Genomic DNA, 288,358 nt, shown 5'->3' with positions numbered 1-288,358 from the left:
TTCATTTGTGTGATTTTCCTTTCACTCTGCCCTTGCCTTAAGTTCTGATCCAGTGGCTCTTCTCCAGCAGTCCTGTGGGGCAGGCAGGCTGTCCCGCTGCCTCCTTGCCCTGCCTGCTGTGTCCCTGCCCCAGCCTGGCCTCACTCCGTGGCTCTGAGCCCGCCCTGGGAGCCTCACGATGTCTGGATTGAGGCTTGAGACAGACAAGGGATCAACAGTAAAAAGAGACATCCTTCTCCCTTTCAGACTGGATGGCATGTGGTCATTAGAGGCAGATGGAAGTAAGGACTTTTTTCAGAGTGCCTGAATAATCGGCACTGAGAGGATCTGTCAGTAGTATTTCTGGACATGAAAGTTTTAAAATAGATTTTGCAACCAAAGTGGACTATGAGAGGCTGATACTACTCTTTTTGTAATAATTTCCTCCTCCCACACAACATACCATCCATCTCTACGTACCCTCAATGACTTCTTGGTTGGATGTTTTCCTTTCTTTATGAGCCTTTCAAGATGATTGAGTAGTGGAGCTATCTCCAGCTTCTAAAACCTGCAGTTCATGATCCATGCCCTGGGCTCAGGCCTAAGACTCAGTAACTGATTTGTGAGAGAGCAACTATTTCTGTTTCCTTCTTACCAGCTTCATCCCCCTGCCATTTGAGACTTCCTGAAATACTTCTGGTAGAGAGATGACAATTAAGTATAGTGCATTTCTATCTCTTTCCATTGAACCTTATAACAGAAAATGGGACATATTCCACAGGATTTTATGAGAACATTTATTCCTCAGAAATAGCTACATTTTGTCCCTATGCTCCCATGTTTAGTTATGCACTTGTCCCCATGGCAGACTCACAAGGCACTCATTTGCACTTGCAGCCAACTTAGGCTTAATTGCAAAACTCCATGAACAACCAGAAATCCTGCAAAGCCACAGCCTGAAGACTGGTCAGTAGCTATATGACAAGAAAAGTACTGTTGGGTTGAGTTGCTTTCACAGTGACAGCTGAAGTGACCCTCTCTTGGTGGCAGTGACCTTTTCAACTGCATTTCTTATTTCTTGTAGCACCCAATCTGCCAGCCAGGGTGGAATGCCACTGGGTGTTCCAGCCCTTGTGGTTCACTCCCAGTTACAGTATTGCTCCTCGGGGCTGTTTAGCGTCATAAGCGTAGGTGGACTTTCCTTTCCAAGAGAAGCTCTGAACAACAGAGCACTTCACATCACCACAGCCAGATACAAAGTGCTTTTAAACCCTTCTATAACGAGAGCACTATTATTCTGGAGAGGGAAGGAGAGAGAGGAGGTAATTCCACATGTCATACGCTTCCACCAGAGGCTCCTGAGGATACTGCTATTACTAATGTCTACTGTTTTCCGCAGCCCAGAATAATGCCCACCCTCCAGTACAATTTGTGCCTGCTTTAAGGTGCTGCCATCCGTCCCTCTGGAACAAACACAGGAAATGCATCAGGAGGCCTCGGCTGCAGATGGAAAGCACATCACCGAGCGGCACTTACACTGCGAGATCCCCTAGATGAAAGTCTATTTCAATGAGCATTGTGTTTCAAGGTCCACTTCCTCCAAATCTGGAAAGCTTAAGAAGGAACATCCCACTTGTGTCTGCCGACACAAAGGGCTGCTGTGGCTTGGAGATGTTATCGGCCTTCCCGTGCCACAGCAGCAGGCTTCCAGTGGCGTCTCCCAAGAATTGCTCATTGTTCCCGGGGAGGCCTGACTCCTCTGGGTGGGATCTCATGGCATCCAGTTCAGATGGAAGTAGGTGTTGCTGGGAGGCCAGCCAGACTCATGACAAAGATCTCTGGCTGAGGGGGAGTTACACTGGAGGACTGAGCTAACAAAGTCCATAGCAATGACAGAAGTGGGTACTGATTCATGAAATGTATCCCTTTTTGTTGGTTATAGTCGATAAGTACCATTTTGAGCAATGTGATGTGAGCCTTGGCTCCTGGGCTGAGCTTTAGAAACTGAGATGTCTTTGTCCTTTTTTTTTCCCATGTACTCAGGCACTATTGATTTCTACATACGCTTCCCATAGTTGTCAACTTAGAGCTCAGTTATGTCACGGCCCTCTTAAATGAGGAAATAAGGAGCAATCCATGCTTTTAAAGATCATCACTTGAAATCCTGGGCTTCTGAGACACACATGACCCTTGAAAGGCTCTAATTGGGTTCAATTTGCAGAAGCCTCTTGCAAGGTGGATGCATGCTGACATTAGCTTAATGTCCTGTCTAAAATTAGAGTAAAGGTATAAAAAGCATCTGGAAGACTTCCTAGAACTGGTGCTTCTGGTGCCAGCCAAAGATACTGGGAACAACCACTTTTCTCACAATGATTTGGCTTTGTCTTCCAGACTGCATCTCAAAGCACAAAAGAAGAAAAGGAAAAATGACCTGAACATTTCTGGAATTTAGCAAAGTTTTGATTTGAAGTCTGGCAGGCTCACATTTGAACTGAGGAATTTACTCTTTTTGTTTTCTCATCTCTCTCCTGTCATACCAGTAAATCCATCTCTAGTTTCTCCTCCTTATCTCTTTTATTTTTCTAGGAGGTCAGTAGAAGATAAACTGCAAAGCAAAAATATCTGTTGGCAGTGATTTCTTACATATAAATGAAAAATATTGAAAACATATGTTTCGGAGAGGTACAGGAGAGGCAGCAGCGAGAAAGAGATACAGCCTTTCCAGAAAGAAAACTTTTAGTCTGCCTTGCAAGCAATGGAAATTCCAATTTTAGAAATTGTGCTACAGGCTAATAACGCACAACGTTGTTGGCTATGGCACATGGAAAAAAAGAAAAAAAAACCTTTTGTAATTCTGTCTCTCTCGCCAGAGGAATGACATGAAGCCAGTCAAGCACATCAGGGGGAAATGTTAATTTTCCACAGATACAGTCTAAGAACATTCAGCTAATACTGGTCATGCATAACTATGCCTTTTACCCATGCCATAGAGGCGTATCATATTGTTTGGTAAAACGTGAACTTTTGAGTTTTCCATCAGTGGCAAACCTGCAAGCTCCAGTTAGTTAGCATCCCAGCCATCAGCATGTAGGGAGCCTGGTGGACTAAGGACAAGAGTTCATTGCATAGTTTTCCTAAAATAACGTTGTTATTTTGTGTAGCATATGCTACAACTCCATGGCAACAGAGCCAGGGAAAATGGTGACCGAATGGTGACAATGATGTTGAGTTACCTCCTGATAACCTCACTCACCCCATTTCTGGACCAAGTGTCATCCTAGTCAGCTGCTGATGGCATATTGCCACCAGCTTCCTCCAGACTGAAGCTGAGAGAGGTTTTGAAAGAACTGCTGACAAATAAGGCCAAATGTACGCCTGAAATAACTTTTTAGTTTAGTGGTTACCACAGGAGTGGATTTGGCATGTGGCTGTGTTTAAACCACTTTCTCAAGGATGCTGTGCTGTTTCTCTGGAGGCAGGAGAGAGCCCATGAGCACAGTACAGGTACAACCTGTGCAGGTACAGTGCAGGTACAACCTCTGTGGCTCCTGGAGTAGGCTATACAGCTCATAGAGAGAGAGAATGATAACTCTCAACAGTTGACATGATGGCAGAAGGATGAACAAAAAAGAAATCATTACATATGCATGGAACTGTGAAATTCAAGGTATCCCTGCATGAAATCTGCAGTTCATTTACAGCCTGAGCTGTAAATATTTGGCACAGTTTAACAGAAGAGAAAAGAACAAATCCATAACTGTTTTTCCATGTTACAGATCAATTTGTGGTTGGTAATTCCTAATGCATGTCAGAGCAGCCTGTAGAATGTCAATGAGCACTGTTTCCTTGGACCATGATGGGTCAGTTCAGGAGTTAAGGTTCTACAGGGCTCGAGGCAAGTCTGTGTGTACCCAGTAGTAGTTAGATACACTTGAGATAGCATAAAAGTCCAACAACATACTCTGCTCAGCTGTTCAACTATAGAGCTGTTTCTGTGCACCTCAAAGACAGAGACTCTCATTTTACAAGGAGTCATATGGAAAAGACAAGAAGTATCTCATACAAGTTACTTCTGGGGAGATTCCAACTGGACACAAGGTAGAATTTTTTACAACGAGAGCAAACAATCAAGCATTGGAATAATCTCCCTAGAGAAGCTGTGAATTGCCCAGAATTGATCACTTTTAGGATTTGGCTGGACAGGGTGCTGGACTATTTAGTATAGATTGTGCTTTTGCCAAGAAACCTTGGATCAGATGATCCTTGAGGTCCCTTCCAACCTAATATTCTGTGATATCTCTCAGTGGCAGGAATTGCTGCTCACTACCACAGGTGGTAACTGGCTGGAGACTTACAGAATTGCATTTAAGTGCCCCAAAACAGAAGATGGATAAAAGTTAAATATCTAAACTTTGCATGTCTGGCACTGCCTAACTCCCACCAATTTGTGAGCTGCACAGTGGTGTGCTCTGGAGACTCTCGATCAGTGCCTATCTATGTGTTCAGGCATTGACACCTTTATCTGGCAATGGAAAAAAGCTTAATCCCTAGTGCCAAACATGAGACTAAAGCAAAGGGAGTTAAAAATAAAACCAACATGCTTGGAAGGAGTGTCAGGAAGGGATCTCCCCAGTTAACCAGAATAGAAAGCCCTTCATCTTCTGGAAAAACATGATCTTTATTGTGTAGCACCCAGGCCTCCTGGAAGCACTGCCAGGAGATATTAGCTGCTCACTTTAGACTTACTGATATTGAGGGAGTGACAGCTCTTCTGCACAAAAGCAAAGAGCTCCTCTGGAAGCAGCACAACACTTCCTGAGATGGTGATAAATACAGATAGCTTCTGGAGTGGACTGGGCTAGAGGGCTGCCAGCAAAAGTGACTTGCTGAGAAAATGTATGTTCTTTTGTCACTTTCCTAATCTGCAAGTTGAGAGTGACTTCAAGGCAATTCCAGACTGAGCAGGTCTGACAATAGAAACAGACAGACATGGCACAAGTCATTAGCAGAATTGGAGAACAAATACTAAAACCAGTTAGCATGATAGATACTCTTTTCTTGGCTGTGTAGTCCTTTTCTTCTCCACTCAAAACCATATCACTGACAACATGAATATTTCTTAGACTGTTCTCATTCAGTATTTCTGGTGTTAAATTACAAAGGAAAAAAGAAGAAAAAGTCAGAACTTTTATCTGACTACCTACCTCTTTCCTGGCTGTTCCATTTTTTGGAGATGTATGTTTCAAAGAATACAGTAGCTGTGATAATGCACGCATTGTCCTTGCCTAGATGTCACTTCAGTGACCAGTTGGCATCTACCACTGAGTTGTTTAAACTCATTGAGCATTAAAAACACTTGTAATGTTAAAGAGATACATCAGGTCCAAGGAACTCACTAAGTGCTGGTGACACCCCTTAGTTAATGCCATCCATTTCTGCCTGCAAGCTGCATCTTCACATTATTTCCAGGCAGCTTTTGCAGTCAGGAGAAAAATATTGAAGAACAGTTTGTCATTGATGTTCTCCTAAGACAAATACAGCTTCAGGAATGCATGAGCCTGGCTTTTTTGGTCTGATAGAAAGCTATCAACACCAGAAGAAAAAGGAAACTGCTGGCTTCTTTTTGCTGCTTCTCAGCTAATACACCATAGCTGGCTCTGATCTCTGACCCTGGCCAATCACTCTCTTGGCCACATGCAATGGACATGTCAGGATCTGTCAGTACAGATGAGCAAGAGATCTCGCACAAAATCATTCTTCTCATTTGATCAATAAATGTCCCATGAGCTCTATTTGCTCAGGTTTGCTCCCAGATGACTTGCTCCAATCATGATACCATAACTGACCTGAGAGCCGACTTTACACCTTGTTCCAAGAGTTTGAGCGTCTGTTGTTTCCCACGTGAACGGTCAAGGTTTTCAGTGGTATTTTTAGAATATTGTGGTGTCGTAAAGTCCAGTAGTCCCAACCACTACAATCAGCCTAAGGTTAATGCGTAAAAAAAATCCCCCTCTTGGTGCCAGATTTTACAACAGCAAAGTGCTATATATAGCTTTGCAGGAGATAAGGATAATTCAGCCTGATACTTGAAGGCACAAGGTCATCAGCAGTGAGAGCTGGAAAGAAATGCTTCATGCCATGTGTAGCAATGTCTGATTGGGTAAGGACAGCACGCTTTGTCTGTAATTCCATTTCATCACCACGTGCTACTTGTTACTACACAGTCTGAATACCAGATAGGGTTGACTAATAGCTTCACCCACTGGGCCAAATCTATGTTCTGAAATGATTTTTTGGCTTATGACTTATTGAATCAAATCTACCCATTACCTCTGAAAACCTTCTCAATTTTTTTATTTCTATAATAAATTTGCCATAAAGCTCCTATCTTCTTCTTTGTTCAGTATAAAAACTTAAGACCTCATTATCTTGTGTTTCTGTAACACAAACTTGCACCATCTAACACCAGAACTCCCTCTTAGAGCAGATTACATTCTTCTCTGTAAATTCCCCTTCTAAAGACTATCTTCATTCAAGGTTCTAGGCAACAGAAGAGAGAAGTTTAGCTGAGCATTAAATGCAAAAGTCCTGATTTTGGTTTTAAGCCAGTCCATCACCTAGTTTCTGCCTCATTTCCATAATTTGTAAATGAAACTGGCAATGGTTCTTAGTAATGATCAGAGAACAGTAAGAACCACCTACTACAGCATGAGTTCGAGGCTGGAGTCACAGAACGACAGAACCACACAGAATCACTGAGAATCACAGAATTAACAAGGTTGGAAAGGATCTTTGAGATCATCAAGTCTCCATGGCTGTGACTATGCTACAGCCTGAAAAAAGTGGCTCCTGGACACAAAGGCAACAGAATGTCCTCCACCCATCCACTGTTCCACCCGTGTTTCCAGAGCAGACTGGCTGCATGTGTATTTTGTAGCAGCTTGCCCTGAGTTTGTTTAGGTCACATGAGTTACGTCTCAGGCATTAAGACATAACCGTTCAATTTTTAGTGGGGGAATTTTTTTGAATTCAAAGTGATCTAAATAATGACAGGATTGCTTTGCCATCAACTGGTGTTTTTGTGTTCTGACACTGAGGACATGCATGCTATGGCTTGAGGCTAGAGGCCATGAACTACTGCAGAGAACAAAGCCTACTGCATAACTACGAAAGCCAGGGGAGACAACTCAAGAGCATCCATTAAAACTTTTGAGAGTGGCCTCCTGAGTGACCTGTCACTCCAACTACTCTAAGAAATCTTGTTGCAGAGATCCAAACTGGGGGTAACACTTAAATGATGTAAGTGTACTCCTCGGCTGGATCTCTTTCATTTAGCTTAGATCTCTCACATACACCAGTGTGCCAAGGATCTAAAGCTAAAGCAAAGGCTTACAGCAGGAGCCTCTCCAGGCTTACAGTCACAGTGAAAAGGCAGGGAAAACCCTCCAAACTGCACTCACCTTGGAAGTATCTCTCTGTTTGCACAAGAAAGTAGACTTTCTCAGAAGAATGTCTGGAGAGAACCCTGGCATGTCTCCTTCCCCATTTCTCTTGGTATGTGCCTTGCCCTGCAGAGGGGAAAACCAGAAGCCAGATGCTTGCCTGTGACACAGATTCAGCAGTGGGGTGGTGTTGACCAGGGCAATATTCTGCTGGGTTATGTGCCCACTGGTGCCAAGCTGCTCCTACCACGGAGTGGCATCAAAAAACTAATTTGAGAATATTGCTCAACACTACTGCTGTTGCCTTCTCTTTCTCCCTCCCTGCTTATCTCACCTTTGCCTCAGATGTTTCCACAAAGAGCTGCCAGCTCTGAAGCTCAGGTAGGTAGATATGCAGTCCTTTCAGTGTGCCTGTAATACACCCTGGCTCTTGCTGAGCTGCAGAAAGATTTGCCCTGCTCTCCATGGCGTTTGTTGCTACTTGCACCATGGCCTGTTGATACAAGTCTGGGGATCAAGCGTATAAAATGTTGGAGCAGAGGGTCAAAACCTGAGGATCCTTTGTCCTTGATCTGCCTCAGACATCCAATCGAGTGGCACGCTGGCTCTGATTTATGTGTAAATCAACAGCAAACACCCACACCACCCCCTCGGGCCTCCTCCGCTTCCCCAGTCTTCTCTGCGGAGACTCTGGGTGTATTAACTCCAGCTGGGCACACGAGTTCAGAGAGCCCCCGTGGAAGGAAAACAGTGCAACAAAAGGAAGAGACAGACACTCTCAGCGCTGCTTTGTTGTGCTGCAGGAAGCTCAGAGACAGCCGCTCAGACGGCAGAAGCTGCAGGTCACCGAGTGGGCGCTTCCTACGAGACGGGAAGCCGCAGCTCGCTGGCCGTGCGCGGGATGCAGGGGCGGGATGCAGGGGCGGGATGCAGGCTCCATCCATCCCCTCCTCTGGAGTTTTTATTGCCGCAGCCGGCGCCGCCTTGGCTCCAAGGCACGGCTGTGAGGGGTCAGCACCCTGCTGCCCCCGGAGCTGCTCAGAGAGCTCCGTGCCGTGCGCTGCCTGCCGCCAGCACAAAGCTGTGCCTGGTTGTGAAGGGCCACACAACGCCAGGAGCGCTGGGAGAACAATCACTGGGTACCACAGACACGTGGCTGAGTGTGCAGCTCCTATTATGGCGCTCCTATAGCAATTTATTGGGAGAAAAAAGGCAGCTAACAGAAAAACTACCCAAAACCTGTCTTCTTTAATGTATTTAATGAGTTATGTCAGACCTTAAATGTCTAGTGAAGTTATCAATGTGAAGGGTTATCTGAGCAGTGTATAACTGGTTTGTTTTTGTTTTTGTTTTTTTTTAATAAAATGGAATTCAAAAGAAACTTCAGCTATGGCTTCCAGCATTAATTTGTAGGTTATATCCTCTATTTATTACTCTTAGTGTAGAAGTTGTTTTTTTACATTTCACAAATGCAATGGAAGCTCTGCATACTTGCTGTAGTTGTAGGTCATGTGGAAAGACAAAAAACTGAAGGCTCCTCCAAATATTGATGAATTACACTGTAAAGAATCACAGAATCACAGTATATTCTGAGTTGGAAGGGACCCACAAGGATCAACGAGTTCCACTCTTAAGTGAATGGTGCATATGGAGACTGAACCCCTGCGTGTGACAGAGGCAGAGACACAGACATACAGAGAGAGAAAGTTAGTACACAGAGGAGGAAACTCTAACTCCTGGCAGAAAATATATGCAACTATAAATATGTACATATACTTACACAAGTTTATATTCTGTTTCTACTGTTTTTGTTGAAGGGAAAGCACAACAGGGTCATCTATGATTCTAGTTTAGGAGTCCCAACACTCAAAAAGAATCTTGAAGACTTTTCTGCTCTGGTCAGTAAGGGTCCTTTGCCATCTTCACACTGCACCAGAAGGGCCCTAACCTTAAGGACTGATAGAGGATGACATGATATACATACCAGACCTCCAGAGGTTGTTTTACTGCTGGTGCAACCATCCATGAGGAATAGCTGCCAGAGATTTTATTCTCACAGAAGTGCCAAGATGACGATTTGGCTCCATATATCACAACTCATTTTGATCCAAGTGATATCACCAGTTGCAATAATGTGATTAAAGCCATCAATACACTGACATTCATACGTACAATTAATACCCAGAAACCTGGCCTTAATTTTCTATACCAAAATTATTATGCTGTCTTCAGCTCAGGAGCCAGATGTGTTATAATGTTTCTAATTTAGGCTTTTGAATAGTCTTCCCAAGACTAAAAATGCTAACATTTCAAATAGCTAAAAATGCAAAGCTAAAATATGCAAATTAAATATGAAAATATATGAAGAGACCAAACTATGGAAAGACCCCAACCTATCTTATCTTTATGAAAAACCAGCAAGTGTGGTGATGCAACACAAAGGGAGAGGTGAATGACCTCCAAAAGCCTCTAGGTTTTCCAATTGTTCCAAAATTGTTGAGTTGTTGCACAGCAGATAGAAGCCTGCTTTGATCTTGTGGTTTGTGCTGGGAAGTGTATAGCTGTCAGCAAGAGGAAATGTGGCCCAGTGGAGTGCTGAGATTCTTGCACACTGGTAAGAACCAGCTACAAATGGAACAGCCAAGATTTCCAGGGCGGTGGGAAGAAGATGAAAACAGCAAGGAGAGTTGTGTAGGGAAAATACAGGAAATTTGTTAATTACAGGAGTTATGGAGAGTGATGTTATATGAGGATTCATTTATTCATTTACCTACTGAACTGTGTTTTCAAATGGATGAATACCTACAAAAACCTCTCACCTTTTTTTTCAGTTAAGCTGAGGTGACTGGAGCAGCTCATATTATTTTTCATGTAAGTTCATTCAGTTCTTGTTTAGCCCAAGGGGTTACTTCATTCCACAGTAAAAGAACATACAGATTGTTCAGAATAGCCTAAATTTGTTCCTAGTTAGAGAAGGTTCACCTAAAGAAATAAAAAATAGAAAAGTATTTCAGAAGACAACAATTTTAAGAATTGCTTAGAAAAGGTTTCTGCTAAAAAGATTACATATTTTAAGTTGTTAAAAGATTTCAAATTGGGAAAAATTCAAGTAAATTCTGAATTATCAGAATTTTTCATGAGATATTTTTCTTAAAAAAAAACAAAACACCAAACCACTCCACTAAATTATTGTATTTGGGAAGGACTACATAAGTACATCACTCTGCTTTCATCTTGCCCATAAGCACTTTATTTATGTATTAGCTTTGCATTTTATAGAGTTGCAAAGGAGCTGGGGAAATCCAAGTGAATTATTTCACCTACAGAGCATGAAACACACTGGAAAGGTTCCTATGGCATATGCAAGCTGCTGTCCAGTGTCCAGTCCTTTGTTCTCACTGCTGCCCAGAGCAAGGGGCTCACCCACAGAAAAGCTTTGGAGGTCATGACCCTGCTTTAAAACAACTGTGCTGGGTACATCCTGCTACCCTGCCCATTCCCCTTTGCAGCCATTTATACCTGGGTCAAATACATTTCAAATGGTCCCTTAAATTCACAGCTGGTTTGTCCAGCCAGGCTGCCACAGAGCAGCAGCAGCAGATAGATCAATTTGATTCCAGTCTGTTGGACTCCAAGGAGAGTTGGACAGAGTCCATCCACATGAGGCTTGCATTTTAAGCAGGATATCTGCTTCAATAAACAATGTTCTGTGTTTGCTAAATAGGCTGGATTTCAGCTCAGGTGCCCTGACTGAAGCTTAGTCCGAAATCAGCCCCACCTGGATTGGGAGGGCTTCAGCACAGAGCCTGGCTTTGGCTTGAATAGACAATTTCTGCAAGATGAGAACTCTGCTCTCCTGAAGCAGTGGCAGGTCTGATCCAAAGGTCATTGAGGCTGATGGAAGAGCTCCAGATAAATTTAATAGCCCTAGAACAGGCTGTAATTAATACTTTGCTACTTTGCTCTCCTGGTTTTTTTTTTTTTTTGGTTTTTTTTTTTTTTTTTTGCAAAATTTTTAGATGTTCACTTTTCTGTACACAGTACTACCTTTCCTATTTCTTATTTCTTGTTTGCATTTGCTTATTTAAGAGCCCTTCATGGACTGGACATGAGTGAGACAAAGGAGAAGTGACTAGAGTTATTAGTCAGTTTGGGGATATTTCTCAAGTCCTATGGTGAAAAGAAAATTCCAATTTGTATTTGTTGTTCCATACTTTTGATCTATTGTCATCCAGCTGAAATATTTGCCTTATATTGCTAAATAAAAAGATATTCAGAAAGCTTTGCAGTTTTTAAGTCGCTGTTCCATGAACCACTTGAACATGAAAAAAGCTAGCTTGGTGTTTGCCTGTATTAAAAATGCAGAACATTTTCTTCCTAGGGACTTTCAATGAATGCTGATTAAATGGATATTTCTGTGTTTTCTTCAAATCATTCCAGTGGTTTCTTTGTCATCTAGAATGTCTTTCCTTGGATAAACCTAGAAAATTTCCACAGCCTTTTAATTTGCAGAAGTGCTGTTTCTAAGCCTGACAATTGTTCCCTTATTGATAAAATAAATCAAAGAAAACACAAAAAGCATCAGCCATTTTATCAAAACATGATGAAAAACAGATAGAATAGTGTATTGTTGAAAGGTTAGTGGTAACATGATGTATACTAATCAATTGTAGTACAAATTTATGACAAATTCAGTGAAATATCAAAAACAGTACTCAGTTTTGGGGGATTATATTTTGGTGAGCGAGTGCAGAAGCAGAGGTGTGAGACTGAAAGCATTCTGCCTTCAGCCCTGCTCAGTGAGATTATTTGCAGTGTTGGTTGTAGGGCACAGGACAGCAGTGGGTAGAATGTTGTGTGGTGTGGGGAAAATGACACTGACAGGAATGAAAGGCTTCAAGATGCAGATGGATGTTTTTGTTCCCTGCCAGCAGGTCCTGGTTCCAACCAGACAGTGTGACTTGGCTTAGGCAAGATGGACTGTGCTCTCAGTGACTTTGATCTCTCCTATCTCCTGAGCTCTTGCACAACCTCGAGATGAGGAGAAGGGCTGGCTGTTATCAAGGGGAGTTATCCCCTACTAATGATGAAAAAAAAGTAGAATTTGTCAAAATGACGGGTTTTGCTTCAGTTCCTGAAACAATTCTTTCTTTGTGGTGGTTGAAAATATGTGTTGCCAAAAGAAATTGTTTTTCTTTATATATATAAGAAATCTTTCAGACTGTAGGTCATCTGATACATAACAAAAAGCCAGATGTAGCTTTGATTAGAACAGACTTTCCTCTGATAACATTTAAAACTAAGGAATAATTGCATCTATTTGCACAACTATTTCAATTTCTAAAGGAAATCAGAGTGCTTTCCTAACATAAGGAACCGATCTTATGGCAAAAGGGCAATCCTTAAATAGGGGGTTTTGTTTTAAGCTGATTTCTTCAAACAGGTGTAAAAGACATCAACATTGTGACTGCCTTTTGTCCTTATCTGCTAATATATATGTACTTTTTAGTTAGTTTGAAAAAAAAATGGTTTCAAAGGGAAGCAATTTCTAATTATATTTAACATTTGTGTCAGTTTAATGGACAGTAAGTCTCTTATTCTTAAGTGCCACTAAGTGAATACACACGGGTACCCCTTTCGTAGCCAGAACTGCAGTCATCCATCAACAGTTGTTCAATGAGGATGGAATAAATCTTTGAGTGTAGCTATTTAATTTTTAAACTTTTTCTTCCCAATCAAATGAAAACATATTTTGAAATCTAAGTCTGTTTTCTTGTTATTCCCACTGGCAGTCTTAGCATTGAATAATTCAGCAGACTGAGTAGCCTATGCCAAGTATAACCTCAAATCCCCAGACTTACTAAACTCAATTTCAAGTTTCTCACTTTAAGCAACACATTTAATAAATTATGTATTTTCCCTTCAAATATGCATTTTCCAATGGATTGCAAGGAGCTGAGACACTTGATACTATTCATTTTCATATTAAAGGAAGAAAAAAAGCTGAATAGGGTGTAAATATTCCCTTAACCAAAAGCCTTACTGTTGGCTTTGTTGTTTGGTTTGGGTTTGTTTTTTTTTTTCATTGAAATCTAACCCTGGGAAAACGTGACCATACAGAAAAATTATTCTGAGTTCCCGTAATCTGTACTAGATACTATTGCACGAAGAAAATGAGAGGTAAACATCTAATTAAGTGTATAATCATCTCCTTGTGTAATTTGCAAAAGATATAATTTATTCTAAAATTACTGAGAAAAGTACAGAAGGAGGAATAATCAACACAGCCTGGTAATTAGGTATGTGTCCTCTGGCACGTGGCCTGTCATATTTTAGACCAAAAGAGGATCTGAGCTGCACATTTTTGATGCAGATCTTGACTGATTACGATCTCTCCAAAACACAGGGTGTTTGGCTTATGGTGTTGGCAGAGCCCAGCGGAAAGGGTACAGCTGTGTCCTGCATCGCAATCAGATTCCTACATCTGCAAACACTTATGGGATTTCAGATGGAATTTTAGCCTTATCGTGCTCTCATGGATACATACCACAGAAAGCAATTAAGATGTTGAGAAATCGAAGAGATTGTAAAGCTTCAGGGCTCGTTAAAGCTGCTTGTTATCCTCCTCAGGAGAAGGAAACATGGGGAAAAATAAAACCACAAAGAGCTACCATGACCTCTTCTGACCTCTCATCCTTTGCTTCTGAAAGAGCAACGTAAAAAGACATTAAGCTATTAAAGAGCATCCAAAGGAGGGCAACAAAGACAGTAAAGGGCCTTGAGGGGAAGCTGTATGAGGAGCAGCTGAGGTCACTTGGTCTGTTCAGCCTGGAAAAGAGGAGACTGAGGGGAGACCTCAATGCAGTTACAACTTCCTTGTGAGGGGAAGAGGAGGGGCAGGCACTGATCTCCTCTCTGGAGTGACCAATGACAGGGCTTGAGGGAATGGCCTGAAGCTGAGTCAGGGGAGGTTTAGGTTGGATATTACAAAAAGGTTCTTCACCCAGAGGGTGGTTGGGCACTGGAACAGGCTGCCCAGGGAAGTGGTCACAGCACCAGCCTGATATAGTTCAAGAAGCATTTGGCCAACGCTCTTGGGCTCATGGTGTTACTCCTGGGGATGTTCCTGTCAAGGGCTGGGGGTTGGACTCTATGATCCTTGTCAGTCCCTTCCAACTTGCCCTTGTGGGTGATCAATTCATTGCCATCTGCATCACAAGTGGAAGCAGAGCAGTGATGTAATCTACAGACACTTCTATCAAGCATCTTGCCTTAATCTTCACTGAGCTTTCTGCTTTAGTCCCTTGCCAAATTAACTTTGAAGGTATAACATGACATTCTAGACCCTTTGCAGTGTCTGCAAAGGAGTTGTTTTCCATCTTGAAATGCCCTGGTGGTGGGAGTCAAGGGCAATAACATTTTGACATCATTAAGTAAATAGCACCTTGCTCTTCCTTAGAATAATCCTCAGATAAACAAGACCTGACCATTGCTCTGGGTGCTTGGTGGTCATATCCGCAGAATGAGTAGAAATGATAACAGCTGGCTTCATGTTCTACGAGAGATGCATTCTCTCACTTATTCTGAGCACTTCTTACCTATGTGATGCAGCAAGCTCACTGACAAGGCAAAACACTATCCTGCATCAACCCTGAATCTCTGATGAGAAATGAGCCAGAGAGATTACTAGCACCAGCTGTGCAGGAGACACCTTTTGAAGGGACAAGAGATCATTGTCCTGACAAGTGGGAGAAGAGGTTTTGGAATCTGTCTCTTGAGGGAATGTGATTGGAAAGGTGCCTTTGGCAAAAGGGATAAAAGGAGTCTAGAAACAGTAAAAACTAGAGAAACAGTCAGAAGGCCTCCAAGGGGGTAAATATTCTCTAGAAATAGAAAGACCAAAGCTGCCTTATATCAGATTTGACAGATTGGCTGGATGTTGCATCTGGAAAGTATTGTAGGAATTTGCACAAAAGCTTTAATTTTTCTTGAAAGCCATTTTTATTTTAGACACTTGCTTTCAGTTTGTTTTACAGCACTAACAATTGCAACTTTGTCCCATCTGAAAAAAAAAACCAAAAACAAGAAGAAAACTGTTCATTGTCCTTTGTCTTTATTTATAACTTTCAGGTGCATTTGAGAAACACTTTATGTGGCAATGGGAAATAAGTGGCCACTTATCTTTTCTGAGAAGAGTCACTTGAGGTGACTCAGCTGATTCAGTCCTGTGATGTTTAATGAAATATGAAAGAAATTTTTCAATCCAGCACAACCATTATAATTTGCTGCTTGTTTGGAAATAGCTACTATCTTTCTTAAGCTACTTTGTAATATCATGAGACCTCTACTCTCTTGAGAAATATGTTTCTAAGATCATATAAACTGAAAAACAAAAGACTGCATGAACCCCATTGTGGAGGAGGAAACCCCATGTCTGGAATAACAAATATTTTCATAACATCAAGACAGGCAATATTCAGAAATAGAAAAAGACAATAGAAAAAGTGAAAAAAGGGATCAGAAGCTACTGAAGTTTCTACTGCCTACATGTAATGAAATGGGTCTTCATTCCACAAGTTTGCCTCTCTCAGTTTTTTTAGTCTGTTGACTATTAAAGCTGAAACAATTACTCCCAGAAACTGCTAAAGCTTCCAGAAGTGACTGGTACACAGCTCTGTGGGGGTGCTGCTCTGAACAGATCCTCCCTTAATGGGCCCCTGATGCAAGTTGCTACCTCTGCAGGGCAGGATGCCTGGGAGACTTCTGAAACATAATTTAAAATGTTATCTGCTCCTCCTACTTTTTATCAATATGTGGTTTTTATTGCTTTCAGAACTAGCTGTCACATAAAAGAAAATACAATTTTTTCTCCAGGTTGCTCTACTGTTCAGATAGACTAATAAATACACATTTTAGTTACCATACCTGTTGCATGGAACAATATATGAAAAGTGAAGCAGTATTAGAGGATAAATAGAACCACATGCACCCTCATCTCTGGTTTGTTAGTGCATTGCTCTGGATTGGCTTTGAGATTAAATAGAGCTCTTTCAGTTAAGCAAACAAACTGCAGGTAAAGAATCCACTGCAACTAAGTCAACACTAATTACTTGATCATAAAAGTTAAAAAGGAAATAGGTAAGGTGAAAAGGGGGAAAAGGGTAAAGGAATAATATGCTGATCTGCTGCATTTCTCTTTTGCATACCTCCAGAGCAAAACGAAGCCCTCATGGAAACTGCTGGCATGTGGAGCAGGAGCCTCTGCAGCGCATCCAACCATTTGCTTGAATGGTTACGTTTCAAATTCGGAGAGCAGCCTAGCTAATCAACAGAGATAGCTATATACAATTAGCTCTCGGGACTTGGTGCTGTGAAGTCTGAATGTGTAGGCATAGATGAACTACACCCACATTTAGATTTCCCCAAGGGGAGAGAGGATTTGGGAAAAGCTTTGAAACCCTCTCCATTATCTCTGCTGCGACTCAGTTGAGCAGCATAAGCCAATTTGCATCTCCCTCCTGCACCCCAGGGCAGCACTGCGCCTTCTTTCCAGTGGCTTCAGAGCCATTGGGAAATTGCAGCAATGGGGAAAGCCTCTGTCTTCCCCTGGCTGCAGGATGTGAGCCAGGATGCACTCCCTGATCTGGAGGGTCTGGCATGGAGGCATGATCTCATTGGGAAGAGGCAGTTCCCTCCTGTCTCCCCTCTATGGGAGCTGTGTCTGTTGCTGGAGCTGCCCGAGCCCCCTGGCAGTCATGCTGGGGTGCTGGCACTGTGTGAGGGCTGCAAGTGTCAGAGTGGGCAAGTGACAGGCTGAGAACATCGAGACTGCCCTGAGGCAATAAAACACACACATGAGCAACAATCATCAGATTCCAGTGAGTCTCCCTGTCCAGAAAGTCTCTCCCCCTTCCAAACTCTGAGAATGGAAACCCAAGGGTGTGGAAGAAGCTAGAGTGTGCACAACAGCCTGATTGAAGTCACCTTTGAGCATTAGTTAATATGCAAATATCTATATATAAGTTTCATATATATAAGTTATTGGTGCAAGAAAGATGTGTAAGCAGTTCAAATCCAGTTGAAAGAGAAAGTAAGAATTATAATCTGACCCTCTTGTCTCCATAGCTTGAATGAAGTAAGGAAAGATGGGGAAAGGTGGCAGAAGTGGGTGGAGAGGTGTTAAACTGCAGAAGCATCACCTAGTGTGAAAACTAACCTAGAAGATACAGGATTGTGTGACAGAAATTATAAATTTCTGTTTTTACTTCACAAACAAGTTAAAAGAAATAACTATAAAGGCAGAGCTAGGTAGGAGAAAAGAAAAGGGCCAGCAGGAGGATTTCAGAAGGAGGCAAGCAAAGGGAGCATGTCCCCAAGCCAGGGATGAGGAGCAGTGTGCCCAGCATGTGTGGGAAGCAGCACATGCACGGGGGACAGACACTGCAAAGGGAAAATCTGCTCATATCTCCAGCAAGCCAAACGCTGGAGATATGAGCAGTCCTGTTGACAGGCCATTGAAGGAGAGCCAGTGCTTATCTTCCCCACTTAGACTACTGTGACTTTGTCTGTTACACTTTGACTTCCTTGTTGAATGTTTGCATCTGTTTGTTTTCTCCTTCTGTGTGCCAAGTGTACAGCGACATTTTACACAATGCTCGTCTCCACTGGGAAAATACCTGAGAAGGCTTGCACGGAGCCCACGATCAGTCATGGTGTGTCCATAGGGGCTGACACCTGAGTCATGCCTAGTCTGGGACTCTTTCAGGCCAGGACAGTCACTTTTCTCCATAGAAGCATAATAATGTCAGGTTACATGGTGCTATGGGAATAGAAATCCAATATTGCAGGAGTTGCTTGAAATTTTCAGGAGTTTCATAAAACAACTGGGTAAAAACCAAGCAAGATTGCTGCTCAGTTCACTGAAAGTCTGTTACTTTTACTCATTATGCTAGCTGGATGACTCAAAAATTACTTTAAAATTAATGAAAATTGTAGTAATTTTTCAAAATGACTGATTTCACTTGCAACGCATCCAGATGTGCTGAGAATGCAAAACTGCATGGGGACCATTTCTGCAATGGTGATCTGTATGAAATATGAATTGTTGCCATAGTCCCTCCTTTTACACAATAAATTAGACTGAAATAATAGCTGAAAACAACTGAAAAGCAGACAGCATATCAGTGCCTTCTTTCTCATCTTGGACTGGCTTAACTTTTGACTTCACACTTTGAAGGAATTTTTATACTACTGCTGTGATGCAGAAAGCTGTTGCTCGACTGTCCTGAAACTCCCTCTGAACTCTCAGGTCAAACCTCAGAAGGTTTGGAACAGCCAAAAGCTTGGAGTGGGAGCAGGGGGGGAGAAAGAGAATGTTTCTAATGTACAGCATTCTGCTTCAGCAGATACAAAACTGTAAGATTTGGTACAATTTGGAATTGAACAACTGAACAATTTGGTAATTGTTCTTCAATTTCCAGCTTGTGAGGAAGAAGAAAAGCTCACTCTCAGCTGTCTTTCTTGTGGTGGAATAAGCACAAGAGGAGGGTTTTTTGCATCCCCTGCACTTTCTTCAGCCATTTCCCCCTCCACACTCTACCACTGTTCTGCTCCAGCCTCCTGGCTCAGCAGTGGGGTGAGAGAAAAAGGTTTACCTTGCAGTAAGCAGAAGCTTGTCTGCTTACTGCCTGTGTCATGAACTTGCATGTTACTGCAATGGACAAATAAGAGCCAAGACATTCAAGAATATGATTGAAAAAGGGACTTACATAGCAGTCAAGTACACATTAGAAGAGGAAGTACTTGGATAAATATTTAAGTAAAGTTCAGAACTCCTGCTTACCTCCTGTCAAATCCTGAAAGTACCTAAGCTCCTGGACAGGCTTGCCAGTCTGTTTTTTTATGAAGAAAGTCAATGAGACTGAATTTTGACTATAATTTCACCTCATCATAACTTTTGAACCCTTGGGAGAATTCACATCATGCTTGGAAGGTTACTGAAGCCCCAAAGATAGTTTTGTTCCTCTGGGTTTTGGGAAAAGTTGAAGACAATGTAACACTCAATCCTAATAGCAAGCCAGAGGCAAGAAGCTTAAATATTCAAAACATCTGCAATGATCTGGTAGTTATCACCAGTTCATGTGGGGATCCAAACTCTGCACTGCAGTCCCTGCTCAGCTAAATCCCACCCTGTATGTTCTTCTGCCACATCCTCTGGTGATGATCCAGCCCCCAAATACTTTCAGATTATACCTTGCACATCAACAGATTAACAAACTCCCTTCTAGGACAGCTGTGATGTTTATCAGGAAATATGGCCAAATGGGGAATGGTGCCATAGCCCACTTTTAATCAATCACACCAGCTTAGTTTCCCCACCTTTGCCCAGCAAGTGATGGACAAGTAGAGATGCGTTTTAGGAAGAGGTCTGTCTTCCAGACTTTCCTATTAGTTGGCTTTAAGTGGCTGTTCATTGAGCAAAGGTCAGTGAAACTAACTCCTAGGGGACTGTAGGAAACTGCTCTCTTTGCTGACTGCCTTGAAGGCCCTTTGGAAGCACCCATTTGTCAGAGACTGAGAGTGATACAGAAAACAGACAGCTAGGTCAAATAACATAAAGCTGGGTCACTGTAAGAGAGTGTCAGAAAGCAGCATCTCAGCTGATTATCATAGTCCCACTGTTTCTGTGGCTTAATGTCAGCTGAAGGGAAGGTTCTTGGTGATGTAGAAGTGATCAAAGCCCATTTCTTTTAATATTCTTGGTAGAAAGGTCAGGCAGAACTCTTGAAGCCTGGCCTTGAAATTTTTACAGTGATGTTCTGGCAAGTGGCAACCTCATTACTAACTAATATTATTTTATTAGCTGTTGTGTTATTACACAGACACACAACATACATTATACCATTATATAGACATATATTTAGCATAGAAACAGACAGCTTTAAATATAAACTTTTCTGTGAGATTTTTTTATAAATTGAAACATTAATTACATATCTCCAGACTCTGTCTGTTGCTCTGATGTTGAGGTCACAGACAGCTTTAAAAATGTGCAAAGTACATTAAGAATTTTCCCAGACAGATTAGCTATATGCTTAAGTTTTATAAACCTACTCTTATCCCTCTTTTTCAAATCTCCTTTTCCAGGAACTCAATTACAGCATGAACAATAGTTTGATTATAACTGCTGTAATACAATGACCTGTGTAACACCCTGGAAAGGCCCTCCTGCACACACACTGGTGTTACACTTATGTAAGCAGGTGCCCACCCCAGATACAGTGGAGAAGGATTAAGTATTGCTTAAGACAACTAGCTTATTTGCAAAGGGTGTAATGGAGATAAAGGCTGTCTCAACAGAACTGAAACCTGTCACACATGACTTGAAGTCAGTATTTTTTGGTGCTATTTTGCTATTCTTGTACTTCTGAATTCCCTCTGACATAGTAAACCATGTCTGCATTGCTGGAGAGGGACACACAGGAAGGCTACAAATGCATGGCTAGTCACCTTAGGAGCCTGATAAACCAGCCTGTCTGAACTCTGTGCTACCATGAGTGCTTTTTTTGCTTGTTTTGTAGGTTAAAGAACTTTAATGCAAAGCTCACTCCAAAATCTTTTGATCATGTCACTATCTGTGCTGTCAGCACTACCCCAGCTACAGTCCAGATTTTGGTCCTAAATGGAGCAGAACTGAGGCTATGGCTAAGAGATGAAAGCAGATATCATGTCCCAGCAATACATGAAGATTACATCAGATGTGTGCAATTAAATAGTAGAAAATTTGCCACGGGAAAATAAATTCTTAAAAATTTACGTTTTATGCATGCTGCCTATCCAGTAGTACATATTCGAATTTTCCACAGTTTCCCAAGAGGCATGGCTCTCCACATCTTCAAGATCAAATTTTCTCATCTGTATATACTACACAGAAATTTGAACACAACCATCACGCTGTCATTTGATTCAGCCATTCTTATGACCTGGGAAAGTACAAACAAAGGAGGACATGTAAAATTAGTTGTAGTCTCAGCACAACCTAGTTTCAGTAACTCTAAATTGTTCTGGAACCACAATATTATATGGCCTACCTTAGAGATTGTCTGTCTGCATTATCTGGTGATCTGATGTGCTGATGTTGTAAAATTCATGGTATTTTGTTTTGTGCTGTTTCTCATTGGTTGCTTGACCATATAATCGTGGGTATTCTTTTTGCAGTTGACCAGGGTATCATAGAATCATGCAATGATTTGGCTTGGAAGGGACCTTAAAGACCATCTGATTCCAAGCGCCCTGTCACTAGACCATGTTGCTCAAAGCCCCATCCCTGAACCCTTCCAAGTGCCTCACCAGCCTCATAGTGAAGAAATCTCCGCATTTGCCATGGTAAACTCTGAACATTTGAAACTCTCTTCACTGCCTCTCTACCTCTGTGAACAATTTTTCAGAAGTCTCTCATGAGTATTTGGGGTGCCAGTGACTGCTAACAAACCAACTCGTCTATTATGTTTATTCTGTGGAAAAAACAAACATTTCTTATTTTATTTTTTAGCCCCACTGTGGCAAAATAAGGCCTACAGAAAAGTGCCTTGCAAAATTACTTTGAATATTTCATTTTGTCTCCTTGTTCATACAGAAGTCCATCAGATGCTGCACAAGTATGTTTATGAAATCTTAGAGAAAGGGTCCAAGAGTTATTTACATTCCTGTGGAATGTTTTGATTTCCTTAAATGACTACTTCCTAAAGCAGTAGTTTTCTAACAGAAAGTTTTCAACAACTTTTACTTTTGGTTCCCAAACATTATTTATTCATGTCTGTTGAACTTTTTACTCCTATACTTTGGAAACCGTATTATTTTTTCTTTAGTTAGTGCTTGTTTATGATTTAGGATGTTTTTCTAGTTGACATGGCTTATCAAAACAAATCAAACCAAATATTGTAAAAAAATGTTATTCAAGGTTGCCTGTACCTTAGGATTTCTAATCCTCTTAGTTAATGAGTGCACTGCACTTTCTTTCTCTAAACCTCTCTCATCCTTTGTTTGGAAGCAAGGCAACGGTGCTGCTTTTTTGAAGGATTAGAAATTCATCTCATAAGTGCGTGCATTCATCAGTTAATTACCTGCTGATGCCAAAAAGAGCCAGTTCTAGCAATATTTGTTCAGAAAGTTGCATATTAGAGTGAACAGGGCAAAAGAAAGTATACTCCTGCTGTTCTGTGGTCTTTCATTTGTCCAACCTTTGCTTTCAAGTATTTTCCAAAAACAAGTCATGGTTATTATGTAAAAACCAGACTTGGCTCTTTGCTAAATAGTTTGGAGTTTGTTTTTTCGTTTCCTGCTCCTGCGCTGTAATTTATAATTGAATTGGAGGAAGGTTTGCCAAAGAGCAGTCACATGGAGGAGATTTGCATGCTTCAGCTGATCTTTGGGTCTAGCAGGTTCTCAGAGATGTTGAACTGTCTGTGCAAGCGTGACTGAGAGATAAAACTTGTATTGCTGTAACCCCTCCCCCAAAAATGGGCACACAGTGTGGCTCTGGCATTCCCTAGAGGATTTTCCTCCTTACATGTTGCTGAATTTCAGCCCTGAAGTGTCCCGTTGTCCCCTGGCACAGCAGCACACAGAGCTGGGAAGTAAGGGGTGGGTCTGGGGGGTTCAGGCTCACCTTCCCCAGGGCACTGAGCTTTCCCTGTGACCTCCTGCACTGGCTGCACGGCACCAGAGAGAAGCTCCTGATGCTCTGCTGGCACCACCAAGCTTCATCAGCTGCAGCAGGACACAAGGAGACAGGAGCTAGTCTCTATGGTTGTTGTCACAAATGGAACACATGAGAATTTCTCAATGTCAGAATACAGCTGTGGCAAGAGCAGGGAGGAAAAACCTCTCTCAGTCCCCAGATAAATAATTTGTTGTCCCACTCATGAAGGCACATAAGAACCACCCTTCCTAAGTTTTCCAATCTGAATGAATTTAGAATAAAACTAATTCAAGATTCCTTACCTCCTCTACAACTTTATGCAGCCTTGCTCCTTCTTTGTGTTTAGCTATCATTTATGTTATGTTCTCATACACTTGGCTTTTGAGAGTGATGACACTGAAGTGTTTGGAGCCGACAGAGCTGCAAGGAATTGTTTTGCCAGAAAGTGTGTTCAGGGAGAATGGAAACTATTAGTGAAGTTGGATCTCATGTAAGCAGTCTGCATTTGAATCAATCAGCTGAAGTCAAAGAGTTGTGTTATGCACAAAAAAAATTGAAACATGTTTGTGGGTACTTTTTCCAAGAATGTAAGCTTCTGGTTTTGAAACAGATCTGATTTTACTGGTTAAAGTATCTCCCAAAAAAAACCCCTTAAATATTTCATTTTCAATTGATCAGTGTTTTTACTTAGCAGAAAATTATATTAGGCAGCTATATCATTAAAAAAAAAAAAAGTCCAGTGTGAACAGCATGAACCACTTGGAATTTTTCAGCCTTAGCTTGGCTTCCTGGAGAAGTACAAACTTATATGAGTGCTCTGTATAACTGTGTGCCCCTAGACTAAGCACCATCAACTTTTTTTTGTGATCACTGTCTGACTTGAAGCTGTCTTGTCTGGACTGCAGGTATGCTGCAGATACTTAACTTTCTGCAAATTTTATAAATAATGGGAGATGAGAAAGAGTTAGGCTCATTAAAACATAAGATGGGTCAGAAAGGAGGAGTAAGCATCATGATGCCCTCAACTGAACCCCCATTTTGGGCAGCTGCACAGATTTAATGAGGCAGCAAAGACGAGAGCTCTAAGACCTGCCCTTTGTGAGCTGGCATGGCTCCTGCTGCAACGTGGCATCCATACATTAATATCAACCATACCCTCTGCATGCTCCTCACCTGCTTTTGTTACAAGATACCAAACAATGTGCTTCTCTTCCTCCAGCACAGCCTGTGAATATCACTCCATGGAGTACTGCCATTTACAGATGATGGAAAGCATGCCATTAGGAAGAGGAGCTCACATAGATCCTTGATTCCCTTGTACTGATGCTCACAAAATCATTTCCTGTGCTTCCTTGTTTAGATTTTATTATTTCAAGACAATCTGGTTCAGCTACTAGGAGGAAAGAATTATTTGCTTGTATGAGTTGGTGAAAAGACAGAAATGAATAGAATTATTTTAAAATGTCAGTCATCTTCAAGGCAAAATCCAGAGGAAAGCAGACAGCTTATGATGACTTTCCCAGAACCCTGGTCTTCAAACAGTTGGGGAGTCCACACCATACATAAAATCCTCCATGTCAAGCAAGAGTTGAGAGTATTGTTTTGGCTGCAAAAAAAGGAAAAAGTAACCACATGGCATTCCATACTTGCATGCAAGTGTGGACACATGTTTGCTTTCGTGATGGAAAACTGCTTTCCTAATCAGCACAACCATTTCCATCATGGAACCATTGTGCTATTTTCCACTCAAAGGAATCAAGTCACGCTGACTCTTTTCTAACAGCTTAAAGATCAGCAGAAACAATTAAGAGAATTGACCTTACGAAATCCTAAACTGATGCCTGGGATTGAACTCTTGCCCAGTGCTCCCCTGCCAACTTTGGCAAAACAAGCCCTTTCAGGAGGCTACACCTCCATCCTTTTTCCAGATGCAGTTTTGAGGCAGGTGACAGTGACTCAAGAAGGGGGAGGGGCAGAAGCCACTAGAATTTTTTTGAAGTGCCTTTTGCAACTTTCAGGTTGTTCCTTATTTTATGATTATTCTGTATTTATTCATGGTTTAAACAAAGGGACAAAATACTCTTTCTTTAATTTGGGTAACATTAGGCCAGAAGCATAATTCTTTATATCACGTTCAGTGAAGATATGTTCACAAATAAACTGTTCTCTTTAGTCTTGGGCTGTTACCATGTTTCAAATTGTTTGTTGGCATGGATTAACCAACAGAACTATGCCCATAAGCCCTTCTCAGTCCTAGTGACAGGTAGATTTAGCTTTGTCACTAGGAAAGAATCTTTGCTAAAGCTTTCTGGCTTTCCTGTTTTTGCTAAAAATTATTCTTATGTCCATGCTCCTAACCAGGTATTGAAAATCCTGTGAAGGGGTTGGGTTGAGTTAAATACCAGTGAACTTCTTTATTGTGCAGATGGAGACTTCCCCATCACATTTATTCACCAAAAAAACCATGAACTGCAACCATGTGCAGTTTGACTGCCACTTGAACAAATTTAATTTGTGAGTAGAGCTGGATGCCTTGTGGAAAAAGCATTCTCCACATGCTCTACGAAAATGGAATAATTTCTTGGCTTAATGTGGTCTATCACTATTTTTTTCCTACTATCAACATTCCTGCAGAACATCTAGACTTGTATTTGGATGGAATTGCCATTATTTAGGCTGTAGTTATTGTATCTGCAAATGTGGATGTTCGCTGTGTTTGCCGCTGTACAAGCAGAATAGAAGGACAATGAATTTACAGCCTGTTGTGTTGGGTTTGCATGGCTAAACTTTGGTAGCAGGGGGGCTACAGGGGTGGCTTCTGTGAGAAGCTGCCAGAAGCTTCCTCCTCCATGTCCAGCAGAGCCTGGGCCAGGCATCTCCAGGACAGACAAGCTGCTGGCCAAGGCTGGGCCAATCACAAATTGTGGGAATGCCTCTGGGATAACAGATCTAAGAAAAAGAAGCAAAAAAAGGTTGGCAGATGTAATTGCAGCCAGTGAAGAGCAGTGAGAATATGGGAGAGGAACAGCTATTCAGACCCAAAGGTCAGTGGAGAAGGAGGGGGAGCTGAGATTCCGCTGCAGCCCCTGGTGCAGCCCATGGTGAGGCAGCTGTGCCCCTGCAGCCCATGGAGGATCACAGGGATGCAGAGATCCACCCGCAGCCTATGGAGGAGCCCATGCTGGAGCAGGTGGATGCCTGAGGGGAGGCTGTGACCCTGTGGGAATGTGCTGGAGCAGGCTCCAAGCAGGGGCCTGCAGGCTCATGGAGAGATGATTCACAAAAGGATATCCACAGTAAACAAAGGTTTCCTTTTTGTGAAATTGGTACGTAATAAAAAAGTTTAAAGAAATTGAATTTAAAAATTAGATCATCTATGTAAGCATCTAGCCATTAGTGACAGCTTGTAGTTACGATGAAGATTCTGCCTCTACAGCGTCACAGTAATGTGATGAAGATGAAGTGCTACTTCTGAATTGCCTCCTCCCTACTCTTGTCACTCCATAAAACACCCTTTCAACATCATTCATTTCCATGCTAAATCCAGAAAATGGCAACATCTTTCTTCTTGTTCTGAATTATTTGAATCTAAAATAAGTGTGGACAATATTTCAGAAAACAAGCAGTAACTGCATATGAGTGAATTTACACACATGTATATTCACAACTTCCTGAACTTTGCTTATTTCCCTTCATTGTCCAGTTGGAGGTGCATATTCAGATGCCTTTATCCCAACTGAGAAAAGAAGTGAATGCACCTTGGCTTTCTTGCTGTTCTTCATCAGGTTTTGCAGCTGATTGATTACATCAATCATGGTGAAACATGAGAAACAGCAAAAGACAACAAGTGAGATGTGTGGTTCGTAAGCACTCTGATAAGCAATGTGGCAGGCAGGAAAAGAGCCAGGGTCTTGGCAGTGCTCAGATGGTCCGAAGGAGAAAAAGCCTGGCTCAGCCAGGAATTCCTGCAAGATCAGCTGGACCCTGCAGAAGAGCATGGAGAAGTGGCTCTTGCTCCAGGCCAGCTCTCTGTCCTACTCCTTGGAGCAAAGTAGGAGACAGTGTGAGCATGTGAAGCATTTGGAGGGCAGCGGTTAACAACTACTGCACTCTGCAGAGAGGATATCTTCATCACCAACATGGCGTGTGCAATATGAGCCCCTCCTCAGTTCTGCCCCTTGCACAAGACAAATGGGCTGCTGGAGTGTGCTCCAAGATCTCAGCAGACATCAGCATCCTAAAGATACCCCTCTGCCTGCTTCAGGGTATCAACAGGAGAGAATCTGGTCATGTGTTCTTTTGTCTAAGAATCAACACTTTTCCCTAAATTTCAGAATAAAGAAACTATTCTGGTGGTGACACCTGACTTTCCAGATAACAGGGGCTTAAAAACAGGCCAGGGAAAACAGTAACTGATTGAAATGGTTAGCTTCATGGTAAAGCAAAGGCACAGATGTCAAGAAAATAAAGATTTAGCATTTTGTTTTCACATGGAGAACAATGGGAAACAAATCTGCCTAGGCTTGCCATATGGTTTTTATTGGAGACATTCTGTGTTTATATGTGTGTCTGTATGTATATACATGTGTAAGCTATTATATCAGATTCTGACCTGCTTCATAAAACAAGGATATCTGAAAATATGTCTGCCATTCATTAAATGCCCTTTTCCTTATGTATCTAAAAATTTAAGACTGGCTTGGTCTGAATATTCAGAGTTTTCAACTTCAATATTAACAAAAGTAACTTAAAAGATTCAAAATGTTCTGTTTTGTCTAGCTTGCATTTCATTTCATAATACAAGCATACACAGCCTCAAGGATAACCTGTCTAACCAAGCTAGATTGCACTTGAATAATGTCAGTTGTCAGGTTACAATTTTCTACTTTGGTGAGTATAATTTCAGGTACTTTTGAAAAAATGTAATCTATTTATTAAAATATCTATTTCAGTTTACTTTTAGTGTGATTTATGGCCATTATCCCTTTTTTTCTAATGGAAGCAACCCTTCCTCTCATAATAGATTTAAAACCACTGGGAGATGTGAGTAAAATGTAAGAATATGAGAATCTTAAAAAATGCTGCCATTTACAAACAAACTGATTAGAAAAAATCCCACTTATTTCTGCTGTGAAATCTGTAAGAGTAGGTAAATATGTAATTTCTTACATATTGATAGGATTTGGGTTTTTTTGTATGTCTATAATGGTTTTGATTTTTAAATAAAAAATGGCTGCTAATCTCAGCTGTGAATATATCCATGCCTCCTATGACCAAGCAAAACAACACAGCTGATAAAATACCATAAAATGAGCCATCTGAAAGGAATCACCTTTTGGGGAATGAATCTACTTCCATTCAGTTTAGTAAATCTCAGCATAACTAAAAGCAGAGTCTGTATAACATGTGGCAGAGGGTAGAATATTAATACATTTGTAAGATACTGATAAATACTGCATCTGTCATGAGTAGAGGCTGTTCAAAATGTCCTCTTCATTCTATCTGTGCTTGAAATTTCTTCCATTTAAAACAGGGAACCCTGTCATCTCCCAAAGTTTGGCTGCTGCAGCCCTGCAGTGGAACATTTGCCAATACATTCGATACTGTCATGATGAAAGTCAGACTCTAATCTGCCAAGAATAGAGGTTGCCAGGTCAATCTTCTGATAAGTATGGCTGATTTGCCTCAATACAGCAGTGGAAAATATGCAAATTCTCAGGGTGACTAATTACCCCTTGGGAAAACTTAAACAACTGGTCTGAACTCCCCTGTAATTAAAACCATCTAGATAATGTAAACAATTGCCTCGTAAGTATTTCGCACTGGAAACTTTCTGCAACTACTTATTCTGTGGCCGGGCTTTGTAATTGCCAAGCCCCTCAATGCATTTTAAGCTCATTAAGGCTTAGCTCCTGCCAAGGACTTTCTGTCTCAAGTCATCCAGCCCTCACAGGTGGCAGTTCTGGTTGGAGGCTGGAATTATAACCCTGTCGAGTATGCACAGCTGAGGGGGCAGCACATCACATGTCTGTGGTCCCCAGCACCAGCAGAAGTGGCAGCAAGGGAGGGGCAGCAGCACTTTCCTGAGGCACCTGAAACTCCAGGTGAAATTACTGAGAACTGGAGATGTAGTACTGGGGGAAATCAGCATGTGGAGTGTTGGGGACTCGGTATGCATATCCATGAAAAGCAAGGGAACCTGCTGTAATTAAAGTCAGCTGCTTGTTACTTTGTTTTGTTAAAGCTCCTGTGTTGTTTTCTTGCCCCATTTTAATCCAACATGTCATTCCAAAAATGTCAGCAAAACGGTTAATCAAAAGACTCTTAACCTCAGTTAGACTTCTGATCTAGAGTAATAAACTCTCTGATTAGAGGAAACTGCAAACAAGTACTTCTATCACATGAAACAACAGGGGTGGTTTTTTGTCAAGTGGGCTCAATGATTGTGGGGAAATTGCTCTTACTACAGATTGTCTTTGGTCACAGTATTTCTCTATACACACAATTTCTCTATGGGATGTATTCTGAATACATGTTCTTGATATCTGCTACTGGGCACTGAAACATGAAAGTTCAGTGGCTTCCTTCCAGCTTCCCTGCTCTTCCCCTCCCAGTAGGAGAACAAATCACATTTTAACTGTAGAGACTGATATCTACTGATGGTGATTTGCTGAGATTATTTAATAGATCACGAGCTAATAAATAATAATGCACTTGGAAGGGGATTTGGCTTGTGTGGAATGAGCACTGCTGGATGAGGAAGGAAAAATGCAACATTTGAGTATCACATATTTCAAGCCCTGAGTAAGGCAAGAGCCAGTGTAGGGGCATGTGTGCTTTCTCCCAGAGACTGGTCACAAGAGAGCAGTGAATCGAAATTGCAATTGAATGGGAGTTCAGCCAGGTCAATACTCAATAATGAATTTGAATCTTTATAGCAGGCAAACAGTTGGACTGAGAGATACTGTGTTGTGTGGTGATTCAGTCCTGAATCTGAATGCAGCTGAGCTGTGGAGCTTCAATTTGCCTGATACGTGAGGTAAATGCAGTTTCCAGAAATCACTGGTTGGTGGTCCAGAAGATTAGTCCTTTGTTTACTCACAGGAAAGGTACAGGAGAGGCCAACACAGAGATTTCTTTGTGCATTATGCTGAGGCATTCCCTTCTCAAAAAAACCCCACAAACAAACCTGCTAGCTGACTGGGAGTAGACATCTCTCAGGGAAAAAAAAATGGCTGGGGAAAATCAGAATCTGTAATTTGCCTTAGCCCCCAGCCTTCTCAAACAAGATCTCTACAAAGCTGTTCAGAAAATTTAAAATGTTGTGGGCTGGGAGCTGCTCTTTTGCTGAGGCTCAGCTGTCGAAATTAATTGCTACTTTCTAGTATCCTCCTACATCCAATCTCCAAAACATTTGATGGAGCTTACTGCTGCTGCAAAATGGGCCAGAGGAGCACTACAGGGACATTATTTTTTTCTGTTCCAACAGTTCATGTTGCTATTTCTTCAGACTCAGTGTTATAACTAGTTTGTGGTGTATAGGCACAGAAAATAAAGTATCCTCTTACCATAACCCAAGATGTGACAAAGATCCTCTTACCACATCCTTTAAGTGGAAGAACCTCTCAAGAGAATCGCATCATAGCTTTACTTGGGCTAGCTGCCTCATTTTTTGATGGGTTCCCATTGGAGGTGAGCACGTGCTGCAAGAGAGCTGGAGAGGGACTTTGTACACAGGCATGCATGACAGAACGGGAGGAATGGCTACACACTGAGCAAGAGTACATTTAGATTTGATGTTAGGAAGAAATTCTTTCCCCAGAGGGTAGTAAACAGGTGGAACAGGTTGTCCAGAGATGTTGTGGAGGCTCTGTCTCTGAAAGCATTCAGTGCCAGGTTGGATGGGGCTTTGAGCAACCTGTATAGACAGGTGTCCTGCCCACGGCAGGAGGGTTGGAACTAAATGGTCTTTAAGGTACCTACCAACCCAAACTGTTCTGTGATTCTCTGGTATGTAGTGGATCTTGATCTTTCTGCATTGCCTGCCTCTCAGGAATTTTTTTTATATAGATATTCCTGTTGCATGCATTCTTCAAGGCAAGAGCTAAATATTTGATTTTCAGCTTGGTAGAAGTTATTTTTTTGGCAAAATTTGCCAAACAGAGGTAGCTCCAACCCCGAGGCAAAAGGACAGAACATAGACAGAACAGGACTTTACACTGTCAGATGGTGGAGAGACTCGTATCCCTCCTGCCTCTTTTAAAATGTGTGGGGGACACTAAAGTCCTTTCAATTCCACTTCTACACCTGTGCTTAGTTAAAAACATAAACACTAAAACTAAATGAAGAGAAATGGTGACAGTTTGGGCTACCAGAAGCATAAAGGGTGTTTCCTAATCTTAGATGCTTTTCCAGTCCAGAGCATAGAGAAAAGACGCAAATGTCTCAGAAGAAATCAAGTTTCTGTTCCTCTGTGTCTCCTGCTGGTTGCCAAATGTTATGGAAGTCTGCCTGAGGCTCACTAACGCTAAAACTATTATCTATCTAAATCTGGGGCAGCTGAAGTTGCATTCATATGTTCATTAGAGCTATTCTGGCAATAGAAAATGAAAGATTCTGAGGCTATATTACATCAGAGACAAGTACTTTTTCATTCTCACACTGCTGCTGTGACTATACCAACACAGCAGGATGCCCATCTCATGTTAAATTGAACCAAAAACTGCTGCATACTATGACAACAAAATAGCTCCCAGAACTCAGACTCTTCCACTTAAAATCACCTGGCTTGTCTTCTCTGCACTCCCTGCCTGTAGAAGGCCATAATGTCAAGAGACAGCAGAATTCCTGTGCTGCAGGAATTCTACTGGATTGCTGACTATGACCTAGACAGCTGAACAAAGAACTTGATAAATTTCACCTCAATTCTAGTTTTAGGGGTGGTCACACAACTAGTGCAGAAACAGTTAAATTGCTGCTAAGTTGACAAAGCATAATTCAGTATCATCCTTCAAAAGTGATGTTTCCCATAGCCTGAAAACTATACATTCATCTCTCAGATATATTTTCCCAAATAGAAAGGAACAATGTTACTGAATATTTGCAATATGAGGTTGGTTTTTTTTGTTTTGGTTTGGTTTTGTGGGTTTGTTTGTTTTCCTTTTAATTTTATTTATTTGTCACTTGTTGCTATCGTGTTTTGAAATAGATTGTTCATCATTTGCATTGCCATGAAGTTTGAAAACCCAAGAAAAAGATCAAGTCTCCTTAGTGTAAAGCAATATAACTGAGAGAGAAAAAAGTGCCTGTGTGGGTTTACAAAGTAAATGAAAACTGAGAGGCAAAAAATGGCTACATCCAAAATAATAGGTCTGGTAACCCAGTACTGACCAGCATATCTCAGACAACTGCCTCAGCACATCGGCAGCTTGGCTTTTGCCAAACTTTTTGAAAAAAGTAATTGTAACATTGGAATCTGAAGTACAGATTTTTGTGATTGGTTATAGAGAATTCCAAGTGCTAAATACTTAATGCAAAGGTTAGCATGAAATAAAAAATGAAAATTCTCATTTCTACTCCAAGGCAAACCACAGAGGAAGGACCTGGTTAGTCAGTGATGACAGACATTGAGAAGGGAAGATAAGGAGTCAGTCAGTGGGGAAAACTGGAGAGAGATGAAATGGAAGAGGAGAGGCTGGTTATTGTGGCCTGGAAAGTATAGGAGAAGAAAAGAGAGCAGGAAAGACTATCAGGAAGGCCTAGGAGTGTAGCATAGCCAGAAGCTGAAGGTGTCAGGTCACGTTGAGTTCGACAGTGCCAGATCACTGTAGAATAGAAGCTGGGTCTCAAGAAACAATACAGGAGAGTAACAGGGATGAGATGGTGAAGTTGTTAAATGCACCAGATGTATGAGTGTGAGGCTGGAGAGAAGCCAGGGCTGGAGCAAGGTGAAGAAGGGACGGGCCAGGCAAAAGCTGGGTGACAGGGGTGTGGAATTTGCATTTAGCTTGATGTGAGAGACGGAGAGATTGAATTGGAAAGGTTAAAACACAATCAGCCACAGAAGCATGATCCCAAAGGAGAAAGGAGAAAGGCAGAGAAAAGAGAGAAGAAATAAATGCTGGGAACTGTATTGTGTATAATGAGAATTGTAAATGGCAGTTAGGAAAGAAAGGGAAACATGCTGAAAATCCTTGAGTGAATGGATCTGAGAAATCTGATAGAACATTCTGCAAATGCAGCAATTTCCTGTGTTTTCCTATTTATAGGAATGACCCAGATAAAATTGCAGTGTTCCTCATCTTATTTTTCTAGTAAAATATTGACATTTATTTTGTGTGTGACAATGATGTGCATGACTAACAAAAATATCTCAGACAAGGAAATGGCATTAGTTTATCCAGTCCTTGCTGCTTCTCCAGATAATTGGTATTTCAGAGGCTGTGTGTATGAAAGAAATAGGCTTTTATTTGGTGCAGGAGTATTGTATTGAATAGTGCTTGGAAAATATCTTCCCTCACAAATACAGGGGCAACTGGCACAGTAACTCCTAAGAATTTCATATTTGCGTGTTAATCAAACCTCTGCACCTGACTGATGACTACACAGCTCCAGTTTTCCTTTGCATGAAATCAACTGGCATAAGTAGACTTTTCCTACCATAGTACTGCACCAGTGACAGACAGATTCCCACCTCCTAATTGCAGGCACATCCTAAATGATCCTAGTGGAGCATTTCCCACTGTATGAACTTGTGCCATTTGGAATTTTAAAGAGATTTCTGGGAACAGTAAATTTATATATGGTTTTTGCTTTCTAAAACAAACAAACAGTTCTCCAGGCATCAGAAAAACCAAGCTAGAGAAGAGGAAAAAGTTGAATGGGTAGATTTATGTATGCATTTTTTCCAGAGTTTGGTTTTGGCTCATTATAGGCAAAATGTAGCCACAAAAATGGAACGCAAATGAACACCATTAATGTGCAGACCTACCCTTATCCAAAAATGACACAGCAAGGAAGAAAACAAAAATCCAAGGTAGATCCCTCAAGTCACTGTGCATTCATGTTTTCAGACAGAGAATTTAGTCACCAAACGTGCTGTTGGTGAAGCATGCTCAAAACTGCTGCTCTTTGGGGACCCCAGAGAAGTGTGAGAGAATGGCAAGATCTCACTACAGCTGTGAGCCAATATATCACAAACTTCACCAGAGAGGATCCCTTTGAAGAGCAGCAGACAACTGAATCTTCTGCTGCTCTTATTTAGTCTGGCATGTCTTGTCTGAGACTGAGAAAGGAGATGACAGTTTTCTGAGATAAACCCTGACCTGAGGCTACCCATTCATTCAGCTGTTTTGGGAAGCCATTTGTTACAAACCTATGTTCTACACACATGGAGCTTGCCTTTCATTTCATCTTTTTCCCCCTTCAGAGGTCATTTTATAAGTTTCCTCTTAATATCATCAGGCTTTTGGGTGAGCTGGAATACATGAACACCATTGAGGAGAGGGGACACTATCCTGTGTTTTCAAATTCTGTCCTGACTCCTTTGTGGCTTATTACCATGTCTGAATACTTGATTAATGCTAGACAAAGAGGAATGCAGAGTACATTGGTGCCAAATCAAGAATTAACCACACCAGCATCATGCACAAAGTTATGTGATTTAAAACCACATCATTTTAAAGAATAGCCACGCCAAGTTTTTCTTACTTTTGATTTTTTAATTAATTGGGGGTTCTTATGCTTTGGACTTTACAGTGGTGTGTCTAAAATCTCTTAGCTTTGACTTAAATGAAAGTTGAGATTTCTCAGTACTCATTAAACTTCTGAGGAAGCCTTTAGGAATAGTGAATTTTAAGGCTGACTCTGAAGTCAGCAGAACTGGTTACAACACATGAATGCCCTGGAGATCCAGCCTAAATTAGAGCAGAGTTCTGCTCCCAGCTGTAGTGATGTAAGTGTGGAGTAGCAGACATAAAGATTTACTCCACAAAAAATTAAAACATACATATACTGAAATGAAATGATACATACATATGTCCAGGGTTTTTTCTGTATTGCTAATTAAAATAAAAACACAAGCTAGAGAAACTGGAATAAATAATACTATTTTGTAAAAGCACAGACTATTTTCCAATTAACAATGGGTCAAGATATTAGCCAATGACGTTGTCTAGACAAATATTATAATCTTAAATGTATCCTTGAGCCAATAGTTGTTACAGCCACCTACTCAGGGTGGGCTCATCCCAGGAAATTTGGTGAAGAGACCCAAACCAGTAAGTTCCACACATTGTGCAGCCCAGAATTCATTTGCTGGAGGATATTCTGTGCCAGCACTTGGCTGACATGACTTTTAAGCTTGTTTTCTGCATAGTAAAAGACCTGGCACTTCTGGCTGTTGACTAGGCAGAAGAGATATGAACTTGGATATTTCTGTATCTCCCGTACTATAAGTGTCTGCTTCACAACTTGCACATCCAAACCAAATACAACTAATAGTTTTTGCTTGCTATCCTTCACTTCTGGTGACTGGCTCAGCAGTAGCTGTAGGTCATGGGTTCATACTCCTCTTTAACCTCCTAAAAAAAACCAGACACTGTGGGAAGCAACCTTTCCAGTATTTATGAGTAAATGGCATGGATAGCTTCTTTGCAAAGGGTGCAAAAACAAATAAAACATCTGATGCCTTTTGCTCTTACTTTTTATAATCCTAGTTGTATGTTTAATGCAAAATGTGCTGTATATTCTATATATGTGTGTGTGTACAATATTTTGGTTGATTTTTGATTTTATTGCTGTCAAAGGCTTTAAAATTGGATATAATTATGTAATGTGAGGAATATGCTGTATCCTTCTACATGAAAATTATCACTGCCCACCACAACATTATACTGAATTATAGAATAGAATAGAATAGAATAGAATAAAATATTACAATATAATTAAACAATAATATAATGCAATACAACACAATGCAATACTGACTCACAGCTGACACACTGCTGCTTGTTAACTGAGAAACCTCTCCAGAACGAGTCAGATAGAACAGAAATAAAAGCAGTGGAATATAGCTGTGAGTGAGTAACATGGAAGGTGAACAGTCATTAGAGAGTAAGTAGAGCTATAAGTGGTTTTTAAAAGCCCCAAGGATTCCTGGCTGCCAGTTGTCACAGCTGAAAACATGGATTGAACAGGACACACAGAGTCAGCTAACACTGTCCCAGTGCTCCAGGAGAGAGGAATTCAAGCACCAGTAGGAATGTAGCTGAAGGGCTGATGAAGTCCATTTGGCTTCTGCTGGCTGCCTCATACCTCACTGATTTTTTCCCTCCATCCAATAATAACTTAATCTCTCTCCGTTTCACTTGTGCATTATCATATATATATATATATATATCTCATATATATATATATGTGTCTCCTATATATATATATCTGCTATATATATATAACTCCATAACCAGGGCAGTTACAGCATCCAAAGTGAAATATCTGCTCCTTGGTCCCCCTGTGCAGCGTTGCTGTTCTATGGTGAAGGACAGGGCTGGGTACTAATCACTTGCAGAGGGGCTTCCAGCTTCAAACTCTTTCCTAGTCCTCAAATACATACTTCAATCAAGCTGCATACATCAGACCTCTCTGGGCTTACTGTCCAGCGAGCAGGTGAACTTATTTTCCTTTTCTATTTACTAAAAGTTGCAACTGGACATATTAGTCAGTCAAAAGGATAAAGTCTTTTCCTCTTCCCTGTAAATTTCATTTTTTGTTTTCTAAGGAGTAGCCAGACACTTCTAGCTTTGTCAGGGTAGATGAATTACAGAGGCAATTCCTTTTATCCCTTCCTTTTTTTCTCTTCCTGCCCCTCAAAACAAGAAACAAAATTATTCTTATTAAGGTAACAGCAGACAAACCAGACCAAATTGCTTTACTGCAGTGGTTCAATGTACACTGCTCTGCACAGAAATTGCCTGGTTTATGGTGCTGTTTGCCTTACATTGAGGGAAAGAATATAGACTTCAGAGTAAGGTCTTACAAAACCACAGATTTCTATGGCAGAGCTAAACTGTAAGCAGCCTGCTACAAGCCATGTATGAACTCCATGGCAGTTCATATTACAGTTATAAATATAAAAGGGATAGAAAAAGGCTCACCTGGCACCCTGACTGGTTTTTGCAAATGTTACTTTGCATGCTTGCAAGCCAAGTGAAAATTCCCAAAGGCTGGCCGCCATCCAGGGATCTTTCCCCAGGCCCTTGCTCAGCACCTTGGCAGTGTTTGAGGCACAGGGGTGTGCTGTAATTGGTGGTTTTTCTGAGCCCCTGCAGATGCCAGTGTCGTCAGGGAGCATGGCTGGGCATGGCAGCGACTTGGAGCCTTGCTCCAAGGCTCTTGGCAGCACGGGATACACGTGCCTGCTGTGCCCTATGCCTGCAGCCCAGACAGACAGACAGACACCAGCCAGCCAGACACCATGCGCCAGACAAACTGGGCGCCAAAAAATGGTGTCACCCAAGTCTGTGTCACCTCATCTGGGTGGCAAAATCCTCAGGTTAGGGATAAGAAAGCATTCTGGGAGAGGTTTGCTTCTTGTTTCAATGTGACCACCTGAACATGCTTCAAAGTTATCTGCAGCACAGCATCAGGTGTTCTGGCATCTGAAAACATACAACAGGGAATCCACACGGTCTCTTGCAGTGGCACATACCTGATGGCACTGACACCTCTGTGTCTCTCAGTGCCTCCCTGGTAGGGTTGCCATGGACTTTGAGGGACATATTCATCCTTTGAAAATGTCATTGGGGAACCTCTGAGCAAACATATCCTTGAGGTAATCTGAGTATCACCCCACTGTGACAACTCTCAGAGCAACAGAGGCCAGCAGTGAGGGGTCTGCACAGGCCACTACTGCAACTCAGAGAAGAAAAAGGGCTGGAGACCACCATCTGAAATATGTCCTTTGTCATCTCCCATTCCCCCCCCTCTCTCTGGAACTTTCTACTCATTTCAAGATGTAGTGGGAATCCCAGCTTGCTGCAGCTTTGTTCCCTTCTCCTGAGCCTTGGGGACAGAGCATAGTCTTTTCTGTAACTTCAGTCTCCCAAGTTCAAAGCAGGATGGATTTTTTTTTTTTTTGTGACTTTATTTACTGATTGCACCACACACAGAAGATCAGAAATGCTGTGGATGTGAGGTTGGAAAGAATTCTTCCCTTGAATATATGCTGTGGAATGAAAAAAACTCCTCAGTGACTCAAGACTGGCTTCCTTGACCACAGTAAGAGGAGAGCACAACTGTTTTGGGCTTTCCTGAGAAACTTCTGCCACCACAGCAGCCAGGACTTCTTGAGAAAGAGCTTGTTTCTGTGTCACAGGAAGAAAGGGCACTAAAATTTGTCATTAAGGTCAGGATAATAATCCAGGCCAGAGGTTCTTAACATCTTGGGGTTCATCACTAAGTAAACAAGAAGAAATGAGTCACCAGTAGCGCAAACTCTATGAAAGGACAAAAAAAATTCTCAGCCTCAAAAATTAATAAAAGCTTTTCCTTATGCTCAGACACAAGTCCTGTGTCAGAGACAAGGCTCTGTAGGACTCCACATAACTGCAGCTTGTGAGTGACAGAACTAGGAGGACTTGATTAAAACTGCAGCACAGATACAAGCTAAAGGAGAAGGAGAAATGGATAAGATATTTTGATAGACATGGGGCAACTGTGTCCTCTCCTTCTGTTTGGAAAGTATTTTAGTTTTCCTGTGAAGCAAACAAGGCAGTAGGTCTGAGACAAAAACCACTTTTCCTGCTTTATCAAAATCAAAACTTGTTAATGTTTAGGAAAATAGAGGGGAAAAATTAATGTGTACCTAGAGTAGACATTCTTTTTGATGGAAAATAATAAATAAAGCAACGTTTTGTTTAGGATTAGGAGTCAAAGTGTGTGTGTGCTGGCATACAGATAATTTCTGAGAACATCAGAGTTGAAAAGAAGCCTTTCCTCACACCTGTGAGCTTTCACAAGGGAGCAGAGAGCACACAGCTCCCTGCCCTCACTGTCAGGCAGTGGCCAGTGACAGTGCAGTGTTGTACTTTCCATTGATGGTAGCAACACCTCAAGACAATTCTTCACCAGGCAGCCAGCGAGAAACACATCTTGGTTTTGTTTGGCCACACAGTTACACACACAGTTAATCCCTGTAACTCCCATCAAAATTAAAACTCTGATTTAGATCCTAGGAAGAGACTGCTTTGCTATTTTAACGACCCAAATAGCTTTATAGCAGCTGTTACACCAAGATTTGGCTTCCAAACTCTTCCGTGCAGGTCAGACAGATCCCCACAAGGGCAGGGACTGTCACTGCTGGCTGTGCAGGTGCCAGCAGTGGCACCTGCTAGACACCAGTGCCATTTTCTGGCTGTTCCTGCAGGCAGGTGACTGAGAAATGAGCAGTTCAGCTGGGGACATGCTGTTGCAAGCTGTATCACGGCTTTCCAGACACCAGTTTGTTATAACTCTTATCTGAAAGCGCCCTACATCAGCAGGGTAGTCTAGGTTCAAGTGTGACCCCAGAGCCCACATGATGCCTGGGTGCTGGGTACAGCTGCTGTCCCCCTGTCCCTCCCCAGTGGGGTTTGCTCAGGGAACAAGCCTCAGCACGAGCCCAGTCAGCATTTCTGCAGGCAGATGGTCTTGGGACCAGAGAAAACTTTCTCGCCTAACTTGCTGACTGAGGGTGCTTCAAGGCAATGATCTCATGTCCCTTTCCTCTAATACTTTCTCCCCTTTCAGGAAGCAACTGTTTATTGCTTGTTTGTTGGCAGCTTGGTTACATTGCTGGTTTTGAAATCAAAGGCATGAGTAGCAGTTATGCTCTGTCATTTCTGTGCTGACCTTCAAAATATTCTCAGCTGAAGGGCCATCTGTGATTGTAGTCTGATGATGCAGTCAGGGATAACATTTCTATTCCATAAGAATTCACAGCAATTTGACATTGATTTTCATTCTGAACTGGAAGGAAAACTTAACACACTCAGACTTTCCCTGTCATTGAAATTCTTAGTGCTGCCTCAAGGAAAATCTGTTGTTATCCATAACATGCAGCATTTGATAAGGTAACAGTATTTACCTTCAGTAATGCTAAAAAGTTGAAGTATAATGTTGGAAAAAATTTATGAAATATTAATATGTTTCATTTAGTGATGAATTTACATATATAGACTTCACAATGAAACATGAAAATATATCTAAATGAGGAATTCAAAATATTTTGAGTGCATCAAGCATATTTAGGAAAATAGGGACAGCAGATTTGAATCTGGTTTTGAAAATGTAGTGGTATTTAACATATTTTTGCGGCATTGTATTTCTGACAAGAGATATTTTTCTGTCTTCTTTGGCTGGTTCCTATAATCCTATGGTGTCCTGGTTTAGCCAAATAGAGTGTCTTACCCTGCTCCTCAGTGCAAGAGTTCTAGTTTCCCTTCAGCCACGGGTCCTTCCTTTTCTTGTAGTTTCTGGGACTGTTTCTGGGTGCATGACAGACTTGTGCTGGACTCCTCAGCTGAGCACTGTGACAGACTTTTACAGCTCCCTGCTGCAATATGCTGCCAAATTCCTACCCAGAAAGGTCTCCTAAGTTGTCCGTGTCCTGGCTGTTTAAACGATCTGTGTGAGCACTGACCCACTGACTTATCCACATCCCCTTGTCTTAACTAGCAGCAGTTCTGCTGCTTCTCCTTTTCCCTTTTCCCACTGCTGTCAATGCTGGCATTAAAAAAAAAAAAAAAAAAAAAAAACAACAACAACAAAACCAACCAAACTTTAAGCTGCTCTGTCAAGATATATATTCAGACACTAAGTGCAGAATATGTCTGACTTCAGACCCTTGCTTCTGGAAAGAACTTATTAGGCCAGCACTCAGCATTAACCTTCACTCCCTTAATTAGATTTTGGTTTGTGCTTCAAATATAATTTCCTTACTCCATGGTCTTTAACACCATGGGCCTCTATCACACCAGAGAGTGCTTGCCTCTCCTTGAGATAGGCAAGATGGTTGCAGTGAGAGGACTTTGACATGCCTTTTACAAGTAAAAACATTCAATGCACTAGTGGTAAGAGAGGAAAATAGAAATGTCATGATGGTTTGTGTCTGATGGCATCCAGACTGGCTGTCTTTCTGGAAATCCCAGTCTGTTTGTCAATTCCATTGGACTTTGGGGAAGAAATGTATAAGGCATGGCTAAAGAAGTTGATTTTGGGAAGTGATTCTGCAGCATTAGCACTGCCTGCTTTCTGGATCATGGCCAAACCTTACGAGAGTGCCCAAAACCTTAGGAGACCACTCAGACTGCTGAACAGATAGATTTTGTGTAAATTATTGATAAAAGGGGTTTAGGAAACAATTCAGATATGTGAGCTTCCACTCCGTCTGCTGTGGGGTACCAGATTTCATGGCTTCATGCATGATGTCTTACGGTGGGCCTCAAGCTGTTTGTACCTTTGTCTTGACAAATTGTTTTAAAAAGAGAGCAAAGATGCTTGGCCCCATTTTTTGCCATGGAGGTACGATTATGAAGTCAAGTAGGATAGACCCCCACACTGATGTCAACAACATTTAAAAGAAGGAAAAACTGAGACTAGTTCGAAGTTGTGGCAGACCTCTCAGATAAGTTTATCCAAGCATGAAAGGAGGTGCCTAACATTTTCATTCAAGGTAGGATATGAAAGCAATAAAAGGCTAAAACCAAATCCAAGAGCAGATTTAAGCAGAGTGAATAAAGTGAGCATCTTTGTATCTGTCTGGTACTTAAAGCCTTTTGGAACGTGCTTGTGTGTTTTGCACTAAAACATCAATGAACAAAACACATAAAGGTAGGGCATCTCTTTCAAGAGATCTCACTGAGACACAGTTATGTTCTTCCAGTTTGCCATCACTCTCCAGACTTGTGATCCTCCTCTTGGCCTGACAGTACCTAATCTTGGCCAAGAGATACCTCACTGTTATCAAGCCTCCTTTCATGAACCTTCTTCTGAGGATATGGCAGGTGACACCATGTTCTCCTTAGCCTGAGAGACAAACACCCAGGTCTTTGAATAATAGGTAAGTGCTTTAATTTAATTTGAGATATTTTAGCACAAATATCTCATCCAGGATCAGCAGCAAGTAGGGCCTATGAAAAAAAGAAAGAGATGGCTGGCTGTCTGGTCTTGAATGGGTGGCTCAGGTGCCTAAAGTTTTGGAAAGAACAGTTTTCTTTTTCTCCTTGACATGTGTTCAGAGTGAGCTGGAGGGAAGAATCTCAGCCCTTGTGTATGATAGTGCTTCAGACAAATCCCACTCTTTGATCTTTGCCTCCACCTCTGAACCCTCTGTTTGCAGCACAGGGAAAATAAGTGGTGTTTACAAGGCTGTGAATTCTGCTCTCACAGCCAAGACCTTCCACACTAGAGTGTAACAACGTGTGGTAACATCAAGCCGGTATAATCTTTAGTTCATGGAAGTAGAAAAATAGCCTCTGGAAACAAATGCTATCATAAAACAGGTGTGGGAATGGTAACAAATTTTTTCCCTTCTGACCAGTACGTCTCAAATTATCATTTCAATTAAGACAAAAATACTACAAATATTTGGGCAGAGTTCTAAATGAAAGTCACCTGTAAACTCACCATAACCCTAGAAATAATCCTGAGACCCTATATCCAGACTATCTACCCCCAAGCATAAATTTCTTTTCCAGAACAAGGAATGAAGGAAATTCAAAGGAACAAATGTGCTCTTCATCTTTTTACACCTTCTAAGCTGTAAACTTTTTCTGACATGAGTTATCTCTTCTGATACTTTGGTACAAAGCCAGCAGAACAGAATTATAAAATGTAGAGTTTTAATTTAGTATAAATGCTTACTGCTTCTGAAGACAAATTCTGTGTATGAGAGCCAGAGTGGACCTTGAACACTTTATCAGCTGGTATCACTACAAATACTGAAGGGTTTTCCTGCAGGTTCTATTTTTCACCCCCTTTCTCTTGTTTCCTTCTCCTTTGAGATGCTCCATTTTGCACGTTTCTCATTGTCAAAGTTTTTAAATTGCTTCTGGCAGAAACATTTTACAAGTGGGGAGGATGCCCCAGGCTTCTTCCCGGAAAATAGGAGACTCTGTGTGTGGGGAGGCTGACGCCAGCTATGCAAACCTTGTAGCTTTGCATTTTAAAAAGGGTTTTTTTTGAGTAAACAATGGAATCCATTATTTACAGACTGTATTGTAAACATCTGCAGCAGAGAAGTCTTCTTATTGTATGCCTGTAATGACAAGGGCAAACCCAGCACAGGAAGAAGGAAGGACCAACCCACTTAACAGAATGAGATTTATTTGAATTCATTTTAAAGCCACCAACAAACAATCAATGGTTTAGCTGACGTGGGACATAAGCAAATAAGAAATATTAGGATACCTACGTGACATTCTGGCTTCATCAAAACCAGCAGGATGTTTGAAATTGGCATTGGAGGTCAAGGCTTAGTTTCTAATCTTTTTTCCTACAAAAACCGAAAAGCAAAACAACTAAAATTGCTCAGCTTATATTATAAAAAGAATGTTAAAACTTTGGCTTTCTGACTGATTGAGGTACTTAACACACTTTTTAGACACTTTGATAACTACAGAAAAACTGTAGTGAATATTGTGCTGCCTCTAAAAAAGGAAATAAAACGATTCCTTTATAGACCTTGGCAAAGGACATTTCCACATTGTTACTGGCTGGCTGAGCTCTTGGCCTTAGGTCATCTGTTGTTTCAACTAGTCATTAGTGCTTTTGACTTCAGTTGTTGTCATTGCCTTGGAACTGCACTGAGGAGAGACTGTCCACCACTCTTTGCCATGTTGAACAAAGGCAGTCTTCCAGGAAAACCCCACAGTGTCTCTGCTGTTTCGCTCATCCCTGCTCTGAGGCTCCAAAGAATGTTGGGGAAAATGTTTGCTGCCATTTTTTTACAGCAGACTGAATTTGTAGCTTTTTTTTCCTCTCCAAAATACTCCCTACTTCAGCTGTTGAAAGCAGCCAGAATTAGAATTCAGATTTGGTTCTCTCCTTTTGTACAAATTTTGTTTCTGCATGGTTAATTAGATACAATAATCTGTTTTTACAATCTTATATCATCAAACCTTTTCCTAATTTGCATTGCCTGCTGTAGCTAGTCCGTTTGCAGTCAAAGCTATAGAGAGCTTCCCTCCTGCCATAGCCTTCTTGTCTTTGTTCACACTCCCTTGAGGCTGCCCAGATCACCAGACACTTTCCACTTTCCACAGGCTTTAAACAACACTTGGTGGAACTGGAGTTACTGTCACCAGCACAAGATGTGAAAACCTGAGTGTGCTTCTGCAAAACTCAATCCCAACTAATGTTTCTCAGCTAGTTTTAGCTAAAAAAAGGTTACCTTTCCCCATGCTCTAGAGAAGCAAGTCACAGAATGTAGAATAAATGCAATTTCTTGCATGTTAATATCTTGCCTGTCTGTAGGAAGCTTGTAGGAGGCAGTGGGAGGTTAGTCTTCAAAAATACTTCAGACTACTCAACTTTGCCTCAGTCAGAAAAAAGTTAGTGATACTCTCCATATCAGCAGTTTATTAAATGGTGCATGATCACTGTCTAAAGCCACTGTTATAAACAGTTGTACTTAAAAAAAGCTAAGCCAAGAATTTTCCATCTTCTCATTGTCTAAATTTAAAACTCATCAGTTATAAACTTGCAAACATCAGTGCATATATTTGAACAAGCTAAAAATCTTGTTTCTATGTAAGTTTCTTTTTATTTCCATCTTTCAGCCAGTAGGAAGTCTTCTCTGGGACATCAGTCAGAATGTTGCAAAAATGAACAGGATTTTATTATTCACAGTGAGCCGTACTGTGTCTTATGAAGAATTCCTCTGTACAGGATTCCAAAGGTATCTAACACAGGACTAACACAAGAGCCCGCGACATTTGTTTGCCAAACTTCTAATGATTTTTTTTCCTTTTCTTGCTGATTGTTAAAGACATTTAACAGAGTGGCTTGATTTATTGAACACAAATTATTGCACAGACAACTACGTATGGCACAAGTGAGCACACTTGCTCTATTCATTGGACTGTGACACTCCTGTCATAACTAGGGGTGGATCTTGCCTGGAGCTGTTAGCCAAGAACAATCTCTTCAACAAAAAGGAATTTCTGGTGGCTAACAGAACAATTATTCTAATTTTACAAGCTAAAAACTGGTCAAGACATAGACTCAGAGAAGCTGGAGATGGTTTGCCCTTCCTGTAACAATGCAAGAGTGTTCCCCACACAGCAGTTTATGCAACGCAGATTTTATACAGTCTACTCTGATTTTAAACACCATAACTTTACAGGTTTCCACGCACTTTTCATGGTATGCTGTTCACAGTCTAACAGACTGTAAGAAATAATTGTTGCTTTTAAACCTACAGTTTCTTTTTAGGTGTAAATCATGACTGTCAATACATCCCAATGAGTCTGTCTCCTCTCACTTTATAGAACCCTCCGTACCTTCTGGGACAACATCATTGAAACCACCACATTCCTGCTAGACAGGCTGTCTGGATGTAGCATTTTCAACTAGACCAGAAATCAGTGTTGGCAAATATGAAGGAAAACAGGACAGGAAAAGATAAACAGGTAAAAAATGCAAGCTTACAACCATATTCTTCAAGAGATTGAAATGTTACCTCTGTTACCCAGGGTAGCATTTACATGTTTTTAAGCCCAATTCTGGCTGTAGTCAGGTAGACATTGACTGACCTAAAGCTGTGTCAGTACCAGCAGAAAAGGCCCAACAGGTGACCATGGCAATGTCATCCACTGCTTTCTTTTGCTGAGTTCACAGCTGGTGACCCTTGTTCAATGCCTAATCCCAAAGGTCACATTTTCCTAAGCAGTTACTTCTAAAATATTGACTTAAAGTGATGGGACAAAAAATGTGGACTGGACACCCATAGGAAGGGAAATAGTTAAGAAACTGCTGTGAATGCCAGCAAATCTGCAACACTGAACTTGAAAAGCCCAGTTTAGATTCGTCATATCCTATAAAAACCCTTGTACATTTTCCAACAGAATAAATGTAAAACAAAATTTAGAGGATGATATTTTTTTCCTTTTTTTTAACCTCAGAGTAGTCCTGAATAGTATTTAACATAGTCAAATGAAACTCATGTTAATGATGAAAAAGTTTAGGTTCCTGTGACAACTTGTATTTAAGTACATTAATGAAAAACCTTTTAAAAAATATAATTTTTCCAGAGGTATAGTGATTTTTTTCACTCTAATAGCAGGAATAATTTATATGCTAATGGCACATAAATTAGCAAATCTCCTTCAAATATTAACATTAATGTATAACACTGTGAACTTTATGTGAACATGATGTTCTTTTGGCATTCTATATGTGTGCATTTCTCGCCTTAAAATAAAAGCCACTAGTGGTGATGGTTTCAGTCCAGTTTAATCCATAGTTTTCTCCAGCATAACCAAGTGATCTTTTAAGGGAGTCTAGGACAGGCACTTGGCTTAGTCCAGCCTAACAGCCCTGGAAAGGGAATAAATACAACACCAGCATTGTTAGGATATGTAAGAGTAACTTCAGGCTTGTAGTGCAGAAAGGAAAGGAAGATTTTGCTTTAAGTGTTTTGGAATCATTAGAATCTCAGAACCAATAAGTTTGGAAAAGGTCTCTAAGATCATCAAGTTCAGCCATTAACCTAATATTTCCATGTCCATGTTTTAATTATATTTGTGAGGAGCACAACATTACTGTGCTCGTACATATTATACAGTCACTGCAGTGAAGGAAACTTTGACACAGACTACATCTAGCAGATGAACCATAGAATTAAATAAGTCTAGGTCATGCTCATTTGGGAGCTGAAAAGTGGGGTGAGATGCTCACATTTCCTCCTGAAAGACAGTTTATACAAACCAGAAATCTGAGTGTGAAATCTAATGAGGGAACATTTAAGGACAGAAGTCCATATTGTAAAAAAGATGGAGAGGAATGAAATTGGTGTCCTGCCTCACCTCTCACAAAGCTTTCAGCTCAGATCTGATGGAAAATGCCATTCCTACAGTGTTTCCTTACTGCCTAAGGACAGACATTTTTCAGAGCCCTTCTCTACAGCTGTCTTGCATCCTAGCTGCGTGGGTTTCATCCCTTATGTCAGATCCATAATAACATCATTAATAACATTAATTCATTATCCTATGGAAGTAAATGTCAATCCAGTAGAGGCAGCATCGGGAGGCATATGGCAAGTAGCCTGCAGCAAACTAATCTGCTGACAAACCCCTCCTATCTCTCAGTGCTGTGATTTTGCCAAGGCCTTTTGTTTCTTTCCAGTGCTTCAGCATATCACTTCGATTACGTGTGTTTAGAGAAGGGTAGGCTTCTGTAACATTTTCTCTGAAATTAAATCCCAGTGCTTTCATTCTAGAAGTGAAAATCCCTCCTAGAAATTCTTTCCAGCCTCTGAGCGCCCTTTATAGGTACCCTGCGGCTTCAAGCAGTCCCCGTGCTTTTCAGCTCAGCTGTTCAAACACGTGGCTGACCTGGACAGTTAACACTCGCTCAATCCTTTCATCTGTCCCGCTTCAGCTCTTCATGCTCTGCTCGTTTGTATCAGGGCAAGTTTGAATCAATTTCTCTTCATTATGACACACCATCTCCGGGAAGAACTTTTAAATTATATTTAAAAAAAAAAACAACCTTATAATTGTTAAGGGAATGAGGCAAACAAGCAAGCAAGTAAGTGTTGACCAGTGCATGTAATCCAAAAGTTTAGCGTCACTGTGCTGGAACAGAGCTGCCCGAAAGAGAGAGGAAAGAGCAGGGGTTTTGTCCTTTAAATTCCAATATTAGAACATCTCAAGGGACAGGCATAGTCTCTTTGGAGCAAATATATGCCTTTTGCATTTTGAGACCATCTGCAAATGATTCAGAATGTGTTTCAAAACTTGAAATTTGCAAAGCTTTCTTCATTCTCCAACTGCACAATATAAAGAATTTTTCAATGGTATCCTATTGAAAAATGTAACACTATGCGTGCAGACTGATCATCCATTTCACTTATTAGTCCTTTGCAAAGGCAAAAGAGGATGAAATCAGAAATATGAGTCCAATTAACAGGACAGTTGAAACTGAACTTGCTCAGAAATCAAAGTTAATGAAAGAGAGACAAGAAGGAAAAACATCCCAAAGATTTTTTTAATAAACTTTTCTGTTCAAAACACCAACCTGAGCAAGGAATTCAGATTTCAAAAACAACGTAGATCACACTTTTCACCTGTCTTTGCACTGCATTTCACCACAGTGGTTTTAGTGCATCATCTGCTGCCTGGAGCTTCATGAACTGGAGAGAAGTGCTATCATAACAAAACTCTGCTGTGACCTGTTTCATCACAGTCACATTGCTCCCCACATGTGGTTGTTTTTTGGTGCTTCATAAAAGCAAATCACACACACAGAGGTTAAAACTACATGATGTTGTCTGATAAAAAGCACAGCATAGAGCCTAGCTATCCATAATATCTTTGTTATTAGAAGCTTTAGGTCACTTTTTCCAGTCAGATGGTGCCTGATCTCATGTCTGTCCAAGATTATGGCAAGATTCCCATTGCATTAGTGGATACTGGATCAGCCCAGAACTCACAACAAAAGGAAGCAAAGAAAGGAGACTGCAGGCACATACACAGTGTGCAGAGTTTACTCCCTGTGATTCACAGAAGTAGAGGTGCTGTGCTTCCTGGAATTAGCATTTTTCCTCAGCCATGAAGGCTGGAGCAGAAGGAAGTGGGTCTGTCATCCAGCTCTACGTTGTGTGCCAAGAGGTTGTAACCATTGGGCACAGACGTGGCTGCACCCAGGCCCTGAGATCCTGCACTCCTGTGTCTTCCATGGCGAAGATTCAGAGGGAAGGTGGGGAGGTGTGATCCCCCAACATATGGGAAATCTTGCAGCTGGACCACCTCCTGGAGATGATGGAAAGGGAATTTCAATTGTAGAGTCCAAGGCCTTGCATATTTGTAGAAGAAAGCATGTGGATGAAATAGACAACATTACTAGTTCTGGAGTCAGGGAGAGGGAGGCTTTGGACACAATTCACAAGCCACGTCCCAGATGAGGCCTTGGAGCACACAGAGAGCCTGAAGATCCATTCTGAGGGAGGTATCATTTTAGGAAGTTGGTTATTGAGAACAGACACCTACAAAGTACATGTAGTCTTGTAAGTAGCAGCATGTCAAGTTTGTAAATCTGAGACTTGTCTGGCAGCTCTCACCCTAGACATGAGCTCCTTCTAAACTCGGTGTTCTTAGGTGGCTTGGTGCTCCAGGGCAAATCTTTGAATGATGCTCAAAAGACAAACTGTAGACAGATCTTACCCAATGTGGATTTATTATGCTCAAGCACATTTCCAATCCCCAAAGCAGCAAGTTTAGCCTTGTGGTCCATCAGACTGTTCATTAGAAACTTTCCCTCTTCAGAACGCATAGGTGCATTTATAAGAGATGGAGTACCTTGCACTAGCAGGAGGTGATATTTAATGATAGATCTCAGACCAGCTTTGTCTTAATAATTTATATAGGTTCTCTATTTAAAAGTGTTATTTTCCACTGTTTGTGAAACCTCTGCTTATTTCCTAAGCCTACAATTTCACCATCATTCTTTGAATCACCAACTTTCTCTGCATCTTTACTTTGTGAATACATTGCTCAGAGGTAGATTTGGCCAGCAAAATGATTGGTGGGGAAAAAAGGACACCTCTTTTCTCTCTTATCAAAACAGCCAAAATAGCATTTACTGCTGACTGTCATGCTACTAATAGGAATAATGAAAAGGTATGCAAAAGAGCTACATCAGCATTTGTCAGGTTGGCTACAGATGTAGAGATCCCTCATTTCATCCTATGCATAACAGACTGAGAGAGCTCTTAACTAAAGTCTCTTTAGTCTTGTGCAAGATGCTGTGAATATTGCCCAAGCTCTACTGAAGATACAATCTGAGTGCAGTGACTGCTGCATTCCCAGGAACAAAGACAAAGTTTTAAGATGACAAATTCGCATGCTTTTATCTGAAGGCAGAATCTGACTTTGAATATCTTGATAACAGGTGACATATTAAAGAGAAAGCATCAACATAACCTCAATTGCCCATTGTGACTTCTGTGTACCTGGCAAGCAGAAACTTTACCCTTTCACCTGTCACTGAAATGATTTGATATGGAAATTAGGCTGGAATTCCAAAGGGCCATTGTCGCAGTTATTCGCACTGACTTCAGTGACTGTTGCCATAATAAACATCACTCAAGCACAGAGTGCCCCGTCCTGACGGATTGCTTCATTAACTAATAATTGCAGGCCATTACCAGTTTGACCCTGTAGGGTGTGTGCTCTCTCCCCTAGCTCTCAAATAATTGCCTGGCTACTAGTGAAGAAACCATCACTACTATTTTTAAAACTTTCTTCAGAAGTTCAGAAAGTTTCTTGCAATGCACATTTTTATTTGCTAAAATGAAATTCCTCCAGTTTTAATAGTAAGCGTTCAGAGTGCATGTGTGTGTTTGTGTGTGTGTGTCATACAGCTCTGGGGATGACAGATCTATACTGTGTAATACACTTTAGGATTATCTGAAGATTATTTTATTCCAGTGGTTCAGCATAAAGTTGGTTTAGTTGAAATGTAAACCATACTCTAAACATTTGCAAAAATATATATTCCAATAAATGTTTAAGAGAATTAGAAATGTTCTAATTGAAAGCAAAGCATTGGTCCCACAACACCAAAAAAGTTCTTCTGTGACTTGTAATCACAGTAATAGGGTCTGCAGCTCTTTCAGAGCTGGATTAATGGCTGGAAAGCAGCATATCTAGAAAGCAAATCAGTCCACAGGTAATGCCCAGATATTCCAAACTATCTTGGCTGACATACATGTGGTTCCTGTCCAAGGGTTAGAGAATAATTGAACATTTACTACCCTGAAGCCAAACGAGGACACAACACTGGACACATTGTACTTCTTTGGAGTTTCCTCAGCACCCTGTAGGGTCCCAGCCTGTCTGTCCCGGCTCTTCCTGTTCCTGAATCATGCAGCTCCTCCAAGTCCCAAACAAAGGATGCTCAATGCAAATAAAAAGATAGGGAGATAATGATGTCTTCTAAATATTTGCTATGGGTGGGATTTTCCTCACCATGTGATATAGGGGAAAACTAGATAAGGCACAGTCACCTAAACCAAATGTCCCTCACAGATACATGCTAGTCAGCAGACAGGCTCTGATTTAAAGTATCAGAACACAGTAAATGTAATCAAAAGGAGATGAGTAAAGGCAAGCTTCTGACAATAGTCACTGGATTTAATATCAGATCATGTGTTTGGGATCCATTTTTGCTGTTGTAGGAGCTTCATGAAAGCACTATAGTCCTTTAAGGATCGTTCAAGTGGCATGTGACTGCTAAGGGGACCTGGGAAGGAGAGAGCTGAAGGATGGGGAGATTAATGCAAAGGTGGACTATATGGAAGGCCCATTTACCTGTCTCAGTATAAACACAGCTAGCATGAACCCCTTGACCTTTCGAATTGCCCACAATTGCTAGATATTAAATACTTCTGGAAGCAGTGCCATGCTGGCTCTGTTTTTCATAATTAAAGGAAGTTTGCATTCTAATTTCTTCATCTGTGGTGGTGTCACAAACGGCTGAAACTCTAAGAGGAAATTATGCCAAGTGGAGGTATGACACAGCTTCCTGATCTGGTCATTTTGTGCTTCTAAGATCCACATACATTTAAGTGTGTGTATGTCTGAGGAACACCTCAGGCTGGAACATCATCCTTAACTTGCTTAATTAGCCAGTTGAAGTCATTCCATGGGTTTGACCCCACACTTCCTCAAGAGTTCCCACCACTGATGAGAAGGAGGCAGTCACAGACACAGGAAGTAATCATGTTACCAAAACAAACCCAGCTTATAATTTGATAGTTTCAGAGGTTACTTATGCCACACAGCACTGGAAAATAATAGCAAAACAATTGACGAAGAGATTCAAGCCATAAATATTTTTAATTATCAGTTTAAGATAGATTTATTGTGTCTTCATACTATTTCATGCCTCATGTTTTCATACACATAACTAACTTCCTGAAGCTGATTATGCTGTCATTTTTTTCTCCCCAGGGCTGCTTTAGAGCAAATCAAAAAAACTAGAGAAGTCCTCACAGTGTGCAATCCAATAAGTGGTTAACAACTGAAGAGTACCTACTTGTCTGGGTCCTGCTGCACTCTAGGAACTGTATTGAAAACAAGCTCTTAACAAGATGATGTTGAATTTTCCCATGTAATTGCCTAATTTGTCTGGATTGCTACTACAGTCCAAAGCTATAGAAGCTGATGTATAGTCTCATTTCCCCTTATGACTTTCACCCTTTGTAGTCTGCATTTAATATAATTTAAAGGTCAAGCTACACAGCCCCGTGGATCTTTCTGTACTGCAGTAATTGTATTGGAGACTCCAAATGTTGTGGGCCCTTTTCAGATTTCCATGGTGAGCCTAGTTATGTGAGAGGCACATGAGCTAAGGACATCCAGATGGAGACACTCAGTTGCAGGTAGAACTGATCAGGAGTAAAAAACACCTCTAAAAATAGTTTATAGTCTACATTTATAGTCAACCTAAAAAATAATGAGCTTTTTTCTTGTTTTCTCCCTTATTAAGATTGTGCCCTCTTGGAAGTGGCTTCTGCTTTTAACACTTAGGCTTCCTTTGGGCACCATAGGGTTAATCATAGAGTCAGTGGCAAATCTGATTTTAGGTTTGATGTGACCACAGCCCTGCAAACAACTCAATTAGCAGGCACTATCAAAACAATAAAGCATGAGTAAAAAGAGCTGTTGCTTGCTTGGCTTTGTACTAATTACTTTTCTGCCAAGAGCAGGTAACAACCTGCACTGAACATGGCTGGCACTTCAGTGCCCTCCAGCCCACAGTGACTGGGAAGCTGTTTTTCTCCAGCAGAGGATGATTCCCTGGAAAAACAGTTTGTGGCTTCACACTCCAGAGCTGCTTCCAAGGGCTGAATGGTCACTGGAGCTACGTCAGTGGGCAGGAAGTGGGAAAGCCAAAACACCCCAGGAGCAATTCAAAGGGCTATGCAGAGGTATCTGAGGTCATCCGTGACCATGCCACTTCACCTTCCGCTGCTGCTTCAGAAGGATCTGCTGTTGGACATGAGTCATGGATACCTACCTCCTTGGTACTTTCAGGCCTGGACGCCCGGATTGCTCTGCTTGTGCTGTGATTGTCCCAAAGGGGCAGAAATGTCTTTCTCACTGGCTTCATCTTGTATCTGTGCTCTTCCAAAATATAAACCTAACCAGACACAAGGATCATAACCCTTGTATGTCCTTGTACCCTGGCATCTTCATTGCCTTCCAGAGGCTACCAGAGAGGTTCCAAAGCCTGAGGAGATTATTCTCATCTTCACTACAAAACCCTTTTTACCTATGTGGGTATTGCAATATTGTCTTTATAGTCGCTCTTTATACTCAACAGAGCAGAAACAGCTGTCTCTGCTCTCTGATGATGTACCTAACATATGATTGGAAATTTGAAATGGTGAACAAGCAAAACTTTTCAGTTCTGTGAAAAGGTTTGCTTGCTTAACATGGAGTATAGGGAGCACAGCATTTTTGCACAAGAACATTACAATGCCAATGAAAATATTCCATTTCATAGGAAGAAACAAGCAAAAAATGTGGTTGTTTCAAAGTGAAATTCAAAAAGAAAAACATTTTCATTTCAGCTCAAAATGTCAATTTATTATTTAAAGGACATGTTGTAACAGCATTCCTTCAGTCCAGACAAAACAGTTCTCTCTGTTTCTCTTCTAGTTTCTCCACTTTGCATATCTCTATCATTTGTCTAAAACTCAAATACTTAAAGTCAACAACAACTGTGTAAAATTTATTAGGTAGCTTAGGGAGCCATTCTGGATTTTGTTCACATTCCACTTTAACAGTGACTGAAACTGATGGGAATTTATCTAGTAATCTCAACAGGAACAAGATCACGTCCTTTTGATGGAAATGTCATGACCTTCTTCCATAAACTTGCTCATGTAGAATTTGTTTTCTTTCAGACTGTGTATGCATATCAAACCTATTCCAAGAAAGAGAGAGGGTAGGAGAGTTTTCTAGTCTCTTCAGTAAAGGATCTAAGGAGTGTCTCTGTAAACTGATGTGGAATGGGATTCACTTGAGTTTCCAGGCTCCTGTAGCCTGAAATCTGGGCCACAGCAGCAATGTTCTCAGCACTAACAAGTTCAGAGAAAATAAAGGTGTCAGTTTTGCAGTCAATGTAGAGAAGCAGAAAACAAGCTTGCATCTAAGGCATTCAAGGATTAAGGACATCATTTGTATGTAATGGATTTTTTTACACATCCATAAATCCTGATTACTTTAAAAAATAAATTTGCCAGTTTTGATGATGTGACAAGCCTTAATAAGCTATTCTGAGCATTTCTGCAAAACCTGGATCTAGTTGCTGCGTTACACGTGAACAGTTGAATATCCTGCATGCAAGAAACAGAAAGGCAGCTGCCACTTACCTGCCCTCCTTTCACAGTAGCCAGCCTTGACTGGGAAATATTCCTGTTTGTGCCAGTACCTGCTACATACACACAGCACTACTGGAATTCCAAAGCTTTGACCTCAATATTTGCCTTTCTGGGAGGAGAAGGTGTTCCAGATGTTACACCTGATATTTCTGTGTGTAAACAAGGTAGCTTTAGGCACTTTCTGGAGTTTAAGAGCTGGCTGTGCTTTGCTTTCAGCATGGCAATGGTGTAAAAGTGGAAGAAGAAGGGGATATAAGGTGCTTAAGGTAGGTAGAAGACAACCAGGACCTTAAAGAATATCTGACTTTGAAGTGGAATAAGTCCAACTCAATGAAAGGTGAATCACACAGAATCATTTAGCTTGGAAAAGACATCTAAGATCATAAAGTGCAACCTTTGACTGATGATCACCTGGTCAACTAGACCATAGCACTAAGTACCACATCCTAACAGTTCTTAAACACCTCCAGAGATGGTGAACCCACCACTACCCTCGGCAACCTGGTCCAATACTTATCAACTCTTCCTTGCCATGAGGAAATTCCTCCTGATGTCCAACCCAAACCTCCCCTTGCACAGCTTGAGGCTGTGGGAGAAGAGGCCAGCCCCCACCTTGCTGCACCACTTTCAGACAGCTGTAAAGAGTGATAAAGTCTCCCCCAAACCTTCTTTTCTTGAGAACAAACACTCCCTCAGCAGTTCCTCTCTAGATCCATCATTAGCTTTGTTGCCCTTCTCTGGATATGCTCCAGAACCTCAATGTCGTGGAGGAGAGGGGCCCAGAACTGGGCTGAAGGAGAGCAGAATCTGCTATGGGTTTCCATGTGTATGATTCTTCATGACCTCATGTGCTCCAGTTCTTACAGGTGTTACCTGAATGATGACTCACAAATGATGACTCTCTTCACTTCTGACCTTTTGCCTACTGCCCAGTCTCATATTTCTGGTTGTCAAGCAACATTAACTACAGATGTCCAATAACAGAACCAAAATATTCTACTTTTTCCTCCATAGCAGACCTAAAATGCATTTTCCTCTCCAACTACATTTCTAGGTACTTTGCATCATGTATTTATTTTCATAGCTCGAGGCAGACTGCTTGTTTGGGATTTTGGTTCTCCTGGCTGGTTCACCTTCATTTTCTCATTGTGGGTGCTTCCCTCCACTTCCTTCTGAAGTAAGTATCTTTTGTTTTTCTGTTCAAATACTTGAAATCATTTTTATTACACATACACACAAGCACACACACACACACATACATAGATGCCATGCAACAGTTAAATTATTTGTAGTGAAACTGCTACTCTTGTCTTTGTACTTGGCTGAATTAGATTGCAAGTGCCTTCAGGCAATTTTGAGTGCAAGCACACTGTGGCAAATTCAAAGTTGCACAGTTACAACTCTACTTTCCTGGACTGAGAAAACATATTTTGCTGCTGAAACACAAGACTTTCTTCCCCTTGATTAACTATTTTGTATCTTCCTGTTTTCTCAGACATTACAGGAGTTCAGAGATGAGAAGTTTTTCCTTGAATCTGGTTCTTACGTGTGAGTTTCAGAAGAAAAAGAACAGATTTCTTTAGGGTACAGAAGTGTTTGGTTCAATGCCTCATTCAGCAGCATGGGCAAGTCTATAACCTGTGTTGTTCTAGGAACAATAATACATTAGTCACAGAAGACATCAGCAGTTTCTTAAGGTAACACATTTCCTTGGACTTCTAACATTAGCCCCTCCCTGTGCATTTTGCAACTATTTCCTCTTCCTTTATAGGGTGACTGACCCTTTGTACATTTTAGGTATTCTCATTAAGGGCATTATTGAACCCATATCTTTATAATGTTAGAACAAAAGACTTCCCAAGAGATTCCAACTGGTCTGGCGTGGAGCATGTGACGCTAAGTAATTCTGCACTCTCTGCTCAGAGACACTGTGCACCATGCAAATGTCCTGCTGGCAGCTTTCAGAATGAGGTACCAAAGTGCCACTTCAAATCAACGTGCATAAAGTCTTCATTAGTTTTTTCACTGAGATTAATTGACATTTTTAAATGCCAGATCCAGAGAACTCTTCCAAGTCCCAGTGCATTCCATGTGCACTCTGTTCTTGCCAGCATAGGTGGCTCCTGTGCTGACAAGACACTGCTGCAAGCTGTCTCCCTGCATTATCACAGGGGAAGCTGGGGCTTAGTGGGAGAAGAGAGATTGCAGAACTACTGAAGATCAGCCTGGCATTATGTGAAAGGGGGGCCATGCCTAGAACAGTTTTTATTGACTTGAGGCCCACCCTAAATACCTCTCCTCCAAGGATTTCATCAGCCTGAGCCTGATTCACCATGCACTGTAAGAGCAAAAAGAGCTCCCCTAAACACACCCACAGAGCAATAGCCATTTAGGGGTGTGTGTGTGTCTCTGTCTGTGTGTGGGTGGGTGTGTGTGTGTATGTATGTGGGTGTGGGTGTGTGTGGAGAGAGTATAAAACAACTTGGAAAAACTGAGTTAGTGAAAATAGCTTTCAGAGACAAACTCATTTACCATCATGCTCTACCTTCTGCCCTGTCTGTTGTACTGGACTCTCTGTGTAGCTGTTAGATCAGCAAAGACAATGATCTTTGCAATTATATGCCTACTACATCTGGAGAACAAACAAAATTATTTAATTATGGCAGAAACTAAATAAAAATAAATGAGGAATGAATCCGTGCACTGTGCTTCCCACTTCTCATTCTCTTGTCCTGGCTACACCTACAGTAAACAGAGTGTAAATAGTGATAAAATGTATTTATAGCAACAATAACACTGATTAAAATATGGAACAAGATGTTCATGAGTGCCAAATCAGGTCAGACCTACATCCACAGAGAAGTATTTTATTGAAGGCAAAGGAAGAAATACTCTTTCCTCAAAGACCATTCATGTCTACTCCTTAAAGCATAAGAGAAATACTTCATCAGTGCATGTGCTAAGCAAGTGGACCATCTACACTTGGCAGTGGTACATAAGGGCCCAGAGAGAACATCCTGTCTGGTACAACCTGTACTTGATGCTTATCCAAAGGCTTGTCTTCTGTAAAGATGAGACTGTGCATGTCTCTATTTCCATCTTTGCCTACTTCAGGAGTGCGTGTTTGGAACGGGTGTCCCACAGACAACCCCACAGTCTGCGTGCTATCATATTGCAAATCACCTTGGGTTGCACAAACTTGTCTCCTGGAGATGTGCCCTGGCTGCCTATGGATGGCCCGTCCCTGGGACCAAACCAGAGACAGCATCGAGTGAAAAACTTGCAAATGTTTGGTCCTACTTTTGACTGCTATGTGAGTCTAAAATAAGACGGAGTGATTTGCCCTCTGGAAGCTCTTGTTCTCCTCAATTGACTGTGCAGGCAGCTGAAGTTGCTTAGCTCAGATAAAGATGATTGACTTGACAGACATATATAGCTAAGAAAGATAAATCCCACCCTAGGCATCTGATTCAAGGCAAAATTAAATGCTCTTCATTCTTTTAAACAGAGTCACACAGCAGAGAGGCTTAATATATCTTCCTGTCTCTCATGGTTGTCTGACTCCTCTGGTCCCTCATGGCAAAAAAAAAAAGAAATCACCTCTCTAAAAGTGGGGAATGGCAAGTTTCACATTGAAAACAGCTGGAATTTTTTTGCATCAGGACATGGCAATGAGTAATATTCATACTGCAAACAGCTGGCATTGCTCTCATGTCACCAGCCCCAACCTTTGGCCAGTTTGCACCATGACACACATCTGCAGACTCGAGGCTTTGTTATCAGCAGCAGGCCAAAGCACAGCACCGCTGTAAAACACCCTGCCACAAAGAACACATACAGCAGCCCAGGCTTACAATGGTTAAGGACATTCCATGAGAGTGCATGCAAGGTCACCAAAGAGTGCAGTAAAGACACTCTGCCTGGCTCTGCAGGCTCTTTGGGGGAGCCAAGGCTGGCAGAGGCATGGCCAGTCAGGCACAATGGCTCCTGTCCCCAGTTTTGCCACTGCAACAGCTTTACTTTGTCAACCTCCATGAGCTGTTCACTGTTCCGACTTTTTACATCTTATTATTTTTAATGTTTTCTGTCGCTCACATGCAGAGAGGATTATATCTATCAAAAGGAACAGGCAAGGCCACAGCCATTTTCTGGGGGTTTTTTTGAGCATATACTCCTCAGATCAATCAACTTGTCACTGCAATTGCTCTGTTACTGCAATTTCTCTTCTTTGCCACCTCCCTCGATGCTACTTTTATACTGTTGCTCAGCATTTGTGGTCATAACATCTAACTGTGCACAGAAAAAAAAAGAGGAAAAGGAGAAGTAAGAAAAGCAGCTACAATGCTTAAAATCCAACAACTTTGTCACATGTGACATTAAAAAATGTGTCATTGCCTGAACCTGCTCTAGTCATGAGAACATCAGTTCTAAAAAAGGACTCTTGGTCAAAATGACAGTCAAGATTTCCTGCTGTGGTTTGCCATGTTAAAGTAATAATATGTGCATCACGTCGACCTCTTGTGTACTCCCCTGCACTTTGGTTCACAGCCTGTGGAACAAACAAGGTGTCAGTCCATTTCCACTGCTGAGTTCAAGGCACTGATAGACTCTAATTTTCTAATTAATCTAAGGAATATTTTCCCTGTGGAACTTGTGGACTTTCCATGTATTGATGAAATCTGTGTCATGGCACAAATGTGTTCAGTGGTTGGAATTGTTTAAGTGTCTCACAGGTATCACCTGTGCTGACCTCAGCCACACTAGCAACTAAGTTCAAAAAACATATGGAGGGAAGACAGGGTTTGTTTGTCTCACTTATTCGTAAGAAAACTACTTATTTCACAGAGCCCAGCAATCCTCCTCCTTTTTGCAGGAGAGTCAGAGAGTGAGAATGAGTTAGGCTATTTTCTAGAAGGGGAGTGGTCATCCATTCTGGTTTTGTGTGTAAGCGTTCTCACAGGAACAGACAACCTCTTTTATACAGCAGCTTTTTTCTTTGCTGCAGAGATGCCATGTGACAGGTGTATTATTGGTCATCTTTCTCTCTTTTTATGTTTTTCCTTCCACTGTATTTCCTGGCTTTTTTCTCTGTCTTGAAAAGTATAAACGGGAGTATTGCCCTGCTTTATCCTTGGGAAAACTGAATTGTCCTGTGGTAAAGGCTAATGTTACAACACTGAAGAGGTTTATTATCTCTCTGGCATCTGGCAGGGCAAAGACAGAGTGGTAGGGAGTGAGCAGAGATAAAAGAGAAAACAAGGGAGAAGTGGGAATACCTCCCACTGGAGCATCTACTGTCCTTAAGGACTTCGAGCCACTACAGTCTGGCACTCACTGCAGCCTGGAAATGCCAAAAACCTCTTCTCCTCTGGGACATTGGCTCCTCATTGGCCAAAGCCCCCCCGGATTGTAATTCTACATTTTGCAGTGAATTACACTATATAAACTCAGCTATATGTTTTCCTGGGTAAGAGAGTTCCCTCTTAATAATGCTCACAAGCTAAAGTTGCAATTTTTCTGGGCAAACTCAGGGATATGAAGAACGCTTTAGCTTTCAGCTGACCTAAAACTATGCAACATGCTAATACTTCACACTGGCACTAAGCACACAGTCTAATTCACAGCTGTTCACAAGCAGAAACAGAGCAAATTAAAAGCAAGCAGTTACAGACAAGGCAATTGGTGTTCCATTCCATAAGATTTTCTCTATTACTTGCATACTACCCAGAGTTTGTGGTAAAAGATAATTAAGTCTTTTCATTGTTATTATTCCTGGTCACTAAATCTGTGCTTAGAACACAATTTTGATAAAAAACTGCACAGCTTTGCTGTAATTAGCCTCTATGAACTCTGGGTGTTTTGGGTTTTTTTTTTAATTTTTTTTTCTTTTGCAGTTGTAGGTAAGTATTTGTTTTCTGGCTGCTCATCTGACCATGTAGTAAATTCAGCTGGTATTTTGATGGTTCATCAGTGGTGTGGATTTTTGGCAGTATGAGAATTACATAAGAGGTTGTTTTTCCAGTACTGCAACAAGAATGGCACCTGCTGAGGCATCCATGCCAGGGGGTTATGCACTGCTCATCAGCAGCAATTCTTGGATAAAAAATGGGTAAGAAAAGCAGCCATGGCTTTTGCGATGACATTTGCTTTAACTGATCAGCAGAATTTGAACCTGTGACCTTCAGTATCATAACACAGACTACTTATGTAATGTCATTAACTGGCAGAGGGAAGGTCTTTAAGGAGACTGGCAACGTCCACACTTGTTTCATAAACCTGTCAAACCAGAATATTGTGACATCATAAAAAGACACTGACAATCTCATTGAAGTGCTGTTTTATGTTTAGACAATGAAGAGTTTGAACATCTCAGATTTGAGGAGGAAGAATACTAGGAGGGAATAAAGGATACTTTTTTGCCTCATATGGTCCCATTGCTAAAGGAAAAGAGTGTCTGGCAGGAAGGAATCCTTGACTGAGTCTGAGGGAAAGTCTGCATTATGCAAGACTTGCAGGGAATGTGGAATTCCCACAAGAACAGCACTCAGGCTCCCTCTCATACTGATGACTGGCTGCAATCCTCTGGTCATTATAATGAATAAATGAAACACAAGCAGGCAAGTGCTCAAGAAAAAAAGCACAAAATTGCACTGATGATTCGCTCTCTTTCTCTTAAGCGAGGAGATAAAGACTTTATGCAACTGCAGGCTGTAGACATCAAAGGGGAAAAACCCAACTGAATACTTTTATCAAACTTAGGCAATGTTTATTTAAATCCACTTTAGGAATCAACTTGTAGTGCTGCAAAGTCCCAGGAGATTTTATTCCATGAGGAATTACAGCAGAGGCAATGGAGATGAAAAAGAGGTTGCATTCCATTTCAGTTATCATTAATGAACAACGGTTCTCAAATGTGTTCTCTGATAAAGGCTTTTTTGGCCAGAGCAGGGCTCAAAAGGGAAGCAGAGAACATGCCTCTCTTAGGTACATTGCGGCTCTCTGCACAGTGGGGATTGAATTGAAGGAAATGCATAACCTAGCCAGCTCATGATAACAGCTTCCACCTAATCCCAACCAGCCATCCCCAGCCTCCAAGCCCTCACTGGGGAGTTTGGAAGCTGACTGATAGGTTTGCAGGAACCGCCTCCTATATCTTTCTGAACATTGCAGAGGGATTCTGGCTGCTGTTTCCCCTAAGAGGCTCTTTAGCTTTTCCTTTAATTGTTTGACTGTTCACTTAAAAAAAAAAATAAAAATAAAAATAACCAAAAAAAAAAAAAACCAACAAAAATGCAAACCCAAACCAAAAGCAGAACATGTCCAAAAGACAGCATTGCACCTGCAGTCAAGGTAAATTAACATCAGAAGTTACAGGCAAATATGTCAATTGAAAGTTCTCAAGAAAACAGTTCATAAACCACAACAGCTGATAACAAATGCAGAACAGCACAGCCATATAAAGAAGAAGGTTGGCTGACATCATTGCCAGAAAACCGTCCTCATTGATGGAGTCTGCCAACAACAGGTGATATAAGAGCTGGCAGTGAATGAAGCTGTGAATGTGATGTCTGGCAGTATTTCTTGAGAGATGTTCGCAGCACAGCAGCTGAAGACTTACAGATCACCATTAAAAAGAGGTGGCTGAGAATAAACCAGAGCAGCCTGTGTCCAACAGGAAATATTTCCTGTGTGTCTCACGTCTCTGTTCTGTGCATCTGGCTTGGGTTGGATTGAGCATTACAACTCATGTATAATGAACTTTATTTGCTTGCTCTATCCCTCGGTGTCCCCATAGAAAGGTGACATGAAGTAAAGTGGGGATAACAAAATGTCCCAAGTGATTGCAGTGCATGGTCAGTCACATAAGTGCAAAAGCATGGCCATGAGCACTAAGAACTGGAGCAGCTGCAGGCTGAAAGCTCAGCACTCTCTGCCATCCCTGGTGTGACCTGCAGGTGGGCAGCTGCTCAGGGACATGGAGGGTGTCACAGCTGCTCATGGCTAAGAGAGCCTCACTTGATGGTCCCCTGACAGCAGTTACCCACCTGTGCTGCAAAGACACATCCTCAGCCTTGGGCAAACTCCATGCCTTCCTCTTGCCTGGTGTGCCCATCTGCCTGAAACCTTAGAGCTGCAGGTTCTCTGCCAGGACACCGTTCAGGCTAACATATTTGCATCTGACTGGATGAGCCCATTGTCATCCTTTCTGCTTCTTGGCATGTACCCTATCTTGTTCAGTGCTTGGCAGCTTTGCTGTTCCCCATGAACAGTGCTGGGAAAATTCTGCCCTTCACAGCAGCCCCATGCAGCATGGACAGAGCCTGGCTCCAGCCAAGTGGCCTGGAGGTCTCCATTAGGAGGTCTGAGAGGATCTGGAGGTGGTGCACAAACATGTTTTAAATGGATGTTTGAACCTTTGTCACACTTGCTGCTCCAGAAGGAATAGGGCACTGAAATGAAATTCAGGCATTGTCAGACTGTTTCTCCTGAAGCAGGGTTTTTACTCTCAGCATGGAATGTAATTCTGGCCTTATAGTCCAACAGAACTGAAAAGGAAAAAAATATTTAGAAGGCCGCAGGGGAAGTAGAGAGTGTCTTGAGAACTAAACGGACTGAAGGGTAAGAACTCTCCATCAGTGAGTGGCCAACATATCCTTGAGTTTGATGCTTAAAAAATCGGATGGATTTTATGAAATGAGGTCATGGCTTCTCCCTTGTTTAAGAAAGCACATTCACATACTGAAAAAACAGGCAAGGCCACAATAATGTGCATTGCTTGGCAAGAGCAGCAGACAAGCCAGGCAGATAATGGGTATGCTGCAATTCAAATGGCAGCCTGGGTAAAGTTCAGCAGCTGGCAGGAAAAAGAAGACCATGGACAAATACTTGCCAAGCATGTGCTCAACACCTGCTGCAGGTCTCCCACAGCAAATCCATGCATTGCCATGTGCCTTCCCTGGTGAGCTGCCATGGCAGCAGCCATGGCTGAAGCGGGGGCTGTCGCTATGAGGCTCCAGTGTGTCGCATGTAATCACATTTTCTATCTGCAAAATGGCCCATTACTCTACAGTGATACAGTTCTAGATTACAAATAATTTAGATAACACATGTAAATATATAATCTAGGCAGAAGATTAATTCTTTCTAGATGAGAAAGTTCCCTTTGGACTGAGCCACGTTGCCAGTTTGCTGGAGCTGGAACACCTTGTGGGTGCGTGTTTGTTTCTCTGCCCTTCTGAAGGACCTTCAGTCCTCTCGTCTGTTGAATTAGCATCTTTCAGTGGCACACAGTTCACTTTGAAATATAGCTGATAAGTAATCAGGGAAAAGCATATTCTGCAGACGGAATATTATCTGAGCAGTTTTTTCCGCAGAGAAGAGTATCTTAGGAGGGATCTTCACCTAAAAACTTTTGAGTCCACATTTTCAAGTAGTCCAGGATTTTTATTTTATTTTATTTTATTGCTTTTGCTTGTCATGCCAAGATCTCATCAGTCTAATCTGCATTTACAAAATTAGTTTGGGGTACAGCAGGAGAAATATGTCAACCGCCTGTAAACACTTCAAACACCATCAAAGATTTCTTTTCTGGGAGGCAATCTCATTGTACCTGGTGTAGGTATGCATGCTGCTGATAAAAGTCCTCCAAAAAACCCGTCTACCAGGGAGCAAAATGTTCTCTAACATTCTAGCAAGAAACCCACTCTTGCACCAACTTCAGAACTTCCTATGCATCATTGCAAGAGAACTTGCACACCATAAAGACATTTTAAAGCCAGCTGAAATGAAATGAAGGATAGGGTAGAGAAAAACACGATGTCCGTCTGCAAAGCAATGCTCAGGACTTATCCAGAACCCAGTATGTGGTACAGGCCATTTGATCTCTGAGAGGTTATGACAGAACTGAAAGAGCTCCTACTCGGGTAATGGGACTGAGCAAAGACTCATAAAATCCTTCATATGTCAGAGAAATTGAAAAGATTGATTAATTGGCCTTAGAACAGTGAATAATAAGAACAGATATAATACAGGTCTATAGAAAAATGAAAGACCTAGAGATGGTAGATAGGGAGCATCTCTGCTCATGCATTAGCAAGGCAACATTCAATAGGTAGAGAGGCAGCAAATTCAAAACTGGCAAAGGACATATTTTTTCTCACCAAGTATAATTCAGCTGTGGAATCAAAGTAGTCAAGAACCTGCAGAACATGAAAAAGGAATGCTTATTTTAATGAGTATATTATTTTAATAAATGTCAGGAATATATTTTGCTGGCATTGTGTTGTACCTACTGCCTAACACAGATTAAAAAAGCCTGCAAAGATGTATTACAAACACTATGCTCTACTTTGCAAGAATGTGTTTACAGTCTTGGGGATTTAATAACTTTGTAGTCATTTGCATGGTTATGAGGAAGAAATTTCTTTTGATGAGGATAATAAAACAAGGCTAAGGGGAGTACTCGTGCACACTTAGTGGCACAGCACAAGCTCCTCTCTGGATCTGGAGTCAATTCATTTTCATATTCTGTCAATACACTGCAGTTCTCTTAGAGAGGTGCCGGTCCTTCAAAAATGGTTTTGTTCCTGACTGCTCACTGAAAAAAATATGCAGAAAAAGGGGGCATTCACTCTGCAGCAAGGAAAAAAAAAGGAAAGCAAGACAGGCAATGATGACCTTGGAAAATGTTCTCTGTGCCTTTTTTTTTTCTTATCTTTTTAATTGAATGCATAACACTAAATTATGATCTTTCCCTTGATCAGTGGACTGTAGCATTCTGATGGCACATTCAGATAGAAGGGTCTGTCACACAGTATAGGGAAAAAAATATGTTATTATCTGACTTTTCCAGATTAGAAGCTAAGGCACACAGAATTATTGAACAGCTGGAGCCTGTGCTTGAGCCAAGAGCTGAACCTGGATCTCCAGAGCCACATTAACCACAAGAGTAACATTCATAACCTTAAACTGTGTTGTCAAACTGTGTCTGAAACTGTGATGACAAAACAATAGCAGCTAAACAGAAGACTTAATTCCAGGTCTCCAAAGAACAATATTAAAGTATCATTTTCCATATTACTCCAATAGGACCCAGAGACCCTGCCTTTGGCTGAGGACTCTGTTCTGTTGGACACTATTTAAACCTAGCAAAAGAGATGCTTGGGCAACCAAATGACAAAATACAAGTGGGGGAAAAGAGCTATTTCAGATTAAATCCTATGCATTAATGATTTTTTTCCTTAGTAGCTATGTGAGCTACTTAGCCAAGTAGCTAAGGATTGCCTACAGCCTGTACACAGATAAGCTCTTTGGTGCATTATTCCTTATTTTGATTTTACACCCTACTTGAAATCCTACTTGTGAGTTTGAAAATCCCTTCCCTGCTCTCTGGCATTTCAAACTTCACACTATAAAAAAAGATTGAATCATGTTGTGCTTGTGTGTGAACAAAATATCATCTAGCCTTTTTTCAAGTAGGACTAGTCCTCAACTCTCCTTATCCAAAGGCATGTAGTGATTGGACAAGAAGCAATGGTTTCAAAAAGGTTTAGATTAGATATTATGAAGAAATTCTTTACTGTGAGGGTGGTGAGGCACTGGAACACTTTGCCCAGAGAAGTTGTGATGCCCCAGTCCTTGGAAGTGCTCAAGCCCAGGTTGGATGGAGTTCTGAGTAATCTGGTCTATTGAAAGGTGTCCCAGTCCACGGCAGGGAGATTGGAACTAGATGATCATTAATGTCTCTCCAATCCAGCCCACTCTATGATACCACAATTGCAGTTTTTTTGTCCTGTAGGCTAAAGACCAGGGAGTAGTGCAGTCTCTTCTGTAAATTTGTTGTGCTACTCTTAGTAAAAACAAAGACTGATAGTCATAAAGGCAGTATATAAGCAAAGCTTGAATAATTTTACTGTGCCTGTGTCAGATATTTTGTCCTGTTTGAAGGGGTTGGGGGGGAAGCCGTTTTAATGAAGATGTAGAAAAGATTGCTGCAGATTTTAGATTGTGTTTGTGCTTTAACAGACAGCCCTTAGGTGAAAATTAGATTAAAGCATTGCATTTGCTTAGTCTGACTGCTTTTGTATACTATAACATACTGTCCTCAGCCTCAGAGCAGCAGGAACTTTCCACCCTCAGCCCCCATGCAGCCTGGCTAATGGAGAAATCGCTCCTGGGTGGGTGAAAAATTTAAGTGAGGTCATTGTAGGTTCTTGCAGAGTGATACACTACCAGCACTACATAATGAAAATTCATCTCATGTTGTGAAACATATTGAACTGCTAAAATAAACAAAGTGCTGGCAGGGAATGTTCTTTGAGGTTATCTTTAGATTGAATCTGCTTGGACTTTTGACACCTACTCAGCAATGTCTCTTGGCACACAAGAAACATCTTATCAAAATGATGAAAATTTTAGTCAGTAACTAATTTATTCCCTCATAAATGTTTTTATTTCCCAAAACCTCTCCCTCCTTTCTTATTTAATGTTTGGATTCTTAGTCATAATCATGGTGTGAAGAAGATAGAACTTGTGACCTTGAGAAGGACTTACCTCTCTCAGGGTAAAGGTTTTTCATATTAATAATCTATCACTAAGTTTTATACCGTCACTGTATTAATTTCACTTGTTACTATGGTAATGGTATGTGCATTTATTTTACACAGGTAGGACCTCTAGTTTTGCCAAGAGGAGGGCAAATTGGTAATTTTTAAGGAACAGTATATTTATGCATGATATGTACATACAGGAGTATGATATTTAAGCACCCAGTGTGACAACAGTACACGCTTGTGCTTACCTTAAATTAAGTTTGGAAGCTAAAAGTAGTGGAAGAAACAAGCCAAAACTAAAACCAAGCCAAAACAAAGGTGGTACATACAAACAGATTACACATCCCACATGTACAAGGGACCTAAATAAAGTCCTCTGTGTGGGAGCAAGTAATTAGCACCCATATGAATGAGGCTGTATAAACTTATGCCTACAAATAGAACCATAACCTCAGCTGCAAACCAATGACTTCTTCCAGAACACAGATTTATCTTCTACTTAATCATAAGCACTCTGCATTATTAATTGCAATTCAGCACCCTCACAAAATGCAATCATACATTCTCTGCAAATCTCCTGACTGTCTCACCTTGGGATCTAATTTCTGCAAGCATTTGCTTCATGTATTCTTTAAAGTCTAACACTGACCCTCCCTACCCAGTCCTTGAACTACTGCAAGACAAAACAACAGAAAACTTAATTCTAAACAAAAGATAGTACAACTCAAGTACACAAAATATTTCGAAAGTAAAAAGAAAACAGAGATATATCTTTTCTGGCTGTAAAATCCCAGCAGGAAAGCTAAGTTAGGGCTTTAACAGGACAGCCAAAATATTTGTACTTCAATCTGAAGGTGTGAACATGCAGATATATTTCCAAGGACGAAAGCAAATCTGTAAATTTTGAGCTTCTGGGATCTGCTAAAAAAAAAGGAGAAAACTGAAATGTTGTTTCTTAAATGTTCTTTCTGCTAAACAAGAGTAAAGCAAGAACATTATGAAGGTTATAAAGAAAAGCATTTCTTTTCCATAACTGGTAAGCTTATTGTCATAGAGGAAATCTGCTCCAGAAAAGATTTAACAGCAGTCAAGAGGATACTTGCTCTTGCTGTGAATAATTATGACACTAGACTTCTCCTAAAAAGTAATAATGTTTTACATCTCATTGTACACCACATATGAGTTTTTCGCCTTCCCATGCTGCAGAATTAGAGAAGTACAAACCCCTTTGGTGCAACAGGCTTGAGGCAACAAAGACAAGTCTTAAAAGTAAGTGAGCAGCTTTATGTGAGACTTGATTCTCTAGCCCAGCCAGCTTTATAGCAATCAGGCATTGTACATAAACCTTATTCCCCCTAGACAGGTTTTGTTGCAGTTTGTAGCCAGGAGGAGAGATACTGCACTACAGCAGAGGGGAAGAGGAAATGAAGGAAAATACCACACTCAGAGGAATTTTTATTGAATTCCACTCTATATTCCCTGTCCTTAAAGAGCGTGGTGTTATTTCCAGACCTAATCTCATCAGGAGAGACTTTGGCCAAAGAATCCCTCAGGAAAAGTAGATTTTGACCTCTGTCTTCAGAGTAATGGTGCAGCAAACCCTCTTTTGTGTAGAGGGCATTGTCTTTTTTGCCAGGGTTTGGCTCATATAGTTTTCAACATAAGAAAAAAATCTCAGACTTTTTCTCCCATTAACGTATGTGGCATTGAGATTTTAAAAACAAAGCCAAAAGTGTTTTCTGTGTAAAAACAATCCTTGCCAGAAGGTGTTTACTGAGCAGCACAAGTACATTTATTTTATCGTAATTCCTCTCTCTGCACCTCTCTACTCCATTGTGGTCAGGTTCCCCACAACTGTTCTTATTGTTATATGTTCCTTTTCTTCTACACTTTCCTCTTGCTGTAATAGATTTTTCCCCCTTCCTGTTTCCTTCCCTAACAGAGCAGGGACTTGCTGACATTTTACTTTGTATGAAACTTCTGAATACACCCCATTTGCAAAGGTTCCTCTTTAGTAGGGAGACGGAAGTCAACCTTCCTTGTTATAGCTTCCATTAATTGTGCTTCAGCAGGTCACAGGAAAGCTCAAGATGTGGACAAAGCTGATTCTATAAAACACCAATAATGGAGATGAAACCTTCTTCTGGAGTATCCTAGATGGAAGTGATTACAGCAGTAAAATACCATATTTGCGCGAAAAATAATTTAATAATAACTTGGTGGTGTTTCATATTACTGCTGTAACTTAGAGATGAGCACTCAGGTGCATCAAGAGCTTTAATAGTGCATGTGTAGGTGGCAAATAATCCATAAGGAACCTACTGATTGTGGATAATGCTCATTTGATATTCTCAAAGATAATGTAAGCCTTTGTGCACATGTCATCTCATGCCCCATGCTCATGACATCTAGCAGGAATACTGAAAGTAGAGCGTGCTGGCCACTTCCCTGAGCATGAGCATTCTTTGTCCTGCAAGCAATACGAACTCCTATTGAGTCAGCAAATAAAGAGTTTTGATTAAAGGTACGACACAGAATAAGCTAAATTTCATGTCAAGGGCCTGCACGAGTTTACCATACAACATTTCTTTGCTCCACATTAAACTTCTTACTGGAATCACTTTGGTGTCTGATGAATCAGAACCTTGGAAAGATAGGTTTGTCATCCAGCCTCTCTGCCTGCAAATATTTGGTACAAAGTTATGAGATATCTCTTAACACAGCATCAGGATTCCTGCTCTCCCTGCTCCATCCATACCCAAAATGGTCTCTCTCCTGCTATCTCTGTCCTTAGGAACATTCAATTGTTTCATGTTAAGCAAAAGAACTCTGACATAAAGGGTTAAAAATAATGAAAGAAGTAAAAACTTTCATACTCAGTCCAGTGTGGCTGTTTTTCTAGCAGCACTTCTTAAAAGTAATCCATGCAATGGAATATTAGAGCTTTTGCTTTTCACCAACAGCTTGGTAGCGACTTGTATTTATAGAAAATAAACAGCCATGACCTCACATGGAAGGTAAATCTCCCCCTGCCCTTCTCAAACATCCCCAAGGCTCAGATAAGACTGTATTCGTCCCTTCACTGATTTGAGAAGTATAATGTAAATTCTCAGAACATGAAGATATTTAGAAATTTTTTTTAATAATTTATCTATTTTTAAGTAGCAGAACTAAAAATCTGTCAACAGACCACCCTTCACAGTACAAAAAAGCTATTTCTAATACTTAAAAGAAAGACAATTATAAACACTTTTTGATTGAAAAATTGTAACACATTGTCTAGTTTTCTAAGCATTTTTTGCTGAACATTTTATACATGAAGAAGCGAATTCGTACTTCTGGATAGTCATACAACATTCTGGAAGAAAGTCAAGACATTTTGTTTGGCTTTTTCTATTTCTTTCTTTATGGTGGGCAACCCTGAAATATATTAATCTGATCCATAACAACCATGCCCTTGAAAGCTTTAGAGGATCCTTGGGAAAGAAACTCTTAATAGTTCAAAATCCTTGTTTGCAACATGCACAGCAAATCCAATATAGTGAGCTACTAAAATATAATGAACTTCAGAGATTTGCCAAGCTCTTTGTGCTAGGTCTTTGGCAGGTCTTATCCTTGATGTCCTGCTAGGCACCTTGGTATGTTTATTGATCTTTGTCACCCAGAGGTCAAATTACATCTACATGGAACGGCACCTTCCAGCCACTCAGGAACTGCAGCTGATCAGACATAGCAGGACACAGCCCCTCAGCTGTGCTTGCCACCAAGAGCCCGTGAGCTCCAGGCTCCTGGCCACCAGCTGGACAACTCCCAAGTGAAGACTGAGCTATTCTTCAAATGGGCTGCTGTGGGGAATCTTTTCTTTCCATGCGTGCCTTCATTATAATCAGACAATAGTGTTCGTCCTGGCAGTTGCTTCCTTCTCTGAAGTGCTGGGACTGGCCAAAACCCGAGGTTTTTTCATGTATCACTCCTAGCTGCGTATTCTAGCTGCCTGAAAACAGCCCTGAAAGTCCCTCCCAGAGCACCTCCCATTTTCCTGTTATTGTGCCGCTGTCAGAAGTGACTTTCAGAGCTTTGACCACAGGAGCCATGCAGGTCAGCCCAAGCAATGGGCACTTCTGGGTGGGGATGGACTGAGGCAGAGGCCACTTCTCCTCTTAAGAAAAAGTCTTTAATGGTAACTGACCACTACAGAAATGGTGTAAAAATGGTGACTTAGGAAGTGAAACAATCTCTTAATGAGAAAGTGAAGGGCATCTGCATGTATTTTTGAACAAGGCTTTAATAACCTATTTTATACAAGTGGGGGTTTTGCTTGTGTATGCAGATATACAAATCAGGACCAAGTGCTCACAGAGACCAAAAATACAAACCAGTGCATATATTAATTCACTGCATCATTAATAGTCAAACAGCCATTTGTTAACAGGCTAAATTGCAATCATCATCTTTTGAGCATTATCTTAAAGGAGTTCCATAATTCTGAAATTTCACATCTTACTAAGTCATTGAGAATCTCTTCAAAATGGAAAAGTATAAAAAAATTACTTTTTTTTTTTTTTTTGCTAAGAAAGACCTTTTTTAGTTACTTAAATTGCTTTAGCAATTTCACAATGGAAAAGCTTTGGGGTTTTTTAATTGTTTCCATTTCATTTGCATTTTTATTACACCTCTAGCTGGACTTTATTTGTTTACAGCAATCACTTTTAAAATACCACCTTGGGATGCAAATGTTCTTTTCTATTCTCTGCATGGTCAAATGCATTTTGTATCCTAAACTTTTTGGAGGTAGTCTTATGATTAGATTTAAAGAAAGTGCATGCACCTGGCTGTATATAATAAGGAGATGACTGAATGGTGTTGGTGATGTAAACTCAGAAGGGAAGTGATAATGTGCATTAGAGCATTATATTCCCCACTGACTGGCTGTGTTTTATTTCACCTGCAAACAAGTAAACACAGCAGGAGACACATCTTGCCCAGCCCCTGAGCTGAACGCTGTGCCAGGCTTAGTTTGCAAAGGATGCAGTGCTCCTGCACTGACTGTGCTGCTCACGCTCTGCCAGCAGTGACATGCCACCTCTCAAAGGACAGCGTGTTGGAAGCCCTGGGGCCCCTCCTGCCCTACTTGACCTGCAGAAAAAAAGGCTCTTGAGAAAAGGAGTTGCCTCTTCTGATGTCCCTTGCATCCTTATCCTCTGAGCTGAAGTCACTGAGAAAAGGCAAACGCAGCATCCTCTGCAGGCTCTGATCCAGAGGGCACTGCTGCCCTGCACCGTGGGGGTGGGCTGTGAGGGGCTGAGCAGCAATCACCTGCTCAATAGAGGCGAACACATGAGGTCAGATGTGTGAGAAACCAAACAGAGCCTTCATCTCAAGGCTGAGCCAAATTTGTTGGAAAATACTTCAAAATATGCCACTTAGGGGGAAAAATAATCTTATTCTGGGCAGTTTCATTTCCTCTGCCTCAGTGTTTTCTGAACCAAAATGACAAATTGCTTTTGGATTTTCTTTGTTTTGTTTTAAGGAAGAACAGAAAAAAAAATGCAAAGTGAACATGACACTGACTTCCCTTGGGAGATTTTTTTTTTTTAGTTCTTCAGGTCAGTGTGGTCCTTGTGGTTTGGTGACATTTCACTAAAAATCCAGACTTTAGACTTACATTTATTTGAAATGAAACTGCAAATCCAGCCACTGCTGATGAGAACTGTAATGCTGTTTGTTCTTATTCTAGCTACATCGTCTATGGGAATGACATCACTGAGTACCTAAAAGACCTGACATCATCCAAAAATTGCATTCTACTTGTACTGTAAAAATAGATCATAATTATTTCTGTAGTCTCTAAAGAGAAATTGATTTTTTGTGCCTTCTGTGAATGCTGCAATGCTATTTTAGTGTAATGCTTTTATGTCTATGGCAGCCAATTGCTTTGACCCTGAAGTCTTTCTTGCAGTAGTGCTGACTTGCTGAATCAGAGTTCATTCATATCCTCTTGACACAGAATAATATGCTGAATACAAAACTTGCCATGATAGCAATATAAAAAATGCCACGAGATAACACAAAAATAAATATAAAAGAAAAATTGGAAAATACATAAAATAATAATAAAAGACCTGTCAAGTTCAAGTAAATGTGAATGGCAGTGTGACTTTACATGCCACAATTTTAAGTATTACTCTTTATCCCTGAAGGGTTCATATGAGATCTATCTGGCTACCTCTCGTGTTTCAGTGATGGTAAAAACACTAAAGTCAGAGAATTCAAGTCTGATTCTTGCGTCACCTTTTATTACTCCCATAGGATGTTAAAACTTCAGAATGGTATAAAATGGCTATGGAGTGATGAAGGTTCCTGAATTTCTCCTAATTCCACTGTTAAAGATGTAGTGCTGCATTGTTGCGACTAGATCTCAAAGATATCCAGAGGCCCTTTATGTGTTATAACATTAAAGTTCTTGAAGTATCAGAAATTCCATATCCTGAAAGGAAAAAATCTCTAAAAGCCTTGATGCTTCCAATGAAGCAGTTTGGACTTAATGCCTGGTTGGAAGCCCATGCACACCAATGCAGATTAATCTTTCCCCTTTCCCTTTCCCTTTCCCTTTCCCTTTCCCTTTCCCTTTCCCTTTCCCTTTCCCTTTCCCTTTCCCTTTCCCTTTCCCTTTCCCTTTCCCTATCCCTATCCTTTCCTTTTTCTCACTGCTGTTCCTTCAGCATCCAACACACTTTATATCTGGGGTCACACAACAGGAGAGGAGATTTCTCCTGCTGCAATTTAACACCAAAGGCACCCCTCAACCATGCCTTGATTTGTGCCTGGCATTCACCTCACCTCTAACCAGGTGGACACTCACTCCTGCTTTGTGTTCAGAGGGACACGTCTGGGAATTCAAGAGATATCCACGTGCTCCCATTCTTGCCTCTGTCACCTGAGGGAGTCACCCTGACCTGCTTGCTTGGAGAGCATTGAGTACAGCACAGACCTGACCGTTTGCTGACCTCCACCCAGGTGGAGATTAATCCTCTCTGAATCAAAGGATACATAATCAGAGCATAGCTCATAATCTGCAGTTAGCTCCTTTAAAAAAGCAGTTCAGAGGAAGGTCCTGCCCTGCCTGTTGAAAGCAGGATGCTGTGCAGCCAGAGCACTCTGGAGGCAGCACCTTCAGAGCCCAGCTGCCCCTCAAAGAGGCAGGAGGTGAAGGTTCTCCTCCTGGCAGGATGCAGCCCACACCACTCTCTGGTCCAGCAATGAGGAAATGAGGTGGAAGGGCAGCCAGGGAAAGAAGTTGGGAACATTGAGGTACATCCTGACTTCCATAGTCCCAAATTCCCACCTTGCATCCCTTCCCTTCTGAGCCTTTTTTCCTGAGTTACTTGACCTTTTCCATATGGAGCAAGGGTAGTCTGAGTACCTAAACAAGGACTTTGAACTCCTGCTAAACCCTCTGGGGCTTGTGACACCAAAATCTTGTTGAGTAACTAGGCACCAGTTTCGGTGCACTTTTCTGCCAATGACAGCCATAAGCAGGCTCCTGCACAGCGTGGTCACACCACCCTGCTGTCCACTGGCAGAAAATTCATCACGGACAATAAGAAGACCAGCAAGTGGTTGAGTATGCTTGCATATCTCCCTGTCCCAGCAACGAGAATTTTCTTAAGGCCTTGCACTGATCAGGTGTTCAAGCCAGGATGGACATGTCATTCCTTGCATTTCTTCCTGCTGTGTAGTCCATCCAGAAGCAGCATTTACAAATGATACTGCAATGAATACAACCTGGAAGTAGAGAAGCATGAAACTCAGAGGCAGAAATAAAGAGGTGAGATTTTTTTTTTTTTCCAGCCACAACTGAAGCAGAGACTTTTTTTGGTTTCCAAGGGATTTTGATCTTCAAGACCCTAAATGAATCTTTATTGACATATTATACAGCTGAAAAAAGACTGATGGGTAATAACAGGTAAATTTAAAAGCTCTATTCAAAAAAAACTGAATTCAAAACCTGAATTTCTCTTTTAAGAAACAACATTGAAAGATAAGAAAGGACTTTGTCTGTATACCAGCCAAAAGTATTCTATCTCATTAACTCCATTATCAGCATCCATTACTTTCTTTGCCTGGGTGGACACCTCCAGGATGCTCAGATTCCTCTGGGCAACGTCCATAGTTACATATTTTCCCCAACAGCTTCAGTGACCTGACCACACTGGGGCATGTATTGGGCTTACAGACCCCACAAAACACCTAAAAGCACCTGCCAGGATCATAGGGTCCTGCAGTCCTGAGCAGCTTAATAAGTGAGGAAATTAGGGAGTCACAGCTTATTTACAGATGAACTGGAAAGTGTCAGTGTGAGGTGCAGTTGTCCTCCCCCTCATGAGCTGCTCTGTTTCCCAGAGTGTAGTTATGATAGAATAACTTTGTGTATGTACCCTGTTGAGTAGGGCTTGGGTACACAGCTAGCTACTTAGGCATGCAATGTCAGATACAAAATTTAAGTCATATTCTTGCCAAAAGCAGCACTTTTACTTGATCATTTGTAAACAGGGAGTTGTAGCCATCCAAATCCTACTATAACCGAAGAAAGTGCCTTACACAGCTCACAAGCTGTGTGACATGGTGTGCACTGCTCCTGCTTTTGAAACTGGTGGACTGGAATGGCAGTCTGCCATGTCTCAATGCTCAGCAATCAAAGTAGTACATAAAACTTCCCCAGATGTCTGACACTAGACTGCATTCAAGAGTGCAGCATAAAAGAATTGATTTTATGATGTTACTCCATCTCAGCTTCTGATGTTCTAAAACATTACATGTCTAGCTTCAGAACAATTTTTAAAAATCTTACATATTTTTCAGGCACTGCTCCTATCACTTTCCATGAAATTTAGGATTTTGCCCTTCTCTTGCATGTCATGTGTTCCAAGATGAAAGATACACTTCTGGACAATTATGTTCCATAACTACACCTGAGGTGTAGGAGAATATTTTTATTTTCATAAGAGAAAGAAATAGAAGGAAAGGTAGAAAGGAGAACAAGACATTAATCTAGGATTTACTGTCACAACAAGTAAGCAATGTTATTTTAGGAAGCTCTTCAGAAACAGGATTCCCTTAGCCTGTTACGTCATCGAAAATAAAGCATTAGCCAAATCCTCTCTCGGTGTGATGGTCACACTGGGCAATCCTCTTCTCTGCACACACATGGGAGCAGTGACCCTGACCTGCAATGAAAGCCATCCCAATGTTTGGGGGCATAACTGGGTATAAATGACTCACTAATCCTTTAATATTTCCGTTCACAATGAGGATCAAGTCTAAATGACAATGACATGATCCTTTTTCGAAATGAAAGGGATGAGTCTCTCTTGTCTGTGCCTCACTGACCTTGTTACTGTTCTTATATTCTAAATAAGATGGTGACTGTGGCTAAGCACAGCAGGGAATAGTAACTCTTCAATTTGTTCCAGATGTGTCTGATGAGACAATTCCTCTCACCACATGATCTTGCCTCTGTAATAACTAATGTTGGCATATTGATCAGCTGAGGTGGCTGAAGTAAAATCAGGTTTCCAGCACACATGGAAAATCTGAGCCATGAGGTTTACAGAGGAACTGGGCTGGGCCCTGCAGGGCACAGTCAGAGCTGAGTTATCTCTGGAAATGCAGCACTGTCCCCCATCCCAGGCAGGGGGTGTGTGGCTGACATCTGCTCACTGTGGGAGAATGGAAACATGCTAGTTTGGCTGCATTGCTGAGGAAAATAAAACAGATGAAGCTGTGGCTTAGGTCCTGTCAGTAACAATGCTGTGAGAGTCTCAGTCTGCCTGAGCTGCCTGACCACAGTCCCACATAAGTAACAGATGAGTGTGAAGGGAAAAGAGACCCTGGTCATCTAATAAAGATGACCACACTGATGAAATCAAACAAACCCAGACTGGAATTTAGTCATGTTACCAAAGCAACCTGCAGCCTGTAAACATCTGAAAACAAATGTATGTAGGGCTCATGCTGACTTCTGCCAATCTGTCAAGAAACCCTGGAGGAGGAGAACCTGCCTAGGGGAGACCAGCAGGGTGGCAGGCACCACCTTCCCTGGCAACAATCCACAGGGGAGGGCTCTTTCAGGACATTAAAGGATGTGCTGATTCAGGGACACCCCTCAGCCCCACCATCCTGCCCATTGGTGGGGTGCTGTGTGGCAGAAGTCTCAGAAAAGATCTAACAAAACCACGGTACTACTTCTGTGAGCAGTGAGTATGCCTTGACTGCATGAAGGTGAGATTAGCTCTATCTCTGTGCCCTGCTATTAGTCCATGTGACTGCAGGCCTGAAGCATACTGTAGCAATGTGTTAAGACTCCATAAGTACTTCACTGAGTGACTCAAACATAGCTGGTGTGTATTCAGCGCATTTCAGAAGAGGGGCTCATCCCTTCAGAGGTTTATCAGTTGCCATTTTTAGTTTGTGGTGTAGGAATTCAAGGGCAGTCTGTCATGAGATCATGAAAATAATCTCCTTGTGCTTCATAGGTAAAGAGAGGTTGAGGTTTTCTTTTTAGATGTAATTGGTTTTATTACCAATTAGCATGTTCCTGTTTGTCAGACTTTTGATTGAAGTTCTAGGATATGTTTACACAAAGTCATGCTACCACCCCTAATTTGATGGCCTATTAATACTACTAATAATACTATTATGTGCCAATTCAATATGACTCTGTAGGGCTTGCAACTTGGAGGTGCTTCAGCAGTTCTACCCTTTAGTCATGTCAACAGTACTTGAAAGATCTAAAATACTTAGATTTAGGTACCAAAGCTCACAGCTGAGATCTTGCTGGACATCACTGGGTTTAGTTTGTGTTCAGAGCCAGAATTAAGAGATATTTGACATTACAAAATATTCCAAAGTACTCATTCCTAATAGGAGTAAATAAACATAAAATAACAAGGTCAATAAAGGATAATACATTTCCATTGCAATCTATATTTATACAGCAATTTTTAATCTAAAGACTAGCCCTAGAATGCAGAGTGCTATGACTTAGCAATTAGGAATTGCTCTTCCCACAACCTCAGCATAGTCACCTGTGCAGAAACAGACCTTTAACAGCATGCCAGAGTGCTCTGTTTGAATGGAAACTACAATGTCTCTCAAAACGGGGAGGGATACAAAGACAAAAGGAAATTATTAACCCTAAATAGAATTTGGCCAGGAAATGATGCTGACTCACTCATCCACAAATTATATTGTCTTCTTCTAACTTTTCCTGCAAAAGATTAAAATCTAGTGTCTTAGAAGACATTGTCTACTTTTAATTGTCATGCCATGCCTTTATGGATCAGGGAAGTTGACATTTGAAAGGACTGTCCAACACAGGGCAAAATAAAAAGCAAAAACAATCCCTGAGATATCCATTTCTGTTGTGTCCATGCCTTCTGTCTCTATATTCTACTCCCACTCGATGCAATGGCAAAACCACCTCTGATGACAATGCTGTGATGTTGAGCACTGAGATTCCACTTCCCATAGTATTCTGCTGTTGGGAAAAGGGTTTGATGGAATACAGCAGGGATGTGCACAAACTGAAGGTGGCAATGGCAAACACCAGGGAAATTGTGTCACAATTCTTCTTTCAAAAGCTGCATGAAACTGCATGGAAATATACCTTATATAAATTTCAAAGCTGTTTTCAATACAGCACTCTGTTTTTGTGCACCTGTGCAGTTTGGCTTAAATCTCCCAAGCACTGTCATTGCAAGGTGATCTTTGTGAACATTAATTCAATAGCTGAATGGCTAATACAGCATTTTGATCTCTGACAGAGTCCATGCCAATCCTGAAAATAGCAACCTGAAAACACTTTGTCTTGACGCCTGTCTCTGAATCAATGAAGTGATCCAATTCATTTGTTTCAAGCAGCTTGGCCACTGAGCTGTGAAGCTCTGGCTCTAACATCTGACACACATGAGATGTTTTAAAGGGAAATCCTTTTAATGTGACAGCCCTTATGCAAGTGAATTCACCTTGCAATATATTCATTTTTTATTTGAAATAATTGTGTGCAAGTAGAAGGAATTGTTTCATTGAACAAATGAAGAAATCCTAGCACTTTATACAGTGTTTCCTTTAAGACTGTCAACAGAATAATTGAAATTCAATTATTTGGATTTGCATTCCCATGTAGATTCTTATTTTAACATAGAAGATTTTATAGATAGAGACACTAAGATTATTTAAGGCAGGAAGACTGCTAATCTTAGATTTAGTACCCCATTTAGATTACCAGAGAGGAAATAGCTCATCCTTGCTTGTGAGGCTCTAGAAATAGCCCAGACCTGATGTAACTAGTGCTTAAAAAGAAAGGTGTTTGCACTGATAGCAGACAAATCAAATTATTGCAAAGAAAGTGGGAACCCCTGAGGCACATGCTGTAGCTGGTGTGACACAAGAGGCATTCCCTACATGCAGGCTGAAAAGAACTCTATGGGGTGCAGCTTCACTGCTGAAAGACAAGCAATTTAAGAGTAAGAACTAGCTAAATAAAAATTGCGTCAATGATAGGAGACCACTTCTGTGAAGAATTTTAGGGGGGAATTATGCTGAAATAGATGAGTTCCTTGCATGCTCACTGCAGAGAGGCTATTTGCTATTACACACCTCTCTCCCAAGGCATCTTCCCCATTACCAGAAAAGTCAGGTATTCACATCATGTCCTCTCACGTCATTTTTAATCTATGATTTAGTTAAGCCAAATATTTAATTAGAGATTTCAATATAAAAGCAATTAGCAAGCTTCCTATGTATAAACCATAATTATGATGCAGCTTAGTAACAGAAGAATGACTAATAAACAACATTTTGTTGAAATTCTGTTTAGATAATTTTGTGATATGTTTTAAACTGCTGAATTATTTTTGACTCACCAGTCTTGGCTAAGAACATTATATCCTCCCATATCTTGTATTTTTGGTTGTAATTTTTATTGCTTTGCAAATGCCAGTGTGTCACTTTGCAACGCTGTGACATCACAACAGAGCAGCTTGTGGCAATGTCATCACATGCCTACACCATAACAATGCAAATAAAAGTCTTGTTAGCAAGAAGAGACTTCCAGAGTTAAATTAAAATATAATTGCAGGTTTCAGGACATGGACTTGCCCCAGTAAAATCAGGCTGATCCTATGAAAGCTGATGCTTCAGCTAAGGCACTTATTTGTAGCAGGATCCTTCATAAAACCAGAACAAGATAAACAGGAAACACTCTCTATGTCATCTAAATAATAAGCATCTTCACCAGACTTCTATTCATGTAGGGGTCATCCTGCAATTATTGATTTATGATTATGGGGTTCAGGGGAGAGGTAAGAACCACTTTGTTGACAGCTGAGAGGAAAGAGTTTGTGAAGCAAAATGAGGCAGGAGGGACTGAGCTGCTGGAGGATGGGATAGAAGGAGGGAGAAGCAGGCGAGTGCCCAGGGAGTGGCAGCTGAGGTGCAGGAGCTATGAGCTGTGCATGCCTGTGGCTTCCTGTGTCACTGAAATGGTGCAGTGAAGAAGCAGGCAAGGAATTCGGCTCTGCGTCATTTACTTCATATCTGGTAACATCTCAGAAAACTCTCCCCTTGGAAGCAATTTCAGAAAATGCTCACAGCAATATCTTAAGGCAATTACAAATACCAGCTTATGAAGGAGTTAGCATGCACACAATAATATTTCAAAAATCAGAGATAAGGAAATGTTTGCTATCTTAATTTCTCCCTCCAGAAATCAGTTCTCCAACCACTGCCCATCTGTCCAGTCTGCTGTGTCCTATCCCCATTTCCATATGCACTTTTGCCAAGGGATAAGAAAGACACGGATCAGCCATTTTGTTCCCTTCCCTTCCTAAAGCAGGAAAGTTTCACTTGATTCAGGAATTATTCAATGTCATCCATGCAAGCAGAGAGACTGGACACTGATGGAAGCCAGACATTCCAAGCTTCTCCCATGCTTCTTCCCTCCACTCCTACCTCCCCCTCTCCCAAAACCCAGGCATCCCCAGAGTGGGACAAATGCTCTCCAACAAGGTCGTGAAGTACAGAAGATCATCACTCTGCCTTTATCTTCATAGACTTCACCACCTATGGATATATAGCCTGGTTAGGGTAGACCACGGTCATTTTCCCACCTACTTTTCCACACATAGTGTCCCAGCTGCCATTATAATCTGAATTTCTAGAGACGTTATGGACTAAGCCTGGCCTTATGTCTGGTACTAATACTGTAAAATAAGAAACTGCCAGCTTCTTTCCTTCTCAGATGCTCTTTTTCATCACCTTCACAGAAGGGAGCTATTCAAAACTGGAGGTAAAATTAAGCAGGTATGGGCAGAAGAGTCATTTGTACAATAAATGCCCTTGCACGTAAGGCTTCCTGCATTTGCATGGTGTTCTTGGATGGAGGCTCTGTCTGCTGCAGCAGAAAGCAGCCATTTCTTTGGAAAAGGTATGATTGAACAGAGTAGTGGGTCATTTTAATGGGAATTCAGCAAGGTCTTTGACACTGTCTCCCATAGCTTACTCCTAGACAAACTCGCCGGCCGTGGTCTGGACAGGAATACCCTTTGCTGGGTTCAGAACTGGCTGCATGGCCAGGCCCAGAGAGTGGTGGTGAATGGTGCTGCATCCAGCTGGCGACCAGTCACCAGTGGTGTCCCTCAGGGGTCTGTACTGGGGCCAGTTCTGTTCAATATTTTTATTGATGACATGGATGAGGGTTTAGAGTCTTTTATTAGTAAATTTGCAGATGACACTAAATTGGGAATGTATGTAGATCTGCTAGAGGGACGTAGGGCTCTGCAGAGAGATTTGGAACGGTTGGATGGATGGGCAGAATCAAACGGGATGAACTTCAATAAGTCCCAGTGCCGAGTCCTGCACTTCGGCCATAATAACCCCCTGCACTGATATAAGCTGGGGACGGTGTGGCTGGACAGTGCTCAGGAGGAAAGGGACCTGGGGGTGCTGGTTGACAGTCGATTGAATATGAGCCAGCAGTGTGCCCAGGTAGCCAAGAGGGCCAATGCCATCCTGGCCAGTATCAGAAATGGAGTGGCCAGCAGGAGCAGGGAGGTCATTCTTCCCCTGTACTCGGCACTGGTGAGGCCTCACTTGGAGTATTGCATCCAGTTCTGGGCCCCTCACTTTAGGAGGGACGTTGAGTTGCTTGAGCGTGTCCAGAGGAGAGCAATGAGGCTGGTGAGGGGCTTGGAGCACAAGCCATATGAAGAATGACTGAGGGAGCTGGGGTTGTTCAGCCTGGAGAAAAGGAGACTCAGGGGTGACCTTATCACTCTCTTCAACTTCCTGAAGGGTGGCTGTGGTGAGCTGGGGGTCGGTCTCTTTCTCCGGGTGACAACGGATAGAACAAGAGGACACAGTCTCAAGCTGCGTCAAGGGAGATGCAAGTTAGAATTAAGAAGGAAGTATTTTACAGAAAGAGTGGTCAGATACTGGAATCATCTACCCAGTGAGGTGGTGGAGTCATCATCCCTCGAAGAGTTCAAAAAAAGACTGGATGTGGCACTTGCTGCCATGATCTAGTTGAATTGTTAGAACATGGGTTGGACTCGATGATCTTACAGGTCTCTTCCAGCCTTGAATTTCTGTGATTCTGTGATTCTGTGATTTTATTGCCATAACATTATTTTCACTTCGCTGCTTTGAGTAATCTGTAAGACTGCTAGGAATTTTAAATAAATAACAAAAATTACCCTGCACAGAAGTGGATAGAGTATGTCCATGCCTGGTAGTAGACTCAAGTAAGCTTCATTTTGTTTGGAAGCAAGACCAAATATCCTGGAAAAGACAGCCCATATTTGCTTTGTGGAACAGGGCTCCTTACGCAGTTTGAGCCAAATCTCACTGGATTTGGTTGTGCCCAGGAACCTTTGGTTTAAATGGGCTCTGTGTCAGTGAAAATTGGCATAATTTTCTACTAAAATACCTAGCTTACTTAGGAATTCCTCCTAAGTTTACTGGGGAGAGGATAAGTCATAGAGTCTGGATGTGTCCTGTAGAACAAATCAGCCTTTCCACCTTCAAAGCTAAATACAATTCTCTTGATTTGCTGTTTCATAAAGAGTTATAGAAATACAAACTAGAAACAAAAACTCCAAACGAGAAAAATAGGATTAGTTTTTGAAAACTCTTAGCTTGTAGGAAAGTTAAATAAACTAGTGTATTAAGCAGTGGCAGACTGTTAGATAGCCAGGTAATCTGACAGGAAACATTTCCACTTTGGAAGTGTGTACCCAAATTAAAGTGAACAGGACATATGGGGACTATGACAGACTGAGTATTGTCAACTGAGACAGCACACTCAATTGAAAACTCCAGGAACTAGGAACTAGGAAAATCTGCACACCTTAATGTTGTGTTTCATGAAGAGCGATCTAATGGTCTAATCACTAATTTTGGGAAAGCCCACAACCTCTTCAGGTAAACAGGAGTACTGATGTGTGGCCACAAACTGCTTCCACTGATATTAATGGCAAGATATTTATCTATTTCAGTATGAATTTAATTATTTCAGAGGAAAGGCTCAGGATCTTAGATGAAGGCATGAAAATGTATCTACATACAAATGAAGCAGCATCAGCAGGAGAGAAACCCCGTAGTGTGGAAACAGCTAATTGTAAATGCAAGTCCATAAGAGATTCCGGGTTTATGTTTGCAAGAGACAGACAAGACGTGAAAAACAAGCCTTTTAGCCAAGGAAAATGGATATTAATTCAGTTCCTCAGCTAGGGCACCTGTGCAAACAATACCATCCCCAGGCAATTACAACAGAGAGCTCCATAGTTAATAGGGTAATGCTCATTAACACCTGACCACTTCATGGGGATAGAAGAATAGGTTTGGCAGATCTTCAAAATAAAATGATGTCACCTAAAAAGCCATTATTTCACACTCAGTGCTTCTACAAGAACATTCTAGATTTGAATAACTTTGCTCAGAGAAAAGTTGAATATGTAACTATTTTTGTGAGGTTTGAAAAAAGTTTTGATTTGGTAAATCTAAATATTTCATGAATGCAATTTTAAAACAAACTTTATTTCTAACCATTTTATAAAGACCAAGTATTTTTGTTGTAAACCAAGCTAATTTTTTTAACCAGAAAAATATTTTGCCACAAGTGGTACTTGAGTAGTTTAAAAACATTCTTCTAATGCTTTCCCAAAGTAGAAGTTTAATTAAATCAACTGATGTTCCTAAGTCATTTTGATATCTGCTTTTTATAATGTTCAGTAAAAGGCATCATCAGAACACGCTTGCTCCAACAAATCCTATGATAATAAGTTTTGACAAAGTTTTGAGAAAATCAGTTATATCACACTCCTCACTGTAGCAGTTTACTTCACCCAAAATCTTGCAGGTGGTTTTTGGCTATTCTGTAAAAGTGGACCTTAGAAACATGTATGAAAGTCAGACAATCTCTTTTTTTCCCTTCTCTTCTTTTTCTTTTTTTTTTTTTTTTTTTTTTTTTTCTGTAAGGGCAGAAAGTTTTCTTGTCCAGGAGCTTTTAATCTTCAGCAAACATGCTTCATTGATGTTTGCATTCAGCTCTGGTTGTCCACTTTAGGAGGGAAATGAACGCCACGTGTTGATCAGTAATACTAAAAAAAAAAAAAAATCTAGGATCTAAAAAAATAGCCAAGAGGCCTATTCTTATCCTATTGCTAGGAAGGCTAGAGATTTGTGGGACCAGAATACTTTCTATCTTATATTAAGGTCTGTAACTGACCTTAATAAACTGACAGGAGTTAAAGTAATCAGAACCCTTTAGATACTTTTAGCATCAGGCACATATATATCACCCACCTATCCTCAGACTAGACCTCAGTTTAAGGTTAACTTGAATTTTATGACAAGCTGATTTAAAAGAAGAAGAAACCAAAGCCAAACCATGAGGTAGCTGCCAACAGCAGAGCAGGGCAGCAGCCTGTCACAGACAGCCAGATCAGGGCATTCCTCAAAGCAGCCTATTCACAGGCAGGCAAAACACAGACAAGTTTTATTTACAGCTTCCCACCACCATCCACACCAGCAGCTAATTGAGAATATACTATTTTCATGCTTGATCTTTGCTGAGCTATAAATGATGGGCACTGGAGAAGTATTTTCCCTCACACACTTAAGCAGTGCAACTTGCACTCAGGAAATTTCTGAGCAGACACTGACAACTGCCAAAAGCTCATTAAAGATTATGGAGTCATCATGAAATGATTTTTGAGTGACCTAAGAAAACATTTTATGTAAGAGACTTTGTGGATTGAGAAGGAAGGATGTAAGCAATCCCTTTAAGTGCAGGTTTGGAACTAGGTGTAGGACATTAGGCATAAAGTTTGGAAACTGTGCTCCTTTCATTTTGTTCCAATCCCAGCTTTGCTGGGTGAGTCAGAGAAAGGCTGGCAAGCAGCTGTGTGAGAAACTACCTCACAAGAGATAAGGGAACACTGAATACCTCTATTACCTTGGTTTCCTCACTACTTGGAATGAAATTGCAATGCAGGAGTCTACCCCAGCTTTTCCATGTGCCGACCTCTTGCAGGACTCAGCTGCTAATTAGGTTTGCAGAGTAGGATAGAAGAGAGAATTTATAGAAGGCTCTGGATATGGAGATTGAGGAATTTGAATTTGGTCTGCAGAAGAAAGGAGAGAAAAATATGAGTGAGAAATTATTTTGCTAGAAAGATTGCTGTGCAGAGCCACATAAGACTGCCAGTTGAAGATAAAAAGACAAAACACAAAGTAAAGTTGGCATGTAAGCAACTCAATATAGGAAGATAAAGTTATTTTGCTTCATATTAGGAGAATTTTTGGGGCAAGGATCATGGTTTTTACAATGTCCTATCTAGGTGGGTAAAACTCTGTTGTCGTTTCTATTTACATAGTTATTTTTCATGTTGTTAAGATGAAACTGGAAGTGGAGGTCTACTGTCCTAGGAATCGTGTGGGTGAGGAGAAGAGGACAGTCTCACCCTGAATTGCTTATAGTCAAAACAGACAAGACAAACAAAAACTAGAAAATGGTGACAAAACAGAGACCCACATCAGCAAACACAATGGTACCTGAGGTTTCAGTGGGGCAGGGACAGGAGTGTGATAAGTGAAAGAAGACAAAGCATAGGAAGGAGACAGAGGAGGGCAGGCAGGACAGACAGACAGGCGATCATCAGAGGCAAGTCCAGGGGAGACTAGAGATGAAGAGCCTTGGATAAGGCTTGTGCATCTCAGCAAACAGCTGCTTGGCACCAGTTAGTCAAAGCTGTAGAAAATATTATCAGTGTCCGTGAGGCTCATCTCACGTTTTCTGTGGCTCTTGGCACAAATGACCAGCCATGTCCCTGAAGGCCACTCTACTGGAAGGACAAGAATTCCCAGACCTACTGACAGATATAATTTTTCGCTTGAGCCTTTCTAAATATGGAAAGAACTGGAAACATTTCAGTCTGTGTATCTTATTCTGCTAAAAAGGGGGCATTGGATCAGGAAAAATTGCATGGAAATCCCTACCAAGTTCTTGAAATTGTTTCAGCAAGGGACAAAAATAAAGGAATGTGCTTATTTAAATTCAAATGTTTGGCTTTGAAATTTTTCAACAAATATTATGTGGATTTGTTTTTAAATTAATTGGATTAAACTGTACCTTCATTTTATTGCGCCTTAAATGTTTTTTTTTTTAAATACTGACTAAGCCAGAAAAGTCACTAAATAATGTCCTAAATGCAACACAAGCCTAGTGGTATTTGACATCAAATTTTAGAATGCAATGAAAAGTTTGTGGCTGTACTAAGTAAAACAGTCAGAATTTATCATTAATGCTATCATGAACAAATGTTTTATACACTACACTGCTCTTCCTTTCTTTCTTTCTTTTTTAGGGTGATCTAGACAAATGTACACCTGATTAGTTGATCCAGAAAATTCTGCTTGCTCATCACCAGCAATGTTTACTTACCCCGCTCTCCAAACAAAACAGAACTTACTTTCAGCTTTTCAGAGGCTAGACCTTTCCACTTAACACTGGAGAAAACAGAACTGGCTGCATGTTATTCTGCAGGTTAGCCATTTCAAGGAAAGGAAAAGGAGCTTTGGAGTTCATCTCTATTGGTGGAAATTAACTCTCCAGAAGAGTTTTTGCATAGAAATTGAGAGGTTCCTCATGAAACACCTCAGAGTCCTCCACTTCCATGGTCTCCCACAAGCAAAGCTGCAGTCTTTAAGGAGTCGTTTCCAGATTTGGTGTGAGTTTAACAGTGAAAGACAACACCCTAATTAGCTCCCAGGAATGAAATGGAAGCAGAGCTTAGCACAGAGTGCATCCTTTAAGCAAGCCTGGCCAGCAAGCCAGCAGCAGCATGCCACTCCAGCTGTAAGCCATCCCAACCCACAGCCAAACTATGCAGGGCCTAAACTGTGCTCTGCACTGGGCACAGCAAATAAGCAATCTGGCAGGCAAAGAATCTGCAACTAAATTTAGATGTGTTGCCACTGTGAGGACAACCATCATGGTCACTATGGACCAAGGGAATATGAAAATCACAGCCTTCACCTCAAAAGGTAATTGCTTGGGTATGATGCAAGTAATGTTCTGTTGGTTCTTCCATTCATTTTAAATGTATTGTTGAATAAACTTGGGCTTCATCACAATAGAAGCAAACTGTACTGACTCGTGGAAAGAGCACCTCTGTGAGTAAGTCTTCAGGAACCCTTCCACTATGGACAGAGGTCACCCAGGCCCAGGGGAGGAATGTGACATGAGGTTGAACAAGCACAAGGGGCACTCACAGTTGCAGTCTGGAGAGCTACAGGAAGTCTTTCATGCCAGTAGAAAGAGTGCCAATATGACATGTAGTTCATCAGGAAGCCAATGAAGGGTTTAAATGGAGGAGAGGTTGAATAAAAATGGCTTTTTTTCTTTTGGCAAACCAAGAGGGAACAATGGAGAAGACCATAATGAAAACCACTGCAGTAGTCATCCACCCACCCATGCATTCCTGCACCACATCCAGTGTGGGTTCCTTGTGGGTTCCTTCCTCTCCTTCCAGAGAGGCTCCTTGGCAAATGCTCTTTTTCAAATATGGGCCTGGAGAAGAGGCTTGGCTCTGGCTGTGCTTGCCACAGAAAGAGGGCAAACAGAACTAAAAAAACCCACTTTGACTTCTGCAGGAATTTTAACTGATTTTGCCAATATTTTTTGCATGAGAGGAATCCAATAAAGTGACAAAAAGAGACTGATGCTGCCCAAGCTACGAACATAGCTTCCCTCATGACTTTTCATAATTGCTGCTTGAGGTGTGTATATAACTCTCTAACTTATCAGAGTTATGCACACAATTCTGCCCATCCATTTTCAGAATACTGAAGCCTTTAGTATAAAATGCACATGAAGGGGAAAATGAACAATTTATGTACAGATTCATCCAAGGTCATCTACAAATGCAAATGTCTTCTGCATCTGGTTCTGCTGTTTTAACTCTACTTGGGATTGATGGTGAGGAATGGCAATGCCAAGATCTGTATCCCTTCATCCATACCTAGATTTCCAAAAGAAGCCAGAAGCCTGTCTCAAGAACAGGAAAGGAAAGGGCTCCTTGCTTGCACTGACTGAAAAGGGAAAGACAGGGAGACCAGTCAAGAAACAAGAGGGGATACAATATCTAGGACACTAGAACACTTAAATTTTAAACACAAGAGGGAGACATGGTGTTTGGAAAAAAGCCAATTTTCTTCCATGTTTCAGAAGCAGAAATATTTTATCCCTGACACTGTGCTGCTATTCTTTTTTCTCTTTTTCCTCTGTTGTATCCCTACAGTTTTAAAAATTAGGCTTCTTCCTTTTTCTCATGGAGAAAAACTTTTAATTTTTTGCAAAATAAAGATGAAAAGGTATCCAAAATGAAAAAATCTGGAATAAACAGAAGTTCTAATAATATAACTAGGCTCATTAGAGGAATAACATGATCTAAAGAACATCTAATGACACTCAAAACCACATCTGCAGCTTTTTATTCATGTATCTGCTAGGCTGAGAGAGGAAACACAATTAGTGCAGAATCTGAGCCCCATGAAAAACAAAAAGAATTTTTTTCATTGCCTTTTGTGAAAATTGGATTAGATTCTTTGTGCTCATAACAAAACATCCAGTTTGTTAGGATACCAGCCAGGCAAAAGCCCTGCAATAGGAACATATGTACATTTGCTAAAACTGAAAGGCCCTTCCCATTTCTTTTCAGCACTGGAGGCTTCATTCTAAATAATCTTATCTACAGTGAATTATAATTCTCCAGGCAACCACCATGTTCATGGCAAGCAATGGCCATGAACTTTAGTCTTAGAGGACTGAAGAGAGGTAAAAGGAGACAACCTGAGTGAATGACAGATTTACTCATTTATCAGGAATCAGAGGGAACATTTCTTTGAGCATCTACAGATTGGACTTTGTGTCTGTGTCACCAATTATGTTAGTGCAGTTACCAGGTACAAGGTCATGACAGTATTGAATAAGAGGCACTATGGTACCACACCCAGGTGATATCCCTGGCATCTAAAGGTCTGGAAATAATCTGCTGCTTATCAGAGCTTTGAGCTGAGCAGGACACTGACCTGAAGGATGGAGTGGGGACCTGCACAACGACTCCTCTGACCCCAGGAGAGAGACATTTGCTGCCCCAGGCAGGACCGCTTGGAATTGAGCCACCATTTCTGTTGTCTCTAAACCTTCCTTGTAAATCTGTGAAATTTCTCATTCCAGGCAAAATAAAAAGGATTTTCTATTTTGCTTTTCTCAAACCTGAGCTTTGCTACCTTGCGACAACCAGCATTTTTGCAAAACTCAGTTTGCAGACAAATAGGTTGGGCAGTATCATGACAATGTGCATTTTCCCAGGTTATCTCAGCAAAGGAAGGGATGAGATTCACTTCTTTAAAGCTGGAAATGTTTGGGTTGAACATACAAAGTGTCTAAATCTGGAAGAGCACCTCTGTGATACACTGAAGTACAGCCCAAAAATCTGCAGTGTGGTGGTGGTTTCTAAACATGATTGAATGCAGTAATATTCCAGTAAAGTTCTCGTTTTGTGTGTGAATTTTAAGATTTTGGAAAGGAATGCCCTACTCTATGGTTGCAGGCCTTTCCAAAAGGACATCTGCTTCCACTTATTCACAGTCTCTGCTTCCAACCTGAGTTTTATAGAACAGTTACGGAAAGAGGGGATGCTCATATCACTGTTCTTAACTGTCTCCCTTTCAGGATATGATACAGAATTCCATATTAATTAAGACTGAATCAGGATTAATTTATATAGTGTTTTGTATGGTTTTGTGGCATTCATATGAATCATTTATTCTTATTTCCAGTCTGATAAGAAAAGTAGTTTAATGAGATCGTGTCCTCAGATGAGCCAAGTGTAGTCATGTACCATTCATGGTTTGAATAATACATACCACTAAAGACATGGGGACAAGTTCTTAGTGTAATAATGGTTTATATTGCTGAGCACTACTGTCTTGGCATGTTGAAAATGTGAAGGCTCTGTCTTTCACATACTGATTATTACTTAAAAACTCTGCAAGATAATCAAGCAAGTGTGAGAAATCATAAGACTACTTTTATGTCAGGTGAAAGACTTACTTCCTTTTTTTTTTTAATTTGTTTTCCTGAATGGTCTATCTCTAGAGCAGTATCTCTGTAAGTAAATACTTGTTGGAGAAGTGAGGATTGTTTGAGAGAGTTCCAGAAGTTTTGCAGATTTTCTGCATATTTTTGCAGTTGAGAACACACAAATCTGCAGTTCTGAATCATGTCAGGTTTGCAGGAGGTTTGAAAGGCTATCTGTAGTAAATGCACTGTTTTCTGTCATACATTTTCCCTTCCAGTGCTCTGTGAGGAGGCGCTGAATGCCTTGTGAGAATTTTCCTGAATTTCTGATATTCCTATCCTTTATGGTTTTTCCAGATTAAATAAAACTAGTGCTCATTTTGACCTTATGACTGGATTTCCTAAGTGCTGACAGAGTTGTATGTGCTCATCTCAATGCATCTCATTAAGGAGGAATCATTGAAGTAATTTTAGTGGCACTCCTGTATGATGAGCAGATGCTGTATTTGGAATTGCACCTTCCAAGTTCCTGCTGAAGCCCAGACCCCCAGCCCAGAGCAATGATGTGCTTCCCTTCATGAAACTGAGGATTAGGGTCTAGGGGCTTATCCTGGCAAGCCTTTTAGCCATAAGCCAGAGAAGTGGATGAAAACAGAGAGTGACTTTCTTTTCCACTTTTAGAAATAAGTATTTGAGTTGAGGAGAGAAGCATACTGGAAGCTTCTAAGACATTCCTCTGCATACCTTAAGAATTTATCTCACTTTCATGCATTTCATTACGTTCTCAGGAAAGCATGGCATTGGTTCTTGCCTTGTGCTCCTTGGGAGCCCATGGCTTCATTTTTTTCAAGCCCAGTGATCTGTCTATTTCTACCTGAGGCTTCTGATGTGCTTCTGATAAGCTACAATTACAGATGAACAGGTAAAACACGAATTCAAGGGCATTGCTGAAATGCTGGGCTCAGCAACCCTTACTATCTCTACCTTTGTTTTTCTATATTAAGAACATGACAGCTGAGAAATAAAATTCACAGATCTATGCTATTCTCTGTCTACTTATCTGGAACTCATAAGCAAACCTGACATGAATATGAGAAAAAGAATCCTGTCCACTCTCGCATTCAATTTCTTGTTACCACGTTCATTCCCTTTTACTGCTCCTGCCCACCTGCAGCATGCGCTAAACCAGGTCCAGGGATGATATAGACTAAAGCTTACTTGCAGAATAAGAAAGGGAGCCAATCTCTCCCTCCCCACTCCATCTTTCTATCTGGTTGGGCATGGATCCATTGGGATTTTGCTGGCATATAATGGGAGCCAGTAGTATGCAAGCAAAGGGCAGAGGTGGGTATAGGGAAGAATGATTCCTGGGAGGGTCCAGTCACAACTCCCACATCTGTGGGGTCTTATTCCTGCTCACCAAATCTCTGCAATTCTTTTTCTCACAAAACTGAAACACTGCTTGGTTCCTGGATGTAGCTGTGTGTATGTGCCAACGTATTGAATAAGCACGTGTAGGAGACCCAGTATTTCAACAAGAAGGCAAACATTTGTGACCTCTACCTGGAGAGAAGTTCATTCCAGTAGCTCAACAGGGTTGTTTGAAATACAGTCATTGCTGGAATATGAGGGACACTGCCAACTGCTTTGAAGGACGGGCTTTCCCCAAGGAAGCTGGGGTCATTGTGATACTGAACAGTACAGTGGTGCAGATCTGTAACACAAACATGAGGGCTCTTGCCCTTTCCTGCCACCACCCTCCCTGCTTTGCACACACATTCCCTGTCATATGATGCTGCAGTCTTGTGACTGCAGAGCCTTTCTTCTCCCCCACATCCACACTCAGGTTTCACCTGTCTCTGTAACCTCTACCTCCACCCGGCCATGAAGGCTCAAAAAAATGCAAGTGGAGCTACAGTGGTAGTCACAAACCAGCTCACTTATATAATGATATAAAATGGGAGCCCTGCAGAGCTCAGGTCAGTCTGTGTCCCAAGAGAATAGGGCAGTCATCTGGTTGCATGTCATTGTCACCTTTGGTGACCTTTCATACAAGCTCAGTGTTTATCTGATTTCTGCTAACTCCAGCTATAGTCCGTGGGCAGGCAGTTCCTTCTAGGGGTAGATACCAACATGGTTGTGAAGGGCTGCCTGATGAGCCTGGCTTCTCACAGCCTGAGAGCAAAGCACACCTGCATGCTACAACAAGGCTGAAAAAGTTCAGATGATGCTGCCTGATTGCTTTCAGCTAAGTGATCCCAAGCAGGTGTCCTGGCAGCACTTACTCTTGCCCTTCTAAGTCAGCAAAAGAAGATAGGAAGAACCTGAAGTACTTAGACCTCTGAAATGTGTCTCTGCTGCTACAGGCAGGAATTAGCAAGAGATCAAGTGTGCCCAAAGATATTAGTTCAGTGGCATGAAATTCATGTAATATTCTTGCTGCTACCCTCTGGATAGGCTGACACACCATGTGAACAGGCAGACACCTCTTCAGACCTTGCTGTTGATATACACACATATGTGTATATACATCTATCTAACTCTGCAAACAGAGCTCACCAAATCACTTGCACTAAGTGCTTTTCAGTGAGTATTACTGTCATCTTTTGTACACTGCTTACCCATTAACACCTTGGCCATGTTTCCCAGATTCTTCAGTATTTCAACAAATGATGTGTAATCAACAATGAAATTGTGCTACTATCTTGGAGCTACTTGGACAAGCTATCTAATCCTCATCCTCTGAATAAAATAAAATAAAAAGAGGCTGACAAATCACCAAGACTCCAGACAGTAAGGTTGCCTGCAGAAGGAGAAAATGCTTTAATGGGGAAGGTAGAGAGTGGTTTAAACTGTTGCTCGTTGAAGCCATTTTCCTATGCAATCTTCTGCTTGCTTGCTCAAATCCAGAATCAGACAGTGAAGACATCCTCTACCTTGAGACATGAGGAATCAAATAGTGACTCTCATTCCTTGCTGACAGGAATGAGAGCTGGGCTGGGGGAAAACTGAAGTGTGAGAAACTGACGATTGTAAGAAAGAGGAAATGCCATTTATTCATTTATAAAAAATCAAACAATGACTACTTAGGACAAAATGTGTATTAGTTCCTCAGGTCTGTTTTCAAGTGCAGTTTCACTGAGGGACTTGTTTACAGCACAAGCCGCTCCCTGTACCCTTTAAGAGCATTTAGGTCATTGCCTCATCTGAAGTGCAAGAGCTTCTTGAAGCAGTTTCCACAACAATCTCATTCTCTGATCATGATGTCAGCTACATTTACAAAACTCAAGTGGCTGTAGAAACTACCTGCATGTACAGTGGGATTATGCATTATTAATCCATGCTACTGAAATGACCTAGGTCAGTTTGTAATATGTACAGAATCTCACCTTGCAGAGAACAGAAAGAAAAACTGGTAGTGTTTATGGAAAGAGAAACAATCACCAGATGTTTCTCTACAGCTGTCACTGCTAGCTGGGGAATTTTCTGAACAGTCCTCAGTTTACTTCCCCAAAGCTTGCCATGGACTTTCATATTTGTGTAGCACCATAGACTTTCATCCAGCCTTACACTACCTTTCTCCTGACCCCAGGCATAGTCCACAGTCCACCTCTGTGTGGATGAATTCACCCCTTTTCCACACAGATCTACAGCCCCTCTTGTCCCAGTCCCATGAACAACCCTACAGGTCCGCTCTCTTACTCATGGAATTCATCCTTAGCATATTTTCCATTCAATGTGCGCTCAACTCTCTACAGAGCTCTGCTCCCCAAGTCCCACCTCCTTCCCAGCTCACTTGCCAGTCATGTCATTGCTGGAGCAACAGCTCGGTGCTGGGTTCTGAGGATCTGTGTACTGATGGCACATTTTTGAAGATCATGGTTCCTAGGTGTTTGGTTTGTGTGTTGCCAATTAAACACACCTCCAGTGAGTGTTCTGGGCCTCCTTGAACAAAGGATTGAGGAGTTAGGAGAAGTGATGACATTAAAGGCAACAGAGCTGTTCACACTGTCATAAATAAACATTTGTGCCACTGCTTGGCCAGAATGGGGCTGATTTCATTCAAAAATCAGCCTTACAGATTAAGCCCTTGGTGTCTGAACTTTTCTCCTGCTGTTTTTAATAGAAAATGTCCTCATTTAGAAACAGATCTTTCCCATGCACACCACAGGGGAGAGTAATTATATGTGATAGAAGTCATGACATCTAAGAGGAGATATAAGGTATCAGAATTCCCTGCCTTCCTTATAGACTTCTTCTTAGATCATTGCTGGTTTAATTAACTTTTAAAGTTTAATTATCCTGTGGACTATAGTTCTGATTAAATGATCTGATGAACAAAACCTAGCCTTTAAGTCAGCATAGAAAAACTGTTTTTAATACAAGAGGGAGAAATTGCTCAATTTAACTACACATTTCTAAATCCCTGTAGTCTGCTTTCACTGCCTGATTTCATTAAATGCCAAAGCTACTCCCAGTAAAACAGGTCACATGCACAGGGTGAAGGGAGATTCATGACCCTCTTGGTTCTTCCTGCAGTACCTCTATCATCATATCAGTCCCTATGTAGTCATGCTGACACCAGTCAGTGTCAAAGGCTGACCATAAGACTAGGGAAGTAGATGATGGATGTCTTGCTTTTTCTCCCCCTTCCCCTCTCTTCCCTTCTCCCAAATGCCCACTATCACAAACACCTGCAGAGCCACACTGCTGCTGAGATCCCTCTCTCCAGCTGCAGCTGCTCAGTGGGTCACAGTCCAGGCTGGCCAGCTGCCTAGAGTTTAGGGAGCTGGGTTAAACAGGAGAGGCTCGAACACCTGGGAATTTGACATTGGTGTGACTTGCTTCAGATTTGGTGTGCAAACCAGGACAGCTTGTGCAGACACGGACAGAGGGGTCAAGGAAAAAGAATATGGCAGGACAGAGAAGCAGGCTGCTACATGCACCTGTGCCTTCTGTTTGCCCTGCCCATTGTTCCTGACAGACAGCTTCACAGATTAAGCATACACAAAGGGGTGGTGCTGTGTCCTGTAAAGCCTGGCCCAGGGCCACAGCCATCATGCCACCCAGAGCAGCTGTGCCTGTGGAGGTGACCTACACACAGGACAGTGTTCCTGACACGATGCTGACAGCCAGGCAACTCTTTACAAGCCACCTGTTTCCAGGAGTGTTGCATTTGGTCGAGAATTGATGAGTTAATTGGGAGCTGGGAGTGCTCCCTACTAAAGCAAATCATTCCACTTGGGGGAACCAATTTTTAGATTTTATAAATCATTTTGCTGGGGAGACTCAGCTAAACTAACAGAGATTAAAATTATAGCCTGGATCCCTGCAGCTTTGCACTCTGGTCTTGCATGCCTCTGCATCCAAGATAGCCCCTCAGAGCTGCTGTAACTCATCTGTAAGGCCAAGAAACAGGTGCTCCCAGGATGTGACCTTGCTTAGCCCCAAGCCAAAGGCTGCAGTGGGATGAGGAGTTGACAGCAGCTGCTCAGTTATCCCTATCTCGCCCTTGCAGAGGCCCTGGCAGGGCAGCAGGAGCACATGAGCTCAGCCCCTTGACAAATTCTAGCCACTAACTGTCCCTGTATCATAGTAGCAGCAGAGACCAGGTTTTTAAGATGGGCACCAGTTCCCAAACTGGTTCATGGGGCAGTACTCATTTGCCTCCCTGTTACTTCCCACCACCACCCATCACTGGCTGATCCCATGCTCCCCCTGTCCCTGCCTTGGGGATGCTGGGGACACCAGAATGCCATCACCAAGGCAGCTGGCACTGGCACTGGAAGGGGCCAGACACCCAGCTGTGCTTCCTGCCATGTGCCCATGTGGAATGCAGCCCTGTGGCCCTTCTGAGAGCCCAGCAGTGCCTCCCAGACCCCTTGGGAGGCAGGAAGCCCTAACAGCCTCCAGCCACTGCTCACACCCCTCACCCAAGCACTTCCTTTTGACAGCTGATGAAGTGGAATTCTAGGTAAAATCGAGGTGGCTAGAGGCAGGGATAAACTCATGAGCAAGTGACCAAGTGACTGAGAGCAGAAAACACAGCCAGGGCAGCACTCCAGGGCAAGTCATCCTACAAGGAGCTCTTTGTGCTCGGCCAGGCAGCACCATCAACAGCCCTGCCATGTGCCACACTCTCTGAAAAACAAATCTCTGCCCAGGCATCACAGCTCAGGGTTTTATTACCCCCAACTGCCATGGGGGTTTCCCTTCCCTCTCCCCCCCCATTTCCCCGTGTCTGTCCCTCCTCAGCACTGCACACTCTGGATCAGCACAGCAGCCCCAGAAGCCCCACCAGCCAGTCCAATTGACGTCCCAGCCTGTTTGCAGATGATCAGCAGCATGGCTCCTCACTTCTGATAATTTCCAGCCTTTCAGCATTGCAACATTACAAGCTGAGTCTGCCAGAGACGCTGGTGATCACTGAAAGGGACAGCTTTTATTGCATTTCTTTGTCCTTTACTCATAAAAACACTGCCATCATCTTCTTGATGCACTGCTTGTCAAGTTGCTGGTCAGGGAGCAAAGGAAATGCCTCCTTAGATGTCAGAGAAGGTGACATGGCTGTCAAACATGCAGTCAATTCAACATCACTGGGAATGCAGCCTGGCTGCAAAGACAGAGGGAAGTGTGGATATGTTGTGCCAAAGGTAATATTTCATCAGTTTGGAGGGAAACATTAAATTTATTTAAATTATAGTGAGTTGTGAAGGTGCCATACTGCTACTTATACTCACCTTTCCTCATACTTGGTCCCAGTCCTTACCTCTTGCTGCAACACTGAGGATGTCTGGTGAGGTCAGTGATTTCCCAGAAAGGAATACAGCTTTGCAAAGTATCTATCTGTGCAGAGGCTGATCCATCTGCTGGGTTTGCTTACTTGCTCTGTGTAGAGTCATAGAATGTTTTGGGTTGAAAGGGAAGTTAAGATCACCTAGTCCCAATCCCCTTCCACTAGACCTGGTTGCTCTGAGCTCCAGTTCTCCAGCCTGGTCTTTAACATTTCCAGGGATGGGCCATCTGCAATTTTGCTGGGAAACCTGTTCTAGTGCCACATCACCTTAACTGTAAAGTATTATTTCCTAATATCTAATCTAAACCTACTCTCTTGTAGTTTGAACCCACTTCCCCTCATCCTATAACTACATGCTGCTCTTGTAAAAAGGTCCCTTCCTTGTAGGCTCCCTTCATATCCAGATCAGTAGGTTATAATAATCACATAGCCCATGAAGTATGAAGGGATCCAGGGGAGGAAATATAAGAAAACTGTACGTGGTTTAAGGCTCCTTTTCTCTTCTTTGACAGCGTATAAAGTCATTAGTGTAAACACAAACCAGGCCAGCAGAAATTTCCTCAGCAGAAGTCAAATAGAACACTTCAATCAGACACAGAGCTAATCCTGAGCAGTGGCTTCATGTCTTACTGACATGTGGCACTGAGCTAATGCAAGGCGTGCAATTACCCTCCAAATGGCTGTCACTGAACTGAGGGATTGTACAGTGGTAGCTTTCATGGCTAATAACTGAAAATAGAATCAAACCTCACATGAGCTGTGTAAATGTGCACTGTTTAAAATTAACTTCTATTACATGGTAGGATGGGTTATATTTATACCACAGAAGCAGACACCAAACATAATTATTACTATAATTATTTAGATTGCATTGCCTGGAAAACGATGTTTTAATTCTTTCTTCTTCTAAGTCTACATAAGGGCACAGAAAAAAATGAATAAAAACAAGAAATGTGCCTTTTTAAATGAATGCACGTTGACCATCATGAATGCTCAGTAAGATTCTCACCCTGTAATGTTGGACATGAAAGTTTGTTATCAATTTGCAGCCTCTTAAATAAGTCTGCAATATTGAGACAGCCAGGATACAGTGATCTCTATGAGTGATAGCACAGTGCAGATGATCCTCTCCCATGTCTCTCCACATGCTGATCAAATGATGTTCTCTGTCCTGGAACTAGATTTCATCCACATGTTCCCTCCATCCTTACCCACTCTTTCCAAGAAAAACAACAGAGAGCTCTGCATGGCTATATTAACAGTGAGAAAGTGATGATGACTGGCTCCATGAGTCTGGACTTGCTCTGGCTCACAGCTGGCCAAACAACCCTCCCTGCGTGCTGTAGCCCGCTCTTCTATTGATGAATCACAAGCAGAAGCTGAAGCACTTGAAACCAATAAACCAGTTTCTACTAGCCTGCATTTCAAGCTGCCATTTTAAGGGGAATATGTCAGAGTGGGTAAAGTAGCTTGAGCCCTCCTTCTCCTTTCATTAACTCTGGCTTGTATCAGGTGGTTTGTTCATGGCTTCAGGGCTGACAAGCTTTCCTATTTCTGCCTGAACTGCACCCTGAATATATTTTCCCCTTCAGTAGTCACAGAACTCATTGGCTGATTTGAATGAAATTTGACAACCTTTGGATATATTGTACCTGTGAAGTTCCTGCGAGGGTCACAAGAACAGACAGATATTGGTGGGGCTATGAGTGAGGCTCAGACCTTCAGAAACTCTGAGTATTAGCTGCAGAAAGGAAGAGAAAGTCAGATAAAAGCAACAAGTACAGAACATCAAGTCAGTAAGACTGTAAGAAGATTAATTTCTTGGCTGATTTAACAAAACAATATTAAGATTTTCTGTCCCCTCTCCTTGTACTTTTCACCTTTCAGTTCCCTTCCAGAATAATGTTGGACCAGTAAAAACCTTTGAGGGTTTCATTTGTGTCTTGAATTCACTTCAAATCAAGGAGTAGGTTCAAAATCTGAGAAACAGAGTATATGCATACAGCTTACTTAGATACAGCCCATTAAAAAAAAAAAAAAAAAGGCTAAAAATGTGACTGACAGAAACATGCCAGTAATTCTTGGATAACTCCTAAGGTTTTGGGTTTTTTTTTTTTCCTTCTCACTGACTAACTTCATTGGCAATTCTGTCTAAACCCAGGTATTTCTCATGGGCAGCTTATAGAAGTGACCATATACCAAACATAATTTTAGGTTTCTTCTTCTGGCATGGCCTTTCTCTGCTTCTTTCTTATCCAGCTGTAAATTTCTGAAAACTTTAATCTCCAAGTTCAGAGAAGGGCCACCATGTACAAACTCATAATTGTTTGCTAGTCCTGGGATGGGCTCCTCACAGGGTGCAGTGGGGAGCCCTGCAAGCAGCAGTGGACAACAGTAGAAGGGAAAACAAACTGATGGAGCACTATGACAACCAGGCCAGAACTCCTGTATTCCAAATATACTTACAGACAGGCATCTGAGTACTTTCACTTAGGGAGCTAGCATGAGGAGTTTGGGCATTGTCAGGTGGGCTGATGGCTGAGAAGGAGACTTTGTGTGACTTTGTTTTAAAAGTTTACTTGGTTAGTGATGTCCTCTTAATGGCCAAGAGAATTGTTTGAATTCCTGCATGACCCAAAGACTACAATTATACAAAGTGTTGGTTATAATAAGTGTTTCAGATTTTTGGAGAAAAAGCTCTGTACCAGGTATAAAAAAATTCCCACCAAGTACTGAACCCTGAAGACCCCTGACAATGAGGAATTCCAGCAAACTATAATCCTTGATGAAGATAAAGGAGGAAAAAAAAAAAAAAAACCAAAACAAAACAAAACAAAAACCCCTCAAGATCCTGTTTGACTATCTTTAGGAGAAAAGCACTTTTCCTACCCCAAATCTGGTTATTGCTGTGACCCTGAGCACCAGGGGAAGATACGCAAAGCAGATTGCTGAGAACATCTAGCACCTTCTGCCAGTGGTCTACCCTGCTACCCTGTCATTGTCCTGCTTCTAACTGGTGACCAGGTTCTGACACTTCAGAAGGTGGTAGGTGGATATCTTGGAGACGGATGGCGGGGGGAGGGTGGAGAAAAGGAATCCTTTCATAGCCTGAAGGCAATCATGAGAAGTACTCACTACTGATTGCAGGCTGTGATTTAGAGTTTCTTCCACCAAAGGACATTTATCAGTGATTGGATCTTGTCACGTATTTGTCAGTAAAAGTTTAAAAGCTCTCTACTCTCAGATATTCATCCTGTGTGCTAACACTTGTACAAAACACCCAAGCACTTTGTGTTTCTTTTTTGGGAATAAATTGTGGTCTTTATGTCTCCCCTCCTACAGTCTGCTTGGCAGCCCTCAATCCAGCTTTGTGGCTCCCCTTTGAAACCTCTGCAGTCTTTCCCCACCCTCCCTTGACAGCAGGGACCAGAAGGACAACCCACAGTGAAAGGGCACACAGCAGTGGCTAACTAATGCCAGACCCCTCTGCTTCTGCTTTCTAAATGGCTGTCAAACACTTCTGACAGAGCACTTAAAGCACTCACTAAAGGTAGCAGCAATAGTGTTCCTGAAGGTAAAACTGCACTGCACTCCAGTTACTCACTGAGAATTCAGGAGGCACTGGGGTTCAAACACTGTGTTTGGCACAGGTCCTTTGGGCTATCTTAAGAAATTAATTTGACCTTCCTATGCTGCCGTCATTGTTACCTCATTCCCATTTCTGTGGGACATGTGCAATTCTTGCACTGCACCTTTCCCACCTGGTGTATCTGCAGGCACATCTGCTCAGACCTTCCCTGCTCTGCCTTCCCTCTGAGTCAGACGAGTAAAAGCCTTCCCCAGGCTGGAAGCTGTTAGGACCTGTTACTGAGGGTTCTGCCCGTGCTAGTTTTTCCTGCTTCCCCATGGAGAAAAGAGGCTTGTCAAGGAGTTGAATTTACTGTTGTGAATACGGTATCTTGGTGCTGAAGCAGTCTCAAGTCTCACATTTCTCCTGCCCAGTATCTGATTCTGTCCCAGCTACCGTGAAACACCAAACCTCTCATGTGCCATCCCTTGCCCTGCATTGCAAGCTTTTAGCTTGCAGTGAGTTTAGTCTGGGATACTGTGTACACTGAGACTTTAAACTTACTATTAATTGTATGATCCACTGGTAGTGTTGTGGATTTTTTACAGCTGGGTAATAAACTTATTATCGTCAGATGGAAAATCCTAAAGCCTTTGCCTTTAATAAAAATAATAAATAATTATATAGTGAGCTACAAGTCTCCTTTCTCCCTATCACCATTAATGGTGGAGCAGTGCTAAATTTATGTCTGCAACTTCACAAATGTTAAAATGATAGCTAACCCTCTTGACACATATGATATAAATTAGCCATATGAGATTCACAATATTCTTTCAAAGTGTGGACATATCCAAGCACTTTTACTGCACACAAGCAGGAATCATGTAATGCTTCCTATGGCTTGCTGTGACTTCTCCACAGCTGTGTGGGCTTCTGTGGTAACATTACAGCAGGGTTGCATCCCTACAGCAGAGGGGATGATAATTAAAATGGCAAGCTGGTGAAGGAATGTGTAAACTAGTAAAATTCTAGGGTGAAGGTTTCGGTATTGTTCCTGAAGCAGGACCTAAACTCATTTATTCCTTTGTTTATCATTTTAACCTTTTATTTTTTAAGGTTTAAGCCAGGGATTTTCTTGTTGGATTCCTCTGAACAGTCAGCCACCAAACAGTCTCTGTGATGCTTGTTCTTGCAAATATATGTCTAGACATAATTTAGATTAATTCTCCATAATGAAGCTGTCAGTTTGAATATATTACAATGCCAAGTGCATAATGTGCAGTTGAAACGAGAACTCCAAACAAGCTTTGCTCTGGCTTACCTGGTGTGTCTTAATATACTGCAATTATTCTAGTAGGACAAAAACCAGGGAACATGCCTCTTCCTCAGTTAAAAGGGGAAGTTTTACAAAGTTGTGTGGAATTTAATGAATTCTGATTACATATATTCAGAGGCTGATCCTACAGTGTTCCTACAAGCTTCCTCTTTAATGGCTACCCATCCTGTTTGAGCCTTCTTTTTGAAAGGGTTATGGAAATTTTAATGGATTTTTGATGCTTGTGTCAAGCTTATTGTTACAGAACATGACAAGGTATTATAGCCTATTAAGTATGGGCAAATTCCCCTCTGAAGACAATTTCATTGCCATGCAACTAGAGACTGTGTTCCTCCCTGCCACATGTGCAACACACATTTATGGAAGAGACAATGACAGCCCTTTGTAGGAAGACAAAATGGGACTTTCTAGAACTTGCTGCCCCAGGCAATTCATCACATGGCAAACACTGTCCACAACAAAGGTTCATGGTCCTTGCACCTCTTGAAAGCTGTGAAAGAAGTAAACAGACAGTACGAAGAGCATAGTCACCTTCAACTGGGGTGGAAAGTCAGACCTTCTTATTACAAGAGCCCTGGAAATGCTTTCCTGGAAATGGAGGGCAGGGAAAGGCTGGCTGGAAATGGAAGGCAGGGAAAGGCTGGCTGGAAATGGAGGGCAGGGAAAGGGCTGGCTGGAAATGGAGGGGAGGGAAAGGGTTGGCTGGAAATGGAGGGCAGGGAAAGGCTGGCTGGAAATGGAAGGCAGGGAAAGGCTGGCTGCTCTTTACTCCTACTGTACTTAAGAGGATAAACTCCATATACCTTCTCGACAGTGGATGGAGTTGCAAAGGGAAATGTCTGATTTGCATAGCAATTTTAACCCATAGCTAAAACCATCCTGCCCTAATTTTATATTACAGAATCACAGAAAGACTTGGGTTTATCAGGCTAATTGACTGATATCTATGCATAGATATGCATATACGTATGTGTGCATGTGCACCGACTCTCCTCTAATATATGATTTAATTCTCTGGGCTTTCATAGGAGATTTTCAGTTCTCTCTACTGGCACCCCAGCTACTGGAATATGTGGCTTGGCAGATCCCAGAGCTGTGTCCATCTCAAGCTACACCTTAGGAACTGATAATTTGAAAGTGTGATAGAAGCAGAGATGAAGTGAAACTCCCAGCTACCTCTTGTCCATACTATATGTCATGTCCTAGAGTAAAAATACATTTTAATATCAGCTACCTATTTGGGAGATGGACAAATTTCACAATTTCAGAGAAAATTAATTCAGGGCATATAAAAAATGAGATTTCAAGCTCCAGGCCCCAGAGATGTCTGTACTGTTTACAAAGAATCTAGGACTTAGGAATCTGGTCTTACACTTTGACCAAAGTCCTTTAATGTCCTTATATCATCCTCCTTAGAAGCATATGGTTCAAAAGGTGTGAAGGTCAAAGAAAGAACAAGTATAACCTGCATCAGGAGAGCATTTCAAAAATTATTTTTCTTGGAAAAAGCAATGAATTCTGTTCCAGATTCATTCTGATGGCATGAAATCACTACCGGCTTTGCAGGTATGAATCTAAATAAGCAGTGCATGCCAGCCCTGCAGTACTGCAGACTTGTCACCTGCCTGCCTACCTAAAACCCTGCAGCTAAAAGAGCTACATTACCCAGAACATTTTGTAAACCATTAATCTAACTTATCCTTGCAAGAGACGTTAATCTTACAAATGCTCTTCCCCTCAGCTTCCAACAATGAACAAATCACCCTGTTAACTAGCTGCTTTCAGGTTTTCATAGGCCCCTTAAACATTTTAATTGAACGTCTCAAAAATAATGCCCGGTGTTTGATCAGTTGTCTTCAACTTTTTGCTCCAAGTATTCCAGTAATTGTGGAACCACAGTAACATGAGTGCATTAGAAATTCTACAGGAAATTAAAGAGCTGTGTTATATTACACATAAAGCGAAGGTCTAATCAGATTACCACAGAGACATTTAGTTATAAGTTTTTTGCTCTGTTTTTTTTTTTTTCTTTTTTGAGACATAGAGCACTATCACTGTCTAAATCATACAGAATACTCCTGAGTAGTCTAAATTCTAATCTTGAAGATCACTTCTGAGAAATTATTTTAGTTAAATACATTTTAACATGAAATGTCATAAAAGCCTTCTCTGGTTCAAAATAAGAAATAGGGAATTTTTTAGGGGTGCTTACTGACATGAGGAGGTACAGAGATCCTTGGGGTCCAGGGAAGGAGCTGTAATCAACTAATGCATTATGTAAATGTGCAACCCTCTCTTATTAAATTCAAGTCTGCAGAGAAGAAAAAAAAGGGAATAAATGGCATTAAAATAGTTTGGGGATTTTTTTAGTCTATTCTTTTTAAGTTCTCAGATACCTGGCAAGCAGCATCAGAAGTAAAATTTTTGCCCAATTTCTTTTCTAGACATTTCCTTCACCAGGCCAATTCTACACTCAAAATGAAATATGTCACATCAGCTCTGGTCCTTTCCACAGCTATGCAATTACTGAACAACAAGTCCAAAGACATTTGCAAGAACAACAGTCCTTGCCTGGTTTTCCACAGCTGTTTCTGCTCTCACCTCCCATAAGACACTTGACAGAATAATTACCAAGCATGGCAGTATATCAGCTTCATATTCAGACATGACTTTTACATCTTTTGGCATGCCAATCCAACGCAAGATGCAGCGGCAGCCAGAGCGGGAGCTCCATAAACCGAGTTTGTCCTAGGACGCTGAAAGAGTTAAAAACCACACGGCAATCTTTCCACACTATCACAGGCAGTTAATCTCACTTGAAGGAACACATTTTGCCTGCAGACACCATAGCCGCGGGGTGCGAGCAGGAAGGGGTGAGCGGGCGGAACAGGAGCGGCCCAAAGGCACCGGGGAAGCGGCTGGGACAGAGCCGCCAGCTGCCTCCCAGGGACCCAGCCCAGGGCTGCCCTCCTCTCCCAGGGACGCCAAGGAGCACCTGACTGTCCCCACATACCTGTCCCCACCGCTGCACACTGCAAACGAGGCCATCCCCGAGCTGCATTGCTGCGGGAGCAGCTGTCACAGTGCCCAGCGGCTTCAGTGAGAGCCGTGCTCACCGGTGTTTGATCTCAAAGAGGAGAGATGTGTCTGCTGCGGGGAAACCGTGCTGGTGCCTCCCGGCAACGCTTTACAGCCCCCTGCCCCGGTTCTGCCCTGCAACCTTTCTTCTGCTGATGCAAGAACCATGTATGCTTCGGTGCCTTCAAAGCACACGCAGAGAGTGTTACAGAGAGATTTAATTCTCTGGAAGGTGATTGTGAAGTACTCGCTAATTATAGGAACTGCATTAAAGTGTTCCCAAAGAATATATCAGCCTGAGGGCAGAAAGAACTATTCCCAAGAAATAACATATTAGGCTGCTGGGCTTTTTTTTTTTTTCTGCTTGGTGAACATCCTCCAGCAATGTGCATTTGCTTTAAAATTATTTATCTGAATGCATTTGAATCGATTATTGTCACTACCCTTCTATCGCAGGGAATTATGCTGCATAATTGTAACTGAAGCTGTGCTGGCTGGTTGGAAGCGGTCACACAAGATGCAGATTTTATTCCCTGAGTGAAGAATGCAAGTATTTCCATAGCAAAGTTTTCATGTTTAAAGTGAAGTCTCCTTGAGTGTGGGTGTTTATAATTCCAGATTCCTTCAGAGCAAATATTTGTGTCTATAAAATTCATTTGCAAAAGATTTGACAGGATGTGTGGATGTGTACAGAAAATAAAGGTCAAAACCATAAAAGTGTACTGAAAAGGATAAAAGTAAAGTCCTTGAAGTATGGTATGTGAGTGTTGGCATGCATGTGCTACAGGTAAGAGCTATTTTAAACAAAATATTTGTGCCTGTGTAGATGTAAATGTGCAGTTTTCTGTACCCCACAGAAAGGGATATTGTGTGTGTGTGTGTGTGTGTGTGTGTGTGTGTGGATGTGCACGTGTGCACAAAGGAGAAGGAGAAAGAAAATGAGGGGGAGAGTGGGAGGAAGATAGCTACAGAGCCAGAATTCTTTTTTTTTATCTCCCATCAAGATGATTATAGTGTCCTTAGAAATGAGAGGGCTCTACCAAAGATTTTCGACTTCAAAGAAAAGTTCTCGGTGAAAGCTCATCCTCTCCATCTCTCATTAGTAGGCAGAAAAGCCTTTAACATAATCTAGCATAGAAAAGCAGAAGAGTGTATTTCTTTCCTAAGTCAAGCAAAACATTTCACAGGCATGTGATAGTTTAAACAAGAAAAAGAAGCAGCAAGAGTTTTAGATGACTATGAATACAAATTTGAAAATATGAATGCAGCTTGGAGCTATTTAGGGGTAACCTTTGATATAAAACTCCTGTGGTAACTTCATTTCTGGTGTCAGTGTCCTATTTTTTCTATAAATTTGGGCTGGATTTTTTTTAATATCTCCTTTTATTTCCCCAAATAGACTCTGTGCGTGTGCAGGAGGGAAAAATCTCTCTTGCTTGCCTGTGTCTAGATGTGGACAATGGCTCCATGTGTTCTGTCATGCCCTAGAAGCTCCCAGCCATCTGCTGAGCATGCCTGCAGCTTTGGCACAGAGTCTGCAGTTGCAGGTGTGCACTGAGGCAGATCTCAGGGCTGCCCACTGTTATCTGTGCAATCTGGGTTGAATCCATCCTGCACACCCAATGTGCAGCGAGGAGGAGGATGAACGTCTGAGCAGATGAAAAGAAACACAAAAATCACTGAGATCTAGCTTATCAAATCACATCCAGCAGCTCTCACTTCACAGTATGAATGGGTCCTGATTCAAATTAAATTAATCATGTTGAATAATATTATCATAGTTTAAAAAATCCTATGCATTTAGGGCCAAACCACAACTTAAGAAGTTTACTTTGTTCAGTACATCAGATCCTAGAGAATTTCCATGGCATCTTGAATCATAGACGAGCTTGGGTTGGTGGAGACTTTTAAAGGTTACCTAGTTCCAACCCCCCTGCAATGTGCAGGGACATCTTCAGCTGGATCAGGTTGTTCCATGCCCCATCCAGTCTGGCTTTGAACCAGGGGTGAGTCAACCACATCTTCTCTCCATACCACGTGTTCCAGTGTGCTACCACCCTCTCCTAGTGAAGAATTTGTTCCTACTCTCTAACCTAAACTTACCCTCTTGGAGTTTAAAGCCATTTCCCCTAGTTCTGTCACTCCATGACCTTGTGAAAAGTCCCTCTCCAGCCCTCTTATAGGCCCTCTTTAGGTACCAGAAGGCCACAATGAGGTTTTGTTGGAGCCTTCTCTTCTCCAGGCTGAACAAACCCATCTCCCTCCTTTCCTCAAAGGAGAGCTGCTCCATCCCCCAATCATCTTCATGGCCCTCCTTTGGTCCTGCTTCAACAAATCCATGTTCTTCTTGCATTGGTGGCTCCAGTTGGTGTGGGCTCCAATTGTGGGGTCTCACCAGAGTGGAGCAGAGGTGCAGAATCCCCTCCATCACCCTGCTGCCCATGCTGCTCTCCAAGCAGCCCAGGACAGGGCTCTCCTTCTGGGCTGAAAGTGCACATTGCCAGCTCATGTGTAGCTTTTCCACCACCAGTACTCCTAATCCTTTTCATCAGGGCTGCTCTCAATCTCTTCACCCCCAGCCTGAACCATTTTCAGGGCCCTTACTTGGCTTTGTTGAGCTTCATGAGGTCCATGTGGACCCACTTCTCAAGAGTCCTCTCTAAGAGATTCCAGTGGTCAAGTTTTATTGATTTCTCCAGTTGTACTTTTTTTGTTTTCTTTCCCTATGCTGTGCAAATGGATTTTGTGGCAGCTTTCTTTTCAGCATTGAATATTTTACAATCCTTTGATTTAATTACCTGCATTTCCATGTTATTTTCTGGAGGTAGAAGCTACTATTTAGTGACAACAAAGACAAAGACTAAAGGAACTAAGAAAAAAAACCCTTTCATTTTCTTCTCTTCCTTCAAGGAAGACCCTACTAGCACAAATGGAAGTTGCAGGTCCATTTGCTGCCAGAGCCAAAAGCACAAATCAGACACTGATGCTGACATAATGAGCAATTCTGTATGCCTGGGAAACTATCATCCAGCTAGTTTGCATTGCAGAAGATTCAAAGATATTTAATGGACAAATATGTGTCTAGAGATGCTAGGTCTAAGGCACTACTAATCTGTGTCAAGTATGAAATCAACTGTCTAACATTAGATGGCAAGTCTCCTGGCTTAAAGCAGTGTGCATACGAAAAGGTTCTTTTCCCTGTTTTTTAGTATCATCCCTGTGATTGCCAAAATATATAGGAGCTGTAGGAATTTTATGTGCCAGAAAAAAAGAATGAGGACTGGCAGGCTGATATACTGTTTGTAGTAAGTTAGCAGATCTATAGAATAAATTTTTATGAAATATAACCAGAAAACACATACATAATGTTTACAAAGACATGTGCCTTGTAAACATGCTGGGACTCCCAGCCTATGCTGCCCCAGCTTTTGCAGCACTTTTGCCAATCACCTCACAAATATAAGCTGCATAATTTTAGTAGTTAGTATCTGAAATATAATGAGAGCAGAACAGTAGCAATTTACATCTCTGTCAGCTCAAAACCAAAGCCATAAGGACTCAAAAAAACCAAAACAAGCCCTGTGAACTGAACATATAAGACCTTTACTACATTTACAGTTTGTATAAAAATGTAACTTTATGTTGTAAGGCCATAAAGAAACAATATTTTCTTTGATTTCACTGTGGTACATGAGAGCTCCTCAGTGTCAGTGATACCCAGAGTGAGCTTGTCCATAGGCAAACTGCTGAGTATTCTGTCACTCACCATTAGCAATTATCTCAGTATGTTTACAGTGTAGTAATACAGCAATTCTGCTGTAGGCTAGAAGAGATAAATGATACCTCTGCTCAGCCAACAGCTCTTTCTTGTAATAAATTACAGGCACTTATCAGTTCCCAAAATATTCCTTAAAGACTTAAGAAATAAAATTTAAAAAAATATAAGTAACCCTAATTCTTCAGAAGTCGTTCCAGAATGATAGAACACTATACATCTATTTAATTTCAAGTCTACAAATTGAACAGTGGGGCTGGCAGAATGAAAAAGGATTTCTTTGAAAAACATTCCATCACAAAGGTATTCATTTGAAATGAATCAATTACTGCAGCATTGCAATGTCCTCTTTCACTTGTTACCATTAGGCAACTTCTCAAAAAACAGTGGAAAAATTTAAAGTTATGATGTAGAAAGCCAAAAAGAAAATGCAATATAATAAAACAAGCTTTTTTTTTTTTTTTAATACTTTTTTATTTCACTTGGTGTTAAATGAAAATAACATAAAATAGAAGGAGGAGAGGCATTAAGTTCTTTCCTGCCAAAATAATTCAATATGACACAAGCACTGAAATTGGGATTTTTTAAATTGCAACCTAAGATCCCTCAGTAAAGGTAACCCTAGCCTAAACTTTCCAAAAGCTGGGCAGTGGTGAGGGGAGGGGATCCTGGAGGTAAGCTCCTTCATTCACTCTCGTGAGTGTGACCTTCTCAGGGCTCAGCTCACGATTGCTCACATTGAATTTCCATAGAGATGGGCAATGATGAAGAACTTTATTTTGCATGTAGCTCCAGGGGGAGCGCCTAAAATTGACATTGAAGCTAAGTACACTAGATTAAAAGAAACAGCTGTATGTAATAGGTCCCGAGTCACATTGTTGTATCATCAGAAGAATGTTCTGAAAACAAGAAATCTCTTCTGAACTCTGAAGAGGTTTATGGTTCAGTATTTATCATCACTAAATGGAATTTCCATGCATAATGACAGGAAGCAGTCAAACTTCTGCATATTTCACCCAGTCACAGATAGTATTTGGATTCTACTAAACATAATGCAGCATAACATAATTTCTGTTCTGGATGAAGCTTGAAGAGATGCTGACATTTTCTGCCATTACATCTTTATGGGTTCTTCTTGTCCTCACATCTAGATCTGTATCAGGTGGAAAACTCCTTTTTAATTTCAAAGTTGATCTGGCTTTAATTGATCCAAAATTTGCATGCATGGTCCTGAGATTGATGTGATTAAGGCTTCACCTTTTAACAGTGAGCACCGTCTAATGCTAGAGGGTCATACAGCATTAACCTCAAATACACCAAACCTTCTTACCTCTTGACTCTGTCTCTCAGAGGAGGCAGGACTGAGAAAAGGTCAGACCGATCTGTGTCAAAATTGAGGGGTAAAAGGTGAATGACAACTTCCAGTCAGAATTCACTGTCTCTGCTTTAACATGTTGCAAATGGGCAATCTTGGATGCGATGCACAAATGTGCATGCTGAGCCTCTAACATGCTATGCCTCCTGTCATGCTGCATGTTTGATACAACTTTCTCATATTGAACATAACCTCAAGGGCATGGCAAAACCTGTGTAAGAGAGGCGTCTGTGCTGAGAGCAACTTGAGTGTAAGGGTGCAAAATCTCATCTGCTGTAATAGCAGGGTGGCTGGCTGCAGGTGAGCCATGGTATATGCTAGGGCTACAAAGCTGAAGACATCTGCCTTTGTATTTGGCTGTTAATGTGTTGCTGCTGACTGAGCTGCTAAATTATTGTTGTCTTTAACTCTGTCATGAAGATGCCTTTGTGACTGTGTGTTCTTCTTTGCATGCAGTTCCATATATTAAGATGTTCCAATAAGGTAAATATCAATGTATTTTGATTTTTTTTTTTTTTGCCTGATTTCCCAGCTGGTCAGACGGGGAATATTAAAAGCAGCAATTGTGGAGATGAAGAAGGCATTAGAATGTTTTTGGCCACAGACTGGATGCTTGCAGTCTGAAGGAGGTGGTTGTGGTGCCCCTCTCTAGGAAACAGTAGACTGAAAGCATGAGTCTTTTTATATAGAGCTATTTCTTTTCTAAGAAATTAAGAATATGGTGCATTAGGAGTCCAGGTGGTATTCAGGACACTTCAGGGTCCCTCTACAGGCTATCAGATAATGAAGTGGATAGTTGCTCTTTTAATGACAGGTTAAGCAGCTGTTCAATTTCCTTTTTGCATATGCTACACAATATATGGGTTGTAGCTGACTTATTTCTAGTTTATTTCTCAGAAAAATGAAGCAAGATAGGGACTGACTGGGTTTTGGTTTATCCTGTCTGCCAGCTGCCAGGGTCTGAGCACCTACATTAACTTGGACATGAACATCCCTCACAAAACATCCCATGTCCTCCCTGCCCTTCACTTGTCCATCTGCACTCAGAAGAGATGAAGGTCACCAGTAACTGATTTTGCTAATAGTTCTCATCAGCTCTCACAGTGCCCAGAGAGCGTTTCTCTCCCTCAGAAGAGACTTGCAGGGAGATTTGAAAGGTTATTTAGTATAGAGGAATATTTTCTATGTAGCCCCAAGTCAAGTGTGCCCAGATCCTGCAGAAAACTCTGTCAATTTGCTTGCTTGGAGATCAAGTCCTATATGGGCCATAGACACGGAGACCTTGGTCCATGTCAAAGTTAGGTTAATTCAGCTAAGTGCAGAAATCAGCAGAATTTGTCAGCAACAGACAAGGTGACCCTAATTTGTTCTTTGATGATTTGAAGCTATTGTTCCTTTTCTTGCTAGATGCCTGAGAGGATCAGAGTTTGCCCTAAAAGCATTATTGTGTGGCATTGTGACCTCTTAGCCCTCCTGCTGAACATGCATAAGACTCTTGCTCCGTTAATTAGTGATAGATATGTATCAGTATGTAAATGATTCCTGGCTCCGCATGTCCATGTCCATCTGCTCTGAGCCTTGCCACTCACCAAAACAAGTGACATGGTGCCGCACAGATTCAGTGACTGTCCTGCCAGCAGTAATTAGCTGGTGAACAGATAAAGAATGAGTTACATTACAACAACTGACAAGAGTTTCACTGTGCCACTGGCCCAGAGGCACCAGCCACTTGCATTTGGTTCTCTTGTGCTTGTGAGGACCTTTCCATCTGCAGCTGGTGAAGGAGGTACAAGCCTTCCTTGCAGTCACTTGGATAGGTCTGCATGGCATACAGGGAGACTGCTTTGTCAACTTTGAGTGACACAAATGTGGAGCAGCCGTCACTCATGGAGCTCAAAGCCAAGATGGATATCAGTGCTGGTTCAGGGCCTCCAGCACCTGCCAGCCAGGAGCCCTGGCCATGGTGCTGTCTTGCCTCAACACACAGCACAGGTGTTGCCTCACTCTTGACCAAAAGTCTTAGTCACTTTGGGAACAGGCAGCTCTCCTGCTTATAACAAAATCCTGCAAAATTGAAGCTGATACGGCAGAGGATTCAAGTCTCAGCTGTGCATTGAGCTCCTGCTTTTATGCTTAGGTTTGGTTCATGATAAGGATCTGTGTGAAGGTCAAAGTTTTGCTTTCATCATATAGTCCCTGCACTGATTTCAGAGCTGTTACTGAAGAGGCAGTTTCTACTGTAGTCTAAACCAAAAACATCCAGTTAAGCAGTGAGGAGAAAAGAAGCCGATATTTGCTTTTCTGCTAAACGTGATATGAATTTTAATGTTCCTCAGCATGTGAGAGAGAAGAGGTCAAAAAGTAATATATTAAATGCTTTTTTTTGTAGGAAAATCAGTCAATTACTTGTGGTTCCAAATTAATTTATTTAAGATCAAAGGAACGACATTTAAAAAAATCATGGAACCAGCAACGGAATTGTGTAAGAGAAAATCAAAGGATTTGCACATGAAATACACACTGATGGATCAACTGTCTATTGCTGGATGATAGAGAGAGGCCTAGCATCACATAATAACTGGTTTTGTCATGTAAAAAATTCTAGGGGAAAAAAAGGGTAAATTGGTAACCATTTTAAACTCACATCTGTCTGAAAAGAAATGCTAAAAAAAATATGCCCTCAAATAAAGAGTTCCTAAGTTTGGATAGGTTTGACAACACTGACATTGCCTCAGGACTCCTAACTAAAACCAATGGTACATTATGCTGGGATAATCAAATGTTGACATCTGTGCAAGAGCTGAATGCAAAGCAGGTCTCTGATCTACAGGAATTTTTGAGATTTCTAAGCTCACTCAGGACAAAAAGAGAAGGAAAAGAAATTCTGTGTGATGTTATAACAATAAAAAAAAAATTACCTTTTTTACTTGATAACTGACTTTTAGTTTTTAAACCTTTTCATGATACAGTAATGAAAATTGCTGCAGAAAAAAAATCTTGTGTCAGAAAAGAAGACTTTTGCTTTAAAGAACCAAAAAGAGGTATTTTGACAATTTCAATTTAAATTATCATGGGACTTACTAAAACCAACCACTTTCTGTGAATATCTTCTGTTTTGACATATGGAACTTTGTAATGAAAAGTGCTTTTTCCTGGAAATGCTCTAATTAGTTTTACCTTTCTTTCTTTTCATGGCACTGTCTGACATATGACACTGTAATATAATAGGAATTCTCTTTAGGTTCCTAAAGTATTATCTGAATCATTTTCCATATGTTATTTTTGTTTATGATATATTAAAATCAAATTTGCTAATTATATTTTCCCAGCATCATCAGATGTCTTCATGTTTGATCAGGAATACAGTTGGACATAATCCATTATGGTATGTATCTCGGCACTAATGTTATTTGTTAATGGATATTTTCAATATTATCTGAACCAAGACATTTATTATAACTGATCAAAGGATTTCCTTAGCCTACCTGGTACTTGGAGGCATACTGAAAGATGCAGATGTATTTACTCTAAATTCAGCCTCTGTGTATGCTGAATTACTGAAATTTCAAGGAGGTAAATATAAGACTAACAAAGGACCTTCAGAATAAAACACAAATCACAAGAAATTTGAAGACAGATTTTTAATGGCATCAGATTTCCATCAATGAGATTTTCAGAAGATTGCAAATCCTATGTAGGGATGAACAGACATTTAGAAGTACCAGTTTCTCTAGTTGAGAGCACTGAGATCTAAAACAGTGACATATGTTGTTCAGCGCAGAACTCAAATATTTAGAAGTGAATGCCTGTGTCAGATGGACAATGTATAACAGGAGTAGTAGAACATGTCATTAGTATCTAAACAATGGAAGCATAGGAAAAGCCTCAACATAATCCAGGTTAAAATGGTTCCACTTTTCAATGGTTCATATAGTAGCTTTCCCACCCAGAGGTATGTCACACATAGAAATTCATTAGTAATGCCAGCTAAGTGCTAAAGGACATTACTGCTGAGGCCCACAGCTGCTACTCAGAAGAATTCAAGTCTTATTGTGGAAGAGTGTTTAATATGAAAAGGCTGAAGTCAAAACAGCTTTATCTAGGGTGTTAATTTTCTCATATCTTGAAAACCTGTTTCATTTTCAGAAAAGGATGCCCAGAAAGTGGCCTGACACATTTTCTTCACACTTTCAGACTACAGAGAGTTTATCTTGAGGAAATTGAATACTTCTCACTCTAGTGATGTGAATATTCACTTCACAGTTCAGTCCTGATATCAGTGACACAGAAACAACACCCTTGGTCTCAGCAGCAAGTCCCCCTGCTTTGGCCCACAATTGCACATTGTTGTCAGTCACTTCATGCCCATATCTATTGACATCAATTAGAAATACTTCTTCCTTCACTGTAAAATGTGTAATTACCCTAGGGTTTCTAAGGAACTAAAGGGGTTTCCCTCCTATGCCACCTGATAGCTACAATATTCCTTTGTAATAGGAGAGGACATTGGAAAAGCTGTAAAGGAAACAGAAGTGATAAACATCAGCTTATTACTATGTATTATTCTATGAAGCTCTCAGACTTGTAGGCACTGGACATAGAAATCCAAGAAAATTTGATCCCTTCTACAAACAGTTCAGAGTCCTAAACTGCCCTTTCAGCAGTACAAACATATAGGAGAAATATCAACAACTGTAACATTCAAAGTTATGCCAATAACTTTCACCTGGAGGTGATCTTCATGGGTGAGCGTGAAGCAGAACATATTACAGTAGGGAGAAGGTCACGAGGAATGTCATTCCTGTATTTAATTACCTTGGAAACAAGCTTGTGAAGGTCTTTTCAATGATGCCTCCTCATTCCAGATGTTCAGTGCAGGCACGCTCACATTTTGTAGGCAATTACTAAATAAACTCTGGTAGGAAGTCAAGGAAGCACCTTCTGGAAGGGAAGAGTGGCTTTCTGTTACAGGAAAAGCACTGGAGGACTTGGTCAAGTGCAGAATACTTTCGAGTAAAGTAAAAACCATGAGTTGGTATTTCCTCTGGGATTCTGCACAGAAAGTTCAGGACTTACCAGGCTATCCAAAACACTGCATTTCTGTTCATTTTTCCCACTAAAGAAGAGTGTTTCCATTGAGTTTGTCTAGAATTTCAAAATCAGGCAATATGAACCACAGTTCTGGGGATGCCTAAAGATGTGTGATTACACAATGTTAGTCAAGAAATATAAAAATTACTGCAGACACAGAAAGAGTCTGAAAACACAGCAGAAGCCTCAGAAAATGGAAAATTTTTTCCGCTAGAACAATTACAGTGTAATCAAAGTTTCATTATAAATGAAACTGCAATTCCCACATTGAACATATGAAACAATTAGTGACTTTAATTTGCCTTGCTATAAAGGGAGCTTTGCTATAGCAGAGTTTACTATGAAAATAGAATCGAGTGATTCAGTCGTAACATTACCTGAATGTTTTCAAATGGCCTGTACACAAATATTTTCTGATACAAGCCTCTTTTGTCTTCTAACCACCAAAAGCACAGTCTTCTGGACTGGCAGCTCACCCCCCTTTCCTCCTGAGAATGTGTCACATGCTCTTTTTTGACCCCACCACTGCTTAGCCCAGGCCTTACAAGCAGGCAGAGAGTGTTTGGCAGCTCTGGAGCTAAAATGCAAAAATCAGCTATCCTCAGTTGCCCTTTTGCAGGGATGGATGATGATGTGGCTTATCAGAATGTGTCAGTGTTACACTGCCTTGGAGAAATACCACTTGCAAACACTCCTACACAGACAGCTCATACCTTGGCTCTGACTGTGATGGGAAATGGTGGAGCTGCAAGTTTGGGAGAGAAGCAAAGGAGACTGAGTGGATCTTGGCTCTGTCTCCCCTGCATGACAGCTACTGTAACTGTACCGCACGTGGGTTGTTGAAATTGTTAGGTATTATGAGCCAGCATTAATAAGCTATTTCTCTGAGTCCCTCTCCCCAACCAGCTGAAGGAGAGAATGAGTAATTGTGAGTCATCTGATACTTTTGAGAGATCAGGTTTCTTCAGAATATTTCTAAGTTGATGTTGGTAACATCAGAATCTTTTTCTCAGCCCTGTGCCAGAGAGTCATAAGCCAGCCCATTTTAGATGGACTACATACTATTGTCTACAAAATGTTGATTTTGTACCATCATGTCTTTCTTCTGCTTCTACATGGCAAGACAGAATGAAACAAAGGAATTTCAGGTGCCAAATTAAATGTAGTTATTTACTTGACTGAAGCAGCTGGAAAACTTCCATTCTACTGAATTGCTTTTTTAAAGAAACAGAGGGAAATTGCTATAGTTTAGGGAGCGTGGAGGCCCTGACCTAGAACAGGTGAAGAGGAATCAAAAAGGGGGCATCTAGAGGTACTCCCACAAGGGCCAGCTGGCTAGGGAGAGGGAGCTAAGGCTGAGGGTGGCAATCACTGGGTTTGGGTAGGCAATCCAGTACAATTTGTGTCTAATGGCTCTGTGATATGACTGAAAAAGGCAGCTGAGATAAAACAACACCCTGGAAAGTAAGTAGATAGTAATAGTAGCTGATCTGCAGACAAAAAGAATTCCTCCAGAAGTGAAGGACAATGAGAGCTCACACCTAACTGCTGTGACAACCAATAGATTTTTTTTTTTTGCCTGGAGGGATGGTAGCTGTAATTCATTTCCCCACCTGCTAGTCAGAGTGAGCAGATTTCCACAGCATGAGAACTCAAGCATGCATGCTGAGCCTGCTGAGGAAAATGAACAATATCTCCACCCTGACAGCAGTGGCAAATGTCCTAGAGAAATGTGTGTCCTAGATGTGATTGTTTTTTCTTTTTTAAACAAAATGCACAAAAGTAGGAAGCTTAGACTACCAAATCCTTACAAAATGACAACATCCTCCACAAAGCATGCTTATTTGTAATGTCATCTAAACCCAGTAACAATTCCACATTTCAGTTTCAGTGGTGGAGGATTGAGTCAAAGTCTTCTCTGGGTAGCTAGGTATTATCAGTGATTTTCAGTCCTGGATTTCCAAGTCCAGGGCAGCTGCTAACTCACTCTCAAAACACCATGGATTTGTTTAAATCTGTCCCAGCTTGGACCTTTACCAATTTCTGTCTGCTCAGAAGCTGAAAGGTTCATAAATCCCTATCCCTGTAAATGTTATGACACAGCCCTATCCTGGTGGATAGCACGACCAGTAAGTAAGATATTCTCATGGTAAGACCTTTATTTCAGTTTTAATGGTTTTTTTTATTTGTCATTTGTGAAGGTATTTTGCAGGGGCTTTTCTTCACTGCAGGTTTCCTTCTACCTGACAAGGTCTATCTGTTGCCTGGGATAACACACCCAGCAGCAGCTTGCAGGCAGCTGGGAAAATCCCAGTGCTGCTGGGCTGTGGCACAGGAGTGCTGTGCCAGGGCCAGGGCCAGCAGTGGCCTGGGTGCCCGGGGTGAAGCAGGGAGAGCTCAGGGACAGAGGCACAGAGAGCTCATTCAGCCCTGGCTCCAGCTCTGGCAGATGCTGCTGCAAAGGCACTGCTGGGCTTGGAGGAAAGTTTTGCTTTGTGAATGGCTTCAAGGAGTGAAAAAAGAAGCCAGGGAGAATTATTGACTCAGTAGGGTTTCCATAAAATTTGATTTTTCCCCCTAATGCTTTTTGGCTCCCTATCTCTAAAAATCTTACAGATCAATCAAGATACAGTTAGGAAATCTAATTAAGGGCCTACAGTAATAATGATGACCTTCCTCTATCATGTTTTCTTTTTTTTTTTTTTTTTTTTTTATATTGAGCTTCTCTGGGAAAAACAGAGTCCTGGCACAAACAAAGCATTACTGTCTATTCCAGTGAAATTTTGCTTGCTTTAGAACCAGATCTCCTCTCTCTCTCTTTTGTGAATGTCAGTTTTATTTCATTTCATGGTTTCATGTATCATTTTATTTTCATTCCTCCTCTAAGTAATACTTGAGGAAATGAGATGCCTGAAATAATCAAACAGTGAAAGTCAAGTATGCAAAAATTAAACTCACTTAGGCACTTTAGCTAAGCTGACTGATCTTGGACATGGAAATTTCCGCAGTTTGAATTCTGCTCAGGTCAGCAGCAAGCAAAGTTCATTATTTTCTGGTGATTGTTTTGTGGCCTATAGGATATAGATTGATGTTTTCTTCCTGTGGAATAGGTTTTATATCCCCTGCTCTCTGTAGGCTAGAAATGGGAACTATGTACTGCTGGACAGAAGGGGATTTCAGCTCCCCTATGAAATATGGAACAATTGCTTCCAGGCCTGGAAGGATTTCAGACCATCAGACCTTCAAATTGCTTCTGATATTATGTATGAATAGAAAGTGTTGTAAGCCATTTTTAAGAAGTTTGAAGTGCTAGTGGAGGAGCTAGATTTCCTTTTCTATTCAACCAGCACAAGCTGTGAAAGACAGGGTATAATCAAGTGGGTCAGGTGAAGGAAAGACTGGAGTGCTCTGGCAGGGCCCAGCTCTAGCTGTGCCATATTTCTGGACAGCACTGTGCAGAAGGATCTTCATCCTTCTTTTCTCCCAGCTGAGGAAACACCCCTACCCACTTTCTTCTGTCTTCCTACAATACCGTGTTATCTTACTGCAGGAAAGTACCATAACTTCCCTAGGATCCTAACCTTAGTTTTTCCCTAAAAAAACTACTGCTAGTTTTGAGCAATCTTCCAAAGTGCTAAAATGCTTTTCTTTCTTCCCAATGATTTTGTTAATGTCAGTCTTTTATTGCTAGGCATTGTATCTCCAGCTTTAACTTCTGGTGTGTGAGTGTGGTGGCTGTTTGTTGGGGTTGTTACCGTGTCACTCAGTGCCCCCCATTCCTCACAGTGACTGGGAGAGCACACAGCAGGCACAGAGGAAGAACTGTGGGGAAATTTGGCTGACAAGCTGCACCATGCAGTCCATGAGGTCCTGAGCTGCATATGATCAGGGGCAGGGTTGGCAAATACAAGTAGAAACTGAGGAACAAGTGATGCTTGTGAGCAATACAAGATGAAGAACACGTGAGAGCTGGCCCAAGGGTGGTGTCCACACAACAGGATTCCAAGGTAGATGTTGACAAGGCCAAAGCTAGAGGAGCAACCACAGAAGTGTCAAGATCTGCTCTAAGGCAGTGCTGAGATGAAAGTCATATGGACACTCAACTAGACATTTCTGGACATAGAAAATGTTCAAACACCCATTCTGCTCTCTTCAGTTATTGTTCTTACTTCCTGAGCTGGTCCTGGGGTACTCTGGCAAACGAGCTGTGCCTTTCCTCATCGTTGGACACCAGGGTAAAATACCAGTCATGGGTGCTGGAAGCTATCCACCTTTCCCTGCCCACAAAGGAAGTGGGGGAAGCAGCACTCACAGACTGAGCAGCTGTGTAAGAACCCGTAACATTCTAGAAGTGATTTGTCACATGTGGTTTTGGCCCCTGCCAGAGATGTAAGCACAGCAGAGGGAACCACAAAAAAGGGCTGTGATACTAAAAAATGTGACTCTGATACTAAAAACTGTGACTTCATACTGAGCATTCGTCTTAGTCAGTGGGAGAAAAAGCTTTAGTCTGTTAAGGTCGCAGCTAATTAAACTCGTCAATGTAATCTACTTGTTCCATGATAAACCCTGGATTGATTTACCACCTGTTATCTGTGACATTACACTTGTAAGCATTCAAAAGCAAGGCAAATTATTGGTATGCTGTGTTCATAAGAGGCACAACAAGAGAATGAGAATTCTGTTCCAGGCTTAGTGTCCTTTGCATATTATGTCAGTCAAAGGTTATATTATTTATTCAAGAAGATCTTCAAGAAAACCACCTTCATGCTCTCCCTGTGGGGCTGCCTCAAAGGGATTCAAATCCTACCATGTGTTTTGCAGTTCTCCAAAATTCTGTAGCTGGAATATATATGTATTTCTCTCCTGACTGCCCTAATAAAAAACTTATCACTGGGGGAGTATATGACAATTTAATGGGAACAGCTAAAGGCTGTTAAAGCATGAAGTACCTGCAGGACTTGTTTAAAGTGTTTGGTATATCTGGCAGTCCACCAAGCTGATGAAAGCCCTTGATGTTTCGTGACAATCACAATAAAGCACAGCTGAGTGGGTTGTCTTGGCTGAAATTCTTATTTTCCTACTCAATTTTTATGCCTTTTTATTGAAGTTTAATGCAGTGAACATGGAGTTTTATGCTCATTTAAGGTTTAATTATGAAGCCATGCTTTTTGCATCATAAAAAAGTCAAACACTTTTTCTTGTAAAAATATCTCTGTCTTTAAATCTTTGGATTCTGGTGTAAAAACAAATATGTAGTATTCCCCTTTTCCTCCTCTTTCAGATTTTTGATCTTCTATGCTAGACACAAGGTCTGCAGACACTGAGTTGCACTCTGATACCTGTAGTAAAAAGAAAAATGTTTGCAAATAAACTCCTTGGAGGCCACAGAGCCAATTTCCACTGAGAAGAATTGTAATCAAAATATGAATATCCTGAAGAGGCCAAGGAGGGCTCTCTGCGATTCAGGGATAGTGTCCTAGGTCATTCCCCTTGCAGCAATACACCTGCATTGAAAAATAACTCCTACAGTACTTTAAAACTATCAGGCTGCTTTAAAAGCAGCTGGAGTTTTTCCTCTCTAATGGAAATTAACATAAGTGCATAGTTTGTTCAGCTGAAAAGAGGCAAACACCCAAAGAAAATAAAGAGCAGAAAAGGTCTGGAGGTCAAGGCCCTGGCACCAGGACTCAGGAGATATCCCCACAGGGCAGTCACCACCCCCAGCAGCCTGCAGGGTGCCGGGTTATGAGGCTGGAAGGAGAACGGCGTTTCAGTCAGCAGCCTGGAAATCTTATGGAGGAGGTAGAGACAACACAAATGCTTTTGTGAAAGAGAAGGCAGTGCCTGCAGGAGAAATATCTGAGGCTGAGAGACAGATCAAAGCTGTGGCTGAATAGATCAAAGATCTCAAAAATAAATGTACGTGCATAGCAAGCTTCCTGGTTTGCCTGAATGAAAGTCATTCTTTTGACAACCATTTTCTTGCATTTCAGATTAGCCAGCAAAGCACATGGTGCTCAGGATAGTGAGAGACGCCACCAGTAGAAATTGGGCACTCGCCATTGTCTACATCTCTGTGTGTAAGCACCAGAATATAGCTCTGGCAGCTCTAAAGCACAGCAGAGATTAATGAGAGAGCAGTGAGACTGAGGGATTGGCTGCAAGGTGGAGGAGGGTGGTGCTCACTTCAGGGAAGCCTGGCAGAGGCACATTGAGAATTCCATATTTTCTAAAAATCTCCTCAGTGTCCCTCTAGCTGGGCACTCTGAATTGCTGATTGGTTTTCAAGGGCTGGGGTGAATTGCTTCTTGGCAAAATCCATTAGCCCCAGACAGAGGAGCAGAGTGGAAAATTCCCTCTGTCCTTGCTCCAGTGACAATTAGTTATATAAAGTGAAACAATTCTGATGAGATATTGGCTTTTCAGCCCCTTGCTTCAGACAGTCCAGTAAGAACATCGAAAATCAAGATTATGTCTTTTGTGCTGCTTGGACAAAAACTGTATCTTCCCAATGAGTGTTTTCATTTGTGACCTGGGATCAGGCTGTACTTTCCCCTCATAATTTTAACCAGAATTTTTAACCTGAGCCCAATAAATATTTCTCAGACTATTATTGGGACTGCTGTGACTACTGCAATTAAAGACAAAGGGGAAAGACAGAAAAGGACAGGAAAGGACAGAAAAAGGATGGAAAAGGATGGAGGGGAAAAGGGAAAAAATGGGGAAATAAGTATGAGGAAAAGAGGTTTTGGATGAATGCTGCGAAACTATTTCCTTAAGAAATTCCAAGTCTAAGATGAGTGCCGTCAAATTGTTTATAAACAGTGATGGAGAGCTAAAGGTACAGAGTTGGGAAAGACATGTTGTTGACTTGTAAAAAGCTCATAGCCCACAGTCTGCTCTGGCTGGGGTCTCCAGCGAGTTGCACAGGTCCAAAGACCTTTGGGATTCTCTGGGGAACAGCCGTGGTAGTAGATGCATATTCATAGTTTCACCTCTCTACATGCAATAAGGGGAATCTTGCACAGGGATAGGATATACAGCTCTTATTATTAAAGGATCTTCAAAAGAGGAGATAAAAGGGACAGGGAAGAGTGACACAATATCTTCAAAGACTACTGAAAATGGCTTCCACTGAAAAATGTGAAATGCTCAGTCTATTTACCTAAACACAGAGATGATTTACATTAGACCAGTATCCTTATATATATATATATATATATATATATATATATATATATATATATATATGAGGATATATATATATACACACACATACATATATAAAATATTCTTTATATTACTGGGCTGACCAATCTTAGAAGTTATGGCTCAAATGAGAAGCTAGATCAATATTAGAAATTAGTTGCTTTCTTGAAACTGATTTTATTAACCTGGAACATAGGCTGATAGGAGGTCATGAAAACCCCATTTATTTTCCAAACCTTTCTGGAAAATGTAGCTTAATTAAAATATACTTTACAGTTTAGTTAAACTCATATTATTGGATTCACTGGACTTGGTGACATTTAACTCAATTGAATTTAATAAAAAGGAAGCTAAAAAAGGTGCCTTTTCAAGATTCTTTCAGTCCTATTTCTAATGAAAAAACCCTTTGGGTTTTAAAAGCTATACAGAAATATCTGGACAAATGTGTCTGTGTCTGCTTGGTTCACATTTATCTGCACTATATATAAAAAATGTACTTTATAGGAACTGTGGGTTTCCTTTAAGCTCATTGAAGTCTCTACAGCATGTCCTGTCACATAACCCAGTATGGCATTGATCACTGGATGGGCATTTTTCCAAACTACCACTGTTTAAATCAGAACAACACAGGAAAAAGAATTTTTTTTAAATTGACCTGTGTTTCTTTTCGTCTTACTCAAAGACTGTTCACATACAAGATGACAGCTACCCCTGTCACTCTCCCAGGGGAAAGATATTGCCTTTCAGCACTTCTTTCCCTGAGCCTTCCTACTATCCTTTGTATGGTTATTTGTGTTCGGCTGCTCTGCCTATGCATCTCTCCCTCCCTCTCTCTCTCTCTCTCCTTCCCTCCCTCCCTCCCTCCCTCCCTCTCTCTCTCTCTCTGCTGTTGCTGAACTGCAGCTCCCACTGAAATTTGCACAATCAAAACCAGCTCTCGTCTCAAGCAGCAGCGACTCGCACCACCTGAAGAAGGAGAATAGCAATCTGAGCACGGTGTCCTCTGTGCTTGTGCAGCATGTGGCACCAGTGACTCTCACAGGATGGATGGACCCGGGTTTGTGTGAGCCCCACGCTGCCTGAGCTCTGCTGCCTCTGATCTGAGAGCTGTCACGGGATTTTACAGGAGTATATGTATTTAGGGGATGGTTCTAAGAAGCTAATAGAGAGCTGCATCTGAAAGCTGGGAAAGGCTGCTGCTGCTGCTGCCAGTGCTGTGCTGCTGCTGCAGTAGCTGGTGCAGGAGGATGAGTGTGTAAAGGACAGACAGCTGCCTGAGCCGTGCCGGTGAGCCTCCTGCCCTGCCCTGCCTTCATCAGCTGAAAGAATACAGAGGACAACAGATGCACTGAGCAAGTGCCACACTGGCACACTGGATCTATCACTGTGTACCCTTCACTGTGGAAAATGGTCAACAAAGACATGAATGGATTTCCAGTCAAGAAGTGCTCAGCCTTTCAGTTTTTTAAAAAGAGGGTAAGATTTTCCTTTAATCCTTTCCTTTTTTTTTTTTTTTCTATTTCTTTTATTATTGCTGCATTTCTTACTTAGAGCAGAGAGAAAGTCATTGAAGAAGGAAAGTGCTTTACATTGGTCTCCTACTTTACGGAGCCCATGGGCAGTTCTACTGAAGAGCAAGGGCAACAGCAGGGTAGGTGAAGAGAAGCAGGGCAGGGGGACGAGGCTGGGGGCTCCAAAGGCATTACATCAGCACTCTTTGCCGTGGAATGTGTGTCTCTGTCACCGCTGACCCCAGGGCTTGACGCAATACAGGCAGCTATTCAGGCTGGGATGATGCACTCCAAAGCAGAGTGCAGGGATGTTGCAGCTTGCCTCTGACTCGCTCCTCTACATCCACCTAGGGTTATGACTCCCTCCACACCTTCCATTTAGTTTACTGAAGTGTAGCATTACCCTCATCCATTCATCATCTCATAAAGTAGGGAGAAATAGAGAACAAAGAAGCATCTGTGAGCTCAGGAAAATACTTCACATCTTGTAATTTGCCTGTAATCATAACTCATGTAGGAGAAAAGAGTAAGACTGAGCTACACCTGAATTTGATTTTCTTTTATAATCCTTAACTTAGATATATCAGGATTTAGAAAATATTTGCTATGCCTTTTATTTGATGATTTCCTCAAAGAAATGCAGGTGTAACTCTATCTCATCACTTTAGCTAAGTCCTTTCTGTTTCTTTGACTCTTTTCTAGTGACAATACTGCACACTCTTTATTTAACTTGAGAAACAAAGTCATTTCCATTTGGCAGCAGGACAGGTATTCTGGATAAGTCTGGGTAGACCCAGACAGCAGAAGCAAAGCATCAGAAAGAGATTGTTAGCAGGGACTACACTGTGGAAAGGATTTCCTGAGTGATTAAAAGGACAACCCTCTCTTTAAACAGACTGGAGTAGGAGCAGATAAGCTGCTCCATTCACTCATTAGTTCATTCATTCATTCATCCCCATTCATTCTCTCTCTCTCTCCATTATGCCAAGAATATGGTCAGTTCTTTTAACCCTTCAGGCAAAAAAAAAAATGAAGCCTACACCAGTAACTAATTTGTAAGCTGGGGTCAAGCCCTTTCAGGCACCAAGATGCCACATTTAAGGGCAGATGTAGAAAATACTAGCTGGGTCACTCAGAGGTAAAAAGGGCAGTGTTAGCCAACAATTGTTGTTTCCAAGGTGGTTTGTAGAAGCCTCAGGCTGATAACTCAAACAGCACATAAATTCAGCCCATAAAAATGGTTCTTATCCCAACATGCTTCTCATTTAAGTACATTACTATTGGCACATGTATGTCTGATACTCAGCTTACCAGCAAGGTTATCTGTTTGTTTTTTTTTATATCTGCTTGAAGGTTTTACTATAATTGTATTATTAAAGAGGAAAGTAACTGGTTTACAATTCCTGTATAGGGTTCCTATATTGGTAACTGTCTTCTATCTGTTTAGAGCCACTGAGAAGTTATCACTGGAAACCTCTACCTAATTTTGTTCTAGAAGAAGGGAAAATTGTGATTTGTGGGGTTTTTTCCAGACCTACACTGATAATCAGTGAATTTTCTGTTGAAAGAGATTGTTAATTGTAGTCATAATTGAAGAAACTGGCATACTGATACAGTCCTGGACAGTGGAACAGGACAAATAGCTGCCTTTGGTTTCTGAAGGTTTTCATATTAACAGATGTTGCCTTTTTGCTGCTGTGATGAAGACAGACAAAATCAGTAAAACCAATTTAGATACACAAAGAAGAGAATTCTCTCCCTATGCTTTTCTGATAAGAGATATATGTGTTCATTGATGTTTCCCTTACCCCTCTTACCTTCCTTGCAGAAAATCTCCATTGTCCAATACCAGTGTTTGAAACATACACAAACAAAAAAAGCTACATGTTGATAATGTGTTGCTGGCTCCCAGAAATACTTCTTGCATTTGCTGGACTGGTGACATGCCACATGTTAACTGCTGGGAGAGCAGGGAGAGATGGTTCAAGAGTTGATTTGGTCCCCTGCCAGTGATCTGGACACTCTGGCTGAACAACCACCAGAATCCTGCATGTACAGAAGCACACTTGCAAGGTTTCTTGGTCTGAGTGTAGTGTGTGGTGGAGCTGTTTGATGGTTTGCATCCCCACAGCAGCAGTGCTTCATAGGCAGCACCCCAGTGGATGCATCCTCCATCCATCCATCCATCCATCCATCCAGAGCGGGAGGCAGCCCTTGCACTGCAGAGCCCAGTAGTCCTGGCTGCTGAATGAGGTGCTGCTGTCCCTCCTTACTGACACATGCCTGAAACCCAGAGAAGGAGATTTGTTATCTGGGTACTGCGCAGGCTTCTCCCAGACCACCACATCACAGGGTCTGTGATGAAACAAGGGATGGGGCTCTGACCTCTCCAGTCTGAAATCACTGTGTCTGTCTCCTCAAAAGCACACATTCCTAGTAGAGGTGCTTTCCAAGTCTAATTCTAAAAAATCCAACTCAATGTAGAGTAAAACACACTAAATTTTGGGAAATGCTGCTGTTTTTTCAACTCAGTTAGATTTGTTTTGGAAGAAAGTGCCAGATGTATCTTCATTGGTGTCGTTTCCCATTGAGCTTTATGCTGTCATTAAATTGCAATCCTGTTTGTTGCTGTGTCCAAGAGTGCAGAAAGGACTGGCAGAGCTGTGTGGATTTAGACTAGGCTGAAAGTGCATTCTAACATTGACTTGAATTTGAGGAACAGATTTTTTTAAAAACCTGGCTTATTCTCTGATGACAAAGTACTGCCCCTCTGGGATGCTGCCTGCTGTGTCAGATGATTCAGGGTATGGACTAATCATGTCCAGAGGTCAGAGAAGAGGAAGGAAAGGCTGAAATTAAAGGGTAGCACACTTAATTAAAATTAAAAGGGAAATATAAACTATTTGTTTTGCAGAATAGCCTGTAGCACTCACTTCTGGTGGGGTTGGAACAACAAAATAGGGGCTTCAACCACTTAAATGGGTGCAGCTTGGAGAAAACCAATGGATTTACAAGGCCTGTCTTTTATTCATTGCAATAGGTGTAACAAGTAATTGTGCCTAGAATCAGAAGTTTTAATGGTTAAATATTGGGTTTTAATTATTGTGCCACCAAAGATGGCACAAATCTAAAAAGAGAAGGGGAGAGAAGAGGGTGGGCCATATATAGTTACAAGGAGGAAATCTGAAGTTAATCCAATGAAGATAAATTTTAAACATCATTGTTCAAATACTATTGGGCCATGACATAAAAGGATTGCCTCCTGACAAGGTTGGGAGATTAAAAGACATTGTCATTTGATGGCACACAATTACCTTCATTTTTACCACCATCCTTTTCCTTGTCCACTGACATTGCATACTGGATATGGATATAAATAACCCTTAAACAGCTTTGGCTATAAATGACTGGGAAATCTCTTCTTTTCATAAACCAGCAGCAGCTTGACTTTCCCAAATTTAAATAAAAATGGTTTGTTAATTGGCAGAAGTCACATCTTTCTGTTGTGAGGGGCTTGCAGGTCTCATCCTTCAGAGCTGTGCAGGATTGCCCACACAGCAGGATGCTCCCAATTCAAAAGATCATTGAATGAGGTAAACCTACAAATGTGCTATTCCTCTTTGGCCAAGGGATATCCCAGGGCAGAGTGGCCTTTCATTTTCACCCACTGCCATCCCTGCCAGATGTTTGTTGGCAAGTGGGTGTTTGTGGTATTTGCACTGCCTCTTCTGTTGCATTGGCCTACCTTATGAAGATTTTGGATAGCATTTTACAATATATGACCTCCTTCATATCAAAACAACATGCCGTGTCATATATCACAACCCAAACCAACATGGTTAAACCAGGGTGGGTGATGAGGAACCGTCCCTGCCACTTAAATACTGTGCTCATGGTATGGTAACCTCAGTGAATATGGAAATTCGTTATCCTCTTAGGTATGGACCAAGACCAAATACAAATTTATTCAGAATGTGAAGAAGATAAATGACTGATAAATGGGAAAAGAAATAGCTGTCTTCCATAAAAGGGAAAAAAAAAAAAATAAACAGGGCATGTCTTAGAGAAGAATTTTATTGCAGGGATTAAGGATTTGCTAGTCTGAAACCTGATAAGGGAAAGAATATCCATAATCCTTTTTCACTGAGAAAATTTACATTAATTAGCAATTTAGGTCAAGCCAAAGCGAACGCGCAAGAATGAAGAGAAAATAGCAACCTTTGTTTCTATGCAGCTTTTCCAAACAAGCAGTTTGTGGAAGCCATGTCCTTCTCCTCTCTATGTTGATATTTTATGGCACTACATACCAGCAGCTTTCCCCATACACGAGCTGAAAAGACTAACCTGTAAACATCATTGTGCATGAAGATGACAGCCCAGGCTGCACTGGAGCCCAAGGCAACACATGGCTGAGGGGACAGCAGAATTACCTGAGTGCCATTTTTAGGGCTACAGTAATTTAGTGGTACAGAAAGCCCTTGAATGCAGTTCTTCCAGCTGAGTTCCTACAGATTATGGTCCCTCTGGTAGATTGTGCTGGGGGGGATTGCTCTCTGCTCTGCCACTCTTACAAATCTAGAAATTCTTTTAAGGGCTGGAGATACATTTTACTTAGGCTAATTGGGAGCTTACCTAGAAGAAAATGAGAGACAAAATGTACCATGGGAAAATCTCAGCTCTATATGGGATGACTGATTACACTGCTGCTTTGCTTAGCTGCTTGGGCCAATGTCACAAAAGCACATAAATTTTAAAGCTGATTTCCAGAGACAAGGATCCTGGGTGACTGTAAGTAAGGCAAAGACTTGCAGCAGAGAATTTTTTCCTCATCTCACTTGTTCTGTGTGAAGAGGTGCTGAGCATCCATGGCTTTTCTCAGCATCAGCCAGAGCTGCAAGCTGCCAGCCTTGCCCACCACAGCCCCAAATGCCTTCATCAGTCTATAACCTGAGCGTTGCAGATCACAACTACCATGGGGCTTTAAGGTAACTGAGATGAAGGTGGCCTTGTACCTCTATCAGACTTCAAACCTGCTGCAAAAGGTCATTGAGCTGACCAATAGTTTTCTCATCTTCTACCTATCGACTGTTTCCTGATAAAGCCTATTAAGTAAACACATGGGATAAGTATGAGAATGGGTGAGAAACAGTGTAAGGCCCCTGGTTTTCCATTAAAAAAAAAATTTGTTTAGTTCTGTCTTCCCATTAAACCAAGATGAGCTTTGGGTTGGGATCTCTGCTAATATTTTGGTTTTCAGCTAGCATACAGGAAAATATTTATGAGACAAAACTGGCAACATCTAGATGAGAAAGTATCTGTGAGTTTATCTTGTTCAAAACTAAAATATGAAAGTGTTGTTAAAACTAAATTATAATAGCTTGGAATAAAATGAATAAAAGAAAAAAGAAATAGGGAAGAATAGAGGACAGCAGAATGAGAGAAAAGAAAGAAAAAATATTAAGAGAGAGGAAAATGTTATTTCTTATTCATTTCTCCTTCCTCTCACCTCTTCCATTCTCTTTCATAAAAAATGTAATATTAGAAAGAACATCCATACTCCTTAAACTTAAGCTTGATCTTCTTTCCTAAACACATCTCGTAATTCCTATCACAAATTTGTCAAGCTAATGCTTGAAGCTGCCCAGTTCTCTTCCAGTTTTGAAAAAACCCCTCTGCTTGAAAATTTAGAAATCCTCCTTTCATTTTCAGCCTAGTTTTACACATGACCAATTTATTCCCATTTGCTCTTTTGCTAACACAAAACAATAACTTCTATAGATCGTGCCCTTCCCTCATCTATACAACCAGTGGTGTATTTATGGAGAGCAGTCATTTCTTCTTTCAGCTGTATTTGTCTGGGCTAAAGAAGAAAACTTCCTTTAGACATTTCCTTTAGGGTAGACTTTCCCTTGCCCAGTAAGTCTAGCAGACAGAGGCAGCTGTCATATCTGCTGGCCAAGCCTGCAAATCTCTTCTTTTGGGCTTACCAAAGCATCCATACAGCCCTCTTTCAAAGCTCTTTCTCATGGGGTCTGCTACACACTTCTAACCTCCCTCTCACTCTTTTCCCCCACTCTAGTACTCTTTTGCTAAGCCAATCTATGTGTCACTTTTTCTTTTGTGGCAAAGTTTCCGAGCACAAGCCTAGGTTCTGTATCAAACTCATCTCCAGTAGTAATATTCTTCTTGATAATACATTTTTTGCTTGCTTCTTTATCCCATGATTATATTTGTAAGACTGTTCTTATACTCCATTTTAACTTATTTCCCCTGGGTCATCACTGTGTTACTGAGCTACCAAAGACCATATGGATTAGATTATCCACACTTGCCTCATCAAAGGAAGACATCATGCAAGTTTGGCATACTGGTAAATTCATGTTGCATATTATCTCATTTTCTACTGAACTTTTTAAAAATTTGCTCTCCCTTCAGATGTGATAGTTTTGTTTCTGTTCACGTAATCCCATAAGTTTTTTCCTTCTATGCTGTACATCATTGTCCTCCTGGCAAACTCAGAGCACAGAATTCATTTAAAGATTTTATCTTACCTTACTCTTTCTGAGAAATTGACTTCTCTATTTTTTTTTTTAAATTTCAGATTCTGACTGGATTTTTCCAAACATGCTCTTAGCTCTTTTACCACTTTCAGGTCCTCATTATCCACCATCACTAAAATCAAATAGCGATGAGGGGAGGTTCCTTTGAGAGCCTGCTCTGGCTCATTCCTTTCAAGATCAGATTAGATATTGCTTGAGCCTGAAGAGTGCTTTGGTCTGCCTTCATTACATGCCTTCAGAGCGGAGCATGGCTTCCTTTTGGGGAAGGGCCAGCTGTGAGATCTCCCAGTCTTCTGCCAAGCACATATTGACAGTGTTTTAAATGCCACAGAGTGTGGAGTCAAATTCTTAGAGCAATTCTACCCCAGACACAATGTTGTCACTGCTCTCATAACTCAGCTCAGCAGCCTCAGTATCATTTACCCTCAGTCTAAACATCGAAATTGTCTGCAAAACATTGTGATGCAAGAAAATGTCAGCAAGAAGAACAGCACAGAGGGTTTTGGACACCCTTAGCTGTGTGGTAACTGGTGATGCAAACTGAGATACTAAGAAAGGAGACAGCTGTGTCTGCTGAAAAATCAATGTGATTCCTGTGCCAAATGGGGAGATTGATAAATATGAGCTGCAGGGACTGGGAAGGACTATGAGTTTGGAGCAACTCTGTGTATATGTTACTCTATCTGCTAATTAAAGACATGGCTTTGATGAGGGTTACAAGCTCAGGGGAGGTCAAGGGTTGTGTCCACAGAGAAAGTAATCAGAGAATTGAAAGCAAGGGGAAAGCATATATCTTTCTAACAAATTGGCTGATGTAAAGAAGAAGAAAACAGGAGGACAGGAACCATCTCTGCAGAAAAACATGTAAATGGAGATGCTATGGTAGTGGAAAGCCAAGCAAAACCTAAAACAGCAAAACTGTGTTGCAAAAACAAATCAATAACACAGAATGTTTTGGGTTTTTTCCTAAATAGCATGTTATCACAAAATAATTGCTAGTGGTTGTTATTTACAACAGTTGCTTTTATAGCAAGACTATTAAATATAGGGAGTAAGAAAACAATAGCTCCAAAAGCAATAAATCTTAATGTTTATTGAAGACTGTACTGAGAGATTTCCAGATCAGCTCACAAGCAATTAACCAAGACACAAAATGTCCTTACAAGGTAGAATAATCATATCCATTTCACAGATAGGTGCACAAAGAGAAAATAGGCAACTCAGTCAGTTAGACAAACTCATATACAAGACAACAGTTATTCTTTCTTTCCTGACCCTTACTCTAAATTTCCACCACTAAAATAAAAATTACTTTTCCTTGAAAGAGCAGCAGCAAACATCTGCTTGGGTTTGCGTGGCTGAAATTTATGCAGGCAGTTTAAGCAGCTTAACAGCAGCAGCAGCACCAAAATAATTTTTTTTCAAGTGGTCAGAAGTGTTTTATACAGTCTTGCTGACATGGCAGTGGCATCAGAAGATGCTAGATACTGTGTTAAGTTGACAAGCTATTATTTCCAGTCTACTCAGCTCATTAAAAGATTGCAAAAGGAAAAAGCATAGCAAATTGAGATTCTGCCTGCCCTGCAAAGTCAAGAGTGCCAAGGGGCACGTTTGTCTTTTAAGTGTCTTGCAGCATGACCAAGCCTGTTCTCATACTGTGGCCCATCAGGAAATGGCTGGAGAGGGGACAGCCTGAGACTGGAGCCTGCTGTGCTCCATAATCCAGCACTTATTTCACTGCTTTTGTGCCTCCCACAAGCAAACCCCAATAACCAAGTTTCTGCATAACATCAGTAGCATGGATGGCGAGCTGTGCAAGGCATGGGGACAGCCTCTTTTTGCTGTAGATCTGCACTGATGTTGGTTTGGTGTCCACCACCAGCAGCAGCAAGCCATTTAATGTCCCAGCTCCAGTGAAGGAGGAGCTGTGTGTACAGTCAGATGCTGCAGCTCAGTAGTCAAGGGGCTGCTTTTTCAGATGCCAACAACCTGTCTGCTTGTGCTCTTCAGGTCCACACATATATTTGTACACTGTGCAAACCATGCCATGGGCGTTCAGTTGTCTTCTGAAAAGGACTACACAAGGTAAAAATCCCTGTCAGTCAGGCAGTGCACATTAGGACATTTCTGAAAACACTCAATATTCAAAAGGAGGAAGGGGAACCCTGCATCCACTGCCCCACTGCCAGCTGACTATTGGTGTGATACAGAGATGGAACACAACCCTGGGGCTCCTGTTCTGGAAAGGCTCAATTTGCACCTACCCAGGTCAGCACTCTTTCAGCATCCCTGTGGGCTGGGACCTTTCCAGGAGATATTTTTAAGGAGACACCTCGCACCAGTACTGGGTGCTAAAAGAGTACACAGGAAAACAAACTCATTGCAACTCAGACTCCTGTGTAACATTTGACCCTGGGAATCTACCTCAGCTAGATCAAGAAGCATCATTTGGCCAGCTGTCTAGATTGCAAGCTCTTCAGGGTAGAGAAAAAGAAGACACTGACAGCACCTAAACAGTTCGGGTTCAAATCTCAATTGAGACTTCATGGACACAAATAAGATAGTCAAAATCACTGACTACTGTTGCCATCAAAATTATTTTTATATGACTGACTGGGGAAGAGCTGGGGGCTTTTCTACTTCTAATGGGAAAGACATCTTTTATTTTATTTTGTGCTCTGTTTTTATTAGATATTTGTCTTGCTTCAGTCTGTTCACATGTATGTTTTTAACTGGGGTTGTTAAAAGTTTGCAAGTGTGTAGCACAAATAAGTGAAAAAGGTTATTAAGAAAAATGCTTGAACTGCAGGTCAACAATACAAATTTAGATGTATTGCAAAAATTTGCCAAAGAATAGGTCCATAAAATGGCTTGAAATTCTTTCCAAGCTAATTAATTAGGATTAGTGAAAAAAATATACAGTTCTTTCAGTATCTTTTGTTTTCTGAAAAGATCCTTGCATTATTCTAATGAAAGACTGTTAAGCTTTAATGGCCTAAACTGTAGGTAAGCTGGAATTTGAATAATGATAATTTATTTCTAGCTTTAAAATTAATGACATTTTGAAGCACATTGACATTGTTTGACACACTCTGATTCATGCAAAACTTTGGATCCTGCATTCCTTAAGGGTCAGCTCAAAGGAGGGCTCCTTGCAAGGACAGCCATTGCAACATCAACTTTTCTGGTTGGAGTGCTGGACTAAACCTCTCTGCTGTGGGAACAAAGTGACTGTGGGAATCCTCTGTGTAAAACCTTTCTGAGGGTTAGGCTGTGATATAAAGAAAACTCATGTGAAGAGAAGATAATGGAGGGTAATGTTGGAGGAGGACAGCCCGTGAAATACAAACCAAAGCAACCTTTAGCTCTGTAGTGTGACCTTTTCTTCTTATGCCAGCAGACTGGAGGTGTGATTAAAACCACAGCTGCTGTGCCTCCAGGTTTTGTGCTCAGTTTGCATTCTGGCTCCATGTCATCTTCTCTCCTGTTCCATGGACACCCTAACCCTTTACACAGCGTTATCACTGACTTCACACCGATTTCTTGTTCATCTCAGAGACTGGCATACAAAGTTAATTAATTACCAAGCCTTTTGATTTAGCACTACTACTCAGGGATGGTCTTGAACTCCCAAAAAACAGATGAACATGAATGCTGCTCTTGAACTCCCAAAAAACAGATGAACACGAATGCTGCTCAATGCTTAGCAGCTCTAGATAGATCCAGCCATCATCCAAAGACGTCTTTAACACTACCAAGACTTTAGAGAGGTGGAGAGACAAGAAGAAACACAGTCATCAGGATGGAATCTAGAGTCTCTCTTCATTATCTTGGCCCTGAAACTTCTCTTTTAGCTCCTGCGTTTCAGTTTGACAGCGTCTCCCCAATGCATAACATCAGGAGTAACAATGCACGTGGTGGAGATGGGAGATGTATATTTTTGATAAGGAGATTGTGAGATTTGATTCACCCTGTCAGAAAGAAGCATTCATTAGTGTCCATTCTCTCCTAAGCCTATGGTGCCCATGCATGCACCTTCCATCAGGTCCCTGTGAGAGGAAGAGGTCTCATTTCAGATTCAAAAGTTTCTTTATTTTTTATGTTTCTTCTTCTGTACTGTATTTTTTTTCTTTTGTACAGCGATAAGAGAGCAAAGGTCTGGGATATCTTGCTTGGACTAAATAAATTATTTCCTTCTCTATTTAAGATTAATTAAGAACTGTTGAAGGGAAAAAAGGTCAGAGCTACTCTGAGACTGTTCATTCCATTCCCCAATTACTCCATATATACTAAGCCTGAAAGAGCTGTAATTAGATATGAGACAAGCCTCATGAGGTTCTCTTTCTGTGCAGTTCCAAGCACACTGGCAGTTGTCCAGAAGTTAAATATGTAAATAAATCATCTTCTTTTCAACAAATTTCTTCTGTTCATCATACTTCTCCCTTTTTTCTCTCCAAGGGCTAACCAACCTGGACCTTTCCCATATAGTAGCCTGCGTACTGAATAGGCCCATACAGAGCTGAAGGGAGAGATTGCTGCTTCTCCATTGCAAGCTGCTGGAGAGCCCAGCCTAGCAGTGTGCTTTGTGAAGCCCTTGGAGTAACTTGTATGAGCCTTGGAAAACCCCAGCAGCTTCTGCACCTAAATATCTTTGCACATTTGTGTGTTTATATGGGATCCAGACAACCACACTGGGTTTCTCCATTGTAGGTATGCCACCTAAAAATTGGTTCACCTGCCCTACCAGGTGAATCAATAGCAGGTGTGCCACATGCCCAGGTGCTCTGCCAATGAGAGAAATGATTTACAAGGATGGAAAGGAGCTGAGATTGGTGCATTTGCTGCTTTTCCAAAAACTGTCTTTAGTGAAGAAGTTACCAGCCAAGTCCACAATGCTAGGCTGACATCTGATTTCCTTTATTTCATGGTCACAATACTAGGAAAACTATTCAGTCCATTTAAAAACCTATCTGTCTCAGGTATTATCTCCTTCTACTTGCCTTCTTCAATTTCTGTTTGCTTTCTCCATTTCACGTATTCTTTGTCACAGTAATTTATATTGGTGACTAGCCATCCTGTAAAAGGATTTGCACACCAAATTGAAACCATGTAAGTTATCCTACCTGCAGGATACTTTTAATATTTTCTCTGATGTCATAATTATTGTTTAACCTGCTTGGCATTGAACCCTCAAAAACTGTTGGCATTCTCAGAGGAAAAATGTGCTAGCTTTCAGTAGCTTTTGCCCAAAATTACTTCAGAATATTTATTTTTTATTTACAAGAGTTAAGCAAAAGAAAATCTACACATAACAAAGCATATGGAATAAGAGAATCAAAACAATCTGCTTCAGTCACAATCTTCCCAAAACCAACAACCTACACATGTGGGGGACTCCAACCCACAAGCTGATAAATCAGCATTGGTGACTTACACTTCAGCTCGTGTTTCTAAAACAAAGCTCTTTATTGCCTTCATCGTGTAAATAAAGTGAAGACCACAAGGAATAAATGCTGGATAATATGTTTCTTGTGTGTGTGAATGTGCCCCTGGAAAAATACTAAACTAAGAAAGGAAATAATATAAAGGGCAGAAAGAAAGCCTCCCTTGTTTCATTTTTTGAGTGCGTCTGGTTTGCATTTGTTACTATGTTTTTCACTTAAGAACACTTATTTCTTTAATACATATGAATGACTGGTTTTGACTGGCAGTTTGAAAATGTGGTTTTACTCCAATTAACTGTACTTTTTGTCTGTGCTTAGCCCTTCTTAAAACCATATTTCTCCAGCTATTTTAAAGCAGGAGCAAAAACAACACATGGAACAATTTATTGAAATGCCAGGCAGGTTTGACAGGTGCAGGAGAAACTGCTTAGTTTCACAAATTGAAACAGCTGCAGTTTTATAGGTGATGAAATTGCATTGGGATGGGGTTTCAGATTTGTTAGTTCATCTTGTGTTTGCTGTTTTGTTTTTGAAGCACTGAGTCATTTCCCCCTCTCCAAGGAGGACTTGTAAGACCTATCTCTCAAATGGAGAAGGCATCTAGTCACCACAGAGTGATGGGAAGCTTGGTGAAATTCAAGCAGATTTCAGAGTAGATTGAAATGTAACTAGAAAATAATAGTTTTCTCCTCATGGGATTATAAATAAATGTTGCTGGCAGCTTTTGGAGCAGGAAACACTATAAACATTTGGTCCATCTTTCAGATAGCCTGAGCTAAGATTTTATTACATATATCTAAAGAATATCATGCACAGAAAATTTTGAATCATTAACCCACAAATTTTAACCTCAAAAGAGTCTCTTGTATCAAGGAGGTTTACTTTCAGTCTGTGCAATTGCTAGACAACGATGTATGTTTTATTTTCAAATCATTCAGGACCATATGTTCTCCTACAGTGACACAGTATGTATCAAGTGGTGTGCTTTCCATAAGTTCCATTTATCATCCTAGTGGGGAAAAAATCAGTGATGAAAATCAGTGAATGATCTTATAAGAATTGGTCACATGTGGCAATGAATTAATTTGTCAAAACACTTGAACTATAAATCCTCCTCCTAGCTTAAATCCCTGCTGATGATGGTTTTTTAAGCCATAAGTTCTTGTATGGTTTGGTATAAAACAATATTTTAGATCCTGATAGAAATTTATTGCAGTTTTGCACACTGCATCTCAGCTGGGATGCCATTTAGAAATGGCTGATTTGAGTGGCATGGGACTTTAGGCAACCCAGTAAAGTGTAAGGTGTCCCTGCCCATGGCAGAGGGCCGAGAACTGGAGGATCTTTAAGTTTTGTTCCAACCCAAACCTATTCTGTGATTCTATTACTCAGTATCTCCTTTGCCTTGGAAAAGAAAAGCAAGGACGTTTGCCTGTCTGTGTAACCCAGTCTGATAGATGACAGGACAGCCCCAGAGTGCTCAAGCTTGACCAAGGCTGTGGCAAGTCCCCCATGGCACTGCCATGCCACTCTACACACGGGCCTGCACAGCACAAGTCCCTGCTGCCAGGTCCCAGGGACCTGTCAAAGGCTGATCTGTAAAAAATTACTGGCATCTTTCACCGGGAGCCCCTCTGGGAATACTGCAGCTTTCTAAGGTGTATGGTCTGTCTCACAGCTCTGTGAATATTTTGGCATGTCTCTTTCACAGGGCCAGAAGGACCAGGCATCCTAAATCAGCTCATCTAGTGGTCCTGGTTGCTTTAAAGATTGACAAAAATTAGGATACTGTGCAAAGTTATATAATAAATTAGAAGGGTCACCTTCTGCCAGATCTAAAGGAGATTAGTGAAGTGTAGAGTTAGGCTCAAATTTGAAATAGGGAAGTTATTAATTTCAGGCCACACAAAATATGCTTCCCTGCTCTGACAGTATGAAGCTTTTGAATAGTTAAGGATGACTACTGAATGGGACTTGGTGCTGTAACCAGTCATCCATAATGTTCTGCCACTGCAGTCATAATTCTTGCTCTGCAGTTAAACTTTATAATGCTGGGCTATTTCAGCCCAGATTACTGAAGGATGCAAAATAACCATTGCATCAGGAAACTGAGATGGAGAAAATGTACACTGAGGTATCTTTGTTTTGCCTGGAATTTTTTCATTCACCTACCTTTGCTGCCATTCACATCCAAGCATGCATTCCTGTGCCCGGATCAGATGCTCACAGTACCCTGCAGACTGATTTGAGGCTTTGACTAATAGATGTGGGATGTGGTGTTTATCAAAGCAGGAGTTAAAATAAATGTTGCCTAGGCTTACTGACAATTAGCATTACTCACATAAAACATGGAATAGAGAAAAGAAGGTACCAGAGAGCAGCCTCAGACTGTTTGGATAGGATTTCGGGTTGTATTGTTTGTGTTGTTTTTATTTGATCTAGATGAAAAGCACTTTTAACTTGGTAGCCTGGAAAGATTACACTTGCACATACACAATAAAGCCCATTTTGTTTTGTTTTGCTCTTTGACATAATACGCAGAGGGTGTTTATACACCAGGAGGGACAATGAATCTATTGTCCCATCTCGTGTAGTAACAAGTGCCATCAGTGCTTGCAATTGATCCAAGAGCTCTTACCTGATTCCAACACATCAGTTATTTATTTATTCACTCACAGAGAGAAGAATCCCATGACACTAACAATTGTTATAAGGTTATGAGACGGAGCAAAAGAGGAAAATCCTAAGTGGTGCCTATTCAGTTGTTTAGAATTTTTTGGTGCCGCGTTACAAAAAAACAGTGTGAGGGCACTGCAAAAGTTAATTTAGCTATTAATGTGAGATGTGGGTTTTACAAACTTTCTCCTGCACAACTGGAGCTGGCAAGAGCTTTCCCATTTACTGGAACAGGAAAATCAACCAGGCAGTTTGCACTGTGCCCACTGACAGTAGTTATTTGCAATATTGATGTGCCTAACTTTTCTGCTGCTCTTCATGCCTTGAACTACATGATTTACAACTTGTTCAGCAGGAATATTTAAACCCCTACTTAGAGGACTCCAGATTCCTGGAGTTGTTTTGGTACCCATCAACTTTTGGGATTAGTGCCTGAATGCAGTCACATGTTGACATATATTTTTTTAAGAATCTTGCCTTTGCTGACTTTCTTCTGTGGCCCGGAGACATGTCATTCACACTTAAGATCATAAAAATCTGCCTTATTTACTTGATGTGTTAACATTGCAAGTGATGACAACAACAAGTACTGAAATATTTGCTGTCCCTTCCCTTGGATAGACGTGATTTCTGCCAGATGCTGTATATTCCCTTGCAATACCGAAGTGTGCTTGGGGTTCCTGTGAAAAACATTCCCTGCACTTCTCCATCCCGAGCTGTGGAAAATCTGTCCTTCCCCAGATCCCCCTCACATGCAGGTAACCTTTTTCCTGGCACAGCTGGAGGGTTAAACTCTCCTTGAATCCAAGGCATGTACATCCAGCCTCGGACAGAAACAAAGTGCTCTGCTATTTGGCCTCTGTCTGCTTTTTAGCGAGCGGCTTCTCGGCTTTGCAGGGAAAGCAGCAAATGATGACTATGCAGCGAGTTGCCCTTCACTTTCCCTTTTAAAATAAAATGTGATTATTAATCAACAAAGTGGTGTGTTTCAGGGATCTGCAGGGAAAAAAATAGCTCGAGGTGATTTGACAAAGTGATTCTTTTGCTGTGCCGCATTTCCCATGGGACATGACAAATTAAATGTCAGAGTCAGCGAGGGAGTAGCGCTGGATCTCAGTCGGGGCATTAATCAGCCTGCCTCTCGTTTACCACTTTCCACTCAAGTAGATGACTGTATACAGTTTGAACAATGGAGCTTTTCATTCCCTAATCTACCTAATTGTAATTTAAATAGGTTTCCTGACAGTCGCCCTCGAGACTTCGGGGGAGATGATTCCAAGAGCTCTGTGTCCACCCCGGGTTTACATAATGGATGAAAATTCAAATCCTTGTCCAGGGTGCAATTAGATAACGTCAGGAAAAGGAAAGAAGGGATCAGATGAACAGCAACTGGAGAAGGGGGAATGTACATTTGATATCAGAGGGAGGCAGAACTCAAACACAGGCGCATGCACTGACCTAGATCACACTCGAGGCGTTTGGTTGTGTCCGGCAGGGAAAAGAATATCCAGAGGCTTTGAAATTCAACATGCAGAGCAAAGGAGCTGACTAAGAGCCAAAATAACCCATAACTGATGCAAACAAACTTTCACGAAGAATGGCATTTAAGTACAGAAAAATTCAAGGGCACAGAGTGGTTTATTCCAATTTCCCACAAAAATATGAAAAAAAGCCCGTCCAAAGTTTCAGAGGGAGAAAATGCTGCTGCACAGAGCACAGGGTTGCGCAGGCTGTCAGATTACATTTGATACTATTGTGTTGATGGGTGTGATGTTTCATTGAGAACTGCCTGATAGTACTGGACCTCCAAGCAGTTTTTCCCACAATTCTCCTCAAGCCATTCCATCACCCAGTTTATGCTCAGTCCTCAGCAAATGTCTTCAATTTTAAACATCTAAATTTGTCTATAATCTTATGCTGTTTTTCTTTCACACAAATATTACTCCAGGATGTGTATCTTCCCACCTTATTGCCAAATCCTTCTAAAATCCACAGTCCACATCAGACACAGGGGCTTAGTGCAGTGGAGTGACTGCCACAATTACAAAGGGCCTAATCTTGCAAGACATTATGTCTTGCATAACCTGCCTTTTCTTTTCTTGTGTATTCATCAGTTCTGAAGGTCAAGTGCTCAGCTGAGAAGCCAGCAAAGAAGTTCATCTTGTCCTGCGAAGCACCAGGTTTTTCAGAGCCTCCAGAAATAGGGAGGATGGTCCAAGATGGTCACTGGTGCCACTGGCATCTTTTTTCCTCTGAGCAAGAGCCACATCTGCATTGGTAGAGGCTGCAGGGAACAGGCTGGTGTTTCTCTCATGGAAAACATTCCTCATAATTGCAGTGATGGGGACTGGCTTATGGATAACCGATTAAAGTGCAGAATGTGCTGAGTCAACTGATGCCATTGACAACTGAGCCATATGAAATTAAAAGCTTTATCTGTTTGCTATTACATAACAGGAGAAACCAGGAGTGAAAAAAACACCCTGGAACTTGGCAAATCTTATTTAATCACATCTGGCAATTTTCAAGTCTAAGATTATCACTGTTGGATATCATGTTTTTAGAAAGTAAAGCAAACAAAGAAACTTGAGAAAACAAGGCTCAGAAAATAAAGAGCCTTTAAAAAATACTTGTGGACCTTTCAGCAATGCTACAGGCCATGCTTGGGAAAAGGGTATTTAGAGCTGCTCTCTAGCAACAGTCACATTTCAATTTAGTTTGGGATTAGTGAAACATGGATACAGATTAGAAGGGTGCAGAACACTCCTTTGAACTCACTTTTCTTGAAAGAACTCACTTTTCTTGAAAATTTTCATCAGTTTTATTTGTTATCATTGCAAGAAATGCCAGAAATACCAAACAATTTTGACTACTTCCAGAGCTCCTTTGATGGTCCCACAGAACCACCAATAGAAAAAAAAATTAAAATGTGGCAGGGTGGAGAAGTGTTTACTCTCAGTCATGAAAGTCTGTGAGTGTGAAGTTGACTGCATTTCTTCCAAATAATTTGTTCTGTATCAATAAAAACAATAATAAAAAGAAAGAAAAATGTCATTTGACTTGAAAATGTGAAAGTTTTGATTTTGGAAAAGTAAAATTATTTGCTTTGACAACCTCAAAAGTCTTCATTTTAAGAAATAATTCAAATACGTAGTTATATTAAAGCTGGTTATCTCAGACACATTTAGAGTCTGATGCTTATACTCTATAATGGTGGAGGAAATTGCTGGGCCTTGTCTTGGAAAAAAAAGTACAGAAGTTATCAGAGGAAGTTCAGAGGAGGATTGCTCTGAACAGGAGCAGGCTCTAGTTTATTTAGTGGTAGTGGATATCTTGATAAGAATTAAAAAAAATAATGTATTTGAATAATAAAATATTCCTTACAGTGCCATAAAGAATTATGCACCTAGCACGTTGCTATTTGAGCTCTGGGGAGACCTTACAGCATCTTCAAGTACCTGAAGGGGCCCTACAGGAAGTGTAAAGAAAGGCTTTTTACAAGGGCATGTAGCGACAGGAGAAGGACCAAATTCACACAGAAAGAGGTTTAAATTAGGTATTAGCAAGACAATTTTCATGATGACAGTGGTGAAGCTCTGGAAGAGATTGCCCAGAGAAGTTATGAATGCCCCATCCCTGGAAGTGTTCAAGGCCAGGCTGGATGGGGCCTGGAGCAACCTTGTCATAAGGAAGGTAGCCCTGCTCACAGCAGGGAGATTGGAACTAGATGATCTTTAAGGTCCCTTCCAACCCAAATCATTCTATGATTCTATGATCACATAATGCCCTAAATAGCAAACTATCATCTGCTACCTGTTAATTTGTGAAATCAGTGAAGAAACTCTGAGAAATTTCTTTAAAATTCTTTTACATTTTGTGCAATCCAGTGTAGGATTTTTTTTAGGGGAAGTGAATTAAAAAGAAATGAACTTTTGCACTTTGAATCCCATAGTGACATTTAAGATAGCCCAAGTCAAACAGAGCTATAGATCTAAGGCACTTGTCTAATGTAAATGTAAATATTAAAACCTCAAAAAATCTTTGAAGTCTATTAAGGTTAAAGCTAGACAAAAGCCTATAGTGTAGACTTACAATTCAGTGACTAATACATATACATAACACTTCAATAAACTTAACTGAGGCCCTCTGAAAAGTAATATATAATCTACAAGCATCAATAGAAACCCAAGACCTGCATAGCAATGGCCAGAGAAATTGGTTTTCTTCCAAAGTCTGATCTTGACATTGCCGCTTTGAAGTTGCGGCCAGTTCCTACTTTCAAATCAGTATTTTCAATGACTTTGGACCCATATGGATATATGTTGAAAGTCAGTGGTGAATCATTGAATTTTCTACACTCTTCTGTGCATTTTACTCAATCTTATTTCAAAATCAAATGTAGGGTTTGTCTGCAAAGGGATACTGAGGGGTATTAGTCTGAATTAGCTGAAGAAGTGAAATTAGAGGAGTTGAATGTCATTAAAGTCCTCCTGAACCTCTCAATTCGGAATAAAACCTGAAATTTTAACTCAGATAAGTGGAGTAAATGGCTGCAGAGCTAATTAAACCCCCCATAACTCTGACCCAAGGTGCCCACACAAGGGCTGGATGTGCATTTCCGTGGCTTGTGACTAGAGAGCAGACTTTAGCCCATCCATGTGGGCGAGCCCTGGGAGCAGCCCGGCACGCCGGGCGTTGGCAGAGCCCCTTGGCACCGCCACAGCCCAGCCCCAGCGCCGCAGGTCCGGGCACGTGGGCGGGTACCAGGAGCGCCTCACTCAGGGGCAAAGGCTGCACAGGAAAGGAAAACAACTTCCCTGGGCTCAGCTGTGCAGGCCCTGGGCTCCTACTGGCATTTGTTGGTTGTACATTGCTTTTCAGAGTGACTCAGTTAAGTTTATTGAAATGTTATTCATGTCTTGCTGAGTCAGCACGGTGTCCTGGACTGGATGTACGTGAACCTGGACTTTGTCCGACCTAATGAAGATAAACTACTTTTAAAGCTCTCCTCTGACAGTGCATTTGTGGGTGTGCTAACCTATTGGAACTTCTTCCAACCATCAAAAAAAAAAAATCAAGCCAAACAATCGTGCTGGTTCATTCAATCTCAAAGCTGGATTCTCCTGAAATTTTTTCTCCTTAGTTTCCCCAGAACTCTGCTTCATTCAACAGAACAACAGTATGACCAGAGTTCATATTGTTGAGCAGTGTTCATGATCGTGCTTATTTTTAATCTCTCAGTACAGGCCATAATATATAAATAATATGGACCTATCATGTGAAAACTTTGGTTTAGACCAACATTTTTAAACAGCAATAAGTAATCCATAAAAAAAAGATGCGTATCTGGCTTCAAATCAGGAGTTAGCTTGGAATAAATAATAAATAAAGAAGAATTCTTCAGAATTCAGAGTGAACTCAGGAACCACTTGCTGATGCTAGAGAGAGAAATGCCATCTACATTCTGGTGTGTGCAGCTTCATAAAATGCACTCTGTTACTTTCCCTCATCATTAAAGCATCAGTGGTTAATTTTTAATTTATGATAATTAAACTGCAGAATGTATATTTCATTGCCATTAAAAGGTACAGCTACAAGATCGTTCAATACCAACACATTTTGGTGTATCAGGAGCACCCAGGTCACATATTGAATGCTTTTTCATACACAGGAAGGCTAGAGATATGTAAATGGAAACACAAGAGAGTGAAAAAACAGGTGAGGTTACAATAGAAATTATTTTATAACTGTATCACTGCAAATGTCATTAATTTGATATCACAAAACCAAATATCATAGGGTCTTAATGAAACCTTAGATTCACATTTACATGTGAATTCCATATGCAATTGAGAAGTCTCAAGCAAAAGACTGGCCTATGTTTCCTGAATTTTAAGGAAGACTGAACCTGCAGCTCATTGCAGCCCTGGTCCTTTTCTGCTGTCAGTTTTGTTCTTTATTCATGCACATTTCTGCACACTGTGTGCACCAATAGTGAAACGACTGAAGTTGCAGGATGTTGAGGAAAAAAGGCAGAACCAGGTCAGAAAATACTTAACTGACCACCAGGTATATCTTGAAAAGAACAAATTTGACATTTACTTCCTTCAGAATCATACTAAATATATTTAATATTTCCTGTAATAAAACTACACTGGGAAATCAAGCTTTATTTTTTTTGTTGTTTTTACCATAAATATAATAATTATTTTCAACACACCAAAATCTGAAATTAGATCAAGACACATAATCGTGTATTTATTTGGGGACAATAACATATTTAATTATGTGCTTAAAAGTCACAGAATCAATTATGCTTGGCAATTTTTTTTTTTTAAACCTGCCTGGGTTAAAAGATCAGTATCTATATATTTGTTGAAACTAAATCTGAAAAATTAATCCCTCCCCCCTACAACTTCAACCCGTCAATCTGAAGCTAAAGCAGTCTGGATATTTTGTGGGGATAATCCGGAGCATGGAGGTAGAGGGTAATATTATCCACATGAACTGACACTAAAAAATGCAAATGGGAAATGCACTGGAAAGCAGCTCATTTGCCCACAGAAGGAAATCTATTTGCTTGGTTTCCATAGAGAGGAAAGAGAAATTTTCCTAATGCTGAGATTTCCGGCAGGTCAGCAGAGCAGGCGCTTTGCTCATGGAGGAGTCACCAGCAGAAGGCCAGTCAGAGATGTCTCATTCTGTTTGTTTATCATGCATGGTCCTGGTTACCAGTTGCTGTGATATGGATTTCCACTGTTAATCAAGCACTTGCCATCCTGCTCGTGACTAATGTAAGATAAAATGGGATTTTTTTCATGATGTAAAGCATCCTCTAATGGCAAATATCATCTCTTAATGAAAAATGGAGCTGCTGAGGCCAGGGATCCCAGAGGAAAGAGATTGCATCCTTTCAATAGGAGACAGTTGGGCTGTCAGCCCTGGTTGTCTCAGCCTTCCCCCTCCAGGCTGGAAGAGTCTGTCCTGAGACATCCCTGCCCATCCTTTGCATTCTAACTACAGAGTTCTGATCAGATTCATTGCAAATATACCACAGCTCACATAGTGGTCTTTTCGCTTTCACAGTGCAAAATAACTTGTAAAAAGAGCTCAGAGAGGTTCTCTCACTCCTCACTTAATGTCTCAGAAAATCCAATACTGTTGATTCACATCAAAGAGAGAGTCACAGAAGTGAAAGGAAAAGCAAACAAAGTGCACAAGGCTGACACCCTGCCCTGCCAGCACAGTGCATTATGCTCGTGGCCAGTGTCCTTCCTACTGCAGTGCACTGGGTCCTAGCTGGTTAGAGGAGTCAGGATCAAAATCTGGGGCAGGTCAGCAAGAGAAACTGACTCTTGAATGGAGTGATAGGAAGCACAGAAAAGGCTGAGGTAGTTTATGAAGTCAGAGATGATACAGGAGATATTGCTGTTGAAAGAAAGGACTGCAGAAAGCAAGTCTTACAATTCTATTCCTGCAAAACCAGTCTGCTTTTTCTCAGGGGGAAACTGAGCTGTTTAGGCTGGAAGAACTTGCTTTAGGTAGTTATCACTCTCTTTTAGCAGTCTACTGCACACTTCAATATATTTATAAAGCCTTTATTTTGTAGATAAACTTATGGCAGAGTTGCACAAATCAGAAAAAAATTCTCAGCATTAAGACCTTGGCTATGATGATGTGTGCTCACCCTGACTTCCCTTGGTACTTTTTCCTACAGAAAATTGATCCTGATCCTCATATCTGATTATTTGCCACGATCTGTGCTACTGTCCTCATTGGAAACCCTGTTGTGCCCTCCCAACATCTGTAGAGCAAAGAGAGTCCATAATCTGCTTCTGTGTTGGCAGGTACGAAGGTGGATTAAGAGCCCGATGGTCAACGCTGAGAAGCATCCACATGCCAGCCTCAAATACCCAGGGCCCACTGTGATGAATTTACCTGCAGGGGATGCAGAGCTGGAGCCTCCCTTCTGCCAGACCTGCCTGAGTGACCACCCTTTCCAGCGAGGGATTGCTCCTCAGGAGGCCGAGTCCTGCTCCTGGGAGAGCCAGAGAAACTGCAAAGTAAGCCACTCTTTCCTCCCCACAAACTCTGTTTACATGTTTTGTACTGATAACAGGTCTGTACTTCCAATGGACCTGTATTTAAGAGACTGTGTGCCCCTGGAAGAGAAAGGATGTTCCAAAACCTGAAACTACTGACCAAGGCTGTTGTGCACATCTGGGCTCTGCTTTCTACTTTGAAATTTGGTGTCCATGGAAAAGACTCTTCACTAAAGTGCTGTGATGTACTCTCATAGTATTTGAACAGATTAGCAATAATAATAAATATTATTTCTCTGTTTTACAGAAACTGGGGTAAGAATAGGTGATGTTATCTTTCCAAGCTAGTGAAAAGGACCCAGACTTGCTAAGTTTTTCCCTTCTGTCCAACAAGTATAAGACCACCTTCATCCCCTCTACTCCCCAAACCACGTCTAGCTTTCTTTTTAGAAATTAGAATTTGGCTTAGGTAGTTTTCCCAAACAGGAGGTAAACTATTCAGGGGGTCTTCTAGCAGAAGGGAAACCCTGTTTTGCCTCAAGTCACGTTGGTATGTAATAGATGACACCATTCCTCATCTAGTGCTGGGCAGTTCCACACAGAGGTGAAGATGGCAAAATTGTGAGGGCTAAGATGGTCGAGAAGGGGCTTTTCTGAGGCAGACTTTGTACTTTTTTTTCATTGTTCAGCTCCACATAATCCCTGTGGAGAAAAGCCAAATGCAGAACAGAAAGTTTTCCGCAGAGTCTGTCATCCCTGACAGAATTATCCCTTGCCTGGAAATGGTGTGCAAAAAAAAAGGAGAGAGTTGTAGAAACATAAAAGCAAACAAATAAGAATCTTTCCAAGTACAAAGCAGAGCAAATGTGACAAGGCATTTATCAGAGCCTTAGCATAGAGCTCACAGCAGAAACATTTTTTTCAAGCTACATTTGCTGCATTTTTAAACAGGGAAATCCAAGCAGCAGGTAAAAATGGAAGTCTTGTGCACTTCTGAAACCCAGCAAAAGCATTGTGGTTAAACATGTGCAAGTGAAGGAGCTAATTACTCCTCCATTTTAACTTCATTAAGAAGATTAATTTTGCTCAGGCTGAAGCATTAAAAAATGAAAGCACCAAAGACAGCAGGATTCTGCAAATCCTTTGCCCTGCTGTAAATCACATGTATTCCTGCAGAGCTGTAGGGCCTCACAACTGATTTCCATTAGGTTTCACATGCATGTGAGGTAGATTTGGCTGAATGCAGATTCCCCTGGACCTCTCTCGCTGTCTCCTTTCTGCAGGCAGTGGAGAGGCTGCTTACTCAGCAGCTGGAGTTTGCAGCAAGGGAGGTATTTTGCACGCTGCTTTAAAAACATCATTATCTGGCAAAAGACTTCTTGGATAAAGCTTTCCTGCATAAGGAATCTTTTAAGTAAGTTAAAGCACAGAGTCCTTGATGTGATTAAACGTAAGGTCACTGCCTTTTTCTCTACAGTAGAACCAGGAGGAAGCTTTTAATAATAAAGGCTGAAGGAGTTCTGTGTGTGACCTTTTCAAAGTTTAAAGAGAGTTTCTGGGTGAGATTCTGTTCGAGGGTTACAAGTGGCACAAGCTGCATCAAGTGTGAAATAACTCCCCTCACTTTAAACCCATGAACTTGAACAGAACTTGAACAGTTCTGTATTTCAAGGAGAAGAGAACGTGATCTCTGTTAAATCAGCAGGGAGCTTGGATTGTGCCAGTCATCTCTCCTGGATAACTCTTGTTTCTTTTTCTCCACTGCTCTTCCTTCTCTGTTTTTCAGTACTGCAACCAGGTACTGGTATCATGATTATAGTTCCTTTGTGCTGTGCTCAACACCAACCCATACAAGGGTCCACCTGACCCCGTTCTTTTGCTCAAGGGCAAATTAACTCAAAAACAAATCAGCTGTGAAATATTATTAAAGGCTTATTCTAGGCAACATGTTTTTTTCTGACAGGCTTCAGGTTATTCTGATCAGTTTGAAAAAGGCCTTATAAAAACCAACCTGATTAAAACACATCACCCAAGGGGACACGTATCTGTATTCCTATTCTTATTTCCAGTACAGAACAAGGGAAAAAATCATTACTGCTTGTTTACTGTGATTGTAATTATGTAGTGGAGTTTTTAAAAATTGACATAGCGTAAATAAGATTATTTTGAAACTAAAAGTATTTTAAATAATGATTTTTTTCTTAATATATGCTCTCATTTCCACTTCCCCAGGCTTTTCTATTAAGGCATGTGCCAGCTGGAATTTATAAAAATTATTACTGATGTAACCTCTATTAAGTCTCCTCTGTTATTTGTACGATAGTGTATAATCTCTGCATTTTTATGATTTTTTTTTTCTGCTTTGCTTACAGTGGACTAGATAATTACCAAGCATTGCCAGAAAATCATGCTAATTTTCACATGACTGGCTTACATAGGTATATTATTGTTTTTTGCAACCGATGTGGATTAGTTATATGGGAGCTTATATCTGCTCGACTAGTGTAACAGCTGAAGCCCTAAGAGCCTGGACCACTGCCAGGGTAGTGATTTACAATAACCAAACCTTACTTTTCCACGTCTATCTGCATAGTTCAGGTTGCACATAACTCACTAGCTTGATGAGGAGGGTAAATTTGCTTTCAAAATAAATTACCATGCTGTGTAATGAATACCTCGTGTGAGTAAGCTGGTTTTGAAAGAGCAGGCAACCCATCTCTTACAGTTGCATTGCAGTCTGCTAAATAGGGAGAGGCAAATATGGTGAAAATTGGGTGTGATTTAAATCTCTCAGGTGAGGGTTTACCAAGCTGGGTTATAAGAAGCAAATCATACTCACATGCACACACACACACATAAAATTATTTTATGCTCTGCATGACCTGTGTATTCCACTTGCACTGTATTGTTATGCCCTTGTTTCAAACCTTTCTCTAAATAAGCAAAAGATAGGACCTTGTTAGTGAGCTCAAAATATCTTTTTTTTTTTTTTTTCTCAGAGCCAAGAGCTAGGCTCAAGGCTTGTTCTGTTCTTTCCTCTTTGTCTAAAAAATCTCCTGCTGCCCTATCCATCAGCTGGCGTCTGTCCTGAAGCACCACAGACACATCTCTATCTAGGAGACCAAAGCCTTGAATGTCCAGAGCTGTCTTTTCTTTCCAGAGCCAGACAAAAGCCCTGTGCAGCCCCTAGCTAAGAGGTGGCAGGAGGGAAAGGGCGAGCTCAGTAAGCCTTTACTCCATTTAGGCAACATGACTTCAGCTGGCCGGGAGCGTGTCCAGCATGGCCGTGGCTGTGTGACAGACGGGGCACCCGGGGGTGCTGAGCAGGGTGCTGGGCCCCAGCAGCCCCAGGAGGGGCCATCCCCACATCAGGGACCACGTTTGGATCTCTTCATCCCCTCTTATCATGTCTGTGGGGCAGGCGATGGGAAAGAGATGGAGGCTCCTGAGGCAGTTGCTTTGTCTTCTTCCACCCATGGCAGTCCATCCATGCCCACTGTCTTCTGTGAAGGAGCATCAGGAGAATCTTAATTAGGGCTGCAGGGAATTCAGTGCTGCCACCTTTTAGGAGAAGTCCTTTGCAGCTTAGTGGGAGTTAATTACTCTCATGGACACTTTTGGATCGTGTTATTAGATCCATAGCAGGAATTAATTTTGCTACTGAAAGTCTCTCAAGGATCCTGTGTATAGAAGAACCCTTGAATTCAGTCAGATTTCAGCACTTAACCGTATTCAAGTCTTGCTTCAGAGATGAGGAATACTGAAAGAAATATACCCAAGCCAAAGGCTGGACAACTATTTGAGATAGTTCTAATTACAAATCTCTCCCACAAATAACACACAGCTCCTAGAAACTTTCCTTTGAGATGGGGTAAGAATATGTTTCAGATTAAACATTTTGCGTAAAGGGGCATCATAAAAATTAATGCCTTTTAATGGACTAGGAAAATGTGGAGATGAAAAAAATCTGACTAGCTCTCCATAAAGAAAGAGTTTGGTGACAAGTCTGAGTGGGATTTTTAGGGAAATATGGTTTTCTCACACATTTTAGACAAATAATCCTCCTACATTTAATGATCCGCCTTGGTAATGAGGCACCCTGTGATTTACACCCTGGTAAGTGCTAGTTAATACACTAACATATGCACATACACAACAGAGGAAATGAAAATCCTGAAAGCCCAGTACGGGACAAAAGTATTCCTGGAACCAATACATGTGAGAAGTGCCGCAATAAAAGACAATTTGGAAAAGAAAAGTAGATTTTAAAAAGGAAGTTTGGGTAGCAGAAATACAGAATTGTTCAGTGAAATCAGGTCTGGAGAGGACTGTGAGAGGCTCCAGCAAACCTAGGCAAATTAATAACCTGATGGCAGATTACACTTGATAGAGGCAGAAAGACAGTAATGCACTTTGATGGAATAATTGTAACTACTCAGTACACCCTATAGGGTGTTGAGTTAAGTGTGATTACTCTAGAAGGCAGCCTGGATGCCACAGAAAGTAGCTTGGCTCAGGTCAGTCCCACACTCAGCAAAGCAGACACTCTGTGCTTGCATTTAGGAGTAGAGCCCTCCATCCACTGAGTCTGCTTCTGTCCCATATGGAGAGACATGGGGAAGGATGTGAAATAGATCCATCTGCTGTGGGTGAGAGCAGCAGTACCAGGGCAACACATGCCTCTGAAAGGCCTTGCAGAGCAAGCTGTCTCTTTTTTTTGTTCATTATATAATGAAATCCACTTTGGAGTGTCTGTCAGAGACCCTGGTAAGTAGGATCCTTTGGAAAGACATTTTCAAGGAGCAAAGGACAGACAAAGAGGCAAATGGTCCCTGAGCCTATAGCTCAGACTTTGTTGTCTTGATGGCATGCCTCATGCAGTGATTTAGGAAAGACTTATGAAGATTATCTTGATGAGTTTAGGCTTCTCTTTTGTCCCTTCTTGTTCTTCTTCCAGGACAAGGACCTGGCAGAAAAAAAAAATATTAACATCATTCCAGAAAAATTATGGTGCTTTATTTGCCAACTCCATGGTAATATTGAAAAGTAGAAATAGGTCTGGAAAGGGAAAATTAAAAACAACTGGAAAATTCCCATTTAAGCAGAGAAACAACAAGAAAATCTTGTATAAAATACTTCATATTATAAGCAGACTTCAAATATAAAGAGCTACAGGGATATGCAACTGTCTTCCAAAACAGACGAGTCAAATGTAGTGGCATCTAGCTGAAGTCTAATATATTCATGCATAGAATATTCCTGCCCTTACAGAAGGTTACTCCAGATTGCAGGGTATGTTTTGCTATGGCCCCTAAGACTGGAAGAAGGGGGCTTATCTCACTGAGCTGGGAAACTGCCCCTTGTGTTCATAAAAGTGACACACAGAGAGCCAATCAATCAGATAACCTTTTTCAGAGCTCCGTGTTATACTGAGAAGGACACTTGCAACATAATCCTAAGGAAGAAAATGTTAAAACCAGTAAAGGAAATAGTTCTATACTACATATGATTTAACTTCAGAATCCACAACCACTGGACCTCCACAGCTTCTCTCATCATTTTTCATTTACAAGTGAATCCAGACTTGATACGCTGCTCCAGTAATGTATTGTAGCACTGTCTGAAGATTAAAGAGAGTTTTAGAGAATAAAGTGGTTCAAGATGAGCAATTAGAACAGTCAAGAAGGTATTTCTTCTATTACTTCTATTCATTCTGTAGTTTCTGCTTGTAGAAAGTCTGTCTTTTCTGGATCATCACAACTCAAAGTTGCAGCTTAATCCTGAGAATTGACAGTCTCTAATGAAAAAGCCATTTTTCACCAGCAGAGCTTATAGCTATTTCCTAAATAGTTGTTTCTAGCTGACTACACTAAAGCTCTTTCAGCTAATGATATAAATGTGTCACTAATGAGGTTTTGATGGAATTTGGAATTGAGTTCGTTTGAATACTTACCTCCCCCCATGAGTACAGGCTTATTTACCTGCCAATAGGTCTCTGTGCTTTTGGAATTTGATCATCTGTATATATGAAGACCAGGCACTCAAACATTATTTTATTGCGGATCCTATAGCTTTAGCAAAATGAAACAATCACAGATTTCTCTGTAGCTCAGATTTCTCTGCAGCTGTGAGTATCAGCTGTGAAAGCATCACACGAATGAGGTGGGAACAGGCTTTGTTTCAGGGATTCAATCTAAATGCAGTACATAGTTACATGGGTTTGTAATGGATTGATATAGGGTTATTATGGATAATATTTATTTAGACAAGTCAAAAATGTTTAGCACAAAGGCATTTTCAAATGGAAATGGCAAAGCATAGTTTATAAATGCACAGGCTAAAATTATGTGTAATTTCAGTGAATGGGAAAGACTGAATAGCAGACAATTGCCTGTGGGGGGTTTTACAGTCCCAACTGACAAAGAGAATGTCTATACAGCACAGAGCATATAAATCAGCTCCATGGCTCAAAGAAATTATGGGATACATCAATCATCTGCTTTACAAATACGCAGCGAGGCACTCAGTCATTTGTACATCCATCACAGGTCTGTTCAAGTGCCACAGACTTAGTAAATTAATTGGACAAGTCAATATCAAAATCTAAAAACATGTTCTCCTTCTTTTTAAATGCTGGTTCAACACTACTGAAGATAATTAAAGTATTTCTTATTTTAAAGAAGCTGTCAAGTATTTTCCCTGGGGATAACTACAGCTGGAAAATGATTTATTATTCTTTCCATGGGGTTTCCATAATACCTGAACTGGAAATGACATCCTTTTCTCTCTCTTTCTTAAGTTATTTTTTTCTTTTAATATGTTTTTTATCTAGCACCTTTTTTGAGTCAGAGATTCAAATGGCTTTGCGGACAGTCAACAAGATGAGAGAAAAGTACTCCTTCCTCCACTGGCGCTAGTAACCCAAAAATACACAGCAGAGCAGGTATGAGGAATGTGGACCAAACACAGTCGACCAAATTTCTGTTTAATTTTGTTCTGTCATGCAAGACAGACCAAGCTCATTTTTGATTATTAACTGGTCAGCCATATGAGGCCAAGAGATTTTTCTCACTAGAATTGAAGAATGTTCTGCATTTCTCCAGAATCCAGCTTCTGGTAATACTTAGTGTCTGATATCAAAGAATACAGTGGACAAGACCAGTAAAAAAAAAGTAGTTAGTTCGAAATATATTTTTTTCCCCAGTCAGCCAAATGCTGTGCTAGATTACTTTGGTCTACAAAGGTTCTATTTAGCAGGAGCTACTGGAGTTGCTCTTCTCAACTAGAGTTTGATTTTAATCTGTTTATTGCCCATCTTGTAATCATTGCTTCAGCTCATTTTGAAGATAATCCCGTGCTTCACAGTAGATAAACAAAGGAGTCTGTTGCGTTGTGTGACAAGGTCATAAAAGCAATCTGACGGGCAATTGATACTTCTCTTCTAAAGAGTAACAGCACTACAGATAAAACAAACTCTTTCATATATGTGTTGTTAAGACCACATACAGATAGCTAAAGATTAGATCTGCAAAGTAGCTGAGGGCATCCCCTGGGCAGTGTGTGTCCACCTCTCCCCACCAAAAGATATCCCATGGCCTGCCTAGACTGTGCTTTTGAGTATTGACAAGGGCTGGTCTTGTGGGCCCTTTCTCTCTAAAGAAATTAATCCCTGACCCCGAAATATGTTTCTTAAAGAAAACTTGGTTTCTTCCTCTGGCTCCTCTGTGTGCCCCGGTGTGTCAACTCCTGGAAGTCCCAGACCAGACAAGACACCCCAAGTGCCTTGGTCAGTGCCTGTAACACAGTGGAGAATATTTTTCCTCCTCTTAACACTGGAGATGTTGCATTCCTTTGCAGTTTATAAATAGGCATCACTATTTTTCTGTCTAGAAGTTCCAGATAACCTCTTATGTACAATTTTCCTCTTTGCACAAAGAGGTTATAATTGGCAAAGAACTCCATATTGTAAACTCATGTATTCTGTAAATCCTATTATATTAGTCAATACAGTGCCTACAATGCTGCTCATTTAAGGTAATTTAATGGAATCCACACCTCAGGACTCCTCAGTGTCTCTTCTCTTAATACAGTGTGCTTGCTCTATGTCTAATTATAGAGTTTCCATTTTGTGAAATCTTTTCATCCTTCTGAATAGTTAGCTCAGGATGTTCTAAAAGAGTTTCTGTAATGCACTCTCTAGATTTGACAGATGCATGATAAATCAACTTTTTTGATCATTTGCATTAATGGAAATATAATTATTTCCAAAGCAGCAGTGCAGCTGCACAAAGACTTTGTTTGGCCTATACTGTATGACACCATATAGACATTTACCTTTAAACCAAATAGAAACTCTGCTCAGGCTCAAAACAATCACACTCTCTCAAAATTATTTTGGACCCTTCCTAGAAAAGACATTATTGTTTTTAAAGTCCCATGATAGTTTTGCATAAGTTGGAGAATTTATTTCATAGGGGGGAAAAGCATCAAATTTTCCTGAGACAGAGCTTAGGGGAATAGTGGGGTGATATCTATAAGTCATATGAGTCTGGAAGAAGAAGGAATAAGGCCCAAGGGAATTCTATAGATTAGAAATGCTAGTTTAAAGGAACTTAAAATGAATCTAGCCCTTTTAATTAAGAAATCCTTAAGTGTGAGCTGTCATGTGAAACCATGTGGGTTTTGCTTTCCTGTGAAACTAAAATTTTTTTTGCAGATAAGTGGACTTACAGACAGAAGTAAAACCAAAACAACATACAAATGTGTTAATTCCAATAAACATTTGACAAGTTATCAAGTGGTAGCACTTGATAACATCTTTCTTTGTTCTGGAGCAGAATCCATTCCCTACAGTTACATGATTAAATTTTGCACACACCTAAGTGCTTTAGAATAATGCAAAGCAAGCAAATAGAAAAGACAAAAAGAGGTTGGATTTATTTCTCTAAGCCATGAAGAAGGATTAAGAATGGTCTTGAAGAGGATGTGGTAGGATCCACTCTTGCCCTTGAAAGATAAACTGATGGAGTGAGGGTTCCTCCCACATATTATTACTGAGAGTGTGAAGCGGAAATCTGAGGACTATGATTTAGGTAGCTCAAATCTGTAAGGTGGGGAAGACAAACACCTTTTCTACTCCCAAAGCATCTTCTAACTACTAGCTGGTAACACCTTGTCCAGGTGAAAATGGAGGATGCTGTGAATGCCGCCCTTTGCAGCTGCATCACTGTTAGAGCACACACAAAACCCTGTAGCTTGTTGAACCCTGGGCTGCCTTCCTGAAACCCCTTATTTGAGTATTAAGGGGTTGTGGGATGAAGTGCAGGTGGGAAGGAAAGCTACAGTTCCTCCCTGCCTCCTAAAGGTCTCATTCTTGAGAGTGGCCAAGTTTTGCCATCAGCTCTATTCCAAGGGGACTCATGGAAGGCAGGAGAAACGGATCTGATTTCTATAGGATAGAAGGACCTGTCAAAACTGGAGCATTTGTTGACAGGCTTGGTCTATTAGATAGAAATAGGGATTGGTGCTCTTGAGAAGCTTTTCAAAAGCCACTCTTAAAAGGCAGAAGTTAGATAGCTGATATTTCACCCTCGATTGTCAAGATATTGGGTGTTGTTACTGTGAAGCACCTAGTGCTGCTGAAGAGGTACCTGCAGAGGTTCCTACACACCCAGAGTTACAGATTATACCCTAGAAGGTTGATGTCTAAAAGCTAGCTTTCATTAAGATGACGATGTTTGGTTTCTTAAGGATTTTTTTTTTTAATCTAGCCTGCAGAAATTGAAGCTCTTTGAGAGATAAAGATATCTTGGCTTAAAAAGCTGTCCTTTCATCAAAACAATTCCCCAAGCCCCAAGATACATTTACTGAAAGAAAAATATAGCTACATGCAAAGCCAAATGCATACAGAAATGCAACACAATCCTTTTTTCTACATAATAAATGACAGCTACTGAGGGAATGGCTACAGATGAAAAGAACAAACTAGCTTTCTTTTCAAAGCACCAAAGGGAAACACATGGAACAATGAAGCTGTTGAGTAAACTCTGTCAAGATAAATATCATATATCTTAAAAGAAAAGTACCTTTACAATCCGATTACTATAACTGGAAGAATTTCAGACATCTGTGTACTTCAATCACCAGGGTTTTTTTGTCAAAATTGGAAGTCCAGGGTTTTTCTGTTTCTGTTGCTTTCATATGCATCACTGAGACGTTATAAAGTTTTTAGTTCCAGCTGTCTCTGAGGGTGGCTTTTGTTTTTCAAATTCAGCATGTCAGCTAACTATGCTTATTGTATTTCTAATGTGTCAAAACCACTATTTAATATCAATAGTTGCATTGATTATGGATATTGATACTGCCGAAGTTCCACCCTGATAAAGCACTGCTTCTTTTTTTCTACACTCTGTAGTTTTGGGGTGGACTCTGAAGATCAGGATCTGGGAATTCATCCCTAGAAGGCACAGATACACCCGTAAAAGATTTTTATGCTCAGGTGGTGGTTCCTCCATCACAACGTGCCTCCTCCGGGGTCCTGTGCATTATTGGCACAACTGGAAGAAAAAACTCAGCAGCAAATCTGTCATTTCCTGCGCTAGGTACAGCCACTGCCACGGTTTCAGTCCAAGGCTTTGTCTGCATTCGGTGGGGCATTTCACACCCAATTGAGAAGACAATCTAATCACAGATCTGGCTCCTCCTTGCCCTCTTAGGCTTGCCTGTGGTGGCAATGTTTGCAATCTTTGGCCCCTTTGTCCTCTTAGAGCTATGGAACTGCTGCAGTAGTCTGTGAATCTGTGTTTTTACCACGTTAGCACATGCTGAAATCGGTACTGAACCTACGCTTGCCCCAGTCTATGACGGCAGGAGCACAGGAAAAAGGCAATTTGGACACTCTCCAAGCCTGTTGCTGCAAAACTCAGATTGTATCACTGCCATGGATGCCATTAGCAGCCTGATTCTTCCTTTACGTTTCATTCCAGCAATACTGAGAAGAGTGGAAATAAGACCTGTAGGAATATTTGCGGACATATAAGCCTATAGAGCTTCCTTTATGAACTGTCAGCAGATCTTCAGAGGATGTTTCTCCTTTAAGTTTTGCAAAGAGTTTTCGTGGGGGAAGAAAGGTCTGGTGCCTTCATAGAACATTTGTCAATATTATTTTTCTTCCGGAGAAACTGCTGTGTATGCTTAGTTTTGAATTTTCAGTATCTTGGCAGCAATCTTGTGGTGAGGTTGATAGTAACAGACTTGCTCAATTCTGTCACAACCTCAAAATCTGTTTGGCTCTCACATGATTGTTGCCAGTTTTGGATGGGTTGGGATCGTATGCTATCATTTCACTAAGAATGCTGCTTCAATTTCTCTGAGGGAGAACCATAGGCTCTTCTTGGACCAAAGCCACAATTAATAAGTCAATTAATCCTGCTGATGGTCTTAGAGATAAAGATGGACCACTGCTTATGTTACATCTGCTTTAAAATTTTGCATACAGCTGGAAAGGAAAAGACCTACATGCTGAATAAATCTTTTGGAGGAATGGAAAAACTAACCACAAGTGGGAATTTTCTTCAGAGAGATGTGTAGCTATGAACCAGCATTCCCACATCTGATTAGGTAACTGAGTGCAAGCAAATACATGTACTTTGAAAGCAGGAGCAACTGTTTTTCAGTTGCAGTGATTGTTGACTCTTGTAGGTGTGTTAAATATTTTCCTATTTAACAAATCCCATTTTTCTTGATGCTATGACCAGAGATAAAGTGAATTGGAAGAGAAATTATTAACACATCCAGCAGTCCTGTTTTGGTGCTTTTATGATTTGAAATAAGCAGTGAAATATACCTTGTTCTTTCCTTACCTCTCAAAACACATGGCTAAAAACAGTTCACAGCAGCAGAGGCTAAGAACCAACAACATGGTCAGTGGACATGCAAGCAGTTGGATGTTTAACATTTAACTTTTGGCCAGCCCTTTTGTTCAACATCAAGTCTTGTTAACCATGACAGCATCAAATATCAAGCTGTCAAATGTTCAGAACTAGCACTGTTTGCAATTGCAAAGCCAGACTGCAAGGACCATGCAGGCCCTATTAATTCCTTCCTTAGAACCTGCATTATGGATTGCAAAATTTGGTTTAAATCTGATTGAAACCAGGTTTCAGCCAAACTGGATATTGCTGCATGGCTGACCAGTGCAAAAAACATCCATCCAGATAAGAATGATGTTCATACAGAACTTTATGGCTTAAGTCCCTCAATTTATTTTTTGGGTAGAATGAAGTTTTAGAGTTTCATTTTACCTAATGAGCTGCATGAGTTATTCAGCCACTTTTGTCTCCTGTCAGGAGAGCCAGAAGAAACCCACTGATAAGAGCTAATCATACCCTTTACATAGCAGTAGCCTATTCATTTAAGTAATTTCAGTGTCTCTACCTGAAATGAGGAATAACAATCACTGCCCTCATTATCAGGCCAGCATCACTCCACCTCCACCACCTCTTGCAAAATATGGGTGTAGAATAACATGGGCTTGTCATAGTTGCATATGATTCCATTTCAAGCTTTGCACTCACACAGCATACAACAGTGGCACTATTTAGACATGCATTTACATCTCCTGTACAGCTTTGCTTCATTTCTTCCTCTGAGCATTTATGCAACAATCATTGCAACTATAAAGGAGCATAAGTAAAAAGGTACAGTTTTTGCTAATTTACTTTATTTCTCTGCATGTATTTGTAACAGAGGTCTCACTCCTGAAGGCAGAGTGAGATTTTTCATTGTTTTAAACAGAGAACAAGACTATTTCTTCACTATGTCACTGAGTTGTCAGAAATTAATGGAAATATGATTTCAAGTATAGCACAGGTAGACAATGACTCTCCAAAACCATTTTGCTTCTAACCAGCCTCATTTCCTTTCCATTTTCAGGTCAAATGATTCCTTAGCAGAGAATAAGAAAGGTAGAATGATCAGGCACTTTAAAAGAAAGGGTCAAACCCAAGTACAGTAGACAATCTTTTCTGGTAATAATATGTTCTTGACCTTGGTGTCACAGGACTGAACTGCAGTATTATGAAAATATCAACAGTTCCCAGTCAGTAGGACATTGAAGCTGTCCCTCGAGCAAGTGACATTTGGCTTCCTCAGGGCATGTACATCTCAGGCCATGGGAATGCAGCAGGGCAGATGGTGAGTGCACCACACACTTGCTGCTGGTGGGTGCAGGTACATTTCAGCTCCTCCTGCAGCCTCACCTTCTGTTCTTCAGTCAAGCATATCTGCCCTGTATGAAGAAGTTTACGTTCCAGACAAGATTAAAGGATGTGCCAGCCAGCATCCTTGTACACAGGGACAGAGATGACTGTAGGGAACTCCCCACCACTGCCAGCATAGACACTGCACAGGGCTACAGGACATAAGAGGGATTAGGCTATGGTGGCATTTGGGGTGGAAATAGAAACCTGGTGAATACCAGGAAGATTTATAGGTCTTACAGAATCCCTCAGGTAAAGTGCTTCTGATTTTCTCAATGGCTATAAATCTCAGCTGACTCAGTGTGGACCCTGCACACATCAGAGCCATTATCCTTTACCTCCTCTCACCAAGCTGCAAAGACCTGGAGTTCTGCTACAACAAAACTAATTATCCAGGAACAAATTTAGCCCTTTTCCTGAGTAATTCACCCTGTTTCTGAGCAAAACCTGTATACATGAAGTTTTGAGGGCTTGATAATCCTATTGGCAGGATTTCAGATCCACTGTCTCACTTAACTGAGTTTCAGTCCCTTTGTATCTGAGTACATAGCAGAACTACAAGCCTTGGGAAAAGGGTCCCCAAGTGCTTGATGAACATCAAGAAAATACACAGAAAAAAAAGGGCTTCTCTGTTGGTATAAACCCCACTGTATGTGTAAACTGATTGTCATACTTATGTAAGAATGTATTAGGGGATATACTTCATCATGAACATGAATTGGAGGATTGGAAAATAAAGCCTATTCCAGATTCTTTGAACTGAGATTTGAGTTTGAACAAATCTTCAAACTCTTTGTTATTTAGATTTTTCATCTGTAAAATTGAAATAATTATCCAGTTAATCCTCAGGCTCAGTATTTCAAGATGCCACATAAGATCAATTTTCCCTGCCTCATGGAAGGCATGCATCACTGCATGAGCGGTCACTGCTTTTCTTTCCTCCAACATACAGAAAAATACAGAACAAAGCAATATTGCAACCAGTTTTCTATACTAGTGCCCAGGACAGAGTGAGGATGTAGTCTAGAAGGTCTGCAAACTGCCTACACAATAAGCACAATTAATATCTGAGGCAAAATCCAGTCATATCTTCTCCCTGGCAATAGATGCTATGTGACTGAACAGCCAGAGAACAATTATCACTGTGGGCAGATGTGATTGCTGCTGAGACATCTCACTTGCTCATCCATGGAAAAATGCTCCTTGCTCAGGCCAGAAGCAATTGAAAGCAAGCTGGGAGCATGCAAGGTTCATTGATTATTTCTGAGGGTTTACAACCCTCAGAACAATGGCAGAGAACTAGTTCAGGCAAAGTGGGAACTGACTCCAACATTTGCCCAAATCTTTAACCAAACCTGCAGTGAATTCAGTTAACATTCACTTTCCTGCATTAACTGTTTGTAAATGAGAGTGGGATAATGTGCAAGTGAATGACTGCTCTGGTTAGAGATGGCAAGGACCAGAAAATACAGTCTTATGACACTCTCAGTCTGATTCCTGGGAAACAAGGAAGTATGGCCTTGGAAGGTATCCACAGCTCTGAGGGACCCTGTGAACATGTGGGAGCTCTGCCCACTCAACATGCCTTGTTCATTGTGAGTGTTGTGTCAGCTCCACATACAGATACATTCTCATGCCACTGTTTACTTAACAGTTAAATTCCATGCACTAAATTATTTCAGACACATTTTATAATTTTTATTATAGCATACAAAGCATTAGTTTCTTTGTGATAGTTAAATTGTAGTCTTTAGTTTGACCTCCTTAAGTCTATGTAAAAAGAGAAATATGGCAATAAGTCCCAGTTTTGGATAGTCTAGACATGATCTCTGTTTCTATTACACCTTGTCTTATTTTGGAAAATACAGACAATATTAATTAAATGGGAGGTTTCTTTTCTGAACTTGATTTAGGATATATGTACATATTATTGTGAGTCAACTGGAAGGGCTCAAATTTATAGCTCTGTTTGCTACTTTGTAGGAACTGTGTGTGTTTCTCCCTTGTGTCAAACAAAAGATTGTTTAACCCTGGATGAGAGGGCCATGATGACTTCATCAAAAACTAATTTGAGAGGCAACTTGACCGTGGCCTACAAATGTCTCCCTGATGGAGCAGCCACTTGTAACACAAAGCTCTTCAAAGAAAAGATATAAAAGCACCCTGTGACTGGAAGATCAAGCAAAAGCAATCAATAAGAAAAAAGTGAAAAAAAGGTTGAACAAATAACTCATATATAAGAAAAGATGGATTTTACATCACTGGAAATCCTGAAGTTCAAACCAGGCATAAAATGCCAAAGGTGAGGGGGGTGAGGTAGCAATAAACCTGACAAGATTCTGTAGCCACATTATGCAGAATATCGGACAAGATCGTTGTACCATCTACTTCTGACTCTACAGTTAGGTACCTGAATTTCCACTTCAGCATTGTCTGGTCTCAAGATTTCTGTTCAGTCCCATGGAACAAAACACAGATACAAATCTGAACCCAAAGTCAAACTCTTTCAAAATCTGAGGCTAGAAAGTGTGGATCTCATATCTTGGCTTTAACGAATTTTTAAACTAAGAAAGAAAAATGTAGCTTCTAGAAAATGTTCTATTCAATGCTTTTATTTCCACCATCTGACATAAATAAAGATGTTAGTTGTTTTATAATGATCAGTCTAAATAACACTTATATGCCTTATTTGGACTAGTGTAGTTCTACTGTAGAAAAAGTACTGATGAATTTCATGTAAGTATAGGTAAGAAAAGTGCTGATTTTCACTGCTGCTTATCCCTTGACTTTGTTTTCTCAAGAGGAAGGATTCTTTCACTGACTGAACAGGTGATACAGCTACAGCATGCTGTACATTCATAATGAATTGCTGTCTGATGCAGCATTTACACTGCACTGCAGGTTTGCAGTTTCATTGTTCCCGGGGCCCTGTCCTGTGAACCTCAACACAGTCCTTCCTCCTGTTACATCAACCAGTCCCATTCACACTGATCTGGCTCCCAACATCATCAAATTCAGGGTTGCACTGTTGAAGGCAATGAATCACAAAAGCTCTGATTCACAGAATGTTCAGTTATGACCCTGAGCTTGGCTTTAGGCTGGGTTAAGGTCTTTGGTTCAAAACCACAGTTAACCCAGTGCCAAATTCAGTTGGCCCAGTCTGCCCTTCTGCAGAAAAATGCATCTTCTGTCCCCTGGCAATGGTCAAGAAACCTCTGGAAGAGGGCTATGTGGTTATGTTTTTGCAGGTTAGATGTGAGCTACTCCAAATAGCTTGAGCTTGTACAGATTAGCTGCAAGTTTTACAATATCTTATGTATCTACTAATGCCATTAGATGTTTGCACTCTGCTTTGAGTTTTTAGTCCACCAATAACATATTTTTCTCCCTTCCTTGATAATCTTAATTGAACAAAACATTGCCGCAAATAATAAGGTTTCTCACAATTTGCCAACTGTCAAGGGAAAAGCATGATATTTATTGCAAATAAAAGTTGGAGTCTGAATAAAATATTGCTTTAATGAAATGAGGACGCTTTTCCCAATAACTAAACCAATGCACAATGCTTTTTTGCTACACAGTAAAGATATGATAGGAATTTATTTGAATAAATCAGTAATACAGATGAAGAACATTATTGTTTTCAGTCCTGGTGATTCTTCGTGGAAGACCATCCTTCAGATCCCACTGGGGTATCTATATTGTAGCTGTCCCACCAAAAAAAAAAAAAAGTATTTTTCACAACTGGAAAACTTTCTTTCACCTGAGAGAAAAAGTATTTTTCACAACTAGAAAACTTTCTTCCCCTTCTTCCTGCCTTTGCTGCTCTGTGCTGTGTGTTTATGGCAGCAATAGCCCAGGGAGCCGCGCTGGCAGCTAAGGGCACCTTCAGCTTGCTGTTCACAGGACTGGCACCCTTTGCAGAGATGCTGTGTAAGGATGCATCACTGTGTGGAGAAGCACAGAGCTTGCAGAAACAGCATTCCAGCACATGAAATGCCTTTCTCTCAACTTTGCAGCTCACTTGACTATGGGCCTGCGATGCAGCACCATCAAACCCAGTCCAAGTCATGGCTGGTTTATGGAAATCTGCATCACTGCTTTTTCCACCCAGGGGAAGAACTTAGACTTCTCACGTTTTTTCAAACAGCTATGTAAACATCTGAATATTCTTTAGGCAGGCTGGGAGAACCTGCCAGTAAGAAGCAGCACCTGTAGCCATGTTGTGGCCCAGGCAACTTCAGATTCCAGGCTCACCGGGGGTTCTTGCTTTGGACACCAGCTTGGGGACATCTGGTCTGTTCTCATTTCAGAAGCTGCAGATGACTGTGGCCACCAGCAGTGTGACAGCCCTTCCTAGGCACTAGGCCCAGTGGTGGTGGCCTTGGCAGATGTTTTGGACTTTTACTCAGACAACACCCCTGAGACTTCAGCGGCACTGAAGCAGCCGTGCCAAGAGAAGTGTGGATGGCTGCCATTAATTTCAATGGACAACTGGCTGTTATGACTGACTGCAGAAGTTTTAGCCACCGACTTTATGACTCTTTTAAGTTTAGGTGAGCATTTCACAAACACAATCCACAGAGCTAATGCACGCTTGGCCCTATTACATTCTGATGTTGTCCTCATTGGAAGAGATTGTCTACAGGAATGAAGATGTAAATCCAAACACATTAAGTGTCATAATGAATTCAGTGACTTATTTGTATAATTGGGAACCTCAAGCAAAACCAGGATATTCATTGTCAGCCGAGTGGCAAAAATATGCTGGATCCTGAGGCTGTGTCTTGCTGAATAACGTAGATCCTCTACAGGACTCCAGCAAAGAGCAATGAAAGCAGACAGTTTAATAAATGAGTATCATTTTGTATCAATAAGCAACATCTTTTCTTTCTAATACAAAGTGTTTGTGGTATTTAGCCTAGATAATATATTCTGCTTCCACTGTTGGTATTGATGTCCTTTCAAGTGAACAGAATATGAAGCAAATAATGAGCTCTTGCTGTTAAGATGTTCAGCAATGAAATAATTAACAATGTTGATGTGTAAATTAGGTTTCAGAGTTTAAATTGCCTTTGCAAACCATATTTCTCTGGCTCTTGGTTCAGCAGAGCAGGTGAGGACTGGCTGAAAGCTAAACAGCAGCAATCTTTCTACAAGCGCATGCGTTAGACTCACAGGTGCTACCTGCCTTGCTAACATTGTTATTCAAAGAGTAACTTGTCTTCTTTAAACTGTCTTCTTTCTTCCTTTTTTGGGGCTCTCCACCCCTGGCACCTCGCTGTGTACGGTGAAGAAACGTGGACCCCACATCACAGCAAAGGAGGAAGCAATTTCCCCAGGTCTCAGCTCCTTTGGAGCTCCCACAATCACAGAATCATAGGATGGTTTGGGCTTGAATGGACCTTAAAAGATCATTTAGTTCCAATTCCCCTGGGATGGGCAGGGACAATTTACACTAGACCAGGTTGCTTGAGGGCCCAGCCAACCTGGTCTTGAACTCTTCCAGGGATGAGACACCCACAACATCTCCAAGCAACTTGTTCCCATGTCACAATACCCCCACAGTAAAGAATTTCTTGATAATATCCAATTGAACCTATCCTCTTTCAGTATAAAGCCATTCCCTCTTGTCTTGTTACTACATACCCTTGCAAAAAGTCCCTCTCCAGCCTTCCTCCTAGGCTCCTTTATGTACTGAAAGCTGATACAAGGTTTGCTCAGAGCTTTCTCTTCTCCACACTGAACAACTCAACTGTGCCTACCCACAGCGATGCTTGTATGAATGTCTGGATGCCTTTAATCTTTCCCATACTGGCTGCCATGAAAAAGATGAGTTTTTCAGAGTATCTCATGAAGTATTTGAAGTACAACAGCCTTTCCCATTCCTTTTCCTACATGAAGAATGGGTAGCCAGTCTGCCTACTCTCTCTTTCCCAGTCTTTATTTTAGGGGTCTCCAAGCTGAGGACACACCAAGAGGCATCACAGCTGAAAAGAACTGTGTGCCTAGGTCAAAAGGAGCAGAGAAGGAAGTGATGCAGTTGCTATTTTATTAAGCACTTATAAAGACTGACATCCTTTACTTTCTAAAACAAGTAAAAGCAGGATCATGCAATTAATGGCATATTTGCCAAAAATATATAAAGCACTGAACGTTAGCCAAAATCAGTACTCCAAGTTAAGTGTTGCTTGCACTGACATATGAACTTCTGACTTCTACTTCCCTTTATCTTCTTCCAGTGACAGTGAGATTGGGGAAAACTCAAAACATAGTCTGGTGCTGTTAAACTCTGCTTCAGAGAAATAGCTTCCAACATGGTTTACCTCTTGCAAATCAAAGGATGTAGTTTTCCACAGCTGATTCCTACGACAAGGCTTAGTGGGAGCAGTCCCTCTCATCTGGCCTGTTGGTCTTTCAGGGTCCCGTTGTTGGACTACAAGAAACGAGGGAAGGGAGAAGTTGTGCTTTGTGGTAGGAAAAAACTTGCTGGTTTATATACTGTATTATATGGATATTGTTTTATAGAATTGAACTAATGAATTGGGAGTATGTGAACATAATCCAGGAAAGCATATAAAAGAAACATTCTGCATACAATAACAAAGGGGCTCTTCTCAAGGCAGCCACAGGTTGTAAGAACTTCAACTGAAATGGAAGCATAGACATAAAAATGGAAGGTGTGATTAGTGTCACATACAGACAATTAGTGTCACATACAGATAATTCTGAGGAAATTAAAAGAGAAAAAAAGTAAATTAACAAAATTATTGAAATGGATGCATTTGTTAGCAATATCATACACAAGTAAAGTGGGCACACTTAGTGCTACAGGAGTTCCACAAGCTATTTCAAAATAGGTTTCTTACCCATTCATGTCACTTCTGTACCTTTTGCTCTCTGTGTTTCACAAGATGTAATGCTTTTACCTTCCCTCCCTGCCGTGGAACACAGAAATGTTTCTGGCTCTGGCCCTGCAGACTGGCACACTCTGGAGTGCAGTCAGGTTGTTGTCAGCTCTGTGACTTCTGGCATTGGCCCGTGATGACCACACAAGGGTGATGCTGCTGCAGTGTCAGTGTCTGCTGTGAACCCTCCCTCTGTCAGCAGGAACAGACTTCACTCCCACCCAGGGCTGCTCCTGGTTGATGGATACACTGGTGATTCAGGTCCCTTGATAAAAGCCCCAACTGCCTTTGCTTGCACATGCAGGACATTGTGTTGCATGAGGTGAGAGAGAGACCTGTGTGATGCTCTGGGGGTCATTGCTTTAAGTGCACTGTTCCCCTTCTCCTCTTTAGTATCTGTTTAGCATGAGTTTGCTTCCATGGGAGTCTTTCCATGTGCTCATCTGTACAACTTTACAGACTTTTACTTTTGCAAACTTTGATAGTAATGCCTCTTGTTTCATGACAGGGTAGCCAAGTGTTTCCTCTTTTACTGGACTCCATTAAATAACAGAGTTCGGAATTTGCAGCTTTCAGCATCCAAAGTCTGAATAGTATTGCTCATGGACATTGTGGACTCAATACTTCTGTCTTTGACATGGTGGCTCTGCCCATATGTACTGGTTTGTACATACAAAAAGATGTGCTTTTCTGGAAGGGTAGATCCAGGTCTAGAGTTTGCTTTTCCTTAAATGCTTTTCCCTGTGTTTTCTGAGATTGTTTTTCTGGGCATTATCACAGTTCTGCCTGGAACGCAATGGCTCTTTAATCAAGGAGTTCTACAATAGCCAGTACAGTGGCTGTCCTGGATGTCTATTTCTTCCATACTATTTGTCATGTGTTTATATGAATAGAGATAATGAGAAATATGCAATCAGAAGAGCAAGTCACCTTTGCAATGTTTTGCAATCCTGTGCATCCTCCAGACAGCTTCACGCCTGTTTAGAGTGTGTGTAATGGGGGTGAAGTGCCATTTGAGTTGGGACTCTTTTGAATGAAAGTATTTCTAAAACTAACAACACAAACAGCACCACTGTAAACTCTACATAAGCAACCCACCAGAGCTCCAGACTCACGATAACAAACTACTCAATCTGTCAGGACTGCAGACTTTGAGAAAAGTGCATTTGTATGAAGAAGTGTTTAAGTTTTGATGCTAGCAAGAAAACTTCTGTCTTTGGATGCCAGAGCTCCTTACCAAAAGCCAAAATTACAGTGGGAATTCTTTACCTTGTTCTTCTGCAGCACCTTATTTGCTGTTTGACTGCTGCTTCCCATGCTAATGCTGGATGCAGTGTTTCAGTAGGATGGAGAGCCTGGGAAGTACTTTGGGGCAGATAGGCTTAGCAATGGTGTAATCCTGTTGACTGGCTTCACCCTCACACTCCCGTTATCACCCAGAAACAGCACCACTGAGGTCAGAGGTTTTATCAAAGTGGTGACAGAGGATAGTCACACTCCTGGTTCTCAGAATTTTTCCACAGCTCTGATTGAAATCTCTCGTGTGTGAGTAAGAGAGGTCTAGAGGGCAAGCAGTTAGAGGCACTGCAACAGCAGGGATGAGGATGAAGTGTTAATCAGGAAGGGGAACAGGTGTCTGCAGATCCCACACTGGCGATATCCCAAGGATATGTGAAGGGATTGCATCTGTGCATCCCCTACACCAAATTCCTCCCATGTTAAGGTTGTCTCTGCTGTGAAAGAAAGTGGGCAAAGTAGCTCTGTGCAAACAGTTCTATGCCAGGAGACAGACCCTCTGGGACCCTGCCCACCATTTCCTTTCCCTTCCTCTACCTCTGCAGGGCCGAGGCAGGAGAATGGGGCTGGACCATCTGGTCCACAGTGTAAAATCAACACACACACTTTGAATGGAAAAATGCAGTTCAAAATACAGTGACTCACAGGGCCCTTTTCTTTTCTGAAAGATCACAGTACCTCACACTTCATAACTTTACCCCTGATTATAGAAACAGCTGGAGAGGGGCCTGAAAAATGCACTTTAGATGGAAAACAATTTTGGTCTTAAGTGTTGTAAAGCAAAATCCACCTCAAAAGAAAGCTCTCATGACCTGATGTATTCCCTCTGTGTTTTTCAGATGAAGGAGCCCCAGAGCAAAGGAGACTCGCTGCCCAAGGTGGAGCCCAGGAGCCTCTGGGGTGGTGAGGACACAGGTACGGGTGGTGAGGACACAGGTACGGGTGGTGAGGACACAGGTACGGGCGGTGAGGACACAGGTACGGGTGGTGAGGACACAGGTACGGGTGGTGAGGACACAGGTACGGGTGGTGTGCTGCAGGGCGGGCACAGGGCTGAGTGGGCAGGGTGTTCTGTGTCTGATGTGCCTTCATTCTGGGCTGCAGTGCTTTGTCTCCAGGCCAAGCCTGATTGAAGGATGTTTTTCATGTCAAAATGAGACACAGGCTCTCACCCACTGAGCGTTTGCTGGGCAAAAACAACAACTGCCTCACTTGTGGGCATGGGCACAGCACACAATGCGCAGCACGCAGGCTCCAGAGGAGCTATGCCATGACACAGTGAGGAGAAACAACAGGATTCCAGCAGATCTGTTTAATGAGCTGTCAGACACGTTTCAGCATTGACGTGTGGTACGAGCAGAGCTCTTGTTAGCTGCAGCAAGAGTCCTGTGAATGCATCTGAGGGCAAAAGTGGCCACTCAGTGACCCCTGGTCTGTATGCAGGAGAACTGAGCTGTGCACAAAGAGAAGCCTCAGTAGTTTTGGCATAGATGGAATAAATTATGTTGAGCTCACATGCATTCTTCTTACTCTATCTTCTTTATGTCTTGGAGTTCTGCTTTTTTAGAGGGATGGGGAATTTTTTTCGTGTACTTTGTTTGTCTTTATTTCCCTTTGCTTAATCATAAGCTTAGATATTATTTACAAATGGAAAGTATACCAGATTAACTTGGATTGTTGGTGCTGTGGCTAGATGACATGCCAGAACTGCATTTAAGCCAAGAAAAAAATTACCTCTAAAAATGCTGTGACTACACAGGGCAAATGTCCCAGTAAACATAAACTGCTCCTAACATGACAGTAGATGTCTGATCCTGAGGCAGATTTCACTTGGATTTTTAGGGATTTTCTTCCTGCTTCCTTTGCCATTTTTGCAACTGTCCCCCTGGGAAAAATCCCAGAAGCCTCTGTCCCCATTAGGAGGAAATCTTTCACTTCCTTGCTTTGATTCTGAATGCCTAATGCTCTTGGTTAATTCCCCTGACCTATAACCAGTCTTGGCTTCTATGCATACACATTAAATCCTGATCTAGATGATAAACTTTTATGAAACAAGTTTAGAAATAAATATAATTAGCTAAACACACTCAGTCAGTCATGAGATCTCACAGTAGTGTGTGAATGTTGCAAATTACACTGATTCCTAAGCAGTGTAGCTATAGCTATAATAATTTTTTTCCCCAAAAATATAGGAGTCCACACAGGGAAGCTGATTTAACTAATTTGAGTGGTGTTTTCTTCTGCCTGAAGTGCACTGAACCAGTGATTACCCCACTTTGAGATACATGTGCAATGGGAGAGCTCTTAATGTCCTTTTTCTTGCTCCTGCTCTCTCTTCTCTACCATGTTGTTGTCTTCTCAGTTAAGTCCACAGCTAGCTACACGTGAAACCACATCTGGGGAATGACCCAGTTAAAAATACAGTATTTAGGCACCACTTCTTGGCAGTGGTGATGACATGGGGATGTTGGCTGCTCTTTTACTCATGTTAATTGGGTATCCAGGCTAATTTCAGTTAAAGCAGAAAAAGTGCTCACGGCTCTGGGACCTCGTTCCAGAGTAGTTGAAGTTTAAGGGCTCTTCTGCCAGGACAACTGCCAATTGTAAAGATTAGAATTTCATGCCCATGGCATTTCTCAGTTGAATGAAACATCAGCCTTTTTTCTACTTTTCCCTCATCTTCTCCAATAAAGCCCTATTTCCTGACACAAAAGCTAGCTCAATTAAAAATGTGATGCAAGTGCTCTAAAGGCACAGCTTGAAATTCAGCTTTGCAACTTAGAGAATTATTTTACATTTGATTTTTCTTTTAATGCATTAATTTATACACTACAGCATGGTAGCAGATCAAAGGTCTAATAAAGCCTAATTGCAGTTAATATACCTGGCTCTCTATGTGTCATACTGAACTTGCACTAAAAAAGAAATGTCTGGATTGAAGACATGGGAAGCCCTTCCAGATTTACCTGCAGGACAACCTTGAGCTGATCCTTCAGCCACTGGTGTCAGGCAGGAAACAGAACTCCATGGAGACTCAGATGATGCAATATGGAAGATCTGTGATGACTTCACGCTCTAAATTTTTTGTGAAAAATTGTGCTTCCAGCACTTGTAGCTCAGAATAGTTTTTCTCAAATAAAAACCAAAACCATAATTTCCCCTGAGTTCAGACCCCTGCAAAGGGGGTGGTGCTGTCACAGTTGTCACTGTTTCTTGTGACAAAGAACAGACAGTGTTCTTCTGACTTACAGAACTGGCTGAGGAGGAGGAGAATCAGTGCCTATCTGTGTCCTGTTCTCTCTCTTGACTATGAAGGAAGGCTGGACAAGCTGGTTTAACTTATTCCTGGAAATATTCAGTAGTGGGGAATCCTCCATACCATTTCCTTGGACAGCCCATGCAGATACAACATAGAACTAAGTAATTGTGGGGTTTAACACTTATTTATAAATCTGATACCTGACTTACCAGACCATATGGTAAAGGAGGTCAGCCCCAAACTGGCCAAACCAGAGCCCTGGATGATTTCTTCCAGAGTGTGGCATTAAGCGAGGTTTCCAGAGGATCTGCTACATTGCTGCACTTGTAGGGGATGAAGGCAAGGGAAGGCAAGAGGATGAAAAAGACACCACTGGAGAAAACAGCAGGGTGATGAGGAGATACCATATCCAGATCTGACCTTTTCTCTTGCCCTAACATTTCCTTCACAGTATCCCTTCTAGACAGTATGCAAACGGTCTTTATTATGTTTGATGTCCTGTTATGGAACATGAAGGTTCCAGCAGAAATCTACATTTTGGCAAGACCTTGAGGCCTTATAGAAGAGTATCATATGTTTGAAAAGCAGTACAAACTTGTGCTTGTAATGCACAAGCTTTTTGTGTGTTATGGACACAGCTAAACAATAAATCACACAAATGCATGGGTTGTTGCACGATTAATAGGGTAAAGCTCTAGGAAAATGTGGCACAGAACAGAAGCCGAGTGTCAGGGGTATCCTGGCTGTTCATTTCTAGTGATTGGCTCCTGCCCAAGGAGAACTATTGCTTTGAATTTTACAGACATTGAAATAAGCTAATTAAAAAGGTCATATTGAATGAAGATCCCACAGGAAAAGATGCTATAATTTTCTGTATTTTCTTATGTTGTTTGTAGAAGCGACCTTGACAGTGGGCACGTACTTTTGCTTCTTTACAGGGCAAAATTTTTTCTTCAGTAGTGGTAGTCCAAAGTTTCTCTGTATTATATTTTTCTGCAATACATTTTGCAAGAGAAATCAGTGTGGCTGCACTTCTCAAAGGGTGAGTGAGGATTGTCCAGGAAAGGTTTGTCCCTAAGCAAGGCAGAACTCAGTGCAGCAGCACGCTGGAATCCATCAGCCCTTAGCAGCAACAGCACAAAGGGATCAAGCAACACAACAGCCTGACTGAGGGGACTTTTCATCCTTTTCACACCAATGCAAACGCCCTGAGGTAAATGCGTTTCAGGAGAGAGAAGGGCTAACTAAGGCTTGCTAAGCACCAGCCCCTGATTCCCTTTCAAGGCCCCAGGACAGAGCAGGCTGTCCCCAGTTTGCCTCAGGAAAGGGTCGAAAGCCTCTTCAAGGACACCTTCTGCTTCTTCGGCTCCTGCTCAGGAGATGAGAGACTTCTGTTCATGTGGAGAAGAAACTATGTTTTAAACTTTTCCATGTAAACTCTGGCAATGGCTGATGTCTAAGACTGTTGGAGCACCTCAGAAATCTTCCCACTTCTCAGGAATTTGTGGACTAAGGGGTGTGATCTCAGTCAGTGGCATATTTTTTAAATTGTTTTAACAATCACAGTGCTCTTTGATACCCTCTGTAGTCTCAAGCAGATACTTTTATACGCTTTGTCACTGTACCTCTCAGAAGGTGATTTGTAAATCTGTTCAGTGGTGAGGGAAATGAATTAAAAGCCTTTTATTGTAATCAGAATTTAATATGGTCTAGCAAAATTGCTTAGTTTACCTGAGATACGCTATCATTTTCATTTAGTCTCTCACATCATTCCAACAGCATTGTCTTGAAATAATTACTGAAGAAGACAAGCTCTCATCTGTGTAAAGCACAGCAGCATAAACTCATTTACTGCAAATTAAAACAGATGGAAAATTGCTGTTGCTTTTAATATGGCTGGACAAAAAAACAAAATTGCAAATCTGTTAAAAGAAAATGCAAAACTGAGGCTTACAATCTGTCCTAAACAAAGTATTTACAGCATCCCAGTAAAAATAAGTGAATTTATTCATACTAAGGAATTAGAAACTTTAAAAGAAACACCTCTCTATAAAAAAACATTGGGTGCCTGTAGACAGACCCGGGGGAAAAAATAATTGAACAAAGATTTCATTAGAATAACTCAGAGAAAAGACACAAATATTGAAACAACAAATAAAGAAGGCTCATTCTAGAAGCAAACCTATACATCACTATGTGGATGTGAATCATCCCACTAAAACTAAGAAGGCTGCTTGTCTACCTAAAAATAAAAACCAGTGTCTGCCCTGGTTTGTAGAACTGAGAGTACACGTTCTAACAGAGTGACCTGCCATGGCCTGGGCTCTATGGATACCCTTAAGCTCAAGACCAGCCTGGCTGGGGGGACAGAGATATTTCTTCATGCACACAAATTTTTTCCTCCTAGGTCTGTTAGTACATAACAGATGTATCCGAATTCCAACACAGTTTTAACAACAGAAAGTACAGGTTCTGCACATTTCCTGGGCCCTCAGCATTGTGCTCTGCCTGCACATCTTCCAGCACTTGCACAAATGTAGATTTGAAAGGGAGTAAAATTTGAAGGCACGCTGTCTGCATCAGATGTATTTCATTTAAAGCAAGAGTTAGAGGTATTCTCCTTATTACCAGAATTACCTTAGCTGTTCTAGTTGGTTTATATGATCCTTCACTTAAAAAAAAAATAAATATATTCTTCCTCTTCCCAATTAGGAGGGATTGGCTAAATGAGGGACAACATGAAGAACTCTACATTAAGTGTTTTGAGGGAACAAATACATGGTTTTGGTGTTATAGTGTTGTTTAGAGGGGCCCTGTGGATCACCCATCCCACTCCAAGGCCAGACTATGATCAGGGCTGGAGCAGGTCAATGTGGATTTATTCTGGTCAAGGCTTGGAAACCTCCAGGGATAGAGTTTCCTCCAGCTCTCAAAGCAACCTGTATCCAGGCTACTCTATGCTCCAGGTGGGGATTTTGTTTCCTAATAGCCAACCTGAACACTCATCTTGCTGCCATTGCCCCCTCTTGCACCTTCTGTCACCACTGGGAAGAGTTTGGTTCTGATGTCATTGTAGCTCTTGATCATGAAATCATAGGCTGCTGCTCAACTGCCTTTGACCTCCTCTTCGTCAGATACTCAGATGCATGCTCAGATGCTCCTCTTCATCAGATGCATCAAGCTCAGCTCTTCAGCCTCTCCTCAGTGCTCCTGTGCACTAGAACCTTGACAGCTTTTCACTCTGGCTTCCTCCAGTTTTTTAACATCTTCCATGAGGTGGGTGGCCAAAATTGTCCCACTTTCCACATCCTACTTGACTTCACCCTATGAAACAATAACATGAAAAGTTATCTCAAATGATTTTGAAGATGACTTTGTCTCATGATGTCCCACTGAAGGTGACTGTTACTTTCAGAGAGCTGGCTTCAACTTGAAGCAGCCAGGAAGAAAGAAAGGCCTGAGAGACAAAAGAAGGTGAAATGAAGAAACAGGCGAAAATATCACTCCAGGGAGTAGTGGAAATACTGGAAAGAAGACAGAAGACAAAAACAAAGCTGAAAAAGAAGACCATGGGAGCAGTATAGGAAATTACACCGTAACACTTTTGTTACACTGTGATCCAGATAAATGTACACTAACATGATCTACTTAGCAAATGGGGATAGGTCAAGTTTGAAATCATTTAAGCTAAGAAGTCTCATTCTTCAGAGAGGGGAAAGCCAATGGCAAAAACAGTCCTCCAAATAATTACCTTGCTCTATACCATTGAGCATGCTGCTCAGGAGCTTCATGATGACAACCCTTGAAATACATCTTTCATTTATTTCAGTCCCTTTATAAGTCTGCAGGAGAATTACATTTTGGAGTGGAAGGTCCAAAATATCCTCTGTTAGGGATTTTGTCTCAGCTTTCTGTGCTGCTCACTTGTACCAGCATACCCAAACTCGCCTGCCAGCTGACTGAGGAATGACTTAATAAGGGGAATCAATCTGGGATTTGAATTGGCCCTCCTGGAAATGCTATTTGAAGTCTTCCAAAACAATGAACAAATTGTCCATACAAGGACTTCCTCTAAAAATTACTTCATTGCATTGAGGGCAGTACACTACCCTCCCCACAACTCTGCAAACATCTGAGTAACAGCAACTTGCTCAAGAGAAAATGAATAAGCAGAACTTCACTTTACACAAGAAGAACTGTCACATTTTTGGACTTTTTCCTGGGTTCTGGAAAAAACAATCACATGACAAAACCAAAGTAGTGAACAGCCCTGACATCACAAGGGCTGTCAGTGTACTCCAGACTAGATAATGTTTACAGAAAGATGATGAGGACTAAATTTCTATCCTGTCAAAGCTGTGCATGGTAAAGAAATGCCTTGGCATGCAGGATCAGAAAGGACTTTCATCATGTTCGCACCTTGCTGCTGTGCATATTTCCCTGGAGTTTTTGTAGCACAGATGTAGCCCAAAGATTTTGGAGGTAAAAGAGAATCAATTCCTCTCAGAAAATACAGCCTGGAAATAGCTTTCTCTTTTTATAGAAGCCAGAGCATTGTTTATTGATTCTTGCAGCCCAGAATGGCTCTCCAACACTGCTATTTCCGTGGGATGTTGTGTTTGTGCGACCTGCCTTCAGCTGTTGTGCCATGTTGCTATGTGCAAAGGCTGACAGCTGGTGTGTTTCGCTCAAAAATAGTGCCTGCCTTTCACTCCAGAGTGAAGTAATACCTAAACACAGGGCCAGATTCCAGCTCTCTATGGAAATGCCCCCAAAACAAGTGAAAATACTATCAAACACATGCTTTGTACCCATTTCCTGATCAGTCACACGATACTTCCTCTTTCTATATGGAGTTCCCCACACACTCCCACATTAGTTCCTTTTTTTTTTTTTTTTTTTTCCTTTCTTAGCAGTCTAAACATTTCACATTGTGAAAAGAATTCAGCATCTCAGCAGTTCCACATTTCTTGTAAGCTGGGCCCACAGAAGTGTCAGGATGCTGAGCCATGCTCTGGATGATGGCATATAGCCTGGAAGCCTGCATTTCTTCCTGTGGAGCCAATTCAGAGTAAAATGGGATTTTGAAATCTATTTCAAGATCTCCTGTGAAAAGGACGATGTCTCACAAAACAAAACAGGACTTTTTACAAGTTGATAGCTGTAATATATTGATAAAATAGTTTTTAATCAGTTTAGCATTCTTAAATTGCTTAAAGAGCATTTGAATTACCTCTTTGTTCCAAGCAAAGGTTCTTATGGTCCAGGACCTCATCTCCAGTAATGGTTCATGTTAGATACCATTCAGAGATGTCTCACAGTCTTTGACAGTGCTAGAACATCAGTTAGGAACCTAAAACAATAGCTAATTTTTTTTTTCTAAGTAATCAGTAAAGCAAAAGAAACATGGAAATAAATGAAATAATATTCTCAAAACACTCTTGATAAAGGCAAGTGAGTGGATGCCCAAGGCTTAGCTTCATGATATGTTTTTTTGTGAATTTGAATCTTATAGCTGTGCTGCACAAGATGATCCATTGATAGTTTTGCAAAAAACTAAACAATCCCTAAATTAACACGGATTAGGACTTGAGAGACACTTTTAAAGGCACAAGATACTTAGAAATGCCCTGAGAAGTTTATGCCCTTTCCTGGCAGCCACAAATAGGCTTATACAACAAAGTGGGACCTGATGTATCAGTCTAATAATATTCTTCAATATTTAAACCCACCACATCTGAGAATAAAAATGCATATAAAGAGAAAACACTCATTACATTAATGAAATAATGTTGGTTCTCAGTTTCTAACCTTATAATAGACCTTCCTCCACTCCGAGAACAAAACACATTTTCTTGTTAAGCTGTTTTTAACAAATATGTTCACTAGTTCATTAGTCATTACCGTACATATAAGTATGTTTCAGTGAGCACAAATGCTTGAATAGGAGTAATTTTATTTATTCTATGATTCAGCTCACACAGCCAAAGTGTCTTGGAAGTTCAGTAGTTGTGGCTGCAGCACTTAAAGACAAACATACTTGAAATAATCAAGGCGAATGCTCAGGGTTTCAGCACTTACAGACCTTTCATCAGTGTGACCTGAGACTACATGAAAGAGTTGCAAGTTCTGTGTATGCTGCTCAACAGAGTTAAACAATCTAGAATAAATATGTATGAAATGCACAATCACACCTATATACGTGTATATGCACATAATACTAAATATGAGAAAACTGTGGTCTGTAAAAAGTACTTCACAATGCTATCTCCAGACAAAGCTGAGCATACCTTACTACCCTGTACTATCCATTTTGAAACAGATATAGTGAAATTAAAATCGGATTAGGCAGATATAGAGTTACTACTCAGCTGAATCTGGAATATGCAGTTCACTGCATATTTCATACTTTCATATCTCAAATATCAGCACTAACACTTTTTCTTCCTTTTTGAGAAATGTCTTTCCTTTCTGTGGCAGGCCCGTGTCTGCCACTAAGCACTAAGGAACTCAAAACTGTGGATCAGGTGAAAAACAGAGTGCTACTTTCAAACCTCATCAAACTTGGGAGAAGACAGCATTTGACTTTGATCACAAGCACAATAGTTGTGATTTAAACCAGTCTTTTGAGTCAGTCAGTCTGGGTCAGTCACCAAAGGAGCAAAACTGCTGTCTGGTTTTGCTTTGTAGGAGGTGGGCTATATGTCCAACGAGTTGAGCATGGGATTGAAAGTCACAAGCCTCACAAACTGTTTACTCTATTTCAAGCTCATCATATGACAGTGACCCAAGTCATCCAACTTCCCCATCTCCTCATTCTTTAAAATGTCGCTGCTAATATTTGCCGGTTTGAAGGTTTAAAGGGCTCAGGATAAAAGCATGCATAAGTGAAAATCTTTGCTGAGTGAAAGTCATGAATAACAGCACTGGTCAGAGAGTTCCCTATAACTATAGAGAAATCCACAATGTTATGCTTTGCAAATGACTAAATGCTGCCATTGGCAACTAAATTATGCTCAGCCTTTATGCATTCAAGCTTTAAATTTGCCCTCAGTGGTTCACCTGTCTACACCAGTGCTGAACACCAAAGGCAGAAAGTCTTGTTTTCAACCTCCTTTCTCATTGGACAGTACTTTGCTTAATCTCTTATGATTTAATTTCTTCACCTGGCACTTTATCTGTTTTTCTAAAGAACTCCACTGTCAACAAAATACAACCTGCTTTGTAATGTTTCCTATATTGTAGCAAGCTAAGGCATGATCACAACAAGTCAGAGTTCCAGGACTTAATTTTTCTGCTGCTCCAGTAAAAATATATAGAGATTGTTGAGTCTCTTTCTCATATACTTTCTTTTATTAAAAAATCCCTAGAATAAAATTCTATAGTGTTATTAAGCTTGTCTTGTGTGAAAGATCAAGGCATTATATTCAACTAGGCAGAGAGGTATTGTGGTCATCTCACTGAGGGTATAGAGATTAGTGTCACACTAAGAATTGTGTACCAGCCACATTGCATTCACCAGCAATCCAATAAGATAAACCTGCTCTTCCCCTTTCCTGCATGCAAGAATTTTCTGAAAAAAAATTTCATATGATAAAGTTCTGATGGGAGCACTACAGAAGTATCACAACTGCTTGGAGCATGGCACACTTGCAAATCTGTATTCCTTTTTTTTAAAAAAAGTTTATAATAACACTGCAGTGAAGGTATGTAAGATCAATAACACTGTGCCTTGCCCACTAAGTGGGCTGGGACATGTCTGCCTCCAGCTTCAGCTGTGCCAGCTGAAGAGGCTGTGCCAGCCCAGCTGCTCATCACCTGGCTGACTAATGCAAGTCAGTGGGAGCTCCCACATGGAGATCTGCCAGCTGATCCAAGGGTTGGTAACACCCACCATGTGGGTGCTGATGAGCAGATGCAGATGCATGGGGGCGCAGATGCCTTTGCTGAAGGCTGGAAAGGTCATATACTCGCAGCCTGTGGTCCACTGCATGACTGTGCATGGGTGGGTCTCTGTGCTTGTCAAACCTCCTGATTCTTATCCTTGCATTGGATGAAAATTTGGAGATAGTTAAATATGAGTTAAGAGGAAGAGACAAGAAATGTCAGAGGAGAGGTTGTTGGACATGATATACATAGCAGCAAATACAAGAGTTGTTATACAGACAGCCAGGTTATAGGCTCCAGCATCTTCTCTTGGTCTTGAAGCCTAGTAAATCTATGGACAAAACACCTGAGCTTTTCTTTGCAGAGTCACACAAAGCAATTACAAAAAACTAAAGGCAATTTCTAGCAAAGTAAATAAAACTCGTATCAAAGGTTTCCAATTTACTTTGGTAAAGGTGTTAAAAAAAATGGACTAACTGGAACACTACAAAGAGATTCACGGTGCAGTGAATAACTGAACAGGTTTGAAAATGGCATCTGGAAATGAAAAGATAAATTAATGCTGGGAATGTTTGTGGCTTTTTCCTTCTGTGTCTGCCTATGAAACAGCTATGGGATTTCTCTGTCTTACTGTAATATTCATTGTGATGATCATGTGCTGTGGGAAAAGCACTTTCCTGGCATTTCCAACATGTTGGATGGTGGCAGGTCATGCTACCAGTTGCCAGTTCAATGTGAATATGGTTATACTTCCTTCCTCCCCCACAAATCTAGATTCAGGTCCTTCCTGGAACAACAGCCTTGTAGGTGCCAGTGCTCCAAAGTCCCCCACTTTTCACTGTGATGGGTGGCTCCTGCTGGGAAGGGAACCAGGGCTATAGTAATATCAGATATCTCAGTGGCATTCCTCCAAGGTACAGCAAATGCCTCCACTGCCTGCTCTGGCTCTTGCCATCCAAAACTGTCTGTTTACAATGCATGTAAACCTTACAAATAAGGTTGACACATAAGGAATATATATTGCTGTACAGTAATCTTAATCCAGATACTAGCATGGGAGAAAGTTAGCTCTGCGTTTAATTTTTGGTGCTGCCCCAGATCTCCCTCAGATGAGACACATTGTCTACCCTGTGGTTCAATTCCCACCTTTGTAAAATAGAACTAATATTTTCACATCTCTCTGAGATTATATCAGGCACAGTACAAGGCAAGATAATGTCAATTAATTTCAAGAAAACTGGTATGTCTAGTATATCCACTCAACAGACAACCACACAGGGCTGCTGGCTGGAAGACAACATGTATAATCCAACCTTGAGGAGCACTATGGAGAGTTATAACAATGTTACAAGTATTCTTTCGGGTCCATAACTAGACTGGACTAAGGTTGGGAATCTCTGGCTCTGGCTAACATATATGGTGGTTACACTTCCCACAGTATTTTTTCTTTTATGTAAATATATATAGGCCAGGAATAAAATGACCAGCTCTCTCAGCGCACGTTGACAAAATTACTCTCTAAAGTGGTTCCACATCTTTTACATGTAAAACTTCAGAAATAAGGAAAAACAAACCATCCGTAATTCAAATCAGCCTCTACTTATCTGTGGGTTTCAAGACCAAACTCCTTCAAATAAACAGTAGACACTGCCTTATTCAGGCCACAGATGCAGAGATGCCTTCAGGGTGCTTATCTGACTCTTCTGACCAAGGAGGGTACATTTGGTGACTCTGTGCCTAACTTGAGTACCAAGACCTAAGGAAAGTAAATATACTGTGAATAAATATATAAATATTTTTACTCCATTTTGGACCAGTTACCTAGGGCAAAATTAACACTTCTTCCCTTACTCTCTATCTTAGACTAATTAGTCTACACTCAGAAATGCTGTAATAACCCTACATTTATCTGGGTTCTGCAAGAGACCCAATATCTTCTAAAATTATAAATCACTAAGCACAAATCACTATAGATAACCCCCTATTCATCATGCATATTTTGCATCCTTCTGCCCAGGACACCTTTTAACACTTCTTGAAAGAAAATGTCCTACAAATAATAAGGAATATTGAAACTCAGCGTGATGGCAAGAGACACGATGGTATCACCAAGAGGAAAAGCATTGACACCTGGCAATGTGTGTCTTCCTGTATCAGGCCTCTGTTTTCACATTGCCAAGAATCGAACTTGTTTTGAGTTAGGACCCAACTGAACTTCTCTCTGTCAAAAACTCCTCTCTTTGACAAATTCTCTCACTATTTACATCATTTAGTACCTTATCTTCAGTGTTGCTGGAGGACTTACAGGCTTAAAGAGATCTTTTCTTTCAAGATAATGAACTGATGATGATGACAATCAGGATGATGGGGGTTTTGTGCACACATAAAGGACATTGAGATATCATGATAGTCAACACCTAGTGGAACACTAGATGAAGAGATAAAAGAGATGACCCCATAGCTAGGTTAGTTCAACTGACATTTGTATTTCAGCACATCTATTTCATGCAAGATGTGCAAGGAAACTTGTTCAGATTATACCCTTGTCAGAAAATGCATAAATGTCCTTTTGCTATTCTTTAAAAACTAGTTTTGGAAGAAAACGTCTGAGTGCAGGAGTCAGCTGACAGTGTAGGCTTACACTGTTCATTCTGGAGCTCCTCACAGAAGGCTGCCTTGTGACCAAAGGAAACCAGCAGACTGAACTCATAGCATCACTAAGAATGTTCATTTTTCTCATGACTTGTTTTTCATCACTTTTCCATCATATGTTTTCACCTCCTTTTCCATATTGCACTATTCAGTTCTGCTAAGACTAGATCCTGTGCAGTCACAGCACATTAAATTTCATAATGTTGATAATGAATTTAAGTATCTGTCACCAGTGCAGTTTTATGAGGACTCTAAGCTAGACAAACTACACAATACTGCAAAGACTTTTACTAACCTTGGGGTGGCACACTCCCAGAAAGACACGCTCAGGGGAAAGCATACAAACACGGTTTTCCTGCAGTCATCCCTCTCTGACTGCTACAGGCTGAAATACCTGCAACATTTACTCATAAAGTCACAGCGACAACAACAGTGTTAGACTCTAATCCATGTGCTGGGACTAAAATGGAGCTCAGGACACTGTTTATCAGCTATTTTAACTAGAGGTCAGTTCATCTAAAGAATGCTGTAATTTTCCACTTGTTTCTACAAGGATGGGAATTACTTTTTTTTCACAGCACAGCCCTGCATCACTCTGTGATCCTGTGAGCATAATCCCTTGGCACTAAAGCCTCTTACTGACAATGCAGTAAACCTGCTCTGTAAGCATCAGAAAAGGGAAATAAAAGATGTTCCAAATTTGTATTTCACAAAATATGACACTGAAATCAATTAGATGTTTCCAGATCAATAGGGGCTTCAGTCAATAAACCTCCTGTCAACACAATGTCTAGAAGACCTGTTGAGACCATTCGAAAGCTCCTGATTTAAAATCTCTGTTGGGGTTGTTATTAAAGCTGTTACTCAGTTACTTATCTGTTCACAGACACCATTTATGGGGTCAGCATGAAGGTCTTGACTGAAAGTTTTGGCTGTTGCACATAAAACTTAATTACAATGTCAGAGACTTTTGTTCAGTATTTACAGGAGGAAAATAAAAGCTTCTGAAATTTTGCTTCAGAGGACAGATGCTGTTTAGGAGTGCCATTGTCTTCTACAGTTGGGGGCTGTGTCATTCCTGCAGTTCAAACCCTGAACTTCATTTAATTAACCCAAAGCCAAATACTGCTGAAAATATTTGCAGAATTTGAAGAAGTTTCCTTCCAGAGTCAGCCAAGTAATTCTAGGAACCTGCTGTATCCTAAGGTCTTGATTCAGCAAGATAAGTAAGCAGGAATTCATTTATTCAGCATTGAATTCATTGCCAAACTGAAGTTCAGAAGCTATCAGAGAATTGAATTCCTGAAGGATTGAGGCACTGAGCTCCAAATCAGACAATGAGGACCAGTACAGAATCAGAAGGGAGCTCACAGGTTCATGAAGGCTGTTGAAGCCTCTGACCTTCCTGAAGGGCAAGAGGGAGAAGTTTCTGTGTGCCCTGAAAGTAGTGTCAGGCAGGACTAACACCTGCCTGCCCACCACAGAGGAATAAGCCCTCCAAACAGCAAGGCTTTTTTAGGAAGATGAATTTACACAGCTCAACTGCTGATGAATGTGCTTTGAAGTGCTTTGAGCAATACAGGCCCACGGTAGTGATGAGCTGCTGCTTGTTCTTTAAGATAAATCAATTCACATCCCTCCTGGCTTTACTTCAGGTATGTCCCAATCTCTGAGTCAGCAGGACCCTGGGGTGACCCATACCAGCATGTTTGTGTCTGCTCTGCCCTCTGCCTAAGTGTTCCATGGTTCCAGCAGAGTCTGTGTCTTTCTGCATCTCTCACAGCCTGATGCGGGGCTGTTTTGAACGCTGCCATGGTGAAGAGCTTGATGAGCAAGTGTTTACCTAGCGCTACTTTTGCATGGAATACATGTACTTGGCAGAGCCAAATGTTTCACATTAGGTTACAAATCAAATCAGTTCTTTTCCTTCTTGCCAGTGAGCAGCAGTTCCTGGAGTTTTCTAGTACAATAAAACAGTATCATGCCACTCAGAAGTGCAGTGTAAGATTGTCAGAAGGTGAGGATGTGTCCCAAGTCCATGCAGGTCAGTCCAGGTTACTGGGTTAGCCGGTCACTTATCATTATCTAATATTGCAATATGACATGAGAAGGAAAAAACAGGCAACTATTCAGGGATATGCTTCAACCCATCCCTGGCTTACAGGGATTTGTGGTACGGGAACAATTCAGGTCAGACATGCTGCCTGTGTAGTTAAATCTTGGGTGTTTTTTTCCTACTGATTTGTCCACCAGTTCTTTAACTCATCCACTCTTTTGAAGTGTGTACATCCTGGGCCAAAGAGTTTTATAAACTTTTAGTATTCTGTTTGTGGACTCTCCCTTTCCCTTTTATTTTCAGCATCTACCCTCTTCCTTATTATTATTCATTTTGCTTTGAAAATCTCTTAATTTAGAATTTCAGGACAGTTTGTCAATTTTTTAGGCTAGGTAACAAGTAACATGAGTGTGGAACATCACTGTGATTCTTTGATTCTTTTCCTGTATTTACTTTTTAGCTGTACAGCCCTAAGCCACTGTCTATACAAAATTTTGATGCGATTTATTGAGATATTCTGATGCTCTCCTGCAAGACTTGGCATCTCAGAAATGGGATCTTTGATTACTTGTTCCTGTCTTGTGCTCTCTCCTGCCTTTTAACTCTTGAAGCTTGCTGCCGTCATTGTAAAGAAAAGTTTAAAAATACAACTTTAGGACACCCCGGGCTTTGGAGAACCCAGTTATGAACTGCTTAAAACGCTACATTATCTTTAACTAAAAAAATAATAATAATTCGTCCCTTGGGCGGCATTCCCCTCTTCCACGTTAAGAACATCGCGGCTACGAGGCACGGCGGGCATGGGGAGGGGGCGAGGGCCGTGCCGGGTGCGGGAGCCGGCAGGTGGGTGCCGCACGGAGGGACAGGACACGGCTTCCCGCGGCGGGGCGCGGCCGGGGTGCGCGGCGCCGGCGCGGGCGGTGGCGGGGAGCGGCGCCGCACGGGCGGGCGGGCGGGGGGCGCCGCCGGGGCGCTGCCGGCGGAAGGCGCAGGGTGCCAGGTCGGAGCGGGGCGCCGGTCCCGCCCCGGCGCTATCCGGCCGCCGGGGAAGCCCGGCCGGGAGCCGCAGCCCCGAGCCCCCCGCGGGCAGCAGCAGCCCCCGCCCCGCCGCTGCCCGTGCCGGACGGGAGGGGAGGGGGCGCGGGAGCCGCGCCGTGGGTGCGCGGCCGCTCGCACCGCGCCCTGGCCGGGGAGCGTGGGCAGCGCCAGCTTCCGTGGGGCAGGGCCGGCCGCGGCCGGCAGGTCAGGGAGGGCCGGAGCGGCCCCCCCGCCCCGCTCCGCCCGTGCGTGTGTTTGTGTGCGCGCTGATTACAGTAATTTTGAGGGTGATGTTGCAACGGGGCAGAGTGTGCGGGGCGGCCCGTGCTGAACTTTATAACGCTCCCGCATGTCAGCCGCCCTCGATAGCGCGTCCATAAAGGGGTCAGCGGGAGCGCCGGCCGGCCTCGCCGCCCTCGCCGCCTCCCTCCTGCCTGCGGGCCGCCCGGCCAGGAAGGGGAGTTATTCGGGATTGCAGCAGCGGCCGGGAGCGGGAGCCCAGGCACAGCCTCCGCGCCGCCGCGCCGCGCCCGGGGTCCCGACAGGCAGCAAGATGAGGGGCAAAGAGGAGAAGTCGTCCCTGAAAGGTGGGTTCACCGCTCCGCCCTGGCAGGAGAACTGTTCTCCACGGGGAAAAGAGCCTTCCCCCAGCAGCGGGGTCCCCGCGCAGCGATGCACCGGGGGATACAGGCGGGTGCGTGCGGGGGGCAGCCGAGGCAGCGCTTGGCACGAACAGAGGCCAGGTGACTTGGCGAGAGCAGCGGAATCCTTGTAAAGAGACCGACGCAGAGCGGGGGCGAGGGCGCTGGTGGAGCCGGCTGGAGCGGGGGCGCTTGCGGGCGGCGTGGGGGGCCGCGGCTGAGCCGGCAGGACGGCAGTGGGTGTCAGCCTCTGGCAAGCTGTGCAGAACTGCGGGCGGGTTGTGCCAGAGACTGGGAGCCGCTTGCCTCTGTGCACAGCCGGCAGGAACGTGCCGGGGGTCTTCGCCTCGTAGCCCGGAGATGCCAACAGGCAGAGGAGCAGGGGACGGGGACTTTGGTGACCCTCCCAACTGTGGATCTCGAGTGGTTTTTAACAGCAGTACTCTGAAAACAGCACGAAGGGACAGAGACAACTGTCTGCTTCTCTTTCAATCTATCAAGCGGGATTTTTTTGAGGATAGTTTTAAATCCCAAACATTATTGTGGAATTTGTTTGGTTTTTTTTTTTTTTTTTTGTTCTCCACTTGCATTAATGACAGTGGCAATCTCTGTGTGCAAGAGAGTGAGGAAAGCCACAAGTGAGAGAATTTAGAGCCCCGCCAGCTGCAGTCCACATTTCCTTGCTTCTCCCGTCGCCGCTTCCTTCCCTGGCGCCGGCTCCCTTCCACTTCCCCGAACCGGGACGGTGGGGCCGGCCAAGGGCCCCTTGCTCCGGGAAGGCCACCGGAGGCGCGGAGCCGGCAATCCTCCCTCTTTGCTTTTTCCCTATAACGCCATTGTAGCGCTTTTGAAAGACCTGTGCCCAACTCGCAGGGCTCTGTCTCTCTCTTCTCCGGGTCATCCATGTCGCCGTTCAAGGTGAGCTGCTGCCTGTGACGGCTGCCGTGCAGCGCTGCTTGCCCGCCCTCCCTCTCCCCCGTGGCGCAGGCTGCAGGCAGCTGCCAAGGGATGCCACCCAGCGGCCGGCACTGGTTCTGGGGGGAGGCAGCAGCAGCGGGTACAGAGGGGGAAAAAAAAAAAAGAGTAAAAAGACGGTCTCCGGGCGGGGGGAGGACGGGGGCAGGTTGCAGCTGGAGCGGCTGGCCGCAACCCAGCGCCCTTCGTTCAGACAGCGAGGCGAAACGCGCATGAATAACACCCCGTCGGGTGGAAACTTCCAGCCGCCTGCAGGGCGCAGGAGCTCGGTTCCCCCCCGACCCGTGCCAGGGCTGGGGCGGGGATGCGCCCCGGCGGGGGAGCCTGGCAGCAGGCCGTGGTCCTTGCCGCGACCCCCGGGAGGAGGGCTCCGGCTGCATCCTTTCACCTTGGGCGCCGTGCATGCACCAGTGCTCCTGGTGTGCCCCCGGCGCGCCCGTGGGGAAGCGACTGAGCCATTAAATCCCGGGTACACGGTGTTCCCAAATGACCGTGTACAGTAAAAACAAAATCTGCAGAGCGGGGCTGTTTCCTTTTCTTCCCCCCTCCCCCGTTATTGCACTTGTCCAGCCCTCGGTAATCTCCCCAGCTTTTCTAGAAGTAGATTTCTGCTCTCTCCTCCAAGTTCAGGGAACGGATTTTTTTCCCCCGTTGTTTCCCTTTTTGGCATTAATTTTTCTTTTCCTTTTCCTTTTAGTTATGTCCCAGCCAGGATCAGGGCAGTGCACAGAAGGGACGTTTGTTTGTTTTATTGAAAACCGGGCAGGAAATTTTGTTCTTCTGAGTCACTGCGGCTCCTTCAGGGAGACGTCAGCGTCCCTTATCGCCGCTCAGCCGGTGCGGCGGCACCGGGAGCGGACGCAGACTGCGGGCTGGTGGGGGGACACCCATGCTTTCGGGAAGAGGTGGTCGTCCTAAAAACACAGCCAGATTTCAACTTTATATAACCGTAAAATAAGTAGGGCCGGATAACAAAAGGGGGGGGAGGGGGAGAGAGAAAGTCAGGGTTACGGGAGTTTGCTGTCAAGGAAAAAAAAAGGATTTGATTCTTTTGCCTGTGGATGCTCGGCATCCTGAGGCAAGGTCCTGCGGGGTACTGTGTGGGGGCTCCCCTGAGGGCTGCGCCCAAGGTTAGGGCGGTGGTGAGGCAGCGACGATTGCCTTCCCCTCCCACCCTCGACATCCCCCGAGGCAGCCACTGGCCGCCCCTCACAGGACGTCGGGGGGGCGCGATCGTCGCCGCCCCGCCCCGGTCCCGCCCAGCGCCGCCGCCACTTAAACGCCGCCGGGTGCTTCGCCAAGTCAGTGCGGTGCCGGGAGCTGGTGGTACTGTGCTCTTGCTGTGTATCCCGCTCTTGCTTCAAAATGACCGTGAAAGCAGCTGAGGCGTCTGGTCCTACCTTGACTTACTCGAAGATGAGAGGGATGGTGGCCATCCTCATCGGTGAGCGGCGTGCGGACTTCTTCGAAGAAGCTCAAGGGGCTGTGACTTTTCTGTCACGGTGGCTTAACGATTTTGTTTCTCCTTTCCTTTTACTTTATAGCTTTTATGAAGCAGAGAAGAATGGGACTAAACGATTTCATTCAGAAGATAGCCACCAACTCCTATGCATGCAAGCAGTAAGTGTCAGAAATCTTGTGGGGAGGGGATTTCAGTCACAAATATCCCTAGATATTGCGAGATCTAGCTTAAAAATAATGTTTGCTTACCGCAATTCCTGCGGCATTACTGTTACGGAAGAATTTATTTGTCTTGTTGAGGTATTAGTCACTTCGCAACCATCTCTCCGTGAGCTGGGTTTGGAACAAATAAGTCAGAGATTTCTAGGGACCCGTCCCTATTTTGTGCCGTACTTAGTGTGTATGTAAATTTCTTTGTATGATGGAACTTACTGTCACTAGAAAAATTTTACTCTTTAAATCGAATGGATTGTTTTGGTTGCCTTCTGTAGTAGACTCAAGCAAAACTCTTCCGCGATACGTGCTTGCCCTCTGGCGAAAAGATCTGCCTGTGCTGCTCCCGGTTAACTCCTAATCATGTGTGCTCTTATCCTTACAGCCCTGAAGTTCAGTCTATCTTGAAAATCTCTCAGCCTCAAGAGCCTGAACTTATGAATGCTAATCCTTCTCCTCCGGTAAGTAGATTTTACTCAGTGTGACATTTTTAGAACACCAATTCGGCCACTAATAGAAGTGTAGCGAAATTAGCATCATGAGTATTGCATTAGTGCAATCTCATAGCACACTAATGTAAACAAGGAGGAATAGTTGGGTTAGACTGAAACTTTCTGTTTAAAACATAAAAATGTTTAAGAAGAGTTATGAGTTGTTATTTCAGTATGGAATGTGTCGAGGACTTCAACAAGCACTTTTAAGTAAGCTATAGTTGTTAGACTTTTTAGGCAGTAGCTATTAGTTTAAGATATCTGTTAGAGATCAAGTTTTAGTGGCAATAAGAGTGTTAATCTTTATTTTCAAGGTCACTTCATTTATATTTTTAGAGAAAGGATAAATTGTTGGGACTCTCACTGCTGAGCTGTTTTAATGAACATGGTTTCTCTTTATTTTTTTAGCCCAGTCCTTCACAGCAGATCAATCTCGGCCCATCATCCAACCCACATGCCAAACCATCAGACTTTCATTTCTTAAAAGTGATTGGAAAAGGCAGTTTTGGGAAGGTAAGCATAACTTTTATTTTCATTCTAATTTATTTATTCTTGAGCTCCTCTGTGAAATACCAATGAGTGGGGTTTGCACTGCCATTGGTGAATGGTGATCGCTCAAACCAGACCTGAGCACATCCAGTGCAGGAGCAGGGACTCTGCATTTGAATGAGTCAGAAGAGCAAGGGAACTCAGTCCTCTAGTGCTCTGAAGAATAGATGTACTTGGCTTTTGGAAGAGAAAGAAGCTAGATGTAGTATCTTTGGGCTAGATAATTCTGCCAGAATGGTAACAGTGTCAGGCATTTCCAGCAAAGGGCTTGCACATTGAACCAGAGGGATGTGGCAGTGCTCAGAAGCTAAAGTAAAGGCTGGTTGCTGGCTGCATTTACAAGTTGTTCCATATTTCAATATTACTCAGTTCTGCAATTTTATGCACTTTCAGGTCCTCCTTGCACGGCATAAGGCAGAAGAGCAGTTCTATGCTGTTAAAGTCCTGCAGAAAAAGGCAATCCTGAAGAAGAAGGAGGTAAGCTGCTCTTCTCAATGCCATTGCAATGTCCATCAAAAACTTTTTACTGCTACCGCTAAGCATGTGTACTAAATGTTAATGGATTTCTGATGTTTTCAGGAGAAGCACATTATGTCAGAACGCAATGTCTTGCTGAAAAATGTGAAACACCCCTTCCTGGTCGGGCTTCACTTTTCCTTCCAGACTGCAGACAAATTGTATTTTGTCCTGGATTACATCAATGGTGGAGAGGTAAGCAGTAAGAAAATTATTAGTATTTCCTATCATGTGCATGGTGGTAGGGTAGACATTTTCACCCTTCCTTTTAAATACAAAAAAAGCTGCAAGGGGAAAAGTCATGGGGGAGAAGTTACTAGATTCAATGTTTCTGCCTGCCAACTTTTGAACTACCAAAGGATCCTTAGGCCATTTCCTGCTATTGTTCTCCCCGTGCTATATATGTTGAGTCTAATTAAGTGCATTGTTAACAGGCTTTGGCGCCGTTTACACGACTTTGTTCTCTCTGTCTCCTGTAGTTGTTCTACCATCTCCAGAGGGAGCGTTGCTTCCTGGAGCCGAGAGCCCGATTTTATGCTGCTGAAATTGCCAGTGCGCTAGGCTATCTGCACTCCCTGAACATCGTTTATCGGTGAGCAGCCTTGTTCAATTTGTTGTACAGAAAAAAACCATGTGCTTTGTTAAATAAACATTGAAAAGTTCAGCTCCATAGGAGCTTGGAATTGCATTTAATATTTTGTGGTGGCTTAGTGAACTTCTCTAAACAGCTGCACCTAAAATATTCTCGCTGCACCTCCTCTAACATTTATCTCTTTCATCTCTTCCTGCAGAGACTTGAAGCCAGAGAACATCCTGCTTGATTCACAGGGGCACATTGTCTTGACTGACTTTGGACTCTGCAAAGAAAACATAGAGCACAATGGCACAACCTCCACCTTCTGTGGCACACCAGAGGTATGGCCAGCCCTCAGCCCCCCCACTCTCAGCATGACAGCAAGAGCTGTTCTTAGCAGTGAAAACTGACTTGTCCCACGTGTATGTAAGGCTGGTTACATGAGCAGGGGACATTATGGGCCTTTTAATAATAGGGCTGCCAGTGAATACATGTAGGATGCATGGAGCTTGCTGAGCAGGAGAGAACAGCTCTCAAGCCATCTGCCTGTCTGTAAAAATAGTGTAGCTTTCCTTTAGCCTAGATGTTGCTGGGATTCAGTAAGCTGCTTTCATTCATGAATGGGGAGGCTTTCTTGGTTATAAAGATCCCTATGGCTCACATGGCTCTTTTCCTTCTCTTACACAGTATCTTGCTCCTGAAGTTCTCCATAAGCAGCCCTATGACCGGACTGTGGACTGGTGGTGCCTTGGAGCAGTCTTGTATGAGATGCTTTATGGCTTGGTAAGCAACAAATCTTTCATGACAGATCAAACTAGCTTACTCAACCTTTTCCCACAAGAAACCCCATGCCTGCCTGTCAGCCTCATTAACTCCTCCTTTTCTGCTTCCCACAGCCGCCCTTCTACAGCCGAAACACCGCAGAAATGTATGACAATATCTTGAACAAACCCTTGCAGCTGAAGCCAAATATCACTAACTCAGCTAGACATCTCCTGGAAGGCCTCTTGCAGAAGGACAGGACAAAGAGACTCGGTGCCAAGGAGGACTTTGTAAGTGAGAACTGGCCAGCGCCCTCATGCAGTGTTGGGAGGATGACTGGGCCATAGTGTTTACATTAGCTCAGTTCTGAATTAATCTATTTTTCTCTCTCTTAACAGATGGAGATTAAGAATCACATCTTCTTCTCCCCAATTAACTGGGATGATCTCATTAATAAGAAGATTACACCCCCTTTTAACCCAAATGTGGTACGTATCACTTCTAATTATAGGGTGCATGGAGAGTGTTTTTACCCCTTGTCTTTGTGGGGTGCCCAGGAGCCAGGGGCAAGTGGCCAGATGTGGGTGTGTTTGGGGAATGGAACTTTCCTTCCCCTGTATCAGTGTCCAAACAAAGTAAAAAACAGGTGGTAATTGACTTTGGCTGGTTTTTTTGTTGTCTCACATGCTTCATTTGCATGGGAATTTTAAAATAATGCCCAGCCTCCCCATTTTACCGAAGGAGAAGTTAAGGTGTAGGGAGCAAGTAGCTTCCCTATGGCAGAATTAAAATTGGCTTGTCAGATACTAACATGTAAAGTGAGAGATCAGGTTGTGGAGGTTGCTCTCCATAATTTTCTGAGCATTTTATAACTTCCTTTAATAACTAGGAGACCAAAGTCCTGCACTGCAAACTGCTGTGTGGCAGAGTGGCATGTTTGCATTTAGCTTCTGTTGCATGAGCTTTGTGGGAGTGCAGCCATACTAAGTTGAATCATCTTGTTTTTAGTGATGAGTCAGTGTGCTACAGCATACAAAAAAGGTTAAACTAAACTGTTGAAGGCTGCTAAACAGGGGGCCTGAGGTGATAACACCGAGTCTCTGTATGAGGGTGCTTGTCTCCATAGAGAATTGAGTTGCGCGCTCACAAAATCTTAAGGTCTAAATTCCTTTTCTGTCCTTCCACAGAGCGGCCCCAGTGACCTGCGACACTTTGATCCGGAGTTTACAGATGAGCCAGTCCCTAACTCCATTGGCCAGTCCCCAGACAGCATCCTCATCACTGCCAGCGTCAAAGAAGCCGCTGAGGCTTTTTTGGGCTTCTCATATGCCCCACCCGTGGACTCTTTCTTGTGAACGTTTTTATTTTATTCTTTTTTAATAATAATAACAACTATTATTTTTATTTTTTGTTTGGCCTTCTGGTGGAACTGCCAGTTGACCAGTCACCTTGAAAGAGAATTTGCACATTTCCACCATGGCAGCTTTGCAGCCTTAATTTCAACTACACTGTTTGCTGGAAGCTTTTTTGAAGAGCACATCACTCTAAATGAGCTTTACAGGCTTTTCATTTCCATTTGTTCTTCCCCCAAAGTGGTGCTGTCTCCTTGGGAAAGAAAAAATGACCGCTGCCATAGACTGCTACGGCAGATCGTAGGAGTAAGAATAAGCTGTTTTGTAATCGTGCTCGAAAAGCCTTGCCTGGAGATCTATCTGAAGGTGATAAGGATTTTATGAAATGTGCCTTTTTTCTGATGAGATCTTGTGAGCTCCAAAGCTTTCCCTGTTGCAGAGTGTGTTTCTCAGTTCATTTATGTGGGTTTACTATGTGAACAAATGGTATGCGTGTGGTCTGCGTACTACAGATGGACTTAGTTTAAAGCATCAGTGTGACACTTGCAGGATACCACAATGTGGGGCATTGTTTGTTTCTTCCATATTTGGAAGATAAATTAAGTGTAATTTTGAAATTTCTTTTGTAAATCTATACTGTCAACTAAAATTATTGAAATGGGCTCACAATTACTTGTATCCAAATGCTTGAAGAAAGCATTGCTGCTATGAAAAAAGATTTCTATTTTTAGAAAGGGTTTTTATGGACCAAAATGCCCCAGCTGTGCAGTCAGTCAAAGCTGTTGGTTTCTTTTTTTTCTTCTTTAGTTTAAAAGATATCATCTGTAAAATGGGCATTATTTATGGTCTTGGGGTTTGAGGGATTTTCATTCCTGATTGTATGTATTGTAAAAAAGATCTGTACATTCAGTTGTAACTCTAGATGTATATTTAAACTTACAGACTTACTTGTAATGTATACCATCATTGTAATGTAATATAATTAACATGGTTATATGTATCATATTTTTTTGTGACCAGACCCATAGGTTTGCAGTAAAATCCTGAAAAATACTTCCATGAACTTTGTCTTATTTTAAAACAAAGGTTTTAGCAAGATTTAAAATAAGTCCAAGCTGCCAATCAGCTAATTTTGTTTAGGTGTGTGATGGTTATTCCATCAGACTGCACCCATAGAAGTCTTGCCATGAATATGACTTGGCAAAGTACGTGGATACGAGTTGGTCTTCCAAGTATGGGTGTTGGGAGTGGTTGTGTAGAGTGGGTGTTCTTTCGTGATACAAATGCTCCCATTCCCCCAAAATTAGTTTCTCTGCCTCAAGCAAAGTGCAGGTGCTGCTCTATGGTGGGGGCAAAGCACAGCTACACTTGAATGATGTCCTTAGGTAACCAAGACATGAGATGTTTTAGCAGTGCAGATGTACACTACAGACTATGATGGTACTTTGGAAACAGCGCCTATTGGGGAGTCCATCCTGGAGCTTCTAACCTTGCTGCTGTGATGTGGGGCAGTGCACTGTACCCTGAGTTTACCAGTGTTCGAAATCTATTCACTCACTGATCATATGCTTGCAGCTGGGGTAAAACTGTTTACCTAAAACTGTTAGTTTTTTATTACTGAGTACTGCTACCAGATGGCCTGCCAGAGGGACTTCGGGCCAAGAAGCAAGATCACCTACTTGCTTCTTGGGTGATCCTGTTCGGTTTCCTTTGTGTGGTGAGGGATGGCTTTTTTTTCTCTGAAGAACTGAGCTTCTGCACCTTCTTTACAGTTCCATTATCCATTGGGTATTTCAGTTGTTGGTCTTAGCAATTCTGAGAATCCAGAGGAACAGTTGCTGAGAAAAGTTGGATAGTTGAATGTTGCTCAGGCTGCTGTGATAACAGCAGTGTAAGCAATTCACTAATAGGGCTGGTATTTCTATTCATTACATTTCTGAGATAAAAGCCTGCAGTAATTTTCCAGCTTTTATTATCCGTTCCATGTAGGAACAGAAAAATGTGTATGGCTTTAGCCATAAACTGTTTCTGGGAGACCACACTCAGAGCTGAAAATGCTAATTTATAGCAGCCAAGAAACCTTTGAGATCCAGTTATTATCTGAAAGAGATGCAGTCACCTCCCCCTCAAACTCCCAACAAACTCAAATTCATGCATTCAAAAACTCCTTGAATAGTGCACTAACAGGCTCTGCAAAGTCTTCCACTGCTATAATGTTCCTGAAACATCTTTTGTGCCCGTGACTTTGTAGGCTAGAGATGTTAAAATATATAGTGCTAATTTGTCTCTGCAGAAAATGAAGCTTTTCTTGCCAAGCAACGAAGCTGTGCATACACATTATCTTTGCCTCACATTTCCCAGCCATGAGCAAGGTGCTGCGTGCAGATACGCGAGCAGAGAGCTGCAGCTCCAGGGTAACAGAACGTTAAACGCTGCCTATCATTTCCAAGGAAAAAAACCTGCTGGAGAAATTAATAATAAAGAAGTATAAAACTTCAGTGACTCAAAGGTGTACATCATGTGCTTTTCATCTCTGCCAAGATGTAGGGTATTTAATGGGTTCCTTTTAAAAAACAATGTCTGATTGTAATTCTAAATGTTCCACCATGCGTAGGCTTATTATGTTGCTGCTGTTTTCTGCAAAAGTCTGCAACTGCTAGCAATGAATATTTAACACATGCCACCTCAATTGTTTGGTGTTGAAAAGGGGAAAAAGTTGTCCATGATTTTAATCTTGCTGATCTTGATGTATTACAGTCATGCCTGTAGGAAGAATCTGTGGAAGTCACCTGGGTTTTGGGTTTGTTGTTTTGTTTGTTTTATGGGATTCTGTGTCTATAAGATCTGTATTTTCTTTAGAGAAAAGTCTCTGCACTGAGAGGCAAAGTGCTAGCATTCCTGAAATCAGAGGTGACATAAGTGTTATGAGCTTTTTTGACTAAGACCTGAATCTGTACTTTAATTTCACTCATTTGTAAAATGGAAGTAGTCATCCATACTTTCTGCTGGTGGCAGTGTGGTAACTGCCACCAGCTTGGACAGCTTTATTTAGCAGAATGGTCAATGCAACTAAACTTCTAACACTTATATTGCAATCTGCATAGCAAGCATAGCATGCTCGGGCTTTCATATGCTCTTTGGGTGGATTGTATTGATAATACATGCAAAAAAATTGAAATACGTAAATGCAGACATCTCACGTGGTTTAGTAGGTGCTGCTTATCTCCGTGTACCAAAAGACATGAACCGTTTCATGACCCTTAGGGAGATAAGAGAAACTTCCCAGTGACTATTTTTCTTCTGCTCCTTATACTCAGCAGGCTGGAGGACAGACTGGATAATAAGCAAATTAAGCAGGAGGTTCCTGTCTCTCCCCAAAAAAATTCTTAGAAAGTAGTTTATGCCTACCCTCTGTAGACTTATAATGAGCCTGGAGAAATTAATGAAAAAAACCCAAGACTCTGGTACAGCCTTGCATCTCTAGTGAAACATTTCTACAGATAGGTGCTAGAAATGAGGGATGCTGCTCAGAAAGAAGCTTTGGCTAGTAGTCCTAATTCAGCATCTCACCTGGGGTACCTGAGGGTAGGTGAGATGATTCTGGGCCCATCTGGACCCTTGTAAGAAGGGAAATGAAATATTGCACAAAACTATGTTCCTATTTAGCTGCAGTACCAGATCTACAGATGTTTATGTGATACCACGTGGCTGTAGGGCTGCTACCCTGGTAGGACTGCTATGACAGTTTACAGTAAAGATGCTTTCTGATGCTCCTCACAGTAGCAGTTCCTGCTACGAAGGCCTACATTTCAAGGTCGGGATAAAATTTTCCATGCTGGCTAGGCCTGGTTATGGAAAATTTCTGCAGAAATGCTTACAAAACATGCCAAAGATATGGCGGGAAGGGGGGGGGGGGGGGGGGGGAGAAACCCTACTGAAATAGCAATCTTCAAACAATTAATACAGATATGTACAATTTGTTCAGCAATTGCTGAGAGCCAAGCCAGGCTCTGAAAGGTCGGTCTCTTCTGTGAGCGACTGAAATGCGGCAGCTGCTGGCTCTCCTGCACAGGTCCGGGGGCACCGCAGTGCCAGCGTTTGGTCCCCACGCGTGTCCCTGTGGTCACCTGCGGCTATGTGCGGTCAGTCCTGCAGCTCTGCGTGTCCCCGAGCCCGGGCAGAGCGGGGCCGCGCTGTGGGCCCGGGCCGAGGCTGACACCCTGTGGTGCCGCCGGGCAGCGCTCGGCTCCCGCCGGGAGCGGGAGAGAGGCGCTGGCGGGGGTGGGAGCCTGTCGGAGTCAGGGACAGGAGGGGAGGCAGACGGCGCCTCTGGGAAATGGTGCCCTCCTCCTGCTCTTCGTGAGCCATTGGTTCAAGCTGGTGCTGAGAGAGGGGCAGGAGCCATGGCACAGCTCCGGTTCCTCTTGCAGACAGGCATCCACCCGTGATGATAGAGGGGCTGCGTTCCTGGAGCTGTGCAGGCCTTACTAAGCCCAGATTTCCTTGTCAGATTCAGTCTTCCCTGTAACATCCCCATCGGGACTCATCTGCCTCTGAGAAGCACCAGGCTGGCACAAGAGTTCCCTCCCGAGTATTTTTTGGTGCCCGGATTGCCAGCTGCTACAAATGGGTGCTGCCCCTCTCCTTCTCCTCCAGCAGGAGGGATAAGCAGCACCAGGCCAGAACAGCATTGCGCTGTGCCCATGGCTCCTTCAGCAGCTCCTTGTCTGGAAAGGCTGGACTATTTAGGAAGGGATCTACAGCCTTGGCCTGTTTATTTGGTAGGGATCTGCTCACTGAATTGTCTCTCCCCATGAATGAGGATGTGAAGAACTCGGTACTCTGTGGAGGGTCTCTCACATGTTGATGAGGAGGAGAGATCCCACAGTTCAGGCCATCATTTATGAATGTAGTATATGAAGCACACAAATAAGTGGTTTATAGGATAAGGCCTAAGCCTTCTTAGACTTTATCCTGCTTTCTCAATTCTCCTAAACATCCTTCCCTCTGCACTTTAGAGTCTATAGTTATGATTGGTCTCTAGTGGTTTGGTATTAAGATTTTCTACACTGGTGTAGAAAATGCATATACTTACTTTTGAAATCTATAGGAACATATCTTTACTTTTGTAAAGAGGCAATATTTTTTGTAGTCTACCAGGGAGCAGAAATCTAGCACACAGTTCTATATATATTTTTTAAAAAATGTAAGTCAGTCAGTTACCATTTTTGCTTTTCTTAGGGAAATAAATTTATTAGTTCAGGTAAATGCACATACTGCTCTGAAGGCAGCTGGACAGCTAATGTCTCCCCAAGTACAAAGTATATGCCATACAGAGTAGTTTCCTGCTGAGAACTGCTCTGTATCAGTTCAATTATAGATGCAAAAAATAGCCTGTGTATGGATTTGAACATACGTAATATAGACCATACAACCACAGTTAATGACTGATTGTGCTGAAGTGAACATGAAATAAAAATTAAGAATGATATGTGGGTATACAGGGACCTAGCTTTTCTGAAGGAACAAAATAATCCATATACTTTTTTTTAGTAATGACCATGAGACTATGGGACATGCTTAATTGGTTACTGTAAAAGAGGGTCGCAAATGTGACTTATGTTTCCAGATTTGGGTCCAAAGTTTCCCTGTATTCCAGGATCACTTTGGCTTCCAGACATCAGGTTGGTACTAAGGTTATATTTTACTGATGTTCTGTGAATGATAAATTTGCAGACTTGTAAGAACCGTCCCTGCTTAATAAGAGATTATCTAGTTATTAATTTTTCAACTCTGAATATAGAAAATAGTCTCACTGAGAAACACTGGGCCCCATGCCAGTTTACAGTCTATGGCTAAGTTAATTAAATCATACCTCTTGATCAGTATGGGTCAGACCTGAGCATGCAACATAGTCTCTCCTTACAGCGACTTTCCAGGTACCCAGAGAGAGAAAGTGATCTCACTTGTCTTAAACAGACATGTTGGGTGCTCTGGTGGGGATGGTTTCTTTCCATTGCCTATAAATGGAGTTTTCACTGACTTGTAAATGCACTTGCTTAAAACAGATTCCTCCTCCCTCGCAGATGATCATTCAGCATGTGCATATTTTGCTTACCGTCTATGTGTGTTTAGCAGATCACATCCTAGGCACATGGGATTGATATCAAAAGACATGGAACTAACTGGAAATGATGCAGCTCACCAGGGAGTTGAAGAATTTTACCTCTGCAGATGCTGATAAGCCCTGCAAGCAATTAAGAACATTTAGCAGAGAAAAACGGTATTTGTTTAAAACATGACTGCAAGCCAGAAGAAGGCTTAACAGATTTGACAATCAGCTTCCAAAGCATGGATTTTTAAGTTAAGGTTTACAGATGACTACAGATAAACTGCTCCTTATTTTGTGGCCACTACAAAGAAGTATTTCAGCTACTGACAACCAGGACATGAGAATTAGAACAAGCAGTCTATAAAATGGAAAGTGCTGGAGAACAAATATGAAAAGCAAAAAAAAAAAAGTTTTATTATTTCTAAAATACTTATCACTTTGGTTATCTGCCCTGTTATATATTAACAATTATTAATGTGACATTGCATCCCTTGGCATGTTCCCATCATGCACAGTATTATGACAGGTAATGGTGAAGAGCTGAAAATAGATAAGACACTGAGACACTCCATTAAAATATATAAAAGGAGAGTAGTTCTTGTGTGAAATGCTGCCAAGATCTACAGGGAGTTATACTAAATCATGTAAACCTGTAAACCATTTTTTCATGTAACATGAGAGCACCATAAGCAGAGCCATTCAGCTGGCATGAGTCAAACAAAACATTTGATGGGGGCCTGTTACCATCTGGGTCAAAAATAATTCACCAACTGTTCATGCTCAAATACTGCAGTTAGTCACTCTGAGATAGATCTTAGAGCCTTACAATAAGCAAAGCCCACAGCATATTCACTCCACTGGAGTGAGTTTTATTTATTTACATAAATAAAAGTTAATGTTTAGTAACTACCTGCTCTACTGCTGTGTGTACTATAGTTCTTGCTGATACATTCTGATATATATATATTTGTATAATCATTGATTCACAGAATGCTTTGGGTTGGAAGAGAACTTAAATATCATCTAGTTCCAACCCACCTGCCATGGGCAGGGGCACCTTCCACCAGACCAGGTTGTTCTGGGCCCTATCCAACATGGCTGTGAACACTTTCAGGGAAAGGGCATCCACAGCTTCACTGGGCAACTTCCTCCAGTGCCTCACCATCCTCATAGTAAAGAGTTATGCATTTCCTTTTTTCCTTCCCTCCAAGTGTGCAGCTTCTGTTGCAGTGGACAGGCCAGATGTACAATGTTTATTGGTTTCCATGTCACCTTGACTGGAACAGCCTGGTAAGAAAAACTGCTAGCAGTGCTCGGGAATTCCCTCCCTTGCCTTATGGAGCCATTGCTGAGGTGGCTTTTGTCCCTGCTGGAGGCTGTAAAGTAAAACAGGGTCAAGCTGCTCAAGTGGTGTTTTATTTCACATCTGGTTTAGAAACACATCTGATGTGTTTCCACAGACCACTGGGCCAAAATGGCAGTTCATTTAAACAAAAGAGAAGGGTCCCATAACACCCCTCATTTTCCTTATTACAGCACAGAATAATGGTCCAGCGCAAGGCTGGAGTTGTAAAGGGGAGTAGAACAGCAATATTCTGGTAAAAGTGGGACTTGTCTCAGCACTCTCACATATGCGTTAAGACCACTAGTGTCACCCAGCTGGGCTATGGAAAATCAATCCCTTTGAGTCACGTGATTGCAACTGGAGGTTAGAGATGCTGACCTGAGGCTGCAGGCTTTTGGCTGTTGGCAGCAGGAGCTTTGTTGTTGTTTTGTCTCTGTACAGCCCTATGTGTCAGGGCCTGAGGCTATGGACCACAGCAGCCATGCTCCAACATGCACTCGGAATTTCCATGGATTGTGCAACCTTTAGAATAGTTCCTATGTTTCAGCTATAATGTCCACATGAAGGCTCTGGGAGAAACAGTGTCATCTTCCACATAAGCATAGATTGAAGATAATCTTCTCCTAAAGATGTTCATGCATCCAAGCTTTTCTTCTTCCCATTATGTAGTCAGGTCTCCAGTCATTTCAGGAATGCTCATCTTGATTGTCTGAATGCCCCTCACATCTTTTAACTTGATAAGTTTGATAAGTATAAATTGCTAAAATTATTTTGGGAATATCACTGATTGTGAAGTAAGAAAAAACAGAGCAAGTTTGATTTTCACCTCTCCTTCTGTCAGTGTGGTTCTGGCACAAGATTGACTTTATGGAAATTAGTCAGAGCTTCCTGTGCAATTAAAAAAATTGGTCCCACAACCACTTGAAAATTACAAGCAGGTTTTTATAATGAAAATATTTTTTGACGATATGTACTTACCATTTTCTGTTAGGGACAGTTTTATGAGACAGTTCTAAATTAAACAAACCACAAATATCTACCAAGTGTGAGAAATTGCAAACAGATTACTTGCATCTATCCTCTAGCACTTTATGGATGCACGTGAACCAAGCAGTGATTATTTTTCCCACGTGTAGCCAAGTATATGGTCTCTATTCAGTGTTTTCATTTCAGCTAAGCTCTTTCATCTGTTTGCAGCAAATATACCTTAATGTTATCACATCATCCTGAGAGTCCTCTTCAAGTAAAGAAAAAAAAAGTGCTGCTTCAGTTCCAGAATTGCCTTTTTGAATAGACTATTTAAAAAAAGATATCAATACCCTTCCCTGAATGAGAATTCAAGAACTCAGTCTTCAGTGCTCTTGTTCTCCTGTCTCAGTGTTCGCTGCTGATGGATGGCACTTGGGTATGCTGTATGAGTCACACAGGCACGTGCAGTACCCAAACCCATGACACGAGGAGATAAGATACACATTGCTTACAGTTTGGAATCCAGCAGCTACTCATGTAACCTCATATTAAAGGGAGGATCTATTATATCTCTCTATTTATCCAACACTGAGTAGCAAATTGTAATTAGAATTTGGTTTCACAAAGATGACACCTGAGAAGCCATCACTCCAGTTGCCTGTGACCCCCTCTATTTGTCTGCCCTTTGTCACACCCTCATCTCCGAGTCCTTGTCAGATTCAGACACATTTTCTCTGCAACAGAGAAATCTCACACCTTCTCTTTTCCCTCTATAGATAGTAGCTTAATGTTCTGTAGTGCACATTTGATAGCTTTCTTTCTGATTCTTTTGATTCAGGCTCTGCCCTGATCATGGCATAGCAAGCCTCTGCAATCTGACTCAAATTTTTAAAAGTTATAAACATCTCTAACAATATCCTGTCGGATCTAAAAAGTAAGGCCTTGCACATCTCAGCTCTTCCTGACTTTATTGCCCATTTTTTATTACCAGGAAAACTTTTATTCTAACTGAGATTTTTACTACAAACAACTTGTTGCAGAATAATTATGTTCCAAATTAGTCTAAATTCAAATAGAAATTTATTTTTATCTGAAAGACTGAAAATATTGTTTAAATCTTTTTTGAACAGGGCAGTTTTCAAAGAAGGTAAAATTTTAAATAATAAAGAGAGAAATAAAGAGAAAAAACCTGCTGTTATTTATGTCAACATAAGTTACAGTAAGGCTGAAGAGTCCTATGGGTTTTTACAGTTAAAACTGAAAGCAGAATTTGGTCACCACGGTTGTTATCATCACAAAATAGGGGAGGTCTTCTTAAGAACTGAAACACCTGACAGTATCCTGTTCCCTCAGTGCTATTAGCTTTGAGTACAATACTTTCTGTTACCTTTCCTAAATTTAGGCTGTCAGTCTTTACAATTTTGGATTCTCCCTGTATGTTCACCATAAATCAGGAGTCTTTTTCAACCGACCTAAATAAGGTGAAGCGCTAATGCCAAATTACTTGCTGTCTAAAGACAAAAATTCACTGATTAAATCTTCAGGATATAAAAAGGATGTTAAGAAGCTTGTGAATTCAATTGTGGTATTTCCAGGAAGCTTAGTCCTCTATAAATATGGCTTTTTTTATTATTATTATTGAAATCTGCACTTTGAAAAGGCAGCTGGAAAAGTGCCGTTACTAAAATGAAGAATCAATTCAGAACCTAGTTGATCACATCAAGTGCAAAATCTAATCCCCTTCCCTCTTTGAATATAATGTCAGTTTGCCAGTATGTCTTTCAGAGCTAGGATTATAGAACTTTTCTGAACTCTTCATCAAAGAACATTTTAATTGCATTTATTTTAAATATTCTGTACTGATTTTCCACAAATACACTTATCAATGACATATCCTTAAGGACTTGTATGGCAAGTTAATTTTCACTCCAAATATAACAAAGGAGAAGGTGTAGAAACGCAAGCACAAACACTGACGGCAGCTGCATCTTGAAATCAGCAGAGGCATACTCTGATATTTTCTCACTCCATGTACACCTTAATCCTTTTTACCTCAATAGCATGAAGAGCACAATAGGTCAGATTTTCTACCCTCCAGGTATATAAGAAGCTTTTCCCATTTGGGTTAATCCAAAACCACACGACAAAAACACCATTTTGCCATGCTGAGGAGGAGGCATGGTATTGCATGTCAGCAGTAGGACAAACTGTAGGTTGAACCCTCCCCTGGGAGTGTGTACATCCTGTAACCAGAGCATGCCTGCATGAATGCAGGCAGCCTTGAACTAAATTTAAGGTACCTGTAAGCTGCTCTGCCGAAGGAGATGATGTGAACATCCCCAACCCTAGGCAAGGGGCTGCTAGCAGGGAGCTTGACAGGTACTTGCTGTGCTTCTTAGCTGGTTTTGACAGCCTGCACTCAATTCTGCTGCAGGGACACCATTAGCTTGATGGATGTTTACCCTGGTCAGCTCTGACAGCAGCAGTGAGCAAGGTGAGACAGCCAGGCTTTCAGTCTCGGCTCTGCAGGCCCACAGGGGACATACGGTGCTCGCTTCAGCAGTGAGCTTGTGCAGAAACTACAGAAAGGGTTCTTCACTACTGCCTGTATTCCGGCTCAACAGATTAGGTTTCAACAAAGTGCATTTCCCTCTTCCATCATCACACCTTCTCGTGGCAACAGATTTCCCACATTTCCTAATATGAGGGAAAAGTGTCCAGTTGAACACCACAGGTTGTGTCTTGCCTGTCAGTTTCTACTGTGGGAGGACAAGCTGTGGTGCTTGACTGTGGCTGTGAACTATATCTTCTCCCACATCTCTCTTCTACCACTCTTTTCCCTCATGAGCTAGAACTACTGTGTTAAGACAACAGTGAAATGATCAATCCCTGTTCACCCTGTCCATGCCACTTGTGGCTAATAAATGAGCTCAAGCAGAGCAAAAGTATATCCATCCAAAAAGGTGAATATCCATGATTTGGTGAAAGGCTAATTTTATTCCATCCAGGAGCCTTACTTAAGCTGTGCACATTGGTTCTTTGACCCTGAAGAAGAAAGGGCAAAATTGATGCTAGCAATGACCAAGAGAAGAACTAGAGAAACACCATGTTCTTCCTCAACCACACAGACTTCATTGCAGTGACAATGCTATGAGAGACACTAGCTGCCATGAAATAAAGACAACTGATATTTGTTTAAGTGTGGAATAAAAGTGGTCACATATACAGTGGTCTGGTTCCTTCAAAAAATCGTAGTTCACAGTGGAGCACTAAAGGATCTGCTTCAATTCCTGCTACAGCCATCCCAAACATGAGTGCTGAGCTAAGCAGGTGAGGGTTTTGCTGTCTCTGATACCTCTAAACCACTCCTTGCTGCCAGAAACACTAGGAGGTTGCAGCTACCTTCTCTATCTCTGCCGTGTTCCTCCCTCAGCTGGGTGTTGCAAGGAGTAGCATTTTGGTAAGCACTCAAAAAGCCCAGAAACAGTACAGCCAACACATTTAGTGCTCTGTCATGAATTGTTTCCTGCCTGACACCTGCTGCTCTCTCACAAGCAGAATTTGAACTGCTCTGTTGCTGATGGGGATTGTGGGGGCTCTGAGTTTCATGTAGGAGGATGGTTCTTTGTCTCCTTTGGTGGAGCCTCACAAGGTGATATCCATGGAGGGGTGAGCTTAGGAGTGTGGGTAGACCCAAAAGTGGACAAGAGAACCAGGAGGTAACTGGGGTAAGGCTTTGAAAAATGGGGGCAGAACATAGAAGGGAAAGATTTCTGCAAGGGTACATATGAACTCATTAAATGGTTTATATGTAAGCCATTGCTCATGGAGCTGCACAGTGTTTGGCAGCTGTACTTGCCGTTGATATCTGTTGATTCATGAGCAAGGCACAGCTTTCTGGGAAGAGACTCTTTTAGTTTCCCGTTGCCTGGCCCCTGACCTGGTCTGTCAGCAAAGGTGAAGTTCTTTTGGTGTGCTGTGGTCTGTGCACCATGAACTGGGCTATTGTGCACCCTTATCTCCTGGAGCAGCAGGATGTGTGATGGCCCTGCTCCCCTCTGGAAAAGCATGCTGAGGCCTGTGATTGCATTATCCATGGAAAAATACAACCTGGACCAATACAGATAGGCTGTGGCTCTGCTGTAGGACCTGATCCTTTCCAAAGGATGAGGTGTCAAGGCAAGGCCATGCTAAGGCCTTAGGGTAACAGATTAACAGGGCTTCAATTTGACACTGCTGCAATGACGTGGAGAGAGAAAACTGCACAGAGCAGCTCAGGGGGAAGAAAAGTGGATGCAACATTGCTGCAGGGAAACAAGGGGGGAGCTGTGAGAAGCCTCAGATTGCTGCAGTTGAAGGCCAGTTTTGGTGCTCCCTTTGGGATACTCCTATCTCCAGATATGTTTACAACCAGTTTAATAACTGTTGCTGCCACCCTTGGCTCTGATGAGGATGTTGTATAACTTATCACAACAAATTTGATATTGGTCAGCTGTGATTCCACTCGCAGTGGAGATGTGACAACCACTTGCTGAGCTCAGCTCCAACTCCCAAGGAAGAGGCAAGGTAGCTGAGAGCACAGCACTGCAGCAAAATCAGTGCCCGCCCTGAGTGTGTCCCTCAGGAGTTAAACTGTCGCTGTGACCCCAGACCAGGTCCCCAAATGGCTGCAGTGAGGAGGCAGCAGAAGTGCCACAGGTAGGGGTATCAGCCAGCCTACTGCAAATTGTTACAGACTCCGGACAACCACAGGGCTAGTCTCAAGTCTGGGTTAATGTGTCTTGACATAAGGTATCCTCTCTGGTCTTTATTTACTGAGCTGGCTAAGGAGGAGCACAGAAACAAATTTTAAATCCTTATTTTAATTTATACTACTGTTAATGAGTATTCCCCTTTTTAGCTGGAGTCTCAGCACTTTGAAATAACTGCTCAGTGCACTTATTTTGGTATGATCTAACTTTGCTAAGCTATCCTTTATGGTGTGAACAAGCTAGTACAAAGTTAAAGTACTGGGGTTTTGTTGGTTGGTTGAGAGGTCTTTGTTTTTTGTGTGGTTTTTTTTTTTTGTTTTTTTTTGTGTGTGTGTGTGCGTGTGGTTTTTTTGTTGTTTTTTTTGTTTTTTTTTTTTTTTTTGTTTTGTTTTTTGTTTTTTTTTTTTTTTTTTTTTTTTTTTGTGGTTTGTTTTCATTTGCTTTGGTTTTTTTTTCCTAGAAAAATTATCAGCTACCAAAACAGAAATTTGTGTGAGATGGTTGTCAAAAGTAGTTTGGTACAGCTATTCTGGAATGATTAGCTGGTCAAACACATCACATTGTTAAGTGCCAAGTGAAGTTCTTGAAGTGAAATTAGCTTGTTCTTTCCTGTAGTATTCTTTGAAAAATATAGTGCTGGTGACCTCTAGTGGAGTAAAAATAGACCTGTTTTTTCTTTTAAGTTTGTTCAAAAAAATCCCCATTAAAAGCAGTGGATTTTCTCCCCTCCAAACTGTATTAAACTGAAACCCATAAAACAGAAGCTTATTTTTCTTGCCTATGTTCAAGAAGCTGAAAGCAACCATACAAAACCTGCTTCTGTGAGCTCACAATTCTGATGGATTTATGAAATGCAAAGATTATGATATGATGCTGATAAAGAAGACACATGACATTGGTGTAATGCATTTAGGTGTGGATTTTGAGAAAAGACGAAGAATCTGTAATGGATAATTCCCTCCAAACCTCTTATGAATTCTGTGTCAGCTCTCCTGTTGTTCTTTTGCCACCAGAGGGTGAAGAATATAAAAGGCAATTGGCTTCTTAAAAGTAGACCCTCAGTGGACACCCAATGAGCTTGACAGTTAGTCTTTGTACCAAGAATGCTTTCCTCTTCCTAAAAAACCCCTAATTTTTGTTAAATCAGGAGTTAGGGCATGTACAGGCTTGCTAGAGCTTAAAAGCTGAAGTCTCTGAAGGTGCTATCTTCAGGGATTATGTCATGTCCTTTCTTCCCAGCTCTTGATGCCCAAGAAGCTGCACCTTGCCCTTCACTCTCCTCAGGAAGAGAGAGTTGTCCCCATCCAGCCACTCCAGGGAGTTTTGAACGGAACAGCATGAAGAAAATTGCCCCATGGTGGAGGTAGATGAAAGTAGAGCTCCAACCTCTGCCTGTTTGGCACCTGATTCTAGGGAAGTCGCTTACACCAGACTTTCCAGGTCAGTTTGTTCATTGGTAGATGCCTTGTTTCTTAAATGCATGGAAAATAATTGCAGTAGGGACATTACAATTATTTATTAGTAATTCTTAATATATATGAAGAATTATTAACAAATAATTGTCAACTTGAAGAAAAATCTGTGGTCGCTTCCACAGTGGTCTGTCTTGGGTTTACTTCTTTTCTCTTGGCTCCCCTTCCACCACTCATGTCATCAGCAGATGTGTGCATTAACTTTGTGGGGGAGACCACAAACAACATCCAGCTAGGAGGGGAGCTCCACTGACAAATTAGTATAGAGAGTTGTAAAAATGTGACTAATAAGTCAGTTAGACCACAAAATTATACATTTAAGTAAGAGTAATTTACTACAGAATTATGAAAGGGGATGTAGCAGGCTGGCTAATAGTTCTTCAGAAAGGGAATTGAGGTTGTAGCATACCCCATCTTATTAATGAGCAATAATGTTGACACTGTTGGGCAGAAATGTGAGAATCGTGTCTGTGATATATAAGCAGAAAAACTAACATGAAAGAGTCATGAAGAAACTTTTCTGCCTTACTCAGCAGCCCTGAGGCATCCACTGGTGCTTCATGTCCCATTCTGAGCAACATTCCCCAAAGAGGGTGTCATTCAGTGAGGAGTCTTGTCAAAGTCAGCAGCAGATATCCAGAGTCTTCAAACAGCAGAGAAATACACAGTTCTTCATGTCCCCTGGGAACAGAGCAAGGAAAGATGGACTAGCACTTGTACAGAGGGTCTAAGATAAACATGAGTCTAACAACGAGCATAATTAGGCAGTGGAAGAGACCTGCCTCAGAAGACAGTGAAATCTGTGTTTAGGCATTTTAAAAGAGCAGGTTAGACAGGAAAAACTTAGCACTAAAGATAACCAGCAAAGACTGAGATAGCTGACCTTTTGTTAGGGCAGGAAAATGGACTGTATGGCCTACAGGGGACGCTGTCAGACCTATTTTTCCCCTTGGCAGGATCTGAAATGCTTAAGCTTTATTTTCATCTGTGTTCCAGACTCCCAAGTGTGAACAAAGTGAACGGTAACTGCCTTTATATGTTTTAAGGCTTGGTTAATACTAAATCACAAGGACAGAGTCTAGGTTTCCCAGGCTGGGTGTCCAAATATAAAGGATGTTTTGGGCTTTAAAATGACACATTTTCATTCCTGAACTCCAATGCAGAGTTAATGCTATCCATTCATCTTTTTGTCATGTTGTGAAGGTGGATTAATTCAGTCTTATGAAATTTTTATCTGTTACTGTACCATATAGCATTTTATGGGGAAACTGTTAACTGTATTTCCATGACAGATTATCTCCATTTCCAAGGTTAATACCACAGGCTGGAAAAAACAAACACCATAATGCTCACTATCACTGTAGGTTATAAAGGAAGCAGCAATGGCTGTGGTTTTGCAGATTGAGTTCTGATGTACTACAGACCTCTACAATATTATTAGCTAATAATTATCTTCTTTGTGTACTGAACAAGGTGAGGGGGTGTGAAAACAACCATATGCAGTAGAGATTTTAAACAATCTGTTGTGCATGTGCACAAAAGTGCAGAGTACCAGAGGCACGAATACCCTCTGCTTGTGGGATTTACCAGCTTGCACACAGCTGCCTTTTGTGGTAGTGTTTTCAGGTGCCCCATGCATGAAATCAACCTGTACTCAAACATGAAGAACAAATTAATAGGATCCTGAGATTGGCTCAGCTGGTCAGAGTATGGTGTTAATGACACCAAAGTGATGGGTTGGTCCCCATACCAGCCATTTACTTTAGAGTTGGACTTGATGATCCTTGTGGGCTCCTTTTAACTCATAATATCTGTAATTATCTGTGATATGACTTATTGAGAAAAACCTGTATTGTATTCAAGAAGAAGCTGTTTGGTTCCTCTCCCTGCTCAGTTAAGCAGGGAGGCACAACACAAACTGTTGCTGAGATAGTTGTGAGTTGCTCCCTAGATTCCCCTTTCCCAGAGTGGCACAGGCAGGAGTCCCATCTACAAGGAGCCAAGCAGCCCCTGGCCTGTTGGGCTGCCCAGAAATCTCTCCTGTCCAAACTCACAGCAACCTACAGAGATCAAACTTTAATTTGACTTGGAAATGAAGCTGGAGGAATGGAATGATGTGGGAAGTCTCTGAAAGCTGTCTGAAAGCAGACTTGCCTAATCTGAGAGCAGCCTGTGCAGCTCCAGCAGGCTGCAGGGTCCATGCAGGACATGCAAACCCATCTGTTGGCTGCAAGCACCTGGCCAGCTGCAGTTACCATGCAGAGCAATAACGCTTCTGCTTTTTCTCCAAAATGCTCCTTCCAAATCCCACTTGCTCCATGACACTCATTATCTCTGAGGAACCAGGATCCAATAAAGAGGTGAAGACTTTGGTAAGTTCCTCTGCTCCTGCCCTGACCTCCCAACACCTGCAAAAAGACATAGGCAAATAGTGAAGGGGAATTCCACTGCAGCTGTGTTGCCCAGCCCTCTCTGCTCTAGCTTGCCACTGGCACAGGTGTTTCCCTTGGCAGGGAGGATTTCAGGTGAATGAAGCATTTGAAGGGTGTGCTCAGGCCCTCCCTTTTAAGTGGCAAACTGAAAACTTGCCTTTTAGGGGTGTTGTGGTTTAACCCCAGACAATAATTGTGTACCATGCAGCCTCCCATTCACTCCTCTAGCTTGTCCCAGTGTGATGAAGACAAGAATAAGGGAAAAAAGTAAAACTGGTGGGTTGAGATATGAGTAGTCTAATGACTAAACAAAGTAAATAATAATAATAATCATCATCATCAGATGAGAGAGGAAGAGGTAAAACCGAAAGAGTCCCACGTGATGCACAATACTACTGCTCTCCTCCCACTGACTGATGCCCAGCCCATTCCTGAGAGCGATCAGTGCCTCCCAGCCACCTCTATCCCAGCCAAAATTGGGACCAGGAGTGTGTTGCTGCACATCTGAGCACAGTCCCTAGGGTACCTGCCCACTACTGCCCCGCCCATACCAAGGATTCTCATAAATGGTGCAAGGATTGAACTGTTCCAACTATCCTGCAGTCATAAACCTGAAGGATTAAATGTCTTCTACCCATAAAACTGATTCTTCTCCTCAATTTTAATGTCATGTATGTTCAAGCTGAAGATAAAATTTAAAACACATAAATGTTAAACCTTTCAGAACATAATCAAAATACCGGCTTAGAAAACATGGCTTTTAGAAATAAAAAGTGCTGAATTATTTCATTCATGTTCTCACTCTTGAGTTTCTATGAATGAAGCTTAATTAACTCAGGCTTTTAAGTTTTTACAGCTAAGAGGGTGGGTTGTGTAGATGTGATAATCATAAGACTCCAGGAATTAGGCACTTTAATATGTTGCCTCTGATTTCCATGGCATGTGTCCAAGAGATTGAGAGCTGGCACAAGAGTATTAGCTTCTAGAATTGGCAAGGGATCCAAACCCCACAGCGGTAAACATGGATATATATGTCTGAACATGTTAGTCAGGGAAAAAATCTCTAAATCACACAGAAAGCCATTTTGAAGTCAGATGTCTTGCAGTGAACTGGGACCTTTCTCAAAAGGGTACTGAAGGCCTTGTTTTCTTTTCTCACTGCTGTAGTGGCTTTGCCCCTTTGGGTGGGCTCAGGTAGAGGAGAGGACATGGTCAAAGAGCTTGGAGTAAGAAACAGTGAGTGTGTATGTGGTAGGCAGTGTGATATTCACTGAGTAGAACTGAAATTTCAGAGCTGCTATCAGGAAGGAGCAGATAGTTCCACTGCAAAAAGCCAAGGTGCATCTCAGGCAAGCCACAGACCAGGAAGGAGAGAGTTTTCTTTGAGAAGTGGAGTGCATATTGATAATTGCCTAGGAAAGGGTAAGATTTGGAGAAGAAGGTGAAGTGTGAGAGATGTGTTCAAAGCTCCCAACCTGAAGGGGGAGAAGTTGAAGGCAGTACCAAAACTCACCAGTTTTCCCAAAAATCAGTGGAGAAGGAAAAAGGGTCTTTTACTTTTCCAGAGGAGCCAGGAAGAAACTTGCGAGTTGTCTTGTTCTCATAAGAGTAGCTGCAAGTAAGCAACAACTCTAGTGCTGCTCTGGAGTTTCTGGTTACTTTTTGTGGTGTGAAATTAGCCTTCAGCCAAGTCAGCAGCTTTCTGCCTATTGACTCCATGTACCCAAAAATCTTCCTCGTGCACTATGTCCATGGTAGGAAAGTCCTTTCCAAGAGCTAAACTTTATCAGAGTTAACTAAAAAACTATGCTGTGTTCTCTCTTGTTTGACAAGACCTGCTGAAGTTAGAAGCTGTGTTGGAAGGCTAAAGCATTGTGTGCACCCTGTTTGCTGTGAACCCAATGTCAGACATTCTTTCCTTGGGGCATTCCTGCTCAGAGGCAGTGCAGTGCTCTTCAGGACACTGCTAGTGCCCAGCACAGCACATGCTGTACCACTGAAAGTCCCTTGGGCTTTGCCAGCACCTATTTCATCAGTGTGAATTTAAACAACTAATGCCTCAGTGATTAGTCTGCAAGAGAGAGGTTTAAGCCAAGCTGAGCAGCACAGAGTCTGAATCTGAATGAGAAGGGAGGGAGGAGGGTGTCTGCTGAGAGGAGTCGCTCATAGGCTGGCAGCCCCTGCTGTGTAGGAGGCAAATGAGTGCAACAGGACTTCTGTAGTCTTCAGAGAGGCCCAAGCCCTGATGCTAAAGTCTCTTGCACAGAATAAGTCAGCCAAGCAGCCGTGTTGGGATGACAGGGACCTTGGTGACAAGTGGCAGCTGCCTTCTTGTGAGGCTGCCTGCCTTTACCAGGGGCATGGAGGGAGGGAGCAGCAGGCCCTGCAGGCTGCAGCTCTCAGCTGCTCAGGGAGCTCCTTCAATACAAATCATGCTGCTAAACTAAACAGAAAATTACAAGACAGGGTTTGCTTCACAAAATCAGCTTTGCCAGGGTGATATGTATCTTGGCCTTTAAAAATAAAACAAATAAAAACTTAAATGCCAGAAGAGCAAATGCCAGCTCCTGAATTGCAGCAGGCTGCAATCCCCACCAAGTGCTTTTGGAGGATGTGTGGATGTGTGTCAGGGATCCTCTCTGAGGCCACAGCCCAGCTGAGGGTATCTTTCCTGATGAGGTTCCCCGGGCTCCCGTGGTTGCCCACCCAACTGATCTATGTTGGATAACCAGGCAGCTCCTGCCCACACAGGCACAGCCTGCCTCCAGGAGCTACACAACATGATGTGAGGGGCCAGAGACCTGGTGCCTAAAGGGCACCCACTCCCTTCTCACAGTGATCAGGAGAAAGTGTCATTTACGTGAGAGGCAAATAAGCTGTTTTCTGCCCGGCGTCTCTCTGCCAGAAAAGTGCCCACCTGTGCCTCCAGGACGTACAGTGGAGAAAGGAATCTGTCTCCTCCCTGTCAAAGTGCTGCCAGCATAGCATTTCCCCTACCTGTATTTCAAAAGATGGGGTTTTGGTGTGTGCAGAGGAAAGGATTCTGGGGCAGAAACCCTCCAGTTTTTCCAAAGAGCCTCTCTTATATTGTCCTGGGTTCTAATAGATCTGTCACTCCACCTACTGAGCTTTCAGTATCTCCAGCTCTGAAGGGGAATGGTAATCTCAAAATAAATTTGAGACACCTCCAGATGCACAGTGTCCACTGAAGACTGCCTTTGCTACCTGTTAATGCACTCAGGTGACAGAGGTTCTGGGGAACAGGTGACCTGAAGCATTTATTGCATTGTGGGAGTGCCCACTGCTCATTTCTTCATGACTGCTGGGTGAACACAAACTGACCTGTGCTTTGGAGCCTGGCTTCATTTCCTGCTTGCCTGCAATGACTTGAAAATTTGGATGCACTTTGGAAAGCTTTACCCAGACATTTGGTTTTAATGAGTGCATGTAAAACTGCTTTCAGATTGCCAGCTGCGGTCAAAAACCAGCAAGAAGGCAAAGCACAGCATTAATGACATTTAGTTGTTTATTTTTGCAACAATAAGATTTTCAGGAGAAAACAAAACACTTTGTCAGTGGAAATAATTAAAACCATGAAAATGACTGCATTTCCTGTGTGACTGACATATTCCATGTGGGAGAAAATGTTTCCCAGCAACAAAAAAAAAATACATTTCAGCAACTCAAACTTTTCTTAGCGATGTACACCTCTTTCCTTAACTGGAACAGGGAAAGGGAATTTCAGCTTACACATTTTTAACAATTCATCACAAGAGTAAAGAACAAACTCCCCTTTCCACTGTACAATGATCTTAAAGGATTCAAATTTTGGCACCTTTTTGGAAATTCCTAGAAACCACCTGATTTCAAGCTGTGGGTGACATTACTAACTGGCTTCTTTGGGCTCAGTTCTTGCACTGGGAATGTGCACTGCCTCCCAATTTTATTTCAGATGGACAATTTTCTTTCCAATGTGAAGGCTGCTGTTTCTATGATTTGTTAAAAAAGAAAATGTAAATATAAAATATTTGAAGCAAACAGGAAAGAACAGTGTGTGATGACAAACAGTAGGCATGTTATTCAGCAAGAAAGTACAAGTGGCCCCTTTGGATTACTCAGAAGCTAAAAGATCTTTCTTTTTACTTGTTGAAAAGGCTGCACAGCCATGAATGTGAAAACCCGACCTAAAATTTATATTTTATTTTGTTTTCTCATCTCAATTCTATTTGTATTGTATTTTCCAGTCTTTGGTTCTTACCTTCAGTTTGATTTCAAGTTTCTGCCAAAACATAACTCTCAGAATTGCTGACCAAGGGCACGCTGTACTTCTAAAGAAGTACTAACAGAAGACCAAAAGATTAAATATTTGTGCCATGAGTCAGTGGGACTCTGGAGGGAGTCGTGAAGTGTGATGAGCTCTGGACTATGTCTATGTTTGAGTTTTTTAAAGCCAGATAAAAATATATTGGTATAAATCATTGCCTCTGAGTGTGACTAAGAACATAACAGAAAGAGTATGGCTTAGGAAGAAACCACACGACTTAGAGTGAAAAAAACTTCTGTTTCATCAGACTATATTATTTATTTACTACCAAGTGTTATCCATTTATTGATGTGTCTCTACTTTATTCAGCTGCAAAATCACACAAATGGCATAGCCTAAACATTGTGTTATTGGAAGATACCTTACATTTATAAAAAGCATCTTTGCAAAACTGTCTGATGAATTGTAATTATTTTGCTGCACAACAGTAATAACACCTATCTTTATATTCAAAGTTCCTGAAGGATGGATCATTTCGCTTTCTTGAAGCAGCTCTCGGTTTTTGTAATCCAGCTCTCATTGCTCAGTAACTGGAATTTTGGCATATTTTCCTCCTTGTGTATGGGTATCAAAGTGTCAACACTAATGTTAAAGGCTATTCATGCTTTTCTTTTTTTTTTTTTTTTTTTTTTTTTTTTTTTTTTTTTTTTTAATAAGGAGTATGGTTTTCTTTTGGTTTTTCTCCATTTCTTCTCCTCTCCATGTCACTTCCATTCTTTCATCTTCCCAGCCGCTTCCTCCTGCTGTTCCAAGCCAGCCATCTCATGGACGCGTTCTGCAAATGGCAAACTATTTGTTCTGAGAACAAATCTCAACAATCAAAGATGAAGGCAAAGTAACTTAAGCTGATATGTCAAGAAAATACTCTCCATAGTTTGCTGAAAAGCTTTGTTTCTACATTTTAAAATAAATTAATTAGGAGACTTCCACAATCTTCTTTTTAAGAATCATGAAATCTACAGAGAAATAAGATTACCTTCTTTACCCCAACATTGATAAAAGTGGTCTATGAAAACTGATTCAGAAAACTCTTCAACTCTTAATTAGCTTCTATTGGCTTATCACCAACTTCCCTGTCTCTCCACAGTCCCAAATCTGAGTTATTAAATCACCAGAAATACAAATACAAACCACGACCGGAGATTTTAGAAGAAATCCCCACATCAACCTCACAGATTTTCTAGATAGAGTATTCAGCAATTGAATGTGACTATCTTATCTTCTTTTCCTAGCCTAATCATGTTTCTAGTGCTAAAATGTTTGTCTGATTTTGAAAGCAAGGAACCGAGAAGATGGCAGAAAAGGTGATTTTTTGTCAGCTGCACGTGGATAAAACCAACGGGGGAATCTTTGCACTCATACCCCTTGCCTGTGTCCTAACCCTCTCCTGCTTTGGGCTGTGAAATCTTTCCCACTCCTGTTTCCCACTCCTGAAGGCTGTGACCTTCTGCCCACCCTCCCTCAGCACAGCTGTGAAGCCAGGGCTCCTACTCTTCAGAGCATCATTCATCTGTTGCCCATCTCAGCATTTTGGATGGGCTGCCTTCTGGCAGCATTTCCCCCTGCTCTCTGGTTCCCTTCCTGGGTAGCCATGAGAGGGGCAGAGCAGGTGCAGTCCTGTCCCAGCCTGCCCCTGCTCCGAGGGACACCTTGCTCCTGGCGCAGAGCCCAGCCAAGCCATTGTTTGGAGCACTGTGCACAGGCAAGGCAGTAACAGGAAAACAACGGAGAACTGAAAAGCATCAAAGCACACTTCTTTTTCTTCCTCCTTATCTCAGTCCTGTCTGTTGCACCAGAGTTTTTCTTGCTTGCTTAACTGTTTATTTCTGGTAGGAAGCAGAGGGGGTTGCGGACCAGCGCCCTGTGGCCACCAGCAAGGGTTTCAGTCGCTGCATTTCACACTACCCCCCTACGACTGGCTTGACTGCAGAACCAGCACAGGCTGTTTCTCTCTGTTTGCTTTCATTGGCTGCAATCAGCTTTTTTACAGTTCCTTCATTTTCTGGGTTCCCAGTTAGCACCAGTAAACGCCAGTAACATCAATGCCTCAGATTTTTGCCGCAGTTGTGATAAGACCTCCTCACACTGGCTGAGTTGTGGCTTTTCACTATCAGCTGAAACTGATGACACTGCACCCCATCCCTCATAACAACACCATGAAAACAGCAGATCTCAGGCTAAAATATTTCATATTTCCACTTACTGGGAACATTTTTTTCCAAAGACCATATTACACTGACACAATATTTTCAGGCATAGGATATACCTGAGGGAGCAAGTCAAAGCCCAGGGACCTTCCTGGAACTTCAGCAGCACCCACAGCTCAGCGTGGCAAGTGTGCACTGTCCTTTGGGCAGCCCAAACACAAGCCCTCAGTATGTGTTCCTTCATATTTTCTTTGGCCATTACAGTTTGTACTGTGTCTACTGGCTGCTTTATCCTCTGTGCCAGCTAGGTACATACCTTCTGAGATTACCCCAGGGGGCAAAGTTAAACCATTGCTGTGTTGCAGCTGGCATAAGTACCATAACATAAAGGCAGAACTAGAAAGGAAAAATGGATTATTTGACTGGATTTCTTAGTAAACAAGGAGGTAAATATTTAAGATAATTGTAGGCCCTGGCTTTTGAGGGTACTGAACTCTAGGTGCAAACACAGTTAAAAGAAATCCTACTGTTTGTCTAAAATACCTTTTTGTTCCTATTAAACAAAAAAGAAGTTCACTATTGTATTCACTTAACATTCATTTCATAAAATCTATTCATCATAAGATTTGAGAAGTCAATGTAATGCAATGTTTTTATTATTTATTCCTGGGGGTAATGTGCTTCTTGTTCAGGAGAAGGTGCAGTTCCTGACAAGTTTTTAAATCCTCCTAAATTCTGTATGTGCCAGCAGCTGTGTATAATCAACATTTTTAGTCGTAGGACAGCATTTAGTTTAGGGGTTTTTGAACAGTTGCGTTACATCTCTTCTTTCCTCCCTGTCAAGTTGCCACAGGCAACTCTGGCATTCTCTGGCACCTCCAAGACCATTACATGTGAAGGCACTTGGGATGTGGGAACAGCTGGGCACCTGTGGAGTCAGCTGAGTTTCCAGAGAGCTTGCACTGACCTGAGCTGTGGGTTATATGAGGTGTGGGTTGTTAGAGGAGGTCGATTACACACCACATTATCACAGAGGAATCTTATCACAGCTGAGTTTGATCTGTGAAAACATTTCATTTCCTTCCCCAGCCTAAACAGCTTCTTTTTTTTTTAAATTTTTTTTCCAAAACATACAAATAATTTCTTTAAAAGTTAACATTACTTTTCGCACATAAACCATGAAGAAACAACACTTCTGTGGATGTGTTAAGAAATGTTAACAGCACCACCAGCGTCCTGTAAGGACTGACAGGTGGACATTTTACAAGTATGTAACACGTGAGAGCAGAGTTAGGCTGACCCGTGTAACTACATGTAAAAGGCACTGCCAAAGCCCAAACTCCTAATGGAAGCAATGCCCCTGTGGCATCCCTGGCAGTTCAGTTTCTGAAGCTGACAGTGAGGCACCTGTCAGATGGAGCAGTTAAAATGTCTTTTGTCACATTTTACTTGTTAAGCAAACATTGATAAAGGGCTTATTATGCCTGCTCTACATAAGGAAAAAAGTGTTTAGGAATTCTCCTGTCTGGAAATACTGCAAAGCTACTGAGTTTCTATGTCTACCTTTCCCTCCCATGCTATCTGCAGGCATTAATGTATTACAAGAAAAACAAACAAGCAAGCAAGCAATCAGAGAGCTTGTTGAAAACAAACAAGATGCCTGCAGCGCTGCCAGATTATACAACAGTGATTCCCACTGGGGGTAACTTGGACAACTTGCCTGATGGAGGCAGTGGGTCTGCTGAGAGCACTTGGAGGCTCTCCCAGGGCTGGGAGAGAGCAGGACAGGCAGCCTCTATAGGCAGCTCACCTGCACCCGTGCACAAACTTTCCCTCCTGCTGCCATCCAGCCCTTGGCCACTGCTGCCACAGAAGCAAGTAAGGATGGAGTGACTCCCAGCAGCAATCAAAATCAAGTCTTTGACTCAATATAGCTGAGACAGTCTCAGTTTTTCTACAAATAATTGTCATGGAAAAGAGGGTGGCTTGCTCTGCATTTGCTTGTAAAATACCACACGCATCTTTGCCATGTAAAGTCCTGGTTCCTACTCTCACAGGCTGCAAAGAGCTGTCATGGTTGTTTTCCTCTTCACTACTTCTCACTAAAATTTGCTCAGAAGTTACAAGAATGCAGCAACGCCGTGTGTGTGTGCTCCATGCCTTAACTTTAGCAGACAGAGCAAGCACTTCAAACCCTCCCCTTCAGTGTGCCTTCTCTGCTAAAAACCTGAGCGTATGAACATAGGGAGAGGAGGAAAAGAGAGGGAAAAAGAGAGAGACCCTGTAAGTGAATGGGTAAGGAATGTGCATGGAGCTGCGCATGGATAGATGTCTGATGTCCCAACTATTTGTAAAAGGCAAAAGCGATACTTCCGACAGACGGCCCTCCCCTCGCCTGCAATAGGCTCCCCAGAATAGCAACAGCCCGTGTCACCGCAAAGGGCAAAGCCTTCTGAAATAGCAACAAAGTTGTTCACGAACCACTTTGTGGTTTGCATTTGGTTTCAGCCGGCTTCGGGAACTTGTTGCCATGAGGAAAACAAGCTGCCCTTTGCTGGCCGGCCGGGCAAGGAGCGCGGCGCTGTGAAGCGCTCCCGCCCCAGCGAGGTGCCAAGGGGCAGCGATGGCACCTGGGCAGAGCCCGGAGGAGCTGAGGCAGCAGAGCCGGGCCGTGGGCGCGGGGCAGGATGAGGAGCGCGGCCGGGGCTGCAGGCGCTGCCGGCTGCCGGCTGCCGCAGGTAAGGGGGCAGGAGCTGAGCGCCGGCTGCGGCTGCTGCCCGCATCGCTAATGCTCGGCCCCACCAAGCGCAGGCACTCCGGGACGGGCCGTCTCAGCTTCTAAAAGTGCAAGAGGGGAACATGTGAGCTAGGACGGGGACTGCCAGCTTGACTTTTGAATGAATTTTGAATGAATTTTGAATGTGTGATACTTTCCCTAAAAGGCCTCGGTCCTACTGCTCGTGTAGGTGCTGTTTGTTGTGTAAATCATTTTCCTTCATGAAGATCAGCCTAATGGAAGATAGGAGAAGCTGCTGCCCTCCAACAACAGTGATCTGGTCCTTGCACACTCGGGGCAGTTCAGCCCTTTCACCGGAGTGAGTGGAGGGAGTGAGGCAAGCACTGCACCTGTCCATGAGAGGAACAGCTCAGGGTGGGGGGACAGGGTCTCCCTCCTGTTTTTACTTCCCTTTCCCATTTCAGGAAGAAACAGGGTTTCTGTGCTGACACCCTCAAAAATCAGCTGTAACATTTATTCTGCAGTAAGTTTTTAAGTGCAGAAACTGCATTTCATAGCTCTTCATCTTTGCTGTCCTACCCAGGCAGTTTTTCTCAGTTGCAGTGTGGTTTTGCATTTTCAAACACTTTCCTAGATGATAAGATGAAGGGAATATTGCCCCACAATCATGATATTTCTCAGCCACAAGGTTTATTATGCCTTATTATAAGCTGTACCCAAACAGGACAGCATGGTCATAAGCCAGAAATGACAATGTCTCAAGGAGATTTTGTTCACTTCGAGCTGAATGAACTGATTAACGCAGGAATAATCAGAAACCATAGGCACAAATGCTTTGTTGGAGTGTAATAGTGATCTGTCAAGCAATGTCTCCTGATACTGGAATCAGAGGTTAGCCAAGAACAGAAAGTCAGTAGGTGTGCAGACACATTTAACTTTGCCTTTGGGACTGAGGAGAGCAGTGCAGATGGTTATAGGATAACAATAAACAGATAGCAAAGTTTCTGCAGCACATGGGTTAAGGTTAGAAGAGTATGTGTAAATTGCATATCTGTCCTTACCCTCAAAAATTAAAGCAGTAACCTGAGGAATATGTAATTACATAGTTAGAAATTAAAAGAACTTGGTGATTCTTACTAGAAACGAACAAAACAAAACCCAAATGCCATTTCATGTAATGAGGGGATAGGCTGCCTGTTGACATAATGAAATTACATAGCAGAGCAGTAAGAGAGGACTTGGCCATGGTGGGTCTGTCTGGGATCTGCATTGTCTGTCTCTCCATCATTGTCAGGGAGCTTTTTTTCATGAAATTTGAATATTGTTTACAAAGTACATTATGGCTTATAGTGTACAAAGTATTCAGTGCTTCCCACCACTGGAGGAGTTTAGATTAGTGGAACATTTGTTTCCTTCGACCTTCTCTTTTAGTTCAATTTACAAAGTGATTGTTTTGGGTTTGCCTTTCACACTTGGGTGGGAGGATTCCCATTTGTCAAATGATTGTGATCCCACATGGCCCTGACATTATTTTTGATAGGTCAGATGTATTCTAGGTAATAGGAGAAATGCACCTACTGAGCAGCTACTGGATCTAAAGAAACCTCAGGTGTTGGAATAGAGCAACAGAGTAACATAAATCTCTTTATACCCAGCAACTGCATGAGATAGAGAAAGTGACTGTGGCAGCAAAGATCATGATAACATGAAAATAGGAAAATTACCTTTTATGAGAAGCAAAACCATGATTTAATTATGCAGCAATTCCCAATATATGCCATCAAACATTTATCCTAAAAAAAAAAAAAAAGATCCTCATGTTATACACTTCAGCAAAATATTTTTTAATACAATTTGGGAAATTTAAATACTATATCCCTTGAAATTTTGTATGTCAGACAGCACTCAGGTGGAAAACAAATCTGTTATTAGAGACAGCTTATTTTCAAATACAGGTGCTGTAGTTTTAAAATTTATTGTAGATAAAAGTAAATATCATTCTATTGAAAAAAGATACTCCATGCTGTGGATTTATATCTAGGCAATGCATTCAACTCATTAGGGTTTTCTAACCTGTGCTTAATAACCAATGGTTGACAGAACTTGAATTCACTTCTCAAAGGTCTAAATAGATCAAAGAAATTGCAAGGCTTAAAGAACTTTCCTGACAGGAAAATACTTTCCTTCCCTTCTAAACGGAGATGTTTCTCATCTCAGATTAAATCAAAGTAAACAGAAGAAAGTACCATGGTGGAAGAGATTGTCTAGTCTCCTCCTATCAAAATAGATATATTTGCACAGGTTACATAAAGTAATCTCCCTACCCACCCAGTAGTTTTCTATATGCACGCTGAATGATCTCTTGGGAGATAGCAAAGAAAACTACATCACAGAAATCTCGGAGTCTGGACTAACCTGGGGCTTGGTACTGCCAAACCGAGCGGGAGAGGGCTCCTTTCCCATATCTCTCCCTCCCATTAGGTAGGTGAGGAGTGCTGTTTCCCAAATCAGCCTGCTTGCAGATCTTCCCTGGCACTGATCATTTATCCATAATGCCCATAATATACATGCACAGACCAAATCCTGTGCCTTTGGAAGGAATGTATTTTCCCAAATATGTGCTTGAAAGTGAGTAAAGGGGCACACCCTTTGTACTTGGCCCCGTCCAGCCTCATGGCCGGTACACTGTGCTGCTGTACAACTGCAGTTGGTCTCCTTTTCAGGAACCAAGCATAAACACTTCCAACAAATGTTCTTAAAGATAGGTTTGTTTGCCAAGTTGGGCTGCTTTTTGACTTGAACAACAGTTGTGAGAAACCACTTTGTTTACATGGGAAACTAGAGAATAGACTTTCCAATCACTTGTCACATACCAGCCACACACTCATTAGCCATGGTATTAGTGGCAGACAGAAGGAGAAAATTCTCTGGTAGCTATCATTAAAATATTTTATTCCCCTGGGCTGTACACTGCCATATGCTCTGTTGGCATCCCATAAAAAAAAGACAAATATATGTATAAATATATAAAGAAGCTTTTTGTAAAAAAAAAAGGAATGCCTAAGAACTGCCAGCAGCATCATTCAAAGTGACACTTAAAAGGATTGTGAGTACAACTACTGCAACATTTTTTATCTGGAAATGTTAAAGCAAAACATATGCTGAAGTCAGAGGGAATTTTGCCTAGAGGAAGGTCATGAAGGGAAACTGAGCAGAGATTTCAAGGTTTAACTCAGCAGGCAGTGGTGAGCAGGCAAGTTTCGGGTACACCAGTTAAAACAAAAGCTCATGGTGGTATAACAATGTTTTTCAGTGGAATAGTGCCTGTGAGGGACAAGAGACACCAAGTTAACTACTGACTTTGTTGCTGCTAATGCAGGAGGACAATGTGTCTCCCTGTGCATCACGTCAGGATCTGCTTCTCATTTGGGGGTGCTCTAGTTACAGCCTTCCACTATTTCTGTACAACTGTGGCTATGTGTCACTGGACACATGAAGAAGGATACCAGCTGACCCAGTAAAAACAAAAAAAATAAACATGAAGACATTGATCAAGTTGCTCTACTTGGAGAAGCAGTAAATATATGAGCTCGAATGCTTCCCTATCAATTCCCAGGTTTCCAAGCTCTACATCCAGCTTGTACAGACTCTCAGACAAAAATTAAATAACCATCTCAATTTCTCTGATCTAAGGACTACAGGCTGATGTGAGCACAGTTTGGATTGTAAAGAACAGTGCTGGTGGTGGACTTTATCAAGATATTTGACATGACACTCTCATTCAGAAACTGAAACCATACAAAAATGATACTCCCAACATTTTAAGAATTAAGAACTGTGCAGGACGCAGACTTCAAAGTATCAACAGAGTACACTGTCTATGCTGCTGTGTTTTGGCAGGAGAGACTTAAACTCAGTCTTTGCCCCTCTGTTACTTACTGTTGTTAGTTTTTTGGAAGAAAATAATAACAGATTATTTAACAAGGTGATAAAGGTGATGGGTGATCAATAAATGGGACATGTCACCGGCTGAATGTAATTTGGATGCTTTGGCCTGCTGACTGCAAGTGAATGTGCTGTCTGGGCTGCCTTTCTGCTAACTTTAGACATCTGCATCTGAGCAAGCCACACAGTTTCCTTTTATAGGCAATGGAGGGAAGTAGGCATCCGCCGTAATTCAGATGTCTAGAAATGCCTATTTTTCTCAGGTGGTTACAAGAGAAATCTAGAGATGATGTAGATATTTCACAGTTAGGTAAGTTGAACCCTAATACAGACAAATGTAAAGTGATTTGCATTCCTCATTAGCTAAAACAAGGCAGGCCATATTTAAAGACAAGGCAGTGCCTTGGAAAGAATCCAGTCAGAAAAGAAGTAGGTTTTCCTGAATAATAACCAGAAGATAAGCTTCTGTATGTGTCTGTGAGAATCCTTGGACAAGCAGAGAGTGAAGTGTCCACCAGGACTGGAAAAATTATGTCAAGTTTCTCTTTGGCACTGTGTAATCACTGCAGGAACACTGGGTCCAGATCACAATTTACTGAAGAAGTTGGTGGTCTGAAAAAGTTCAGAGAACAGAGGTTTGAATATTTAAGGATTTGGTGAACTTGTAAAGCCTCACAGGGAAAGCAGCTAAAAAAGGAGATGTCTGTGAGATGACCCAATGGCAGGCTAGAAGTTTGTACTCAGTGAACACAGTTAACTGTGGGGACATGGAGAATGGGATCTGATGGCTGGAAGCTGAAGTTGCAGAAATTTGGTCTAGAAATAATTTACAGATAGCTTACAGCGAAAGCAATTAACCATTGGGATGACCTATGACTTAAAGTCCTTGGTTTTCAAACACTAGCCATTTTTAAATCAAAGCTGAATGTTTGAAAACACCCGGTTCAGATAAAACATAATTGAAGTGTGTCTGAAGGATCATGTTGTGCTGTTTGTGAGTGTCAGAGTGGATGAACACAATGCTCTCTAGTCCATGATATATAAATTGAGGCAAAATCCTACATAAAATATATTTGGCTTAATGATGTAAAATATTCAAGAGATATTCAAGAAAGCACAAACATCAGCACTGAACAGTAGTTTGGGCAGAGCACTGTGATTAGATTAGCAGTTTGGTTTCTGATATGCTCATTCCTTCAGCACAACACTCACTGTGCTGTTATCAGCCCAGATTTCCAGCCAGGATTCACTGGAAGGGTATATTCTCCAGATACAATAATATGCAGCAAGCAAGCAACTCTAAAGTATAAATGGGAAGGCAAAATTATGTTTTGCAATGATAAAACCAATACTGCATGTGTGCATTGCAGGATGCAGCCCAAAGCAGCTTAGCTGTAGTCAGTAGTATTTCCACTGAAGTACTGTTCAATGGGTGAAGGAAGTACAGCAGGACCTAACCCATGCTTCTATTTAAAATCAGTGAAATGGTCTCAGATACTGCAGATATAAAAGAAGAAAAAGCTTTAGAAATATTAACAGATCTGGACAACAGCAATATAAAAAAGATTGTTCTATCCCTGGAGCATTTTGCATATTTGTTTCTGTTATTTTCTTCATTCTCCATTCCCAATAAATCTACCACCCACCTCCCCCTTCTGAAAGACTTTTCACAGCAATCCCATTCCCCCTGTGTCCTTGTAGCCCATCAAGACAAAACCATGTGCTTCTCCCCTACCTCTTATCTGTGCCTGGTGTGCCAGCCACACCAGCTCAGCAGCTGAGTTGAGGTGCATTTGGTGCACGCAGTATCTCAGGGCTGCTGCTGTTTGGCTCAAAGTTAGGAGAGCTAATAGGTGATACTTATCTTAATAACCTTAATGGGCTTACACACCTCCCCTGACCCCCAGGCATTGCTTATATTCACAGTTGTGCTGTGCTACCCTCCATAATAACCCATCTGCCTATAGAGCAGCTGCAGGGTGGGGTAGTGGAATTGTTTGCTTCTGGGAGTTGTTAGGAGAACACAAGGTGGCTTGGGCTGCAAATGTGCCAGGGATCCTGCCAGCAATTTAGTAGGGTATGTGGCCACATGCCAGGGTCTGGGCCTGGGCTCTGGGACTGTTTACTTTAGCAGTGCAGATGTACTGCTAGGGCTGCTCTCCTTCTCTCTATTCAAGATTTGCTTTTGAAATGTAATATCCTCTATCAAATAGGGCTGATCCTCACCAATGTGCTCAAAATTATTGGCAACGAACTCTGAGCAGTCAGTGTGATCAAAGAGCCTTAATGCCTTAGAAAAATGAACTAAAAATAAACAAACTCTGTGTATCATTTCCAATTAGACCATATACCACTCGTTCCAGGAGAATTAACTAAATACGGACTCTGTTATGCTGCAAAAGCCACCTCTCCTCTGACACGGCCCATCTCTCTAACTAATTGCAAAATCAGAAGTTGATTTACTCTTTTCCTAGTTGTGTGGCAGCCAACATCATGATGCGAGGAAAATCATGCTGGGAGGAAGAATGAGACCAACAATAACAAATTGATATATTCCTCAAGGTTTAGGGTGCAAAAGGCTTCACAGTTAGCAGAATATGATCAGTCAAATCTATCTTGTAACAATAAACAATGAATCACAATTGTATAAGATGAGTTTGTTTTAAAGTGGAGATTCAAAGGCATATGATCTGCATTGTTTTCATCATCTGTTTCTTGTTCCTGACATTATGGCCATCAAAGGCGATGCAAAATATTTGATCAAGATATTCCAAAGAATCTGAGTTTAGATGTGAGCAAAGCCCAGCAAGTTCATGTGTTTACCTCAAAGATCAGTTCCCCTAGAATATCCCAGATACTTGCATCAGCCTGATGCTCACTGACTAAGTCCCCAGTTTGGCAAAATAAAGACAATGGTACCAGCAGCCTTCATGCCATCCTCAGGAGAAACAAAGGAAATAATAAGTGGTGAGGGAAAACTTGTTACTTATTTGAGTCAATGTTGAAACAATTTGGCTAAGAAATTTATGCTTTCCTTGCTCATGGTACTCTAGTTGGGTGGATGAGACTTTCTCAGTTTAGGAAAAACACTGAAAAATCTCAAGGTAAAAATTGCTTTCTCACCATTTCTTTTTGCAATAATATTCTGAAGCAAAAAGTTTAATTATTTAGGACCTGGTCAAAACCTTATTGACTTTTGATCAGGAAGATAAGGGACACAAAGGCATTAAAACTAAAGATTTTATATTCATTACCTTGTGTTTTCTTTTCAGAAATAGCTTTTTATGAAAATAGCTTTAATGTCACCACTGCTGCTGGATGTGTATTGTGCCTAACTGCTTTGCCTAAAAGTTACAGAGAGATTTTTTTTTAAACTGGTAGATCAAACAAAGTTTTTATTAATTGTCAGAATGTTGCAAAAATCACTCTTTCAAGGTTTTTCGGTTTATCCTCTTATTTCAGGTTGTGGAACATTCACTTTTCTGTCTTCTGCCATTGCTGCCATAAGTGGACTTCTGATGGGCTATGAGTTGGGCCTTATCTCTGGAGCTCTTCTTCAGATGAGCAGCATTTTAACACTCTCTTGCAAAGAGCAGGAAGTCATTGTAAGTTCCCTGCTTTTTGGGGCCTTGTTTGCATCCCTTACTGGTGGATTTCTTATAGACAGATTTGGAAGGAGACTTGCTATTATTATTGCATCATCTTTACTTGTGCTGGGGAGTCTGATTCTGCTGCCCTATGAATCATATGAGGTACTCATTGTGGGCCGGATCGCCATAGGTATTTCCATCTCACTGTCGTCAATTGCCACGTGTGTGTATATCGCTGAGATCGCCCCACAGCACAGAAGAGGCCTCCTTGTGTCATTAAATGAACTCATGATTGTGATAGGCATTCTCTTTGCCTATATTTCAAATTATGCATTTGCCAGCATATCTCACGGCTGGAAGTACATGTTTGGCCTGGTGATTCCATTGGGTGCTTTGCAGGCTGTTGCCATGTATTTCCTTCCTCCAAGCCCTCGGTTTCTTGTGATGAAAAATGACGATGAAGCGGCGAGAAAAGTACTGGAGAGGCTACGGGAAACATCAGATGCTACTAATGAGCTCACTGTGATTAAGTCTTCCCTGAAAGATGAACATCAGTATAGTTTCTTGGACCTGTTTCGTTCAAAAAACAACATGAGGGCCCGAATGCTGGTAGGACTCACTCTAGTTTTTTTTGTGCAAACAACTGGGCAACCCAACATTTTATTTTACGCATCGACTGTTTTGAAGTCAGTTGGGTTCCAGAGCAATGAAGCTGCCAGTTTGGCTTCCACCGGAGTTGGAGTGGTTAAAGTGGTCAGCACAGTCCCAGCCACGTTTTTTGTGGATCAAGTTGGAAGTAAAACTTTTCTGTGTATTGGCTCTTCTGTTATGGCAATATCGTTGGTCACTATGGGCTTAGTGAACCGTAACATACATGTGAATTTAACCAAGGTCTGCAGAAGCCAGTCTCCAGAGGATTTCTCTCTCCAGAGACCAGGAAACTTCACTGTCACCAATGGGAGTCTCAAGGACCTCTTTGCTAGCAGGGCTTCAACAGAAAGATTGTCATTTGATGTACAGAGCCCAGATGTTGCCAGGACAGGAGAACTGAACAGGACTGCCCTGGCAGGAGGCAAAAGCACAACAGGGTCTCATGTGGAAAGTGGGGAGGTCCCTGTTGTCCTGAAATGGCTTTCACTGGCCAGCCTGCTTGTCTATGTTGCTGCATTTTCCATAGGTCTTGGACCAAGTAAGTGTTTAATTTTTCTAACTGTTTGTAACTTACATTATTAAGTGCTGGGATGAGGCAGTTCCTAAGTTGGGCAAAGCAGTACTGTCTGCCAATATGCACTGGTATTGTATTGTCACACATCATCCTGGTAGGCCTGTCATGTACTTTATAGCAAGAGGTCCTGCTCCTAAAGGCCAATGACCTGATCTCCCTTCTGTTCACTGTAATTAACTGTTCCCTCTTCAGTCAAGAACTGCTGTTAGCTTTGTACAGCAAAATTATGGAGCCCCCGGCTATCTTTCCTCTTTCTAGTCTATTGTGTCCTTACACTGGGAAGGTTAGGATGTAGGCATTTGCTGCTGCTAGCTCCTAAACCCAAGATAATGATAAGCTCTGGACCTCTGTATGGTATGACATTGTCAAATCCACAAAATACCAACCTGAGTCCTGCTGAGGATCTGTCCCTCTGACTGTGTAATAGTCTTCAGATATGGAAAACACACTCAAGGTACCATAATTCATGGGCAAGCTGTAGTACCATTGCCACTGCTTGGGTGGAACAGCACAAGTGGGAGGACACAAATGTGTGCTCCTGTACAGCTGACACTGTACTGCTGCACCTGCCATCACACTTGCACGGGTCTCACTCTCTCCTGAGGGAGAGCATGTCTGTCATTCAAAGGGACTAGAAATTAAATCTCTCTGTTTTCTTCTGTTTTGTTTCAATAGCACTTGCATAATGTTCTACTTTGAAGGCGTTGACTTTTTAAGTCACTCTGCAAAACCCACATGCCCAGCCCGTTATTTATTAACAGAATTTATGTGCTCTTGCACTCTGGCTCAAACTTGCATTGCAAACAAACTGTACTCTCCTGTACTATTATGATAAAAAGCTTGCCACAAGGATACAACCCAACAATTGTGCTAACAACAACTCCCCTGCAGTATTTATTTATTTTAAACATTGCTCACAGGGAGAGCAGTGTGAGATAAGCATTCATTGCCAGGGTTGCAAGCTTGACTGTGTTATTACAGCATTATTCCTTCCCTTGCAGATTGTCTTGGGGCTGGATTCTGCTTTCTGTGACATAGGTTCAAAAACAGGGATGAAGCCCTGAAAAGAAAATGTTACTTGAACTTTTATTTATTTCAAACATATATTTAATGACCCTCAGAGTGGGGTCACATGTTCAGTCTTGGCCTCCTGCTGAAATCTGCTTTCCTGATGACCTGGCTGTAAACGGGTTCTTAGTCATTTGAGTTGGCCTAATGTACAGTTAATGAGAACAGTGTCTATTTTCTTGAGGGCTACAAAAACTGATGTGTTTTCCAGGCTGATCTGAGAAGTCTCTGAGGCCAGTGCTTGTTTTTGACCTCTTTCTTGACTTGAGAGCTCAAATGCTTTCAAACAGAAAATGGGAAAGAACAAACACCCTCTCAGCTCCATGATGGAGAAATCATGTATAAAGCCACTGTGAGGCAATTTGTACTGACAGATGTGTTTTCCTAGCAAGTGAAGGCCAGATCTATCAGAGATACAGGCATTTCAAATTGCAGCTAAGTCATTTCAATGCATTTTCCTGTCTTTGAAAGCACACTGTTCAGTTAAAAAGTATAGAAAATGCAAGAGTTAGAGAACCAAGAGATTGCTGAAATCTTCAAAGGATCTATCATGCTTGAATAGTCTGGATTGGGATGCAAGGTTATAATTTGTGTCTCATGTACAGCCTACAACATCTCCGTTTGGAGCCCTAATCCCTGAATGTGTTTGCAAAGCCTAGCTTTCTTAGCCCCAGTGAACCTTTCTTAGTGTAAAGAAAATAAATGAGGCCCTCTGCTTATGTAAAGTAAATAGTTTTAACATGTTTATGTTACTCATCTCTAAATCTGGCCTGTGCTCTGGACCAGACTGTTCTCCATTGCCTGCTGGTCAGTGGGAAGGAGGCATTGAGGCTGCACTGGCTGGCTGCTGTGTCCAGGCTGTGCCTGGGGCTCCTGGGGACAAAAGCACTGTGACACTGTGCCCCACTGTGTTTCCAGTGGGGAGCTCTCATGCTCCATGCAGTGCCTGCCCCCACGCAATGGCTGGCTAAGGTGAAGGTGGTGTTGAGAATGCCTCTCTTTGTAGATCAAATTGACATCTTTTGGATGAAGAGCTGAGAAGATCTTGCTCCTTTCTTTCCACACCACAAGGCCATTTCTGGAATAAATTCACGCACTTTATTTTGATTCCATGCTGTACTATGTTCTGTGGGGATAAAGGAGACTTTATGTATGACCATTAGGAGATGCCACACTCTTCACAGGACAGATCACACAATCTGAGCTCTCTCATCTTCTTTTTAAGTGCTTTGTACTTTTTTCCCCCCTTTTTATTTTTTTTATGCTCATCAAAGAGAGTTACAATCTAGATTAGTGTAGCAGACATTTATAAATTATTTCTCTTTTGTTGCCAAATTACATAAAGTAAATTGATTTTTTAAATGAACTAAGCATATGCTAAATTATATTTATTGCCCTTTATCAAAACACCCAGGCATCACAGTGATGAGCATTCAAAAATAGACAGTGAGAGATAAAAGTCATTTTTGCATTACAAAAGAATTCACAGACTAGCAAGCATCTGCTTAGTCAATTTTTTGATTCTGGGGTGCTCTGTATTTATGTTATCAGCCCTTACACAAGATAAAAGGGGTATTTCTGCTGCTGTGTTTCAGTTTAATTATGTTTGATGAACTGCAATTCAAGTGCTTGTTCACACTCAATTTCACACAATTATGAGGACGTTTTGTAGATGCAACAAATCAGTGTCGCATCACACCACAGAACAGCACATGCCATTTCTCTAGGGGTGTTTGCAGAGACGTTTCAAGGCATTCAGTTATTAGCTAAGGGGGCTTGCTTGACACCCTTGTTTGTCTTGGGTTACCCTTTGTCTGTGTGTCAGAAAGGACAAACAAGGATCAGCCGTTCTCAGGAGGGAATGATGCCTGCAGAGCCCTAAAAAACCACTCCCGGCTCCCATGTGGAGGATGAGGGGTGTGAGAGGGCTCCTGGTTGTTTGCAGCACATGTTTGTGAAGAGTTGGAACCTGCTGTATGTGGGCAGGGGACGGACAGGGGAGGGACAGGAGAGGTCTGAGCCTGGCAGAAGCACTGCTGTGCCTTTCACAGGGGCCAGCGAGTGCCGGCTGATGAGACGAGTGTGGTGTGGAGGTAGATCACCAGTTCATCACCCAAGCTGAAATGTGATCACTTAATGTGTCCTTGGAAATTAATTTAACGTAAAGAACACACAGAAATAAGTTAGTCAGGGCTATGACCATGCATGAACACTTACTAAATTGCACAGAATTAACTGAAATAGTTTCAGGGCATCTAATTTGCCAATTGCTCTGTAAAAACCATTTGAGGGGCAAAAACTAGAGGTCCTTTCTCATAAAGAGGTGTCATTCACCACTTCCTTCATTCACCACTGTGTGTGGTGCAACATGTTGGGATGCCAGAACAAGGAAAGCCATGCTCCTGGGATGTCAGACTTATTTTCCAAGATAAGGCTGTAAGTGTCGCATTCCTGTGCTTGGATAGAGTATGTGCAAGAGAGTTCTCTTGGTTAGCAACTGTAGGGCAGCTACAGCCTCTCTGAAACAGAGTGGGTGCCCAGAGCTCTGCTGCCCTCCTCACAGACCCAGTAAACAAAATTCAGATATCAGATTGCACCCATTACCAAAGATCTGATTTTCTGCCTTGACCATCTCCTTTTGCACCATTTATGATCAAGTACTAACTAGGGACAACTTCCCCCTATATTTCCTGCATATCCCCTGAGTGAGATGATCTCATCAGTAAATAGCTGGAAGAAATGTAGTAGCACCACACATAGGTATGCTGGATGCAATGGGGTCTAGAGGCAATGCTCTTTATCAAAAAGAAGTCAGAGTGGCTCCAAGAAGTCCTAGGCTGAGAAGCAAGTAATGCAGACTGATTCTGGACGAAACAGAGTCTCTTTTCCCAGTCTGAATTTGTTCTTGCAAATTAAAGGCAAGTGAGCAAAACAGGACTGGGGCAGTACCTCTTTGCTCATATTGTGGGAGTGAAGTTCAAGGGAATCCATTAACATCTCAAGGATTTTTTGTTGTGGAATGAGGAACACCTTTAATGAGAGAGGGATGTCTAATGTATGCCTTTGGACTGCATGTATGGCATTGGTGCCTTGCAAAAGAGCTCTTCCTCTGTGAGTCCTTTAAACACATTTCTGTGTAACTGCAAAAGCATTTAGGCACTTGGCCAGTGAACTTTGGGATAATCTGGTGGAGCAAATCACATCAGCTCTGCTGGCTTCATGGCATCTCATGCTGAGCATGCAGATGAAAATCCACAAAAACACCTACAAGTGAGACTGAGGGGCAATTTCATGACATGAATCATCCTCAAAACTCCAACACTTAGCTGTGAAAAGTCCAAAGGTACTTATGTCTCTGCCAACCTGGGACAAAGATGTTCTATTACTTCACGTCCTAGAGCAGCTGCCAGTTTTGTGTGGCTCTTCAGAGCCAAGGGATAAACTCTGGAGCTCTTCTCTTGGAGACAAACTCCTCTTTGAGGCAACAACTTGGAGCTACAGACCTAAGCACTTAGAGCCCTCTTTACACTCTGGTTGCTGTGGCCACAACACACCCAAGGCAAGTCAGTGTCTGCAGCTGGAGAAGTGTTTCCTGGATTTCAGGATTTGGCACAAATGAAATACAGTTATCTATCCATGTATTTTTAACATACTTATGGTCAACAAGTGTATAACCAGACCTTGGAAGAGGGGTTTAGAGTTTACTGCAAACCCTGATTTTCCATGTCGCTGTTGCAGTCCCATTGAATCATAGCTCCCACGAGTGGGTGCTTGTAGGGTTGGTAGTACTTTGGTATTGCTAAATACCTGTTAAAGAGTGAAATTAAATATCCACACGAAGCCTTCTCAGGCTGGGATATAATGGCCTCTGCAGCCATCTGCTAGCCTCAGCCATCGGGTGAATATTTCTGATTGGAAAACTGGAAAAAAATCACATGCTCATCAGTCTTTCTTCTTAGCTCCTGAAGTAATCACATTACCTACAAAACAGGAGACCCAGCTGACTGCTGGGAGCAGCACACCAGTGCCCAGGGCTGTGAGGTCCAGGCTCTCAGTGGATACAAAGTGTGTCTGCAGACCTTGTATGAGGGGAGGGCGAGCATAGGACCCACAAAATTAGGACATTGCAGTTTTGGGGACAGCACTTCCCCCCAGGATGGCTCTCTGATGGAGTCTCAGCCACTCATAGCCACCTCAGACTAATGCTCCTCCTGCATTTGGGGATCCCTAACATCTCCCTTCTCTCCTTGTGTGGGTGCAGAGGCACTCAGAGCAGGCAGATTCAAAGTTGTTGGAGCAGGCACAAGAGAGGATAAACACAGATGAGCAAAACAGGGGCTTGTAGTCACTACAGTCACTATCTTTATTCTAATGCAGGAAAGGCTGGCAGGCCAACAAGTCTGCCTTCATGTTTTACTAGTTTCACACTGGTTAAACTCCTCCACATGAAAGACCCAGGATTGTGGCTTTGTGCCCACTAGGCTGAGTTCCCCCAAGAAGGTGCAGGGACTGTGGTCTCCAGCAAGCCTTACTGTGATGCACCGTCTTGCTGCTGTGGGAGCTCTCTCTGTGGATCATCAGCCCTGGGAGGAGCAAAACCTGTGCAGAGAAGTTGGTAAAGACAAGCCCCTAGAGAGGGCACACCTTCAGAGCAAATTTTTACTGAAGAAAGTGCATTTAGGATGATAGATGTCCATTTCTAGTTTAAACCTAGGCAGATTTGCCATATTGAGTATATCTGAGTTAAATTTATATCAGCTTGAATGAATACTTTAAAACTGAGATAATTTGTACCTAAAATGGAACAGATGTTTCAATGTGTTTGGGAATCCAACTGATGCAGGAGCCAGATTCCTCAGATTATCAACAAAAGCTGATATTTTCTCCACCAATGTGGGACTTTCAGACCCCTGCTCTCTTACTCAGGGCATGATGTGAATGAAACCAAGGTTGTGGGTTCAACCCTTGTTCAATCCCTGTACAGGCAACTCACTTAAAAGTTGGACTCAATCATCCTTGTGGGTCCTTCCAACTCAGCATATTCTGTGAAACCTGTGAAATCTGTGACCTTTCCTTTGGCACAATGCTCCCTTCTTTACTGGGTGTTAAAGGAACTTCAGGATGACTGGGAAACCAAATTAGACAGCATTCCACATGTAGTATGCTTTAACTTTTGGTAAGCCCTGAAGTGGTCATGCAGTTGGACTAGGTGACCATTGTATATGCCTTTGTATGGAACTATTCTATTCTATTCTATTCTATTCTATTCTATTCTATTCTATTCTATTCTATTCTATTCTATTCTATTCTATTCTACTCTATTCGATTCTATTCCCATGTAAAAACCCACTTGTTTTCTCTACGTCTTATTGTGAGCTGTTGGAGTAATTTAAATGCAGCTTTAAACCAGTATTGGAGAAAATTGGGAAGAAGGATCAGGCAAGAAAGATGAAAGAGGTTGGAAGAAAGCTGAAGAGTTCACAAGAAAAGTGAAATCTGTAGAGGTGAGGAAGTAAGTAAATCCATCGTCAATCCATCACTCTCTTTCTTATACAATCTTGAGTGGTTTGTGGTGGTGTCTCTCTATGTGTTTTATTGGGTTAATCAAGGCAAGACCCAGAGCTGGAACACTGCCATAAAGCCCAGAGAACAATATAGTCCCTTTGACTTTGGTCCTGTGATTGTTAGGTTAACTGGCTACCTGAGTAGATTCACTAACACAGTTAAAGTCTGAACCTTTTATGTGTCTTTCACCTGAGTCACTAAATGCATTGTAACAAAGCCCAGAACAGCTGGTCTGACACATGACACTGCACAGCCCAGGGACTCGATGACAGAGGTCAGACCTGCAGCCATCCTGACAATCCAGATTGCTTAGGATGCTTTTCCCCTGCCCCTTAATGCTCTTGGGCTTCATCTTGGCCACCAAATGCTTGACCTGAAACTGGAAAATCTTGTGGGAATGAGAACTGTCAGTGTGGAAATTCTGAACCTTCTATGGATTTAGTTGGCTGTTCCTGTGTTTTGAAATACTGTGAGCTTAATGGTTTTGCACTGTCTTGGAAAACACCGGTAAAAAAGTCAGATCAAAACCTAGAATTCACCTCACTATCTCCTACATTAAAGCAGTATTTTAGGCTTCTAAAAGCATGTCATATTAATTTGTAGTGCACAGGAATCTGATCTTAACAGACATTCATGCTCAACATTGCCTTGCCTGACATTTGTTTACAATGTTTTATTTTTGAGTTTCTACATTTTCCCAGCAGCTGTGGCCTGACCTTAAAATTCACAGAAATTAGAAGCATAAATTTTATGATTTTTTGTGGTTTACTCTGGAAAATGGGAGAGTGGCGGGGACTAAATTGAGTATTCAAAACCAATCCCGTGCTTAAATGCTATGTTGGAATTTAATGAAGATAATAAACCTTGGGAATATGCAGGTTTCGCTGAGAAACAGTACAGAAAGTCCTATTTCAGATAATAAAAAAAAATTATCTTGGATTCTTTGTTTTATGACAAGATTCCTAGCACTGTTTATTTGTACTGAATAGTCTTTTAATGCATGCATCCATGTGGTTTGAATATGACACTCCACGTGCTTATCTAGTTCATCATTCCTGCTATTCAAATGCTGCCTCACATGGCCTCTATTTCACATTGTGTCCTTACTACCAAGCTGCAGTAGAAAGACAAGGCATACCAAAATGGAAAATAAAGCAAGGGTTGTAAATTGCCCACTTCTCCCTATTTCCCTGCCCCAGATAAAGTTTATCTGAAACCTCTTGTTAACACATCAAGCTATCCCATGAATAGCTTGAATAGGTTTGCCTTTTCAAAGGCTGATTAGTAGTAGTGAAGTGCAAGCCAATTTAAAATATTTTTGGATAGCTGGATATTAATTCTAGGATTTCAAATTGCAGAGAGTGCTTTCTGAAATATAAGATGAATAGGTTTGTCTTATCTCACTTGATAAAACCTACAAATTTGGGGGGCTTTTGTAAGTGTCAAAAAGGTCACAAGAAGGAAAAATTACTTTTATGATAATGAGGCACGGGAATGTCAGTGGGAGCTTCTAAATTGTTTTATTATGTTATTATATTTCAACCCCAAGACTGAATTTAAACTGTACTGAAATGCATCTGAAATCAGAAACATGATTTTCACTGACATTTATGTTCCTGTTTGTAACTCTAATATGTTAATGAGGGAAAGTCTTGGTGGATCAGGCCAAAGGCTTTGCCTTCTGAGAGACAGAGCCCTGGCTACTGTGAAAAGAGGGAGAGACCACACCATGCCCCTGCCACTCTTCCTGTGTCTGCAGTGACAGTGGTTCAATCTGCTGTTGGAAAGGTAGGTGGCTTCCTGTGGTTTGGAATATTATGCTCCACTTAAAGAGGGATTTGAGTTAGTATCCTGAGCTTGGTGCTCTGCATAGTGTAAATACCTCTTTAATAGTTCTGTTAGTAAACCCATTGACACAAAGGCATTGTATGACAGAAATGGAGCCTGTGCTTATAATTATGCACAGTTTTAAAGTTTAGGTCATATTGGTTTCCTTAACCATGTTCTAGGAGACAAGATCATTGTGATACTGAAATCTGTAAAATGTTTGCAGGTCATCTGTCAAGCTTCATAAAATCCAGTTTCCTTTAGGAAAGAGGGCTGGGAAGAATTTTTTAGAGGCAAGCTAATCTTGGGCCAGCTTTGTGCAGAAACTACAACTGTCAGTAGGACTTTGTGTGCAAAGTCGGTATTTTATTTCACCTGTAAAGCTTGTGAAACTGAAACAGGTATGAGAAAATAGTTATGCCAAAAAGGTAAAAATGTGTAATCAATGACATGGCTTAGTGGCTCTGCTGAGGAAGGTGGGGCTGTCAGCCAAAGCACAGAGAGCAGGGTAAGTCAGTGCATGGAGGCCGGAGACTGTTTCTCCCATGGCATCCAAGTTCCTGTGCCACACTGAGCTCTGGGAGGAAAGCCAGGAAGATTTTCTCAAAGGGAAGGGTCATGCAGGAGAGCACCCAGCTTCTGCTGCCTTGGAAAATCAACCCTAAGTGCAGAAAACTCTTATGGAAGAAACAGAACTAAAAGACCCAGGTGGTTAAACCCAGAGCCTTCACACCTTCCTCCTCACTGCCTTCCTCCAGCAGCAACCAAAGCAAAGCATGGGCAGCCATTTCCAGTGAGGAACTTAAAGACAGCTGGATCACTGCAGGCTGCTTGCTAAATAAGTCACTGTTGAAAATTGTTGCTTATCCTTTCTACTAGATGTTTTGTGAGGCATATGCATAAATAAAATCTCTGTTTTTCAAGAGCAAAGGCCTAAATTGCCCCCAGTTGCTGTATCACAACAGGTTTTTTCTGCTGCGCAACCCCTCAAGGACCACCAGCAGCCCTTAGGTACTGGAAAAACAGGTTCACTTATCCCACCCAACTGGGTAATTTCTCTTCTGCATACCTTGTAGAGGAGAAATATGTGATAAGCTGAACTAATTCACACAGAACTTCCTCATGAATTAGGGCTTCTGGCTTCTGCAGTCATTCCTCTGCAAATGCCTCAAAGGATTATACTGGATTCAATATTCTGAACAAATAAACACCCACAAACAGGAATACATATTTCAGGTTTTAATTAAAAGAGCTTTTTTTGGATGGCAGTATGTGTTTTATTATAGTAAGCATATTCTCCCTTGAAAGCTTTTTAAAATTTTTCCTTTTTCTCTTTTTATTTTTCTTTTCTGCCACTCTGCATATTCTGTCTTGATGGGAGAATTTGAGTGTCTGCATAACAAAGGATGAGAGGAACAGTGACTGTGGTACCCAGTTGCAAAGAGAATTGTCATCTCACACATCTGTTCAAAACAACTTTTCTTAGGGTACCTGAAAAGAGGTACACACTATTACCGTGTCTGTCAATAGCAAGGCTATGATGAATCTTCTTTTTTAACTCCAGCTGGTAACTAAGTATCTCACAGCGGGTGGCTCAATCTTTCCCCTGCCCCTTGCCCACTAAGGAGGAGAATTGGAGAAAAAAAGGTTAAACCTCATGAGTTAAGAGCAGTTTAAGAATGGAAATAAACAAAAAAAAGGAATAATTCTAATTACAATAATGATTATAACAATAATATCAATAACTGTGATGAAAAGGGAAGAGGCAGAGAGGGGGAGGAATGAAAACCAAGAGAAACAAGTGATGCACAACACAATTGCTCACCTCCCACTGACTCATGGCCAGACTTTTCCTGAGCAGTGATCAGTGGTTCCCAGCCAACTCTTCCCAGTTTATAGTCTGGGCATGATGCTCTAGAATAGAAAATATATTCTATATATAGTGTAGAATATTCCTTTGGCCAGCTCCTTTCAACTGTCCTGGCCATGCTCCCTCGCACATTGTTGGGTGCCTGCTCACTGGGAATGGAAAACTGGGTATAGGAAATGGAAAACTCTTTGATTTAGGGTAAGCACTACTTAGCTGCAACTAAACATCAGTGTGTTATCAGCATTGTTCTCATACTAAATCCAAAACACAGCACTGTACCAGCTACTCAGAAGAAAATGGACTCTCTACCAGCTGAAGCAGGACAATTCTACTGATAGATTTTCTGCTGAGCACTTTTCTTGGGCAGGATAGTCTACAAATCACATTAACTAAGAGAATTCTACCATTTCTAGATCCTTATGTATCTATCACTTCTTGCCCAGTAATCACCTCTAAGAAATCTCATTTGTGACTATTTTTTCCAGATAACAATGGACAGTAATTGAGGACCACTGAAAACAGATTTAAGAATATATTGAAAACCTTGCATTTAAAAGGAAAGCCCATATGATCCATAGCATTTCTTTCAAGTTCATGGAGATGAAAATTTGAATAGCAAATCAAACAAAAAAAAATCATTAAAATGCAGCCCCACTGTTGAGAAGGTTAAGGGAGGAAGGATTGCTAGGAAAACCAGATGTGAATTGCATCTCACTGCCCTCCTTCTCGAGTGGCCAGAGCACAGATGATGGAGTTAATGCTTTGGAATCACTATCTTCCCTCAAACCCTTCCCGCTGCTCTATCATAAACTGGAGGAGGCATGAGTGATTTCAGTGGTCCACCACAAGGCTCCTTAAAAAACCACATGGGAGTGCTCAGCCTGTCTATTAGACAGTGATGCAAATAGCACAGACAGTGGGCAACAGTTTTTATGTACTCTGATACAGCCTTAGGGCAAAAAAGGATTAAGTCCTAATAATGTTACTCCAGGGAGTCAGCCTAAAGGGTTAACCATGAGAAACAGAATTGTGGTGTACCAGCAGAAAAGAAAAAGAACTTAGATTTGCTGCACCACATCCTTCTGGATCATCAGTGGCGTTGGGTATCTTGCAACCAATAGTCTGCTGCTGGGAGAGAAGAACCTTGGCAGCCATAGAATTAAAGTACATATTTATATTTATAGCCTTCATCTGCAGAGATCAGGGTGCAACCAGAGGTGTAAGATTAGCTGAGGCTTCTCCTGACTCCCCCATCTCCCAGCAATACAGTAATTCCACTCCTTTTGATGGGCACACACAGGGCAGGACTTGACCTAGTCAGACTGGCTCTCTGCTGGCAGCTTACATGCTCTCCAAAGCAATACAGCTGCACATTTGCTCTGTTTGCCAGTTATTAATTTTGAGCAGCCATTTCAGTTTCATATTATGGGGCAGAGCCAGAGAGAAAGATGTCTCCTGTTAAGCAAAGTCAGAGATTTTTAACAGCAATCACAATTCGTTTACTTTGTCCTCTTGCGCAAAACTGTGGGGCAGAGTGTAAGTCCACTTTTTGTGTGTCACATCTCCTTTATCTGCTTTGGAAAAGGACCAACTCCCTCCCACACTCTTCTTTTTCCAGGTTAAGCATCCCTCACTTTTGCCAGCCCCCCAGATGACATTCACTGGATCTTCTGTGAAAGCCTTTGCCAGAGTTACATTCTGTGGGTGCTTGGAGCCGTGCTGGGACAGTGCAGGTGTGTGACAGCAGCACGTGTGTCCCCCAGGCCCAGCTCTGTCCCAGTGTCCTCACAGGCACACACCTCATCACCAGCACCCACTCTGAAGGCTCCTGCCATCTCCTTTGATGGCACAACGTGCCCTTTGAAATCAAGATCAGCTGAACCTGGGCTTTAGTGGGAAGTGGTTGGCCACCTGGCTCTTTCTGGTAATAGCCAGCAAAGCCAGAAGCCAGGAAAATGAAAAACCTGTTGGGTTTAAGCCTGCAATAAAAATCTGGTCTAGGCAAAGTCAGTCATTAGCCAAGCCCTGCCATCTCATGGCAGCTTTGCAGTGACTTGTTTGCATCCTTCCCTAGCTCTGATCATTTGTTACACACTCTTGGATGGTCTGTCTGTGTTACTTCATATCTTCTTTATCTTTGCTTGGACCTTGTTTCGTTAACAACCCAGTCCTCCTTTTCAAAATCTAAAGTACTTCTGCCCACTTCCCTCCTAAGCTGTAAGTCCAATTAATCACTTTCCACAGTTTATACCTCAGAAACCTAAATTCTTTCAGGTATTGCAATGGCCATTTTCTGAATCTCACCATAAAGAATTTGATCTCACACAATGCAAGTACAGGAAAAAAAAATGCCAAGCAACAAATGAATACCAAGGGAATCTAATATTTCACTAATAAGAGTGCTGAGCAGCTTCCAATTTACTTCTACCTCCTGGCAGGAAAAGGTCAAAACAAGGACGTTTTTCATTCATGTACCTCACTTGAATGTTGAGTACCCTCAAGCTCACAGTATTTCTCAGTTATTCTCAGATTTTTCTGCTTCTCTGATGTATGTTAATTTTTCTTTTAAAAAATTATTTACTTCATAGCAGTAAAGTAAGGAAATAAGGAATAAGGAAGGAGGACATCACATGAAGTTTGAGACGTTTCTTTGCTTACAGCCCAGGTATAAAGTTCATTAGTTTGGCCATGTTGGCTCAAACAAAAAGTCCACTTAATCAGTGTGTAACCCTGCCTCCAACCATAAAAGCTCCAGCCAATAACAAGTGCTGAGAGACAATGCAGAAGAAGAGGCCCATGCAGCATGCACAGTTGGTCTTCTGCCTATCTGTAGTTTAGAAAACTTCAAGAAAAATATTGAAGAATTCTTTTTACTATTGTGAACAATAGTTCTGGATGGATTATTTTTTCACACATATGGAGAAATAATGTTTAACACCCAGCATTTAATGATTTAACTGACCAATACTTTTCACATTGGAAGTATCTTGTGATAGTGAGTTCCAGGGCTGAAATACACATTGTGTGAAAAAGCATATCCTTCTTCCTCACCTAACTGCTGTATCTGGTAATTTCACTTGGATTCTCTCAGTTTGTATCTTTTAGGATGTGACTAAGCTCACTGCTCTTCTATCCCAAACACTTCACCAAAGCTCTTTGAGACTGAAAAGCACAGTGTCTCATTTGTGTCTAACCCCATGTTCCTTAACTCTTTTTAAATGACATGGTTTTCCTTAGGACTCTTTTTACAAGACACTGTACCCATGCCCTTTCCAGCTGATATTAGTCAGCTTTATCCTAGTCCAGCTAGGAGCTCGGTACAGTCTAGCAGGGTGATCCCTTCCTGCATCCCTGGGGAGTGTTTCTTTAATCCTGGGATGTCACTGCCTCCATCCCTGGCCTCTCATCCTCTCAGCCAGCACACTCAAAACACTTGGCTGCCTGATGATGATACTGCAAGTAACATTTCAGCAGTCATACTGTGTCATACAAAGGTACTTTCCTATTTCTAACAGTTTTCCTCATTCACTAGTTTATCTGTTCTGAGCTATTTCTCATTCATTTGGATGTATGTATATTTTAAGTCTTCACCCATGTAGTTTAAACATCCTCCAGAGCACCACTGAAGCCCTTACCCTGATCTTTATAGAAAGGAAGCTTATGTTAATATTTGTCTCCTTTCAAAACAAAATGTGGTAGGCTCTTGGCTTTTGCCCTTCCACAAGAATATTGAATGTTAAATGTTATAACCAGTGTAACAGAGCATCTTGCTCATGGTTGCATCTTGAACTACCCAGGCTCAGCACTGAAGCACAATTTGCCTTTTATTCTCTCATTAAATATCCAACAAAGTGCTTAAAGGAACCATCATCTCTGGTATGTAAAATGTACTCCCAGCACTGTGCTCAATTATGCATGATTTATTCAGTCTTAATGGGACTAGCTGAAATCTTCCATTACTATTCTGCCTCCTGCTTGCACAGCCCCTGTGACTTTGTTTAGAGGTGGATGTCACCATCCTGGTCATGGGGCTGTATAATATATCTGAATCTTCTTTTTCCACTTGGGCAAGGAATATCAGGCCATCTAGTTTCTGTGATATTTAATGAAACAGTTAAGCTTTCTGAGCCAATGCAGTATTTCTGTCTGCATTTGCAGTGTGTGTTCTTTCCTCTATATTTTACCATAATAAAGGACCATTAAACTGCACAATTTTTCTTAACTGCTGTCAACACACAACACACTGCAGGTCAGCAAAGGTGAGTTACTGCCTGCAGCAACAAACCCTGCAGTTGTTGAATCGAGCACAGAGAATCATGCTGCCCAGCCCTTGGCCTCATCTCTTACCCACATCTCACCTGGGGATCACCAGCTCTTTTCCCATCCATTCCCACCAGCTGGGGGTGCCCGGAGTGGACGCTGAAGCCTCCAGAGTGTGTGCAGCATGATTGCTGTTGCAGCATCCTTTGGGAATACTGCTGGATTGCACAGCAGATGGAGGGCTGGAGGGTGGAGGGTGGAATTTGGATCCTCTTTTGAAGGACAGGCTGATTTCCCCTGCAGAATGCTGCTGTTCAGGCTGGTGAAGGCAGAGCACAGGGGTGGCTTGGAGTGACTTTGGGAGCGTGAAGGTTAAATGTCTGCAGTGCTGTGTGCACAGCACAGAAGGCAGCAGCAGTCATTGTGAATGGGAGCCTGAGCCTGGCTGCTGGCTTCCCCAGAGCAAGTCACATCCCTGCCATACCTACAGCAGCTGCTGCTTTTTGGCAAAGGTACAAATAGTAAACACAATCCCAGAGAGGTGCTAAAAGCAAAGAATCGATGGCTATTGCTGCTTCAGCTTGGGGAAAGGAGTAAACAGACTGTAGTGTCAGATTTCTACAACTGCTCTTTCTCCCTGGGGAATGAACCTATCTGCTCCTTGCCAGCCGAGCAGAGGTCAGGGCCATGCCAGAGGGTGTAGCTACTACCATCAGCACACTCGAAGAACAGTCCTGGTGTTTTGGTGGCATCTGTCTAAACTAAATAAGTGGTTGCAATAAAAGCAGCTAACCACTATTAGAGCTGATGCAGATCCTCAAGTCTTTTGGTTTCTTAACAGGAAAACAACACGATTCAAACCTCCAGACAAATTATCAGTTAGGCTGAAAGGGCCAGTCTGTCATTGGAAAACTGCATGGTATTGGAGTTGCTGCAGTGCCACACATTTCAGCTGCAGCATGAGCTGTCCTCCAGTGCCCAGAGCACTGCTTTGCTCCTGGAGGGTGGTTCATGCCCAGCAGAAAGTGGATTTGGATTCCTTCATTCTTTATTTTAATTCTAATGTGACAGGAAATATCCCTTTTGCCAGTTTTTGATGTGTAACTCTTTTTGCAGCCGAGCTTGTGTGCTGGCTGGCAGGCCATGCTGTGGAGATGAACTGCAGGGGCTGGGAATGCACACCTCAGAACGGCTCCATTGCCTTTTGCTTACTTGCTGCTTTTCACATCCTCAAGTGGGCCACTTGACTATGCCCAACAGGGTTTGGCCATTATGAAGTGTGGTCTTGAGTCTCTGTAAAAAAATTATCACTCTTCTGGGTCACTCCCATGGTGGGAGTGAAGCTTTTTTAATTTTTCTTCAAAAATATAAAAATCTGGGCCAAGTCCACAAAAAAAATAAAATTAATTCAAATCTATGGTACTAAGAAATCTAGAATTTGCTCAAATCTGCTCTGTTGACTCTAAACTCAGGGGTTTTTTTCCCCATTTCAGCTTTTAGTTTCCTCCTGGAGAACCTTTTTTTTTCGCAACCTTTACCAGTGAAACACACTTGGACATACAGGAGTTTGGTTTTAGAATGTATCTTTTGGACTGCCTGGTGTAAGTGTTCTGGGTAAGCTCCTATCTGTCCTTTTGCAGAAATAACAGCACAGATGAGTGATTTATAATGGCCAAGGGCCTGAAGACACAGCTCAGCCATGTACACTTGCTGCTCTTGTGCCAGTCACCTGCTAACCCACAGCCTCTCCATGCAGCAACCTCTTGCTAATGCATCTTGCTTGTCATCAAAAGGAGAGGGTAGAGCAGGTTTTTGGCTGAGTTTGTTTGTGTATGGGTTCTTGTTCATTTGTTTTCTGATAATCAGGAACAGTACAAAAATGTGTCTTTTTTTTTTTTTTTTTTCTCTTGCTATCAAGGTGATTACACAGCCAGCTCTTCATGTCTGAATTTGCTTTGGGAGCTAGCAGCACCAGCATTTAGATCACCTGTGGTGTGGTGTGACGTGATATGAAGGAGTCAAAAATCAGTCCCTCTCTCTTCATTTGTACCTCAGCAATCTCATTTATGTGCAGCAGAGAGCTGGACTAGCAAGCATAGTTCAGTGTGGCAGGTTGATTTATAAGGTGGCATAAACACACAGTGCCCCTCTGAGGCTGAAGATTGCTTTGGTTTGCTGCCCCACTTCCATTAGTGTTGTGTCACTCGAGAGTTATTTAGTCAGAACTTGCTTTCATACCCAGATGTGCAGTCAGAGCCCACCTCCCCAGTGCAGTGCCACCTGTCACTGCCTCAGGCTCCCACTGGGCAGGGATGAAGGGATGGGGACCCCAGGTGATGCTGATTGCTGCACATGCTGCCTGCAGAGCGTGGGTCGTCACAAACCTAAACCCCTGAAAATCAACTTATTCTTTCAGATGGCCTCAACTGAATCCATGGACTACCTAGACTTATAGCAAGGAGAGTCATCCTTCCAAAGAAACATTTTTTTTTTCCTTGTATTTCAGTGTCCTGGTTGGTCCTGAGTGAAATTTTCCCTGGTGGGATCAGAGGACGGGCCATGGCTTTGACATCCAGCATGAACTGGGGTATAAACCTGCTCATCTCCTTGACGTTTTTGACTGTAACTGGTAAGATTTCTTTGTGTCCTTCCAAGTTGATATTCTCCTAGTGGGCAAAATAAATCTCTCTTATACAAAAGCATTGCCAAAATTGCAGCTGTGAAAGCCCAGGAGACAAGGTCTCTCTTTAGGTGTTGGTGTAACTTCAGCATTCCCACCACATCTTTGTTTGTGCCAGTAACTTCAGCCCCACAGTGCTGCTGTCAGACCTTGCACATCCACTCCACGGGCTGGGAAACTCAGGTCTTAAAAACACCATTGCCTTGGTGGGCTGAAAATACATAATGTTTAGGATTAAGTCCTGCATCTTCTGAAATCAATGCAAGTTCTGTTCTAGATCAGACTAAGCTTTTCTGATCAGACATTTTTAAACACAATCCTTACTTAATTCCTTTTCACAGGAATGTTTCAGCTTTCAGAAAATTGTCTTTAAAAAAATGTCTTTGTGAGGTTAAAATTTGAATTTGAATGTAAGAATGTGGAAGACTACTATTTGATAATAATCAAATGGGAAGGTTAAATGCGGAAATTTATTGATAAGCAAATTTATTTTTCTAATTTGATATTATATGAGGCTTTGCAAATTTTAGTTTTCAGTCTTATTGTGACAAAAATGCATGCTGAAAATCAATATATATAAGAGAGTAGAAATTCCAGGTTTCCCTTAAGTCTACATTGCTCTCCGCCAGAGGCAATCAACTCACAAGAAATCAAGGTAGTTTTTACCCTGTTAGATGTTTTTCAGGACAGATTTGAAAATGAGTGTGATCTGTTACTATACTGAGTTTCACGTTTGGATTTTTTTTCCAAAAAAAAAAAAAAAAAGCAAGAGAGAGAGAAAGAAAAAACCCACATCCTCCATCCTGAGTACTATCTTGATTAAAACTAGTAAAACTAGGAAAAATGTGACAGGTAAAGTTCACTGCATTCACACTCTCACTTTAATTGGATCAAGGGTCTTCTTCAAAAGGAAACCATCCAGTTACTCCCACTCACTGCCCATCAGTTTGCATCACAGAACTGCAATCCTGAACTGCACAAGCCTTTGGACAAAACCAAACAAGAAAATGCATATTGTAGGCAGTCCAGCTGCCAGCACTTGCTCAGTCCTTGGTAGACCTCAGGTGCTCAGTGTCAGCTGTTTCACCTGGACGTTCCCTCTTGTCATGCAGCATTACTTGTTAATGTACATCTCCCTGTTATCCTGGTCTCAGTTTCACAGACTGTAAAGCCTCAGTAACTCCCTTGGCTTAACTGGGTCTAATCTGGATTTATGAAACTGTAAGTACAGGAAAACATGCATTCCTCGTCTATGGCAGAAAGGCAGGATTGGGAATTCTATTGTCAGATGAACACACATGGAGGTCACAGTGGCCAGCAGCATCTGCACATGGCTGCTGATGCAGAGGTACCAGCTGAATCAGAAGCTTCAGCTGCAATTTTCAGCTCATGACACAACTGACATATGTCTCAGCTGCCCAGGGGGCTGCAGCACACTGTTGGGTTTGTACACACTTTACTTTCCAGGGGCTGCAGAGTGCATCCCTAGGCCCGAGGATCTACCTGGCCCTGGACTGTAGGCTCAGAAAACCACCAGTTCTTGGATGGCCCCACCAAGAGTTCACTCTTGGATCACTTTCTGGCACAGCACCCGTGACTCTCAGTGGAAATGCTGGGCACTGGCAGGTGGGGAGGATTAGCTGGAGACAACTGTAATAGTGTGAAAAATGCTTGGAATTACTCCAAGAAAGAATGTGCACCAAAACCAGACCCAGGCAAAAATCCAAGGCACTCATGATCCTCACTGCCTTCCCACAAACCAGCAACAATGGCTACTCACTGTTTTCATCCAGATTGCAAATAAAATAAACCTATAGGTTCATGCTAAGTCGACCAATATGAACGCGTTAATTTTCTTTCATAAGGAGTATTAGAAAAAGCAAAGCCACTCTTCTTTCTCAATATATCTGAGCTGAGAATAGCAGCCTGGCTTCTTTCTAACTTTTCCTGTGTATTAGGGCCTGTATCCTATAAAACACAGCAACAGGAAGAAAAATTGCAGTATTTGAAAGTTAAAAAAGATATGTTTTCTTCCTTTGTAGAGCTCATTGGCTTGTCCTGGGTGTGCTTCATTTACACAATAATGAGTCTAGCATCACTGGCTTTTGTTATCATGTTTATACCAGAGACAAAAGGATGCTCTTTGGAGCAAATATCCATGGAACTAGCTAAACAGTAAGTACCAAGCATGTGACTGCATCCCCCAAGTATCAGAGGGACAAAGCCTTTCAGCGCCACATATTGAAAAAAAATTAAACTATTGAAAGAAAGGAAACTATTGGGGAAAAAATTGAAACTAAAGTAAAATTCTGATTCTCTCAAGGCTTGGGCTCGCACATGTTGATCTCAGCTGCCAATCAAACATTTTGTTGGTGCTGAAGGACTGGCCCTAAAGGCAAGGTGGGTTTTGGGCACCCCTTTGAGGACCTGCAGCCAAGCCTGGCTCGCCAGCACTTTTGCTGTCTGGCATTCCTGGATGGGAGGGTGACTCTGATCTTGCATTTTGGACTGTGTGTTTTGGGTTGTATAAAATGTTTGCAGAAAATGGGAGGGAGAGGTCCTGTATTTCAGATTGGCTTGTTCTGATGTCGCTTCAAGGCTCCACGTGGATTTTGATAGCTGTTGTAGATGAGCTTTTCTTGTGTCTTTACTAAATGCTGTAGACAGATGAGGGTCAGTCTCTTCTCCCAAGCAACAAGTGACAGAACAAGAAGAAACACTTTCAAATTGCATCAGGGGAGGCTTAAATTGGACGTTAGGAAAAAACTCTTTACTGAAAGGGTGGGTAAGGTGTTGGAAGAGGCTTCCCTGGGAAGTGGTGGAATCACCACCCCTGGAGATGTTCAAACATTATCTAGACTGGTATCTGGGGACATGGTGCCATGGTGAAGATAGCAGTGTTCAGTTAACAGCTGGACTTGATGATTTCAGAGGCCTTTTTTTGACCTAAACTAACCTACGAGTCTAGATACTTCATTATATGTTAACAACTTAGTATCATCCTGTATTTGTACTTTTTAGCTTACGGGAGGATATTTGCACCTCAGCCAGGCATGAAGGAGCTTGTTTATAGACTAATTAGCTTACGGACCAACCACTGTGCTGCCGCTGGCGCTCGGGCTGTCCCTTCCCCTCCCCTTAGGGAAAGGCCCCCATCCCTGCCGGAGCGGGAGCGGGAGCGGGCGCTGCGGGGAGAGCGTGCGGCGGGGCCGCCCCCGCGCGGGCAGCCGGGGCAGCGCCGCAGCATCCCGGGGCATCCATCCCGGGCATCCATCCTGGCATATCCATCCCGGGCATCCATCCCGGGCATCCATCCTGGCATATCCATCCCGGGCATCCATCCCGGGGCATCCCGGGGCATCCATCCCGGGCATCCATCCTGGCATATCCATCCCGGGCATCCATCCCGGGGCATCCATCCCGGGGCATCCATCCCGGGCATCCATCCTGGCATATCCATCTCAGGGCATCCATCCCGGGGCATCCCGGGGCATCCATCCCGGGGCATCCACCCCGGGCATCCATCCTGGCATATCCATCCCGGGGCATCCATCCCGGGCATCCATCCCAGGGCATCCCGGGGCATCCATCCCGGGCCATCCATCCCAGGATATCCATCCCGGGCATCCATCCTGGCATATCCATCCCGGGGCATCCGTCCCGGGCATCCATCCCAGGGCATCCCGGGACATCCATCCCAGGATATCAATCCCAGGATATCCATCCCGGGCATCCATCCCGGGGCATCCATCCCAGGGTATCCATCCCAGGGCATCCCGGGGCATCCATCCCAGGGTATCCATCCCGGGGTATCCATCCCGGGTATCCATCCCAGGATATCCATCCCGGAGCATCCCGGGGCATCCATCCCGGGGCATCCATCCCAGGCATCCATCCCGGGGCATCCATCCCGGGGCATCCATCCCGGGGCATCCATCCCGGGCATCCATCCCGGGGTATCCATCCCAGTGCATCCCGGGGCATCCATCCCAGGGTTTCCATCCCGGGCATCCATCCCGGGCATCCATCCCGGGTATCCATCCCGGGCATCCATCCCGGGGCATCCATCCCGGGTATCCATCCCAGAGCATCCATCCCGGGGCATCCATCCCGGGGTATCCATCCTGGGGTATCCCAGGCATCCATCCCAGGGTATCCATCCTGGGGTTTCCATCCCAGAGCATCCATCCTGGAGCATCCCAGGGCATCCATGCCGGGGTATCCATCCCAGGCATCCATCCCGGGGCACCCTGGGCACTGGGGTGGCTCTCCGGGGTGCGCTCTGCCATCGGCTGCCCGCAGTGTCCAACGCACGCGGGGTTTTGTCCTTCTGCAGGAAATACGTGAGGACGCCCTTGTGCGGGGTGAGCCAGCGCAGAGAGAAACTGGTGCCCGTGGAACTTGCCAAGAGAGAGAAGGAGCAGCTCTACTAGACACGGGGCAAGCAAAGCAGCCTCCACCAAAAGATTGATTAAATAAAAGAAAAATGCTCTGTGATGCTCACACTCTTATGGGACGTGTGGTATTGTTATTATATACAAGATATTCTCTTTTATTTCTTGGTAGAACTTCTTTCAGTGGCAGTTTACAGCCAACATTAAAGGTTGTTATAGTTTACAAGTAACTGGAAATCTGGACTCTGTTTCAAACCAGGATCCCTCAGATCCCCTGAGATTATGTCTTGCATGCAGGAGGTGAATGGAAATTGGAGTATTGCACACAATTCTCCTATTCATATTCAATGACAGCTCAGTCTGGAAGAAGTGCAAAGAAGAATCAGAGTGCCAGGGAGAAGAAAGAGTCTCAACAGGAGGAGCCTACCAAAGACAGGTTGGTTTAGGCTAGCAAAAATGAATCTGGAAAGAGTGAACAATTCTCTGTCGGTAAGTCAGGGAAAACAATGCTATGGAAAAAATACTATGTCAAAAAAATGGACAACTATGGAATCCAAAGGGTGACATTAGTGCAGAACTACTGGTATAAACTTCTTATAAATTAATTTAGGATTCAGCTTAACAAGATTTGAAAAATGATCTTGTTCAACTGAACTTAATTATTTGCAAAGCAGAGTACAGTCACCTTGTAAGAGGAATTTTACATAAATTTTCTCAGTAGGACCAGGATTCAGTGACCTAGGAAATACTCCTCAGCAAACATTGTCAGATTGTTTAATGTGGGACATTAAATGCGTCACTCTCCACAACTATCTGAAAAGACATTGTAGCCAGGTGGGGGTAGGCCTGTTCTCCCAGGCAATCAGTGACAGGTTGAGAGGAAATGGCCTCAAGTTGCACCAGGGAAGGCTCAGGCTGGCTATCTGGAAGAATTTTTTCACTGAAAGGGCAGTTAAGCATTGGAATGGGCTGCCCAGGGAAGTGGTGGAGTCATCGTCTCTGGAAGTGTTCAAGAAATGACTGGATGTGGCACTTAGTGCTGTGGTTTAGTCAAAGACAACTTGATGATATTGGAGCTCATTTCTACCCTTGTTGATTCTATGATTTGCATAATAAATTAATCTAAACTGACAATAACCTTACAGAAGAGGAGAGAGGATTTCTATGGCCTCATTTCCAGGAAAGTTGGAAACTGAAGGTACCAGAGTTGATGTCAAAATAATTTTATTTCTTAACACAGGTCACACTTTGGCTTTTGGACTCAGAAAGTGAGAATTGTATGGTACATGGCAGCTCACAGGGAGTTCAGGAAGGAACCATAATCACTGCAGATCATAAATTACGTCCAAATCTTGGTTACTGCTTAGCAAGTGTATCCTGAAGTACTCAACAAGTCTCTACAAAGGGTTGTTCAGATGGCTCCCATAAAAGAACATTGGTATTTTTTATTTAGTGGGTTAATAGATGTTGTTAGATTGATCAGTAGATAAATATATATTAGCAGATAAATAAATGATTCTTTGCTTAAAGAAAAAAAAAAAAACCCAAAACATGCTTTAAAAGCATGTTGGCTGTCTCTGTGGCCACTAAGTGGCATTTCTTCCATCACTTCATTGAGGCAGCTGGAAGACTGACAGAGTCAGCTGGAGTGCAGATACTAGTTTGAACTAAGCACATGATCCCACTTTATTTGCTGTCTCATAGCATTAAAACCACCTGACTGTGTTCTGCACTGAGGGAAAAGTGACTTACTAACACAAATAAAGTTTTACTTCTGAGCAAAGCAGATCAGTTCTGATCAGATTCTCACATGGTCACACCTCTAGATACTGAAATCACAAATTTATATGCACAAGTCTAGTCAAGACAGTGAGCTCATGTTCAAAACCTGAAAAAAACTATTGAAGCCAAGGCCATTATTTGCCTGAAGTCACTGAAAATCTAGCTACCTCAGGATGAGAGCCTTAACTTTATAGCACTGATGTCTATGAAAATCTCTTTACCTGCTTCATGTTTATGCTGGGGGATGGTTATCAGTATCATGCATTCTAATGAGTCAGCTTCAGAATGAGAAATATTAAGGTGACTCTGGGTAGTCTTCCAGATACGCTGCCAACATAATACTTATCCTAACAACTACCTGGGATTAAATCCAGTAATATTTAGTATTACTGTATTTTAAGACTATATTGCAGGAAATTAATCTATCTCCTGATCCTGGACTTTACCAGGTAGTGGACTATTTGCATTTCCTTTTGCATCCCCATTTGCTCTGGCTGGTACTGTTTTCTGATAGCTGCCTCCAGATAGCAGATGTTTGCACACACAGTCCAAGCCTGTACTGGCTTTAAATTCTATTACATTGTATTTAGTGAAAGGGGCTTCTGCAAAATCTTTCTCAGCATTGCAGCTTCCCAAACAAACCTCTGCTCTATATAACTATAAATTTTCTGAATGTTCTTACAAAACCAAATTTAACTCAGAACATACCATAGAAATTGTCTCCCCATTTTACAGGTTTTGGGATCATTGCAAACTCTTCTAAACTTTTCCTATCCACATCTAGTTAGTGCAGAAACAAATAAGTAAAAATGCCATATTTCTGAAGAAGGGATAGTTTCAATACTGCTTTTACTGATGAGACAGTGATAGACCTTCAGATAACTCCTACAAGTGATGATGCTGTAGTCAAGGGTTTTTAAAATCATTATAGCTACAGTCTCAATTGTAGTCCTACAGACTTAGCCTTATATTACCTATAAATGAAGCCATAATTGTACAGTCTTTTATAACAAAGCCTGCACATCTGATGACACAGAGCTGGCACTCACCATCTCATCAACTATTGAAAATACAAGGGGAAAAAAAGGATACATTTCAAAAATCACATCCCTGGATCTCTGAAGCACTCCACAAAGAAATTTGTCCCAGATCTAAAATTATTCAGTATCTTCACCAATAGACTGGGTTACAGAACAGAATATGCTTATTAAATATGCAGGCAACACTAGGCTGGGAAAGACTGGGTTGGAATTCAAAATTTTGCAAATCCGTGAAAAAAGCAGCATACAATTCTGAAAATGAAAGCACGAATTTCTCTGGTAATGCTAACTGCAAGTCAGAGAATGAGAAAATGGTGCTAGAAATGGCAGGAAAAGTGCCAGTAGCTGTGACAACCCACAAACCAGCAATGAGTCAGAGTTATCAATCTACTGCCCTTAGTGGGGTGTATAAATAGAACCAACCCTTCTCTCTGAAGGATGTGAAATGAACTTTTTATGGCACTGCCAGTGCTACAGCTGAGCACTGTGGGGAGTTTTGCATGGGATCCACATGGAGAAACCAGGGACAGATGAGCAGTGCTCTAGGAAACATGGTCACTGAGGAAGAGGTGGTTGATTGACAGGTAAGTATATCCAAAGCACTGCTCCCCACACTGGCGGTGAGAGCCATCCCACTGGGACACACTGCCTGGCCTGGATCTCCTATTGAGCATGGTAGCCAGAGCCTGGGTGGAGGCACCACAACGCAGCAAGGGAGCAAATGCCAACTGGTGCTGATGGGGAAGAGGGGCTGTGTGCACACACAGGAGAAAGCATCAGCAGCAAGGCCCGTTCCAAACTGAGGTGGGGACCTACCTATTCAGAGCAGTAGGAAAAGGAGCGATATCCCTGAAAATAAGCATTCACCAGCAGATGCCCTTCATCATCAGAGGTTTTAAAATGTAGTTTTCACAGTTGGAGGCTCCCTTAGAACTAGAAGGACAGGTGGGCACACATTTCAAGGGATCTTTTATTTCCTATTATTCTCTTCAATACTATCCTGCAAGTTTGGTAGTGTGCTTTTTGGCTCTGTTATGAATTGTTACAAAGGCTTCAAACTGCTAGCATGGATCTAGGCAGCACTTCAAAAGAACCTGTGCCCATTTTAATACATTGCAGCTCATTATTAGCTTTCATTTTTGTTCTAAGAGACAGATTTCACACTACGTGACAGTACTAACAAAGCAAAATGTTCCTCTTTCTCCACAGATAAATTTAGGAGACACATATGCTTCATAAAAGCTCCAGATATTCACTGGTAGCACTCAAGAGCTTTGTAATTTGATTCGAAGAGGCAAGCCTAATCTACAACAGCTATTGTAGTTGTAATGGCCAAATCTTCATTCATCAGTTTGGGACTACACTTTGTCCCTCAAAACCTATTACAATTTTGTTCATTGTTCAAATATCTTCTGCTTTTTCCTTTAAAAAATTGTAATAATAATAACTAGTGTTCCCTAATGGTGGTTTGTTCATTGCTCTTTGACTATGCACAAAATCCTTATTTATGTCAGGAGTGCCAAGGTCCACATTATTTGATGCAAACTGGAAAACTTAGGTGTAGCAAGCTTTGCTACACATAGCATGCTAGATTGAATTCCCTGACTGTTGAACTCAACCTCATAATTTCATGGTTATAAGCCCTCTAAGAAGCTCAAGAAGTGGGCCCATGCAAATCTCATGTGGTTTAGCAAGGGGTTTAACAAGGTGCTGCACCTGGGTCCAGGCAACCCCTGGGATCAGCACAGGCTGGGAATGAACAGACCGGGAGCAGCCCTGCCCAGAGGGACTTGGGGGGCTCTGGTGGGTGAGAGGCTGGACATGACCCAGCAATGTGCACTTGGATCCCAGAGAGCCAATTGTATCCTGGGCTGCATCCAAAGCAGTGTGGGCAGCAGGGCCAGGGAGGGGATTCTGTGCCTCTGACCTGCTGAGAGCCCACCTGCAGTGCTGCATCCCGCTCTGGGGTCCCAGCACAGGAAGGACATGGACCTGCTGGAATGAGTCCAGAGGAGGCCACCAAGATGATGAGAGATAGAATATAGGTCCTATGAGAAAAGGCTGAGAGAATTGGAATTGTTCATCTGGAAAAGAGAAGACCTAACTGGAACTTGCCACTACCCAAAGGTAACCTCTAAGAAAGATGGAGAGGGACTTTTTACAAGGCCATGTGGTGACAGGACAAGGAGGAGCAGCTTTAAACCAAAAGAGGGTAAGTTTACATTAGGTATTTACATTCTTTACTGTGAGGATGGTGAGGCACTGGAACAGATTGCCCAGAGTTGTGGATGCCCCATTCTTGGATGTGTTCAAGGCCAGGTTGGATGGGGCTTTGAGCAACCTGGTCTAGTGGAAGGAGTCCCTGCCCCATGGCAGGGGGCTGGAACAAGATGATCTTGAAGGTGCCTTCTAACCCAAAGTATTCTCTGACACCTACAGAGAGTTCCAAAAGGCCTTTATGAACATACTACTTACAATTTATGGCAAAGTTAGGTTTCTTTTTGCTCTGAGGGGATTTGGTGAAGCATCTCCCATACTACTCCTTCCTTTACATACTTTCTGCAAGAAGTCACTATGGACAGCCCCAAGTTCTACATCACCCCATCAGGCAGATGAAATCCGTCATGCCAGGCATTTGCTTCCTCCAGCTGTTCTTCCACCTTTTCTTCCGAAGCTGTGATTTCTGGTACAGTAACAGCTCAGTTTACTATTTTTAGCACCCCCTAGGATGGAACATTACCTGCAGCATGCAAGAGCAGTGTTACATTTCTCTTCGGTGAGATAGGGAAAAAAGACATAAGTACATTTATACATATTTATTGTATCTTTTTAAAAGTAGCATTTGCAGTTACTTTTAAGCATTCACCTCTCTTCTGCTTAAAATGTGCACTTACTGAGAGAAACATCTACTGGCTTTCAAGTCCAAGATTAATACTAATAATAATACATGCCAGAATCAAGCTTCACTGCTTGTTGGCAGCTCCTGTCATCAAAACAGTATACAGTAAGAAGAGTGTAGAAAAGGTCTGTGTTAATCATTCAGCAATAGGCTGGGGCTGGATTAGAGTGACCACAACATCTTCTCCAGTTGAAGCACAACAATTTTCCTGAAGTTCACATTTAAAATTTTTCTTTTGCATTGAGTAGGTGGACAAGGCAGTTGTTTTTTCTACAGTAGCTTCATAAGTTGATAACGTAATTAAGCTATCAGACAGCGTCCAAGGGCGGGCCACAAGGATGGTGAAGGGTCTGGAGGGGAAGCTTTATGAGGGGCTGAGGTCACTTGGTTTGTTCAGCTTGGAGAAGAGGAGACTGAGGAGAGACCTCATTGTGGTCTTCAGCATCCTCACGAGGGGAAGCAGAAGGGCAGGTACCGATCTCTTCGCTCTCGTGCCAGTGAGAGGACTTGAGGAAACAGCGTGAAGCTGAGTCAGAGGAGGGTATCAGGAAAAAGTTTTTCACCCAGAGGGTGGTTGGGCACTGGAACAGGCTCCCCAGGGAAGTGGTGACAGCACCAGCCTGACAGAGTTCAAGAAGCATTTGGACACTGCTCTCAGGCACAGGGTGTGACTCTTGGGGTGTCATGCACAGGGCCAGGAGTTGGACTCGGTGATCCTGATGGCTCCCTTCCAACTCAGCATATTCTGTGGTTCATCTACAGGAAAACACTTGCTGTAGACCTTTATATTTAGAAATGTCTTCTCTTCATGTAACAACAAGAAAATATTTAAAGTCTGGCATGTAGTTAAGAGAACTGGGAACAAACCAAATTTCATCCTCAGATAAACATACGTCACTACTATAGATTTCAATCTAGCCCAAGCACAAAGTTTTACACATACTACAAACAGAAACAGAAGGTATCAGCAAAAGACTATTCTTACATTGTTTCAAATTAATTTGCAACTATACAATTTTAATTGTAACATAAAAAGAGAAGGAATATAACAGAACAGGTATGAAGAGAAATATTTTCCAAACTTTTATTTGTGCACATTCATCAGGTGAAAAAGATAACTTTTACAGCTTCTTTGGTGCCCAATATTCAGCATACAAAAATGTAAAAGACTATTCACAAATAAAACACAAGCTCAAGCTAAAAAAAAAATGTCTTAAAGGTAGTGCACATCGTGACAGCTTTGCTTATGAATACACAGAAATTACTGCAAAAATAAATAGAATGTCTTTTTAAAAGCAGCAATTTCATATCTTGTAAACTTTCGTTTTTACAATACAGCACTGTTAAGAGTAAAATCCAAAAGAACTGGAGTCTATACTGTGGCCATGAGCAAGTAAAAGAGTCTGTATTCCTCTGCTATGGTTGGTCCAGTTTTCCTTTTTGCTTTTAGTCCAATGTGCAGCAGTCTTTGAAGGTGCTCGGTTAGGGAACCTAACCATCAAGTGGTGAATTACAAAATTTATTTCCTGCTTTCAAACACGAATGGATAAATCTGTTCCACAGCACTGGCAACAGCCTTTACATTTGGCCCTAAGACACAGTTTAAAAAAAAAAGAAAAAAGGCAGTAGGAAGAGAAAATACAGGGAATCAGAAATTAAAGTAACAACAGTACCTTTAAAAAAACCTTAATATTATTAGCAATCGCAACATCATACCACAGACAATAACAAGTTCTCCCCCATTTCTCCTAACTTAACAGATTTTCTCTGATCGCTTTTCATGTGAAAGTCTTTTCTTGTAAATCTGCAAGATGTTCTACATTTGTCAATGGATAATTACAATTAAATAATACTGTCATTTAATTTCATAACAACTTGGCTGATTTTCAATTTACTGGCTTAAACAGCCCAGAGAAGAGGCTGAGTGGCAGAGGTAAATTAGTTCTTTTACTTATGTCAGTCTTCTAAGAATTCGTATTTCTTCAAGCCTAGCCACTCTTCACTCTTGCTTTAAAAACCTACCAACAAGAGCTACTGTTAAATAATGCTGGATTTAACTGAAGTACATTTCAAGCAAGGTTATTATAGGTTTGAAAATTATAAACTATTACTTTCTATCCCAGGTTTTGCAAATAGCTTTATCACTGATCTCACGACAAAACCTGCAAGCCAGGGAATGGTTTTATCATCTCAGGATGAAGCATATGAAGGTTATCTAACATGATCTGTGAGTATCCAGGCAAAGTAAATGAAAAATGACCTAGCAATGCTTGCTAGTAGTACCAGACCACTTTAGCCAATGAAAAACTAAGATTTCAAATAAGTGAGCAGTAACATCATGAAAGATATTAATTCTGAATAGAAGCTTTGTGATGCAGGTAAAGGAGAACAGCAACTTCTCATATGCTTTGATGAGTAGGAATGCAGGGTTTTTGTCACCCCACTTTAGACTTCAAAAGTTTCTTCCAAGTATAGAGAACTGTTCAAAATTACTCCCAAAAACAACAACTTAAGCGTAAGTTACTTAAGTAATTATTGTTTTACATGCTTAGTCAGAAAGCAAATGGACAAGAACAGGATTCTTCCTATATTTTCAAACTGGTTGAGTGAAGCATCCAGATAAAACAAGCCTAGTGAAAGACACCTGTCTTCTGGGTAGATACTGCACCCTCCTTAAATTTGTCTGCTATTAGGAAAGAGAGTTCTCAGGAAAGGAGAAGCCTTCAAATAGTGAGAATATGAGTGGGTAAATAGTTCCAGCAAAAAAAATACTACTCTCTCTAAGGCTGAAGAGGTATAAAAACTGGATCATCATTCTAGGGCATATAAGAGAAGGAAATAACAAACCAAAACAACACAATCCCCATAAACAACCCCTCATTTATCATTTTGGAGTCAAAGAAACAATACTTCTTTTTGTCACTTTCATGAAAGATAGTAAAAATCACATGCTAGTGATTTTTACTATCTTTCATGAAAGTAACAAAATCTTTTTAATTCTTGTCTCAGGAAAAGAACTCACCTGCCTGGGTTTTTTGTAACATTTCTAATTATATATCACAAAATTCTCTGAGGCAGAGGTATTACAAGTACTAGTACTACAGAAACATGAATCTTTAGAGGAAACTTCATCTGAGCACACTTGAGAAAGAGTGTACTATGGCTGAAAAGTAATTTAAATCATTTTTAAAATAAGAAACATAAGACTCAGAACATTTTTTTCCTCTAGAAGAGGCAAAGCAGAAGCCTAGAAAAACAACAGAGGTCTGAGTTAATTTTTCGAACTCACTGCAACAACTAAACTAGAAGGATGCAAAACTTCTATGTTTGTTTACCTTATTTACCTTCCTATTTGAAAGGAAAATTTTCTCAAAATATGGAAGTGATTCTGTAAGCAATGAAGTAATAAGAATCTTATAGAGAAGCCGAATCTCATTAGGAGGCTGACAAGACATGCTGAGAGCTTTTTATTACTGCAGTGATAATGCTCCTTATTTATTTTAAATTTAGTTTCTAGTTTTGGCTAGACCAATTGCACTGTTCCCAACATATACTGCAATCTTGAAGTACTTTTTAGTCCTTCATTTTTAGATTACTGAATCTGATGGAAGTTTGTCTTCATTAGAAAACACTGCTTCCAATATCTTGTGGGAAACATTCTGCATAGACATAGGCATTTGAATTAAGATGTGAAAATAAAAGAAATCCTTACTCAGCTTCTGAACCAGCAGCTGAGCTCTAACAACTGCAAGACATAATTCCTGCAAACGTGATGTTTTTTTTTGTTTTGGATCATTTTAACATGTATTGTCTGAAAAAATGACTTCTTGTACCTGGACACTGGTGGTGGATATCTCACAAGCAAACAGAAAAGAGAATGAAAAATGAAAATGATGAAGAGAGAAGAAAAAATTGCTAGCCTCTCCAAGACCCAGAACAACCATGTCTCGATTACATGGGAAAAATCACTGATTCCTGTGATTCAGTGGTTGTTCTCTTAGCTGAGCTTTAAAAGAAGAGAATACAAGTCTGAAGAACTGTAAATTATTGGTCAGCCTCATTTATGCTATGCTATACAAAGTGCTATACTATCCTGTGAGTTTCCATAAATCTGCAGTTTGGAAATATGTATTTATGAAAGGGATGTTAATGCTAAATGCAGTGTAGTTAACATCTCTACAAATGGAAGAAAAAAGGAAGAAAATTCAAATATTTAAATAAACAATAATTACCTGCATTCTTAAGTGCTACCTTACTTTTGGTTTCATTAAAAAAAATTCAGTCTAACTAATTTTTTGAACCTACCAATAATAATACTTTCTCTACTGGCACTTTCACTCAAAAACAAACAAGGTGCTAGCACAGGGAAACTAAATTCTTTCAACATAATTGTTTGACTGTTTCAAAAATCTTGTTTTCCCAAACCTACTGGCTCTAAAGTTAAATATTCCCAACAAGTTAAATATTTATTTTTTGACATTAAAATACCTGTAACTGTGATACTGCCTGTGGAAAAAATCTGTAAGGTAGCTCTGAGAGATTTTATTCTGTAACACACGGCAGGATGCAGTTCTGGTTCATAACTAGAAAACAAAATGAAAAGTAAAAAAGAGAGATCTAGAACTGAAAAATAAAAGATTAAGAAGTAGTCCAGGACTAAAATTCTTTAAAATCCTACGTACCTTGCATGAGGTCTGTTATTCTTCGTAAATTCTGGCAATCTTATCTCAAAGGGCATGTTGCACACTGCTAAAACATTCACAACTTTAAAATCTGTGAAAATTACCTTTTCAAAAGAGACAGGAAAAAAAGACATTAGAATGTACAGCAAGTCAGATGCATGGGTTGCAAAAAAAAAAAAAAAAAAAAGACAAGGCTACTACTGAGAATATTTTGATGGGTCAAAATTAGAATCTTCAGACTGATGCTTTTCTAATATGCATCTAAAGAGCATTTAATGGACTCAGAACATTTACATTATCTTTCTGTGGTGGAGTAACTGCTGAACTAGATACTTCACACTTGTATCATGGTCACTACAGCAGTATGGTTAGAACAGTTTAAGGATGAGACACAGAAAAAACTCAAACTGATGTACTAAACACCTCCCCACTGAAAATAAACTAAATTTAACAGCTCATGGAACATCAAAGTAAGCAGAGGAAAAGCTTAAATATTATTGCAAACTTCTTTAATGCCTTGTTGCTATATGCCATTTGTATTAAAGCTAAGAATAAGAAAAAAGGTGGCAACTTTTGCTTTAATGTCCAGTGGCGAGTAGAGCAAACTGGTTTTCTATTCTGTAACTTTCTGAAACCCAAACTATTTGAATAACTTTCAAGTTATTCTCTACCACAGACCCTTTAGATGACAACAAAATAGCCAACAGACAACTGCTATACAAAAAACTGCACTGCTGACAGGTCAGTGTTGGCAATGTCACTGGGGAAACTTTTGCTCATTTTCTGAGGTTGCCTAAACATTAAATGGCCATTCTTCTTCAATCTACACTTAGAAATATAGTTGGAAAGATAGTTAGAAAGAAGCAACTTAGCCTTAAATCAACTTAATCTTCAAAATACAAACGGCTCACTTTATGACAAAACTTGGTGTATCCACCCTGGAAGTACTTACTGTGCACCTCACTGACTTAACATTCCATTCCAACTTTAAAGGGTTGGGTTCAAAGTACACATTTGTGACAGTAGGAATGTCACACTTTTGCTGGGGTCTGATGTAGCATTACCAGCACAGGCTGCCACCACTGCCTTTATGTACTATAATCAAAAGTAGTCTTTCCTTGAAAATGACAGCTGCTGTGTCTATTTAATTGTCTGTCCCTAAACTGAATCTGTGTTTAAACAGGACAACAGACTTTCAGGAAGTTTTAGAGCACCAAGTCGTGTAATTTTAAGTGGTTCATGTTGCTGTTTTTCAAACCTTACTATGAAATGCAAGTGATGTTTCTGACTGGCAATGTTAATCCAAACCCAGATAAAAGAGAGTGTTTCCTGTCCTAAGTATTTTATTTGGCATATTTCCAGCTGTGCAACATGACAGTGCAGGAGCACTTTTCTCCCTTCCTCTTTAATTTAAGAAGCTCAAACTTGCCCTTATTCAGATGGGAATGTATCTGCTATTCCATTAGAAATGAGTGAAAATTATGTTCAAATTACAGTAAAGTTTCAGCATTTTCCAAATAAATCTTTTGAGACATTGTAAATTCTATCTAAGACACATCTGTTCATATATTAAACAAATTTTATCGTTCATTATCCAGTGAAGAAGCACCGCTCTGAGCTGCCAAACAAAACTCAAATCCACAAAACAAAACAGCTTCTCTTTAAGCACCATCTGGAAAATGTATTCCTACACAAAAGGGCCATTTGAGTGAAAACACGTTAACTGCTAAATCATTATGCTCCCTCTTCTTTGTTTCTTTCTAAAAAAAAAAAACTACCAGCATTGCTTGAGTCATGCAAGTCCTTTTTCATCAGAATTACCTGAAAACCTAGTTTCTGTAGACTACGAGCTAGTCGTCTGGCACCAAATTTAGCTTCTTCTTCACTATAAAGGAGAAAGAAAAGGATCTAGCATTAGCAGAAATAGAGTATATAGTTGTGCACACACAAACACACCCCACAATAGCTACTCAGATTACAAGATGAACCATTATATAATGTAGCACATCAACTGTGATCTCATGGACAGCCTTCACTTCATCCTACTGTAAGTATTACATTTTAACTAGATAGACATTCCAATGGAGTCCTTCATGCCCTATTTGCAGAGTATCTTGGCACTTGGCTCAAGCCGAAGCGAGAGACATGTTTTAATCACACATGGTTTTAAGTACTCTTAACAGATAAATAAGATCATGGGTAGTCTGGAGTTAACAGCCAGAACAATCCTCTTTAATTTTGGAACAGAGATCATACACAGAAAGTATGCAAATTTACTCTTTTACCTTAACTAATCCTTCCTTTGAAATACAGACATATAGTAAGGGAATTCAGCTCTTAAGAGTTTAGTGAGTGTCAGATGTCTCTGAACTGAGAATCTACTTTTGCTTCTTTTCAGTCCCTCAACATAGTAAAACTTGATTAAATTCAGGTGGGTTTTTAAAAAAAAATAAAGAGATATCCTCAGGAAAGGTCATCCCTTCCCAAGTCTCAACTTCTAGCTAAACACACAGAATTCTTAAAGGCTTCTCAAATCTCCTTAGGATTTTCTTAACAAGGCAGTTTTCCCTGCTGTTCTCCCAAGGCGGCTAAACTGATGTTTAAGATTTCAACACTATCTGACACAAACACTTCACATAGAAAACTTCCTCCCAAATCTAGGACCTACATGTGATGCAGTGTGAGCCAATTTAAGCAGCAGCCAGTACCACCTCTTCTTCATTTATAATGTTGTATTTTAAAATACACTAGGATTTAGAGGTAGGGAAAGAATCTTCATGAACTCACCTTGTGGCTCCTGTGCAAATAACTTTTCCTGAGGACCAAATTGTGGCCGTAATCCTAGGTTTCCTAAGCTTCATTAAAACCTTCTAAAAAAGAAAAGTAGAAAAATTGGAAATTAGCAGCGATTAAATTTCATACCAGAAAAAAAAAACCTGTTACCCAAATCAACTGAAGTTACACTAAAACTCCCTTTAGTTTTGATAGGCTTGAACTGTTCCTTCATCTCTTTCAGTACTTAAAAAGCCTAGCTATTGAGAAGACCAAAATAAGCATGAAATAGCCAATGATTCAGTGTACACAGAATAGATTATATGATAGCATTTTTTACTGAATAAAAAGCTGAAAACTACAAGCACCATGCTGATCTTTTTCTAATTACAATGATTTGACATTGCTGACTCTGTATCAAGATATATTTTCTTGACAGAGCCATCAAATTTTGGGAGGCAAAATGGATCCTGATGTCTAAAAGGTCTCATCACATACCTTGTACCCAATATTCACCTCACCAAGTGCTGTCTCCTGAGACAGCATTTGATAACTCCCATTTCTGTACAAGTAACTAAATACCTACAGCAAGCAAAATAGAGAAAGAAAATTCTGCTTTTCTCTATCCACCATACACAGGTATTAGGCAGAAGAATGTTTAGCTTAAGAAACATTTCTAAAAACAGAAAATTAAGGTATGCTGAATCTCTTACCCCAACATCACGCTTGTATATCACATTTGCTCCCTCTAATGCAATCTTCCTCAAGTTTAAATGACATCTTGTTCTAAAAACACACACTACATTTGTGATTAAAATGTCCAGTGCAACATCACTGTCTGCATCCATTGGGGTGATTTACAACTCAATTTTCCCACCAGCTCACCACGAAGATCACATCCTGAGAAGGAAAAATGATAAAATTAAACATACCAATAGAAAATTGCCTGTTAATGCCATTGTATACATTTGCCCCTTAAAAGAGACAAGAAGCAGAAGACACGACATTCTGACCCATTTAACAATGTGAGGGGAGGGGAAGGTCTGCATCCTTTGTGCTCAAAAATAGGAGGTAACTTGTTCAAAGCCATGTTGCCAGACTTAACAGAAATGAAGTGCATGGACACATATATATAAAAGAGTATTTTCAACTGCCACTTAAATATGTTACAATTTTTACTAAGTATATTAAGACACTGTAAAGATTACTGAAACTTCTTCCATAGCTCCAGTGGATAATCTTTCCTCAGCTCATTTGAGGATGTCATTAGACACCTCAGGAAAATACACTTCTCTGACTGCTGAAGTTGATAATTCTGAACAGTTTGACATTTGTGTTGGAATGGATGAGCCTATGAATAACTTTGAAGTAACACCGGTTACACAAACTGCAGTCTGCAGACAGCCTGCTACCACAGCTTTCCCATCTTCACCCAGCACTCCTGGCCTATCTCTCCCAATAATAGCTCAAAGCAAATTGCACCAAATGTCCTGGTGGCAGCAGCAGCCTGGGCTGACTGTCTGCACTGCCCACAGGAAGGCACTGTACAGGCAGAGTGAGATGGAATGCTCCTGAGGAAAAGCACAGGTAACTGTGAAGGCATGGGATGGCCGCCCAGTGCATGCACTGCAAACCTAAGGCACCCAGGAAGCATCCATGCTCAAAGACAACACTCCTCACACACACACCTTGCTGGGAAAGAGAATCCTAATTCCAGCAGCTGGGCTACCACTCATCCCAGCCCAAGAACACACGACATCTCTTCTAGAACCATACAAAGCCAAGACAGCAAGCATCTCAAATAGATCTCAGGTGAAGAAATGAGAGGGAACAAGAGCAAGATCATTGGTATACAGTGAAAAGGACCTACATAATATTTTAGCAGTATTTCATCCAAAATAAATAAAAAGGAAAGCAAAGAAAAAAACCCCAAAAATCTGTCACATATGTGAAATGCTCCACATGGTCCCTGCCATGGAAGAAGCAGGACACTGTGCATCAAGAACAATAACATACCTAACATGTTGACTGTGATGTATTTATATCACTTTAAATGTTTTGGCCTTATGTTCTATATTAAAAATCTTCAAGATACAACATTAATGTTATTATCAGTATTTTAATCTGAATTTGCCTTCCTAAACATCATGACATAGTCTGTAATGCAGAACTCAAGGTGCACCTTGAACTAGCACTCACTGACAACACAGAAGTAACAAACTACACAGCAGATGTGCACAACGAACTGCGTCAACTGCTCTGGTGGTTCCTGCTTACACTCTGCAGCTTGTTCCCTGCTGAAAGAATTATTCTGTAATTGTTGGCTTGTCCAATATAAGAAAAGGCAAAATGGATGATAATACAGAAAAGAGATGAAGAAACAGCAAGAGGAAAACATAAAAACCAAAGGTTATGTGTGGGGGTGGAGGGAATGCAGGCAAAGAAGAGAACAAACAGTAACTAATTAGTACTCCCAGATCCCTTTATTAATCTTTTTTATTGAACCAAAAATTACATGAATCCTCAAAGTTAGAAATTACTTATCCCATCTGGTTTTGATGGACGACTACAGATTGGGAAAGTAATTTACAGCACCAGATCCAAAGATAGCACATGTGCAGATTTTGAATGGCATGCAGGCAGGGCCAGCACGGAGCTGGAACCCGTGGCATCTTCAGAGCGGCATTTGTTTTCCACCCTGGCTCCAACTCCTGGCTCTTACTGGAACCCAGGAAAGATTGTCAACAAGATACCTCCAATCAGCAGCATCTCCCAATTATCAGCAAGGATTTGCTGGCACACTCAGCCTCCATCTACATTCTGAAAGAACATCAGAGTTGTGCATAACACCACCAAAAGGTTGCTAACATCTAAGCAAACCATAGTATTGTATGATAATGTCCCCATAAAACATGGCTTGTCTTAAAAAGATCCAGGGAGAAAAGTCACATGCTCATTCAGAACAAAGGAGAAAGTGGTTGCAAAGAGAGGAAAATTACAATTTAAAAGGAAAAGATCTATTATTAAGGCAAAAAGGTGGCTGTGGAGCTGTCAGTAAGGATGTTTCCAGCAATTACAATGTATCTTGGTTAGAAGTACAATCTACTTGCATAGATATTAAGATGAGAAAAATTACACAGATTACAGTGGTGTGCCTCCATTTTAATTAGCCATGTTCTGAAAGCTCGAGACAACAGATACTAGGGGAAGGGTTTTTTAATTTCAACTTCTATATATTATGTTAATGATTTTGAACACACCCATTCCTAGTAAGCATACAAATACAATGTTAAAACTCTTCCAAGGCATGGTTTGGAAAGATTGGTAAATCAAAATGTTTCTAGGCTTGGATACTTGTGATCAAGCAGTAAGTAAGCATTAACATATCACAGTCTTTGATTTAAGCATTCATTTTAATGACTCACACCTTACTTACTAAAAGGGAAAAGAAATCTACAGAGAAGATCTGTTACCTTTCTTTCAGAAGCCTTAAATAACTTTAAATTCAGAGGAACCATGAGAACAAAAGCAACTTAAACTTTCCTAAAAAATACAAATACATGGACTACATAAAAAAAAAACAAAACTGAAGAACATATTTGCTAAAAAGGTCTAACAACATCCAAGAAAGAAATATCTTGCTCTTATTACACATATCTCCAGCAAACATGACCAGCTGGAACATTCTGATCCTTCTCTTTCCCAGCTGTCTCTTGTATTCTCTGCTATTCATACACACCACTGTAGCACTGACTGTTATTTCCCAAAACCCGAATTTCTGCATTTCCATTTCTTTTTTGCAAAATGGGGAAAATAGTGTTCCTTACTTATAAGCCTATTTATATCCCATACTTATGCAGTTACACTTGCAGAACAGAGAGGCTGAGTAGAAACCAAACATCAGGTTCTTTCCAGTTCTGGATTTGTAAGTGCTTAAGCTGAGCTCAGCTTAGATTTTGTTGATTAATTTTGCCCTTTGAAGGTTCTCTCATCTGAACTGTAGAATTTTGGCAGTCTAAATCTCATTTCTAAAATTATGTTTTGCCAGCTAATGCTAATTTAATAACAGGCTAAATTTGAAAATAATTTGTCTACATGTACAGCATTTCTTTTAGATTATGTACTTCATTTGACTTTCTCCAACACAAGAAACTAGCTGACTTTGATTTCAAATTGTTTTGCACGAGTTTAACACAATTATCCTGACAGAGGAAACAAGCTGAAATACCTCTCTGCAGAAGTTTGCATTATTTTGTTTTATCAGAGAAATTTTAGAGGATTGTTCTTTCTTTTCAACATAGATTTCAGGGATATATCTGAAAAATTACCTTAAGAGGGAAAAAAAAAAAAAAAGAAGGAAAAAAAAAGCAGCTAGATTAATAATGATAACACATAAATAAAAACAACAACAGAAGCTAATGCAAGGATATTTGACACTGTAATGTATCCTACTCTGAAACTAGAGAAACTGCACAGAATAAGAAATACTTTGGAGGGAGGAATGAACACTCAAGTTCTTAAAGCATTGCCTCTACATCCACTGTTAGAATCACAGACATACTATTTTAGATACTCTATAAACACATGTGAAGACAAAACACCTTGCACGGAAATCTTACAATCTTAAAAAAGTCAGCAGTCTGTCTTCAGAAAGTTCCAAACCAACCACAGCACCATCATCAAAGAAAAAGGAAAGGCACTTGGGATGGGGTATATAAACAAAGTATTATTTTAAGCTCTTGACTACCTTTGATCCAAGAAACTCAGAGCTGTAAAGGTAGATGGGGGATATCTAACAATGGTTATGTTAATGTCAGAACAGTTTAATAAACACCTTTTCCACCATCAGCCTAAGTATAAGCAACTTTTACTGGTTATTTTTAACCTTTCTCCAAAGCAGTTCACAAACTGACCAACTCCACAAAGAATTCCAACAGCCCAGCTGAAGGGACATTGGTCACTACTGTGTCAGTAGACATTTGTCAAACTCATGCCTGGAAGGCATCTTTGAAGAAGCTAACATGAACCTCCACAGGAGATTTCCATGAGAATGGAGAATAAATAAAGTCTGCCAGGAATGGAGAGAGATGATTACATCCTTCCACTGAGGATGTACTTTTAAAGATTTGTGTTCAGCCCCTCAGGAAACAGGTCCATATGGAATGCTGGAGGTGACACAACTCTGAAATCGGCTGGAATTCTTAGGCACACTAAGATCACAATGGCTGGTGAATGACTCCCTGAAAACAAGAGCAACATAGTTACTATTGTCTGTGCAGAACATCCTCTGCTCCAAACAACTTTCTTAGCTCCAGCCACTGAGCTAGTGGTGCATGCTTTTACTTTCTGCTACAATGGCAAGTTAAAATGTGCCTAAAGCAAAAGGCCATCTTGAAGCTACTGTTCTCAACTTTCAGGATCTGCAGAGTCATGACTATTTATATTTTGAAGGAGAAAATTTTCAAATATGTGCAAAGCCAGTATCTAAGCAAGGATTTGTTCAATTAGATCCATGCACAGAGTGATAATACCAGCTATATCAAAAGCAAGTAGGACATCAATCCTGCTCTCGGATAAGCCCACTACATTTCCGTAGGGTTGTCCAACAGAAATCCATTTGCAAGAATAAAACCAAAGAGTATATAGAGCAAGGCAAGAAAGAATATTTTAAATATCTCATTACACGCCATTTTCCTCAAATCTTTCTCTCATCAAAAGGTCCATTCAAACCAAAATGCATTTGAACTCAAGTTTGTGCCATCTTTCCCTTAAAACATCCAGGCGTACTTGACTGCTAAGCATCAAGAAGAATCCTTTTGGTCTTTATAGTATGTGGAAAATCATCCTAAGTACGACAAAAGTCCGAACCAACAAGTTCGGTGGCCCTTCCAACACGATTAAACGTCGTAAGAAAAGTAAAAATGTTTAGCAGTAACAAAATATTTTAAGGCAACGGGTAAGCCTCTCACCCCCTCCCAGTCAAACATTTTTACCATTTGCGCGTCCCAGCTGAAGAAGCACGAGTACCCTTCCTATTCCCGCTGCTGCGAATCCCACTCAAAGCCCTACATGCGCCAGCGTCACAACGCTCTGGTCAACAACTATTCCTTCTCCCCCGTCAACCCCAGCCCGAAACTTCTGCGGCCAGCACGGCACAAACAAAGCGCAGGCAACAGGGCGGCCTGGCCGCGCCGAGCTCCGCCGCTCGGCAGCGCCGGCTGTGCGGGCATCGGCCGCCGCAGGGCACGGGGCCGCCACAAAGCCCTCGGGGCCGGGCGGGCCGGCCGGGAACGGGCCGTTCCCCCGCAGGATGCCCTGCCCCTTCCTCCTCTCCCTGCCCCGGCGGCCCCGGCCACGCACGCCCCGCTGCCCCGGGCGCGATCGGCACCGCGGCGGGAGGCACCGGCAGGGCCGCGGCGAGGCGGGGGAGGCCCCGCGCCGCCTCCCTCACCTCGGCCGGGCAGGGGCGGCGGCGGAGAGGGACGGGACGCGGGGCTCAACGGCGGCGGCGGCGGCTGCGGCCGGGCCCGCGGACCCGAGACGGCGGCGAGGGGGAGGAGGAGGAGGAGCGCGGCCCGTCGGCGGGCGGCGGCCGTTACCGTGCGGGCGGGCGGCGGTCGGGGCGGGGCGGGGCAGGGCAGGGCGCAGCGCGGTGCCGGTCAGTGGGTGCCGGTCGCCCGGCGGCGTTCCGGGTGCTGGGCCGACTCCCCGCGACAATAAACATCCCCCAGCGCCGCGGGCATAGACGCGGCGCGGCTAGAGCGGCCGCCGGAAGTGGCGGCGGCGGGAGGGAGGGAGGGAGGAGGGGACGGAGGGGGCCGCGCTTGCAGCGCTTCCGCTGTCGTCCGCCGCCCCCGGAGCCGCCGTGCGCCCCGGGACGGGCCCGCCGTGCGCGCTCCGCGCGGAACCGCAGAGCGGGACACGACTGACGGGACCACAGCGGGTCTTCTGGTCCGAACTCCCTGCTCAAGCAGGATCGTCCAGAGCGCATGGCACAGAATTGGGTCCGCACGGTTCTTGAGTATCTCCAGCGAGGGAGACTCCACAACGTCTCTGGACAATCTGTTCCAGTGCGCGATCAGCCGCACAGTAAAGAAGTTCTTCCTCATGTTCAGCTGGAACTTCCTGTGCATCACTTTCTGCCATTGTCTCGTGTCCTAAAGCTTGCAGAACTGATAACAGAACTGAAAACTTCGGCTCGGCCAGTCCGAGGCAGCGCCTTTGCCGGCGGAGCCGCCGGAGAGCAGATGCACATTCCAGCTCACACGCTGTGAGCACTCGTGGCACGCACCCGGCCTTTCTGTGGGGCGCTGGCATTGGCACCCTTCAGCTTGCTGCAGCCCCCTTGCTCTCTGGCCTGGCCGCTGCACACGCACTCCGAGCGGTCAGCCCTGCTCTGACAGGAGCCAGCAGGCAGCAGGGCTCCTGCAACAGCCCGCTGCCAGTGTTGCTGCTCCACACGTGCATGCAGCACTGCAGCAGCGCTCTGGTCACTGCGTGGGGCACGCTTAGAGGGCAGGCAGAATGGGACATGCGGACACAGTGTGGGTGCCTGCATGGCACTGGTTCTCCACGTGCGGGATGGTCCTCTAAATCTGTCACTGAGCTGTCTGTAGGGAGTAGAGCGTGTCATGAACTACCTTTCAGCTACACTTATATTTTCTCCTGGAAAAGCTGTTGTGCTTCACATGGGAGCCCAGGAATGTGCCTGCCATGTGGCCCATTAAGGACTCACCACCCAGACTGAATGAAACAGATGTCAAGCTGACTTTCAAATTTAGAAAGAATATTGGTCTCTATAGGAAAATTATATAATTGTATATTTATATGGGTGTACTGCAGAGTATTCACTAAATTGGAAATTTTCTGAAACTGAGGTTCTGTAATTATGTACTTTGGTTATGTGATGCGGTAGCAAAATAGCTTTAATTAGGATAGAAGGAAATTTATGTATGAAATTTAAATTTTGAATTCTTTAGAGTTGGCGTGTTTTCTTCTGCTAGATTCAGTTTAATCCTTGAAATGCATGACTAGGTTCGCTTGCCAAAAATAAGTCTTTCAAATTCTCTCTTCAAATGAGCTGTGAGGACCTGGTTTGGCTCTCGTGTTCCCAGGCTGGTCGCACTCCGGCGTGGGACAGCGCTGCCACCCTGTGGCTTCCCACAGACACGGATCCCCCGCCTGCGGTGAACACAGGCAAGCGAGGCCTGGTTTTGGGAACCAGGGCTCTGAATTTACCATAGTTCAGTAACTCTGCACGGTATCTCCAGAATTTTTAGAGAGTGCCTTAAGGCTGGTTTTGTTCTTTATGGGCTTCAGGCTCTGAGTCATTGCAATTACACAGCCAAAGTGGGGTAGAGTGCTGTGATGTCTTCATTCTGACAGTTCTTGCAGGTTCTGGATGGCTGTATCACAACAGATGCTGATTTATTTTTTTCTGAATAGCTGATCACATCGGCAAGTTCTGAAGAAAATCTTTATAAGCCCTTATTTTGCTTGAATTTTGATTAAGCATATGTTTTTTTCAGCATAACCTTAAAGGTCTACAGAAATTCAAAACAAAGTGTCTGCAAGCGCACACTACCACTGTCTGTCTCCACATGCTTGCTCTCTTCAGGGTATAACTTTTTCTAGCACGTATTCCTCAGAATAGTGCAGTCGTTCCTGGATGTTAGGAATATTATTTTTGCTGATGAAGAGATGAACCCTCATCATTTAATAGTTTTGACTGCTTTGTCAGCCTGAGCTTTTCCTGTTTAGACTAGGACATGTTTTGAAGATTGCATCTTTAGATATATATTTGGAAAATGTGCAAATATAAGCAAGTAGCTATGATCACATAAACGTGGAATGCAAATAAAGGTGATTTGGCACCTACCTAATTTGACTTTTTAGTCAAGTTTATCAGTTGTGCTGCAATTTTATTCTATACCTATATAGTTTACAAAACTGGTTGTCCTCTCCTTGCCTTCTCCTCTTCCTGGTCTCCATTCCTCCATGCAACTCTAACTTGGCTGCATGGCTTCCTCCACTAGCATGACTGAGATGCCAAGGATCTGGATCTTCATGAGGCTCTAACTTACCAGAAGCTGTATGACATCAGACAGAGAAGGCACAGAGGCCATTTCTGATACTGTCACTTCCTTACTACATGATTTCATTCCCCTATGCCTTTATTTTGCAATCCCTTGTTTGGGAAATAAAGAGGAGATGGAGATGTGGGGAGAGTGTTTTCCTGTGCTTGGACATTCTGCAGCATGGAATCGTGGGCTGCTTGGGACTATCAGTAAGCATGCAGTAAAAACAAGGTAACTGAACTTCAGGACACTGCACATGTTTTTTGTTCAGTAATTACAGCAGTGAGACTGAATGAAGATGCAATTTCATTATGTTGTTATTCAGCTGTAGCTTCAGGTTTCTGTAAAAGGAAATCACTCTTCAGACTGAAGCAAATGCTTTGTTATCTGAATTTTTCTGTTTTTACAGGATTAACTTTCAATCAGATAAGATCCTGTGCAAGGTAGACTATGGGAAAGTGTAGGGAGGAGAGAAGAAAGCTGGATGGCTCCCTGAGGCAGCCCTAGAGAGTTTCATGCAGCTGTGTTGGAAATACTGTGGTGTCTGAGTGGAAGACTGCATTAAAGTATCCGTGTTTGAAGAGGAAGTAACCAGGAGCAACCAGTGTCGTGGATGTTCCGTGGAAATGACTTTGTGTGAAATGGTCCTCAGCTGCCAGCATAATGCTGCAGGTTAACTATGAGACATCTCCCAGGCTGGCAGCCATCAGGGAATGAGCAAGAAGTCAGTCAGGGAGGGAATCCTTTGCTCCAGGGCTTAGTTAATCAAGTGAAACAGTAAACTCAGCTGTGACTTCTCATACTCTCTGATGATGTACAGTATGATGATAATTCATGCCAGTTCTGTTGAACAGCTATCTCCCTGCTGTAAGTGACACTTATACCAGCTCTACAATATTCAAATATTGTTTAATTTTACAATATGTATTATTTTATATGTTTGTTTATAGAAGAGATAAATATAGTTACTATATAGTATGTAAATATTTATGTCACATTTTTATATAGTGTATATATATATTGCATAGTGAATATATCTGTATATTGCATAATTACATATTGCTAGGTATGCTTTTAAATATAAAATAAGCATATTAAGAAAATGGCAGTAAAGTGCCTCAATATAAAAGTCAAACTTTCAGAATGAGACTTCTCTTTAGTAAACTTTGCAATAATTTAAAGCATATCTGTAGTTTCAGCCTCTGTGACTGAGTGGTATTTACAGATTATGCATGCTGACTTCTGTTGGCAGTAAGAGAGAAGCATGGCCAAAGCAGAATCAGAAGACTGAGTGTGAGGGAAATGAGGAAGAAAATTGTGTGGGAAGATAGTAACATTGGTTCCTCAGCAGCCTCCCTGCAGTGCTGTGTCTGTCTGTAGCCAAACTGAGGGTGCTGGCCTCTGCTCCCCCTGTCCAGCTTGCTTCCTACCCCAGCAGAATGGTGTTAAGCATGTGCAGACAGCACCTACTGCTGTCTGAATTCTTCCCATGGATTTAAGTAAAGGAATATCTCAATTCCAGATCTTGGAATGAGGTTAACTTGATACTAATTGGGAATGGTGAGAAAGAGATACTATGAGGGCATATATTCAAATGTTGATGTCAGACAACTCCCAACTCAGGTAGAAAAGGTACTGCAGTTAGGTAACAAATGAACAGAAGTTTTCAATATCTTAATTTAGGGTATAATGTTGTTTAAATCTCATGTTATGTTTGTTCTTGAACTTGGCCTCTAGTGACCTTTAGTCTTCATATATATATTAGTTTTGAGATACAAATAGCAAAGAGGGTCCCCACAAATAATTTTTGGCCCATAAAAGAAGAAAGCAGTTTGATCTAGAAAACAAGTGAGAAGAGCATGAGACTGAGGTGAGACAAAGGCATCAAGTATCTCAATTACTGTAGTTTCTAAGGCTGCAGTGACACTGATAAATAAAACAAGGCTGAGGCTTATCTTTCTTTGTGCTTGGGTTTTAGCAAGGTCCTTGCTATACCTTTGGCCTGTCTGACTTTTTCCCAGAAAGTATCCAAGCATGGTATTAGGGTAGCATATGCCAGAGACTGTTCTTAACCTTTGGTGAGTAGAATAAAACTCAGGTCTGGATGAATGCGTCCCCAGGCACAGCACTGACTGTTGGAGGCAGAGCATGGTCCATTGCCTGGTTTATCTATTCTAGTAAGTGATATAGATATAGATATCCAGCCTGAGAAGTTCATTCCCCACACCTTACTGATTCCTGTCTTTGTACTGAGTTCAAAGTGCAAACATTCCTGCTGATTTCAGTGTGCCTAGGAGAACAGCCCACAGGTTTGTGCACCGGAAAAGCTGGTGCAAGTCTATTCCAAACTTCAGTGTGAGCCTTCAGCCAGTCATTTGTCATCTCTTTTTCTTCCCATCTCTGTAACGATAGCAGCAGCCTCCTGTAGAAAATCATTTGGTCATAAGGGGACAGCCAAATGTTGCAAGATGACTCTTGTCTTCTGTGTACTTTGTGTATGCACTCTGAGATGCCAGGAGTGTAAAAGTCCCTATGTAAGAAAAAAACATGTTATCAGCGAGGAAGAACTGTTCCCATTCTGGTCACCTCAGCCATCAAAAAGCATCACAGGAAACAGGATGCTGCAGCAAGAGGCCGTGCTGACACTTCGATTGCTTGTCCCACACCATGGTCTTTGCCTCTTCCCTGACAGGGGAGGGAAGCGCTGCTGCAGCAGCCTGGGAAACCATCCAGGGACAGTTATCTGTGTGAGCACATCCCTGGGAACGCTCTCTCTGCCTGTGCCCACTCCTCCTCCCCTGCTGCTGCTGTGCAGGCTTTCACAGATGTTCCTCCCAAGAAAAGGCAGCTGCAGCTCTCAGCCTCCTGGTTTCCATCTCCCCGGTGGTCTGGCTCCACCCGTCTGTGATGGAGCTGCTGATAGTTCCTCCCTTCCTGAACCCATCGTGCTGCAAGGACTGAGCTGTAGTGATCAGAGGAAGAGGAATTATTCTATGCATTTTTCTCCCTTTCTTTGTGTTTCCTGACTGTGTAGCTATACTCTTGCTTTCTTTCCCTAGTGTTTCTGATCCTTGTTTCTTAAACAATTTGTAAACAACCAAGAGAAAACTCAAGACTGTAGATAATCTATATTTACAGTTGGTTATGGTCTAATAGTTTACACAACAGCCTGAGGTCTAAATAAGGAATGGGGTTTTTTCTTTACTCAAAGAGAAGGACCTCTTAAAATTTAAAGTGAAGGAAGGATTTGCACTGGTTTTTATTTTCTTGCTTTTGTTATGATCTTTTTTTTTCCTCACAAGGAGGCTTTGAGGATGGTGTAACTGAGTGCACGCATGCGCGTTGGCTTAAAAACGCATTTCATCTGTTTACAAGTTTCAGTTTAAGGGCAAAACCCTAAGGCAAGAAAATGCGTCATCCCTGGACTGTTGTGACCCTAGGGTATGTCCGCGCCGCACTTGGGAAATGGGACGACTTTCCTGCCTGGACCTACTCACAGTCAGTTTTACACTTGGAGACACCAGTGTCTGAAGTGAAACCGGTTACTTGCAGAGCTTTGCTGGTTTCGCAGTCTGCTGGCAACAGTCCTCCCAAAGGTAACACATGGATTTTCCCCATCCTTCTTGGAGCATAACTTTTAGTCAGACCTATGGCATCTCAGAATTGTAGAAATTCCCCAAGCCATCAGTAGCTCTGCAGCACTAGTGACAGAAAAGTGCCATTATTACTGGTTGTGCCACTTCCTCTCCATTGATCTATGCTGGGCTGAAGACCATGAAACAATCTGTGGCTGAATAGTGAGCACAAGATGGTATTTACCCTATGGGCCTGCATTTGGTAGTGCAGCCTTAATATGGGAATAGTCAGCACTACATGGGCCAGAAATGAACACAAACAATTTGAATCTGACTGTTGGGAGAAATTCTATGTATGGAGGATTTTCCAGGTGTATATATACATGGCAATTACAGAATGCTTGCTTGTTCGCTGCTACAAATTTCAATTTCATTGAAATAAAAATTTGTGTCAATGTAATTGAATTTTCTTTGTAATCCTGTCCCTTTTGAGAGACTGTGAGTGCTAATCTGCATTCAGATATCCAGACAAAAATTAAAATATCCATCAATTTTATCAGATTGTACCCCACTTGTGCACCAGATATGTGTAAGTTTTGTTCTCTTTTAGAAAGTTTGTAACCTGCAATTAGCAAATATTTTTTGAATATTTAAATTTTTTTTTACTACAAATTATAATGAAAGTAAATGACAAGAGGGTTTTGGCAAAAATTGCGTTTTGAAAAATATATGTGATTTTTTAAAAGGGGGCAAGTTTTTTTTCAGGCAGATGCAACTGAGGGGTTACAAATATGTCAAGCAAAACTGTGCTTGTGATCTTATCATTATGTCCAGGATTCAAACCAGCTTCCCTACAGAAGAAACCACAAAGATTTTCTGTGCCTTTTATTTTCTGAGGCGGGCTGGGAATTTTGACCTTGGAGTCCCTTTAAAGAATAGGCTATCTCACACATGTTCTCCTTGTGCACCTTGACGTTTGAGGGCACGACCAGCACCGTGGCCTCGCTGCCCCGTCAGAGCCCAGAGCAGCACAGCGTTTTGCAGGTGTCTGCAGAGTGGGTTTCTCGCTATGCCGATGCTTCAGGCTGGCAGATTTCCATCCCAGTGAGAGAGTAAGATAAGCCTAAAAGGTATTTTCTGTAAGACTTTACAGACTGGTGAAAGTTTCTGCAAAGGAGCACAACGTCAGTACCAAACCCAGGATCCTGAGCACTGAGCCAGCCCTACAAATAAAGGATTTGCTAGTCTCTAGCTGAATGAAAAATGTAGCTGGGTTGAAACTGGTTTCTTTACAAAGAAAAAAACAAACAAACAAATACTAGTATTAAAATCAAATGGAACTAAGTGGCTTTTATAGAGTTCTTATCTTAAAACATTTAAGTCCATAAGCAAGTTTTCTATGAACTTGTATCCTGTGACTGAAGCAGCATTTGGAGCTTCTTCTACAGCTGATACTCTGCTCTATATATGCTCTTGTATCCAGTAAAGGCTGAGCTCATGTTGAAACCCTTCCTGCAGTTGCAAAATTTATAGACTTTTTCTTTACTCAGCTGTCTGTTTTCACACACACAGAGAAATATTAAAAATTATAGTAACTTAGTTATCTTTGAGACCTCTGTCAAATCTAGCTGAAATCAGGCAATGAGTTCAAACATTACTAGGAGGGAATGTATACAGACACTCACACAGCTGCATCTACATCCCTGTAGATACAAAAAGATAAACCAAGTCAACTTTTTTCTACATGAAAAAGGGGTATATTTCAGTAAATAATAAAATGCATCACTTTGTACAGAAAAGCAGGAAAGCAAACAAAATATTTTCTTTAAAGTCATTGACATCAATATTTAAACCAGTTCCCTCTTTTCCTTAGCACATTTGCGAGTTCCTTTCAAAAGTGTAAATTGCTTCAGTCAGACTAAACATACATTTTCTGTTTGCAAATATTTTGCGGTAAAATTGCACTCAGCAGCAGGGTAGAATAATTTCATTCATTGTTCTCTTGAAGTGCATAGTAGAACTCTTAATTCATCTAAGAAACTTGGGCTGTTGAAGCCAGCTGCCAGCACTGTGCCATTACTGTTGCGTCTGTGCCCTTAACACAAGAGGTCAGCAGACCAGGAGTTCCCAGCCACCTAAATGCCTCTGGAAAATAAGTTCATTGTCTTCAAAATAAAGATAAAGAGATAGAGAGAAAGCCACTAATTATTTTACAGTCAGAGCAAAGTCATTATTTACCTTTCTGTGTACCGCTGGTTGCTTTTGTTCATTTCTTGTTGCTTTTTGTTTCCTTGTTGCTGAACTGTTGCTCAGAGGCAAGGGCTGAGGAAGGTGCAGGATGCTCGAGGAATAGTTTAGTCCCCAAGACAGTTGCAGTGTAGACTGCTAGATAAAGCGAACAGCAGTACGAGAAGCAGCGGTGTTTGCTGCTGGTATAGTGTATACAGTAAGCATCTTCAGCACTTACTGTTCCTGCAGCTTTTGGCATATGGTTGCAGCTGTGTTCCTCACTTTTCATGGGGTGCCATTATATTCCTCCCTTCCCTTTCTTCAGTGCTGTATTTCAGGTGGCGAATGAACACTGTGCATGGTTAATTAGCTGGGAAGGTGCTGAGTGCAGTTAGCAAGAATTGCAAGACAGGGTGGTAAAGAAGCGTGTGTTAGAATATTCAGAATTTAATTCAATTTTATGCATAGCTCAGATGCATATCAATTTCTGCTTTTTAGAAGGAAATCAGCACCTTGCTATGAGTCTTGACCAGACATTAGTTAGCATGGACTTAAGTTGAAATTTTGAGTGGTTAAATCCAATGGTTCAGTGAGTCAATTTAGAGGTTAAAATGTGCGTTTGTTGTATCAGTCGCCTGCACTCAGCGTGAGGCTGGGGGCTCTATTCTGTCTCCCTTTAATAAACCAGCGATTCCCACTGAATTTCCCAGTGCCTGTGGCAAAGAAATCAGCAAATCAGCCTGTTCAGCCATGGTTACCAACGTTGCTCATCTCTTGAGCAGAAGCTGCGGCTGTTCAGGGTCTGTGTGTGGCCACAAAGTTGGTCAAGGCCTGGGTGCAAGTGCTCATCTCACCTGGCTCAGTCCTGTCCGCAACAGTGAGGTTGTGCACGGTTAGGCCTGGCACTAAGAGAGGTCTGCTCTTAATTGTGTGGCAAGGGGATAAAGCTGCACAAAAGTGAAATTAAACAGCTCTCCCTTCCACAACCATTAGGATGATACAGCATGTCCTGGCCCTTTTCATAATGAGGACTGAGATGTTTGCACAGCCCTCGGTTCACAGCGAGTTGCTTTAATTAAAGCTAACCTAGCCCACGCATGAACCCGACTGGTGAATTTGGGTCGCCTGGAGGACGCGCCACCTCGTCCAGTTATCTCGGGGGAAAGTGGGGGATGAGAATTAACACAATCCAGGCTGCACGGACGCCCGAGGCAGCTCAACACCGGCCTGCGGGGGATACCCATGGAGCCCCCGGGAGGGTCTGTGGCCTGTGACCGCTCCCCGGGCCCTGCCGCCCCCCGCAACCAGCGGGGACGGAGGGCTTGGTCCGGGGGACGGCCTTGCAGCCCCTGCCGCCCCTCTACTGCTTTCGGCAAGAAAGTACCCAGGTATCAAACGGAGCCGAGGGTTGGTATTGAAAGAGCAAGTGAGGCGGAAATTTAAAGCCCCTGTGCTAATAATAACAGTATAAATAACCGAAGACATCTTGTAAACAGTGCGGTCATAACCCTGAAACATTAAACAGCGCGGTGGGATCTGGCGCATCAGCTGCCGGCGGCCGCTGCCGGTGCAGGGGGAGCGCCCCGCACTCCTGTTTATCTCAGCCTCATCTCCCACGGGTGCGCTGATCGATAGAGAGGAGATGTTTAAGTTAAAAATTCCCGGCGCTGAGGACCGACTGTACTTCATCAATAGCTCCCCGTTCCTGTCCCCGCGGAGCGGAGCGGCCGCAGCGGCGGGGGCGGCTCCCGCAGCGCCCGGGCGCCGGGCTGCGGAGCCGGGCCGGGCTCCCGCGGCGAGCTGCGGACCCAGTCTCCCCCTCCCCCAGCGTGTGCTCCAGGTCCTTATCTCCGGGGAAGCAGACCTCCTGTGGCCGGGGCGGAGAGGCGGGATCCCCGCAGCGCGGCCGCTTCGTGGAGCGGCGGAGCCGGCGGAGGCTCAGTCCTTCCCCCGCCGAGCCCGAGAGTCTCAAACGAACACTTAACACCGCTCCGTGTTCAGTAGAAAGGAAGGTTTATTCACAGAAATAGAGCAGAATCTGCTTGAAGAAAATATATCTATATATCTTTAGGGTGAATTAGTTCATAGAGATGACTGTCAAAGTCAGTTTTTCTAGGCATCTACATATTTCACAGGTCTCAGACAAAAGATACACGCGGGGTAGGTTTTGTTTGATCTCTGTCTTTTCTCTAGTAGCTCTTGAACCAGCAAGGCTGTGGTTGCAGGACACTCGACTGTACACGCATTTAATAAAGTTAAATAGAGTCAGGATCTCTCGGGGTGGATGGAGTCTTTGCTAGGGCATGTTTGGTCTCCTCTGCGCCGGGAGAGCGGCTCTCCCCGTGGCTCGGCCCGGGGCCCGGGACAGCGGCGGGTCCCTGCCCGCCCCGCCGCCCGCTGCACGGCCGCTCCGGGACGGACGCTGCTGGCCCGGCCGCGGGGCTCAGGATGCCGTCGGGCCGCACAAGCGGTTTGTGTTCACCACTTCTTTCAGGTCACTCTCGGGTTTGCCGGCTACCATAAAAGGCCAAGTCTGTAGCCAGGAAAAGACACGAGTGGGAAGGGGGTTACTCATGGAGAAATGCACATTGCAACCCTCATATCGCCAGCGGGTCCGGCTCGCGAGCGTCCGGGGGGACCGAGCCCGGCGTTCCCCACCTGAGTCCACTTCGGGCAGCGCTCAGCGGGGCTCAGGCCGGGGCAGTAGCCGCTGGCTCCGGCAAGGACCCTTTTGCCTTTCCCCGGCGGCTGATGCCGCTTTGCCTCACAGCCCCGGCGGTCCCCTTCGGGGCGGCGAAGCCCGTCTGATACGCGGCAGAAGGGAGGGAGAAAGGAGCAGCCTGGCTCCCGCACATTGGCATGACCCCGGCATAATCGCCGCGGGCACCCTCGCCTTTGGTCGAGAGCGGCGTGGGGGCTCCGGCCCGCAGGAGCCTCCTCACGCCTCGCCGCGCTACCCCGGGCGCAGGAGCTCTTGGGGCCCCGGCCGCTCTCCCTGGCCTCCCACGTCTCGGGGAGCATGTTTTGGTGTGCCTCTGTGGGGTGCGGAAGAGGAGGGAAGTTATATCTATACTGGGTGCTGGTTTGGTTTTATTTTTTTTTCCTATGTTGTCGTGCTGAGGATTTTGTTTTTAATCAAAAATTATCTCCCAGGCCCTTAGCAGCTGACACAGCGGGTAATGTAATTTCCCCCAGAGTCCAGAGCTCAAAAGGCAGAGCCTGACCTCAGTGAAACGTCCCCCAGCTCCCCTCTGTGATCCATTTATGGGTCAGGGTCTGCACATGTGGGAAGTGTAAAGGCTGTATGTCTAAAAAGAGCGCAGGCAGATCTTGCTTACCCCTGGTTTACACAATTTGTATATATTTTTAGAGCTGGACACTGGATATTTCTGGCAGCCGGGTATGGTCGGGAGATCCAGGGCTGCTCAGGAAAACTTTATGCGGTGGGAGCAGCAGGGGGGACACCACACAGCCCAGGGAGAGGCATTGTGGAGTGTGCCTGGGGCAGACACCTCCTCAGGGGATACTGCCTTGGTATTTATTTCTCCTGTGCCAGTTTACAGGTATAGGAGAAATTTCCTGAATGCAGCAAACCTGAGCGGTTGAGCACAGAACCCCAAGAGTCCTGTCTTTAAAAAGCTAGGGCTTGGGGACAGTATTGTGTCAGGAAACACTGGCGTAGAGACACAGGATATGAATAAATCCTGGGTCCTTCCTCAAGCACACCCTTTTCTACCCAAATTCCTGTACCTGCCCACTTGCAGGTAGAAAGCCTCTGTGGTTTCTTAATCATTTCTGGGGCAGTAAAGTGTAAAGCCTGCCCCTGCTTATTGGTGATCAGCGTGGCTGCCTGTCTCTGGGAAGGGATTGCTAGGAGCAGCAGAGGGGGCCTGGGAAGCTTGGTGCTCAGGGCACAGGACAGCAGGGAGCCTGTCCCCCTGTACAGCACCCCTTTCCACCCCAGCGGCACCAGGCTCTCTGTGAGAAGCGCAGCCAAGTTTTGTCCCCGCACATGCCCCATGCCAGCTGCTCGCCCACCTCTCCCCATGCACACGCACGGAGTGCCCGTCCTCGGCGGACTCTGACTTACCAAGTTGACTGGGTGGATGTAGCCGTTCTCATACTTGTCATTGGCCAGGATCTGCCTCAGGTGAGCAATGTAGCTGGAGGCCAGCCTCAAGGTGTCCAGTTTGGAAAGTTTGGTGTCTGGGGGCACCCAGGGTAGGGTGGTCTTAAGCCTGGAGAAGGCTTTGCTAAGGACCCTCATCCTCGCCCTCTCCCTGGCGTTGGCAGCATTTCTCTGTACCTGCTTTCCCTCCTGGCTCACTCCATTTAAAGGGCTCTTCTTGGGGGGAGCTTTTTTCCTCTTGCCCGAGGCCCCTCTCCCCTTCTGAGGGGAGCCATTCTCGCCATTGGATCCCTCCTCGTTGCTCTCGGTGGACGCCCCAAACTCTTTGTTAGTATCCATTTTCAGGCCATCGCACTCCAGCATCTCCACCTCCTGCAGATCTTCCACATCACTGAGGGACCCAGTGGACATGGTCTGGGAGATGCCAAACGGCCAGCAGGAAAGGGGGGAGGGGGGGAAGAAGGGCAGCTCCTCAAATCTATTTCAAGGCGGCGTAGGAGAGAAGGGGCTCCAGTATTTTCCTCCCCTTCCCTCCCCGCCCAAGACTAAGGCACAATACCAGTCCAGAGAGGATCCCCGCCCTCCCGCCCCCCAACCCTGCTTTGCCTGTGTTTGAGGGAGGGAGTGAGTTTGTGTGAGAGAGGGAGAGAGAGAGGGAGAGAGAAAGCCGAGGAATTTAGTGAGGACACTAGTAATTTATCTGGGGGATAGGAGAGGCGGATCCAGCCCAGGGGAGGGGCCCTGCCCACTGAGCACACCACATCCCCAATCACAGACCTTTGCACAGGACAGGGAATGAAGTATCCCAGCAAGCCTTTGCCGAGAGCTCGGAACTGGGATTCAAATCTTCACAACTGGACTAAAACAACTTACTCTCTCTCCCCGTGCTCTGTCTTTCTATCCTCCCCCTTCCTCCTCCTCCTTCTCCTTCTCCTCCTTCCCTTTTCCTTCCCCACTTCCCTTTACAGCCCAGGGTTGCTCTCCCCCTCTCTGCCTCCCAGATGACCCAGGCAGCTGGTGTCATGATTCTTGATGAAAGCCAAAATGGGTCATGAGCAGAGAGAGCAGCAGATCCACCAGCCAAGCCTTCCTTTGTAATGCGTGCCGTCGAAATGCTGTCCTGTAACCTAATCTGGGGGAGATTTGTGGATGATTATATTTGCGAACGCATCCTGTCCAGCTAGTTGCATATTCCAGGAAGGGAGTGCTCCGCTGCCTGGCCAGCAGCGTGGACCTTGCCGTCACAGCCCAGGGGCTGGAGGCAGGAGGATCTGACTTCTTCCAGCCTTCCGGGGTGACGTCCGACAAGTCCCGGTCCCTGTCGGTCTGTGAGTCCTCCCAGCTGTGAATGTTGCGGAGGCTTCCTGGCGCACAGGTGTGCCAAGTGGCCAAGATCCCAGCACTGTGTGAGCCCCACTGAGCCAAGGGAGCGTGTTGTTCTGCTGGGGAGGGTCTTTGTGGCTGTGGCTAGAGTGGCAAGTGTGTGCATGAAATGAAGGAAACGCGGCGAGGGGGGGTTTATTGGATGGTAGAGTTCCCACAGAACAGAAACCTTTACTTGGCGTGCAGAGCAATGTCAGCGGTTCATTCCTCCTTACCCGGGGAGTGTTTTGTCTGCTGATTCATGCATGCTCAAAAGTCAGGGGTGTTGCCTGAATGAAGAAGCAAGATAAGGGATAAGGCCCCTCCTGTGGGACTGAGGGCATTAGGCCGGGCTCTGCAAACCCTGAAGCCAAACATTCCCAGTGATTTTGCCACACATGTGAGTGAGTGGGTTGCTGTGTAGTTTGAACTAATACACTTATGCTGCTGTTACAAACTTATGCATTGTGTGTTCAGCCTCAGCAGAGCAGGCTTTTGAAAGCAGTTACCTTTGTGCTATCACTTTTTCCCCTCCATGTAAACTAGTCTCCTAAATCCACATTTGGAGCCCAAAGAGGCCAATGAATCAGGAACTTGCTCCTGTTGCTTCTTCCCTGCTCACACACTTTCTGAAACCCCACAGGTTGCCCTGCAGTCTGGGCTTTGAACACAAGGGACTAAAGAACTGCACACAGGGACTGCTTTTATTGCAGGAGAAATTCCACTTATTCAGCTGCTTATCTAAGGATTCACATAGCTCCAGGAAAAAATGTGCAGCCTCAGATGTCACCAGTGGCTTCACAGTTAATCCAAAGTCACTGGAGCCACAGGAAAAGTTTCTTGCTGATCTGTGTAAGCATCACATAGGGTTTTCTGAATGCACTAAAAAACCCAACAAAAACTGTGGAGGGCCAAGCTGGTATGTCTGCCCAGTGCTGTGTACTGTCTGCAAATTACATTTTCAGTAGGAGGCCGAGTGTCATTTTTGATAGCCAGCAAGGAAGTCTTGCCTATCTCTTGATCCATCTTTCTTCCTTGGCTCATGAAAGCCAGAAGAAAAAACAGCTTTTTATCATTTGTCTGGAAGATAACACCTTCCCCCTCACAATAGGATAAGTACATTAAGATATCAAATCTCCAAGCCCTGGGCTCTTGGGAATTCAGTAATTTCTAAATTCATGTTGTGTTAACTGTGCCTTGTTTGTATTTTCTCTGTATATAAACTAAATTAAATAGATTGTCAGCATATCAGTCCTAATTAATGAATTACTTTTTTTTTTTTTTTTTTTTTTTTTAATAACATTGCTGTTGCAAATCCAAAATATCAATAATCACCAGTGTGGAGATTTATGAGTCTCCTTATTTTCTAGGCCTGATTGTTGTTTGTGCAGGTGGAGATTTAAATGGCCATATCCATTGCAGAGATTTATAGTCCAAGTGATTGATGTCACAATTGAGCTAAGACTCTTACTGGAGCAAGGATGACAGAAAACCAAGTTGAAGTTGCTTGTGTATCTAAGCATGAGTGACCAGAGAGGGAAAATTTCCAGCCTCAGAAATTCCCAGAAGACAAAACAACTAAAACAATATATACTTATAGCCTTTCCATTTTTATTTTAGTACTTTCTCAACTTTTGTTGTAAAAAGCAGAAGAAATGAACTGGCTCTTTAAAAATGCCTTTAGTATGCTGCTACATATGCATTCTGAATATCAAGATATGCATACATGTGTGCCATGAGCCTTTAGAATTTCCACACATTTGTAGATTTTACTTCTTAATATTTTTAAATACTCAGGGTCATTAAAATTGACCTAATAAAGGCCACACACATTTGAAGAGATACAGGGCGGATTTTTTGTGTTAATTTTGTAGAGATTATTGCATGTATGTGATGTATACTCACATACATGTTATACATATATGTGTATGTTATACATATAGTATAATATACTTTGAGTTCTTTATGCATACAAACTATTATACACTCAACACATTTACCCATTATTCCCTCTCCAAGGGGGGGCAGCATGGGCAGGCTTAAAAAAACAACATATCTTCTAATCTGCTTCCTTATTTGTTTGTTACATGACTTGAACCTGTGCTTTTCCAGCCCTCCTGCTTCTTATGTCTCACCTGGCAAGCCCGGGCCTTGTACCCCTAATCTGACTCCATTTCAATCCTTTTCCCTCACCTTTAGCCCAGTCCTCCTGACTTCCTGAATATCACCTGATCTGGACTAGGGGCTGGCAGGGTGGAAACCAACCCAGCCCTGTGGGAAGGGTAAAACTGGGGGGGCTGCAGCCACCCCGATAATGGTGGAATCCCTTGCTTCTCCAGTTAGATGGCTGCGACTACAGACTGGCCACTGGGTTAGTAACTGGCTGGGAAAGACAGATGGAGCTAAAGTCCTTTTGGCCTTTCCAGTGCATTTGTGTCTTCATTCATCTTTTAAGAAGGAAGTTGAAATGCTGGCATGAGGAACATCAGTGCAAATCTGTAATCTACAGGATTTCCCCTGTAGATTACTTTATCCTCTGCAGCGCTCTGGTTATGCAGGACCATGCATCCCTCTTACTCCTAAGTACTAGACCCACTCAGACAGGCCATTTAGAACGTGCTGGGGGTGCTGGGGACAAAGATTCAGGATGCCTGGTCTGATGGGTGTCAGATGAGGGACACATCTCACACAGGCTTTTGCTGGTCTATGGCAGGTTACAAATTTCCCTCTAGAAAGGAAGTCCCACTTTTTATGCCTCCAGTCTTCCCTTTCTTGTGCAGGAGTAACATGGTAATTTAAGAACAGTTTTGGGACTTGAGGCCAAGCTTTCTGCAAGTATTTAATGGTTTGCATGACACAGCTTGGTTTATTTTCTGATTTTCTATGTCATTTATCAAGGCAGCATAATTTCACTACCTATTAAGCAGTCACCCAAGAACAAACTCGGTTCACCCGGAGCTGAGGAAAACATAATCAGTTGCTGGTTTTGAAATTATTTGCCCAAGTACAATACAGATGTATTATTTGGAGAATAACCAAGGAAGTCACCCACAAGCAGCCAGCTGATCATGAATTGTGTTCAGTCAGGTTTGAGAATAATCAGTAAGAAAAGTACAATTGCATTAGTGTTTTTAAGTTGCTGCTCTAAAAAGAAAACCTGGTTGCACTGAGATTTCTCCTGGTTACTCTTGGTCTCCAAGTGAAATGGTAAAAGGATTTTAGAAGCATACTTTAACATATGTTAAGTGAAATAATGCCATAATATAATATATACAAATAACTAACACTACTAGTATTAATAATATAAGATATTGTAGGGTATGGACTGTGCTAGGGAAATTGATCAAAATTGTTTGTAACAGTGGAATAACTTGTGAGAAGGGTCTGAAATCCTTTCACATTTCATTTCCAGTGCTATGTATATGTTTCTGGTCACAATTTAATTTGAAAAGTAAAAGACATTGTGAAAAATAACATAAAGCAATGCACAAGGAAAAAAGTAATGTTGTTGCCAAGAGGGTAAAAAGGATGTCCAGAAGAACTGGCCCAAGATGATGTCATATATTTGTATGCAACATCAGCATCACTGTCCCTCCCCAAGAAATCCCAGTCTCAGAGCTTCTTGAGAAAGTCTTTTCTAGAATAGTTCATTGTGAGGAAAAAAACCCAACCCAAAAATATTTCCTTCTATGTTCATTTTAAACAGAAGATGTTGTGAATACCTAGAGTGGAAAAGTTTCAGTCTTATTGATTAGAAAATTTAAAAGGGAAAAAGCTTTAGTTCCAAGAAAATTTATGGAGAAAATTATGCTGGAGCCATAATTCCATTTAATGTGATTTTTTTAAACCTTGAAATATCACAAACCCATTGAAACTCTGGGAAGTGGAGTTTAAGAAAAATTTCTTCAGTGGATATTGAAAAAACACCTTACGAAACTCAAAATACCTAATTCCAGATTTAATGTTTAAATCTTTTTTTGTCACATTGATGACAAAATCTGTGACAAATGTAAGCAGTGCTTTTGTTTACCACAGGGAGTACCTGTACATGTAATAACTGGATGACTTTTGCCTCCCAGCCTTATGCCACCCAGTATCTTTCCTTTGAGTGGCTCCACAAAAATCAGCAGGACTCCTCACAGGGTAAACCAGCATCTCTGAACAAGAACAGCAAAAACTGCCTCTACAGAAGCAAAGCCATGATTAAATATCCTAATGTCTAAGAGAGATACCTACAACAAGGTCAGTGTCTTAATCAGAAGTTAAGACAAATCTTAATCATCAATTCATCAAATCCTGGTGTGACTCACATCTCCCTCCTATTCCAGATCTGTGGTGAGAGCCTTGGGTCTGCTGCTGTGTGAAGCAATGTCTTGCTGTGATTTAGAACCTGTGTACACCAGAAATATATAAGATATAGAAGATAAAGAAGTTACTGAAGCAGAAACAAGACAGCTAATCCTTGACAGGAGAGCTCAGCCCAGGCTTTCAATGAACGATTCACGGATGTGCTAGTGAATCTCCTTTGGCAGCATGCTTGTATGAAGCAAACCTAGGAGAAAGTAGCTCAGCTGGTCAGAGGATGGAACTAATAATGCCAAGGTCTTTTGGGTTTGATCCCTGTATGGGCCATGGGTTTGATCCCTGTATAATGCCATGGGTTTGATCCCTGCTTGGGCCATTCACTGAAGAGCTGGACTTGATGATCCTTGGGGGTCCCTTCCAACTCAGAATATTCCGTGAAACCTAAGTGGCTGTGTCATGTTTGCTTTATTATT

The 288,358-nt window shown here is 42.0% G+C and overlaps 4 protein-coding genes and 2 long non-coding RNA genes across 14 annotated transcripts in view; 2 read left to right on the top strand and 4 right to left on the bottom strand.

The window, feature by feature from the left end:
* The window catches only part of LOC134416703 (uncharacterized), a 17,376-nt gene extending 6,979 nt beyond the window's left edge, over positions 1-10,397 (bottom strand). The window contains exons 1-2 of one of the 2 annotated variants that reach the window (XR_010027337.1): positions 10,241-10,397; positions 7,440-7,547 (exon numbers count right to left, since the gene is read on the bottom strand). This is a non-coding gene — a long non-coding RNA (uncharacterized LOC134416703). Of the gene's footprint in view, positions 1-7,439; positions 7,548-7,755; positions 7,786-10,240 lie in introns of those variants that run through there. The other variant, XR_010027338.1, reaches the window with a different exon arrangement.
* An 87,077-nt stretch (positions 10,398-97,474) lies between these two features.
* Positions 97,475-105,751, bottom strand: LOC134416702 (uncharacterized). Its single transcript, XR_010027336.1, has 4 exons — positions 105,681-105,751; positions 99,416-99,504; positions 97,737-97,855; positions 97,475-97,580 (listed from the first exon to the last, which is right to left on the bottom strand). It is a non-coding gene; the product is annotated as an uncharacterized LOC134416702 (long non-coding RNA).
* An 18,397-nt stretch (positions 105,752-124,148) lies between these two features.
* Positions 124,149-194,373, top strand: SGK1 (serum/glucocorticoid regulated kinase 1). Of its 3 annotated transcripts, XM_063151228.1 has the most exons (14): positions 124,149-124,674; positions 147,237-147,452; positions 169,734-169,809; positions 188,947-189,022; positions 189,462-189,537; positions 189,976-190,080; positions 190,510-190,593; positions 190,696-190,827; positions 191,112-191,224; positions 191,424-191,547; positions 191,894-191,989; positions 192,103-192,258; positions 192,367-192,456; positions 193,156-194,373. In XM_063151228.1, the coding sequence occupies exons 1-14, from the start codon at positions 124,606-124,608 to the stop codon at positions 193,321-193,323; spliced, it is 1,581 nt and encodes a 526-aa protein (XP_063007298.1). In that variant the 5' UTR covers positions 124,149-124,605; the 3' UTR covers positions 193,324-194,373. The 3 variants fall into 3 exon arrangements, with proteins under 3 accessions (XP_063007298.1, XP_063007300.1, XP_063007301.1); XM_063151230.1 differs by lacking the exons at positions 124,149-124,674; positions 147,237-147,452; positions 169,734-169,809 and adding an exon at positions 186,080-186,373; XM_063151231.1 differs by lacking the exons at positions 124,149-124,674; positions 147,237-147,452; positions 169,734-169,809 and adding an exon at positions 188,689-188,846.
* A 24,928-nt stretch (positions 194,374-219,301) lies between these two features.
* SLC2A12 (solute carrier family 2 member 12) lies at positions 219,302-261,977 on the top strand. 4 transcript variants are annotated; one of them, XM_063151221.1, is made up of 6 exons: positions 219,302-219,610; positions 227,017-228,333; positions 245,466-245,588; positions 247,682-247,814; positions 250,388-250,469; positions 254,065-261,977. In XM_063151221.1, exons 1-6 carry the CDS (start codon positions 219,496-219,498, stop codon positions 254,092-254,094), a joined length of 1,800 nt encoding a protein of 599 aa, XP_063007291.1. In that variant the 5' UTR covers positions 219,302-219,495; the 3' UTR covers positions 254,095-261,977. The 4 variants fall into 4 exon arrangements, with proteins under 4 accessions (XP_063007291.1, XP_063007293.1, XP_063007294.1 ...); XM_063151223.1 differs by lacking the exons at positions 250,388-250,469; positions 254,065-261,977 and adding exons at positions 247,963-248,039; positions 249,976-250,150; XM_063151224.1 differs by lacking the exon at positions 250,388-250,469 and having other exon boundaries at positions 257,878-261,977.
* TBPL1 (TATA-box binding protein like 1) lies at positions 255,657-269,906 on the bottom strand. 3 transcript variants are annotated; one of them, XM_063151226.1, is made up of 7 exons: positions 269,808-269,906; positions 263,922-264,108; positions 263,224-263,306; positions 262,258-262,321; positions 260,437-260,540; positions 260,243-260,337; positions 255,657-257,344 (listed from the first exon to the last, which is right to left on the bottom strand). In XM_063151226.1, the coding sequence occupies exons 2-7, from the start codon at positions 264,054-264,056 to the stop codon at positions 257,274-257,276; spliced, it is 552 nt and encodes a 183-aa protein (XP_063007296.1). In that variant the 5' UTR covers positions 264,057-264,108; positions 269,808-269,906; the 3' UTR covers positions 255,657-257,273. The 3 variants fall into 3 exon arrangements, with proteins under 3 accessions (XP_063007296.1, XP_063007297.1, XP_063007295.1); XM_063151227.1 differs by lacking the exon at positions 269,808-269,906 and adding an exon at positions 269,660-269,681; XM_063151225.1 differs by lacking the exon at positions 269,808-269,906 and adding an exon at positions 269,202-269,356.
* Positions 269,907-280,500: 10,594 nt separating this feature from the next.
* TCF21 (transcription factor 21) lies at positions 280,501-282,801 on the bottom strand. The gene is made up of 2 exons (XM_063153441.1): positions 282,180-282,801; positions 280,501-280,622 (listed from the first exon to the last, which is right to left on the bottom strand). Exons 1-2 carry the CDS (start codon positions 282,627-282,629, stop codon positions 280,533-280,535), a joined length of 540 nt encoding a protein of 179 aa, XP_063009511.1. The 5' UTR covers positions 282,630-282,801; the 3' UTR covers positions 280,501-280,532.
* Between the last annotated feature and the right edge of the window lie 5,557 nt (positions 282,802-288,358).

The sequence above is a fragment of the Melospiza melodia genome, chromosome 3, assembly GCF_035770615.1.
Source record: "Melospiza melodia melodia isolate bMelMel2 chromosome 3, bMelMel2.pri, whole genome shotgun sequence".
Lineage (NCBI taxonomy): Eukaryota > Metazoa > Chordata > Aves > Passeriformes > Passerellidae > Melospiza > Melospiza melodia.
This window is presented reverse-complemented; position numbering and strand designations above follow the sequence as displayed.

Bases quoted from the DNA above. Each gene is read 5' to 3' on its own strand.
- SGK1 (XM_063151228.1), top strand. From the start codon at position 124,606: ATGGTCAACAAAGACATGAATGGATTTCCAGTCAAGAAGTGCTCAGCC. The intron at 190,081-190,509 runs GTAAGCATAACT...ATGCACTTTCAG, and splicing joins GAAAAGGCAGTTTTGGGAAG to GTCCTCCTTGCACGGCATAA. The intron at 192,259-192,366 runs GTAAGTGAGAAC...CTCTCTTAACAG, and splicing joins TCGGTGCCAAGGAGGACTTT to ATGGAGATTAAGAATCACAT.
- TBPL1 (XM_063151226.1), bottom strand. From the start codon at position 264,056: ATGGATGCAGACAGTGATGTTGCACTGGACATTTTAATCACAAATGTA. The intron at 263,307-263,921 runs GTAAGAGATTCA...TTTCTTTTTTAG, and splicing joins TATACAAGCGTGATGTTGGG to AAGGTTTTAATGAAGCTTAG. The intron at 257,345-260,242 runs GTATTTTAATGT...ACTGTGTCTTAG, and splicing joins AGGCAGTATCACAGTTACAG to GGCCAAATGTAAAGGCTGTT.
- SLC2A12 (XM_063151221.1), top strand. From the start codon at position 219,496: ATGGCACCTGGGCAGAGCCCGGAGGAGCTGAGGCAGCAGAGCCGGGCC. The intron at 228,334-245,465 runs GTAAGTGTTTAA...CTTGTATTTCAG, and splicing joins TTCCATAGGTCTTGGACCAA to TGTCCTGGTTGGTCCTGAGT. The intron at 245,589-247,681 runs GTAAGATTTCTT...CTTCCTTTGTAG, and splicing joins GACGTTTTTGACTGTAACTG to AGCTCATTGGCTTGTCCTGG.
- TCF21 (XM_063153441.1), bottom strand. From the start codon at position 282,629: ATGTCCACTGGGTCCCTCAGTGATGTGGAAGATCTGCAGGAGGTGGAG. The intron at 280,623-282,179 runs GTAAGTCAGAGT...TCCTGGCTACAG, and splicing joins ACATCCACCCAGTCAACTTG to ACTTGGCCTTTTATGGTAGC.